Consider the following 288,358-nt stretch of genomic DNA (forward strand, 5'->3'; position numbering starts at 1 on the left):
TGAAATCAATGAAAGCCTTTGCCCATTTTTCCCCTGTATTAGCGTCCCCAATAGATTGTGGTGTTAGTTTCATTTAACAAAGTTGCTACTTGCCTGTACAGTGTTCAGTTGAAGTACTTTTAAAACAAAGAATATGTTTTCTGAGTGATCCCATATGTGCATATGGAGCTCTGCTCAGCTTGACACTTTGTTCCTCCCACATCCAATACTGTCTGTGGACTCTTTTTAAGCCTCATGATCCTAGGACTCATAAAAAGAGCCCGCAATAAAATAGTGCCTATAAAAACGTTCGTTCAAAATGGAAAAGCCTGGTTCTGCTCATAGGCCTCTTTGTGTGTAAAACCAATTTATGATTAACAGCTCTTGAGGTCTTTATTTTTTTACTTGGAATTGACAGAATTCTGATAATCATCTCCTTCAAAATGTTTAACTATTGGCTTGCTGCACTCAAGGGCATTGTCCAAGTAGTGGAATGAGCAGGAAGATACACACAGTCACTTTGAAAATTATATATTTATGGTGCCGTTGTTGCCAGCAACCTGGCTTAGATCACAGCCCATTCCTATTCGGCTTTGCACAAAATGGCTATTGTGCAAAGTGGCTTTCAGCGTCCCGATATAGCCAGCTGGTGCCATCGCTGGCTATTGGGGGCGAATTATTGGCCCCCACAGATGGGGCTCGCAACTTGGGCGTCCTCCTGGATGCACGGCTGTCTTTAGAAGAGCATATGACGGCCGTAGCGAGGGGGGCTTTTTATCAGGTCCGCCTGATTCGCCCTTTCTGGATCGGGACTCCTTACGCACAGTCACTCAGGCACTCATCACTTCCCGCCTGGACTACTGCAATGCTCTCTACATGGGGCTCCCCTTGAGGAGTACCCGGAGGCTCCAACTGGTGCAGAATGCGGCCACGCGGGGGATTATGGGAGCGAGGGGGCGCTCCCATGTGACACCTCTCCTGCGTGAGCTGCATTGGCTTCCAGTGGTCTTTCGGGTGCGCTTCAAGGTGTTGGTTACCATCTTTAAAGCGCTCCATGGCATAGGACCTGGGTATTTGCAGGACCGCCTTCTGCCGCTGATAGCCTCCCACCAACCAGTACGCTCCCACAGAGAGGGACTCCTCAGGGTGCTGTCAGCCAGGCAATGTCGGCTGGCAACCCCCAGGGGGAGGGCCTTCTCTGTGGCAGCTCCTGCCCTCTGGAACGATTTGCCCCCGGAGATAAGAAGGATATCGGATCTTCGGGTTTTTCACTGTGCCCAGAAAACTTTTCTTTTCCATCAAGCAGGGCTGGCGTGAACCACCCCCCCCCCTTTTTTTTAGTTTTTTAGCTTTTATCTGTCAATGGGTTTTAATTCGAATTGTTTTAAATTTGGGCCAAAGTATGTAATTCTTTTAATAATTTTAAATTTTGTATTGGTATGTGTTTTAGTTCTGGCTGTGCACCGCCCTGAGTCCACTAGGAGAAGGGCGGTATACAAATTGAATAAAATAAAATAAATAAAATAAACAAAAATAGGCTGGAAGAAATGTTGCCAAAAGAAGCTTCCCACAGAAGGCAGAGAAAAGGAGTTAAGAATTGAAAAAGAACTCAAAAACGTTACTGCCCATAGAGCTGGACGCTGATTGCAGAACATGGAATAGCCAATTTCCCTGGAATATTGGTGCAGAAATGACATTCTTGCCAATTTGTGTCAGTGATATAATGCATTTTATTAACTAAAAAGTAAAAGTTGTGATGTGATGTCAGTAGATGATGTAACTCTACAGTTACTTCATTCTTTGGAAAGCAGTTTATACTATCTAGCCTACCATGAATAACATTCAGCTTGTGCAAAACTTAAAGGAATTTCTGTCCATTTGATAAAATGAATTTAGGTTTGCTAGAATAAATGTCCAAGGGCTTGTTGGCATTTGGACTCTTTTATAAACAGGGTATTCTGGGAACTATCAACAGGGTAATTCAGGCTGTCAAAGGCTTTTTGTAATGCAAACATGGTAATAGTCATATTCCAGATGAACTGCATGGGGTTTCTCCCAGACAATGTTTGAATATTAACAAATAAGTAGTTTTTAAAAGAGTAACAGAAATGAAAACTATTGTTTAATCTAATTTTTCTTGGTCAAGTTTTGTAGACCACATAACAAGACCTTCAACTTCATCTTCCCATTGTTCTTCACTTTTGCTTTTTTCCATCTTCTTAGATCCCACAGAAGATGTTTTTGAAGATGCTTCTAGATAGTAGAAGTAATACAAAATGAAAAACATGTATACATGAATTATAGTAACTGTACAATCATACAGATGCACGATGCATTAAATTGTGTATCTGTGAATGCGGATATGGGTGTGAAAGAGGCCTTTTTGTAGCATGTGCAAGATTTATCCTATAGAGAAGTAAGTTTGTATGTTAGCATTTATAGCCAAATGATATAGCTAACCATTAGAAAAATAATATGTGTTCTCCCGCCCTACTTCTAAAAGTTTCCAAGACCCCATGATCACACTGAAATCTGATTAAGAAGTGGTAAGTTTTGATGATATAATATATTGCTTTTAAAATAAAATATCTCACCAAATAAGTACATTGGTAGACATAATAGCACTATTTGGAATAAATAAAATAAAACAAAACTGTAGCCCAAAACCCAACATTCTCTCCAAAGAGAGATTAAAACCATGGCCATATGGTCTAGTGATCAGTCCTACATGTTCTGCAGCCTTCAGAGCTATGACTAGATAAAAAAAAAAGACAGATCCCCCAGACTGAAACATTATTGTATTTTTGATACATTATTTTATATTCTTAGGGCAGTCCTAAAAATCATCAGGGAGAATTCTAATGAATTCACAAAGGTTAATTATTATTGCATATTTAGTTTCAGCCATAAAAAATAATAATCAGTAAAAGAAATTATTGATTTATTAAGTTATATTGACATTCAGTTGCACACTTGGCTGAGATAACATATAACATCTGTATTTCTGCAATATGTCCTACCTTGGGAGTAGGACTATTGGTTTCTGAGTACCCAGAAACCAATAGTGACATTTGTGGGCGTCAAAAAATTCAGAATGGTAATTATGACATTTTTAATTAATTAATTAATCAGAATAGATTCTGATTAATATGAAGGGACCTTGGAGGTCTTCCAGTCCAACCCCTACTCAAGCAGGAGACGCGATACCAGGGCCGGATGCATCATGCGCTGGCCACACCCACGCCCAGTTTAGCGAAGGGGGAAAATCCTGATGCGTGACATGATACCGCCATGACGACGTGAGTTTGATACCCCTGCCCTATACCATTTCAAACAAGTGACTGTCCAGTCTCTTTTTAAAAACCTCCAGTGATGAAGCACCAACAACTTCTGATAGCAATTGGTTAATTGTCCTCACTGTTAGGAAGTTTCTCCTTAATTCCAGGTTGCTTCTCTCCTTGATTAGTTTTCATCCATTGTTTCTTGTTCTGCCTACAGGTCTTTGGTAAATAAGTTGACCCCTGCCTTTGGGCAACCTCTCAAATACTGGAATGCTGCTTTCATGTGACCCCTAATACTGCTTTGATGCAGCTCTCATGTTGTCATTTGATGCAGCTCTCATGTTGACATGTTGACCCATCCCACCACACCCATGGAAGTCCCTGGAAGTAACTTTTGGCCTAACAAGTTGCAAATGACTATTAACCTCACTTTCTTATCTTTCCACAAGAGCCTGAAGACCTGGCTTTGCTGATTGGCCTCAGGACCAAATGGGGGAGTTCCACACTGGACATGCTGTTAGATTGATGGCAGACTCCACCTCCCCACTCTTGCTCTCCGCTCTCCACCTGCTCATCCTTTTGTTTATCATATTGATTTAATCTCATTGTGTTTCTTTATCATTGTTTATTTTATTGTTCTATTATTTTACTTATGTTTATATGCCTATCAGTTTTCTTCCTTTTTATAATTATACAGTATCATTAGGTTTTTATAAACCTACAGTATCACTATGGTGAGATAAGTGGCAAATAAATTTAACAAATAAATAAACTAAATAAACATGGACCATTTCTTTTCCTGTTCAGCTCAAAGTGGGTAATAGTTTCACAGCATGTTTTTTGAAAGGTATTTCCCCTTGAATCTGTCTGTTTAATCTATTTCCTGAGGTTCCATTATTCCAGAAATTTTACTACATGGATTCATGTAGAGCTAGGGCATTCCCAGGGGCTGGGATCCTATACAAAGAGGAATGGTCAGGTAATAAATGGTAACTTTCTTTCTCAAATGAATTTATATTTCACAGATATCATGATTTTATCTTCATTATATTGCTGCTTTAACATCTATCATCGTAAAGCTATGTTTTTCAATGATCACAGTATTGTTTTAACTGATGCTGTTGGTTACCCTGAGCACACTGGATGAAAAATGCATTATTAAATTGCACCTTAATAAATTTATATAGGTACTGTATATGGTATAAAATAGGATAAAGAGAATGATATTCTTGCTCTTCCTGATTTACATGTAGTCCTTGACTTACAACGGTTCATTTAGTGACTGTTTGAAGTTACAACGGCACTGAAAAAAGTGACTTATGACCATTTTTCACATTTATGACTATTGCAGCATCCCCATGGTCACATGATTTATATTTAGATGCTTGACAACTGACTCATATTTATGACAGTTGCAGTGTCCCAGGGTTAAGTGATCACCTTTTGTGATCTTCCGACAAGCAAAGTCAATGGGGAAACCAGATTCACTTAACAGCCATGTTACTAATTTAACAACTGCAGTGATTCACTTAACAAATGTGGCAAGAAAAGTCATAAAATGGGGCAAAACTCACTTAACAAATTTCTCACTTAGCAACATAAATTTTGGACGCAATTGTGGTTGTAAGTTGAGGACTACCTGTATTATAGTTAGAAGGATCAAAGTAAAACCATGAACTCCATAGTTAACATGTTGGCTTAAGATGCCAGTAGTATTTACATATTATTAAACATGAATTATTAAAATAAATATGTTGAGGTGATTTGGTCAGGTAGAGAGAATGAATTAGGATCATATCATGAAATAAATTTATGGAAGAAGAGTAAATAATTTAGAAGGAAGGACAAGATTAAGAATTTGCGGTTGGATAAAGCTGATGAGAACCTCAAGAAGAAAGAGCTAAAGAGAAGGCAATATATGATGTGGTGCATGGAGGTTGGGGATACAAGAATGATTTGCAAGATGTGGAGAAGAACAGTGAATGAATTTGGTTTAAAATAGATTTAGCTACGTTTCTTTTTCTAATGTCTTGCCTTTAATGTTTTTTTTTAGCTGATTATATCTTACTCTTTTTCTATGCTCATCGTAGTTGTTGCTTATTCCCAAAGGGAACAGTGAAATAATATATTGTTTGAATAAATAAAAATTATAACTTGGTAGTTGGGTTGAAATGAATTACCAATAGAAGATCTCATTCAAACTGTATTTTTATCTCTTTTCATTTTTACAATCACAAACTATTTTTCAATGCATGGAAACACATAAGCATACAAAAAAATGATACACAAAACGGTAGGATGGTGGATGGGCTTCCTGCTCCTCCCTCAAAAATAGAACATGAGAAGATGAGGTTTTTCCAAGAGGTCCATAAATTCAAATGTACTTACCGTACTTGTTTAACAGAGTAAACAGGTATATTTTCAGTTATAATATATACTATTGTTGGTGTGTACAGAAAAACTTGTCACAAAATCAGTTCTCCTGTCTTACCTGAAGTTGGGCTTGGGATAACACACCGGCCTCCCCAGTTTTCTAACATTATCTGTTTCTTCTGTTTTTCAATGCAATCAGAGACAAAAATGCTATGTCTGAAATTAAAACACAAGAAGATTGGTATAACTTCAGAATATAGTACAAATATAAGCTTATTTACTAGATATTCAGGAATAAAACCAACCTTATGAATAGCTTTCACCCAGGAAAAATATATCAGAATGCAGAAATGAAGAAGCTGGAGACTTGTTTTGCAATATATTTTACACACCAGTTAGGAAAATTTAATTTTAAAAAACGTAAGAGAAAAAAATACCCCTCACAATAACCCATGTTCTTAGAGACTTTCATTGTGAATCTACAATACATGAGGGTGTCTTAGCACCTTGAAGCCATATAGTGGTAGGAAAGGACTGTGAGAATAATTGTACTCTATTTTAATACAGTCATAGTTTATGATCCTATGCCTAATGTTAATCTTTATAAATTCTCAATAACACATTAAAACCTTTAAAATGCTTTTGTATGAAATCATGCTGAAAAGAATCATGTGTCTCTACTCTAACAATTTTATTGAAATTATAAAACAGGCAATGACATTAATTATAATTTGAGACACAGTTTATAGAAAGCAAAATTGATTGGGGTTGCCAGAGTTTACTTCTGACAAAAAACAGGAAGAAGCCCTAGGAAGGAATCCAGCTATTTTACACATCCCTTGAGTGGCTTAATAGTTAAGGTGCTGGATTAGGATTTAAGAGATCTGGTTCAAAACTACCCTCAAGATACTACATACTTTGGGCCAATTGCTATCCTCATGCTGTTGTGTTGAAGGAATCAAATTGGATAGGAAACACTACATATATTCCTTTCAGCAAAAAAACAGTTCCCATAGGAATAATCACAATTTAATTAGGGTACAAAGAATTATGGCAGGGGTGGGCAACTATGGTAATTTTATGACCTCTGGACTTCAACTCCCAGAATTCCTGAGCCAACATGGAATTCTGGAAGTTGAAGTCCACAGTTGCCCTAGCTGACCACCACTGGATTATGGGAATGGGAAGAAAGAAAAGATTGCATCAGTGGTGGGTTGCTACCAGTTCGCCCCAGCTCTGCCCACCTGCCCGGATGCTTCTGTGCATGTGCAGAAGCATTGCGCGTGCGCGCAAGTGAGCGCACGCCCACGAGCTAACTGGTAGCAATGGGTTTTGAAACCCGCCCCTGGATTGCATCATATCTTTGCTGAGTACTCCATTAATAACACATCCCTGCCTGTTCTCTCTTACTTTTCACACAAACAGAAACTCTCAGTTCACTTTAATTATCTTTCTTCAGAGGTACCTTCCTCAATGTAATTTGCTAGTGTCAAACTATGTAGATAATTTCAAAATACCTTAATTTTATTTTCTAATGGCAAAATATAAATAATGACAGCATCAACAGAAAAAAGGATATTATGAAGAAAGAAAAACCTAGACATATTATAGTGAATAAAGTAAATATGACAAAAACCTCATAGAAAAGGAATTCATACAAAAAAAAAGAGAGACAAAAAAACCATACTGTAATTAAAAAGGTAAAGGTTCCCCTCGCACATATGTCGTTCCTGACTCTAGGGGGCAGTGCTCATCTCCGTTTCAAAGCCGAAGAGCCAGCACTGTTTGAAGACATCTCCGTGGTCATGTGACTGGCATGACTAAATGCCAAAGGCGCACAGAGCGCTGTTACCTTCCCACCAAAAGGCGGTCCCTATTTTTCTACTTGCATTTTTTATGTGCTTTCAGACTGCTAGGTTGGCAGAAGCTGGGACAAGTAACGGGAGCTTACCCCGTTATGCGGCACTAGGGATTCGAACCACTGAACTGCCGACCTTTCGATCGACAAGCTCAATGTTTTAGCCACTGAGCCACTGCATCCCTACTATATTGTAATTACAGACAGCAATATAACATTTAACAGCAATAGCACTTAGATCAGAGTTCACCAACCTTTCTGGCTTTGCAGACTGGGGTTGGGGGAGAGAGGGGATGGTTTTGTGCGAACTGCTTCCATCCTGCAATGATATCTGTAACACTGTCAAATATCCAGATTTGCCTATCTGAACATCTGGCTGACTGTGCAATGAATGAATGATGATGATGATGATAATGATAATAAGCCAACTTGACAAATTTACCATCAGACAATTACAAAAGGCAGCTTTACTGGGAACAGCTTCCATCCTGCAAGGATATCTGTTACACAATCAAACATCCACATCTGCCTATCCCAGGTCCTTGGTAAGGAGTCAACAGGTAGACAAAATGCCAAGCCATGCTTTACATCCACGAAGTGTAACACGCTTTACATGTACCACATTTTACACCCACAAAGTGACATTGGCAGGTTGTACCTGTCAAAAAGAATAGGGGGCAGAGGGCTATTGTAAATCCATCAAACTGTAGAAGAAGAAGAACGAAGTTTGAATGATTATGTGAACCAAAGTACAGAAAAATTGCTGCAGGCTGTGAAAACAGAGAACATTATAAAAACAACAGAAACAAAGGCAGAATATAAGGAAAAATAGTTGGATGACAGATTAAATGGATGGAAAACCAAAGGAAAGTGTGAAAACAACTTGACATGGGCATGGCTTAAGATGGAAACCATAAAGAAAGAAATGGAAGGTTTAATATTTGTTGCTCAAGAACATGCCCTACAAACTAATGCCATGAAAGATACAAAAATAAGTTTCTAGCATGCTGCAGCCCAGTGCCTGTCCACAGACCGGGGGTTGGGGACACTTGATATAAACTCATATCTGAATTATTATGGCTGTTGCAATATTTTCAGGATCAGACTCAATAAAGATAATAGAAGTTAAAGATTTAAATATGTTTCTCTTTAATCATAATAGGCATTCTATATTCGCTGAATATTCAAGATAGAAGCAAGGAAAATGGGGAGGATGGCTCCTTTTATATACAAGGGGTGGAGCCAGGAATGGGAGTGGTAAATTATGAATACATTAAAGTCCAAAGAATAAGTTAACCCCTGATGTTCCATATATATACATTATTTACACATTAGAGAATAAGGCATTTACATCTGACAAATCCCCCTCTAAATGCCGGTTCGTTATACAACACCAGTTACATTCAGATTCAGGACAATATAATACATATAATTTAGAAGTTAAATATTTGTGTTGTTTAGAAGGTAAGGGTTTTGTTAATATGTCAGCTAATTGTTCAGAAGTATCACAATGTATTGCTTTGATGAATCCGTCTTGAGATAGTTGTCTCACGTGCTTAAATTTTATATCAATATGCCTGGACCTTTGTCCAATTGCATCGGATCTAGATATTTCAATGGCCGCTTTATTGTCTTCATGCATAATAAATGGTAAAGTAGGTTTCTTCCAAACATCTGTGATCAAATCATTGAACCATACAAGGTTATTTGCAGCTTTAGACAAGCAAACATATTCCGCTTCTGTGGTAGAAGTGGCTACTAGTTCTTGTTTACCAGTATACCAGTAAACTGGACAATCGTTCAATAGAAAAACATAACCAGAGGTACTCTTTCTGCATGATGTATCACCAGCCCAATCTGCATCAGCATAACAAGTAATTTTTGGTTCTTTGTCATTATTGGGTTCCAATATTAAACAAAAATCTAATGTACTTTTCAGATATCTTAAAATTCTTTTGACAGCTTCCCAATGATACAAGGTTGGTTTGCTAACATATCTTGACAATAAATTGAGAGGTAATGCAATATCTGGCCTAGTCCAATTAGATATATAAAGGAGTGAACCTATAACTGATCTGTAAAATGTGTTGTCTTTAAACTCAGGGGAAGATTCATCATTGTTTCTAAGAAAATCAGTTTGCATAGGTGTGTCACATGTTTTGGCATTATTTAAGTTACATTTGTTTAGGAGTTCAATGATTTTATCTTTCTGAGTAAGTTTGAATCCCCTTTTAGTTTTGTTAATTTGTACACCAAGGTATTTATTCACTCTACCTAGTGATTTCAATGAGAAGTGTTCGTTTAACTTATTTACAAAGATTTCCCTGCTTTCTTTATGCTTTCCAATATATAAAATATCATCCACATAAATTAATACAAATTCAATATGATCATTACTCTTTTTTACAAAGAAACAGTTATCAGCAGTGGTGGCGTTGAAATCCATGGTCTTTAGTACTTTTACCAAACAATCGTACCATCTTTTGCCAGATTGCTTCAATCCGTACAGACTCTTATTTAATAACCAAATTTCGTTCTTATTAGTGTATTGACTGTGTGGTGCTCTTACATATATTTCCTTATCTAATTTCGCATGTAAGTATGCAGTCTGTATGTCATATTGAAACACGTCTAGATTGAGTGCAGATGCTACTACAAGAGCTGTTTTGACACTCTCTGTTCTCACTGTGGGTGAATATGTGTCAGTATAGTCTTCTGGATATTTTTGTGCATAACCTTGTGCAACTAGTCTGGCCTTGTATAAGGTATTACCTCCTTCTAAATTCTTAATTTTATAAATCCACCTGGTACCTATAATTGTTTTATCCTTAGGTGCGATCGCAGGTGTGAATACATTTAATCCTTGTAAACTTTCCATTTCTTTTTCCATAGCTAGTTCCCATTTTTCTCTTTCTTCACGGGGAAGTTTCAATACTTCCTCATATGTATTAGGTGTTATTTGTTCTCCATCCATATGCATAATATAATCTTTGTATTTATTTGGTATTTGGTTTCTATTATTTCTAATATTTCTTTCAGGTTTGCTATGGTTATCATGCAAATATCTGGCTTCCTTTTTTGTTAATGTGTCTGTCTTTATTTTATGCTGACTATTTGTCCAAGTTTTGGTTTTGTTCTTACTTTTGTTAATATTTTGATTTTCTGTTGTTCCTTCCTCGCAAGATATATTATCTTTGCTTTTATTAGGAAAAATTTCATTAAGGTGCAACTTAGACCAATTGGCCTGTTCATGAAACACAGCTGTTCTGGATACTATAAATTTGTTATTATTATCGATGAATCTGTACCCTTTGGTTCCAGTTTCGTATCCCATGAATCTTAATCTCCTGGATACGTTTTCTCCCTTTCTCCTCAATTGTTTAGGTATGTGCACGTCTGCAGTAACTCCAAATATGTGCATGTGTGCTAATTTAGGTTTTCTATTGTACATCACCTCATATGGTGTCTTATTCACAATACTGGACCATGTTCTATTTTGAGTGTAATTTGAATAATGTAAGGCTTCTGACCAAAATTGTTTGCCTAAACCAGCATCCTCTAATGTGCATCTAATCATGGTTTGTAGTGTGGAGTTCTTTCTCTCTGCAATCCCATTTTGAAATGCAGAAAATGGATTGGACGTGAAATGTAACATCCCTCTATCCTTTAACCATTGGGAGAATTCTTTAGACATGAATTCACATCCCCTATCTGTCATAATTTGTTTTATTCTGATATTATGTTGTGTTTCTATGCGTTTGTAGAATTCCTTAAATTTCTGAAAGGTTTCATCCTTGTGCTTTAATGTGTAAACAAAACCATAGCGACTGTAATCATCCACTATTGTTAGGAAGTAACGTTTTCTATAGGTAATTGATGGAGTTAATGGGCCAACTAAGTCCATATGTACCAAATCAAAAATATTGTTAGTTGATCTGTTAGATTTTTTTGGTCTGGGACTGGTTTTTAGTTTGGTGGATTTACATACTGAGCATTCTAAATAATTTTCACAATTTTTTATTTTTACACCTTCTGCGTGTTCAGTCATTTTTTGTACTACAGGAAAGCTTGCATGTCCTAACTTCCTATGTAAGATGTGAGCACACTCATCATGAATTGGTTTACCTATTTTTGGTTTCTTCTCATTGTGTGTATTTTTGTTATCATGAGTTATTTTACATTCATCATTGTCACTGTTACTGACATTTTCATCATCTGCTTCAATACAATCTTCCATATTTGAATCAATGTTATGTAACCATCTTTCTTTGGTTATCAGATAGGGTAGACCCCCTTTTATCATCACAGTGCCTACATTTGTTTTGTTCTTTTCTATAGTTGCTTTCCCCTTTGAGAAAACTATATTGATGTCAGATTCTCTGCTTAGTTTTATAGCACTTAGTATGTTGTGAGGTATTTCTGGGATTAATAATACCCCCTCTATTTTCCCTAAACCAGGCAAGGTCACATTTCCTCTGCCTAATACTTGAACCTTTTCTTGATTAGCTACCTTTATCACAAACTTATCTTCTGTAAATGAAGATAATATACTTTTGTTGTTAGTGGTGTGATTTGTTGCACCAGAATCAATAAGCCAATTATTGTTCTCATCTTGTTGTGTTTTGGTGCTGTCTTGTTTATTTAGCCCATTTAGTGACCCAGATTTTCTCTCTTTTGAATTTTCTCTACCCCCTCTACTTTCTCTGTAATTTGGTGGACTTCTATATTTGTGTCTATCTGTGGAAGATTGTCTGTAATTGTATTTGCTCCTATATTCTGGCCTATGTCTCTCCCTTGGGACTTTGGGACAGTCTCTTCTACTGTGTTCCCTGGATCCACAATTGTGGCATCTAAAGGCCTCATTATATTTATCTTGAAAGACTACTTTCCTAAAAGATTTGTGTTCTGTTTGGTTACTGGAACGATTTTTTTTTGAATTGTCTTCTGCTATCAATTTGTTAGATAGACTTTCTATTGATAAATATCCCAAATTAATGGTATCTAAGTGTGACATAAAGCTATCCCATGATGGATCAAGAGAATTGATAATAACACTTTTCATAGTTTGATCTGAAATCACTTCCCCCCTCAATTGCAGCTCAGCTCTTATTTTGTTTAGATTTATCAAATGTTCACTTATAGAAACCCCTGGTTTCACTCTAGAAGAAAAGAAATCCTTAGACATTCTTGTGGTTGTGGCTACGCTATCGCTGTGAAATAGATTAAACATGCATTGAATTATTTCTGATACAGTTAGGTTTGGTTTGATGCTATGATACATTGCAGGAGACACGCTAGAAATTATTATGAAAAATGCTCTATGATGTAAACAGTCTATTTTTAAAGTCCAAGGTCTTCTTGGAGGACTAGTTATAAAGAATAGTAAATTTTCTTTCATAAAAATAACCTGAAGCTGTTGGTACCACTCTTGTAAATTAATGCCATCAACTCTAAGTTTTGGGAAGTCACTGGGTAAGTTCCCCACATTATTTTGTCCATTACTTACAACCTGAGGCAGTCCGTGGTCTCTCAAGTGCAGGAAATTACAGAACGGCATTGGGATGCTTGTAACGAGTCTGCGCGGTTCTCTGGCCAGTTCAAGTCTTTCGGGGCCGTCTACGTAGTTTTGCACATGCGCGTTGCTCATTTCTTCTTTGGCGCCGTTGTGGAAGGTTCTCTCCATTTCAGCTCTCTCGATCCGCTCCTCTTCAGATGAGTCGGTCTCTGGCTCGGTTTTTGGGGCTTTGGTGATGGCGGCGGTTCTTCTCTTTCTCTTGTGTGCGCTGGCACTCGATTCTGTCTGCGGTGTAGGACGGAATCGGCATGGCTCTCTGGGCTCGGGTGTCGTCGTTTTCGAAGTCAGGATGGGAGCGTGCAGGTCTTGAGTTGTCGGTTTGATTTCTTGCTTCTTCGTTGATGTCTTGGAAATTTTCAATCTTGGCCCAAAAGCAGCAAAAAGTGTTTTCATTGCTGACTTTACTTGAGACTTTGTTAAATCGTCTTCACTTTCTGATTTTGGTTCATCTGAAGAGTTTGAGACTTCTTTTTCACTTTCTTCGTCTGATAGCGTTTTTCGCGCCAGAAATTTTGAACTGAGCGTTTTGATTGGCTCTGCTTCACTCTCTTTTGAAGTTCGTTGAAACCAAGATGGCTGCCATTCAAAATTTCGCGCGGGGTCACATCTTTTCTTTTTTACAACTATTTTCTCAGTAGTCATTTCACTCACAGTTTTTTGATCTTTGGGTTTTTCTTTAATGATGTTTTTCTCTCTCGCTGCTCCGCTGTTCCTCAGCATCTCCTGGAGGTCCGTGATGAGGCTTTCATCATTCTTTTGGCTTTTTAGTATTTTTAATATCTCTGACCTGAGTTCGTTATTTTCTATCTCGATTTCTTCCTGGTCGTTATTTTCACTCATCAGTTCTTCTTCTTCAGTGGTGTATTCTTCGGATTCTCTCGAAATCGCATTAGTGGATTCGTTGATCATCTCTTGATCAGTTTCTATTTCTTTGCTGTAGGCCCTGGTGTTGGGCCTATCTTTCTTGGACATTTTTAATTACTTATTGAGTCAATTAACCATCCTCTGCTACCAGCTTGTTGCAATATTTTCAGGATCAGACTCAATAAAGATAATAGAAGTTAAAGATTTAAATATGTTTCTCTTTAATCATAATAGGCATTCTATATTCGCTGAATATTCAAGATAGAAGCAAGGAAAATGGGGAGGATGGCTCCTTTTATATACAAGGGGTGGAGCCAGGAATGGGAGTGGTAAATTATGAATACATTAAAGTCCAAAGAATAAGTTAACCCCTGATGTTCCATATATATACATTATTTACACATTAGAGAATAAGGCATTTACATCTGACAATGGCACTAACTGTATTGATGTATATGTAATGTTTAAGGTTAAAATCCTGGTCATACAACCTTTCAAGGTAATACATTTTAAAATTTTAATTAATATATGCACAGAGTGATAGAATAATGAACACATTAAATTTCAACAATTGAAGGCTGGAAAAATACTGATAAGCCAAACTGCCGACTTTGCAATGACAAAATTGAAACTGTTTCACACTTAATATGTGAGTGCAGCAAAATTGCACAAACTGATTACAAAGCTAGACAGATTTGCTAAATTAATCCACTGGTCATTATGTAAAACATACACCTTGCCTGTATCCGAAAAGTCATGGGAACATAAAGTGGAAAAAATTGTCGAAAATGAGATGGTGAAGATCTTGTGGAACTTTTGAATACAGACAGATTGTCATTTGGAACATAACCCGCCAGATATCACAGTTGATATCACAACTTATTGATATCACTGTACCGGAAGACGCCAGAGTCGAAGAAAAAGAACTGGAAAAAAATCACAAAATATCACGACCTGGCCATCGAAACTACACGGCTATGGATGAAACATGTAACAGTGATACCCATTGTCATTGGGGCACTTGGTACCATGTCTAAGAATTTTACAAAATACATCAAGAAATTGCAGCTTCCTGCAATAACACCAGCAGAACTGCAAAAAACTGCGCTACTCGGAACATCATACATTTTAAGAAGATGTTGGTTGATACCTAGGATGCTGGCAGCAACATATCAGCCACCAGTGCCAGACAATGATATTTGTGATACTTTTTTAAATGTTCAGTTGACTGAATTTTATGTTAAATGAATAAAAGAGATAGTAGTAGTAGCAGCAGCAGCAGCAGCAGCAGCAGCAGCAGCAGTAGTAGTAGTAGTAGTAGTAGTTAGGCCCAAAAACGAAAATATTTTCATTCCAAAAGAATACAGATGTTAATAAAAAAAGCCAATTACAGAATTTAAAATCTGTAAAGTCACTATAGTCCTAAGAATAATTTATCTGGTAGAAATGGGTAAATTAACTTTATGGAAGTAAAGAGCCACTTTTTTATAGCCAAAACAATAGAGTCCTATTTGTTAAGAAATTGGGAAAAAGAAATGAAGTGAAGTAAATAGCTTTTAAAATTTGAAATTTCAGCATATAGATAGATAGTTTAATGACCTTGTTCAGCAACCATTTGAAACTAGGAACATAGGATCAGTTAAAGCTGCCAGAAGTATTCATGTAAAATGTCAAATAAATTCAAATGATATTACCCAGATATTATAGGAGGGGCAGTAGAAAGAACAAATGTTAAGGATGGGTTGGTAACTGGCTCTGGAAAAAAAATCATTGTGAAGTATTTTGGTGCCTAATTAAGTTTACTGAGTCCAGGAAAAGATATATATAGTGCCAACAAATCACAGATTTTATGGAGAACACTATGGTAATAGCTGCTGATTGCTTGAAAGACATTTGAAGCTTTTCAGACAACTCCAAAAAGTAAAAAAAGTGTAAAAATCAGATGGTGTTGTCTCCATAGTGGTGTGAGATGAACTCCACATAAATTGTTATTGCAAGCAATCTTGACACATCCTTGCCTTTACTGATGGCTAGAAAGACAAAAGACAGACAGTGTGGGGTAGTGGTTAAAGTATTGGCTGATGAAGGGAGCAACCCAGGTTCAAATCTATCCTAACCACCAAAGCTCTTTGATTAACTTTGGGCCAGAGTTATTATGTGAGTTAAACAGAAGACTGTATGAATACCTTGGACTCTTGAACAATTAAATCTAACAAATCATTGGAAATAAAAAAAGGTTATATCAAGGCAGATTACATCATTTTAGAAATATCACTGTTTTTCTGCTTTGTGCTCCTCTAAGCTTCTGGAATTGTCTCATAGAAGCATGCTAGTATGATTAGCAGAAATTCCATTGCAGAATTCCTAGCACAAAAATATTATATGTTTATAAGAAGTCCCCTAATTTAGAAGCACTCCAACAACATTCTTGAAACTTTTGCTGCAAGTGCCTTATTCAGTTTCCAATGTTCTAACACAAGGGTGAGCAACTATGGCAACTTTACAACCTGTGGACTTCAACTCCTAGAATTCCTGAGCCAGCCATGGCTGTAAAATTATCGTAATTGCCTACCCCTGTTCTAATATGACTAGAATTTAGCTGCATTTTCCTTGGAGCTGAATTAGCACTTTGTTGTTTTAGATTGGGAAATATCATCTCACCTTGCTGGATAGGTTGTCTTCCAATCTAAGAAGACAAATTAACGATGATTTGCCATAATGTGGTCTCACTCTGTCACAGCACTACCTGCTTTGGGACTTTGATAAAACCCTGCTTGAATTAAAGCAGAGGATTTAGGATGTAGATATCCAAAATGTCACACTCCAGATTTCCCCTCCTTTTTTATAATCACAATTGTTCCTCCTCCATGGACTATCCCCAAATATTTGTTTAACATCTTATATGCTCCACATAGAATACTATTTACTTGGGATCCATTTGGAGTGCTAATTATTTAGCACAATAACTTACAGATACATAAGCTTCCCACATGAAAGCTAAATTTGTTTCTGTTCAGACTCAAAAATTGCTTAATGCATTGTAAGCTGCCCTGAGTCTCTGGAGAAGGGCGGCATATAAATCAAATTTAAAAAAAAAAAGTAGAATCTATTTCATTATTAAAATGTCCATGCTACACCCAATAGTAATCAGGTTTAATATTTCCAAAAGTTAATAACTCTAAATGCCATCCTGACCAGTAGGCTATTGTTGTTTTCCTGGGTAACCACCTTTCATAAACTTCTAAGAAGATTGCAAAATTCTTAACAATAGCCGTAGCTGTTAGAAACCATCTGGTTTCTTCCTCATGCTATTAATTGTTAGCTGCTCATTATTTTAAGATTTTCTCACAATTAAACAAAATGATGGCTTCAAAAAACAGTTCAACAAGTGTTGAAGTTGATGAAGCATCCAGTTATGAAGCATGTAACTAAGATAGAGTAACTTGAGAGATTCTCTGCAAGAAGTGTAATAGCGGTGTAATAGGAAGTCAGTGTCTGAGTTTGCCTTATTGGGTGACATGATACAGTATATAGAGAAATATAGACAGCCTTTTTAAAATTTAGTCAACCTTCTATTCAGGATATTTACTGTTCATTTTGCCATTACTACATATCCTCCAAGTTTGGTTCCCCAATCTGATAGTGTTGATAACTGTCCCTTTTCTAATGTTGGACCAAATTTGTGCTTACAGCCATCAATCAGAGCTGTGGAGTCGGGAGATAAATGTTCCGACTCCGACTCCGACTCCGACTCCTCAGTTTTTTGTACTTCCGACTCCGACTCCGACTCCGACTCCCCGACTCCGACTCCTCTGTATTAATATGCGAATGTATTTTATACATTCCTTGAAGGAAAGAAAGGCAACATACATGTCATTACCACAGGACTACTGGCTGGGAAGCCAACAGTCTACTGTATTGAACAGTTTAAGCAAAAGACAAACACAATGAAAACAACAAAGTTTTATTAATTTTTTTTATTAATTTAATTAATCAAGTTGCTGGATAGTAGCAGCAGGCATAAACATCAGGAACAGGAACTTTACCAGTTCAAAAATACAAACCACATTATTTGGTTGTTTTAGAACAAAAACAAAGCTTATCTATATGAACCAAAAACAAAATCTGTAAAACCTAGAAATGGTTTATATTAATCTTGAAATGTAGTTATAGGCTTAGCAAATGCAAATCAATTCAATGTAGAGTTCTAAGGAAGAGAATTGCCTCTGCCAGATCCTCTTTCATAGAGGCTCTTAAGTCAGACTTTATTATTTTTAGGGCTGAAAATAATCTTTCGACACTGACTTGGGTGGGTGGCATTGCAGTAACTATTGCTTAAAAGAACTCCATCCTCCTGTGGAGGTATTTCAGGTCGTAATCCCTTCATGCGAACTGCTACATCATAGAGGGCCTTTTTCCCAGTAGCAATCTGTTTACTGTTCAATAAAAGTCGGCTCATTGGGTCGACATAAATAGCCGCTAACAAGATTTCATTTTCCAGCAAAAGACTCTCTCTTTTCATCATTGGAGATGCAATGCCCTCAGCTATTAACCCTCCATTTTTGTTCAGGCGATATAACAGGCTCTTCCATTCCAAGAGGAATTTACCCGGGGTTAGATCATCACATTGCAACCTCTTGGTGACAGTGAAGGGGTGAGAAAGAAGGTTCTCCAGCTCTTTTGTTTGTGTCCACTGGCTTGCAGTTAATGCAAGATTTTCATTGTCCATTTCTTCTATGAAGTCTTTAAGTTCAAGCAAACGCTTCACCATTAAATAAGTGCTTCCCCAGCGAGTTGTTTGATCCAAAATGGCTCCTTTTCCTGCACGTCTTTTCAAAATTGCATCTGTTTTTGGGGCCCTGGCTGCAACAGTTACTTGCCGTAATTTGCCAATTAATGTAGCTGCATGGCGATCTTTTAATCCATCTCTTATGGCAAGTTGCAGTGTATGAACAGCACATTGCATATGATGAATAGTAGCAAGCTTCAATGCTTCTTCAACAAAGTTGTCTAAAAAAATGTCAGCATTCTCTTCAGTTTCTAAACTTTCTCTAATACTTGCAGAGCTGTCTTCCTCTAAGTCTAATATCTGTTTGATACCTTCTTCATCTGCCTTCATCTTCTCAATTGTGCTCAACATGTTAGAAGCGTTATCTGTCACAACACATAAAATCTGTTCCTTTTTAATTTCAAAATCTTCTAGAACACCCTCCACTAACTTCTGAAGGTAATCACTGGTGTGATGTGCCTGAGTGTCCTTTACTCCAAGGGTCCGTGTTATTGTTTTGTTATTTTCATCCACAAATCTAACATTAATAGCGAAATAATTGACTCTGTGACGTGTGCATGCATCCATTTTAAGGAAGACAAAACGTCCTTTCATAACTTTCTGTAGTTCTTCCTTTTTACATTTGGCCTCCTCAATTATAAGTTTCCTTATACTTTCTCTTTCCAGAGAAACACCAAGTTTTTTTGCCATTTCTCCATTTAGGCCTAAAAAGGCTGTCTGTGAAAAGAAGGATAGTGGTACACTATTCTTTACTACCATTTCAATAATGTGGTGTTTGAATTTTTCTGGTGTCATCCTTATGGTAACTTTGTCAGATATAAAGAATTTTCTTATTTGTGATTGTTCTCCAGTAGATTTCTGAACGTTTTTTGTCACAGAAGTAGATGCAATGTTTTCATTGCTATCTTTCTCATTCACGGCTTCTAACACTTTGGGATGAAAACGCTGTAAGTGTCTTTTCAAATTTGATGCTCTTGTAGGTGCATTTTTATCAGGCCCACTGAAACTGCTAATTTTTGCATCACATTGTTTTTCACCATCATCATCTTTTCTAATACATTGGCACACGTAATGTTTTCCATCACTTGATAATGCAAAGTGCTCATAAACAGTAGACTTTGTTGTGTTTGTTGTTAGCAGTCTTTTTGCCATTGTTTAGGATGCCTCTTTCCCTAAAATATAAAATATGTTATACTAACTGGCATATAATTAGATTTTTAAAATTTTGGGTACCTGGAGTCGGAGTCGGAGTCGGTGCATTGTTTGCCGACTCCGACTCCGACTCCAGGTACCCAAAATTTCCTCCGACTCCGACTCCTCGACTCCGACTCCGACTCCGACTCCACAGCACTGCCATCAATATCTTACTAAATTCTACAATCAAAGTGCATATAACACTCTCAAAAGGCCAAATCTACATAGACTTCTAACTAAATTCATTCTATAGCTACTTTCTATGATATAGGACAAGAGTCCCCAACCTCCAGTCCACGGCCCAGTGCTGGGCCACAGCCTGTTCGGAACTGTGTTGCAGAAGTGGTGGGTAAGCGCAGGTGCACAGACAAAACTGCATTTGTGGAAGCAGCATTCGTGAAACCATCCCCTCTCCCCTCCCCCCACCTGCGCCAGTCCGCTGAGCTGGAAAGGTTGGGAACAGCCGATGTAGAGTTTTGATATTACTTTTATTATTTTCAAGATATTTAAGTATTTTTAGAAGAGTACTGAATTACTGTCAATGACTATACCTCTATCTTGGAAGTGGGAACTATTTGATTGATTATAAACAAGTTATTACATTTTATAGGATTAGAGATCTTAACTTCCATTCAGTATAGTTGCAGTAGAAATGATGTATGTACATTTCATAAGAAAGCCAGTTTGTTTACAGCTTTGGCTTAATTACAGCTTTTTTATTATAAAAGTTCAGAGAAGCACTGTTCTTGGAAGTGTAGTGTATAGTGCCTTAACTTAGCCAAATATTTGCTTTTGCTGTGTGATGGGTCCATGCATGTAAAACTACAATCTGTTTAGTTGCAGGTACTTCCTCCGCAATCATTGGGGAATCTTGTTACTTGAGGGAGGAAAGAAAGAAGGAAGGAATTTTACAAAAGTCTGTTTTCAACCACAGGATGGCAGTCAAAGGTGGGCCTTTAACTCTGTCAAAAGAACCATAGCCATTTTTTTCTCAAGCTTCAATGCAATTAGTACCAAAAGTTGCATTATTTCAAAGAAAAGACAGCTTTCTCAAACAAATCTGGCCTATTCTTGTCCTTTGCTAATTTTTTAAAAAAATTAAAAATGGGGAGAAAAAACTTCAGAAAAGAGACTGCTAATTTTTGAAATGCTTTCTTGGCACACATATATTGTGTGGCACGACATAATGAAGCAATTATCAAATACATGAAACAAAGAACTTCTGTTGAGAAATAAAACGAGGAAGTTGTATCCAAGGGAAATTAACCCTTTCGAATAAGAGAGTCTATTCAAGAGAAAAATGAACCAATTTTACCCATTTGTTTTTATTTGATTGAAAGCCCAAATTAGATTTTCTTAGGTGTCTGCCAGTCTCTGGCAACTTGGGTGAAATAGCCGCATGTGTATGAAATAACCGACTGCAAACTTTTTAGTATACTCTAGAATAAATTGGCTATATTGTAGGGATAACTTAGTATAATTATTCAGCTTCAGTGATCAGTAATGCTATGATTCCAGGCATACAGAAAATGTGATGTCTGTTGTAGATGCCTGCTTCCTAGACTGTCTCCTTCTCAAACTATGGGTCCTATGACTCATTCCATCTTCCCCAATCCCAGGGACCACATTACATTTGTTTTCTGGGAGACACTGAGGATACCTTCTCCTCATAAATATACATAAATCCCCAGTGTAGGAACATTGAGTAAGTGTGTATGTAAAGCAGAAGCTTTATGAAGGGGAAGAAAGTTGCAACACAGAGTATGTACCCTCACCCTTGAAAAGGTTCACCTAAGTTGCTAATAGGTGTAGAGGGCAGGGATTGTACATGCCTGTTTTAAAAGATCTGCAGTGATTTCTAATCGCACTTTAAGATGTTAATATCAAGGTTCAATCCCCATTTCTGAATCCTAATTAGGAGCCTGGATTGGCTCTTATATTCAGGTTCATAATACACCTGAATATTTTACATTTCACGAACTGATGTTCTGCATAAAATTATTATTATTATTAATAATATTTTCTGGAGTTTCTATATGTAACTCCAGTATATGCTTCTGTTTACAGTAACAATAAAGTCATAATTTTCCCAAAAAAAGCAGGTTCTGTGAAAGAATAATAATTTGAATCTGCATACTGTTATTTATTTATTCGGGTTTTTTATATGGCTGCCCACTCACTCTCGGTGACTCTGGGCAGCATACAAACAATAAAAACCCAATATAAAAAAAATTAAATAACCCTCTACCTTCCTGGTAACAACAAGTGATCAAACCAGCCACTAGATAGATAGATAGATAGATAGATAGATAGATAGATAGATAGTAAACAAACAAACAAACAAACAAACAAACAACACTGTTATGCGGTAGTTTAAGAATCAGCAAAATTTGATGTTGCAGCTAATGTTTAAAGGCATACATTTAGATTTTTTACTGAGGATTTTTCACTTTGAAAATAAATCTATAACTAAATATCAAAAACTTAAAATGGTTAAAATACTCATTAAACATCTCTCCTACCATAAGTGTACGCATGTGATTTTTCATCAGATACTTACAAATTTTCATCCCAGCTGCCTCTGTTCACATTCTCTGCCATCCAGTTGTAACGGTTTCCTATGTACTCCGGATCTGCAAACACTGGAAAGAGAATTCCAAGCAAATTTCAAATTGGAATGGTCGCATTCCATACAAAATGCTAACTTTCTAAAACAATAAGCATATGAATTCCTGAGTTCTTCCTATATGACATCCAACCTGAAGGAGTCTTATAATTCACTTCAGTAAGCTATAGGAAGGCCATAGATATAACATAACAATCAACAACAAAACAAAGCAAAAGTAAACAACAACAACAACAACAACAAAGCTTCTTCCAACATGTTAAAAACAAGAAAAAAGTCAAGGAAACAATTGGTCCATTGCTGGGAGAAAGTGGCAAGAAGGTGACAAGCAACAGGGAGAAAGCAGAACTACTTAACTCGTTTTTTTCATCTGTCTTTACACAAAGGGAAAATACAGTCCAACCTATCAAAAACAGCACCACAAAAAACAGATTAGGAACACAAGTTAAAATAGGGAAGAAAATGGTAAGTGAGCACCTGTCTACCCTTAGATGAGTTCAAATCACCAGGACCGGATGGATTACACCCCAAGGTTCTAAAGGAACTGGCAGATGAGATCTCAGAACCACTGAAATATATCTTTCAAAGATCCTGGATCACCGGATTTTTCCAGAGGACTGGAAAAAAGCTGATGTAGTTTCCATCTTCAAAAAAAGGAAAAAAAATAGATCCAGGAAACTACAGACCTATTAGCCTAACCTCAATACCAGGGAAGATTCTGGAAAAGATAATCAAGCAACAAATCAGCGAATATCTAGAAGCAAACAAAGTAAAAACCAAAAGCCAACATGGGTTTGTCAAAAACAAATTCTTTGCATTCTTTGACAAAGTGACAAAATTAGTGGACCAGAGGAATGTTGTCGATATAATTTACTTGGACTTCAGTAAGGCATTTGACATACTGTCATTTGACTATAACCTACTACTAGATAAAGTAGAAAAATGTGGGTTAGACAGCATCACCACCAGATGGATTCATAACTGTCTGACCAACTACACTCAACGTGTAGTCCTCAATGGAACTACATCTACATGGAAGGAAGTATGCAGTGGAGTACCCCAAGGCTCTGTTTTAGGCCCACTACCCTTCAACACCTTCATCAATGATTTGGACGAGGGGATAGATGGGGAACTCATCAAATTTGCAGATGACACCAAGCTGGCTTAAAATACAGAAGGATCTTGACAGACTTGAACATTGGGTGCTATCTAACAAAGTGATATTCAATGGTGAAAAAAGTAAGGTTCTACATTTAGGCAAGAAAAACAAAATGCACAGGTACCGTTTATGTGGTACCTTGCTCAATAGTAGTAACTGTGACAGGGATCTTGGAGTCCTAGTAGACAACCATTTAAATATGAGCCAGCAGTGTGCAGCAGCTGCCAAAAAAACAAACACAGTTCTAGGCTGCATAAACAGAGTGATAGAATCAAGACCACGTGAAGTGTTAATACCATTTTATAATGCCTTGGTAAGGCCATACTTAGAATACTGCATCCAATTTTCATTGCCACAATGTAAAAAAGATGTTGAGGCTCTAGAAAGAGTGCAGAGAAGAGCAATAAAGATGATTAGGGGACTGGAGGCTAACACATATGAAGAATGGTTGCAGGAACTGGGTATGTCTAATTTAATGAAAAGAAGGACTAGGGAGACATGATAGCAGTATTCCAATATCTCAGGGGCTGCTACAAAGAAGAGGGAGTCAAGCTATTCTCCAAAGCACCCAAGGGCAGGACAAGAAGCAATGGGTGGAAACTAATCAAGGAGAGAAGCAACTTAGAACTAAGGAGAAATTTCCTGACAGTTAGAACAATTAATCAGTGGAACAACTTGCCTCCAAAAGTTGTGAATGCTCTAACACTGGAAGTTTTTAAGAAGATGTTGGATAACCATTTGTCTGAAGTGGTGTAGGTTTTCCTGCCTGGGCGGGGGGTTGGACTAGAAGACCTCCAAGGTCCCTTCCAACTCTGTTATTCTATTCTATCTTTGTGCATAGAAATTAGTTTAATATGAGATTCAGGAATCTGTTGACTGATACTGCCAGCAAAGATAAGGCAGTTGGCCCATTAGGAAAAGGACCACTGATAACATGATCTTTCCCTGCAAATAAAGCATCCACCAATTCTTCATTATGTAAGAGACAGCAAAGAACAAGCATTGTTGCAAGTTAAAAATTGGAATGCACAGGAAACAAAATATCAGAATAATGTATTAAAAACATGGACAGAATGGTGGCAGAAAGCCAGGCGGTGAGGAGGGATCCAGTGAGGAACTAGCCTCGAATCCTTGTGCAGTGGCAAGGTAAACTGACCCCATCTAAGTTCCATGGAACCTTATCTGTCTGTTCCCAAGGGAAGGCAAGCAGTCTGAGAAGATTTCCACAATAAGAAAGTCAGCTTTTTTTCACATGTAGATCTGACTGCTTGTGCCCAACAGTCAATACATTACAACACCCTAAGTTCTTGGAAAGAATTTGATGCAAATATCAATGCCAGGTAAAGAACTGGAAGCTGTGATTTCACATTGGTGTGTACATAATAATACAAATGGTATCTAATTCCATATCCCCTTTTGCCCTAGTTTGATGGTACAATGGACATTCATTCTCACATTCACGGAACAGCTTTATGAGTATAGATACTTTACTTATATATTGGAACTACATAATATTTTTAGTCATGTTTAAGAGGCATTTCAATGTGCTTTTTTGTAGTAAACATAGACATTAAACGCACAGCAAACTTTACTAATAAATTAGAAGACATTCATTGTCTTCACAATTGTCACCTGGCCAATATTCAAGAGTATTTCATTAACTTAAATTGTTAAAAACCTTATTCTTCTACTATCCAAATTGTTTCACAATCCTATATGTACATAATCAGAATACTCTGTCATCATTCAACTTAATGTATGTGTTGCTCATTTTAATTCCCTTTGTATAAGCCTTTGGGAAAAAGCCATAGCTGAATGGTAAAACACATGCTTGGAATAAGGAAGATCTTGAATCTGACTAAGAAGGCATTTTACTTGTGCATTCAAACTGTACATATCCAGGGGCCAGGTGGGGGACTTAATGATGAGTTCAACTATGACAAATCAGATGCAGCCCAACTTCATGTTATGGCAAGTTATATTAAGCCAATTTCACTGAACTCTGTTAAGAACAGCAGCTCTCTCAAAGTATAATGCGTAGTTGCTCCATGTATCCATCGTCCATTATACCCATTATATAATAAAGTCTTTAACTCACTACTGAGAATATAGTTAATCTAAAACAATGTAATTATAAGGTTTGTGCAGAGACCACCTAGGACGCGTCAAATCTAATGATTCAATGTTCTGAAAATAGCACATTCCATTTTAATTAGGCTTGGAATAGTCCTTTCTGATTCTAGAATGTGATACAGAAAAGTCAAAATTTAAAGTCGTGAGAAGATTTTCTTTGTTATTTTTATGAGAAGCAAGTCTTCCCCTCGAAAGTGTGGTTATGGGCAGGTGCTTTCTCTTGATACTTTAAGTCGGGGTCTCCAACCTTGACAACTTTAAGACTTGTGGACTTCAAATCCCAGAATTCCTCAGCCAGCAAAGCAAAGCTGGCTGAGGAATTCTGAGAATTGAAGTCCACAAGTCTTAAAGTTGCCAAGGTTGGACACCCCTGCTTTAAGTAGTTTAGCTACTGTGATTTAGATCTAATTTTTCAGACTTTCTCTAGAATAGCAGTTAATGCCATGCTTTCTATGGCTTCTAGTAAATTTTATAGGGACTTAGGGTGTTGTACAGCAGGTCTAGGACACAGAGTCCCGTGAAGAACATGGGAAGAACTTCACAGAGAGGAGCAGCCCAACTTGGTGAGTCTTTCAACAAGAGTGAGACGTGGGGTGGGACTTTGTTGCCCTCTGAAAACCCCTGTCTGTTGTCAAGGTCCAGGAGACTGCTTCTGATTCTATCAAGTTCTCTTCACCTGGAGATAAGACCTAGCTGAGGAAGGAGTAGGAGGCTGGAGGAAGCAGACATGATTGCCCAATCATGAGCCTCTCTGCCAACCAAGGAGTGGGAATTGGTGGACAACAGCCTAAGGAACTGCCAACACCGACAAAGCAAGCCACTTGTATATAAACAGAGAGCAAATTCCCACTCCCTTCTAGCATTGAGGATGTTACCTAGCTGGGTAATGAAATGTCTGTAAGAAAACCACCAAACTCAGAGAGCATCAAGGACCCCACATTGGGACAGTAAGCAGGCGAGCAAGGAAGATTTCCCTGCTAAGCAAAGGAAGGAAGATGGAACTATGCAAGAAAGAGTGAAGAGAAAGTGACCTAGAAAATGACAAAAGGAAGGAAAATCAATATGCTCTGCATGGAAAAAAAGAGAGAGAGAAAAGCAGGGTTTAGACAGCTTTAAATGGAATGGGCTTTTATTCATCTTAGTAATAAAAACCAAATTTGGTATTGTGTTTAATGAAAATATGGCCAACTAAGTCACCAAAGTGAAATGCTGTTTCACACCACTCCTTTGCAAATAGCTGTGTTTCACGACAAGGTTTTTTAATGTAATAAATGTGTAATGGCATATCAGGAATCTTTTTCATTTTCTTATCTTTTTGACTCACTAAAGCTTTTTATATCTGCATATGAAAAGGCTTCAGTAAATCTTTAGTTTATTGAACTAGTCCTTGTGACATTCATGATTTGAATTTGAGACCTCTGGAATATGCTGCCTTCTTTTTAAAACAACACAAGTCTGCATTTGTCCATAAAGTCCCAATATATATAGCAATACTTCTATTAGTAGCAACCACAGGGTCACAATTTTAAAGGTTTCCCTGACAAAAAAGATTTCTTTCTGAAAGTCCCTATGGGTTGCGGCTTCCATACTTGGGGGGGGCAGGGTATCACCATATGAAATATCCATTTCATTTATTTACATTTTGTGCATAATCAGACTTGGTCTTTTTAATTTAAAGAAACCAAAACATTAGCTTACCTGGGTGTTTAAAATCTTCAGCAGGTCTTGATGTGGCAATTTTAAACCATGTTATAAAATATTCTTCATATGATACTCCTGTTGTCTTTCTGAAAATATACATTTGGAAGAAAGGATGATCTGTAACTAGCGTATGGAAATAGTTATGGGGCGGAGATTTTTTTCTGCAGAACATTTCACCAAGAAGAAAGAACAAAGGTTTAAAGGGTGAAACTGCTTCCAATTTCAGTATAAATGGAAGAAAATCCAACAGAGTACAATGGATGTAAAAAGTTTATACTCTCCTGTTAAAATGCCAGGTTTTTGAGATGTAAAAAAAACCCGTAAAACTTTGTTGAAGCACCTTTTGATTTTATGATACAATTCAGTCTTTTGGGGTAGGAGCCCTATCAGCATGGTTTGGGAATCTTTGCCCTCTTAAGATTAAAGAGGTGTTCTACTGGTCCTTGGGGTGCTCAGATCTACAGGTATTATTTAGTTCCTGCTGGATGTATTTTGTAAAAGAGATCTGCTACGGAGCTGCAGGACTAGGTATGTCAAATTAAATGAGCCAACTATTTGATAAAGAAATCAAAGAGAACTGGGTTTTTGCTCGTAATTGGTCCCCCCCCCCAGCCCTTCTGTGTGTATTACTGATTTCAACACACATCAATGAAACTCTGAAGAAGAAAATGTCAAGCATGCTATTGTATGAAATGACAAGATTCAGGAGCACAATCATCACATTATTCTTGCTTTGTTTGAAGTCCTTGCATTAATTTCTCTATCTTTTGTTGTTGCTGTCCTGTTCAATGTCAGCAGCAGCTCATCAAGGACTTTGTAACTTCGCCTTTCTTCGAAACTGTGAGAAATTGTTCTCTGCTATGAACCCTTCTTTGGCCACTGACAACAACACTGATTGACACATTTTTACTTTCCTAAGTAAGCCTATACCACTCTAATATACTGTATACAGGTAGACCTCTTGATCAATCAGTCATTTGCTGATCATTTAAAGTTACGATGGCGCTGAATGAAGGACTCACACCAGGTTGTCATAGATGTTGCCATTGTAGTGTCCCCATGGTCACATGATTACCATTTGCAAACTCAACTGCCAGTTTCTGACAAGCAAAGTCATTGGGGAAGCCAGCAGGAAGTTGTAAACATGACTGCAAACATAACTACAGGACACTGCAGTTGAATGGGATTCATCTAGTGATGACAACTGGAATTGCCACAACTGCTGTTGTAAATCAGCAGTCACAGGGCAATGCACTTTATGACTGGGTCACTTAGCAATGGTGTTGATGGTCCCAATTACCATTGTTAAACGAGGATTACTTATACCTAACCCTGCTGGTAAGATGGGCAACATATAAATTTAATAAACAAATTACATGATCAGTATAGGGCAGATTCTACAACAAAGACAAAATGTGTCTAGTTCTTCAAGACTGGCATCTGCATTTTATTTTTATTAGTTATTTTTCTGTAAGAAAAATATCTACAGAAATGTCCTCAATGACTGTGTCTCCATATATACTAGATTACAACTTCCTTAATCCCCACTTGTTAAGGCTAGAGGTACTTAACAAATGGTTAATGTACAGGTTATGAGTTTATGAGAATCAAATTTCAATATATCTGGAGAGCAACACTTTGGTGACAGAAGTCTAAATGGATGAATATGTTATCAGTTACAGCTTGTTTATAAGCAGGAGAATGGTTTAGCAGGTCAGCAGGAATTGACTGTGAAGACAAATTAATAGGTGGTTCTATATTTTGTGAAAACAGAACCACATCAATTATAACATTTTCATATTGTGTTGGAGCTTATAAGCTATTGGTTTTTAATACAATGACAGGAATGCCTAATTAGCGAGTTTTGAAGAGTTTTGGGACATGTATGTAACAGTATTTTATCAAAACCCTGCTGATATACTTGATAATATATTGATAATTATTGCCAACATTTCCTATGGCATACACTATACATCAATGCTATATAGAAATAATACCATTCCTGTTGTTAGATGCCAGGTTTGTTATTACATAACTCTGGAAAATTAGAATACATACTTCATTTGGATCACTGATATTTAACTGTTCTATTTCAAAAACTAACATAACATATAGCTTTGAAGAAGCATATAATATTGGGGAAAGTTAATTGAATATGATCACAGTTTCTTACCTATATTAAAAACATGTTTCCTATTATAACTACCTATTATAACTACCTATTACTTTTTCAAATGAAACTGTAGATAATAATATTGAACATGTATATTTAAAACGTTAAAGTTCTCCTTAAGATTAAACTTGTAACCTACCTTTTAGTGTTTGACTTTCTTTTAAAATAAAATAAAAACTTTAAAGAAGGGAAATGGTTCACCATAGTTAGATGTATTTATGTGTATGTAAATATGTGACTTATTCAAGTTAAATATATATTTTTGAAGGCTTCTTTGAATATCAGGAAGGCCAACTGCTAAATTACTGTTTGGGATCAGTAATATAAATCACATCTTGCCAATTCTAAAACTGGATGCTGGCCCATTTCCATGCCTAAACAGTTTGAAGTCCAAAATGTTCTTCTAGTTCATGCCCAGACTTTGTAGGCCTCATAAAATGTAATGCTTCATGTCTATTTTTCATATGATGCTAAACAGGCAAGACGAAGGAGAGACAAATTTTTCGGTGATGCCACACAGTGTTTCTCCAAGCAGAACTGCCTCTGATATCTTTCTGAAGCAATAGAAGATCTTTAATTGAGCATATTTTTTTAAGTTGTTCTGTTGATATTTGTGACTTTGTACTAACACTGCTAGAAATTTTTATCCCAGATGAAAGACTGCTTTTCAAAGCAAATATAAATTATTCAATAATTCAAATAAAAATTTATAGCATTACAACATTTATGAGTTTAACTGTATGTCATTACTTTTGCGGGGTTGGTTCTTCTGATTGTGGGTAAAACTTGACTGACGTATCCCAATCTTTGGCAATGGCTGGACAAAAGAAAAAGTTTTTAAAATGTTTGTTGTGAATATTTTACAATCCAATACTTCTATGCCATTAAAATAACAAAGATTTAATTGAACCACATTATAATTGCAACCAGAAGATTCCAATGGCATTATTACCAGTAATGAAAAAAATACTTTCAAATATGAGATGAACACTGAATTGCTACAGTTGTCACAACAGTGATGGGACTAATAACTATAAGGAGGTACAGTTACAATAATCTAAATTACACAGACTCATTATGTGGAAATAATACTTTCTTTGATTTTACTGACAGGATTATTAGCAGTTCCAATTCTCGTGAAACTCTGGATTTAATCTCACAGTTTTGGCAGCCAAGACCTTTTATTTCTGGCTCAGCTGTGGGTTTACCCAAAAGCATATATAGGACAGGTAGTTCTTGACTTATGATCATAATGGGGCTTCCCCATTATTGTTGTAATTCATGAGAGTTTTAAAGTGGGTCACCCACATAACCGACCCGATTCTATGTCCTTTTTGGTGGCAGTCATTAAATGAACATGATGGTTGTAAAGTGAACATGGCAGTTGTAAAGCAAATGCCACTATCGTAAAATGAAACCATTGTTCACTCTGGGCTGTTTTTGCCAAAAAATGGAAGTAAATGCTGCTCTTCGTCAAAGATATCATAAACGACAGTCACATGACTGCGGGATGCTGCAAACATCCATAAATGCAGGCTAGTTGCTGAGTGCTCAACATGCAGTCACAGAAGTGGGGGAGGGGAAGCGATTGGAACTTTGGAATCGGCTCATAAGTAGCCATAACTTTGAACCATTGCTAAGTGTAAGTCTTGGACTACCTACATGCATGTGTACATATGTACACATTTCTCTCTCTCTCTTCTGGCCGTCTGCCTTTACTGGACCAGAGTGGTAAATGTCAATTAGAAGTATTTCATCTTGCAGTGGATTGACTCAGAGTGATCATAATAATAATGGCAACAATAACAGATGTGTGTGCATATGTGCCTTTTGTCAATGGTGAAGCTCTGGTGTGAGCTCCAATACCCCTTTGGAAGGAACTTTTATTTCACTCCTTTGCTCTACTCCTGAGTTTCAGCCACTATAATGGCTTGAATTAGCATAGCTGAAGGAATGCCAGTTGCTGCAGCCTGCAATGTAATGGGCCAACTCGCCACAGCCAACTTGTTGTGGCCAACCCACCACAGCCAATTCGCTATGGCCAACTCGCCGTGGGACAATTCAACAATTCAATTTAATTATCTAAAATCATTTTAAACAATATTTTACTTTTTGTCACTCACATTTCATTTTGTCCCTCCTTTGGTATCCTTTCTTTAATGATTCTATTCCACAATTTCTTCGATATTAGTGTAACTTTTGTTCAATGGCAAATTGTCCCACAGAGAGTTGGCCATGAGGAATTGGTTGTGGCAAGTTGGCCATGGCAAGTTGACTGTGTTGAGTTGTCCTAGACCTGGCATCTTCTCCCTTTTGAGTTCAGCATCAGGACACCATACAATGATAAAACTGATGGTATGATTGGATGATATGGTACATTCACAGCTCTCAGTTGGGGTTTTAATACAGTAGTAATAAAGAATTTTACAGACAAGCACCTTTACCTATTATGAATTTAGATTATAATAAATTTTACTTAAAAAACATGTGTAAAATACACAAACACACCATTTGCTGCAAATGTAGACTGGGGATATGGAGGGAAATAGGGACTGGCAATTTATTTCATGCGCTGTGTTGTATATAGGTGACAAGACATTTTGTTGTTCTGAGACAGACAGCAGTCTGGATAGGGCACTGACTGAATGTGAGAGTTGGGTTGTTGTTGTTTTTTGCAGATTCCTTCTGATCTACTAGAGGGACACTACTGATTGAACTACTGTGTTTTGTGTCCCAGTCAGCAGATGCAAAGATGATTGTCAGGCTGCTTCAAACTGTTTTGGAGACATTGAGGAAGAGAACTGTGATGGGTGGCAATACCCTGAGTCATATTAGTCTGAAGGGTTTGTATAAATGGAAGACTGTATAGAAGACTGTATACTTATCCATAATAATTTAACTTGAAGGACAGTTCCATCTTTGACCTTCTAATTAGGACAGAATACATGGAAATAGCAAATACTTCCAACATTTATTGAAACACAAATAAAAATATGATGCTATCTTTGTTGTAGTACAACATTCCATTGTGCTATATTTGACCTTCTCATTATGATGATGCCAGGAGTTAAATACCTGAGAGAATCACTGATATATATAAAAATTTAAATTCCTCTCCCCAATATGAATGCTTTTGTTTTATTTCCAGCTTGCGACCTCCGCATAACCTTTGTACCCTGGCAAATATGTTTTGTGAGATGAAAGATTTGCTTAGAAAACCCATGCTCAGGTTACATTGCCAATGATACTAATTAAAATTTATGACAGTATATAAAATAGTGTTTTTTCAAGAATACTATTCAAATAGTTTCTTCTAAAACTCCCCATAGTGCAGAAAGAATTTATCTATGATTAACAACAGAAAGCACAAGTATTTATTACCTTCGAGTTGTTTGCTATTTGTGACACACTGTACAACTTTTTCTCTGTATTGGGGATAATTGTTTTTCAGCATTTGAGCTGCCTCCAGGTTCACGGCATTTTTCAGAACAGGATTAGACAACAAAACCTGCATGAAAATACATGCATGCATCAATCTACAAAGCTTTATTGATTACAAACTCAACCAGCTACAGGTAGTCCTCGACTTGCAACCACAATAGGGGGTCAAAATTTCCATTGCTAAGCAAGGCAGTTCTTTAGTGAGTTTTGCCCCACTTAATGGCCTTTTTTGCCACAGGTGTTAAGTGAATCTTGCTTCCCCCATTGACTTTCTTTGTCGGAAGCCAAAAGGGAGATTACAGAGGGTGATCGTATGACCCAGGAATAGTGCAACTGTCACAAATACATGCCTGTTGCCAAGAATCCCAATTTTGATCACGTGACCATGGAATGCTGCAACAGTTGTCAGGTGTGTGAAAACTGTTCATCATGCACTTTTTCAGTGTTGTTGTAACTTTGAATGGTCACTAAATGCATTTTTTTTAAGTCAAAGAGTACCTGAAATGAAACACTATTTACAATAAATGGCTTTTTTGGATTAGCCATGGCAGTTAGAAGACATGAATCCTGCTCTGTGTTTTCATAGAATAGAAAACTTATAGAAGATTGATACTTTTCTTTCCACTCTAACCTTGGCTGTGTGGCAGACACAAATTATGAACATATGGGGAACATGGAGAAACCAACATTTCTTCTCCTTTGGATGCATCCAGTTCAGAATGGAATACTGGACTTGCCGCAAAATTTCCTTTACTATTTTGGAAGGCGGTTAATGTAAAAAAATATTTAAAAGCTCCACACATTCATTTCTGAAGGAAAGATGGGAATATTTGTAATAATTTCTTGAGTACCAGGAGGGGAGGAAACCATCCCTTTCTTCTAGTTACTGTATGATTCAAACAGTGATAGCAGCTCAAAGAAAATTAAGGTTTTTTTTTAATGCAATGGTAGTCCTTCATTATTTCACCATGGGAAGTTGGAAACTCCCATTTTCCTAACATATACCAAAGCAGATCCTAGAAGGGTAGGAGTTAAAATTATGCAACATAATTAATTTAAAGAATTAATTTAAAGAAGGATTTTAATAATAAAAGACAATCCCCGTAGTGCTTTATATTTATTATTCAAGAAAAGAAAAGAAAAAGCTGAAACAGCTGTTCCCCTTGTTGGATGGACCTCCTTCATAGCAACAACAAATATAATCTTCAAGATAAAAAAACATGGCATTAGAGATATCTCTAAACCTCTCTCTAAAGTTACATCATAACTCTTTTTTTCCTTTAAGTTCTTTAATTAGAATTGAAAGAATTGAAAAACATTTTGTGGGCCCATGAAAGAAGAATGGTTTTTTTCAGTGGTGAAATCCAAATTTTTTTACTACTGGTTCTGTGGGTGTGGCTTGGTGGGCGTGGTGTGGCTTGGTGGGCATGGCTTGGTGGGCGTGACTTGGTGGGTGTGACAGGGGAAGGATACTGCAAAATCCCCATTCCCTCCCCACTCCTGGGGGAAAGATATAGCAAAATCTCCATTCCCACCCCACTCTGGAGCTAGCCAGAGGTGGTATTTGCCGGTTCTCCGAACTGCTCAAAATTTCTGCTACCAGTTCTCTAGAACCTGTCAGAACCTGCTGGATTTCACCCCGGGTTTTTTTCCTCCTCAGTCCTACCAATCTCACAAACTTTAACTAGAACTGAGAGGGGAACCTCAAAAACAGCTTATGAAAAGGATTACTGAAAACTATTTAAAGAAAAAAATTAACAATTTTACTGGTTTAGTGCAAATGCCTTGTGTGAGCTTATGCTGTCATGAGGTTCCTAGTGTTACAAAAATAAACTAAGATTACTTCTCCCAGAGAGAGGGATGGAAGAGAGGGGAGGAAGGAAGAAAGGGGAAATCAGAGTTGGAGAGAGGGCTAGACAGGGAGGAAGAAAGGAGGAGAAGGAGAAAGGAAGAGGAAGTGGAGAGGAGCAGGAGAGGAGGGAAAAAGAAAGTAAGAAGGAAAGAAGAGAAGGAAATGGCAGGATTGAGAAGAAAGATTGCTGTACAACAAAAAAGATAAAATGGAAGAAAGGCAACCCCGAACATATATAAATATACTAAGATAAAGAATGAATGGTTAAAAAATAAAAGAATAAATATGAATAAGCAGGAAAATTAGAATTTGAGGGTGAATGAAGATGTTGTTTATATAAGTAAGCATAGAAATATTGAGATATGATTTAAAAAAGGGGAAAAAGAAAATTGTGGCAAAAATGTATTTGAATTTGATAAATTGTATAAGGTAAGATATGGCCAATACTCTGTTCAAAAAGGATGTGGGGGAATGTGGGGGGAAAAAAAACCCAATAAAACTTGATTTAAAAAAAAATACTTCTCCCATAAACAAAAGAAAATTAAGAAAAAAATGACTGTATCAATCTTTCTTACCTGGATAGTAAGTAGAATACTAGTCATTGTGAAGTGAGGGTTCCATTTGCTAAGGTCATCTAGAAAATCCACACAAGGTCTCCCAGATTCTGGATCCACTTGGATAAAAGACAAAAACATTAATGTTTAAATTGGAGCCTTTCCTACCAATATGCTAAACTCTGCAGATTACAGTACATATACTGTAAAGAGTTATGTAAGTTTTAGTCTCTATAACACGGGTGTCAAACTCAATTGTGTCACGTAACGTATTGTGACATATTGTGTCATTTTTTGTCTTTGCGGAGCCAGGGTGGGCATGGCCTGTGTGGGACGCATCCAGCCCACGGGCCACCAGTTTGACATCTCTGTTCTGTAAAAAAAGATTTTACAGAATCTTAACATTTAGCTTACGTTAGCTTAATATTTATTCTCAGTATTTTATATTACAAAAATATTGATTCATTATTAATTTGATATAGTGCATTTACACCAAAGCAGATAAAATCAAAATTACAAAAACACTATATAAACTACTAAGCACCAGAACTGGTTTGGTGACATCATATTGTCACTGCTACCGGCTCGGCGGAACCGGGTGGAACCGGGAGGAACCCACCACTGCTAAGCACGATTATATGTACCCTGTTTCTCCCAAAATAAGACATCCCCTGATAATAAGCCCAATCAGGTTTTTGAGCACATGGCAATAAGGCCAGGTGCTTATTTCAGATTCAAAAAAATATAAGACAGGGTCTTATTTTGAGGGAAACACGGTAGCTGTTATATTACTCTGGAAAACAACCCTTACGTGAAGCAGGCAAGTTGCTTTTGATCTGTTACCATATGAAGGACACTGTCCTTAATAACACCCTTACCATTGGGATGGAAAGGAATAGTGGTGAATGTGATGGTTGGAGGCATGGCATTGTAGTCTTCAGAATATTTCAGTGACAGCTGAAGTTCAGCACCTAGTTTAATATATATAAATATATATGTATTATATTATATGCTTTGACTTAATTTTACATGACTGTCAGGTGAATCTCAAAAGCTTCTGGAAACAAACCATTTGGACTTCTAGAAAAAGTGATCTTTAGCATATCTTGTAAGGGGGAAAGAACATCAAAAAATACGATGTGTAAGTGAAAAGTAAGAGTTGGGCACCTACACTTGGCTCTGATTTCACCACTTGCTTCATCTGTCTACTAAATGACACACTCTCATTACAACAGGGTTTGTCAACCTCAACAACTTAAAGAACTGTGGACTTCAACTCCCAGAATTCTACCTTAGAATTGCTGAGGTAAAGAAACACTGCATTTGAGAATGTTGGTTCTTGAAATTAAAATTGTCAGTCCTTAATTATAGAAAGATTTATACAACCTAAAATAATGTGGATTTGTTGGAAGTGAATAGACTTTTCTTTAACAGTAAAGAGCATAGATTGAAGTCTTACATAAATTTCATCCTATTTATATCTCTTGTGATGCAAACAGAGGATGCATACATTTCAGCACCCACAATGCATTAAAACAACAAGGCTGCCTTCTTATGTTTTTATTTTTAGCTATGCTACTTCCACCTTCAATATTTGATAGTTCAGTTTTCTTCAGTGGTGGGATTCAGCCAGTTCACACCACTTTGGGAGAACCAGTTGTTAACTTTCTGAGCAGTTTGGCAAACTGGTTGTTGGAAGAAATCATTGGGGCAGAGAACCAGTTGTTAAATTACTTGAATCCGACCACTGGTTTTCTTATTATTTAAGTACTCTATTCTAATTTCAATTAGTGCTTTTTGCACAGGATTTGCATTTTTGATTTTGGCCGCAATTTATTTCCTGAACAATTTTGAGTTCTCAAAAGCTTTTTCAGAATGTTTCGCAGTTCCTAAGTGCCTGACCTTGATTTTTTCAATCAATATATTTTATAGAGCATTTACCAAAAAGCTCTACAAATGATAAATAATAATAAATCATCCATGTTGTTTAGGGAGTGCAATACCACTGTACATTATAACATTTCTAGGAAAGAGTAGCACCTTCCCATAAGGTATCCTTCAGCCCTTCAATTTCAGCTATCCATTCCCTCCAATTGTCTTCCACAGACATAACAGAAATGCCCTAAAGAAAGAAGAGATAACAAATGGTTTTGGCTTCAGTGATATAAAGTAAAAACCACTCATAACAACTCTGTAGACACTAACAATAATACAATTGTGGTTTGCAAATGCCTTTGTCTCATATAACTTTCTAACTTTCCTGCCTACCCTCCAGCCTTGAGATTTCCTTAAGGTTTGCCATGGGATCTGCTTGCAATTTTTCTAAGTAGCCTTTTGTTTCACAAGATCGCCCATCATCCATTTCCTAATCAGATCTATTCCTACCCAGTATTCAACCCCAGAACAATTTTATCAGAAGGTTGCACTTCTTGTTGATTGACTAATTCATGCTTAATGGATATCTCTTCTCTGCCTCTTTCTGGTCCCAGATAAATGATTGTGTATTGATTTATATAGATTGATGCTGATGCTAATGATATGTAATACAAAATAAACAAAGAAATTACTTTCAAACAGAATTAAACTGAAATAGAACAACATATAAAAATTCCAAAGGTGTTATCTTAACTAGCTACAAAACCCCCCTGGAACAGCACTAATTTAACCTACTTTTGGAAAGCTAATAAAGCTGGGCAGCATGCCAAAAATAACCTGTTTTGGAAGGGTTGATCAGAATACTGGACTCATGCAGAAATATCTTCTTGTGGTCTCAGCTCTCTTAAGATCAATGGTAGCGGGAGTCGAAAAGAATTTCCCCCAGAATGTTAATACAGGATGAATTGATTCTAGCTGAAAAAGATAGTCCTGAAAGTATCTTCAAGACATATAGGGCTTTTTAGGTCAAGAGCCAAACTTTAAATTGCATCTGAAAACCTACTGCTGATCACTATTTGCCTCCAATACAGAGGAGGTATGCTTAGGAAGTCTGGAACATGTTAATATGCAGGCCACTGCATTTCATATTGGCTATTCCATTAAAAATTAATTTCAAATGAACAACAGTTTCTCCTTACAACCAAACTACAAGAACACTGATTTTTTAAAACTTTTGTTTAGAAGAACAAGTGAAGAGGCTGTCAGAGGAGGGAGGGAGGGAGAGGGAGGGAGGGAGGAAAGAAGGAAGGAAGGAAAGAAGGAAGGAAGAAAAGAAGGAAGATTGTATCAGAGAATGGCATATTAGTCATGTCTGGCTCTGCTCTCACCAACTGCTAGCTTGTAACCACTGAGTAACTGCCAACTAACTACTCCTGGGGGAAAGAGGCCTTTAAAAAGGAAAACCAAAAAATGCTCACCAGTTTTGAAGACTGATAGAACAGTAGAGAGCAGATCCTGAAGCTCTGTAATATATTTGATTATGATTCTAATACATTGTTGATGGTCTTGACTCTTATAAGCAAAATGGGAGGTGTTAAAATGATGCTTTCTATAGGGCCTTTGGGGGAGGACAACCCTATTTCTATGAGGATTTGTTATGGATAAAAGTTGTTTTAATTGCCTGTTTTCTGTTTGTAAGATTGTAAGCCATCTCAGATGCAAGGAACAGGCAGCAGACCGATGCCCGTGCTAGATAATAAGGAATAAATTATACTCACAAATATATTTGCTTGCTTGAACTCCACAAACTCTCTTTCCAATAGTAAGAAAGCTCTTGAATGCAACATTATTCTCAGGAGCCTCTATTCTTCTCTTGTAGTTTCATCCAGAAGACAATTTTGCATTCAATTTGAGCCAGCAGAATGAATAGGTAATTGGGGGGGAAAGTGGCAGGGGAAAAAAAAAAAAACCTAGAAGATTTTTGAGCCTAATAGCGAACACCTTGCCAACAGGCCTGAGGCTCACCCAAAATAAAATCCTCTATACTTCTATTAGATGATTATATTTGAAGGAGTAGGCAAAAAATATCTTCATTCCTTGCTTTTCATAGCTGAACTGCTACAAGTATAGCCTTTGTAGGAAGCATGCAGAAGCAGAGAATGAAGCAGGCCAGGCTTTGTGTACAGAGAAGGTAACCAAGCAACCAGTTTTTCTTTCCTCAAGGGAGACAGTTCCCTGTCTTAACTTTCTTCTCCTTTCAACCAATCGTCATCAGTTTTGCTTTCGTCCTTATGTTGAACACCAATCATGTCAGCCCTTCCATTCAAACATTGAAACTGAAACCCAGGAAGTACTCAGAGATGCCAGTCGAAGCCAGGGTGGGCTTACTTTTCTGTCAATGAGTGCATCTCATCTGAATAGCACTTGGGCATGAGATAATTATAGGAGAAAAATTCTCACATTGCTTTCCCGGTGAAGGATGCAAATCTGGTCGGTGGAAGAAGTTTACAGAAGAGGCTGCTGACCACCATGAGAAGAACATTGGCTAAAGAGAAGCAAGATATAATCTTGAGATGGCCGTACTACTTATTGAAGGGAAAAAAATAACCATTTCATGTTTTAATCACTATATAAGATATATATATGAATTTCCCCCCCAGATTTGGAGGACTCTGCTTTCTGGGCTCTTCTTGGAAAGATTCTAGAGTCTAGACAATAAGCTTGTATTTCCAGCTTATCCTTAGAAGCTCAGCTAAGCATGTCACTCCTCCAGCTCTGGAATAGTTGCTACCCCCCTGATTTTATGTTTGGCATCTGTAGCTTCCTGGGATTTAGAATTATAACTTTATACTTTATACATATAAGTACTCTTCACTTACCAACAGTAATTGGGACTAGGACCTCTGTCACTAAGCAACACAGTCGTAAGGGGTAATGTCATGCTGCTGCTTGTGAAAATATGGCACTTCCAGTTGCTGTCATTAAGTGAATCACTAGGTTGTTAAGCAAAGACCTCACATAGTTGCCATTTGTGACTTCCTGCTGGCTTCCTCATTTACTTTTGCCTTGTCAGAAGCTGGCAGTGAAGGTCACAAATGGCAATCATGCGACCGCAGAATGTTGCAATCTCGTAACTGTGAACCAATCAACATGCCCGATTTGCAATCACATAGTCATAGAGTCTGTGACTTTGCTCCACACCATCCAATGATGTAGAAAGGCTTGATTCCTACTGTTAGCACTATATCATTGAAAGTGTCTCTTATAGCAAAACACATTTGGTGTCTCCTTCCAGTGATGAGCCCTCAGGGCAAAAATAAACTACTCTGCATCCAACTGGCCTCTTTCCTTCCATGCTTGGAATATAAAATGTATTATATTCGTCTAGCTTAGAGATCTTTGCTGCTTCACATAGAAGAAGCCAGTTCCTTCAGATCAGGGGTGAAATGCTCCCGGTTTGGACCTGATCGCCCAATCTGGTAGCAATGGTGGTGGGTGGTTCGGAGAACCGGTAGCAAAAATCACTGCTCCCCCCATGCCCAGCTGAGCTGCGCAATCATCAGAGGCTTTTTTTTTTAATTTTTAAAAGCATTTTTTCTACAACCTCTTCGGCTGAAAAAATGCTTTTAAAAGTAAAAAAAAAAGCCTCTGATAATCACGCGGCTCAGCTGGGATCGTCAGAGGCTTTTAAAAGCATTTTTTCTACAACCTCTTCGGCCAAAGAGGTTGTAGAAAAAATGGTTTTAAAAGTTAAAAAAAAAAAGTTGGCCACGCCCACCCAGTCACATTACCCCCCACGCCCACCCAGTCACATTACCCCCCAAGTCACGCCCACAGAACTGGTAGTAACAAATTTTACATTTCACCACTACTTCAGTTGCATATAATGTTTGGTCTCACCTATCATTAACATTCTACTACAGAGAATACATGTATTTGAAGAAATGTGCTTATTAAAATCAAATCAGATCATACACCCTTCTTTAGGGAATTTAATTTGTTAAAAAGCTGTTCTGCTACCATGTATCATTTTGAAACAATAGCAGAGCAATCAGTGATCATAGAGCTGGGTGCCGTTTTGTTTGCTTGTTTGTTTTTATTTCTCTGGCCAAACATCTCAACAAGTGACTCTGGTCAGTGAACCTCTTAAGATATAAGGACAATTAAACACTATTAGAACTATTAAAACAGTACAACATAAATATATATGGCACCAAGTAAATCTGATAATATATATTATTAAACCCCACCAAAGAGCCCTCTGTGGGCTATAGTAATACATATTATCAGGTTTAGTTGATGCCATATATATTTATGTTGTACTGTTGTACTGACAACAGTACTGGCAACCAATGCAGCTCATGAAGCAGTGGTGTTACATGTATCAAATACACAACATCCTTTACAACTCATGCAGCCACATTCTGCACCAGTTGAAGCTTCCAAACGCTTTTCCAGGGTAGATGCATGTAGAGCACTTTTCAATAGTTCAGATGAGAAGTCACGAGGGCAAGTGACTGTGAGCCAAGTCCCTCAATCAAGGAAACGGCACATCACTCTCAGGTGTGCAAGGATTCTCCAGGCCATGGCTGCCACCTGCTCTTCTAGTAGGACCAGTTCATACAGAGGCTTCCAGATTGTGTCCATCTGGGACAACGCCATCCCATTCAGGACTAGTGGTGGAAAACCCTTATCATCAGACAGCCCAAATACCCAAGTAAACCATTCTGTCTTTCTTGGGTTGAGTTGAACCCATTGCATCCGAACTAGACCTTACAAGCTTCAGTCACTGAGACAGGATATCCACAGCATCGCTCAGGCAGCTGGAGGCTGCTATATAAAGCTGGGTATCATCAGCATCTTGATGATACCTCACCCAGTGGCTTCATATTGATGTTAAATAGGAGCGGAGAGAGGATTGAGTCCTAACCTATATTAGTTTCACCCATGGATGAAACTTACCCCTCTTTAGATACTATACTGATTCCTATTAAGCCACCCAGTCATCCCTGGACAAGAAGAGTGGCACATAAATTGAATAAATATTGTCAACAATGCATTTGTTTTTTAGTAGTTTTGATGAAAGTTGATTATGTGTTATGTATCATGTAATATGTATTATATCATAGATCATACTCTCTCAGAAAAATGCAGCTATAAAACTTTGGAATTTTCTACTCTAGTTTAGCAACTGATTTTGAAGATGCAAGATAGGAAGAATACAATTAGTCCTTGCCAAACGAGAACAATTGGGAACAGCAACTCTATCACTAAATGATCTAGTAAGTTAAGTGAGACAACAGAGGAGTGTGATGGGTTCATGATCTCACTTCCGCTGCAGTCTTTAAGTGAATCACTCGCAGTCAATAAGCAAAGTATTATTTGACCGCAACTTTAGATTTTACTGCCCACTTCTCCACTGCTTGTTGGAAGCTGGCTGTGAAACATGCTAATGGTGATCATGTTAATGGTGATCGCTATGCGATGCTGCAACAATTCTCAAGTTGCAAAGTACCTAAGCCTTGTTCATTTGACTATGGGGACACTGTGATAGTTATAGGTGTGAGCAGTGGTGGGTTTCAAATTTTTTTACTACCGGTTCTGTGGGTGTGGCTTGGTAGGCGGGGCATGGCTTGGTGCGCGTGGCAGGGGAAGGATACTGTAAAATCTCCATTCCATCCCCAATCCAGGGGAAGGTTACTGCAAAATCCCCATTTCCTCCCGATCAGCTGGGACTTGGGAGGTAGAGAATAGATGTGGGCGGGGCCAGTCAGAATTTTTACTACCGGTTCTCCGAACTACTCAAAATTTCCACTACCAGTTCTCCAGAACTGGTCAGAACCTGCTGAAACCCACCTCTGGGTGTGAGGACTAATTGTACAGTTAGTGTTTTAGTGCCATCTTAACTTTGAATGGTCGCTAAAAAGAACAGTTATTAAGTGAGGTCTACTTGTATTGACTCTTCTGAACTTTGGTGTTGGAGAAGACTTCCTGAGAAATCCTGGACAGTCAAGAAAGGAAACAAATGGATCATTGAATAAATTAACCTATAGTTTTCATTCAAGGTGCAAATGACCAGGCTGAAATTATCCTACTTCAGACTCATTAGGTGAAAATCTCTCTTTCAGGAAACGCCTCTAGTGGTGGGACAAGTAGAAGAGACCAGGATGATCAGCAGCAAGGTAGATAGGCTGAGTTACGTGACAATGAGTGCACAGTGGGGAAAATTTGAAGAACAAGTTAATGACAGATGATCATTGAGAAAGACTGTGTGGTTGCTAAGAGTAGCAACAACTTGATGACACGTTACTACTCTAATCGTAGCATAGCAGTGAGGCTTCTGGTAATCTGAAAAACCATTCGCAAGACAGACATCTTCCGTGACTGGATGTGGTTTATATCAGCAAGAGCTCCATGAGCATTGCCCATATCATTGTACCATCCTGACATAGCAATGTTTTATATATGCAACACTGGAAAATAATTGGCTGATTTCCTGTAGATGAAACATGATAAGAGATATATATGCTAATTAATGTTTCACTAGGTCTTGGGTAATACATACACACAATAATGGACTATGTTTGTTTGCTTCCTGGGTACATAGTACATGCACATATACGGTACATACAAACACAAAATAATTTGCAGTTACTTCCCTGCTGAACTTCATGGATGACTATTCAAGCCCAATTTTATTTGGGTGCAGCAATCACATTCTGTGCTGAGCTATGATGCATTTAACCTTGGTTTGACTAAGCTAAAATAGCTTGGGCCATACAAGCTGCAATCATAAATCATGGTTTATGAAACATGACAGAGTTCACATTTCCTCTAAGTCAGTGTAATTTCCACACTAGATCAGAATGTAAAACCTCATAATCATTTATTGCATCTTAGAGTTTGCTTTTCATAATGATTTTCAATGTTCATACTGCATATACTGTATAGGATTCCAAGTAAGAGATTTCCTCATTCATCTACTAAATAAATTGCACAAATTTGCTTGAAAGAATTTGTTGAAGTATTTCTTCCTTTTGATCCAAATAAAACCATTGGAAGCAAATGAGTGCCATAAGCGTTACCATCTTTCTAAGAGCAAACAATTTGTAAGAAAAGTGTATTCAAATTTAATTAAGAATATAGTAGAAATAATTCAAACCATATAGGTGTCAGCAACATAAGAGTAAAGATACTATTGTTACTAAATATCTCATAGTTAATGAGGTGATTATAATCCAAAATATGTGGGGAAAGTGTTATTAAAATTGTTCAGTTCTAAAACAATGTTTTCCTTTAATAACAGTGGATTAGATATGATTTTTGTTCTAGGAGTTAATAGTTTTAATAATTATATATTGGATTTTTTTTTAAAAGGAAACACTATTATTATTTTACAATTTGAAGGTTTGTGGTTTCTTTCTCTGTTAATTTTTGTGATGTAGAAACCATGTCTTTTCCATCTGGTTTTTGCAAAATACTGATTTTCCTGGCAAAAGTATTTTTTCCACATTACCCAATTTACTTTGAGAGGTTTCCCTTTGTTTATTTTCTCCCCTAGGAATAACTGCTGCTGTTTTAGAGTTTATTAACAACCTGAATTTTGTGTTATAAAGCCAAAAAAACGGATGTCTGCCATTGACAAAGTTTTCATTAATGAAAGACAACTGGCTGATTTGTTCATCATTTCTCCTGTATCAAATCTCTTATAGAATATTTAAGTGCAGTTTTCCAAACTTTCATGCCAGGACTATTTCAGCGAGATAATGCAAAAACATTAATGAATAAGCTTTTTATTTGTTAGAAAACTCAAAAATAACCATGAGACCATCTGGGTTTTCCAGAGGTGAGAATGTATTCTTTTCCTTTTTTTCAAGCTTATGGCCACTGTTTTTCACAAACTCCTGTACCTATATTAATTACCACAAACATTTTAGATCTACTGGCAAGAAAAGGGGACAAATAACTTATTCTAAGTAGCACCTATATCAAAGCTTCTGTTCTATATCTTCTTGTCTTCCACAGGATAGATGGTTATAAACAGCAAAATCTTTTTTGTTGTATGCATATTTGCCAAAAGATTAGAAACAGATTTATTGCGAAACCTTTGAGAACTGGGTAGTAAAAATTTTCATTCACAGGTTTTTTTAATATTGCAGCTTTTGTATCCATTGTTTTCTAGCATTATTTTTTAACATGTAGTATTTTGATATCTAAATGATATGCTTATTAAGAAAACACTTTTTTTGAATTAAGAGTAATCAATGGACAATTGTCTTATGTGATATTTAAAGGAGGCAGGTGGTGAGAAAGATGTAGTTTCTATAAATGAGTGATTATTATATTATGTTCCCCAAGACATTCTATTTTTATCTTAGCCATGTTTTCAAAACCAGTGGTTTAAAATAATCAGTGTTTAATATTACTCTAGTGTCCAAGATACAAAAATGCAATTAATGTCTGTATAAAATAGCCATGTCTTATTACACATTCATGCTTTAGTGCAATAAACTTAATGAAAACAATCTATAAAGTAATACAGTAAATAAACGCATGCAGTGAAAATAACCAAATAAAATCAAAATGGTTCCTCAAGTCACTCTATATTTCAAGACATCTTCATTAATGAAAAAAAAGAGAAATAAACCAAAAAAATGAAAAGCAAGATGTATTTTCAATTCTGCTATACAAAAACATTTTTGTGCAAAAAGAAGAAAATTACGTCAAGTGTCTGAAAGATGGTGTACATCATCCATTCAAAATCTGTTCAAATTTTAAAAACTTCCGAGAAGCTGTAATTTATATAATTTTACAGTGGTTTCAAATTATTCTGATAGTTTATATCTGCATAAATTTCAATAACACAAAGGCCATATTTTCTAGTAAAAAATAATTCTAATTCACATTATTTGAAATGACATACAAAAATTATAGGCAATTTCTATAAAATTATTGTGTACATCTAATGGAATGTAGAATTTCAGGGATAACACTAGAAAAGCTACTGATTTAATTGAAATAATAAATATTACTGGGAAAACTGATTGTCTGTTTATTATAAAATAAGAATTGAAATATTTAATTAAAGGGTTGCATAGCAACAAAAGGATACAAAATTCTATTGCAACTACAGATATAAAATTAAGAAATATATTTTTCATTCATTTAATGTATGTAGTTTCATGAAGGTTTTTCTTTTTAAATGTCTTCTTTGCTTTACTCTGCTATGAACACATTTCTTAATACAAAATTATTCATTTTGAGTTTTATAAATGGTTGTAGATTTATCATTAGAGACTGTTTTTTGAAAATAATTTATCTAACAAGGGCAAACGGGATGACTAGATTCACAGATCATACGTCCAAAATTCACAAACCAGTGACTTCAAATTGCTGGGAAAAATCCCTAAAAACATGTTATGCTTAGCATGGGCTAAGCATAATTGAATACATGTTTGATATTGCATACCGTTTTAATTTCTAATATGGATGCCTAGAAGAAAAAACACAAATCAGATGAATGTGCCATAAGTATCAAAGCATGGGATAAAAATGATACTTGTCATTGGCCTGATTTAGCTATCGTACTAAATCATTATTTCAGCTATCGTACTAAATAATTATTTAAATCATTATACAGAATACAGGTTGTCCTTGGGTTACAATAGCAATGGGGACTAAAATTGCCAATATTAAGTGAAGTGGTCATAAAGCATGATGTCATGTGACTGCATGACTTAGTGACAGTCCCAGTTGTCATTGTTAAATGAGAATCATGGGGCCACTAAGTGAGAGCCTCACATGACTGCAACTTCTGACTTCCTGCTGACTTCCCCACTGACTTTGCTTGTGGGGAAGCTGGCAGGGAATATTGGAAATTGCTATCATGTGATTGGAGGGGTGCTGCAATGGCCAGAATTCTGAAGACACATTGTAAGTCCCCTTTGTTCAGTGCTGTCACATGTTTAAATGGCTATTGAATGAATGATTGTAACTTGAGGGCTATTTATAAGCCAATGTAAACCACATTATGGTTTAGTATGTGAAGCTAGTCACTGGCAGCCTTGAAACACTGTTGGTTTAATTTGTTAAACAAGCTACAGTGATCTAAATCCACATAATGCTAAGCCATGGCATTTAGAAACCTCAATCTCTAAGCCAAAAATCACAAAACCATTGTGGTTTATCACAATATGAACTCTGCCAATGGCTTAATTCAGACAACACACAAAGTAAGTACTGTATTTTTCGGAGTATAAGATGCACTGGAGTATAAGACGCAGCTTAGTTTTTGGGGAGGAAAATAGGGGGGAAAAAAATCTGCCTATCAGATATTCATCTGGCTAGTGTCCTTAGTCTGGTCAGCTTCAGCACATTAGTTTGCTGGTTTTTTTATCCTCTGCTTGGGGAATAAAAAAACAGCTCCTAAGGCACAGCAATGAGAAAAGCAGGCAAAGGGTGGGGGAAATTGCTTCACTCGGCTAGCACCTAGTTAGGGCTGAAAAAAAGCTTCTAAAGAACAGCTGAGAGTCGGAACAAAGCATGGAGATTGCTTCACTTGCTAGCACCTTGTTAAAGCACAGCGGAGAGTCGAGGGAGCAGGCAAAGCTGGGAAGATCGCTAGCTAGTGTCTCGTTAGTGCCTCGTTAGGGCTGAAAAAAAGCTTCGAAAAAGCTACATTCGGAGTATAAGACGCACCCAAATTTTCAGCCTCTTTTAGGAGGGAAAAAGGTGTGCCTTATACTCTGAAAAATATGGTATGTGAAGTATTTTTGAACTCTAGCTTGTGGTTTGTAAATTCTAGCTTATGCCTTAATATTTTGTGTGAACCCAGGCAACTGTGGCTTAATCAAGAAACACTTCACAAATTTAGTTTAGTGTATTGTATGGTATGAATTCAGCAGTACGTTTGGTTGTAGTCTGCCTCGAGATTTTTCAACCTCAGCAAGTTTTAAGAGGTGTCGATATGCTGGCTGGAGAATTCTGGGAGCAGCTGAGGTTGAGAAACACTGTTCTGGCTTAATGGAATATGCATTTGGGTATAGCGTGAGACCAATAGTGAAATTTTCATCCTACAGAAGTATAATTAATTTTCCTAACATTTCATCACCGTGTGTTCAAAATAGTCAAACTGCTGAAACATAAAACATTTCACTTAAAAAAACCCATGATTAAATATGTTTCTTAAAACACAGAAATACTTTTGTCCTTTACTATTTGTAAAATAAATTTGCAGCCACAGTGTTGAGTGTTAGTACATTTTTTAAAAATTGAATGGCACTTCCTGTTAAGAACTTCACAGAAGATACTTATTGCAAACACCTCTTTATACAGCTGGAAAAAATCTCCAATAAAATATTTGAATATAAATCTCTAAAACCCTCTAGTTCATATTGTAAATAGATTCATTTACAAAGGTCTCCCTTATTTATTACATCTCTGCTGAAATCACAGTTTCATTATGCCCATGAATACTAGAATCTAAAGATGGTTGTTTGGAGTCAATTTTGTAGGGTTTTTGAGTCTTGTTTCCAAAAACAGTTATGCTAATCCCACTTGGATGATTTGGCACTGACATATGAGACAGCAAGGGGATATTGGCATCCTGATTAGATCCTGAAGAAGGCAAGCTGGTCACATGACCGGTGCTTGTTGATCCACTTGCACTGCTTGGTGAACGACTTTTGGGTGGAGGACAGTGTTGAATGACCCTTGGTGGACCTGCGGGTTGATAGTGGGCAGCTGGAAACGCAGCATATCCAGGAGGTATCGGATATCCATTAATAGGAATATATCGCTGGTTTTGAGGTATTGGTGGGCCAAGAAATCCAGTTATTTGGCCCTGTGGCATACTTTGTGCTGGAAATATGTAGTTAGGGTACCTGGGATTGCTTAGGTTGCTAACTGGGCTTGCGCTGAGAGATGTAGTTTGAGTGGTAGCATTTCCACCAGAAGGAGTAGTAGAGCTAGTATGACTTGATATCCCTTCCCAAGAGCGCAGTCTGGCATGGATATCTTTGAATTTTGGTCTCCTAGATGGTAGCTCATGCCAGCATTCTGACATCAAGCTGTACATTCTGGGAGGACAGTCTTCAGAGCACGGTAAAAGCTGTCGTTTCCTGACCATCTCAATGACTTCTTGGTTACTAAATCCATAATAGGGCTGAAGACCAAAACTAAAAATCTCCCACAAGACAACACCAAAGGACCAGATGTCTGAATCAGAAGAGAATTTTCCATATAAAATTGCCTCTGGTGGCATCCAACGAATGGGCAGGAGGGATTTATTTTGAACTCTGTAATAATCGGCTGAATAGATTTCTCTTGACAGTCCCAAATCAGAAATCTTCACATGGAGCTGTTCTCCAATTAAAATATTGCGAGCAGCCAGATCCTTATGGACAAAAAAATGACTTGACAAGTATTCCATTCCTGCTGCAATCTGGACAGCTATGTGCAGAAAATCAGCATGGTCCAAACTGGATTTTACCGTACCATCCTCATCACTGCTACATCCAACATCTGAATGTGGAGATCGCATAATAAGAAATTCATGGAGGTCTCCTTGGTTCATATATTCAAAAAGCATGCAGACTGGTTGCTCTTGTGTCACAATCCCAAGAAGGCAAACGATGTTTGGGTGATGTAATTCTGCCATCAGCGAGGCTTCTTGCTGGAATTCTGCCCACTGCTGTGGATTATTACAGTCCTTAAGGGTCTTTATTGCGACTAGCTGAGCATGGTCCATTCCTGGTAAGTAAAGATGTCCCTTATAGATTTTTCCAAAAACACATTCACCCAATTCTTCCATAAATCGGACGGCAGAAAGGGGCAGCTCTTTGGCTTTGCTCTGTTAGAAAGAAGAAAATACATGAAAATGGTTTTGAATCAGATGATTGGCCTTTGAATGGTCTTAGATATGGTAGTACTGGAAGACATTGAAAAAGTGAACTACGATGTTGGTCATGAAAACTTCACAAGTTATATAATTATATATATTATATATTTAATTTGAGAGGCAACATTTTCAAGGAAATTATTATCTTGGGTAAACATATTTTTCTTAGCTGTGGGGAATGTACAGTTGTTCATCAGTAGCTTGGATTGCCAATTTGTGTGGATATGTGCTGACCTCAAATACATCTAAAACCATGAGTCAACACTTTGCCCCTAGCCATTCCCAAATACACATTATCTCCTTATCTTAATAGGAAAGAAAGTGGACTAGGTCATGGTCCCCAATCTATGCCGCTTGGTGGCCTGGCTGTGGGGGAGAGGGGAACTGGGCCATACAAGCAGTACCCTGGGATGCATGTGCACAGACACAGCCCTTGCGGAAATGGTGGCCGGTGCACTCACACGTGAATGCCTGTCGCTCACACAAGTTGAATTGCATGAACACGCTCCAGCCAACCAATTCCAAATAGGTCGTGGCCTGGTAGTGGGCCGAGACCCGGGGGCTGGGAATCCCAGGACTAGCAGTTCCTATTCAAGATGTGCTTTGTAGCTTTTCTTCTTTTTATCCCCTCAGCAATAGGACAGAAGAAAGGCAAAGCTGACTTGGATAGAATCTTGAACAGTCACTGGAAGCACTTCCCTCTTAGCCTACAGGTAGTCTTTGACTTATAACCATTCATTTAATCACCATTCAAAGTTATTATGATGCTGAAAAAAGTGACTTATGACCAGTTCTTGCACTTATAACCACTGCAGAGTCCCTGCAGTTACATGATAAAAATTTGGGTGGAAGGCAACTGGCATATATTTATGATGGTTGCAGTTTTCCAGGGTGATGTGATCACCATTTGTGACCTTCTCAGGGGACTTCTGAGAAGCAAAGTCAATGGGGCTAAGTCAATGGGGCAAAGTCAGATTCGGGAAGGGCTGGCCTCTGTCATCCCGTCCGGACGGGATGACTGAGGCAGGTCTTGAGAGTGTTATCTGGGGGGAGTTCGATCCTGTGGCTCCCGAGGACATGGACAAGGTCCTGGGACGGCTGAACGCGACCACATGTTTATTGGACCCGTGTCCCTCCTGGTTGGTACTGGCTTCCCGGGAGGTGACACGAGGCTGGCTCCAGAAGATTGTTAACGCTTCTTTGAGTGAGGGGGTCCTGCCGGCCGCTTTGAAAGAAGCGGATGTGAGGCCCCTCCTCAAGAAGCCCTCTCTAGATCCGGCTGTTTTGGCTAACTATCGTCCAGTCTCCAACCTTCGCTTCATTGTGAAGGTTGTTGAGAGTGTGGTAGCGCAACAGCTTCCCCGGTACCTGGATGAAACTGTCTATCTAGACCCGCTCCAGTCCGGCTTCCGGCCTGGGCACAGCACGGAAACGGCATTGGTCGCGTTGGTGGATGATCTCTGGAGGGCTCGGGATAGGGATAGCTCCTCTATCCTGGTCCTGTTAGACCTCTCACCGGCTTTTGATACCATCGACCATGGTATCATGTTGCACCGGTTGGCGGGGTTGGGGGTGGGGGGCACCGTTCTGCGGTGGTTCTCCTCCTACCTCTCTGACCGGTCGCAATCTGTGTTGACGGGGGGGCAGCGGTCAACCCCGAGGCACCTTGCTTGTGGGGTGCCACAAGGGTCGGTCCTCTCGCCCCTTCTGTTCAACATTTATGTAAAGCCGCTGGGTGAGATCATCCGTGGCTTCGGGGTGGAGTTCCATCAGTACGCTGATGACACCCAGCTGTACATCTCCACCCCAGGCCACCCCAGCGATGCCCTTGAAGTGATGTCCCAGTGCCTGGAGGCCGTGCGGGCCTGGATGGGGAGAAACAGGCTCCGACTCAACCCCTCCAAGACCGAGTGGCTGTGGCTTCCAGCGTCCCGATATAGCCAGCTGACGCCATCGCTGGCTATTGGGGGTGAATCACTCGCCCCCACGGAGAGGGCTCGCAACTTGGGCGTCCTCCTGGACACATGGCTGTCTCTAGAAGATCATTTGACGGCCGTGGCCAGGGGGGCTTTTTATCAGGTTCGCCTGATATGCCAGTTGCGCCCCTTTCTAGATCGGGACTCTCTACGCACAGTCACTCAGGCACTAGTCACTTCCCGCCTGGACTACTGCAACGCTGTCTACATGGGGCTCCCCCTGGGGTGCACCCGGAGGCTCCAGCTGGTCCAGAATGCGGCCGCGCGGGGGATTATGGGGGCGACGAGGCGCTCCCATGTGACACCTCTCCTGCGCGAGCTGCACTGGCTCCCTGTGGTCTTCCGGGTGCGCTTCAAGGTGTTGGTGACCACCTTTAAAGCGCTCCATGGCTTAGGGCCGGGGTACTTACAAGACCGCCTACTGCCACCAATAGCCTCCCACCGGCCAGTACGCTCGCACAGAGTGGGCCTCCTCAGGGTGCCGTCCGCCAGACAATGTCGGCTGGTGACCCCCAGGGGGAGAGCCTTCTCTGTGATGGCGCCCACCCTATGGAACAACCTTCCCCCAGAGTTACATATAATAACAGACCTCCGGATTTTTCATCGGGCCCTGAAAACCTATTTATTTCAACTAGCTGGGCTGGCTTGAGCTAAATTTTAAATTGATTTTAAATTGGGTTGTTTTAATTACAGCCAAAATATTTAATTATTTTAATACTGTTTTTTTTTTAAATTTTGTATGCTCTGTTTTTACTTAGGCTGTGCACCGCCCTGAGTCCTATTTGGAGAAGGGCGGTATAGAAATTTAATAAATAAATAAATAATAATAAAATAAATTTGCTTAATGACCACAGCAATTAGCTTAAGGTCTGCAGTGATTAGTTTAACAACTGTTGCAAAAAAGATAATAAAATCAGGCACAACTCACATAAGGACCACATCACTTAGCAATGGAAGTTCTGGTCCCAATTTTGGTCATAAACTGAAGACTATCTGTAGTTATCACAAGGTTGTTGGGAAGAAGGGAAAAACCACCGGGGAAGTGGAAGTCCAGTCCTAAACTTTTTCAACAACTTATTATTTATTTATTTATTTATTTATTTTGTTTGATTTATATGCCGCCCTATCTCCGCAGGACTCAGGGCGGCTCACAACAATAAAATCCAAATAAAGAAGTGTTAAAATACATGTTAACCCCCCCCCAGTCCAGGCTGAACAACCATGTCTTTAAGTCGCGGCGGAAGGTGCGGAGGTCAGGGGCCAACCGGAGTCCCAGAGGAAGTTGGTTCCAGAGGGTGGGAGCTTATAGCAGAGTTGCTGGGGAGAACTGGGAAAATGGCAAGGCTTCATTCTTCTGAGTGACCCTATTTGAAGTCATTGGCTTCCTTTGGTGGAAACAAATATTTTGCGGCAGAGACACAAGGAATGTAGAGCTGAATGCTCACATCCCTTTGGAATGTAACTGATCCTTCACTCTTATCTCATTTATAATTCACTATGAGGAAGGAAGGAAGGAAGGAAGGAAGGAAGGAAGGAAGGAAGGAAGGAAGGAAGGAAGGAAGGAAGGAAGGAAGGAAGGAAGGAAGGGTAATTGAAAGTGGGACACATAAAATAAATTGTAATTTTGCTCATCATTTTATGTATTTTTAGATAAATACTGTGTGACTTAATATATTGTAGTGGCATTTGAACAGGCAGTTATCTGACTGCAGGATGGCGGGAAATTAGATGTATTATTGCGAAGCAGATGGTTTATATTATACAAATCCTTTAGGCTAAAACTTGTTTAGGTCTGGCATATTGTAAATTATATTTTAGTAATAAAAGTGAAATGACCTCTGTCTGACCTCAAGCAGGGCTGTCTGTTTTAACCAACTTGGTGGAAAACTGAAAGAAAATGAAGTCATAAAATTTGGCAGAAGGGGGTTCATTTGGAGTTAAGCAGTTATAAATCTGCTTAGCTTTTGTTTGACAGGTATTTGTCACTTGGTGGTGTACAAGATGCATAGAAGTGTAAAAAAACAGAGGAGACATTGTGCCAAAGAAAACTAAGCACAAAGGGAGTTTATCCCACTCTGTCTTTATCAGTCATTTCTGTTACATTAATGGCAACAATTGATTCAATTTATGATACAGAGGAGGATAATTAGGGGGAAAATCCTAAATGTGTAGGAAGTGCACATTAAATTAGGGATTACTCTCTAATGTGTTGTGCTTAAGATGCCAGCATAACAATAGAATTATGTATGTCTACTCAAGGAAGCTGATAGAGTTCAAATGGGCTTATCCCCAGGGGAAATCAGGCAAATCTAAAGAAGGGCTACCAGCCCAGAGCTACAAAACTCCATGAAATGCCAGCAGAATTGCTTTCTGTATTTCTTTGTTGCCCCCAGGTTTTGCTGAGCAGATTGGACAGCCCTACCTAACACCCTTTTGTATTCAAAATTTGGGAAATTTATTTTCTTTGCTCAGTCATGATCTATCAAAACGCAGCGTTGTTTTATTTCTAAAACAAACTTCTGACATCACAGCCAGAGACAAGACAATAATAAGAGAGTGATTTCCATAAAATGGTGAAATAGAACCAGATAGGAGGCATCATTAAGAAAAGCAGAGCTCCCAAAGAGCTAGGGTTCTTTGAGCCTAAAACAAAGGTTTCTCATTTTTATGCATCAGACTTGGTTCACAGTACCTTTGGTTTATATGAATTGAGCATAGACATCTCTACGTTCTGCCCTCTGACATGCTTAGGCTGTCTTTGCACGGGTGGAGAAGATGATTTCTGGTTATTTCGGCAAATACAGATGAAGAAAAACAATAAGGCAATAGCTAGAGGAATTGTAACACTGGGTACCAATATATAAAGAATTTCCATTTTATTCTTTTCCTTGGAGTCCTTTGGATCTAAATTCAGAAGAAAGAAAGGGGAGGGGAAAGGAAGGGAAAAGCATAAGGATTAAAAAAAACGCAATTGTTATAAATTGAATTAAAGTGAATTTTTGTATATAAAGATGTATGAAGCCTATTGCACATTTTCATGCTTGTTTTATCTCCTGAGCAAGCAGAAACAGCAGAAACAATAGCAGAGGTTCTCTCACTTGTGACCTTTGGGTTATCAAATTTGACCTCATTTAAATCAATCAATCCATGGCTATCTACAGGTAGCCATAAATTCAACTGGGAAATCTTAGCTTATTCAGCAACAACCCTCCTTCAAGCAATAAACTTCAAGGAGCACCTTTAACATTGCTAACAAGCGCTGACTTTATCGTTACATTTTAAGCATCTTTGAAAGGTCTGACACATGCCACTGTTATGTGTTTCCACAAGTAAAGAATTGCTAAGTATAAAGTGAGATAAGCTAGACAAAACAATACCCATTTCTACAAATTTGAGGGTATTTGTTTTGCAATCAGCCATATAACATGTGACAAAAACATGAATCCTTGGGCATTACATAACAACAGTTTTATATTAATGTTTGTCTAAAGGCCAATGATGGTTTTGCAACACTAAAGTATCTTGCTATAGAACAAAAAATCAGCTTTCTCTGCAGAGTGTGGGTTTATGTAAGTAACATTACAAAAATGTTCAACCACAATGCCAATGGTGCAATATATAAATGGCTGTCTGTCTGCAAAGCTCTTCCTCGAAGAGTACATTTTGTCTTTTTTTTTTTTTTTTAATCATACTGGAAACTTGCTAACAAATATCTTCGGCAAACCAAATTTGGTGGAACGCTTTTCAGATCCTTCAGGTAAAAACTACATAGAAAATGGTATTACAGCAAAAGAGCCAACAGATACTATTATTTTAAGAACCTGAAGGTAAGAAGATTCAGGCAGAATTTCATTCCTAAAAATCAAATGCAATTTAATCCTCAAATCTTTTTTTCTTTTTTCTTTTTTTGTTAAGCAAAAGCCCCTTTTTTATTTTTAAACAAACATACATAAAAACATAAAATCATCTTCAATTACACACAGTGTGACGGTTGGTTACAAGTCTTTTGTGCGTCTTCACCATATTCATAGCCTACAGTTTACCTAAATTCTTATATTATCAATCTAATATATATCTATGTATTATTGTTCTCATTGATCATTTATTTAACTATAGCTATTCTTCCCTCATTTTGTACAAAATATTCTAAGATTGAATTAATTTATATTATAACATTCATTTCATCACTAAATCGGTCTAATAGTAATAGTTCTTTATGTTATATTTTATATAATTCTAGAATTCTTGTATTATAAAAATCTCTATCATCTTTCATTTCCATATTTTTTTATCTAACCATTAATAAAATAAATCCCATATCTTATAATATTGTTTATCTTCTTGTTCTCTAATTTCAAATGTCAATTTGCTCATTTCAGCACATTCCGTTATTTTCTTGATAACTTCATCTTGCGTTGTTATTTTCTCATTTTTCCAATTTTTAGCAAACACAATTCCAGCCGCTGTTAATACATTCACAATCAGGTATCTCAATTCTCTATTATATATTTCAGGTACAATCCCCAATAAAAAAACTCTGGTTTAAAATCTATATGTTTTTTTGTCATTTTTTCCAGCCATGTGTGGATTTTAGTCCAGTATCTTTTGGCTTCTGCACATGTCCACCACATATGGTAATATGAACCCAGTATCTGATAACATTTCCAACATTTTTCAGATTTATTCTTGAATATTCTGGCTATTCTTGTCGGGGGTAAATGCCAGCTGTAGAACATCTTATACAAATTTTCTTTATATGCAGTTGACATTGTCATTTTATAATTTTGCGACCACAGTTTTTGCCATTTCTCTAAGTCAATTCCATGTCCAAAATTTTTTCCCCAAGCAATCATTGTTTCTTTAACTTGTTCTTCTTCCAATTTAAGCTCTAATAAATATCCATGTAGTTTTTTAATTACATTTTCATCAGTACCTGTTAAAATTTTATCTTATCAAATTATCATAAAAACCTTCTGTCTTAAAATCTTTATCATATCTAGAATGTATTTGCAAATAGGAAAACCAATTCATCTTTATACCTTGTCCTTCTAATTCTTGCATAGATTTAAGTTCACCCTTTTCATTCAATAATTCACTATATCTAACAATTTGTTCCTTTCTAAATGTTATTGAATATGAGAATGCTTCAATAGTTGATAACAAGACTGGAATTTTAAAATAATGTTGTCTTTTAATCTTCTCCCAGTTTAATAGCAAAGCCTCTCATATAAAATGTCTTCTAAAATACCCCTGTGTTTTTGTTCCCTTATACCATGAAAAAGCGTGCCAGCCCAACAACAAATCATGTCCTTCTAGAGTCAATAATCTATTATTTCTTAACATTATCCATTCCTTGAGCCACATCAAATTTGTTGCTTGATAATATAATTCCCAATTAGGCAAGCCAAATCCTCCTCTTATTCTAGCATCTTGCAACAATTTTAGTTTTATCCTTGCATTTTTCCCCTGCCAAATATATTTCAACACTATTTTATTTAAATCTTCAAAATAAACTTTCTCCAACCTAATTGGAATTGTCTGGAACAAGTATAGAATTCTAGGTAATATATTCATCTTAATCGTTGATATTCTCCCTATTAATGATAGTTGTAAATTTTCCCACTTTGCCAAGTCTGTCACTATCTGTTGTTTGAGTTTATTATAATTTGTTCTCTTTAAGTGTACTACATCTTGCTGTCAAGTATATTCCCAATACTTAACCTTATTTGTGACCTGTATCTTCAATACTTCCGCCAGTTCTTCTTTTTGTTTTGTTAACATATTTTTTGTCAAAATCTTCGTTTTGTCTTTATTTATTTTCAAACCTGCTACTTTTCCATATTTTCCTATCTTGTCTATCAGTTTAATTGCTGTTTCTAATGGGTCTTCAAGAATAAAAACCAGGTCATCTGCAAACGCTTGCAATTTGTATTCTTCCTTTTGAATTTTCGTTCCTTTTATATCTTTTTCTTCTCTAATATTTCTGATTAGCACTTCTAATGTTAACACAAACAACAGAAGTGACAGTGGACAACCTTGTCTCGTTCCTTTTTTTATTTCAATAGACTCTGTCAATTCATCATTTATCATTACTTTTGCTGTTTGTGATATATAGCTTCTATGGCTTGAATAAATTTTCTACCAAAGCCCATCTGCTCCAGCTGTAATATCATAAATCGCCAATTCACATTATCGAAGTCTTTCTGTGCATCTAGGAATATCAAAGCCATTTGTTTTTCAGGATGTGCCTCATAATATTCCAAAGTGTCCAGAATTATCCTCATATTATCGTTAATCTGTCTTTTTGGCAGAAACCCATTTTGATCAGAATGTATGAAATTATTTAGATATCTTTTAAATCTTTCTGCCAGTATTGAGGCGAAGATTTTATAGTCTGAATTTAGCAGGGATATAGGCCTATAATTCTTGATTTGTTGTGGGTCGGTATCCTTCTTTGGAACAAGTGTAATATATGCTTCTGACCATGACTTGGGTAGTTTCATCTCTGACATGACTTCATTCATGACTTCTAACAATGGGAGACTCAACAATTCCTGTAGTGTCTTGTAATATTCTGCTGGCAGTCCATCCGGGCCTGGTGCCTTCCCATTCTTTTGTTTTTTAAGTGCTTCAGTTAATTCCATCATTGTTATATTTCCTTCTAACATCATTTCAGTGCCTTTCGAAATGTGGGGTAGATTCGCTTTCTGCAGGTATTGTTTAACACTTTCCTCCTCAATATTCCCTTGCTCATACAGTTTTCTATAATAATCTTGTATAATTTTTTCTTCTCTTTATTCCCATATCTAATTTGCCCTTGATCATCTACTAGTTGTATTATTTTTCTTGATTCTCTCTCTTTTTCAGTTTGTATGCTAACCATCTACCTAGTTTATTTGCGTCTTCAAAATAGTTCTGTTTGGCACTTCTAATTTTTTGTGCTAAATCCTCTTTTTCTATTAATCCCATTTTATGTTTAATTGTGTCCATTTTTATTTTAGTGTCCTTTTTGTTGGTAGAAATTTCTGTAATTCTTTTTCAAGTTTCTTGTAATCTTCCGCTAATGTTTTATAAGCTTGTCTTTTCTTAGTGTTTCGTTTCCTTGTATAGTCTACTATCAAAGCTCTAGCATAGGCCTTCATTGTATTCCAAAGATTTTGCATTGATGTATCCTCTTTTCTATTTTCTTTAAAAAAGAAAGCCAATTCTTTCTCCATTTTCTGTACAAATTCCTTTTCTTTTAGTACTGTATTATTTAGGGTCCATCTAGATCGTCTCCTTTGTCCTTTCCATTTCATTATCATTGGGTTATGATCTGCCCAGGTGTTTGCTTCTATGTCAATTTCTTCTATCTTAGAAGTCAATTCCATTGTCATCCATATCATGTCTATTCTACACCATGATGAGTGTCTATTTGAATAAAAAGTATATTGTCTATTATTTGCATTTTTTTCTCTCCATGCATGAAGGTAAGAAGGTAAGAAGATTCAGGCAGAATTTCATTCCTAAAAATCAAATGCAATTTAATCCTCAAATCTTTTTTTCCTAATTGTATTCTTACATATGGAGCTGCAACCCAAAACCAGTGTTTTGGTTTTTTTATTCCCCCCCCCACCCCCCTGGATCAATTCTCAAATTCAGATGATTAAGAATCATTTTGTCATGTTTACTTCCTGGAAATATATATAAAGAGCCTTCCATTGGTCTCCATCCTGGGAAGATGACTGCTTCTGCAGGCAGATAAACCTATTCGGTTTTCAAAACAGGAGAACTGTGTAATTATTTAATCCATTTCTTAATAATAAAGTCAGTGGTCTTCTTCACTGTTGGTCTTGCAAGACGTTAACTTCCTTTTAGATTGCTAACAGCTGATCTCTTTCAATATGCAGCACTTTCTTCAGACAGCCATAATAAATGCTTTAGGGATTTCATACAACAATCTGAGCATTTGGGTAGTTCAGGCCCTGCTAAAAGCAGTGAGTGGGAGTTTGAGCACTACCATAAGATATTTTGATGTGCAAAGTCAGGAAAACAGGAAAAGAAGATATGATCTCCCAAAAGATCTCAGGAAATGTGAGCTCCCAAGACAAGAAACCACATGTCACAGTGATGAAAGACACAAGCAACAGGAGAACATCACAGTTGCTGGATGCATCATTACCAATGAGAATAAGTCAGATATTTGAATTTTTGGCAGCAAAATTTGCATTTCACCTTTTTAGTTCTTTCTAATTGGGCAAACATAAGACATAAGACGAGGTCTATACCAAAGGCAAGGCAGGATGTCCTAAATCCTTTTCTTATAAAATAAGAATCTTTGATATTTTAGCAGTGTTTTACTTGCAAGCTTTAATGCTCCCCAATCTCTGTAATTACTTTGCTTCCTGGTTGGTTGAATCACGTTTTTCTAACTAGCTTAAGTTGTTCTACAAATTAAATTTTATGATTTTCATAAAATTTTATGATTTCATTTTGGTTCATAATCCTGATCGGCAAGAAAAAAAACCCCTAGTTTCTTAAATCTGTCAAGTTTGCAAAATTATTGATACCACAAGATGGCAGTAAAGACTTTTCTTTATCTCTATGTTGCCATCTAGTGGTCATTGTTAGATACTGAAGCATGTTATTGGAACCCATGTCATGGTTTTAAAACTGTGGCTAATTGCTTATCGCACTATATGACACTATACAATTCTGGCTTATTCAAGAAATGATTGTTTCAAAAATGGTATTGTCTTACTTCAGGTAGTAAGGTATCTTACTTCAATGATTAAGCCCATCTCCCCCCTCCTTTTTTTTTTTTTTTAAAGGGCTGGTCTCCTTAGCTTGGCTCAATGGAAATATTTAGCTTATGCTAATTTTTTTTAATCATCAAACACTCTTCCTCTGAACCCATTAGACAGCTTTTCTGACTCCCTAAAAACATTTTAAATTGTTGCTTCTACATGGCTACCAGAAAGCACTTGGGAAGTATTGCTGTCATTTTTCCAAAAAATCTTGCTGGCATATTTCTAACCACTTAATAAGAGGCTCTCAATAACATTTCAGACAAAATAATGGTTATTTAGAGTCATGTTTCACACAATAGTCATTTGTTCAAATAAGCATGCTGAGCCAAAGAATTTTGTTTTGGGGCAAAAGTTTTAGATCTGCACATGCTCCAGGTCTGGATTACGGGCCCCTGCTGGTTTTCAGAATTTTTCTTCCTGCTGGCCTTTTACCCTCCTGCCAAGTGAGGCCATTAGAAAACACATCCTTTAAATGGCAAGTAGCCACCAAACAGAAGACCACCAAGAGGCTCAATTTGGTCCATAAACAGGGGCTGTATTTAAATTCTGCAGCTGAACTTTTATTCCAAATTAAAATTGTCGGGGTAAGTCAATTCTATAAACATGTGATGAATGTGCCACATAGTTTGGCTCTGGAACTGCAGCCGACTGCAAAACACAACAAACAATCTCATTTCATTTTCATAAAAAGCATTCATTATATTTACCACAGACAGGGATGTCACAAAGTTCGGACTTGAGATTTTCATCTAAGGTGAAACACCAGGGTGCCTCTTTCTGATTGCCCGGGTTTCGGCAATAGGAATGGCCTCCATTCAGCTCTGGGTACCTGACAGCAGTGAATGTGTGGGTGTGGGGATACTGGGAGTTCCACGGCTGGCACTGTCGTCCAGATTTGGTTACACTGATGGTCCCCCGATAGTCCATTCCTGTGCTGTTGAAACATTTGTGATCTGTAAAAGAAAGATCATTTTTCTGTGATGCATTAAAAGAACACTAGGCACACATGTCTATGGAGATTCTCAATCACCGTCCTAAAGGTGCTTTTTTCCCCCCTTTTCGTTTCAAAAGACAACAGGACTTCTTTGGGTTTTTTTCTCCCCTTGAAAATGTTTCACTACTCATCCACAAAGCTTCTTCAGTTCTAACTAACTGGTGGGGGAATGGAAACTGCATCTATGCATATAAATGACAAGCTGTACAATATTAAATGTTCTCTCTGGATGAGTTTCTTTTCTTTCTTCTTGTTTATGACCTGAAAGTTAATTCAAGTCTTACATACAGAGATGTATGCAACAATACTCTTTTTAAAAGTTATACACTTCTTTAAAATAGTTTAAGAAATATGCAAAAGAACTCAAAACCTTCCTCAAAATCTTGAAACTAATCCCTTATCTTGGCAGGAGACATTATATTTATTTCTAAAACAGCTTAATATTTATTAAGCTGTTTTAGAAATAAAGCCACTTGACATTATTTTTGTTTAATTTATTTGTGAGATAACATAAGCTTCACTTAATATCAGGGCCAGTAACACAGCTTGGGACTGCCATACTGCATAGTAACTGGAGTACAATAAACACTTTTATTTCTTTTATTAGATTTTTATGCCATGTATCTCCCTTACAAAGTGACAATGGCACTAAGTGTTTATTTCAATGGAATAGCTAGAAGATATTTTAATGAATAAATCATGATATACCAGACATTAAATGGAACAGAATAATATAAAAGTAACTGCTGATTTAAAATATTAAAAGTGTTCTTCGAACAATGAGTCCCTGCAGATTTTACTCCACTAGTCATGATGGAGGTGGTCATCTCTATTTCTCTTCTAACAATATCTCTGATAAATAAGGTCTGCTTGGTGAAAGATATTGGCTGAATTATTCAGACTTTGACTCTATCAACTGTGCCCTTGATCCGTTTTAGGGATATCTCACATACAAGGCAACGTAACTGCCACTTACTTTTATTGATTGGATCTGCCATAGGGATGCCAATACGGATACAGTTGATAGCCTCAGGGCTATCAGGCTGGGGAAGATCTTCACAATTCGGCAGCTTCAACCGCATCAAAATCATAGGATTGGATCTTGCAAATATGTATTCAGTTTGGCAAAGCACATTTTCCAGAATCTCACACTCATCCCGGCACAGATCTCGTGGTTTTGCAACAGAAGAGGTCTCATCACAATATGGGAAAGCATAATGGCACAGCGATGGAATAGCAAACTGCGAACATTTATCCGATAAATGACTGGAAGTTCCAATCATTGTGAAGGCAGCTGCAGCATACAAATACCAAATCAATTGAGACAGTAGCAAATTTATAGTAGAACATATGCACTAACAACTACTTCCAAATAAAGACACAATAGGCAGTATGGTTTTTGGAGAGACAAGCATTTTTTTAAAAAAACAAACCCTTTTTTGTATTCAAAATACTCTGCTAAATACAGTTTATATTAACATCTGCTTTCCTTTCTATTGATTGGACTGGGCTGTCTTAATCAAAGAGTGATTAAGTATCAAGTAGGCCCCAATATTTATTATTTGATAAGTATGTGATCTTGCTTTTAAAGAAAATTAAGTTCATGCAATTAGAGGTTCACAAGTAAGTAAGATTAAGAATTAAATTTGATCAATTGTGTATTCTAAAACATGGTTGAAATCAGAATAAAATTATGATAAATGCATTGTTTTTCAACATACTCACTAGAAAAGCTAAGAATACAATTAAAATAATATGCAGGGCTGCTTTTTTACTATCTTTCTTAAAGTTTCATTTTCATTGCAGCTTTTCAAAATGAGCAATATATTTTTTCTTCTAAATATATTTTAAGTGCCATAGAATATATTCTGTTGAACATGTAAAATTAACATATAGTACATTAAGGATTTGAAATTCAGAATTGTAGATTATAACAAGGACAATGGCAATCTAACTGAGAATAAAAGAAAGCAAAAGTTTTACTTACCAGTTATTTGATTTTCTATTTCTCCTTGCATATGCAGAGATTCCATATAAATGGTTCGATTTCCAATAAATCTTGCACATGCAATTCCCCGGTATGGTTGACAAAATCCATCCTCTTCATATTCATCCCTAAAATCAAGCAGGTGTAATTTATAACATAGGACTGTATTGTTAAAGGGTCACTTTGGTGTGGTAGTAGTTCAGGTGCTAATTAGGAGTAAGGAAACCTTAACTCAGGGCTGTCAAACTTGCGGCCCACTGGCCGTATGTGTCATATGCTGGCCATACCCATCAATGGTGGGTTTCAAAATTTTTTACTACCAGTTCTGTGGGCATGGCTTTGTGGGCGTGGCAGGGGAAGGATACTGTAAAATCTCCATTCCCACCCCACTCCAGGGGGAAGGATACTGCAAAATCTCCATTCCCTTCCCACTCCAGGGGAAGGATACTGCAAAATCTCCATTTCCACCCCACTTCAGGGGAAGGATACTGCAATATCCCCATTTCCTCCCGATCAGTTGGGACTCGGGAGGCAGAGAATAGATGGGGGTGGGGCCAGTCAGAATTTTTACTACTGGTTCTCCAAACTACTCAAAATTTCCGCTACCGGTTCTCCAGAACTAGTCTGAACCTGCTGGAACCCACCTCTGATACTCATGCTCATTTTAGTGAAGGGGAAAAAAGTCACCATACGTCACGTGATGCTGCCGTGACAATAAAAGTTTGACATCCCTGCCTTAACTGGACCAGCCTGTCTCTCTCAGCCCTAGGAAGGAGATAATGGCTAACCACTTCTGAAAATGTTATCCTAAAAATTGCATGGATCTATCCAGGTCCTCAGGAGTCAAGCTTGACTCAAAGGATTGTAACAAAAACAGTACTATTATTTTTAGAATTGTTCACAAAAAAAAAAATCAATAAATATTAAATGGAAAACATTCCAAATTGCCAGTTGTTAATATTTTCTCAGCTCTAAATCATTCAGAATTTGCTGTAGAAGCTGAAAACCTTCGCAGTCTTAAAAACCTCATGAGTATCGATGTGGTTCTATAAAGTGACTACAGCAAAGCATTAACTTTATGATGCATCCTTCATTGTAACCATATTCCATTTTGTCCAACCAATCTTTTTTAGATATTCTACTAAATCAGGTTAAGTAATTCCATCTTTTCTCCCAATTTTCTCCAGTGTTTTGAGAGCCATGATGGATAGCTGAGCCGAGCTAGAGTTGCAGTAGTTGCAGTAGGCAAGGTTTACAGCATTCCTACACAATGCTACAAATGCTACTCAGCTTTATTTGATCTTACCCAATGGTGTTTTGCAATGAAGAATGTGACAGAGAAAGTTTTACAGCTGGGTACGACTTATGCAATGTAAATAAAAACTGATATTCGAAGCTGGAATGAGCTACAGTTGCTTTAAGAGGAGAGGTTATCAGGATAAATCTTGGATTACTATACACTTTAACTATTTGGCTTATGTGGTGAACCTATAAAGGAGACTTAAACATGGAACTCTGGCAATGAGGAAAAGTTACATTTCCCCCCTTTTTATATACTAAGAGAGACCAGCACTAACACAATCCAAAGCCTATTAATCAGTGCAGTGTCACTTTTATTATCCAGCAGTAGGAGTAATGATTTTCTTACTGCCAATGTAATGCCATAAATTGGTGAGGGTGTCATCACAATCTGTACATGGACCAAAAATCTTTTTGGTTTTCTCCAGTAATAGATCATGGTTGTTTTTATATGGGTTGATACACTGACTAAGAAATAAAGTCCTGTTTATTTTTTTCTAATAAATCATTAAGATGCACACATTCTCATTTCTAGGTTATCTATTCAATGTTTTAAATTTTTGGTCTTGGAAATAACAATAATATTTTCTAACAATAATACCAAGACACTCCTACTAACACTGACAGGGCAAGCCACTAGAATATAAATTGAGAGCAATATCCCCACTCCCTACTAGCCCTGATGACATTACCTAATTTGGTAACGAAATGTCTCCAAGAAAACCACCAAGCTCAGAGATAACTAAGGATTCAGCCTAACAATAATATTACTTTATTTTTTTTTGACCATAATATCTTAGCCTTGGGAAAATTCCACTACATGGAATTGTATTAATTCAATAATATTGTATTAATAGTAATAATATGGCTATTAAATAATAATACAATTGTGTTCTATTAATTATTATATAACTATTAAACTTGCACCTAGAAACTGAATCACCCGAGACAAGAAAGTTAGTTACAGTGAAATCTCATTGATATCAATATTCCCAGCATTCTGATCATCGAGTCCTTCAAGACTGGTCAATTTTCACGATCTTTCTTGCTGCTTGGAAATATGTATCCAATTAAAAGAAAAAACTGCTAGCAAGAAACCACTAAGTTTTTCAAAATATTAATATATCATGTACCTTCCCACTTCTAGGATAGGTGTCAGAGTGGTAGTTGAATCTTTATTTCTACTGAATGCTGGCTGGGCTCATTTTATATTTACGGCATTGGCAAGGAAAGAAAGTGATGTCACATGCACCCAAATGTTATTGTATAAATTATGAATTGTGACATGCCTAATATAATTGTGGCTTGTATTGGAAGGCTATGACTGCTAAACTATTACTTTGCTACAAAATGTTCTATGTTTCCTACCCACTAATAGGAGCCTGTTCCTAATCCCAATGACACCAAAATGACAAATTGTAGTGTGATGTCACAGCACAAACTCCAGCCTTTCATACTTGCCCTGTGTCTTTGCATGCAAATATGTAAGGAGAAGAGTTTGCATCCCAATGTACATTTGGTACTTGCTCTTCCCATGAATGTTTATGAACCTATCCATCTTCATCAACTGAAAATGGATCAGCATTTTCAGAATAGGCAGCCCCTGACTTTACTTAAAATTAGAAGTGATCTATATAGGTAGTCCTCAATTTACTCAAGTCGAGGACTACACAATTGAGCCCACAATAACTGTTGCTAAGCAAAACAGTTGTCAAGTGAGTTTTGCCCCATTTTACGACCTTTTTGACACAGTTGTTAAATGAATCGCTGCAATTGTTAAATTAGTAACATGGTTGTTAAGTGAATCTGGCTTCCCTATTGTCTTTGCTTGTCAGGAGGTTGCAAAAATGGATCCAGGACACGGCAACTGTCATAAATATGAATCAGTCGTCAACCAACCTAATTTTGATCATGTGACCATGAGGATGCTGTAACGTGTGAAAAACGGTCATAAGTCATTTTTTTCCAGTGCCGTTGTGACTACAAATATTCACTAAATGAATGATTGTAAGCCGAGGACTACCTGTATTACATGGTATATCTAAATTAATACAGACAATTCCACATGAACAATCTCAGGCTGATTAAAACCCAGTTCTAATTTAGTGGTGTATATATGGTATATTAACACAACTAACAATGTTACATTTCATCACAAGTAAATAACTGGGCAGATTTATTCAAAGTTAGAATCTTTAAATGTTTAGTTCAGAATCCTAACATTTCTAATGGGGCTCTTTCAGAATAAGGATTTGAGGGCAGGGGTCAAATTATGATGACAATTCAGCATTGCAAGTCATTTTAGAGTGTCTATTATATCTAAAATTGGCATAAGAAAGGAAATACACTCAGCTATTGAAAATGAGGTAGACTGAATGACTGTGTGAACCAATTAAAAAAGCATAGACTCTATAATTTGGTAATCAAAGTGTCTCATGTATAACCTCATTATCTTTGACAAGTTTAAAACCATATCATTCTTTACAGACAATTAAAAGCTTGCATAAGAACTTCACTTCTGGATGCACCATCCAAGTTTATTGTATGCCTGTAAAGTCTACGGTTTGGCACCAGTCCTCAAAAAGCAGAAGATGGTGTTTCATGTATATCAGATAATTTGTGATCTAGATATTTATAGAGGAAATGTTAACTGTCCCAATCTAAATGCTATGCTAATGAACAATTCTGGAAAATATGTCCTGAGCTGGGGCCAAATCTGTCTAAAAGTAATCTATTTACATTCTTAACTGCAATGCATTGTCATAATTAGTAAGGCTGTGCAGCGCTCCAGAAATAATTTTTATTTCACAATTCAATTGCAGGCCAGTATATAACTTTTTGGAATCCCTCAAAAGAGAAGTTTTTGCCAGTGTCTGTACTAGTGCTTGTCTGCAACTCTTTAAAACAGTCTAGCTGGCTAGCTGCTCAATGCCGCCCGCAGGGGATCCAAAGAAAAGATGCAGTTGTTTTAAAGAGCTGTAGACATGGACTACCTGCATACATGCTGGAAAGCCCTTACTTTTACGGAACTGTTTCTAAAACATTGCCCAATTGTAGTAATTACTCCTTTTCAAAAAAAGGGAGGGAAAACTGTTGGATCAACAGCAGCTGTGACTGCTTATGAAACAGCATTGGTAATACTGCTTGGATCTTTCTTGGCAGCTCTCTTACATAATTTTTCAATATGATCTGCACCTCATATGCTCACAGTTATGAAAAGGACAGGAAACTCCTAGAACTTACATTTTGTTTGACAGACTTATTTTAGTTCTTCCTGGAGGATGGCAGAGGAATTCAGACTTAAGATAAAGAAATATACACAACTTAAAAGATCATACAAATAAGATGCTCAGTTATGGCTATTTTAGTGAACCATATCAAAAACTCCATCTTCTATGTCTGTGGTTGCTATATTTTCACTTGGAATTTGGCATCTGGTGCAGAAATGGATTTTCAGAGAATCTCAGCTTTTGTTAAAAAGAAAAGAAAAGGAAGCACAGAAAGCTGAAACCAACACATGAGCAAGAAAGTGAATCTCAAAATTTTGAGATAGCTGGCCTAGATAATATTGAAAGCATTTGGGACAGAAACAAGAGAAATATCGAATCTATTTCAGTATATCAGTTTAGATTTTTGCTTCTTTACAAACTAACATTTTCCTTCTTTGTCCTTTTCACCTAGGCTGGCCAGTTTATCACTTGCTATCTAGGATCTACGATACTCCGTTGTTGCTAATAGCAACAAGAAATGATACCAGCTTTGAGTATCAATTGATTTTAGAGTGACAGCTTCTTACAATGCAGCTGGATTTGGTATTACTTATCCGGTAATGCCGGATGCTCCCAGTCAGTTGTCAGCCCAGGAAATCCCAATTAAACTGAAACATGAGAGCACAGAACTTCCTTTCTGGAACCAAGCAATGTTTTAGCCCTTAGGTTATTTTAAAACTCTACTGGATTCCTTTTAGTTGACACTCTATACCTTTTTAAAATGAGTTTCAATAACAACAATGAAGTGCAACAACTTTTTAGACAAGTTATAACTTTGCTGACCACCCAAATGGACATCCTTTCATGGTTTTGTTTTGGTTTTGTTGACATAAATAATATAGGTCTAACCTATCAGAGGTCATCTTTAGTAAAATATTCTTCTATTTTTACACATGCAAAATCTAGATGTCTCACATATTGGAGCAGGAAGTAGCTATTCTCTTGAGAAATGGTGCATTTGTATATTCTATGTTAAGTTGGTGTTATTACCTTACTTTAAAAAAATATGACCTTGCACATGTTTTAACTTATAAGGCAGAAAACAGGATTCCTTTTCAGAATTCCATGGGGTGAGTTTTAGAGCTTTGTACTAAATCCCAAAATACCTGCTTGGATTCTATAAAATCCTTATTCAGATAATTCTTTACACCTAAGTTTTCGTTCATGGGGATTTCCTGGATACATCAGGTAGTTCTTAATTTCGAGAAGCTTCAAATATTTTTAATCTAGTCTTTAATCACTTGGTATCTTCTAGATATGATATTGGGGACCCCTGTTTCTAGGAGGAATGAATGTTTACCCCAGTGGTGAAATCCAATTTTTTTTACTACCGGTTCTTGGGCGTGGCTTGGTAGGCGTGGTGTGGCTTGGTGGGCATGGCTTGGTGGGCATGGTAGGGAAAGATACTGCAAAATCCCCATTCCCTCCCCACTCCAGGGGAAGGATACTGCAAAATCTCCATTCCCATCCCGCTCCAGGGGAAGGATACTGCAAAATCCCCATTCCCATCCCACTCTGGGATCAGCCAGAGGTAGTATGTGCCAGTTCTCTGAACTACTCAAAATTTCCGCTACCAGTTCTCTGAACTACTCAAAATTTCTGCTACCAGTTCTCCAGAACCTGTCAGAAACTGCTGGATTTCACCCCTGGTTTACCCCTGTTCTCTCTCGACTTCTATCTCTCCCTCCCTCTTTTTTCCTAAGAAGCACAATAGCAGAAATCAATCCATATCTGATTCAAAATAATGGGAAACTGCACATGATGAACAGAGGGAATATTGATTTCCTTGAAGGAAAAGGGTATCATCCTGTCAAAAATCTGATATACTTCATCTATGAACTGTCTCCAAAAGGCAAATCAGGGTTCTCTTAGCCTTCCTGTTTTTCTTCAAGCCATCTGGGCTGCTGAGCAGATGCTTTGGGAATCTGAGTATTTCAACCTTGTCTCTGGCTGTTTCTAGGCACCTTCCTTGTAAATGTGCAGGCTCATGTTTCCCATTTGATTAAGGTGGAACTTGGACTATACAATTGTTTTCATTTAGATTTAACTGAGTGACAGGATGTTTTATTTTAACAGTAACCTTATATACTTTTTTTATTTTTTAAGAAAAGTCAAATCATCCTGAATTTTATAAACAACCGCAGGTTTTCCATGGCAACCCAGCCTCTATAAAAGTAAACATACTTTTATCCTCTTACATTTTCTTCTGCTCTAATCCAAAGGAGTCTGTGCTCAAAAGGTGATTTTTTTTCTGATAGGGACATCCCATTGGTAGACCAAACAATCAAATCTCCCACCTTTTAAATATGCAAATATGAATCAGAACTCTGTTAAGAAGGTACAATGGCTGGAGGCACCTGTAACAAAGTGACAGACCACTTGTGTTGTATGTTGAAAGCTTTGGAGCCAACTTCTAAGAAAGGTAAGATATGCTGAATAATCAGGCTGGGAAAGACTTTTGTCTGGGCCTCCTAAGAGGCACTGCTTGTCTGGATAGATATGACTGAGTTAGAACAATATTTGGTCTGACTTGATATAAGAGGGTGCTTGCTGATATAAGTATGAAATTGAGCCATACAATTCTATCTATAGAAAAACAAACGAAAAAAACAGGGTGAAGAAGCTGTAGTAAATCAACCTCACTCTTCAACATTACTTACTAAAGAAAGTTGGAAGAATTGTCGAAACTTCATGCAACTGCTTTAAAAATACATTATATAAAATACGTTCATGAAATATTAAATAAATGTCTCCCTTCACTCCACAGTACAGCCATGTGTGTATGTTGTAAAAGAAAAACTATAGTTTTGTTGCCTAAATCATCATTTAGGGCAACAAAAATAAATTCTTTCCAATAGACATCAATTCAGTAAACAGAAGGTATTCACAGAGTAATAATTGGTTATTTTTTTAAAAATGAGATAGGATTTGATTCCTTAGACCAGGGGTGGGCAATTGTGGCTCTTTTACAACCTGTGGACTTCAACTCAAGACAACCAAGATGTCTCAGGAATTCTGGGAGTTGAAGTCCACAGGTTGTAAAAGAGCCACAATCGCCCACCCCTGCCTTAGACAATAACTATGAACATTTGGTTCAGGAAAAATGAAATTCATGTTCTGTGTTCATGAATGGAACTGACTCAGTCAAGGGGTCCATCCATGAGACTTTTCTTCAAAACCACTAAATCAGAAGTCTAGAAAGGAGAAGGAACCCAAAAGATTGGAAAGGCTGCAGGTAATCATTTTACTATGAGAGCTGAAAGGCATTTGATTCCATGTTTCGTTTGGAAGTGAGCTACTGGAACACAAGTCTTTCAAGCAAAGCTGAATCAAGCACGTCTACATATACAGGTGGTTTTTGATTTACAACTATTCGTTTAGTGACCATTCTAAGTTACAACGGCCCTGGAAAGAAGTGACTTATGACTGTTTCTCACACTGTTGCAGCATTCCCATGATCATGTGATCAAAATTTGGTTGCTTGGCAACTGGTTCATATTTATAACGGTTGCAGTGTCCCAGGGAGTTCTTGCAACTTTCTGACAAGTAAAATCAAAGGGGAAGCCAGATTCACTTAATAAGTGTGTTACTAATGGAACAACTGCAGTGATTAACTTAATAACTGTGGCAAGAAAGGTTGTAAAATGGGGCAAAACTCACTTAACAACTGTTTCACTTAGCAATAGAAATTTAGGGTTCAGTTGTGGTCATAAGTGGAGGACTACCTATAGTATGAAAATGCCATTACTCTCCTCAAACATGCCATTACTCTCCCCAATATAAATGTACTGTAATTTAAAAAAAAAAAACTCTCATAGCCTTTACTCAATTTTATCCTGGTATAAATTTACTTTTTAAAAAAGAATTCAGGATGAATTGTCATCTGCAATTCTCTCTCACACACACATACACACACACACACACACACACACAAGGACATACATGTTCTATAGGGTTGAAGTGTGAAATGGATCAGTCTGCACAAAAAGGAAACTAAACAAACTGCCCCCCCACCCCTATTTTTATCAGACTACTTCTAGTCAGGATACCATGAATTTCCTTCTGGATTTTGCTGATACAATTCCTGGTAGGCTGATGGCCTTGTTATATGGCATGAAGGACTATATCTAGAAGAGGAATCAAAGATTATTTTTCTCCCTGTCACAAAAAGGCCTAATTTCAAAGCAGGGCTCACAAAAAGAATGATCGTATCTATTGACAGTTTGATGGACATTTTTCTCCTGGTTTCTTGAATCTTTCTTTCTTTCTTTTTTAAGCTTTGCAAGAAATAAAAGCAATACAAAAAGACCTCTAGTTATTCAGCCATTTGACTGAATGCACACTTTTTCTAGAGTCTCAATATTTTTTTTATATTGTGATGACCAAAACTGGACGCAAACCTCCAAGTGTGGTCTTACTAAGGTATTATAAAGTGGCACTAACACTTCATGTGAAACATCAATCCCATTTTATAATGCCTTGGTAAGACCACACTTGGTTTTTGTATCCAGTTTTGATCGCTATGCTATAAAAAAGATGCTGAGACTCTAGAAAGAGTGCAGAGAAGAGCAACAAAGAAGATTAGGGGGCTGGAGGCTAAACCATATGAAGAATGGTTATAGGAATTGGGTATGTCTAGTCTAGAAAAAAGAAGGACTGAGGTGCAGGATAGCAGTGTTCCAATATCTAAAAGGTTGCTTCCATAGCCCTGAAGGCAGGACAAGAAGCAATGGATAGAAACTAATCAAGGAGAGATCTAACCTAGAACTAAGGAGAAATTTCCTGACAGTTAGAACAATTAATTAGTGGGTCGACTTGCATCCAGAAGTTGTGGATGCTCCAACACTGGAGGTTTTTAAGAAGATATTGAACAACCATTTGTCTGAAATTATATAGGATTTCCTTCCTGGGCAGGGAGTTGGACTAGAAGACTTCCAAGATCCCTTCCAAGTCTGTTATTCTGACTGGTCCAAATAAACTGTCAGATCCTTGGACACTGCATTAATGTATAGATAAAGATGGTTAAAAACCATTTCATAACAGACCCCATCAGCATGTGGATTCATAGGCATTTGACAGCCTAGATGTCTAAAAAATTCTGTGTTAATTTGCAATCTGCTACTGTTAGACTAAAAATATACAAAAGGAAACAGGAAAAAATATGCAACATTTTATCCATGTCTCAGGGAACTTTACATATTTATGATGCAATTGCTTATCATTGCCACAGAAAGCATAAGAGTAATCTTTGCACTGTCACACATCTGTTACAAGGGAATAGATAGATAGATAGATAGATAGATAGATGGATGGATGGACGGACAGACAGTTATAGATGATATAGATGTAGATAGATATCTCGTAAGTAGCTTTTTGATTGTAAAATAAACCCCAAACAATATCCTTCCAGCTCATTTTAGCCTTTTTTAAAAAAATAAGTCATATCAAACTACACATCAACTACAAAAATTTTTTAGACTTCACAAGAAATCTAGGTAATGGTGGTTCTTATGGTTTAACTTTAGAGAAATCCTAGAACAGAGATAGATTTGTTAAAATCTCAGCCATACCCTTGATAAGTACTTGCAATTCATGCAAACATGTTAAGAGTAGAATTTAGAAACTTTTCTTTTCCCTTCTGCATATCGCCCCAACCTTTAAGACAAAGCAGAAAAATACAAATGTAGTACATAAGGTGATTGCTCTTAGATTAAAAGTTGCATAACAAGAATTGTTTTTTTGAATGTTAATTGCTATAGAAAACCTACGTGCATTAATAATTTCATTAATCTAGACTGCCCCTGGAAAAATTATTACTGGAGATTACAGATATATTTAAGGAAGCTGTCTCTTTAAGAAAACCTTGTTTTAATAAACTTTGCTATAACATACTTATACCGTTGCACTTTATCAAGCCTAAAAGCTTGAGTCTAGGACCAGCAAGAAAGCTGGTTTACATCAAGAGAAACTCTTATCGTGGCTTGGTAATAGAAAACATGTATTTTACAAAGACATTTTTAAAAAAAATCTACTGTAGCCTCAGCCAAGTATTATTTCTAAAAATATGACCGTATGCTATCAAACAATGAAGCTATGTTAAATTTATGAGCAATGTTTTATATGTGAATCAAAACATATGCAGCTGTTTCTATAACACTGTTTCTGTTACTGGACAGTTAGATTTGATACTAGTATGATCAGTAGCAGCCTGCTCTCACAGCAAAGGAATGATATCTCACCAATCTACTAAAATTAATACAAATACGATACCATTTTCAGATGATATTGTTCCTCCACTTTCATACTAGGAAATTAAGTTCAAATCCAGACCAAGCTAATTAAGTATACATGCTTATCTCAGTGTTTATTCATTTTCCACCTTTGGGTCTCTTGTAAGTCAGAAGTGTTTCAATAGCATGATTGAAGCGTAAGAAAACTGCTCACCTCCATCTCCTCTATTCAAAGCCTTTTGAAATAAGGACATGAACCTGAATACGAACAATGTTTGAGTAACCCGTCAATCAAAAATGCAAAGAATTAAAAAAAAATTTTTTTGCAAGAGGCTTAGTTGACAAAAAAGGTAGAAATCTGTTTTTTTTCCTTCCACAATATTCATTAGCAACCTACAGTCTCAAAAGACTATGGTATCGTGCTCTGGAAAGAGGTCCTAAAACAGCATCTGGTGTGACTAAAAAGGCCAATTTGAGAGTGGCAATCCCTTCCACACTGAGGGCAGATACATTCTGTCCCCTGCTCAACCCCCAGATTTCGCTGGTCCCGGGACTGCCTCTTTGCCTCGGCCTGCCGAACAAGTGTCTCTTCGAATTGGAGAAGGCCATGCTGAGTCTTTAGCCTCCAAGCTGAACAATCAGAGGTCAAGGTTTCCCAGTCATTAATGTCCATTCTCAAGGCCTTTAGATCCCTCTTGCAAATATCCTTATATTGCAGCTGTAGTCTCCCTCTAAGGCACTTTTCCCTGCACTAATTCTCCATACAGGAGATCTTTCAGAATCCGACCAGCAACCATTCTCACGACATGCCCAAGCCAGCATAGATGTTGCTGTTTCAATAGTGTATACATGCTACAAATTCTGCGCTATTTGGAACTTTTGTCATGCCAAGTAATGGACAATAAAAACCATGCTATTCACAAAATTAGTAGCTCTGTCCCATTGGGAAGTCGGTGTTTGATGCCTTTTTGTATAGCAGTTGAAAATCTGGTAGGGATTTTTACAGTTGTATTCCTCCCACGTTACTACTTTAATGCAGCTAATGCTGTGGCACTGTGCGTGGCCTGAATTACAAGAATAAATGATGTAACACCTTATCGCCTTTCTTCCACACCCTTAATGATTTTGTGATGAAGTAATGTAAGCTGCAACTGACCTCTGCAACTACCACTCAAGTTCATAACATAGGCACAGGCTATAGAAGCGATATTATCTTTACCTCTAAAAGTCCTTTCTAAGTGTCCTATGGTTTATGGCAGCAGCAAAATGCAGTTCAGGTCACCAGAGATTTATCCCCCTTTTTAATGTTTTTACTAGACTGAATAAACACATTCCCAAGGATTGAGGCCACTGGCTACTCCAAAGATCGGCAAAGCACAAGGTAAACTTGTTTAAGTTGAAGTCTGCAAGATTGACACTTCTTTACAACAATGGGTAGCTTTGTTAGCTTTAAATGGAAATGGTCTGGGCCCCATAGCTTACAATGTGCCCTCTTCCGCTGAATGCAATAAAGGTTTCTGGTCTTACTGGTTGCATATTGAGTTTCAAGTCATCTTCATCACAAGGGTTTTTTATATATATATAAAATGTTCACATTAGACTAAAAAGTCACCCTGCACAAAGACAGAAAGCTTTTGTTCTCTAGGAACTATTGTTTTTGGTTTCTGGTAGCCAGCATAGAAAATATACTTTTCAAACCATGAGTACAGATTCCAAAGGATAAGTTAAAGCATTTCTCTATGGCGAAATAAATGTCCTATTATTTGGGTTTGGAAAAGTATATGGTTTCATTGGATTCTTGATATTAAATCAGAATACCGTGAGCTAACATCAAGTTTTGTTCAAATTTGCCAGAATGGAACTGAATCCTAAAAACACTTTAACTGAAGTCTTGCAATGTAAATTGACATCTTCTTTCATATCTACTGTCTTTTCTTGGCAGAATAGGAAGAACAACTAACTTCCTGGATAGAAGGCATCTAATTACAGCTTCACAGAATCATGAAGGAACCATTAAGGCAATGACTCCAATCCTTTGCTCAGTGCACAATCAATCAATCAATCGTAATTAAATCTTTCCTGACAGATGGATATCTACCTCTGCTTGTATACAGCCAGCAAGAAATTTGTGACTGCCTTCAGGAATGGATTTTGCTGTCAAAACTACTTTTAGTGCTAGGAACATTTTTGTAACATTCAATCAAAATCTACCTCTGTGCCACTTAAATCTATTATACCACATCCTAACCTTGAACTAATAGTGGGGGGAAAGTCTTTCTTCTGTGTAACATCCTTCCAGATTCTTTCAGTCTGCAACCTATTTTCTTTTCTCAAAGCAATACATTCCTTCAAACTTCCTTTTTGATAGAATTTAGTTTCTAATGCCGAAACTATTCTCTCTCTAATGCTAGGGCCAAGATTTTGATGTGTTATTTAAGATGCAGATCTAACTAATTAATTAAAATGGAATTATTGTTTCTTGCAATTTAGAAACCTTATTAGTATTGATACAGCCCAAGCAATGAGCAGTTAAGATTTTTTTTAAAAAATCATGCAAGGGCTTGCTTCATAAATGGAGGCATTAAAAATGGGCAGAGCTTTGATTGTACCACTGCGGCCACCCTATTGAGTTTTTTGACCACACTCTTGGGAGACCTTTGACTGCCAAGCTAGAGTTTGTTACTTGTATATTTGATCTAAATCCCAAACTAACGATTATAATGCATTTACTTTGATATTCAAGTTCAGCCTGAATCAGGTTCACACCAATTTGGGACATCACCAAATGACTGGGAGATTCCTCCAAAAAATCCTAACCCAAAACTAGATCTTCTTGAAGAGTTATTGGCTTAGAGTTTCGCAGGACACATAACTTCTCCAACTGCAGTAGGTTAAGTGAGGGATATTCATTGCTAATCTCTTCCAAGGTAAAGTTTTACTGGAATATTGGGTCCCAGAAGGCTGGGTACTTGCTTGGAAAATGCTCAACATTAAATCCTTTTGGCTCTATTATTGTCACATATTTACCATCCATTCAATTCAAAGGAAAACCCATAAATTAATACAAGTCATTATCTAGTAAATTAGTGCAGCAATGTGTCTAGCCCTCTCTTCCTTGGCTGAGATCCCTTTGGTGAGTGGCTACCCAAGACCACTTTTTTATCCCTTTGCTGCTTGTGCTATGGCTTAGAGAGTCATGTGAATACCCCTCCTCTGAGTTTAGTGTCAACTGAGTAGAACAAAATAGGAATTCAGTCATTCCTAATCAGTCTCTGTTTACCTATCCTTTTGAACTCCTACCTGTTTTTTCCTAAGATACCTTTGTGATGTGTGTCATAGTCATAAATAACAACATGAAGCAACTGAAATGAAAGCAAGTTTCTCTCAAAATCTGGACACTTGAATTTAATTGTTTTTTTTAAAAAAAACAACACTATTGTGTCCTCTCTTCTATTTGGCATTTTTAAAACATTTGCTCTTGGAAAAAAATGAGACAAGGTTGATTTCTTCAACAATCTAGCCCATTCTGAGTAATTTGGCTAGAATGACTAATTTCACTACATAGCAATGGAGAAAAATCTGCATGCTTGTTTATTTGAATAGATTTATTTATATTTTTTAGTTGTTTGTATCCCGCCTTTATGATTTTTATAGATAACCCACACCTTCTTCCTCTTGGTTTCCCCACAACAATAGCCCTGTGAGGTAGATTAGGCTGTGAAGTAGGTTAGGTAGGTTAGAGAGTGACTGGCCCAAAGTCACCCAGCTGGCTTTCATGGCTAAGACAGCATTTGAACTCATGGTTTCCTGCTTTCCAACTTGGTGCTTTAACCACAAGACCAAACTGGTTCTAATATTCTGCCCATCTTCCAATTTTACTCATAGTGACTTAAAGTTTAAATTCAACAAACCAATTATAATTATGACTACTACATATATTGTGGGCACTAAGGATCACAATAGCCATAACAATGGCAGTCATGCCTTGGGCTCCATCAACCTCCCAATCCCTATGCATAAGAAAAAAGGCTTTCCAGAATGCTAGCTGAGTTGGGGGCCAGCTAGATTTCAGGTGCTTGGATGTTCCAGACCACAGGTTTTGCAACACGCCTGCTGTTGGCCTGTTTCCAAAGTCCACCAGTTGGCATTCCTTATGTTCTGACCTAGGCTCCCTTAAAAAGCAGGAAGCAGGAATTAGTCCCAGCAAAACCTCTTTTATTTACATGACTGTGAATTACTTTCATTCACAGTCAGCAAGGTTTGTCCAAACAGTTTTTCAAAGGAATATTTATCAACACACCTTATCTCGTTTGGCAAGCTGCCAGATAGCTTATTTCCAAACGCAGAGTAAGGCAAAACTTGGCACAAACTCTCTTAGAGTCATGAACAGAACTTTCCACTCTCGAAACTACCGAACGAACGAATTGTTTCGTGTAAAAGCCTCCTCCCCATTCGTCCCTCTTTTGTTTCCTATGGGAGGGGCCAATTATCTCCAAGGTGTGGCTTTACTCCCAAGTCGACCCTGCTTTCTGAGTTGTTCTTGTCTTCTGGCAGTTCTGTGCATGTGCACACTGGGAATGGGCTCCAGCTGTTCCTCTGCTTCACTGCTGTCTATCTTCCTCTCTGCCTCCGACGCAGAGCCTCACCTGAGCTTTTCCCAGCCCCCAGGACTGGCCCATGTTCCTCCCCAACCTCCTCACTGTTTGACTCTGCTGCCAGCTTTGCTGGCCACCGGTGGGCCACAACACATTAAGAGACTGGGGCTGAAACATTTCCCTTCTGTTATACCTAGCAGGAAGGTGAGAATTGGGCCCACAAATAACCTGGCCCATGCCATGAAGTCTGTGTGGAGTGAGTCATGTGAATTTATACTATAAAATACAGTATCTAAATGAATGAATCAACGGGCCTGGTGGCTCAGCAGACTAAAAGCATTGTGATTAACACCAGCTGTCTGCAATTACTGTAAGTTCGAATCTCACCAGGCTCAAGGTTGACTCAGCCTTCCATCCTTTCTAAGGTAGGTAAATTGAGGACCCAGTTTGTGGGGGCAATAAGCTGAGTTTGTATAAATATACAAAAGTATGAAGGCTATTGCTTAACGCATTGTAAGCCGCCCTGAGTCTCCGGAGAAGGGCGGCATATAAATAAAATTAAAAAAAAAAACTGTATAAATACAGATACCAATTCTCTTCAGATTTTAACATACATTTACAGAGCATTTAAGGGCTAGTGTTTAGCTTAGTCTCTGATAGGAAACTTTATGGGAGCAGAAATATTAAAGATCCATTTCTGTTAATGAATTAGTGAAGAGTTTTCATTTTGCTTTTCCCACAGGGAAAGGACAAGAAGGCAAGGATTTGCCAAATGGTTTATTTCCACAACTTCTGCTACATTTGGCCTTAAGAGACCTAAACTTGCTCATTATACTTACAGTGCAACAATGGGCATCCCTTTTGCCACCCCAGGACCATTTGCAATAATATGCAATCACATGCACAGGCTTTCTAATTGCCACCAAGTATTATGCATATACCTTCTAACAAACAGAGCCACAATTCATTTTTCTCTGTCTATCTCAGCTTGCGGATTCCTCTCCACTCATCAGGGAACAGGCATGCTTCTTTTAGTCTGCCAGCCAAAAAGGAAGGCACACAGGGAACATACAATTATTACAAAGATTTTTTGGGCAGGTTCTCTTTTGAGTATGGTCTGGTGATCACTCTAATCACCAACTATCTTTTTTTGTAACAACAAAAAAGTTTGATATTTTAATAAGAAGCACAAAATAACTGAATTCTAAGTCAGTATGATAAGTCAATGGGGCATTTATTTCGGTTTCTTCCTTGATTGTAATATATTTTACACATTTGTGATGTTAAATTATATGTTTAAAACTGGATTTGCAGCTCATGAAAAGGAACATTAGTGCCTGAAGTCTTACTACTGTGTTTTTTATTAAGTCTTGTTTGCAAAACACAATGGATAATACTGAATGGAAACCTTAGTTTGTCCTAATGTTACAACCTCAGATTATCTTGTTCTTCTTTATGAATGGCGTATATCTCAGAACCTTGAAATCAGATCTTTATGCACACATCTTGAATTGCCACACAAGAATCACCATAACCCTCGGCTGATTGACACACAGAAGGAGGGTGAAAGGTTAGACTTTCATTTCTTTTAAGGAAATGAAGCTAAGATCTTTGAAAACCGGAGATCTGCAGCAACCATGTTACAATAACACTTTGAGGAAATCCTAAAATTGTATATTTGACATTTGTAATAAAGAAGCAGCAAACCAGTCATTTATCTTTTTTCTCTTCAGAATGAAACAAAGAAAATCACTTACTGAGATTTCTGTAGAGGCCTTGGAAGCTATTTTAAAAAAAGAGGATATTTTCACTTTCTTTCACATTTATATCTGAATAAGGAAACTGCTGAAAAACTGCATAATGATAACAAGCCAAGAATGCCAGACTGCTTTGAATTTGGCAGAACTGATCCAAACATTTAACATGTAGACTTGCTGGGGTGAATGCCATTAATAATATGGAGGAAGGACAGGAAATTGAGCAGTTGGGGTGTTTCCTTCTGGAAAGTTGTTCTGTTCATCTAATGAGACATAGATTTCACAACTCAGGAGGTAGCTAAGAAAGCCAGAAGCTTGGACAGTGGAAACTGTGTGTATATCATTCCTGCTGCCAAGGGAAGGCAGATGGACTTTTCAAAGTCTGGTCCAGTTGATTCACCCAATATATTCAAGACACGTAATTTTTGTACTTTGTAGTTGAAGATAAAAATAAATTATTAAGTCTTATGATTAGATCTTTGCAGATGCTCTCAAAATCCATGGGTTCTAAAATGCATGAACAATTCTATTTTGTTTGCAAAGTAGTTGCTGTAAAACCTAAACATTTTATCAAAAAAAAAAAATAGTCATGACAGGTGCCAGCCAAATTCCCATTCTCCAAGCAACTTGCTTTTCAATAGGTAATTCCCATTTAATTCACACTTGGATACAAATAGCTCATGCAAGTTTTGGATCACCGAATTTTCTATCATTTCTGATCCACTGGAGAATATTTAGAAAGTACCCGCAGCTTTAAAAAAAAGTTTAAATGATTCTAATTACGAATTTTTTTAAAAAAAGGAGACAGGATTTATGTAGGTTGATATTTTTGGCAAGTGACAGTTAGCATACATTAGTCTTCTTGAAAATGCAGATTAAATCCAGATTTTTCTTTTCCCCTCCCTATAAAGCAGCACGTAACTGCTGGATTTCAATTTTTAAAAAATGCTTCATATGTACAGTCGTGCTGCTGGATTAATATACAGCATTTTGGAACACTAAGCAAGTTTTGCCTTTTTGTGCCTTGTCTCTTACTTGGACTGTGTGTGTTTAAATATTTATCAATTTGACTGTTTCTAAATGCAATTTAATTTAAAATAACTTAAAAACAATATAAACTACATGATATTGTTGAGACTATATTTTCAAAGAGTTCACAAAGTTTGGGGAAAAAAAATCTTTCATTCATAAGGAGTTCTTCTGATAAAGAAATTTGGTTAAGATAAAAGTAGCCAGTGATAATGCATGCCTATTATGGTGGATTCTACAAAAAAGGCATTTTGGCAGAGATAAGAGTGACACAGGCTTTGGATTTGCACAAGATCCTAAAACATGATATTTGGAGTATTAAGATGAGACCTGCCCCACCCTCTTGGCCTTTGAAAAGGGTCTGAAAAATCTATCTCTCGCTTGAGACCCTGATGGGGAACTCTCATTTTGGAGGTGGCTAGTAGATTAGGAGAAGATCCCATCTCTACCCCGTCTATGTATTGATTCTTTTATCTGCTGTGTTGTTAATTTTAATGTTTTACTTTCAGTGCCTAATATTTTAATGTTCTTAACCTTTGAATTGTTATTTAATATGTTATTTATGGAACTGTAAGCTGCCCAGAGCCACTTCATAGTGAGATGGGCAGCATCTAACTTAATAAACAGACAAACAAATAAATTATCAACAATCACATAGGAAAAACCAGAATGACATGTTGAGGCTCTACATTTTGGGTTGGCTTTAGTGTCCAAGACCATTTTGTGCTAGAGTTATAGGAAACACTTCAAACAGGACAAAGGGCATCCTGCTTTCTTTGAGCACAGAACATATGATACCATTCTTCTTCAAATTTCCTGTCTGAATGCACAGAGGTTAGAGACAAATGGGGCAAGGGCTATGGGCATGGCCCCATTCTCTCCATCCTTTGAAGTCTCCCTATGTTCCCATATTGAGCCATAAAGCTGAAAATGGAATTCTGTCTAAAACCCCAACTGAAATCTCAGCTGGAGATTACCTTATGCAAAGTTCAGATTTTTAATTATCATACTTCAAAATCCTGCACTAAATTGCATATTTTAATTCAAGATCAAATAGAACGCCTGCTTTCAACTGTACAGAAGTATTCTAATGTCTGGGTTTTTTTTTTTTTAAGAAAAGAAATGCTTTCAAGAATTTTTATACAGGGATGGAGCATTATAGAACACGACACAACCAAAACAAGGTTTGCATTGAAAGGCAAAATGCGCCTCACACTTAGTTTAATATCCAAAAGATCGTGTTGAATTGTGTTTTTTACTCTCAGCTACTTCAATGAAAACTTCTTCAGAACTTTCAGTAATTAATTTATACAGATGTAAGTGCCTCAACAAATCTGGGCTAATGATATAAGATGTGCAAAAAGTGAGGAAAATGACATCATGATGGAAATGGCTAACACTTCAACATTTTCCCAGGATAAAAGTATTTTCTCCCCTCCTATAAACTCTTCTTATCTTTTGGAATCTAATCTGCCCTGTCTGCAGCAGACTGTTCTATCTCCCCTCTGACTGCTGATCTGTCACAGCAGCAGCCGAGCAGATTAAAATTAAGAAAGTAACACAGTTCTGAGGTCATTAGAAGAGCACTAGGCTGGTCAAAGGATCATGGAAATTACCTTAGATTCCAACAGATACCAAATAATGGATTACTATTGAAGAAGATTTTATCATGCTGGAGGAATCACAAAAAAGGCTTCAGTCATTTCTTTCTTACTTCTGAAAGTAAGAGATACATACAGTACTGCTTTGTAGTAAAGAAATACAGGATCAGCCTGGAAAACGTACAGAGTAATCCTAAATTTCAACCAATCCTATATAAACCACTCTAATTACCCAATTTCCCTTGTATTATAAATAAATATTCAAATGTTAGCGCATCAGAAAGTGAAAGTACAATCAGGAAAGTGTGCTATAGCAGGGATACAACAGCAAAATACATTCAGAAGATAAAAACTATTTCAGTTTTTATAAGTATATATCTTTATTTTCTTTTAATTCTTATGTTTTTAACAGTGGTCATGCCCAGAATTGCTTAGGTGAGATTGCCGGTCATTTAATAGAATAAAAATAAATATATGTGGGTATATTCATATTCATATTCATATTCATATATATATATATATATATATATATATATATATATATATATATATATATATATATATATATATATAAATTTATATTTTTGTCATGTTTATGTAGTGTATATTGGAGGTAGTGACCCTTTGAGAGTTGTATGCAACAAAATTTCATTTTAATGTATGCTGATTAGTGTACATTTAAAGTAACAATAAAGTTATTCTAAGTCTAAATAAAAAAATCTATAAAAATGAGTTCATGTTACTAATGAAAAGGGGACTATGTATTAATGATTTAACACATTATCTGATAACTATCTTCCAGATCCATTTCTGTCTTTTGTGTGCTATGTGACAGTTTGATCTATTTATCTCCCAGTTCTGTGTAGTATGTATTATCTAAATGTAGGTAATATTTAATTTATAATTTAATACAATTAGTTCATTTCCTGACTTCTTCTATTGGCTTCAGTGCTAATAAAATGTTTAGTCAATATCAACTAAAATGCTAGAGAAACAAATAGTAAGATATGCAAAAACTGACTCAACTGATATAAAATTATATCTATTTTAGATTTTAATAATAGTTATGTGTTGCATTATTACAATAGTTGATATCAGATTTATATTTTAAGAGCTGTATCATATTTTACAGAAGTCTTTGCTTTGTTAGACTTTACATGAACTTGTGGGCATGCACATACGCGCCCACGCATAAACACACACATACACAAACATATATGTTTGGAAAAACAAAAATAGCAAGATGAGAAGGTGGTAAAGCACAAAAGTGTAGATTGTGCTAATTAAGTTAAATTGTAAATGACTAATAACAAACCAGTGTTGCTGATAACACAAACATCCTGTTGTTGCTGAATTAATTAACACCTTTAGTAGAATGAAATCCAAGCTGAGAAAAAACAATTATCACATTAAACTCCCCCTTTGAAATATTTTCTTCAAGAATGAAGAAACAGCAAAAAGAAATAGCCCTCTGAAGCTTAAAAAAATGTTCTTACTGCTCCAAAATAGATGTAAATATGAACTATAAAGTTCATATAGTTAGGGGGAAAATATTTCTAGAAAGTTTTTCATTCTTCATGAGTAATATATATATTATATAAACCTTGTCTTGCTAGTTTGAGACCTTGAACTACAAAGCAGCCAATACACCTAGCCCAATTATTTAATTTGTTAGCTTTATATCCAGCAGAGGGATCTGCATACCATTCAAAGTAGCATTTTGTGAGCCAGTTTATCCCCACTGGGGATTTGAGGCAAGATCTTTGCTTTGCCTATCCTGTTTAATGACAAAATCCTCAGTCAATCACTTTTGACCAAATCCTGTGTGATAGAAATGCTAACTTTCTCAGAGGCAAGCATTTAGGATGGATGAGGAATTATGGAACTGGAGAAGCTGCCTGGTTCAACTAAGAAGAGATGAGAGGTGAGAATGACTACAGAACTCTTTGTAGGGTACCTCTGGGTCTATGTACACCTGTAATTTTTAAAAAAAATATAGACCTGGTTCCTACAATAAATACAGATAAAAGAAATAAAACTGTATTGCATTCAATTCACATACATTCAATAGTAATATATCTCTAATTTAGAATATCATTTATAATTTTTGAACAATTCTACTTTTAAATATTGATTTAAAGTATGGTATTAATCAGTTAATAAAATGATTAATAAACTCACGATGTTCCTGGGCTTGCTGTTGGAGGTGGACCTAGAGAAATAAGGTTTGGGAGAGAAAAAAAATGTGTAAAATGCACTGCCATAGAAAAGAAAATTCACTTCCATCAACTACTACATTATTTTATTATCTAAATTTCTAAAATGAAAGCAAGGATTATAACACATTATATATTATATATTATATTATAACATTCTGCCCTTATAAACAACCCTCTACCTTAAGAGATCATCTAATTAAAATTTGTGTTTATTTAAAGAACTTATTGTACTGCCTACTGGGAAGTTCATAGCAACCAATTAAAAAACACAATATAAAAACATTTCATGACCTCCCCGTCAGGACATCAGAACAACAACACATAATGTAAACCCACTATCCTAGGCCAAAGCTTGAGGAAAAAGTCAGGTCTTTACAGCTTTATGGAATATCTCTGGATCTCAGGTGGGAAGCTATTCCAAAGGCCCAGGGCAGCTATGGAGAAGGCTCGCATTCCACAGCTCATTATGTGACAACATTTGAGGAAAGGGTCCTTAGTTTTCCACCTCATAATTTACTTTGACTTTAATACCTATTTCCTTGTTTTAGTTTTTCCATTGAAGGCACATGTTTTTGTTATTTAAAATATTAAATTATAGGAGACTGGGGCTATGAAGAATCACAATGGCAACGTTTTTAACCTTTCCACTATGCAAACAAACGCTTATGAAAATCTTGTCTCCAAGCTGGAAATCAACCTTTCTCAATGAATACCATACTTCCATTTTAACGGGAATTTTTTAAAAAGCACTTTGTTTTTCTTTCAGTTAAATATACTCCATAATGTTCACTTTGGCCCTTCATAGTAAAATTGCCCCTGCTTCCTTTACAGATTATTTCAAAATGATTATTCATTACATATTAGAACATATTTATATTGCAAATAGGAGCTTTAAATGTTTGGCTAAAGCTGTTATCTGAAAATTAGCAATGTGAACAAAGAACCGAATTGTTATTCTCAAAATAAAGACTACTTTGGTTAAGATGGGACAGAAAAATCTCTGACCTATTCCCCTTTCTCAACCATAAATGACATTAACACAAAGAACTAGGCAATGTGTGTTAAAACCAATCTTTCCATGCGTAGTAGCAGCAGCTTCTTACCAAATTTCACAAATAACACCCCAGTTGTAGAGACTGTTTTCCTGCCATTTGTCGCCACACACTGAAAATAACCGGTGTCTGTGGTATCGAGGTTTTTTATTCGTAATCGGGACCCATAAGCTGTGGCACGAAAGGATATCCTCCTGGGTTCCTGCACAACAGGAGCGTCATTTTTCAACCAACGCACAGTCGGAGAAGGGTTACCAGAAACCTTACAATGCAGTTCTGCGGTCTGACCCAGGGTAGTGGTGATATTGTTCATTGGCTCATCAAGCATTAAGAAATAATCTGCCAAATGCACAAAGAAAAGGAGTTAGCTGAGGCAACTACATGTCTCTGCACATTATTCGCCAGAATCAAATTAGTGTCTCTAAAAAGCAACTAAAGATCTGTTGCAACATAAATCTAGCAATAAAATCAAAGGGAGCTTATCTATATAAGAGAGGATAACATTTTACTAAAGCATATACAAAGCAGAGACTTTATTATAGTTTTAACTTGGGAAAAATTCTAAATACAGGTAGTCCTCACCTTACAACAGTTCATTTAGTGACCGTTCAAAGTTACAACACTACTGAAAAAAGTGACTTATGATCATTTTTGGACTTATGACTATTTTTCAGTTACAACCCTTGTAGCATCTCTGTGGTCAAAATTCAGATGCTTGGCAACTGATTCATATTCTTGACTGCTGCTGTGTCCCAAGGTCATATGATCACCTTTTGCAAACGTTTGACAAGCAAAGTCAATGGGGAAGTCAGATTCACTTAACAACCAAGTTACTAACTTATCAACTGCAAGTTGCTTACTTAACAACTGTGGCAAGAAAGGTCATAAAATGGGGCAAAACTCACTTAACAAATGTCTCACTTAACAACAGAAATTTTGGACTCAATTGTGGCCGTAAGTTGAGTACTACCTGTAATCAAGCATTTTTCACTGGATTCTTCAAATAATTTTAAAAAAATCAGTAGCAAATATAGCATAAACCAGATTGCATATTACAATTTCCACAGAAACTATGTTTAACAAATGATAGTTCAGAGATTCAGATTAATTTGTTTTCTATACTATGTGGAAATGGATTAGGCTTTAGAGATGGTGACTTAGATGTTTTAGGTTGTAAAGAGGATAAATATCAGGTTTTCTGCATTCTGAATATGCGCTGATATTACTGTATGTGCCTCCTAGCTGGTGGGATGCTGCAACATTTCTTCTCATGCCATTCACTTGTTTCCTATGCTATTCCTTTTCTGGTTCAAGGTAACATTGCGTATCTTGAAAGCAATTCTATGATGGGCCTCTCTCTATATATATTAGTTTTCTTTCCTTACCATACTTGACTATAAAAACATAGCCCTATACATGCAACTTTGAAAGAATCAAAGCACACCAGAGGTATAATGAACATTGGCTTCTGCCAATCATTCCAGTCAAGGTTCTCATTTTGGTTCTGTTCTTCAAAGCCAGGAAGCAACTTCTCAAAGGCTCATCAGGGACGTTGTAGGTAATTAAAGGCTTTGGAGAGTGGATCTACAGAGTGCCATGGGAGTTATTGATATATAGTAGCTGTGTTGATTAATTGAAAGTAATATATACAATTTTCTAGTCAACCTTCTTTTAACTTTTTCCTTCAATTTCCTTCCTTTAAAAAGTAAGCTGGTGTGCTTCAAAATAAATCACTTGTCTCTAGCAACATTTTTATTTACAATAATTCATGAGGTCCCACACAGGCCCCCATTTACACTGCAGTTTATTATGCACTGTTAACAGCTTTGCTGCCGAATCATTCCCCAAAAGCTATTTGCCACCCAGCCGACTTCAAATTAACAGCATCTCAAAGGGTCATGGGATAACATAAGTGGAGTAAGTGAGATGGCAAAAAACTTGCTTTGTTTCACAGTAAAGACTTTTTTAAAAAATTAATAATTCATTTTTTAAATGGCATGCTATAGTACTTTTCAGTTTCTTGCAATTGTGTATGAAAACGTCTAAGTATGACTGCTTTGGGTCTAGCTAATAAAGGAGATTTCATTTGCCATTCATGGTGATTGAATACTGGCTGTTTGCAACACACTTGATTGTCAAAAGATGCGGACACAGGATTTCTCCTCCAAATTTTGACTTGACGTGCAGATGTTCCTATTTGAGATTCTGCTCTATAATGGCATTATTAAGATAAGCCTATATTATGAAGATTATTAATACTGAAGCCATGTAGGTATTATTAGACTTTACAATTCTAGAATAACAATAAAACGGATTTACCTATGAACATCAGCTTTGAAAATAAGTTGCAAAATTAAATCCAATCTCAATTTATACATTTTTCTACTGAAAAATTCTCATTACTTTCTTTATCTCAGTGGATTTAAGGGTAGTAACTATAAATCAGAGTTAGCCTTCAGTTTATATAAACATCATCCATCTTTTGAGACTTGCTCTTTACTAAAAATAGTTTCATACAATTTTTTTTAATATTAAAAAAACACTTTAGACCATATATAGTAACAGCCAAATGTATTTTTAAATTTGTTAAAACAATTTGCTCCTGGCCTTTAAGTCTGAATGTCAAATATTAACCGACAAAGTGTTCTTCTTTTTAATGCCTTAGTTGTAGTCACTGAACTCTGCTGACAGACCTTGATTGTAGCAGGTCTAGTGAATGGCCCGTAATGAACTTTTAAATTACTTGAGATAATATCTGGAAAACTCAATCTTAAATATATTTCTGGCTTTTGACTGGGTGCCAATGCAAATACTGAAGATTATAAGTTACCTTCAGGAGTTTAAGAGTACAAACTGGAGACACAAAATATTATACCTAAATACTAAATTGGTGTATTGAGGCAACTTTATTTGTTTGTATGTGTGTATGTAAGTGTGATGGAATGAATGCAGTTTTACTTTTATATACAAAATAATTTTATATATGTATAATACATACCTATGCTGAACTTATTCTGTTCTTGCCCTCGTTGATTGGGAAACTTTTAGATATCTCATTGTTCTAAGATATTTTTCGCATTAAACTTGGATGTGTATACTTTTAATATCTAAGTTTGCTAAAGTCTCCATAAGAATTGTCTTTTAATGAAGAATTTTGTTTTTATATGATCACATTTGTAGAACCTACACCAACCTATGCTAAAATCTTTACCCTTCTTGATATTTTTTTTTTAAATTCGACTTATATGCCGCCCTTCTCCAGAGACTCAGGGCAGCTTACAATGAGTTAAGCAATAGCCCTCATACTTTTGCATATTTTACAAAGTCAGCTTATTGCCCCCACAAACTGGGTCCTCAATTTACCTACCTTAGAAAGGATGGAAGGCTGAGTCAACCTTGAGCCTGGCAAGATTTGAACTTACTAATTGCAGACAGCTGGAGTTAAATTACAATGCATTAGTTTGCTGAGCTATCCAGGCTCTTGGATAGCTATATTCTCCAAATGTATTGAAACAAAAAATACTAGGAAGTTACAGGATTTATTGTCAGGATTAGGAAAACAGCCCTATAAATACATTTTCTATGAATAATTTTTATATTTAGGTTTGCACTATTACTTTTGCTCTCCATATTTTTCTAATGAAGTGTTTCACAAGCCAATGAGGAGGAAGATATAGGTCTATATTAAGGTCTATACAGGTCTATATTAAGAAAATAATAGAGATTCTTGATGTTCTATTCTTATTTTTTATCATTTCCTTTCAGGACAGTAAACATGGTTTTAAAACATTTAAACATGGTTTCTAAGGCAGCTTAGTTTATGTGATAGCAACTGGTTTGAAATTGGACATTAAACTTCATGCCTAAGTTTGATTGTTTGTTTCATCATTTATATAATCAACCAAGCTACTATATCGACAATCAACAAGCTTTAGATTCCAACTATTCAATGTGGATGATGGGCAGGAACTCCTAAAAGCATACTTCATTACTTCTATGACTATATATGCTATGAGTCTATGATTGTACTCATAGGTAGAATACAAATGCTGTAAATAAATTATCTGCCAAGATTGGAAAATCAAAACCAACTGAATCAGACTCCAAGATATGTGACCTGTACTGAAACAGTAATACAACATAAAAAGTATTTTAATAGTTCATACAGGCAGAATTCTTAAAGGTAGTCACTGAATATATTTATGGAAAAGTAATTCATTTTTATGTCAAGGGTGCCGTGTTGATCAGATAAGTGAGTATGCATCCGAAGCCGTATTTCTTGTGTGACATCATTATGTACTACAGCCATTGTTGTGGTTAATGCACAATTATATCAGCTGTAGGGAATTAACAACACAAACAGAAACTTCTGGACTGTATTTCAAATTTAATGTTTTAACAAGTAAAATCAAAGTTTTTTAAATGGCACAATTATAGTACCTAACATTAAAACAAAGTAGCATTATATCATTCAGCCTTAAAGCTAAGGTGTACGAAATGAAAAACTATCCAGAGATCAAACAGGCTCTTGCTTAATTGTATTTAATTGTGTATGCAGAACTGGTCTAGGAGCACCCAGATTGCTAACATTGCATCAGACTTAATAAAATGTGTTTCTGTCGAAATTGCTATGCTTGCAGGGGCTGCATCCAGTGGTGTATTTGGATGGCCCAATTCCATGAATGGAATAGGATCTGCCTGGGTAAAACAGGTTTCTCTTCTTTCTTCAGTTTCTCAGATCTGTTCTGGAAAGATGTTAATGTGGGGTGAAGTGAAGAGGGAGACATGAGTATCATGGTGCATTGCAGAAAAGAGAAGTCCCTTCATATCATTTTAAATATAGATACATGATCTGAATTTCAGTTCATTCCAAAGCATAAGACAGGATTTTTTTATGTAGCACAAATAAACTAGAGGGAGAAAATTGATCAATTTTCAAGCATTATAACCAGAAATAACAATAAGGTAACAACCAATTAAGGGAATTCAAATGAGTAACAATGTTTCTTTTATTAATTATATAAGGGCGATCTGCATATTCTTACAGTCAACTTCTTAAACAATTCTTTCTCTTAATGCTAAAGATAGAACACATTTCTTTTTTCTCCAGCTTTTTCTAGACAAATTTCTCTGGCTGATTGCTAAGGTTAGCCTTTCTTCTAGTTAGCATTGCCACTTCAAGGGCCAAACAGGGTACAATATATCCAGGTTACTCATATGGTTTCATATAGTTGCATTAGGTAACAGTAACAGAGTTGGAAGGGACCTTGGAGGTCATGTAGTCCAACCCGCTGTTCATGCAGGAGACCTGTACTAGGGATTCGAACCGCCGAACTGCCGACTTTTCTGATCGACAAGCTCAGTGTCTTAGCCACTGAGCCACCTAGTCAGGCAAACTCCAAGCAGAGGCTATGCTCCCTTGCCAACCATGACATAACATTAAAAGACCATGTATGAGGAATATTCTTGCAACCATCTTGTAATAATCACTTCCCTAAGTCCTTTCTTTTTATTCTTTAAAATCCTTAATTAAAAAGGATAAGATGCAATGTGTGTGTGTATGTATAAATATGTGGGTGTATGTGTATATATATGTGTGTGTGTATGCACACTTACATATATATACATACATATACACACACACATATATGCACACAAACACATATACTTCTGTCTTACTATTGCAGTACCATTGAGAGTGTTCTGACATATGGCATTCTTGCATGGTATGGGAGCAGCTCTGAGCGGACAAAAAAGCTCTACAGAGAATCATTAAAACTGTTCAGAATATCATCGGACTCCAGCTACCAGCCCTGGATGACATCTTCTAATCTCGCTGTTTGAGAAAGTTGCATAACATTCTCAGAGACTCTTCCCATCCTGTTTACAATCTTTTTGGACTGTTGCCTTCTGGCAGAAGATACAGAACAATTAAAACTCAGACCACACGTTTTCTGAATAGTTTTTATCCCAGCGCTATAATTGCACTCAACAATGAACTACAGGGCCACCATCAGTGAGCTGTTGGACAGTATTACTTGGTCTGTTGTGTGGATGTTTGGGTGGTTTAGGGGTGGAGAATTGTGGTGGGTGAGAGTGTGTTTGGGGATTGTTATGTGTGTGGGACCTGGTCTTTGGGTGTTAAGTGAATTTCGTTGTATGGGTATACTGTGTATACACATACGATGACAATAAAGTTATTATTATTATTATTTATACAAAAATGACAGTATACACAGCAAACGAGATAACCATGCTGGGTTTCGTATCACAAATCACTAGTCGAACACTTCCCAAGCGTTTAGGACTGCGTAATGTATCGGCGGATTATGCGAGCAGATGCCAGTAAGGTGGCCTTCTGCAGCTGACCAATGGTGATCTTGTCAGCGCCAATTGTTTTTAAGTGCTTGCCTAGATCTTTAGGCACAGCCCCCAGTATGCCGACTACCACTGGGACCACCTGCACTGGTTTATGCCAGAGTCTCTGCAGTTTGATTCTCAAGTCCTGATATCTGATGACTTTTCAAGTTGTTTCTCGTCAATTCTGCTGTTACCAGGTATGGCAATTTCAACAATCCACACTTTTTTTCTTCTCCACAATCATGATATCAAATAATCAATCATATTAAATAATTAATAATAATTAAATAATTTATTTATTTATAAATAAATAATGATATCGTGGATATTATTATTATTATTATTATTATTATTATTATTATTATTATTATTATTATATCACAGAGCGAGAGAGGGAGAGGGAGAGGGAGAGGGAGAGAGGGAGCGAGAACAGGGGTGAACATTCATTCTTCCTAGAAACTGGGGTCCTCAATATCTAGAAAATACCAAGTGATTAAAGACTAGACTAAAAATATTTGAAGCTTTTTGAAATTAAGAACTACCTGATGTATCCAGGAAATCTCCATGAACGAAGCTCAACTCAAAGGAGACTTACATTCTTTTTTTTTTCTTTTTTTTTAAATTTGATTTATATGCCGCCCTTCTCCGGAGACTCAGGGCGGCTTACAATGCGTTAAGCAATAGCCTTCATACTTTTGTATATTTATACAAAGTCAGCTTATTGCCCCCACAATCTGGGTCCTCATTTTACCTACCTTAGAAAGGATGGAAGGCTGAGTCAACCTTGAGCCTGGTCAGATTTGAATTTACAGTAATTGCAGACAGCTTGATGTTAATAACAGTGCTTTAGTCTGCTGCACCACCAGGCTCAAAGCAAGTGCTTAAAGCAAGTGTCATTTTCTGTCACTATAACATATCCGTTTGTGGATATGTGTCTGACCAATTTTCTCTACCTACTTATGTTTTGCTTTTATTTTCAACCAGATTATTTTCTGAACTTTTTTTTTTAATTCCAAAGCTTTGAAACAGTGAAAGTTACTAAGTGGAAAATGGAACTTTATTTAATATTATATTCTTGATTAAGTAGGAGGCCAAATTGTTTATAAAGAATCATTTTAAAAATATTATTTGCAATTCATCAGTTTGAAATAATTGTGGAAAAATGTGAAGAGAAAAATAAACTATTACGCAGAGAAATGTATGAAATGTCATATCACTATACAGTAATTCATATTTTATTTACTGTATTTTCCGGGGTATAAGACGACTTTTTAACACATGAAAATCTTCTCAAAAGTCGGGGGTCATCTTATATGCCGGGTGTCGTTTTCCTGTAACCAGGCAGACCAGCCCGAAAGGCTCTGACGAGCCTTAAATGGCTCTGGCGATCCAAGCTCTGACGATCTGCTAATCAGGCAACTCAGCTGGGATCGCCAGAGCCATGGAGAAGGAAAAAAGTTTTCCCCCTCCAGCTTGCTTACCTTAGCTGCTAGTCGCAACGCTTGCCTTGCTTCGCTTGCCTGAATCCATTCCATCAGCAAGCAACTCCCTGCCTGCAATCAAGCAGGCAGGGAGTTGTGGACTTCAACTCCCAGAATTCCTCAGCCAGCAAAACAAAGCTGGCTGAGGAATTCTGGGAGTTGAAGTCTACAAGTCTTAAAGTTGCCAAGGTTGGAGACCCCTGTTCTATTGGGTAAGTTTTTTCCCCCTTTGGGCTCTTTAAAAAAAATAGTTAATTGGGGTTTTTTTTAGTTGTTCTTTTTTAGACCTAGCCATTTAAAGTTTAGGAAGTTTTAAATTTAGCTTTCATATAAAAATAAAAATAAAATAAAATAAAATAATATTTGTGTTTTTGTAGTGTTTCACTCTAATTACACAAACACACAAAATCTCACAAAGCTGTATGTGGAATTTTGTGTGTGTAAAGTGTGAAAGTTAGGTTTTTGGGCTTTTTGTGGCTGTGTGAGGTTCCTGCTTGTTGCAGGGCCATTTTGGGTCTAGCACAGCTGCTTTTACATTGTGGGTGAGCCAGGTGTGTTGTGTTGTGTTGTGTTGTGTTGTGTAAAGTGTGAAAGTTGGTTTTTTTGGGGCTTTTTGTGGCTGTGTGAGGTTCCTGCTTGTTGCAGGGGCCATTTTGAGTCTAGCACAGCTGCTTTTACCTTTTGGGTGAGCCAGTTGATGTTTTTTAATTTTTATTTAGTGTGCGTTGGAAGAGGGGTAGTCTTATACGGTGAGTATAGCCCAAACCCTATATTTTAACAGGAAAATTCGGGGGTCGTCTTATACGCCCAGTCGTCTTATACGTCGGAAAATACGGTACTACAAACAAATATTTGGAAGAAATAAACAAAAAAACCCGTATCATTTTGTAAGCCAGTGAATGAAAACATGGATTTTGATATCACTGAAATAAGCATATAATATAAACAGTCATGTATAAAAAATTCCGTAGCAAAAGATAAATGTTGTGAAGTCAAAGATATGCAGTTAGTCAATCACGTTATGTTCTGCTTCTTATTAGCCCCTTCTTTGCCTTTTAAAGGTCTATTTTTTAAACCAGAAATGTCAGGTTATCTGGAACAGAAATGTACAATAAAATGTGTCCCTTGGCCTACTGATCAATTAATCTTTCAACTACAGCCAGAAAACTGGATGAGCCATGAAAAGGTTATTATATATCGTTACCTTGTGTATAATGGTCAGACATTCATTATCCTCACTGGAGTTTAAACAAAGGTGGTAGGAGGAATCAAGCAACATCCAAAATAAATTGCACATTTTCTGAAACACTTTAGCAGCCTGGTGACTAGTGACTTTTGTTCTACGACCTTCACATTTCACACCTATATTACTCAGGAATCCACCGTTGAAAAAATATAAATTCTCAAAGAAAAACACACATACTATCAGCTGAAAAGCAAACAAAAAGAACTAATGTCCTGTAACTAAAAAATTTTTCAAACAAAATCACAGTAGTTTAGTTTCTCAGCTACTCATGGGATCCCACAAATAGATTTTTCAAAAAAAGCTAGTCCCTTAACAGCTCCTAATTTACAGAATATCCCTAGTAAACAAATATACTAGAACTTGCTTTATTAGGTTATCTGGCATTCTTCAGATGTGCTGGGTTACATCTGAAAAGATGTGCTGAAGCACATCTTTTCTGGACCGAGTGCCCAAAGTGTGCGGGCGTGGGTGCTCAAATCTCCAAAATGAATGCCTGCGCATGCGCCCCGCCTCCCGCACATGTGTGGCAGAGGCCCAAAGATCAGCTGGCCGACAGGAGGTATGCACACATGAGCTAGCTGAGCTGAGCTGGGGTGATGGCTCGCGTGCCCACATGCATGGCACTTCTTCCTAGTTGGAAGACTATCTGAAAATTTTGAGACGCAGTCCAATTTGGAGAACCTCATATGAAAAGCTGCTTTCAAACTGCCTTGAGTGGATGAAGTTGCAGCACTAAAAAACAAACTACCGTGTTTCCCTGAAAATAAGACCCTGTTTTATATTTTTTTGAACCCTGAAATAAGCGCTTGGCCTTATTGCCATGCGCTCAAAAGCCCAATTGGGCTTATTATCAGGGGATGTCTTATTTTGGGGGAAACAGGGTAGTTACTACAATATGTAGTTTGAAAAGTTATTGCTCTTTTTTTCAAAGTTTCACAAAACATAAGATGTTGAGCAAAGTAGGAAACACAGTTGCCGAATCTTTTATACAAAAGGGCATCCAGAGTTTACATAATGTGATTTATATACAATAGTATAAGCTTGCTGTTCTCCATTAGTTTGAGAATGCAATAAGAATCAGATCCTTTCAATCAGGACATGAAACTTTTATTTTATTTTATTATTTCATTTAATTGCATTGCATTGCACTGTATTTTATTGTATTGTATCATATTGTACTATATTTTATTTTATCATTTCATTTATTTTAATTTTCTTGTACTTTTTTGCTTTTGTCAAACAGGTCATCAAAAATAATTTGAACCAAATCAAATTGAATCATCTTTATTATAGTCACTGAGCAGCATTACTAGAAAAGATAAGAAAACAAATTACTATGAGAAACCGTTACCAAGGAAATTATCACAGAACAATAAAAACAGCCCAGCTGAACCAAAACTCTGCACAATTGTGTGGGCTCAGTTGAGGTATTTTGCTACCTGAGATATAAGTGGTTAACATCCCTTCAAAGGTCATGTGTATAAATTTTCAAATTCAAAAATAACTGCGGAAGCAAACATGTCTTGGGACAGTTTGGGGTTCAGGTTACCTGAGGAACTGCCTTTTTCCAAAAGTTTCTACCCATCTAATCTGAGCCAACAGATTGGGCATGCTGCAGATCAGTGGTAGGTTTCAAAAATTTTTATTACCAGTTCTGTGGGCATGGCTTGGTGGGCGTGGCAGGGGAAGGATACTGTAAAATCTCTATTTCCTCCCAATCAGCTGGGACTTGGGAAGCAGAGAATAGATGGGGGCAGGGCCAGTCAGAATTTTTACTACTGGTTCTCCGAACTATTCAAAATTTCTGCTACCAGTTCTCCAAAACTGGTCAGAACCTGCTAAACCTGAAAAGGGTTAAAAACAGGCTCTGGAAAAATCCCTTCTCAAACTTGGGAATAATTCATAGAAATACTCCACATTAGAAGGTTTATGACAGTCTAACGTAAGTAGGTTGTAAGATTCAAGAGCATTGGCAAGATTTTCTGACAATCACTATCCCAAGGCCAGTATTTCTCAACATTGGCAACTTTGAGATATGTGGACTTCAACTCCCAGAATTCCGCCACCAGCATGCTGAAGATCACTCATCTTAAAATTGCTATGGTTGAGAAGCACTGCCTTGGGCTAAATTTTATAACTTCAATGCAATAATCCCCTACAACAGGATTTACAGAAATCATAGAAGTAAAAAAATAAGTGAGAAGGCTAATGCAAAATAAATAAAAGGAAAAATGAGAACTATTGCTACCAGTTATTGATATTGGCATTGCTTTGGTTGCTCCTGAAAGAATGACCAAGATCTTCCATCTCTAAAAGAGGGAAACATTTCATATGACTGAAATAAATCTACGAAATTGACAAGGAATCCTCTCAAAACTATAATTTCAGGCCAGTCAGTGATGTCTTTCCAACTGGAATATTAGGTCAGTTGTGACTGAGAATGTAACAGTATTTTCCATGTAGAGATTTTAGACAGACAGACAGACAGATCTATGACATTGGCCTAGTTCAGATAGGCCTCGACTTACAACAGTTCGTTTAGTGAAAAAAGTGACTTATGAGCGTTTTTCACACTTATGACCATTGCAGCATTCCCATAATCAGGTGATCAAAATTCAGATGCTTTACAACTGGCTCATATTTATGATGGTTGCAGTGTCCCACGTCACTTTATCCCCATTTGCGACCTTCTGATCAGCAAAGTCAATGGGGAAGCCAGATTCACTTAACAACCGTGCTATTAACTTAACAACTGTGGTGATTCACTTATAACAATTGTGGCAAGAAAGGTCGTAAAATGAGGCAAAACTCACTTAACAAATATCTCACTTAGCAACAGAAATGTTGAGCTCAATTGTGTCATAAGTTGAGGACTAATTGTAATGGATTTTTAATTGAAATTAAATACTGAAATTATTTTGGGAAATGATGATTTGTACCAATTGTAATAATGCCATGAAACTAAATTGTTCCCTTTTCTGTACTATACTTAGGTGGTTACCATTTTTCATTTGTGGGTAAGGTCAGTTACTGTGTATTATTTCTCTTTGAACCTTTATAGTCTGTGCCAGAAACAATGATGCTGAAGAGAAAGGAAAAAGGATCTCTAGGGATATGGAGAACATAAACTATAATATAAAGAGATGAAACAGACTGGTCCTGTTCTTGCAATATATTACTCTCAAATTTTTAAGGGTGTCTTACAATCGCCTGAAAGTTGGATTACTATTTAGGAAGTCTATACTTGGAAAGGGATTCAGAGGAAAAAAACAAATGGAATCACTCACAGCCTGGAAAAAAAACCTCTGCAAACAACATAGATTTATGAGTTAATAAAATGTTGCTAATTCTACCAACAGGAAAGAGAAGAATCTTGACATGTACTTTGCATTTAAAACTTCAACTTTCTCCAAAAATCTAGCTTCCCGGCATCTTCCAATGAACTCTAACCTCAATAGATGAAGGCTAATTGACTACCAGCTGTTCTTATATCTCCATCTGGGGTAAACCTTGCTACTCTTTTCATTCTAAGTCAGCAACAATTTGACAAGGACTTTAAAACTGTAAGGATGATTATTTCTGTATATGTATAAACTATAAATGCACATACCGGTAAATGAAAAGAGACTACAGTAGTATAAGTAATTGCAAGTGAGAATTGAGAACCAGAAAGGGACCACAAATAATTCATATAGCTTTATGACCCATAAACTCTGGACATTAGGATTCCAGCATGGATTGACCAAAATAAAATGGAGGCAGGCAGAAGGATCTGCATCACCTCAGGGATTTATATAGTTCTGTAAGATTTCAATGGTAACTGAGCATTGTGGAATAATGCTCATAAGGAAGGGTAGTCTTACATCCTATCCCAACCAGTGGCAAATACATTCATTGAAGCACCATTGGCTTATGACTTAAGAAGATATGAATGGATAAAGATTGATGAACCACATTGAATAATTCTGTTGCTTTGCTTTTGTGTTATCTTCTCCTGCACAAATGTGCACTAACCTGAGCAGACAATCTCCTGAGGCAGCAAGACACTAAAACATATTCCTAGCAACTCTGTCTAATTTGGACACATGCCTCTCTGTTCATCCACTGAGAAAACAATGTGACTGACTAGATAATCTGAGGTGATTTATGCCAGAACTGAGGAATGCATGAAAGGGTCAGGTGTATTGTAACCTGGAATTACTACCTACATTGCTGCTCACTTTGTCCTACCGACTGCTGAGGTTGGTGTGTTCACTGGAGATAGAGAGCCATCCTAATAATGACCAAAAGCTGACCAGCTCCTTAGTGTCCTAAGCTGTCAATGATGAGATTTCACAGGAAAACTGTGGCAAAAGGATTTTGATGGGTATCCTGAGAAAAATATAGCTTCAGAGTGCCTGTCATTTTATCTAGCTCTTAAAAATTATCAGTGCTGTCTCATCAATGAGTTATAACTGTTCATTATAGATTGGCAACGTAAAATTCCGGAATCTTGAAGCCCATAGAAAGACATGCTAGATAGCAATATTTAAAAGAAATAGATATATGTTCATCCATGAAAAATATCTTACAGAATGTGACTGTAGAGTAACTGGTGTTGAAGTGCGTTCAATGTTCTTTATGAGTGGTTTCACAAATCCCAAAATATTTTGCATTCTTTATCCCAGGCCATAACGGCTTCATTCCAAATTTCGTACTAAAATCTGCATGCAAAGCAATTCAGATTAAAGCATGTTCCTATTGGATCCAGATTCCAAGAGCCAAAAGATGAAATGTCAGGTGGGTCATAAACTGCTATAATTCACATCCTGGCTTAAAAAAAAATCCCAAACATATGGAATGGGTTATTCGTAGTAAAAAGGGAAATCCTCACTTCAGAAATAACAAACCAAACATCAGATGATAACTTGGTTTTGGCTTTCTCTTTTGCCTCTAACTTTACTAGCAGATTTGTGTATCACTTTGCAAAAAAATAAAAATAAAAAAAGGAAAATTTACAGTGTTTAAAATCTGAAATGGCATTTATTTTCTTTTTTATTATTTACCTTTATCTACTTCATTTGTCATGTTCCAATGTGACGTAGGTATTAAATCAGCGGTAGCTGACACATTTGTTCCTGAAAGAAAAGAGGAAAAAGTCAACACATAAACATTGTATAAACTAGGGAATATAGGACTCACATATTTTGACGAGACACTTTTACATGCCAAAAATACATGCTCTAGTTGTTTAGATCTCATGAGTATGCTGTATTGCCAGAATTGTTCGGAAGATACAATAAATGCAAAGACTGTTTATTGAAAAAACCCAATAATGTCTGGAGATTTCCTGATTGTTTAAAGAAACAAATCAGTAAATATCTGAAATGGCAAACCAGATAATTTGGGAGAGTTCAGGTTTTTCTATTTATTTTTGGCAACAGAATACTACTGCGACATTAATTAATTACTGTGTGTTGAAAAAATGGGAATTATAGAAATGAAAGGAAAAAAAATGCAATTAGTCTTTCAGTTTTAAAAATGTAACGAGAGGAATTCTAAGAATGGGTAGATGGGAGAGGGTGGAGTGACAGATAACCTGCCCTACCTCAGAATCTGCTCCAATAATACTGGCCAATATAGGCAACTGGGGTAGGGACGATGGATGGGTTTCTTTGTACTTTGCGGAATTTAACTACACCAGTCTAAAGCTCCTTGGAAGAAATTTAAAAGAATACTGATCTGTTGGACCCTGTTTTTTTTCAACACTCAACTGTTGATTCTACAGAGCAGAGGTATCAAACTGGTGGCCTGGAGGTCAGATGTGTCGTGCACAGGCCACGCCCACCCCAGCTCCACGAATGGGAAAAAAGTTACGAAACATCATATGACAGCAACATGACGCCATGATTTTGACACCTGTGCTATAGAGAATGTGATTGTACTCAAATGTGAGTGCTCATGTTTTTACTTTTAAAAAATGTACATTGAGATTGCGGCAAAAGGAGATCATTTCAGTACACAATTGTACTGTTTTGATAGTGTAATTTAAACAATAATAATTGAAATATTAAAATGTTGAGCAAGTATATTCATAGAAGAAGAATTATGATATTATAAGCATGGGCCAGTTCTGTACATTTATCTGTGCACTGGGTTTTTTGAACACTTGAACTTGACAATCTGTATTAACCAAAGATACTATCAGCATTTTTTTTTTTTATTTCAAAATGCCCCACAAATGAATTAGGTAGAAGAAACATTTATTTTAGCTACTGGCAGTGAGTATAAAAATACATTTAAATTGTATAGATTTCATGGTGCTTAAGTAACTCTTGTTTCTACTATATTTTATAGAACAAGGGGGGAAGAAAACAGCAGTAAATCACATAACATACCTTTGCAATATATATTAAATAAACTAGTTTTTCATATATGTGTGTGTGTGTGTGTGTGTGTGTGTGTGTGTGTGTGTGTGTGTGTGTGTAAGTCTTTGGTTATTCGGGTTTTCTCCCACGTAGCCGGGAAAACACCAGCCTGAAGACGTTTCGACGAAGTCTCATTCGTCACGAAGCCGAAAACTCCAGCCTGAAGATGATGAATGAGACTTCGTCGAAACGTCGCCAAGACACTTCCAATTTTACGCGGGAGAAAACCCGAATAACCAAAGACAAATACCCGCGAAAACCTCAGAAAACAAATATATATATATATATATATATATTTGTTTATGTAAGTTTTCACGGGTATGTATGTGTGTATAGTTAATATTTCGGGTTTCTTCCCATGTAATTGTGGATATATCCCTAAAAGGGTAGAAGCGACGTTTCGACAGAAATGGCAGATGGGTTTCTGTCGAAACGTCGCTTCTACCCTTTTAGGGATATATCCACAATTACACGGGAAGAAACCCGAAATATTAACTATACACACACACACACACACACACACACACACACACACACACACACACACACATACACACATATATATATATATTATTATTATTATTATATATCAGGAATAAGAACAAATGGGTACTTAAATATATACTAGTATAAGTAGCACACATTCCTAAAAAGAGAGGTATTTCTAACTCAATACAATTAGTAAAAATGCTGTATAAATATAGAAAGAAAGATAACTTCTTCAAACCAATGAAAACTAATGTGTCCAGTCTAATAATTTTTGCTACTATAAAAACATCCAAAGTGTATTTCTTTTGTTTTCCTTTTAGTTTCCATACCATATTTGATTGAAAAGAATGCAAGCATCTATTAAATCAATAAGATTTTCTGAACAATGTATGTTGAATAAGTTAAATCCAAAAAGTAACTGTAGCTCACAATCACATTGCATGTATCAATATTTAGCTTAACTTGTCATTTTCTCTATAGTATGATAAATAGGTGTCAGGCATATTTGAAATCATAATTTCGGGGGAATTATTTCTAATGTTAAATCTATAGAAATGTGATCTAAAAGTCAAATTCATCTTCCATTGATGTTTGCAAGCTGGGCATCACAATTTCTCATTCCTGTAACAATTTGGTATTATTTTATATTTTTTATTCTCAGTTACCAGTTCATTTTTACTGTACGTTGTATATTTTAACAATATATATTAAGTGTTTTTCTGTCGAAGCACCTGGTTTACCCCAATATGGGAGGGAGCATACTGCTTCCCTTTCACCTTTCAGCTCCAATCCAGGAGCCCTCAAGCAGTTGCATTCACGACAAACCATTTTTATACCAAATTTGTATATTGTACAAATTTACAATATACAATTTGTATATACAATCTGCTAGTTCCACATGAATTGTCTTCAATATTATTAGTATATTGAGGAACCAAGTTATTTGGAAGCAGATCATATTTGCTTTTGCTTCTGACTTTTTTTTACACTTTGCATGATGATGTTAACACCAAAAGGAAATTGTATGATGGCTAGTATATGTCACAACACATCTTGTGGCTAAGGTGCTACAAGAGTCTTTGTGGATTTTCCTGCAAAAAGGAAGGAATAACATAGCTGGAAACCATAATTTATACAATTCGTAAGAACCCATGATACAGATTTTGTTTAAGTAGGCATAACTGTCTTTATGTCTTGGACATTAAACAGGAAGTAGGTCTGATCTATATGCATCTCTAAAACTTTAATGGGTCCTTCAATTAGGATTATAGAGTTTTAAATATAAAACTTAAAAAGTCCGATATGAAGCAAGCAAGCAAGCAAACAAACAAACAAACACCAACCCTTATTTGAGAACATAGAACCAACCACATTAGGATTTTCATCAGCTATTATGAAGCATAGTACAAGGTTATATTTTGCTTAGATTTTTGTTTCAGACTGGAATGCTTTACCCAGGAATGAGAACACACACAGAGCTATGAGTCTTTTAAAGCTCACAAGCCTCCCCAAAGTGTGAGTAAGTTTGGAGATGTGCTTTAGTGGATGAACTCTGCAGTCAATCATTCCTGAAATGCACAAAAAAGAGGTACTTGGCAAAATTGCACTGCTTTAAACCACACTGCTATGTCCTTAATCCACACCAGGTGTGAAGATATTAAAAATTCTGGATGTGATATTAGCAAGCAGGGCAGAGATTATAAATGCTCTGTGAATTTTTATGCTCATTTTATCTATTTATATATAAATCAAATTACTATTGGTAACCTACAGGCTGAAAGTTGAAATACCCATGGACAGATTAAAATCCATCAAAACAATCACAACGATAACAATAACTTACATCAACACCCACAAAGAAATGTAACAATACAACAATTACAAAAAAAGAGGAAATTGAGTAGACACCTATAAAATCTGCAAATGACATAGTTGGGAAAGATGGCTAACTTTAGATGAGAGATGATATAGCAGTAACCAAAATGAATAGGATGGAATTTACCACACAGAAATATAAAGTTCTGCATCACAATGGGGAAACTATAAGGCACAAGTATAGGAATTGGGAGACCTTGGTTATATTATTTAGGTGTACTTATTGGCCACAAGTCAAACATGAGCCAGTAGTATGGCTCAACTGCACAAAAAGACAAATGCTTTCTTGGAGTGCATTAACAGAAGCACAGTGTCCAGGTCATGGAAAGTAATTGTTTGCCTTGGGTCATAACCCATTTAAAGAATCATGTCCAGTTCTGGCCACCAAAATTCAAAGGGACCCTGAAAAGTTGAAGGAAATACAAAGGTGAATTACGAAGATGATGAATGGTCTGGAAACCACACTTATTGATTAAAGGGACTTGGCATGCTTAGTATACTGAAAATACAACTGAGGAAGAATGTGACAAGTCTTCAAATATCTGAAAAGCTATCACAGAGAAAACAGAATAGTCTTATTATCTATTGTTCCACTACCACAAGAAAGTAGGTACGGAAGAGACATCAGGAGAAAGTGTGTTAGCTGTCAACCATTGGAAGAAGTTGCCACAAGAAAAGGTGAGTTCTCTTTCTTTAGAGACCTGAATAATAATCTGTTTAACTGAACCTGGATGGCATTTTGTCAGAGGTTCTCTAGTGGATTCTGCAAGTTCTAGTGGACTTGCACAACTCCACAATCCTTTGCAAGTCTCTCGAGTGTAGATGAACGATAACTTTCAATTTTCACCTAAACTTTCCTTAAAAAATAAAAAAAGAAAAACTTTAGCTCTTCTAATCTGTAGAGACTCTCAACCATCCAGGACATGGTTGTCCAAAAGGTGCTTTTTCAGGAGGCAACTGGACTTTCTTGTTTTTTCTTTTGAAGATATGTACATGCGCAAACACCCGTTGTTCACGTGATAAGTGTCTGTGACACTCGCGCAAGTGGAGCTGTTCTCATGCACACATGCGCATGCACCAGCCAGCTACTCATGCGGCCCAGTGGCCAATAGTAGTGGGCTACGGCCCACAGGTTGGGGACCCCCGTTCTAGAATACATAATTTAAAGAAAACCATTGCACATACTGTTTTGCTAGTTCGTATTTGAAAAAAATCTAACTATTAATAAGTACAGTTTGGAAAAGAAGTATCTTGTTTTGGAAGGAAGTGATCATTGTTTCATTAAAAAATAAAAACAGGATTTTAATGAACCTGGGTTAGGGCAGTAGTTGAAAAATACTTGGAAAAAAAATAGTGATAGCAGCATGGCAGAAGTTCATTGCTGTTTAAACTCATATCTATACAGTATAGTTAAGGCCTACTTTTCTGGGAGAAAGTACTGTTGTGCACAAACTCTTTCTAGAGATATTTAAGCCATTTAACCCTATAGTAATAGTGCAATTTAACTATTAAAAATATGTCACTCTAAATTTATAGTTCTTCTCTCTTCTATGAAGAACATTCTTTCCATGTGTACTATTGACTGACACTTGCTCTGTCAGTGTACTTCTTACAATACATAAGAAAAAATTCTTAAGTATTGTGGTAAAATATTTTTTGTGGAAAGGAAGATAGGTATCTTATGTCCTGCCTAGAGAGCACAACCTAAGATTTAATTGCGAGCTATAGGTAAATTCACCAAACAAGCAAGCTGAATGAAGCCAAGGAAAAAAGGTTTTCAATTTTTTTTCTGGAAAAATAGAATTTAGGCTTCAGATCTACCCACTGAGAAATAACTGAGACATATATAGTGTAACAATCTTAAAACGAAGTCTGTCAGGCCTGTTATCTAGATCTTTCTGCCCTATTAAAAATGATGGATCCGTTCTCTGATTCTATCTGAATTTTTTATATTAAATGTGTAACCAGGCACAACATATAAGCTTAAGGGGAAGAACGCTGTGTAGTTGAAAGTTCACTTGTATGTGTTTACTGAAATGCAAAATAGTGTCAAACAACAGGACATACAGAAGCAGATGGAGAAATATATTTGTACAGATGGAGAAATATTTGTACTGCCAAATAGGTCTCAATGTGTTTTGAAGAGAATACCTTTTGTTACGTCAGGAGAATATTTCCATACAAGCAACATTCAAAATTTTGGGACCTGCTTTGATATAGACGCGTATCTATTTTTTTTCTTTATGAAATGTAAAAAAGTTTATACTTATAGTGTGAAAGTGAAGTAAATAGTCCTTTCTCCTCAATAATCCCAAGCATGGCCCAATTATACCCTTTACTGTACTCATTCTTCTTCCCAAGAAATTCTTTCAGGCTTTACAATCTTACAATTTACACTAATGTCTCCAAAATGAAGGAAACATTGCAGGAGGCTGGATCATTTTCCAGACATACCACATGAATGAGTGGCAAAACTGCAAAAACAGAGAGCCAGAATATATTCAATACATCAAGATAATTATACTGATGAGACTAACTTCATTTCATTTTGGTTTTCTTGTTCACCAGTATCGACTGAATACAATGAATCCTGAATACAATAACTTAATGCAGTCCAATTCTCAAGATATTCTATTACTGTTGTTTTTGTTAGTTGCAAAGTTGTGTCCGACCCATTGTGACCCCATGGACAACTTTCCTCCAGGCCTTCCTGTCCTCTACCATACTCTGGAGTCCATTTAAGATCATACCTACTACTTCAGTGACTCCATCCAGCCACCGCGTTCTCTGTCGTCCTCCTCTTCTTTTGCCCTCAATCTTTCTCAGCATTAGGCTCTTCTCCAATGAATCCTTCCTTCTCATTAGGTGGCCAAAGTATTTGAGTTTCATCTTCAGGATCTGGCCTTCTAAAGAGCAGTCAGGGTTGATCTCCTCTAGGACTGACCGGCTTGATCACCTTGCAGTCCAAGGGACTTGCAGGAGTCTTCTCCAGCACCATAGTTCAAAGGCCTCAATTCTCTGGCGCTCAGCCTTCCTTATCATCCAACTTTCACAACCATACATTCCAACTGGGAAAACCATGGCCTTGACTATATGCACTTTTGTTGGCAGGGTGATGTCTCTGCTTTTTAGTATGCTATCTAGATTTGCCATAGCTTTCCTCCCCAGGAGCTATCTATCTATCATTGTACAGGCATCTAAATATTATGCTTTATAATTCTGAACAATAAACCATACAGAGGAGGAGGAAAATTGCCACTCAACAGAGAGCTTTGCCTCATCTTTTTCTGGAATAATTCTCATAGTTTCTCATGAATAGAAGACATAAAATACCAAGTGTATAATTTCAACATTTGTAATGGTAACTCTCAATGAATATTGATGGAAATAACATTTTTTCAATACATTTCTGGTGGTAAAAGGTAAAAGTGCCTTCTTATATCACATAGTCAGGGAATGCAGTTTAGGATCACATTATCAAATACAGCAACATTTCTCTCTTGTAACCACTATTTTGAAATTTCTAAAGCAATAGAAACTGTTAAAACTATAAATGTTTTAAAACAGAGATTTGGTTGCTTTTGCTCCACAGAACAAATAATGTCAAAATATATTTTGCTGTTACAGATGTTAAGTAAATATTTTAAGCAAACTCATTTGGAGTATTTTAAAAATGATTAATTTTTAAATTAACATGTACGCTACCTAAATATTATTTTGTGAAAAGCTGAAAGATTATGTATTACATTTGCTCAAATTACATTTTCTGTCTGTGTTCTCACTGAAGCATTATAATTTACTTCGGTAGTTTCCAAAACCTTTAGAAGATTTCTGGATAGCAGGGCTGCATGATGGAATGAGAAAACTATTCCAGCAATGGATATACTTTTATTGGCAGACATCAGCACTGGATAGAATCTGAAAATTGTTTTAAAAAATAAATGATGACGAAGGATTGAATATCCATGAAAGACAACCACTGAGTTGGACAGCGAAAACATGAAAAGTATTCACTGAGAGATAAGGAAACAGATACAAAACTCTAAACAAGGCCCAAATCCCTCATCTTTGACGTTGCAAAATTATGCATATGCAAGGCGTTCCAAAATACCATGGGAAGAACATTTTCTAAACATCACAGAGCCAACAGAAACATTGTTATTATGGGATAATCACATGTGCATTTGATATGAATTCCTGTATTTGTAATAAATTTTTTATAATTGTTAACGTATTGATTCAGTGGGAAGGAATAATTACTGAGCATATTACATTAATGTCTCTGAGCTATTAGGTATACAGGGTTTAACTCTAAAGCCTTCCCTCCTTACATTCTTCAATGTTTACAGCAACTTAACCCTCTTCATCCATACCATGATAAACTATAATCTACATACAATTAGTAACTATTTCTCTATTCAAGATGTCCGATTTCCTGAAAATTAATGTATTTTTACGAAGACTCTTACAAACGCTGACAACAAAAATGAAGTGTAAAATTCCTAAGAAGCACAATATAATGGGTGGGGAAACCATTTTATTTTTTAGCATGACATTGAGAAATATGTGGATCTTCACTGTATGTGTCATGATTTTTAGAAAAAATGTTATGACAAACTGAACTATGGAATATTTTGTGCTGGAACTGAAGGCTGATTGCTGAGTGTGTTGAGAATGGCACCTGATGAAATTAATACATTGATTACTTAGCAAATCATTCAATATTCAGCAGGAGCAAGAGAGGGTTTTCTGAGGTCCCTTTGATTATTTAATATGTTTATGTATAAATATGTAAAGAATATTATGTTTTGATTTAGACTCCATACGTTTTAGGAAGGATAGCAACCAAGATGATAAATGCTTTGAAAAGATAATTTATGAGAAACCATTGGAAGCTTGAAGTATTTAATCTAGAGAAAACTGTGGACAGACATTGTAATATTTCATACATCTTAAGATACCTGTCATATAGAAGATGGGCCAGAATTATTCAGAGGTAGATCAATAAATGGGTTTTAATTGCAAAGATCTAATATTTTATGATAGTAAGTGCTTTTTCATGATGAAACAGACTTGCTTTGATAAGGATTGGACTCTGGATACCAGAGTCCCTGGAGATATTGTTGGGGATACTATGGGTTACTGCAATGGGCAAGTAACATTTAGATAAGATCACTGTTTCTAAACATTGGCAACTTTAAGGTGTGTGGATTTCAACTCTCAGAATTCCTTAGCCAGTTCTCTCCATGCTGACCAAGGAATTCTGGGCGCTGAAATCTACATACCTGAAACTTACCAAGGTTGAGAAACATTGGACTAGATAATCTCAATGTCTTTTTCAACACTTATGTTCTAAGATTTGTTTGTTCATTTTTTGCCCTCCTGGATAGGGAGATTTTTTTGCTAAGTAATCGATGTATTAATTTCATCAGGTGCCATTCTTCTTGCAATTTCTCTCAAGCTCAATCAGGTTGGATGGTGGCCATCAGTGGACAGCCATTTTCAAGTCCCTCAAGAAATGTTCAATAGGGTTCAAGTCAGGGCTCTGGCTGTGCCACTCTAGGACATTCAGAGTTGTCCCTAAGCCACTCTTGTGTTGTCTTGGCTGTGTGCTTAGAATTGTTGTCATGTTGGAAAATGAACCTTCAGCCCAGTCTGAGGTCCTGAGCATTGTGGAACAGGTTTTCATTAAGGGTACTTTGCTCCATTCAGCTTTCCCTCAACCCTGACCAGTCTCCCAGTCCCTGCTGCTGAAAAACACCCCACAACATGATGCCGCCACCACCGTGCTTCACTGTTGGGATGATATTGGGCAGGTGATGAGCAGTGTCTGGTTTCCTCCAGACATAACTTTTAGAATTGAGGCCAAACAGTTCAATCTTAGTTTTATCACCCAGAGACTCTTGTTCTTCACAGTCTGAGAGTTCTTCAGGTGCTTTTTTGCAAACTCCAAGCAGCCTTTCATGTGTTTTGCACTGAGGAAAGACTTCCATCACCTCTTTTATTAAGTCCCTTCTCTCCTTAGTTTGACCAAGCGACCAGCTCTTGGAAGAGTCCTGGTTGTGCCAAAGTTCTTCCATTTGAGAATTATGGAAGCCACTATGCTCTTAGGAACCTTCAGTGCAGTAGAAATTTTATTGTAGCCTGCCCAGATCTGTGTCTTGCAATAATCCTGTCTCTGAGCTCTGCAGGCAGTTCCTTTGACCTCATGGCTTTTGCTCTGCTACAGTATGCATTGTCAGCTGTGAGGCCTTCTATAGAGAGGTGTGTGCCTTTCCAAATCTTGTCCAATCAATGTAATTTACCATAGGTGGACTCTAATGTAGAATTTCACGTATTGTTGCAAAGGGTCTGAATACTTATGCCAATGTGATATTTCAGTTTTTTCTTTTCAATCAATTTACAGATATTTCTAAAATTCTATTTTCACTTTGTTATTATGGGGTACTGAGTGTAGATTAATGAGAAAAAATGAATTTAAACCACAGTAGAATCAGGCTGCAGCATAACAAAATTGACAAAAGTGAAGGCACTGTAAATGGTGCTCGTAATCTTGAGACTGAAAAACAGCAGAAAACCCATAGCAAATTACCAAAATTCAAGAAGTCTGCTTAAAATTAATTAACTGTTTTATTCCTCAGGACATTGGATCATCATTTAGGGCAGATGGCTGTCAACCTATAGTTAAGAAACAGAACCATGGTAAAATATAGGTGAGGCAAACTATATTTCACCTGATTTTTTAAAACAATATTCTGCCAAAATAGAAAATGGTATGCCAGCCAAAGTAATTTCTGGTGAGTCATACATGGAGACTAGATCAAAACTACTTTAGGGCAAACCTGTTCTTCCTAACAAAATGAAAACCATTTCTTGTTCCTGTCTGATTTGCAGTTGGATGGTTATGCCTGCAGGCATTTATCTATTTAAACGTTTAAAGAAAAGAGAATAGTGAAAGCTTTATTCTCTACATTTAATGTGATTCAGACATGTTGGCTGGCACTGTAATAGGTTGGGACAGGAGCCTAGTCACTTTAGTGGAATTATTCTATCTGTGGCCCAGCATTCACATTGGGCTGAATTTTAGATTTCTCAGAAGTGTTGCTAAAGAGAAGAATGGCTCGGTTAAGTGGTTATTGCTACATCTGGGTGTTTCAATTATTTTACCCAATCACTTATTGTTTAAAAAATAAAAAGGGGAACTTCCCTCTGGGATGGGGAAATGCATGCTGGCAGATATAAGTCAGAAGCAATTTAAGTTTGTCCGTTGTAATGATAATTTTGTTATTCTGGTGTCATAATTGCTTGGCTTTCTTTTATTTTTTTATTCCCGGAACAGTCTCTCACTTATCTACTGTTTGTTGTAACATGGTTAATTACCCGCTTGGAGGTTCTCTCAGCATTGCCATGTAAGAGAGTTAACTCCTTTAGTGCTGGATTATATGTATTTTGTCAATCACCTATTAGAATGTACTTCTATTGCATTTTAAATCAGAGAATGTATTTATGACTCTTACTCATTTAGGATGAATAAGGCCATCACATATGGCCTAAAAGCCTTTTAACCAACATCTACAATCTAGTAGTAATCCTGAATAAGAGGAGGGATGAGAAATTTTTTGGTTCTTCTGTCAAGCATCTTGATGGGAAGGATCTTTTGAAGAAACCAGGTTTACGGTTTCAGTCAACACACGTGGGCAGACAGTAGTACAAGCTTTGCAAAGGAGACTGTTATGATCAAATGTTCAGTGTCTAATCTCCTTGCATAAATTTGTATGTCATTAGATGCTGACCTATACCTAACCAACTACATTATAATGTTTGGAAAAGGGGCAGGGATCAATGGAAGGCCTACTACCACTTGTGTCCCTCACAGAAATGACAGGAGATGGCAATCAACCAGTGTCAGCATTGCTGAACCTACCAAGGAAATGGCCTTTATAAATATGCCAAATATTTACCCCAGCCCTTACAAACACCAAATATGATACAAATTTCTATTTGTTGTTGTTGTTCAGCTGCTAAGTTGTATCTGATTCTTGTGACCCCATGGATCATAGCACACCAGACCCCCCTGTCTTCCACTGTCTCCCAGAATTTGCTGAAATTCATGCTCAGTGCGTTAATGACAATATATAACCATCTCATCCTCTGCCATCCTCTTCTCCCCTTTGGCCAAGTTTCTATGATAGATAGATAGATAGATAGATAGATAGATAGATAGATAGATAGATAGATAGACAGAGAGACAGACAGACAGACAGACAGACAGAATTCTTTTTCATCATGTGTTCTGAAAGCCTTTAACCAACAGCTACAAGCTAGTGTAGAAAATGTAGCAATTTCTGTGATGTTTTTTGTGTATGACCTGGAACAATTCGATATAAATGTGGTTAGAGTATTGATGACTATATACATTTTCTGTGAAATTAATAAAGTATGTAACAAAAGTAATAACTGTAGGTAGTCCTTGACTTACGACCATAATTGAGCCCAAACTTTCTAATGCTATGCAAGTTATTGAGTTTTGCCCCATTTTGCGATCTTTCTTGCCACAGTTGTTAAGTGACTAACTGCAGTTAAGTTAGTAAGACAGTTGTTACATGAATTTGGCTTTCCCATTGATTTTGCTTGTCAGAAAGTTGCAAACGGTGATCACGTGAACCCGGAACACTGCAACTGTCATAAATATGAACCAGTTGCCAAGTGTCCAAATTTTGATTATGTAAACATGAGGATGCTGCAAGGGTCGCAAGTGTGTAAATTGGTCACGTCACCTTTTTCAGCGCCATCGTAACTTTGAATGGTCACTAAACAAATGGTTTTAAGTCTAGGACTACCTGTAGTCATCATCAGTTATTGCCAACAACAGATATATTCACAAGTTGCTTTTAGTCTTTTTCAGCTGCTTAATTCTTCTTATATGAATGTTTCCTCCATTTGTCTGCAAAAATCAAAGCTTGGAGTCAAAGCAGTTTTTTCAGAAAGAGGTTACTTAAAACAAACAAACATTCTGTTAGTGCACAGGCAAGCAAATTATTTTTTAAGGCTTCATATTCCTTTAAAAATATGCTTTGCAGAAGAAATGAAATATCAGTTAAGGGCCTTATCTATTAATACATTTTGAACAGTTGATCTTTCAAATCTACTTAAATTAAAAATATGGTATTACGGGTTGAAAAAGTCACACAGAGTTCATGGTTTGGAATAAATAAAACATGGATGTTCTGTATTAAAAGTGTTGAAGTCTCACTTGATATGGCATTCATGATTACCCGTTATTCCTGTTTGTTAAACTTTTAATAGGGCTTAAACACTGAAATCTGAAAACAAAATGCAAGGGCAAGATTTTTAAAAAATAAGTCAACGTAGTCTGGATTTCATCCATTGTGTTTTCTTAGCCATTAGTCTTGTTCCTGCTCTACATCCTTGTTTGCCTCATTATTCTACATTTAATTACTAACTCCCAAAAATACACTGTTTGAAAATGTCAGTTAGTTACTGAAAGACTTCTTTAAACATTTTGTTATGATGGGAGTATAGTATTTCATATTCATGCTAGTATTTAGCAATGGCCTTGCCAACTATACAACACGTGAATGACATTTGATCAAAGAGATCAGTTTCAAATGTTTTTGAAGAATTGAAGACCTTAAATGTTATTTTTACTAAAGGTCTCCTAATGTGACTTCTATAAAAATAAAAAAGGAAAACAGAAAAATTCCTAGAAATGTTTTTACTTTAAGATGAACTTCTTAAAAAGGGTACTACAGTCAGAGGTCAAGTTGGATGGCTGAATTTAAGATGCTGGCCTTGCCACAGAATGCTACTGTGATCATTCTTCAGTAGTGGCCTTAATTGTTGTTTGATAGATTTCTAGTTGGTTTTAACTGGGTTCTTTGTGCTTTTCCATTCACAAAGAATGGATCACGCCAGGGGTGGGTTACCTTTACTACTGGTTTGCGGCAGGGCCGTGCATGCGCTCTTCTGTGCATGCTTTGAAGCGTTCTGATGATGTCAGGGTCTGTGGGCAGAGCCTCCCACCAGTTTTACTACCGTTTCTATAAAACTGGTCCGAACCGGGGGCAACACACCCCTGGATCACGCTGAACCATAGCTTCTCTACAACCATGTACTGGGGGCTCAGGCTGTTCTCCAGAATACATCACATTCTATCATGCTCACTACAATAATTTCTTTACAATCTTACTATGATGGTTTTATAAGTGAAAGTGTTGTTTTTTCAAATAGCTGCTATCTGGCTTCAGTTGCTGGAAACTTGTATTTGTTGTTGGTCCTTGTTGTTCTGTCATCTGGAAATTCCACATTTAATTATCCTGGCAATAGCCTTTACTAACATTTTACAGTGGGCAGTTTATTATCATATATTTCTTTAAACAAAATGCTGGGCTAAAGCTCTCCATGAACATAGCACAGATACACACGGTGGATATGTTCGCAGCTGCTGGATCTTTTCCATGGATCTGGATTTGAGGAGGGGGGGCAGCATTGATTTTCAGCTTAAAACAACCAAAAAAATGCCGCCAATGCAGCAATGCTGTTATAATCTCTTCATGTAATAAATCAGATTAGACCTATCATTTTATCCTGCCCAGGGAGGCTTTCACTTTAATTTTCCCAATAAGCACTATCTCTATGCCATCTCTTGTAGTGGAAAGGCTTGAAGCTACCGAGAGTGATGGATGAGGTGTGGAATTTGGTAATGATGATGCATCACAGATTGACTATGAAGGTCCAGCACTTGAAAAACTATTGCAGGAAGCCAGAGGATTCAGGATACACCAGCTTATATTTTGGAGGCCTGAATTCTCATGCGATTCGCTATTTATGTCAGTGGCATTAGATGAGGGAATATTTCAGTGATGGAATGCAAACATACACGGCATCCGAGCCCAGGCAACGTTAGTCCAAGTAGCGTTCAGGAATTTGTCTTTGTGTAAAAAGGCAAATTTCAGTGATTACTTGTTATGCTATAATTATGGAGCTGTTGTCTTCCATGATGAGAAAAACAGCTGGTATGCATCTAAATGACTACTGATACACACTTAAGCAGCATTTCCAGAACACCTCATGATTTACTTTATCTATTTTTGGTAACACGGTCTTTCAAGTTAAGGTCAGATATAAGATCACTAGACTGAAATATATCTCAGCAGAGTCAGCTAGATTCCCTAGCAGGCTGACTTATCATTTTGTATATGCCTAGAAGGGTTACAAGGAAAAAGAAACTCAAAGTAAATCCAAGCTTTCAAAACAGGTTCTGAGTTCAGACAGGGCCATCAGAGGCTTGCCAGCTGCAGAAACTTTTACTTAAGGAGCCAAATATGAATCTAGCTTTCTATAATATGGGATAGAGATTTCCTTCTAGCATAATCTGTTTCTCTGGGGTTTTGTTTTGCAAGAGATTCTCACGTTTTAAACAACATGTTACGTGAGTTTTGATCATTAGAAGATGCAGTTTCATTAAAAAGTAAACCTTTATAGATTTCAAAGGAATCAAGCATCTACAGAGTTCCCCAGCAATAAAGAACTTTTAGGTCAAGGATTGAAACTTGCCTTCCTTTGCAGATATTCAGGTGCCACCATGAAACAATGATTTTTAGATACTCTACACCATTTTTTGGGGGGAAACTAGAAGCAAAAATAGCAATAATAAGTAACAGAATTACACTAATGTGTGAGAAAGCACAGGGCATACTAGCTAGAACACTAGTGTTGCGGTATTTGTGAAATCTGATTCCTTCACATCTGCCAGTGAAACTTCGATGTGTTCCAGTCCTCTATATGGAAGGTTTCCCTTTTAGCAACTTGTAACGTGCAAAACATTTGATTTAATTCAAATGTTGCAGAGGAGAATTACATAACTCACAGAAATTTGCTTTGGCACAGACCAAAGACACTGTGGCACCATTTATGCACACTTACCCATTTCAGCATATAAGGATTTTAAAATATTTCTAGAAATCTAAAAAAATGCTAAATGTTTTTGAATTGGCAAAATGTAGATGGAAAAAAAGAAATGGGTAACTTCTATATCTATAACTTGTACAACAATAATAAAAAAAATTGTCTGCATGTAATATTATGCATTGTTTTACAATATATGTATCTTTGTGTTTTATTCCTTTCTGATTGTTTTTCTTTTTCTGTTATATTTTAAAAGCAATAATAAATAAGTAGGCTTTAACTCTTTTGTTATATTAATTTTTCTCATTCATATCCTGTCAAACATGTGTATTAAAAGAACTGGATAGCTTACTAACTCTTACATGAATACAGAATCTCATTAATAAACTACAATATGTTTTAAAATATACTGAAAAATTTACATTCATTTTTGTAATAACATCAGAAAAATCCTGTCTTCAAGCAACTAGCATTTTTCTTTCAGCAACCAACATATGAGTTGCTCACCTGACAATCTAAGTTCTCCATTTTAAAATCCCAACTGCAAATAGGGCACCAATTATTTCCATAATATATGCTATATGACTTGAACAATTCAAGATAGTCCTCGCTTACCTACTGTCTTGTTCAGTGACTGTTTAAAGTCACAACAACTGAAAATACCCCAGCTCTGGGACCAATCCTCACATATATGGCTGTTGAACATCCTTACCTGTATTTTCGAAATGCAGTCACAAACTATCAGATGTTACATTCATGCATTACTGTATAATGGTGAACGATTGTTGACATTTAAAAATAATATATAAAAGTCACTGAAGTTCACAGAAAAGGGATGACAAAGATGAAACAAGTCTAATTTGAAGTTTAACTATTATTTTCCCCAGTGCTAATTGTGAAAGAGAAGCAGCAGCTGGGATGGAAGGAGAATGCAGAAATTTTCTGCAGGTCACAAGCAAAGAGGTAGATGCAGTAAGGCTTTCCTAATCTCTTCCAGTGAAATTTAAAATCAATTATTGACTGCCAGTTGAGTGAAGGAAAGAAAAATGCTGATGCAAGCCGTAATATACCCAATGCTTCTAGCCATCAACAGGGCTATGTTTTTCCCACACAGTTAAAAAGACAAATCACTGAACAAAGATGTACCTGAAAACTTCTAATTATTGCCAGAACAATAATTAATTTAATGAAGAAATCCTGAAGCACCTAAGCTCAATTGAGTTCAGGTAATGAGGGAATGCCAAAATATTAATGCAGGGCCCACATCTCAAGGATGGTCTTTGACAGTATATACGTAAAAATTGCTGGTCATGTAAAATGATCCAAAATATAGACTTTGAGAGGGTTAGGAATACAGGAGCTTGGTTTGTTGCCAATGAAAGAGATTATTAACATCAGTATTTAAGAGAAAGACAAGCCGCTGGCTCAGAAAAGGAAACCAACATTTCCGTCATCGGGAACAAAATACGAATTTGCTTCTCTACAAAAGGATTTGTCAAGACTGTCTTTGATGCTTACTCGTTAGCATGTCCATGCGTGTGTTATGTAACTGTGCCCCTTCCAAAATTGAAGGAAGGGGAAGGCGGGGGAGAAGTAAATAAGCAAGTCATCATTTGAACAAAAATCACATCCTTTCTCTCTTAGTTCTGACTACTGGAAGTGCTTTCAATCTTTTAATTTCAGTGAACATACGTTCTTTATTATACAATTATTGGTTTCAGAAAGCTGTACTTTTGATTTAATAATAATTAATTAATTGAATAATTAATTTATTTAATTATTTATTTTCTTGGTTACTCTTGAATTATGAAGTAACGTTATGAATACCAGTGCAAACAACTTTTTTAAAAAAAGTTCTTATGAACCTCTTTCAAATTTGCACCTTTTTCCATTATTTTTTCCCCAAGAAAATAAGGTCACTGTACAATGCACAATACAATAACGAAGAAAACAGGTCATAGCCTAGAAAGTTTTTTACCTGGACTTTCTTTGGAATCAGTAATAGCCGATAGGCCATAGTTCAGCCTCTACAAATTCATTTACTGCACTGTCAACCTTGGAGTGTCTTTTAGCTAGGCCTGAAAAGCAGTGATGATTTTAGCCACACTTACATCAGGAAAAGTCTTTTTTTTAAAAATCAATAATCAACCCCACCCTCAAAAAAGCTTTACAAATTTATTGGACCAATCAAGACAACAGCAGGAAATTAAGATGCAAATTAGGGTTATGTCCCACAGAAAAGCATCATATTATTGAGAATTGACTGCAAACATAAATGCAGTTTACAAAATTACAAACAAAAATATTTGTAGGAGAAAGATGCACAAGTATACACTCATGTACTAATACACACACACACACAAGATCTTCAAATTATTTTTAAAAATGTGTTCAAGGGCATCATTAGATCAGGGAACTAGATTTGGCTATCAGAATTCAAACAGAAATCTTTAAGCTGAGAGAAGCTGAAATTGATATGTTCATCCATTCCTTATTCAGGCAAAGGATTTCCTTATTCAATGTCTGTAACAATGAAATGCAATTGATGATTACTAAGAGCTACTATCCATTTTAACATCAATCACTCATCACATGTTTGAATTCATATAATATGATATAATCCATAAAAATGGTGGAGAATCCTTAAAGGTCTTAAGAGTTCAATTGAAGGGGACTATCAAACTTTGATAAGAAAATCCCCTTGTTATCCATTTTTGGAGGAATGAGTTGCAAAAGCCTCACAAAGCATCCATTCATACTGGTAAAGGAAGTTAAAGGGTTATTCTTGTTTCCCAAGGGTGTACCAGAAGAAAAGGATTTAATCCAATATCTCTGAGCATTTATTGAATGATATTGTACTTTAAATCCATCTCTCTTTACATGAATGCATTATTAGACAATTATATCTTTGTATAAAGTTTGGTTTTATGTGATACCTATATAAGTCATCACAGATGATATCTTATTAAGATGCATCTCTTGTTTGATTTAAAAAGGAAGAATGTCTCTCATTGAGGGATAGGATAGGAATCCCATTTTTAAAAATAGGTTTTCCAACTATTTTTGAATAGTTTATTGTAAATAGAATTACTTATCTGAAACAAACTATCGTAAGAGCTAGACTAACATTTTGATTTTTTTTAAAAAAAAAATCCTAGCAGAACCCAAATTGTCTGATCATTTTCAATTGTAAACAATAACCAATTTTTTACTACAGTCAGAACCAAGAACTTCCCCCAACTTTGACTAACAGTTATCTGATAGTGTACAACTATATCTCAGAAGTTAGCAAAATTAGAAAAAATACAGGGGTTATTTTCTTTGGGGCTATACAAATTTATTCAGCCATTCAACAATCACCATTAAAAATGCACTTCATAAAACGAAAACCTCCTCTTCAACAATAACATTAGAAAATAGTTTATTTAAAATGACTACTTTGCTACTAAGTGTCGCACTTCTATTTATATAATCAAATCTGATAAAAAATAATGTCCTTTGGGAAAATATGAATTCTAAATAATTCTGAAAAAATTCTGAATTTATTAACAGTAGCTTAATGTAAAAAAATACAACATATCATAGTAAAAAGAATCAGGAGTACAATGCAACTCTGAAAAGCCTTAGCAACCATGTTTGTCAAACCAAAGAAATCGTATAAACTCGGCAACCAAAGCAAATAATAAAACAAAATTTTGCAGCCTAAGATTGCAAAAAAGAAGACTACTCAAGTTTTTTAAAACTCTAAATAGTGATAAAATTTTCTTTCTGTTTGAATATTACAATAGTGAGAATAAGAATACTTCTAAGGAACATTATAGACAAATATCAATACCATTTATCTTCAAACTATGTTCTAAGATTACTCGACACTGAATTAGTCTCCCGAGGGACCTTAGCTAACCATATCTACTGTTGGATAACAAGCTCAATGAAAATGATCCAAACAGACGTATCTTATTAGTTTAAAATATGGTCATTATTAAAGGAACAACCACATAAGTCTTCTTTGCCTCTTGAAAAATGTGTGACCTGATGTTATCATGGCTCACATTTTCTCATCTCATCCGAAATGTAATTAGTCACAATTAGAGAGGCAGAAAAAGTTCAAAGCAGGATGATGTCATGGCATACATACACTACAGATTTTGACATAGTCGTGTGTTTCTAAGACATACCATAATTCCCATCTCACTTATATATTGATAAGGAAATCTAAAACACAAGTAACACCAGAGAATTATAGTTTCTTTAGCTGTCTATATTTGATTCATTATTGTTCATGTGCCATCAAGGTGGTGTGAAACGAAGACACGTATACCGGTCTTCTTCCTGATTCTGTTCCCAACATGGCTTTTCAGATCTTCCAACGAGGCATTCATCACAACTGAATGCCTGAGTGATTGAGTCTGTCCACCTAGCAACTTTCTACTTTCCCTTTTCCCAGCATGATAGACTTCTTAGGAGAGCTACAGCTTCACATACTATATACAAAATATGGTAATTTGAGTTTGGTAATTTGTGCCTTGAATGAGAACTCTGAATAGATGTGTTTACTTTATACTGTGTTATCTTAGGAATCTACTCCAACAAAGTTCCAAAGTATCAGTGCTTTTTCTCTTGTTTTATTCTTTTTAATGTCCAACTGTTGCTTCCATAAAGTGTCACTGGAAAAACATTGTAGGTATAGACACATGGTAGCATCTGAATATCTTATCCCAGATCTTCCTTGCTATTCCTTTGCTGACATGAATCACTCCATTTCACATGTTCTATCATGTCTATGGCTTCCTGTGCATGGGTTTTGCATGAGGACAAAGAGATCTTATGAGATTCCCATTTTCTTAGGACTATACCACATTTTGATATATAAAAAGCTTTTCTATAGTCAATGAAACACACCTTCACTTATTGGGCTATTCTTGCTATCCAATTGCTTATCCAATTCAATTATCAATATCCATCTAAATACATCTTTTTTTCCTCAGCCTGTTCTAAAACTAGTCTGATCAACTGACATCTCTTTTTTCATACAGGGTTAATATACACTAAGCATGAACCTAAGCATCATTTTATCACCTTGTGAAATTGAGGGCACTGAGAAAACATTTGTCTTCTCTCTTTCTTTGGTACAGATACGTGGACTGATTGTTGGCCACTGGATTATTCTCCAGATTTTCTCTCATAGTTTGGTTAGAACCTTTACTAGTTCTTCTTCTGTAGCTACTCCATCAATTCCTGTAGGTTTTCAACTTGATAATAGCTTGAGTTCTGATTTAACTTCATCTTTTACTACTAGAATGTTTGTAAATATGGAATATTTACCAAAAAAAATCATCATTGTTTGACCTTTTCTGAATGAGTTACAATCTGCCCTTTGGTGTCCATGCCAATTTGAGGTGGCAACCTTCTTTTGAATAGAACTTTTGGAATACACCTTTTTGTGCCTCTTTCCATCTTTAGTGTTGCTACAATATTCCTTTCTTGTCTTTCTAACTGCTCCTTGAAATTCTTCATTAAATTTTGAGATTTTTGTCTTTCTTGACTTTAGCTTTTCTTCTCTTCTTGGCAATTTCCACCACTCTTTTATGACATGCAGTTTACTTTCTTCTGTTTCCGGTCTTTGACAGTCTCTTCATATTTATTAGATCATGATTTGTTCCATGATCAGCCCATGATCACTTCTTTGTTATTTCCATCTGTTTATACCAATAATATAGTTAATTTAATTCCAATATGCTCACTCATGATGTCCATGTATACCAGCACCGGTTTCATTGTTTGAAGACTGCCAGCTACAGTATGAATAAATAATCGGATTAGGATAAAATAAAAATATTTTCTTCTATTTATGTCAGTTTTCTAGGACATACAATCCAATTACATTTTCCTCATCTTATTGCATGTTTTCTAGATTTCAGATAAATCTTGACCATTAACAATTGTTGAAGCCTTTTTCCTCTGCATAAAACCTGGACAATGATGAGATTGTCCATTAGCTGATTTTATTCAGTCATTGATTGCATTGTGCTGATTTTGCTACATCTTTCCCAACTATGAAAGCAATACCGTCTCTTCTTTGTTTCCCATGTCCTAAATAATAAAAAGTATGATCTTTTTCATGAAAGTTTGCAATTCCAGTCAACTTCAAATCAATTCATTGAAACCTATAATATTAACGTGTAGTCAATTCATTTTATTTTTCACTTTGTTGAGCTTTCCTATGTTCATTCTTCTTGATCCAAGGGGCACTATATCATCAGTCATTTTATATTGTTTATCCAGATGCTTGGTAATGAACGGGTATGATATACCACTTCTCTCTCCCACGCGGTATGAAATGAAACCTTTGCTGTTGTCATTAAAGTGATCATCCATCTCTGGCATCTTTCTATATTGCTGCTGCACATTTCTTCATTCACTAAAGAGGAAAATTGATATCTGGATAAAAAAAATGATGTAGTATCAGTACTGCTCTAAGACCTCACTTATGATTGATGCTAATGCTTCTGCAGGACTAGAACTCCTCTGCAGGAGATCAGGGAATCACAGTCTCCTCGCGTCTGCCAGGAGACAAATGGAGAGGAGAGGAAACTTTTCCACAAGCTAAAGACATTGGATACAATAACCTGTGAGCGCCAATGTCTCCTTCTCCAAGAGTTAAATTTCTCTGGTTTCAAGGCCAGTGAAACAGTACAAATCTGAAGCTAAGAGCTGGCAGGGGCAAGACGGTGTCACTGGTTAATCAATCATCATTTGGGGAAAAGATTCCTAATTCAGCAGATTTAAAACAGCTTGCTGCTAATTCTTGAAACTTTTGCCAGTGCACTGTAAATATCCACTGTGTGATTTGTACACGGTTGATGTCTTGGAACTTCGAACTATTTCTTCTTGCCCATCCTTGAATTGAACTGCTACAGTCATAAATTGAAACGTATTTTGCTTTATTTGGACACAATCTGAGTAGGGTCACTGATTATTTTTCTAGTAAGCAACCGATCTCTAGATAAGTGGCTTAAATCAGGAATGTATACCTACTAACAGCTATAAAATAAGTTATGGAGACACACATATACACAGACATACAAATATACAAAGTTAAGATTATTTTTCAGGTAGGCATCTCTTGACATATGCTTTCAATTTGCAAAGAGACAGGGACACTACATAAATTGTAAGGCCAAGAATGTAATGAATTTTAACTTATCTCAAGTTACTGAAACTGGGTTCAGGGATTCTTGGCCAATATCTGAAGAAGTATAGAACAAAATGATGGGAAGCATCAGCATTACTGAAGAAATCTCAAGTGACATAAATATGTTTAATGGTTTTACAGGATTCTTTGCAAGGCTACTTTGTTGTTACAAAGCAAGTTAAGATTGGTCTGTCAAAGAAAAGATTAAAATGGAAGAGAGAGACTAGAATGGCATTACTCATAAAAGAAACAAATATGAGCATGTTTCTTTACGGAGTTTTCAAAGTGGCATATGACATAAGTACTCTTATTGTTAGAATGATGAATGAATGAATGAATGAATACACAACAACAAATTTATAGCATCACCCTCAGTTTTCCTTAACTTTCATATAAATCACTACAATAGCAAGTCAAACAAATTTCATGACCAAAAGAATAAACATTGCTGCATTGTAGTGTAACAAAAATCAAAATCAATGGGCTCAGGGGTATTTAAAAACTATTTTAAGCTTACATTAATTAAATTATAAACAGTTTAAAAATGCAAAGATGACATGGCTACTGTCACCCCCTCCCAAATCTTTGGGTTAAATTAGTTTATAACTCTTAGATAGGTAGCACTTCTATTATTAAATGTTAAAAACAATGTTTTTTGGAAAATAGATACTAAATATTTACATATTAAAAAGATGTGCAACAAAACAGGTTACAAAATTTAAATTGGCAGACATATTAAGTGATATATTCCTGAGACCATAATCCTGTTTGTCCCAAAGTCTCTGTCCTTGTACTAGAGACACCTACTGATTTCTGAGCAGATATACAACACAATGTTTCGATTATTCCAAAAGTGATTCCATCAGTGTCAGAGAGAACATTGCAACCTATATTTAAACTCATCTTAAAAAAAGAGTTCCTTCTTACGGTACTTATCAGTTCTGTGTCCTATTTTGATTTTTGATCTTGGCTACCACAGATGTTTTCATAGGTTATGGTTCCTGGACAATCTTATCTATAACCTAGCCTTCCCCTTTTATTTGGTGAAGACTTGACCCTTCCTTTTTATCATTTCTTGGTCTCATAATCAAGATCAATAGATTACCAGCTTCAAAAAAGAGAACTTATCATGAAATGGAAAGTAGATTCCTGTCAATTTATCTTGGAAAAATAGTTTTGTCAATGAGTAAGATTTAGAAATAACAGATAATGGGAATATATTTTGAAACATTCATGTTCAGTTTTTTAATCACCAAAGAAAATGTTTTATATGTGTACCTTTGAGAAGAGCAATAGTTCTAATAAGATTCCTGCACTGAAAATATAATCTATACTTAGATCTCAAGCCTCCTTGCATTTATTGTTCCCTCTGGCTCCAGTCAAATTAATATCATGTCCTTTTTTGTCTGCTACTGTAATTTGCTCTTAGCATTGGCATGTATGTGGTGGCATTTTACAGAGCAAGAGAGAGATGTCTATCAACCAATCAACCCTTTCATCTGTAGGTCAAGAGATCCCTGTCACCTTTAGTACCTGCAAGGCATTTTTCCCCCCGGATTCTTCAGCTGTTTACAGTTGCATTCTGACTGATGGAAAAGCTTCCCATTTTTATTAGAATTAAAAAAAAGCAATCATACTATGCCCTCGAGAATTAAAATTAGTAAATGTGATGTGCATATTACTTTCTTTCTAAACTCCTTTAAAAAGGAGTTACTTCATTTTAAAATCCAAGACATCCTAAATTCTACTTCGTTAATAAAAAGAGAAAAACATTTAAAATTAAATTAGTAACCTATCTACATCCATTATTGCTTGTCCCCCATCCTTAGTTTTAGATTCTTTTTCTTTTCAGATTAATTGCAAGGGCTCAATAATTTCTTTAAATTGACAGAAAGCTTATAAAACATACAGCTGGGACTTATTATCAAGAAGGACAAATACAATTGTTAAAATCTTCCAGGTCCCTTTTAGATTTGCATATCTCCATAAAAGTACAGATTCTTTTCAAAGAAAGCATCGAACAATTATTACACCAATCCAGATTTTTAATTACACCTATAGGCCTAGATATCTATTATATGTGTTCATTCAACACCAAAATGAGGGCTATCCTAAAAACTTATTTAAAAATGAGCACAATAGTAGGATTCATATGAAGTGCAACATTATACTCTCGATAACCTATTGACACATCTCTGCTTAGCTTTTTCCAATCAGCCATGGGAATCAGTTCTCAGCAAAGGTTTTCTTTCTTTCTTTTAAAAGCCTATTACAAATGAAAGGAGGAAGAATTATGCTTGAGGATATACATATCCACAAACAGAACACTGTGCTAAAAGATCACGAGTATACACAGCAGCTACTTAAGCTTGAAAATGCAATGTTTTTGATCATAATGGACTTTCTAAGATCTTCTCCTTCTCCCAGAGTTATAAATGCCCCCATGATGAGATGGGTGGCATAATCATGTGATAACCAAACAAATAAATAAAATATAATGGATGTCATGTTGATATTCTGGTCTTGGACCTCCTTAATAACACATTCTAGAAAACAATTGTTCTTGTAGCATCTCAATGAAGCTCCAACATAATTCCTGCAGTTGTCCCATCATAGATATTTCCATTTCATGCCACTCTCCTACATTTAAATTAACCATTCCTTTTATGGCTTCTAACATTATTTTTGTAAAAAAAAAAAAAAAAACATACTTGAGCTCCTTTGTATAGTATTACCCCGAATGTACCATCAAATATGTAAGGAAAAACCCTAAAATCATGGCAGTTATCGGGAGATACTATAATTCAGATTTATATCATTTTTCTGGGTCATCTTTTATGATAAGCATATTATCAATGGGCTAAACTATAGGTAGTCCTCAGCTTACAACCGTTCAAAGTTACATGGCACTGATAAAAGTGTCTTATGGCCATTTTTCATACTTATGACAGTTGCAGCGTCCCCGTGGTCATGTGATCAAAGTTCAGATGCTTGGCAACTGGCATGTACTTATGATGGTTGCAATGTCCCAAGGTCATATGATTTCCTTTTGCAACTTTCTGATCAGCAAAGTCAACAGGGAATCAGATTCACTTAAAAACTGTTTTTATTAACTTAGCAACTGCAGAGATTCTCTTATCAACTGTGGCTAGGAAGGCTGTAAAATGAGGCAAAATTCACTTAACAACCATCTCGCTTAGCAATAAAATTTTAGGCTCAATGTGGCCATAAGTTGAGAACTACCTGTACACAGTTGGTTTTTTGCTTGCCTGATGCTGTACCCCTAATTAAAAAAAACTAACAACCACAGATAGCAACAAAAGTGGATTTTCTCCCTATATTAAAAAAATACCAAAATTGTGGAAAGTAAAGTTTTAGCTTTCCTTCAACAGTGTAGAGCAGGGGTGTCAAACTCGATTTCATTGAGGGCTGTATCAGGGTTGTGTTTGATGTTGTGGGGGTGGGATGGGCATGGCTGGGATGGGATGGGCGTGGCCAGCTCAATATCACTCATGTCAGGGGCGCCTGTGGTGGGCCAAGCGCTCTGTCAGCAAAAACGGGCTCCCAAGCTCCGTTTTTGGCTCCAATGGCCTCCTGCAACCCTCTGCCAGTGAAAACAGAGCTTGGGAGGGCTGCAGGCCAGTCCTTCACTTTTTCCAGGGTGGCCCTGTGGGCCAGATCTAAGCACCCCATGGGACAGATCCAGCCCCCAGGGCTTGAGTTTGACACTCCTGGTGTAGAGAAGCTGAGCAATGCTAAGCTAGAAATGTGAAAAGCAATCACTTGATTCAAATTGAGAAAATTGCTCTGATTTGTCTCTTTAATGCATCAGTAATGAAGATTGGAATCATCTGCTTCTTGTTTTATACTAACCACAGTTCCCAATGATGTTTGAATTTGAGAACTGTAGCTTGTCCAAACTGTTTGATAGAACACTCCAGAATCAAAGTTTCCAATGCTGGCTTTTTTAAACAAACCTTGTGTACCAAGGTCATACGTTCTAAGGAACTGTAGTCAATCTATAAACAGAGTGGAATGTTTCTAATATTCTTTTTTGGAAAACCAAAAGGAGGAAGGATAGAGCAGCCTGTAAGACTGTAGTGAGAAGCCACCCACTGTAACCTGCTAGGTGCTCAGCTGAACCTAGATCAGATTTTCCCACACTCTAATGCCAACTTTTTGAAATAATATAATGGAATGTAAAAAAACTAATCCAGCCTTAGTTCTGGGCAATGTGGGAGGCAATATACAGTTTTCATTTATTTAAAAAATGATGCTAAGATGCATTATCTGCACACATGATTCAGCACTATCAATATGACTGTTGAAATGATGGTGGTTTCTAACAAATGGATGAAAAAAAAACCTTGAAATATCCAAAAAGCAAAAATTCCACAAATGTTTTTGGAGAAAAGGAATGCTTGTGTGGGTGTATATGCATTTTCTCTTAAATTACTTTAAGTGATTTATCACATCCAGAATTTTGGAATAAGATTTAGCAGAATTTCAACAAGCTTTACATTTAATCTCTCCCAAACGAAGTAAGATTCCTTCTTTTCCACCTGGCTTTGTAGCTATACCTCCTGAAAACAAAAAGAGTTTTACCTTAATTACTATATATTATTATTGAACAATACATATTCACATACACACAAAGGCATCTCGGCGGGGAAAAAAACCCCAAACCTCTAAAATGTAGAAAAAGTTTAATTGCCTTCAAATATTTCTCTTTTACTCTACCGCAGTTCATAGTCCTGCAGAAGGAGCAGAATATTCCTCATGTTCTTATGGAAACAAATTCATGAAGAGACATAAAAAATAATTATAGGTCATAAATCAAAACTAGCATACAAAAACAACCCTCTCACCTGGATATATCAAAGACGTCATCATAAAAGTTCAATGAGAAAGCAACACAAAAGAAATGCTGATTAGGTAGATTAAAATAGCCCACAGATTAATAGAATGAGCTATAACTTGTTCAGGCAAAATGATCCTTCATTTCACTTGCCGAATGCCACCTCTATTTCAATACATACGTATACAAAAGAAGCATTCATCCAGCCACCCATTTCTCAGCAGGGTCTAATAAATGCACACTATAAAGGGGCACAAGCTTGCCGAGATTTAAAAGAAGGAAGGGTTGACAAATGTTTGATAGAACTGAAATAAGATAGTGACCTACAACATACTGCCTTCAGTAGAAACAATGGAGTCTCAGAAATTACTCTAATGGCGAATAAATGTGCTGTCATTCTTAAAAAATAGTTTTTGAAGGGGAAAATATCAAAGAACCGATCTCATGTTACAAGTCCAGTAATATCTTTAATTTAGGGAGGTAAGACGATGGCAATATAGATGAGAGGAAGATCATTTATTTTCTGACTTCTTTGAATCCTGAGAGGTAGTGCTGTGAATTTGTGCATTAAAATATCAGCACATTCATGTCTAAAAAAACAATATCCAGCCAGCTAACCAAAATGGAGGTTTTTTTCCCTTTTAAGCAGACAATTTATGGACTTCGAGTTTTATATATATAAGACTGGAGGTTTTTTAATAACATCACCAAAAGGTAATTTATAACCCTTAAAACAGCACACAATGCCTGAATATTTACTGCTTGTCTCTTAACTGTCATGTATAGGCAAGTTCACACTGAAAATATTATTTTATTTGTTTATTTGTTCTATCTTGCCCTTCCTCTAGAGACAAAGACAGCTTATATGGAATCTCTATTTTATCCTCTCAAAAACCTTGTGAGGCAAACTGGACTGAAAGAGAATAACTGGCATAAAATAGCCTCAATAAATTTCCCCACTGACCAAAGGAAAGCCCACCAGCTAGATCTTAGCACTGGAGAGCAGTGCTAATGTTAATCTGAGAAATGCAGACTATTCTTTTAGGGACACATGTCTGCTGGGAAGCTAACAACAGGCCTACTTCTCTTGCAACTTGAATGCCTTGGTGCTCTCTGAGCTTGGTTGTTTCATTACCCAAACTAGGTAACATCATCAGTGCTAATCTTGTCGGCAGCACTAATCTTCATTACCAAGGCAAACCGATCAGCCAATGCTTACTTAACACGCCATTTTTATAGTGCATGTTGGCTGGAGCAAAGAAAAAAAAACGGAGGAAGAGGAAAAAAGAGATCAGTGTGACCATTGGGGTATGGAGAAGGAAGACGTGAAAGAGGTTGCAGAGGCCACTACAACTTCCATGGAATACAGTGATCTTCTTCTCTTTTTCTTGGGTAGTGGTGGAATAGCAATGGGGAAGAATCTGCAGAAATTCTTTAAGGATCCCACAACCTTGTGACAACTCTGGAATCAAAAGTTGCATGATGTAACTTTTGCATTAGTTACATGATTGTAACTAATCCTAAAGGAAACACAAACCCTTCCATTATCTATAATACAGAGGCTTTGCAGACTAACAAATATATTACTGCATAAAGATTATCATCCATCCATCCATCCATCCATCCATCCATCCACCTACCCAACCACCCACCTACCTACCTACCTACATACATACATACATACATCTGCCAGCCAGCCAGCATCTATCTTCTTTTGTCAAGGAAAGATCTCCAGGAAGCTTATGGCTTACAATTCATTCTTGGACTTATTATTGGAAATCAATTTCATTAAGAGATCCACCTTCCATTAATCTATCTAAACTTATTTTAAATTTTAATTTCTATACGTTTGAGTCATTTAAACTCTGTAGTTTAAAGTTTTCTATGGTATTAATTACCAGCAATATAGTTAAATTTTGAGTCAAATGGAGCCTATTGTTTCAATAAAAGTCCAGTTTGTCCAAAATACGTTTTTTCATTTTTTTTAATAAAGCCAAATCCTTCCTACTAATACAACAGTCTTCTGCTGAACTATTATGTCTGAACTATTATTGTCTTTTAGACTAACTTCTATCCAACAAATGTATTTATTTTATCAAGTTTAGGCACCGCCCATTACATTATATTTATTTATTTTAGAAAATGTATTTTGCTGCTTACTTGCACATGGTGACTCAAAGCTCCTTATATGGATATAAAAACCATATAAAAGAAATAAAGAGAATAATAAAATAATAAATTAGTAAAATAATAACTCCTCCCCCCCCTGAAAACACACTTTCATTCCAACCATTTAATGGGCTCCATCCTGCTCCAGGCCCACTGACAGAACCATGTCTTCAGAGCCTTCCAAAAGAGTATTAGAGTGGGGGCCAGTCTAATGTCTGTGGGAATGATGTCCCAGAGAGAGAGAGAGAGAGAGAGAGAGAGAGAGAGAGAGGGAGGGAGGGAGGGAGGGAGAGAGAGCGAGCCAGCCATCACAGAGAAGGCCCTTCTTCTGGGTCCCGCAACATTCCTTCCCTCCCTGCTCTAGTGGGTTGGGGTACATGTGACCAGCAAGAGACAGTCCCTCAGATAACCTGGTCCCAAGCCATGGAGGGTTTAAAAGGCGACAAACAGAACCTTGAATTGCACCTGGAAGCAAATCGGCAACCAATGCAGTTCCTGCAGGAGAGGCGATACATGTGCACACTTAGGTCAGCACAAAACCATGTAGGCTGCTGCATTTTGCACCAACTGAAGCTTCCGGATGCTCTTCAGGGACAGCCCCATGTACAACACTTTGCAATAGTCAAGATGGGAGGTGACTAGGGCATGAGTGACCGTGAGTAGGGATTGTTAGTCCAGGAAAGGGTGTAACTGGTGCACAACCCTCAGTTGCACAAAGGCCCTCCTGGCCGCCACTACCACCTGATCTTCGAGCAGGAGTCATGAGTCCAGGAGAACCCCTAGATTACACACAGGGTCTGTTTGGGGCATCCAAAAAGTGGCAATTCTCCAGGGGGCAAAGAACCCCAAACCCAGAGCCACTTGGTCTTTGCCAGGGTTTAATCTTAATGACTGAATATTAATGACTCTGTTGCTTTACAGATAAAAAGGTCATAGAATTATAATAAAGATAAAGATAAAATTGAATTAAAACAAAACAACAAATGGAGTGGAACAAGACAGATCCTCAGGTAACCGTTATGCCATGAATAACTTTAAAAACAATAACCAATATCTTTAATGGGACCCAGAAGCAAGCTGGCATCTAATTTGATTTATGCAGCAGAGGTATACATGCACAGTCCTTGGGGTAACCAAAACTGCTTGCACAGCTGCATTCACCAGCTGCAGCTTCCAGATATTCTTCCAAGTGTAGCCCCATATAGACCACATTGTGGTAGTCCAAACAGGAGGTAATGAGGGGTAATGAAGAATGACTAGAGAAAAGGGCTCCCAAACGAGAAATGGGCATAACTGGCGTGCAACTCAGTTGAGAAAAGGCCCTCCTAGTCAAGATTGCCACAAATAATATTTTATTTCCAGGAGTGCACAAGCCTCGAATTGTAACTTGTACCAAGGCTGATTTTGTAACTTGTGGCCAGATGCCTGCCAAAAATCCGTGTTTCTAATTCTCAAACCACTTATTATTTGTTGTTCCCCACTGCTGACAGCATATCTTCAGCATGAAACAATTCTTGTAGGTCCTGTCCAAGGCATAATTTCTCTCTTTAGTTGGATTGCTGCCCTTCTTTCCTGCCCTTATTGTTCATACTGTCAGAGGAAATGTCATATTTCCCACAAGCCAAGAGTACACTATACTAAACCCATTCCAATTTCTACACAGCTTGTTAATCAAGCTATATGTGTACCACCCTTTACGTGCCCTCGTCACTTATGTCAAATGTACCTTTCTAACTTAAAAATGGAAATTTTAATTGCTGCCACAGGACCTTTATCAGCTGAGTAATTTTCAAGTTCATATCTTTCAGAGGTTTCTATTCAAAATGTTGTTTTCCAAGCTGGGATGGCTCTTTTCAAGATTAACAAACTTGTAGAAAACAGCTTTAGCACACAAAGGAAGCATATATAAATAGATGAAATAGTTTAAAGCAGCAGCAGCCCCCAACCTTTTGGGCACCAGGGACAGGTTCCATGGAGAGAGGTTTTTCTGTGGACCAAGGAGGCATGGTTTCATGTGCTGCCTGCATCCAGTGGATGGGGCTTTGCTTGTTTGTATGGCCTGGTTTCTGGCATGCCAAGGCCCGGTGCTGGTCCACGGATCGGGGGTTGGGGACCCCTGGTTTAAAACAATTCAGTCAATCATTCAGGACTTCTCTAAGCTGATTCTCTACTTTTGGCACATACAAATTCCAAGGAATAGAGAGAAAGAGAAAGTATGTGTGTTCTGTGCTGGAAAAATTCAAAAATTCATTTAGTCACTTAATGTTATCACAATTCTGCCAAAAAAACCATTGTGTGTGTGTGTGTGTGTGTGTGTGTGTGTGTGTATAAACTGAAGAAATCTTGAGCATAAAATAGTCAAATTATTCAATATCAGCTATCTACTTCAAACACTCCTTTATAAATGTTCTTCTTCTCTTTTGAGTAATTCTTACCATCTGTTTATATTACTGAATTCTAGCATTGTATTAATTTCCTTCTATCAACTGAAGTCTGTGCTGTGTATTGTTATATTCCTAAATTATCACTTTTCTATTGCAGAAGATGTCTGCAATAATGTTGTTAATTAAAAAAAACCCTGAGTACCTACAGAAAGTAATACTGATAGCAGTACAGATTATAGCAATTAATCAAATTAAAATCTTTCTGAAAAAAATTACATCACATAATGAGTTTATGAAACCTTTAAACTTAACCCATCCCAATGCAAATATATATCATATGTGTATAATTATATGGCTAGTTTATATATAGCCTGTTATGGCCCTATGACAAAGTAAAGTTCACTTTCAAGCAAGCACATTTTTAAAATTCTATATTAGTAACCTAAAACTGCTTGGTGAGTAAACTGCAATTAACTCCTTTAGGCACTGGATTCAATATTAACGTTCATCTGTTCATATCTAAGGCAAATGATAATCATAGTGTGCTATGTGAAGTGCTATTTAAACAGAAAATGGAGCATTTTTGAGAGAGACATTGAGCTCTTCCTACTTTCTTATATGTCACTTCTGAAATTTGTACTGCAGCCATAGTTTTCCATTCATAGCTCAGAAACAGAGTAAAATCTGAACAGGAGTAGCCAAAAGTACCTCTCCGGAATAATGTATTTCCCATTCCATTCCAGTAGGAAGTCAGTTTTAATTTGCATAAAAAGCGTGTGCAAGAAGACATTTCTACCATAGCCACATTTAGATTGTCTTTTATTTTCATGTTGTTCACTAGCTTTTACAAAATGAAACAGATGTAGGCAAAAAATTAATTATGTGAACGGCTTCTATAAGAGGGAACCTTTAAACGGTCATTGAATCAGTTCAGAAAAATAATATTAGTGATTTTGAGCATGGAGTCTTATCTCATACACACATACTCCTATCGTCTACTTGAAGCAATTGGTGGCTTTTTTCTCCAACTGCAGATCTTCTGAGCTTTTAGGCAATTCATTTCTTATTGGCAGGAACCCTTGACTCACCCCACTCCTAGCATGAGAGGTCTTTCCTTTGTTAATATGTTATTCTTTCACCTTTTGAGGCTTTTAAATGCAGTGAAGGAAACAATAATAAAGCAGATTGAAAATTGGGTGGTAGCAAACTAAGTTATTTGATTTTTTTGCAATAGGCTGGAATGGGAGACTTGCAGCAGCTTGGGGTGCAGGATGTTGACTGAATTATATCCTTTGTATTTGCTGATTGACAGCTGGCCACAAAGACAGACTGGCTTATCAATTTCAAGGCTGGCTGAAGTGAAGTTGACTACAAGTCAATTCCAACCTGTTTCGTAATAGACTGGAGTGTGGACCTGCTATGATGGAGCTGCTTATCTTCCTGACACAAGTTTAGGTCTGCCACCCTTGTTCTAATACCTCCTGAAAGGACAACCTGTTCAATCAGGATTTTCTTCTTCACCTTCTTCCTCCTTCCATTTTGATCAACTACCTTGTTTCGAGTCAGCTTTCATCTTTTCTCCTTTTCATTTCAATGCCTTAGGCTCCTTTCTGTATAGAAAACCAATTGTATATACATCCCAATTTTGCACAGCCATCCAAAAAACGAACTCCTGCCATCAGCCACTAGCAGCAAAGTTGTGCTTTGCTCAAAGGATTCTTCAGCCAACTTTCTGGAAAGCCAGGCAAATAAACTTCCTCTATGCATTAACAAATTTGTACAAAAACATCCCCCACGGATGATTATATGAGATAATCAAATCCAGCAGCAACATCTTTAATAATAGTTGAGGCAGGGGAAATGCACACCAAACAAGTCTACAAAAACAAAATAAACACTGGAGAATAAACAAGGTGGATACAGTGACAAACATGCCTCATTAAAACCGCTGAGAGAATGGCTGCAGGATTACAGAGACCGACTGCGGTGTTTTAATGGTATGTTCTATGTCTGCAGACAAGAATGGCTACAGATGTAATGACTAAAATTACAGAGCTTGGGAAGTATTGCTTAAAACGACAGGCTATTGAGCTGAGCAACAAGGACTAATCTCACAACAATTGTTTTAATTTTACAAGCTGCTGATACACTTTAACACTCCTTTTTGCTATTTTTTTAATAGCAATTTCTGTAAAGAAGTAAAAGGGAATACTGGAAAGAAATGTTACCAAAATGCAAAAATCACTTCTTTCCCAATCCTGTGAGAATATCTCTGAGTACCCACTCAAGGACCTTATGATTTAAGATAAGATGTGTATCTAGCACAAACTTACAAGAGATACTAGGAAATTAGCACAGGGCACTGAAATAGCCAAATCATTGTTGAGGGGGCAGTTATAATCCCAGTATATACTGAATGAATGATTAGGTATTAGAAAACGGATACACTCAGTAGCAGGCTGGCGGACAATATTTTCTACCACCAAATGAGACCATAGGTTTTTTTCTGATGACAACGGAAATCTCCCAAGGACATTTATAGGTATTATGAATGAAATACAGTAAGAGCCTACTATTTGCCAAGAAATAAAGCAGGTTTGTAGATGTGTGTGCACATAAACATATATAGAAGTATTTACTACCAAGGCTTTCAAACAGAAACCTCTTATTTGAATCCATTAACTCCTAAGGTCTGCACAATAAATATGTAAGGCAGACATCTGCCCCAACTCTGAAAATGAAAAAACAAACATTTCACCCAATAATATACTCACATAGGCTTTTGAACTGCTTTGTAGAATCTCCTCTCTCCCTTCATTTTTAGTAGTAGTTCATCTTTAACAGTAATTCTTTCTTGTGGGTTTTCAAGATGAAACAATGTCCAGCAATCTATCTGTGTAGTTTATTGCTTTTATGAATACATGCATCTGTGTGAGTTCAGAACAGCAGTCCCTCAAGGCCTTACAACAGATTTATATACTCTTTAAAACACCTTAAACATCTTCAAAATGATATATATATATTGTCTCAAAGGCACGTAATGGTTAGAAAGAATTAGATCCATGTTCAGGACTGCCTAATTATTTATATCGGATTGAACTAATCCTATATAAATAATTAGGCTATTGTGAACATGAATCTGATTTCTTTGAACCACTGGTGAGGAGAAATGGTTTCCCAGGTACATAAATATCCAGTGTGATATTGTGACTTACTAGGATCTTACCCAATAACTCCAAACACAAGATGAAGTGAACCAATTCTCTTTATTGATCAATGTTTCTATTAGAGGTATTTGGCTGGAAGTGACCTCTGGACTCCTGGACCATGTCTTAAGTACCTGGGAGGCGGAGCTGAGGTAAGGAGGGGTCAGGGGAGGATCTAGGTGGATGTGGCATTAACCCTTATCATACCTGGGATGGGCAATGGTGGGCATTTATACATACAGATATAGAGCTTTCTCTTTCTATGAAGAAAAATAAAAATGAAAAACTCAGATAAAATCTAATAATGCACTATATTTAAATAATTATTTAACAATCAATACATCTAATTATTTAAATTATTTAATTATTTATTACTATTTAATTGCTAGGCTGTCCACTAGGAACCACAAAAAGCAGAAAAGTGAACAAATCTAAACCCAGAGGATCTCACATATGAAGACAGTATAATGGACGGTAAAATTATGAGTTTGCAACCAACTTCAATACAGTACAAATCAGTCTCAATATATAAAGCAACATGGATGATTTGGGGAAAAAGTTGTATTCTTCTACCGTTTCTCAAAATCGGTGTTGTAATTTTCTACACCCATAGTCATAATTAGTGTGGAATGGGCAGTATGTATGAATACAACTCTCCCAGAACTATTGTGCAAAATGGAATATGTATTTACATTTCAATGGATACTCTCTGAATTTAGAAACATAGTATCTTATATGTTTATATAATATATCATTTAAGTATAAAATAATGAAGCAGAATTATCCTGGTTAACTATATATGAAAACTTGCTAGTAAAAGTAATTAGAATACACTCCCACTTTATTCCTGTTCCTTTTCAGAAAATATTATATATATAGTAAAGTCTTGAATGATATCCAGATTGAAACTCTTATTATGATGTTCCCAAGCAAAGTAAGATCCCTAAATCAACGATGAACACTAATGTACAAGCTTGGATTATCTAAGAACTAGGAATTTAGGATTGAATACCAAGCTAATCTTTCTCATTTTTATTAAATGTGCTCATATAAAGTAGAGAAGTCAAAGAGCTGAATGATCCGCGTCCTTCTTGTTCAGAACAATTCTGATTTATAATTCTGTATTAATGCAGCCTCTGGGTGAAGAGATGAACTATAAAGCTTCCCGCTAAAGCTTTAAGCTTCTGCAGGTGGAAGCATCTGTCTGATTTCATCTAGATCAAAAACTAATCTGGGTCAGGCCTGGTTAATCCTTGGATAGAAAACTATAAGGAAATACCAAGCAATAGGTTAGACTAGGAAGCTGAAAATGATATTGAAAGAAGGCAATAGCACACTATAGGTAGTCCTCGACTTACAACAGTTCATTTAGTGAATGGCATTGAAAAAAGTGACTTAGGACCATTTTTCACACTTATGACCGTTGCAGCATCCCCATCGTCATGTGATAAAAATTCAGATGCTTGGGAACTGACTCATATTTATGACCAGTTGCAGTATCCTTGGGTTATGTGATCACCTTTTGCAACCTTCAGATGAGCAAGGTCAATGGAGAAACCAGATTCATTTAACAACTGTATTACCATCATAACTGCAATGATTCACTTAACAACTGTGGCAAAATGGGGCAAAATTCACTTAACAACAGAAATGTTGGCCTCAATTGTGGTCGTATGTCGAGGACTACCTGTACTTCTTGAAGACAAGAAAACTGAACAGACATATCCATGAAGACCCCAAAAGTCAGTCCTGACTAAGGAATATTAATTTCTGATACACTTGCTCTATGGTAGGGGTACTGGTGGAAGAGAAGAGACTAAAGGTTTTCACATGTAGAAGGAACTCATACAGTGGGATTATGACTTTGTTTTAAATATATCTGAAACAGAAATGGTGCAAAAAAAAAAAAAAGCAGCTTCTCATTACATGAAAGTATTTTTTAAAGAATTACACCAAGTTTTTTTCCCCCTTGGGCTTTCTGTGAAAAAAGTATGCTTGGCTGTGGGGATTTTACAGCCCTATAAAGTTAGCAGTCTCCTGCAGTATCCAATTAGTGCTTTAGCATATAACATCAAACTAAAGTTACGTACTGCTATATTACTAGCCTAAAGTAGTATGCCTGTCCTTTTGTTGACCTTCTATTGAACACTGGGATATAGCCTATTTTCCTTAGCAGGTTAGAAAAAGGCCACAAAATGTATTAAGTTTAGTTTAGTTTAGTTTAGTTTATTATATTTATATACTGCCCTTCTCCCGAGGGACTCAGGGCGGTGAACAGCCATGGTAAAAACAATGTACAACAAAAATTAAAAGCTTATTAAAATAATTCAATCATTCAGCCACATTTAAAACATCCAATTAAAATCATTTTAAAACCCCTATCAAAACCCAATTTAAAAAACGTTTATCCTGTCAGACCAGCTTGCTGAAATAATAGGGTCTTCAGAGCGCGACGGAAGGCACGGAGGTCGGGGATCCTTCGTATGTCCGGGGGCAGTTCATTCCATAGGGCTGGGGCCCCCACAGAGAAGGCTCTCCCCCTGGGGGTCGCCAGCTTACACTGTTTGGCTGACTGTTTGGCACCCTGAGGAGGCCCTCTCTGTGGCAGCGTATTGGTCGGTGGGAGGCAATTGGTGGCAGAATGCGGTCCTGTAGGTAACCAGGTCCTAAGCCACGGAGCGCTTTAAAGGTGGTAACCAACACCTTGAAGCGCACCCGGAAGACCACCGAGAGCCAGTGCAGCTCGCGCAAGATGGGTGTTACATGGGAGCAACGAATCGCCCCCATTATTACTCACGTGGCCGCATTCTGGACCAGTTGGAGCCTCCGGGTGCTCCTCAAGGGGAGCCCCATGTAGAGAGCATTACAATAGTCCAGCCGGGAAGTGACGAGGGCGTGAGTGACTGTGTGCAGGGCGTCCCAATCCAGAAAGGATCGGGATGCCCGATCCGTATTAAAAAGTGAACTGTGAAACTTTCTCCTATATTAAGCTGCAGTGTATTAAGAGAAGGTTCTAATGTCTCATGAAAATGTTTCAGAAGTAGCCAATGAGAATTTCAGGGCTTCTTGTTGCTTCTTTCTTTGGTTTCTGTGCTACATTCTACATTCATTCATTCTATGAATACTCTCAATAGAGGGAGCTTTGTAAACTTCAGATTTCAACAAATGAAATGGATCCACTTCTTCCACTATAACAAATAAGAATGATTTTCTTGTTTATTTGTCTTTCCATTTCAAGAGTGGGCAACTTTTATGTTGGCCAAGATCTACACTTGCCATCCTTGGGGAGGGTCCTTTTGATATGGATAGGGTAGATTGGGAAGAGTCCTTAATGTTTTCATAGTTGTGACATGCCTATTGTATGTCATTGCTGTTTCGTGAGTTTTCTACCTTGGAGTCTTTACCTAGGAAACTAGGTTGCTAATGTTCAGAAAATATACTGAGAAATAATTCTGAGGTGTATGAAACAGATGTTCAGGGACTTCAGATTACTAGTGCTATTCCATTCCTTTATATTATTGTTATACAGGTAGTCCCCAACTTACAACCATAATTGAACCCAAAATTTCCATTGCTAAGCAAGACAGCTGTTAAGTGAATTTTGCCTTAATTTATTATCTTTCTTGTCACAGTTAAGTGAATCACTTCAGTTGTTAAGTTAGTAACATGGTTGTTAAGTGAATTTGGCTCCCCATTGTCTTTGTTTGTCATAAGGTGATCACATGACCCTGGGACACTGTGACTGTCATAAATATATGCCAGTTGCCAAACATCTAAATTTTGTTCAAGTAACTATGGGGATGCAGCAAAATGATCTTGGTACTGATCTCCAGAGGCCCAGAGAACCTGACTACTAAATATATAAAGTGAATTATACTATTTACTTGTAATTATATATATGCCATGTGGAATACATCAACATTCAGCAAATGTCCTATTAGGTACATAAGCTTTCTACTGCTCACACCTAATTCTCCAGCTGTGGTTTTTGGCCAAGATCACGACTGTTGGGCAATTAATAGGTAAACAATTTAAATTAGTTTCTATCATGCCATACTGCTAAAGCAATTGCAACTGATAATAAATAACAAAGAAATAGCAACTGCTAATAACAAAAATGTACTTTATAAAAAACTTCTCATTTCATATTTCATAGTGCATATTTGGGTATGCCGTTTCTGAGAATGAAATATTCTGCTATTGTTATTGTTAGCTGAAACTGGAACAGATATTGGATAAGCAGCACATGCATTTCAGCCCACAATTTTGGACCTGGGTTGTCTGAAGTGTGAGTGTGTTTTTTTCTTTTCCTCTAAGCACAAAGGAATCAGAAAAGTCATTCCGTTTTGTAATAAGCAACATGATCAGTTTGGATCTCGCTGTCATATCTAATCCTGTCACTGGGGGCCTGGCACCATATGACTGAAATAACCTGGGTTGACTGATGTAACATAAATTGTATCTGACATCCAGGGAAGGTTTCAGGTTGCAAGCTCAGTCACCAAAGTTCTTTGGGTTTAATTACCAGAATGATAGCATTAGCAAAACATTTCAACTAAGATGTCAGTAAGTGACTGTTTTGTGAACCAGCAACCTAATATCAGAATATTTCCTTCAATGTGAACAATATTCCAGGAAGTAGCAAGTGGTTTTCGGTGATGCTTACAAACATCTCCAATAGGTACTAGGTCACTGTTTATCACCAATTATTTCAATTCACATTTTAAAGGATGTTTTCATTCAGTTAAGCAAGACATTCTTTAAAAATCTTAAAACTTTAAAAAAATGTATCTAACTAACTGATTGAAAACTGCAGTTTTAGCTTAGAACCTGAATCTCTGTGAAATTCCCTTTTTAGAATATCTGCTCAATTCTGTTGAAGCAACATGAAAAGAACAGACTCTACCAAGGCCTGTAATTTTTTAGTTAACAAATCAGTTAGGAACTGAAGATGTGCCTACACCTAGTTATTTAACATAACTTTGTATATATCGCAATTTAAAAATATCTATTGGCATTATTATTATTATTATTATTATTATTATTATTATTATTATACTGTAGTAACACTAATAGTATTGGAGAAGAAGCTCTAAGTAGTCACAAAATCAAGTGACTTGGCTGTCTGACAACTTCAGGTCAAAGGGGTAAATAGAAAAGAAATATGTTTACTTGTAAATAAGATGAACTGCAGGGCAGTTACTGTAAGAGTCAGAGAGAGTTCATTAATCCTTTACCAAAAAGTTAGAAAAGGTCCTCATCACAGCCAAAATAAATTTATACAAGTAGAATACCAAGGAAACTTTTCTGATCATATAAACATTAGAGTAGCTTTTTTACTTTTCTGTAGAAGCTGCTAACTCCTACTTTGGAAAAGTTAGGATCTGCAACTAACTCATTCAAACATTAATCTAAACCATACTACTTGCACAGTAATCATAGTACACAGGGTCATTTTGATCAACAATGAGAATTTCACTTTTTTATTTTTGCATTTTAGTAACAGATCCCATCACTTCCAAATTCTGAATTGGTTCTAAAACAGGAAAATGAAATTAACAATTTGAAAGCTAACAAAGCTGACTGTTTTAACTTGAATTTCTGAACAATATTATGATTTAATTTCATTTCTTTCATATATCTAGACAATTCTTTTAAAGAAATCTTCCCTTTTGTTCAAATCATTTTCATTACCATGACAAGCTTGTTGAAGTTTCCATCACCTTTTCTTTAAATATGGCAAGTGTTTAATAAGGTTTTATAATTTACACATCTAATTCTAGGAGTCCCTTATGAAACTGCATGAAACACAGTGTTTCCCAAACTGTGAGGGATACCTCCCTTGAGGAAGTGCAGAGAGAATTCAAAGGAAGTGTGAAGAAATTTTCAGTTACATTTTTACAATAAATCCATTTCATTGCATCGTTTTCATTACTCATTAATATTCATTTTGGTGTATTTATTTTTAAGAGAGGTGAACACATTAAAATATATTAAAGGGACATGTGATGGTTAAAAAAATTAGTAATTCCTGTTATAAAATGTAACTGCCAATTTAGTTTAATTATTTTTTCAAACTACTGACAAAAACCCTAAAGAGTGCCAAGATTCAACTAAAATACTGAGTACTGACGCCATAATAATTCAACATTCAACAAAAAGACTAACTAATGGGAAATTTTGTTGCAATAACAAAAGAGAACATATATTTCTCGTGATTTAGTTTACTCTTTAATCAGAATTATTTCAGTGAATCTCCAAAAGGGTGATGCAAAGAGACAGTATAAGTCATTTTAAATTCATTTCATAATGCTTCAATGCAACATCCATGCACATTTACTGGTGTGGGGACAAAGCACACAAAAATACCTGTTCTAAAAAAAAATGTTCAAGGCCTCACTTCCAATATAACCAATCACTATTTGACCAGGAAGCAAATCTCACGCCTGTCTCCCTTCATGTCAAATGCTCAATCCATTTTGGTTGAGCAGACATTGACTTAAGCTTGAAACAAAAGTTCTCAACACTCTCTAATATCTGTGTTTACAAAACAGACAAAAAACTGCAAATAAAGAAATCCCATTGAAACTTTTAATGGGTTTGCTTTAAGCCATATCAAAAGGTCTACTATGCTTTGTTTTTCTTCTTTCCAAGCTCTTATCCTAATGGACTGACAGCTGAACACTGCTGATGACTGCTTTCACAGCTACTGTAGGAACTTGACACTATTTTTTAATCCCTGAAAGGGACTATTAGATAAATATAGGTAGTCCTCAATGACTGCAATTGGGACAGTCAACTCTTTCACTAAGCAGCAAGTTCATTAAGTGAAATAACACATGATTGTGCTGGATGTATAACATCAGTTCCACTATGGTCATTAAGCAAATCATCCAAGTGCAACATCACATGACCACAGTTTGCAAATTACTGCAGGTTTCTCCATTGACTTTGCCGTTGGAAGCCAGTTGTGAGGCTTGCAAATTTATTTTATTTATTTATTTTGGTGAGGATGCTGTGGCCATTGTAAATGTGCACTGCTTGCAAAGCGCACAAATGGCAAACACGTGACTATGGGGATGTTGTGATAGTACTAAGTACAAAGATAAACCAGACAGGAAAGGAGACCAAAGAATTAAGTTATGGAATTCTTTGTTTTAACTATAAGTTTGAATAACTTTTGAATATTTCTATATTTCATAAGTGAATACTGCATGAACTTCCAGGTCAAGTTCATTTTTCAAGTGTTTATCGTTGATTATTAAAGTCCAGGAGCTTGAGTAAACCACAAATCATTTTTCAATTGGAATCTCAATTTTATAGAGTCAAATTTTTAATGAAGTAAATAAAATCAGGTATGCCATTGGTAAAATTTTATACATAGAGTAATTCTCTTTATGGGTAGCTGTGTTTGCCATTCTAATGTTCTCTCACATTTGCAGCTACTATGCAGTTACTATATGTCCCTAGCATGCCTGTTAAGGGTTAAATATACAGCTTGTTGAATACTTAACCTTTCTTAAAACATATGGCTTTGTACTTCAAGGGCAGATTCCTGAAGGCAGGCAGAATATTGATAGCTGGCAAAAAAAAAAAAAAAAAGTTTTGGGAACGGGCACTTTAAAACATCAACTGCACCTTAGAATGTTTACCTACCCTGACTTCTGATTTAAGGAGATTTAGAGGTTGCAGAATACAAATGTTTTTTTCAGCTGCCCTAACAGAAAAGGGGGAGGGGAGAATAGACCCTTATCTAAATTCACTCTAAAGGGGGATTCAAATGAAATAACGTTTTGTTTAATTAACTAAGACTATAACTTTTAAGGGAGTCTTTCCAATTAATGACTGTAGTTGGAAAATTTATACCATGCCATTCCCACATATCCAATACAAGGGGTATTGAAAAATATATGAATGTAATATATGGCCTTTTAAAATACAATGTAGGTTACAATTATTTCACTAGCATTTAAACACGCCATATATACATCTCTAGCCTTCAAGTAAACTTCCATTCAACTGAACTTTTTGAAAAATTAGCAAATCATCATCTACTCCATTTTAGCATTTAAATAACCTAATTCTTTGGAAAGTGTTTGGCAAAAGCATTGTACAGGAATCCTAGAAAACAGTCAAGCCAACATTAAAATATCTGGCAGTTCCCTTTGACTTTACAGTAGAAAAGCAGCATATATAAGGGATGATTAAGCAATTTTTGCACAGGGCTTGCCTAGGCAACCATTTCTGTCCACAGCTGGTTACATGCTGCCGTGTTAACCAGAAAATAAAAGTCTCTTCTTGTTTAGAGTATTTTCCTTCTAGAACTGTAAGGAATAATTAACATAAATGTAGTACTTGATGAAACCAATGCCTCAAAACTTTAGCCTGGTGTTTAAACTAGCAGGGCAATTTTTACTTTTTTTTTTAATCTGATTTATATGCCGCCCTTCTCCGGAGACTCAGGGCGGCTTACAATGCGTTAAGCAATAGCCTTCATACTTTTTTGTATATTTATACAAAGTCAGCTTATTGCCCCCACAAACTGGGTCCTCATTTCACCTACCTTAGAAAGGATGGAAGGCTGAGTCAACCTTGAGCCTTGGAGAGATTCAAACCAGCAGTATATTGCAGGCAGCTGTGTTAATAACAGGGTGCTTAAACCACTGTACTATCAAGGCTCGTGTGTGAGTTTTAAATTAAGAACTGATAATTGGTAGTGTATTTCCATGCTTATATCATATAAATACCAACAATGATTTCACCGTCATGAGGATGGATGTGGGACTAGGTTATGAAATATATAACGTGTAGAGGAGAAGAATATATATAGATATGTAAAAGAATAGAAATGAAATGTCAAATATAAGATATGATCTATGTATATGAATATGTTATTATGGTTTTAATTGTTTTTATAATTGTTTGATAATTTAATAAAGTTTGTTTAAAAAAAATCAATAAACTAGCAGGGCGAGAGCTCAATCCCACTGTATTTTGTAGGTGCCAGTTGAAAGCGGTCTCTCTCTGCCAACTGGATTTATAAAAAAAACCAGGCAAGAAGTCCCAAAATACAGTAGTGTTTGAATGCTTTGACCTATGCTGACGGAGAAAGGGGTCATGAGATCACCCCATCCCTGGAACAATTACATCCTTATAGGACTCAACAAGCTGAATCAGCTCTGAGCCAATTCTTCTTCAATGCCCATCATACAGAAACATGTAATATTCTACCAGATCATGTTAATCAGGCTTACTTGCAAATTCATAAATTACAATTGCTCAATAATGTACAAAATTGCTTTTATGTATATCTTGCAGCTCATAAAACTCATCAGGAATTAAAAAATACAATCAGAAAATGTTGTAAACAATTATATATTACACAGATGACTATGTAGTAAATTAGAATTGAAATAACATTGAATTATACCTCTAGGGCACAGGTGTCAAACTCCCCATGTCATGTTGCCGTCATGTAATGTTTCACGACGGTTTTCCCATTCGTGGAGCTGGGGTGGGCATGGCCTTCACGTGACGCATCTGGCTTATGGGCCGCCAGTTTGATCTTTAGCCTAATCCTTTTTAAAATTCATACATTCGTATCTATACTTCTTGGGATAATTCACACATGCACATAACTGAATACAGAGTCATAACATGAATTGTTCAGTTTTGACTTTATTTCTTGTGAGAGTGTTTATTATTATAAGCCATGGTTTGCATCTTAGCATCTTGCATAAACTCCTATAACTGTTGCATAGTCAATAAAAGAGCACTAAAAAACTATTGCTGGCAGAATGGATGAAACCATTAAATTTCTTCATTACTTTCACTGACCAATACAGAAACAGCCCCCTCGAAAAATGCTACAGCTGGAACTCATAAAGTAGACATATGAAAAAAAACTAAGGAAATGATATCAAACCACTGTTTTGCAATTATAATGTATAAAGCTCTAGTATGATTGAATATGAAGACTGCCAGCTAAATAAGCAATGAGAAATTCATCAGCTAACAATAGGAGCTAAATTCTACAAACTCTTCAAATCAAGGTATCTTCCTATTAATTGTATCCATCACAAACTAAATCACACCAAGATGACAATACACATACTGTGAAATCACATCACCACATAAATGTCACCATTATTGTACAAATTTGCATCTCCCTTGTTTGGCTGTCAAAGTTTCATCTGTTGTATCCTTCTCCCATCCTTTCATGGATTGTCCTATTCCCTGGGTAGATTTTTTCAATCTTTCAACTCCTCTCCCACACTTGAAATACGTTGTCTGTGTTTTGCATTAGTCAAACGCAGCAGACTTCCTTGGACTGAACCAAATTTGTTTACCATGCTACATAGAAATTCTGCAATATGTCTTCAGGTGAAACAATCAATGCAGAGCAGTTCGCTTTTGCTTGGGATTGAGGATTTCATCAAATGTTAGGTACATTGCCTAAGATGCCCAAACACTGCTGTACTATTAAAAGACAAAGTGTAGAGAAAAATAAAATAATGACATGAAATCATATACAGGTAGTCCTCGACTACAACAATTCGTTTAGGGACCATTCAAAGTTACAACGGCACTGAAAAACCATCCCCATGGTCACATGATTTCCATTCAGATGCTTGACAACTGACTCACACGTATGAAGATTGTGGTGTCCCGTGATCCCCTTTTGCGAACTTCTGACAAGCAAAGTCAATGGGCAAGCCAGATTCACTTAACAACTGTGTTACCAATTTAACAAGTGCAGTGATTCACACTTAACAAAAGTGGCAAGAAAAGTCACAAAATGGGGCACTTAGCAAATTTCACTTAACAACATAAATTTTGTGATAGTAAGATGAGGACTACCTGTATCTCCCAAGAAGTACAATGTGGCAGTAGTCTATTTTAAAATTATTGATTTTGATGAAAAGCTATATAAACCAAAAGGTACTATCATGCCTTCTAAAATATTAGACAGAATTTTAATCTTACTTGTAAATCCTGTAAATCCTATCCATAAACCAAACATTGCTTATTTTAAATAATGCCACATGTTATTCTGCACAGTGTAAGATATCATTGTTATTATTTACCATATTTAAATACCAAGTTTGCCACGGCAATGTAGACACAATAAGCAATTCCAAATCTCTATCTGATTCTTTCCTATAGGTGAGCAAAAAGTATATTTGCTCTTCGATATATAAGAAAGAGCCTAGTAATAACAAAAACTGGGGGGGGGGGTTCTTTGTTTGATTCCCCCAGCTTTTTCTACTTGAAAACTTCTTTCTTCAATAAATCACAAGTAGCCATGGTCATAGAAAATAGCAAGCAAATTAAATGACAAAGATAAAAAAAAAATCTCATATAAACAAGAAACTAGGTTAAGTAAACATATACAGTAGATTCAGCTATAAATGGATAAAGACCTGCTCTTTATAATGGCATACCGGTAGTTTCACATTTTCAGTTATCACCTGAATATAAACAGAAGACTTGCTTGTTTTTACAAGAATCATTATGAGGAAATACTGAAGTTGGGAAAAGGGAAAATAATATTTAAATAAAATATATTACTTTTGGTCCTTTATGTTTCTGCTTTTATAGTGAGTAAACTCTATAATGGTACTGATAAAGGAGAATGTTTGTGGTTCGAGGGTGAAATGAGAGGTCTTCGATGCTCTCTGAGCTTGATTGTTCTAATGCTCCCTACTAGCACTGATGATATTACATAGTTTGGGTAATGAAACACTTGCAAGAAAATAACCAAATCCAGAGAACCACAAGGATGTATTAGTGGTATAACAAATGTGATGTATATGCACAGCATACAGTTGCCACAAATGTCTTAAGACAATTAATTTTAAATAGTTTCATTTCCACCAAATATGGGAACATTCTATATATTGGCTTATATATACTTTTGTTATTGGTAGGCACTTCATATAATTTAAAAGATAAATTTTGCAGTAATCATGTGAGACTTCTACATTCGAGACCAGAAATTGCCAGGGCAACAATTTATTTAACATAGTCAAGATTTTCGCTGTTATCTTCCTTCCAAGTATTTTAAGGGTGGGTGGAAGAATGGAAATCCATGTGTTCTTTAGAAACCGAATACAGGCTTTATTTTTGAATAACAGACTGAAATTCAATTCATGGTATTGTCAGTATTCCCCCATATTTTGTCTAGAAGAAATCTGTCAAGGTTAAAAATCCTTCTCACACTCACTTATAGGATTTCCGATAATCCCGTAGACTTTTTTTTTTTTTTTGAATAAGTGGTATCATACCTATACTGCAAACTGCTTGTAAATTTCATTCATTCACAAAAGTAGGTTTCTATGCAGCAGGTGAGAGAATTTCAATTTGAATAATACAAAATATCGCACTTAACTAGAAGTTTTGGCTCAATTGTTGTCGTAAGTCAAGAACTATCTGTATTCTTCTAGGTCCTTCATTTCTTTCTTGTATTTCATGTCTTACTGTGGTCAGGAACTCTTGCTCTTTCCTTAAATTTTCAAATCTTTGACCATCTTAGTTTGCTGCCATTATAATTTGTTGTTCTTGCAATCACAGTCGCTAGAAACTATGGAGCATGGAATGAATCAGGGTAGAAATATCTTCTTGCACAGGGAGGTAAAACAATACAATTTTTTCTTTCCGAAATTGACAGGTTCATCTGCCTGGTATAAAGATAAATATACCACCAGTATGCTATTACCGGCTAGACCAATGATGTGAGAAAGAAGAAGCTTCAAACATTCCTGGTCATGGTTTATTTTGCTTTCTCTCTGGATGGAATTCTATATTCAGCTATCAATTAACACAGAATGAAATCTTCAGAAGATAGAACGTTACTTATTCAGTCCAGTTTTGTGTTCCCTTAGAGAAATGAATTATAATAGCAATAGCACTTAGACTTATATACCACTTTATTGTGCTTTTACAGCTCTCTCTAAGCGGTTTACAGAGTCAGCATATTGCCCCCAACAATCTGGGTCATTTTACCCACCTCAGAAGGATGGAAGGCTGAGTCAACCTTGAGCCGGTGCGATTTGAACTGCTGAACTGCAGCTAGCAATGAGCTGAAGTAGCCTGCAGTACTGCACTCTAACCACTGCACCATCTCGCCTTTAATAAAAGTTTTAAGGTCTCCAGAAATTGACATCCAGCTAGACTGTAACTGAAGTAACATAAAACCTCAATAATTACTAACAATTTATATCTTTGTTCACTATACCTATATTCTTCCAATTCTTACCTTCAAACTACTATTCTAAGGCCATTCTTTATTATGCTAATAAACCTGTAGATTTACTACAGTCAAAATATCTATGACAGCAAGCAAAATTTGCTAGCAATAAACATCTAATTGGGTACCATTTTTATTTACCAATCTTTTAGTATTTACTAGGTGAATTTTCACAGTCAAAAATACAAATACTGTTAGTCACCTAAAGTTGGCTAAGTTAAGGAAAACAGAATTCCCTAGCAAAAACAATTTAGAAGATGGTAGGAATAGCATTTCAGTTTGGAAAATAAAAGGCTATATTTTGAATAAATTTGTAAAGCAAATGGTTTCCATTACCCATTTCTAACTCATTCAATTGCAGACTTTTTGGAAATTGTCATGATACAAGTAAACTCAAAACAGAATGTACCCCAATGTATTCTCCAAATAGGGATTAAAGGTTAGTAATTATAATCAAAATAAGGAAGTACCTTTCTTAGCTTTAAAAAGATGCAAAGTTTATATACTCCCCAAAAACTGAAATAGTTTTGAAACTTTAAGCAGCTGATGAAATCAAGCTCCAGTTGTGAGCGGACAGCACTACTGAAAGCAATATATTTCTTTGGAATTTAGAGAAATAATTCACTGCTTCTTGCTGTTCATTTAGCATCAAATTATTGTTTCTACTATTCGGCCAGTATTCAAAGATGTATTTAACTATTAACTAAAAAGGCAGTTACAGCTTTAAAAAAGTATTCAAATTTAATCATGATATTTTCTAAAATTAGAACTAAAGCATATATTTCAAGGATCTAAAGCTATGGTGAAATGTTAAACTGAGAACATCCTTTGAAGTGAAAGGTATGTCCCTGACACATTAATTCAGGCAGGATGATTAAGAAATGCTTTAAAACTTCCATCATGCCAAACCCAACTCTGACCTTTACAAGGAACTCTCAGGTCTCTTCAACAGGAGCTAGGTATTTTGTCAAAGCAATTTACTAGACCTATTAGCTTTGTCACTCTTTAATTTGATGAAACGGTTTACAAAATTGTCCTATACACTCTTTGATGACAATGCATGTGGATGAACTATTCTATAATTTTTTTAAAAAAATCTACAGTAGAACATAATATCTGAGAGTTCACCCACTGATCTCCCTGCAATTAGAACTGCTGTGTTCTTTTGATCAGGAGTGCAATTTTCTTACATATATTTACTTTCTTTATCTCCGCATCACCTCATTTCTTTCCATTAAAGTTGAAACACACCCTGGAGCGTGTTGCAGTGAACACACCCATAGTTCATAAAAACAGTTCCAATTCTTTTTTTTTTCCTTCTTCTCTTTCCCTTTTAACTATGAATCATCTGTGCAGATGCATATCATACGTGTTGTCATTTACAACTACAATCTAGTAACTGAATTGTGCTTTTGTACATTCCACTCTTTAATTCAGAAATCACTGTGAACCTAATTTCAACCTACCTGTTAATATGATTAAGAAGTAGTGTGCTAGATTGTCTAATGTTCAAACTTGGGGCCAAATCTAAAAGGTTCAACTAAGTGATTCATGTGTTTCCACGTATCTCCTTCTGTTTTATGGTACCTAAGCACACATGAATCTGAAACGGGAACCAATATGGTAGCATTGTATTTTCATTTCACTGCTCACTAGTTGCGATGTGCTCACTAGTTGTCATCATGAAATAATAGATTCGAGAGTTAGATCTGCAAGTCCCAGTTTGAATAAATATGGAAAGGAATCTGATTAAAAGAAAATATGCCTTTCTTATCACAAGAATTTAGAAATGAGGATCTTCTTCAAAGTGAAAGACTTGAGTGAAAACACACCAGTAAACCTTGCATATGATCGCTGTGTGTACTGTTGCACATGTTTAAGTTGAAATGTCCTTGGAAAGGGTCCAGAAATTGCAATTATAGAAAAGCAGCAGCTAAAGTGCTAGCTGGTGCGATATACGGACATCGTATGATTTCTGAACTGAAGGACCTACACTGGACAAACTCTACTTGATACAATTGAAATTCCTGTGTTATTGCTTTTCCCAATACTGGTAGTCTTCAACTTACAACCATTTGTTTAGCAACTGTTTGAAGTTACAACAGCCCTGAAAAAAGTTACTTATTTAAATGTGCAACTTGTTTTTCACATTTATGACCATTGCGACTATTCACATTGGACCCATTACAATCATTGCAGCATCCCCAAGATCATATGATAAAAATTTGGATGCTTGGCAACTGACTAATATTTATGAAGGTTGCAGTTTCCTGGAGTCATGTGATCATTATTTGCGACTTTTCTACAAGAAAAGTCAATGGGAAAGCCAGATTCACTTAACAACTGTGTTACTAACTTAACAACTGCAATGATTCGCTTAACAACTGTGGCAAGGTAGGTCGTAAAATGGGGTAAAATTCATTTAACAACTGTCTTGCTTAGCAACAGAAATTTTGGGTTCAATTGTGGTTGTAAGTCAAAGACTACCTGTATGAATCTGTCCAGTTACTAACATCAATAGGAAAAATCGTGTAGGAAAGAGCCCCACTACCAAAAGTTTGGGAACCAGGTACCCTGGAAAAGTGTGAAAAATGATCATGTCACTTTTTTCAGTGCTATTGTAACTTCGGTCACTAAAAGAACTGTTGTACGGACTACTTGTACAAACTTTTCATATAATTAGAACATGATTGTGCAAAGTTTATGTCTGTACAGACAACCAACATATCTCCTGCAATGTAAGTATGGTTTTTTTATACATCCCTATAATGACAATAATATATTGTTTATGATAATTAGGGCTATAACTCAATTATTTGAATTTCAGAGTACAAAGGAGTCATTATGCACAACTTTGGAACTGTTCATCTTATGAACATATTAATTAACCAGTATTTTCTGTTAAATTAATTTTGTGTTCAGTTTTATATTAACTATGAATATAAGTTCATGCCAGGGATGAAATATACTTACCTTCCCTACTGGTTCGGAAGTGCGCACTCTGCATGCACGCACATACTTCATTCGCGTGTATCACCTGCGCGCCTGGACCCTCTGCACATGCGCAAAGCCTTCTGTGCATGCGCAGAGGGTCAAAAACAGATTACTTCCTGATTAAAACCAGGAAGTAACGACATCCAGGTGGGTGGGCAGAGCCTCGGGCTGCCGCCGCTATTGGTTCTCCAAACCACACACCGCCACCACTACCAGTTCATCCAAACCGATAGCATTTCACCCCTGGTTCATGCCCAATGATCATGGCAATAAATTTTTTAAAAGATGATTTAATCTAATATTTCCACCATATATATTCCACAGGTCTAAATTCTCACTAGCATCTCTTCACATCTGTCTTATTTTTGAACATTTCTAGTGATTCTATAAAGTAGAGATTCCCGTGTTCCTTTAGCAAGCATTTGAACATGGCCTTCTTTAGGAATTTTTCTGCAATATTCAACCAAAATTAGTGCAGCTATAACTTAAGCCCATTCTTTCTTTCTCGTTATCTTACCAGCCTTGAAATAGTTACATGGCTTATGCCTTTCAAAAGCTTTTTAGAGAACAATTTTCCCATTAATCTTATAGCCTTCTGGACAATATAAATGTGACTGGCCTCTTGCCATGTCTTTAAAGTAATCATTGTTCCTGTGGCTTTCCTGTGAATCTTCAGCAATTTGACTGCATTAAGTGTTTCAGTTAACAGAATCCAAAACAGCATTTGTTTTGCATTGGTTCTAAAAAAACAATTTCATTCATGTTGAAGCAATTTCCCTCTTTCCAGTTGTTACAAAGGGAAAGGATTCCATTTGGAAGCAAAATTTCTTTAACACAGAGGTTTGCTATCATATCTTTCCAAATGCTTCAAAATCTGGGCCTCTAAACAGAAGAGCTTAATTAACATGCGGCAATCATTCAAATCTCCAAAACTTCCAGAATTTAAAAAAATCATCCCAATTATTGTTTTGAAAAGAATCAAAGCTCGCTTAGGTTCAGCACTGACACGAATCTTGATCTTTCAGTAATTCTCATCCAATCTCATTTTGGTATCAACTGCACAGCCCGAATGATAGGATACAAATACAATGTTGAACTAAAGTGAGAAAACTGTAAATCTCCAAATGGTGCTGGACTAAAACTCCTATTCTTGATAGCTGGGAATGCTGGTGAGATTGGTGTCATTAGTATTCAACATTATCCTGTAGGCAAAAGGTCTGCATCCATATTGAACAATTTTCAGTTTTGCTTACTTTCTGCGCATTTGTAATTCCATGGTTGTGACTCAGATGTCATTATTTCTTTTTCTTTTTTTCACTTTTTCTAAAATATTGTAAATAATGAAATAAAGGAATTAACTGCTGATTGTGTTGTTATTGCCATGAAGAGTATGAGAGTGTGATGGTTTTTTAATGGCTTTTTTAAAAAATGGGATGTATTTTTAAAGGTTGTAAGCCACCTGTAAGTCACTTTGTTGGGTGGCGATATAAATTTGTTTAATAAAATAAAATTATTTCTTATTATGAATCTCTGAAAAAAAATCGCAGTGCTGACTTGCTTTTGTTGCTCTTTGATAATCAGAAGGTAAGCAAGTTAGCAGTTACAGCTGATCAAGTATGCATATTTTCATTCCATTCCTTTCTCTGAAAAAGAAAGAAAGATTCCACATGTGCGCCTGCCAGTACAGTGATAAAACTGTTAACACCACATTTTTCTGTGAAAATTGCATGTGTCCAAAAATTCAGAGAACAAGCTGCACTCTGATCCCATCAGTGCTTCTTTTATATTGGAGCCAAGTAACATTCTTTGATAACAGTTTCATCTCCTGAATGGGGTAAATCACTATTTGCTATCTTACAAAAACTGCCTGAAATAAGGCAAGGCTTTAGAAGCTAAATATCTATGCAGTATGAATTGCCCTGCAACTGTTGCTCAGTACAAATATTTTTTCTTTTTACTGTTTTGAGAATCACTTTATGAATTCTACATAATCCTAAAAATCAATGTATCATTTCAGCATAACTATATTTCAATTGAAAAATGTTCTTCTGCAATTTGTTTAGACGTTCATAAAAGAGTTTTTTGCACATCATGCCTAGGCTTGTCCGTTATCAGATCAGTTTTAGCTCAGTCCACTACTAACCATTAGAATCTCAATCTATATCTAGCCTTCTCAACTCATCCAGGGTATGTGGAACACCAAGAAGAAAAATTATATGACCTATGAGCCGCTTTTTGAAATATAATTCAGTACAAAAGAAAAAAGAAAATTATGTTATATTGTACGAAAGAAAGAAAGAAAGAAAGAAAGAAAGAAAGAAAGAAAGAAAGAAAGAAAGAGAAAGGGAAAGGGAAAGGGAAAGAAAAAAAGAGAGAGAAAGAGAATGTGGAAAGCTTTTATGAGGTAAAAATGTTGTGTGTGTGTGTGAGTATATGTGCACACATACACACCACCTACCAGGAACTGGGTAAAACAGACACCTGTTTGCTACTAGTACAACTCACTTTCATTTCTCAGAATATTATTTTGAACATTCCATTTCCCAACCAACTTTTTAATTAAAAGAATCAAAAGCAACTAATCTCGCCTACAGTCACTATATTCCTGAGCACAGTGAAAGCTTGTTCCACAATTCCCTGAGGTGACCACTCAGATCTCAATTCTTTTTCTAAAGCCCATTTCAAAACCACACATGGGAATAAGTGTCTGCACCCAAAAAAGAATTCAAAAATACCTTAGGTACAGAATTCCTTTTCTTGCTAGCCACAGAGTATAAGTACATTGTGGAATGAGAAAATCAGGGCTGAAGGCCCATCCCAACCTTAAACTCACTGGGTAGCTTTTGCTAAGACATTAAATTGCAGGCTTTATAGTAGGAATAATGAATTATCAGAAGCTGTGATTGAATAAAAAAATCACATTAGTTACTGACATGCTAATCAATGAAAGCCTTTTAGAAGTTCCATATATGATAAACACACTATGCACATGTTATTTCAGGTGAGCAAAACATGCTCAGGCACTTCATCATGCTCCTGCATGTTTTGCTAATAATTTACTTAGTCTTTATCTCTATGTCTGCCCTGTCCAATTAAAGCTCCATTTAAATGTTTTATAGCACTAACCTATATATTTTAATAGTCTAATTTCCCATAGAATCTCTCTTCCATTGTTATTGCCTCACCGTTCTGGTTTTTTTTCCAGCTTTGAATCTGACAAATGCACACTTTGCAATCAGCTTAATCATCTGTCTTGAAAGTTATTTCATTTGGTTTTGATAGCATTGGAGTGGGTGACAGCAGGATTTTCCTGATATTCTTTTGATACAGAATAGCAGCAATTGAAGCAGTACCTAGGCTTTCCATTTATCTAAGACTTTCTTTGCACTACTGGGGTTGGTAAGTGGTCTCTTTGTATACAGGTGGCCTCAATTGTGGTCATAGGTTGAGGATTACCTGTATAAAAGCTTCACAACTTTACAAGCATTTCAGAAAATAAGGTGCAATTCGGCAAAGATTAGATATTTTGTTATCTAGAAATATATTTTTTTTTAATCTTGGTATCTCAAGACTTTAAGCTTTTTAAAAACTTTTCCAAACAGGTCAAAATGTGTTGTTGGAATATGACTTCCAGAATATCTTATCACAATCATTCTGGCTATGTATGATAGGGATAATAATTCAGACTTCCATATTACTACTAAAGTTCTTTGCTTCATCATCATTTCTCTACTATGCTTTAAAAGCATTATAATAACTTTTAAAATCAGGAAACTGCATATACAACTATTATTTTTATACTGAATTTCAGTAATGGAAATTCAGCCATTGACCATCAGTATTTCATCTCAATTTTCTGAATCTATCAAGAACTGAATGGCATTATCAGTACCGTGTTTCCCTGAAAATAAGACCCTGTCTTATATTTCTTTGAACCCTAAAATAAGCGCTTGGCCCTATTGGGCTTATTATCAGGGAATGTCTTATTTTGGGAAAAACAGGGTATTTTACTGGTTATGATAAAAATAGCATTCTACCATAATCATGGCTCAGCAACAGTTTAATTTGGGGGACTTGTATTCTCAGCAATAGAATGTAATCGAAGTTAGAACCTTTTCTTTGACATTTTTAAAAATAAGGTTCTGCAAATAACTACTCAGAAGCATGTCTTACAGAGTTTAATGACACTTAGATGAATTTGTATAAAATTACAGCACTGACCTTGTTCTAATTTCAAGAGCAAAATGTTTGACTTAAGATTTTTACTATATGCATGTCAAAATTCTTGCAGGAAAAAAGCCCAAGCACCTTAAGTGTTAGATTGCAATGAAATTCTGAAATAAATTGCAGTCCTCGCTTTTAAGCTTATCTATTAATTTTAAACTTGAATTGGCTTTGTTTTAGAGCATAGACCTTTCCAGCTGTTCCTCAGGATTGTTTTAAAGTTGGAAAAGAAAAGGTAAAGAATATATTTGAGATTTACTGATGGATAAAGCAACAAAGAAATGTTGCTCCCACAAGAATGCAAAGTAAAATCTGGAAATCTGATTAAGGAGAGAATTACCAAACCAGTTCTTACTTTAAAATGACATTCTATCCTAGCTTGAGACTAAAGTCCTTGAGGAATTCTGTCTATCCCAATCAACAAGACTTCAAAGTGGCCTGCATTTTTCCTATTTAATTCATCTGCTTTCGAAGAGTTCTGCTTCCTAGTCAATCATGATGGGATTTAGGATAAAATGTGAAATATGGCCCAAAATTGGAAATTATTTTCTCTGTTCAGAAGTTAAAGAGGGATAAGAATGTTTCATATATACCGCAGTAAAACTGAAATGTCCTGTTATTTTATGGTAACACAGATATTTAAGAAATTAATATTACATTCCAATTCCCAAATTAACCAAGTAATGCAGATCAAAAACAGCAGTGCAAATGCTGTCATTTTATGTAAGATATAAACGTTAATATTAATCTACCACTCCTAAAAGTTGAATTAACATGAGCACAAGCAAAAATGTACTCATTTCCCTTTACTAAACTGATCTATCAACTCTGGAATAAGTAGATTTGTCAAATCTGGCTATTTCTTTAAAAACATGTAAAAATCTCCACTTAGGGCAACATCCATCCAATCTTGTTGAACTCAGAAGTTATACAGAACTAGACCTGGTTGTAACTTGAATGGACTTCACCAATATTTGGGTAGCAAGCTAAACAAAACATATCCTAAAACACCACAGCTGGACAAATTGCTTCTGAACTACTGCTAAGAAAACTGGAGTTATAGCAATATAAGCATCAAAAATCAAATACACTCTCAAAATTTCTTTTATCAGGCTTAACACAATTCAGACAAAATACATTATTTTCGTTTGCCACAAATACTGAGCCAATTCATAAAATTACACAAACCCATATTTGCACTATATACCACATAATTACAGATCTATAAAATTCTTTCTAGCTATGCACTCCATTGATCTTACCCCCTGCTTTACTTTTTAGTGCTTTTAAGGTAGCAAGTCTTCAAATAATTGAAATTTCCATCTTGTCTGACTCAGAAATCTATGCTCAGGTTTAAATTAAGCTAGGATTTTAAAGCAGAGTAATCATAGCTTTGAATGAAAGAATAAAATATAGGAACACAACTTTTCTGAGTTAACATTTTTGTCTGATTAAAAAAAGGTCATAAGACTTGTTGTATGGCAACTTAGTATGCAGAAATACAATTATGCTAGCAGTGATGATGTTATCGGTATCTAGTTAGAATAATGAAAAATTTGCAAGAAAACAAGCAAGCTCAGAGAGCACCAAGGACCCCTCAAATACAATTATTTTTCACTCAAATTTAATGGCAGGCAGGCAGGCAAGCAGATATCACCTATTTCTAGTTTTCACTGTATTATGTATTGATGTCTCAAATGTTCAAAACAATTATTTGCCCCCATGCCAGTTCGAAGTAAATTCTGTAAGGTTTTTCATTTTGCTTAATTTTTTAACTAACATCAGTATCTGGCTCGTTTTTATGTACTGTACATGTAATCAGAAGATTGAATTCTGGGAATCTAAGTCCTTCAATAATACTTTCAAGCTGCCAAAATTGAGTGACACTGCGTTAGAGTATTCAATTTACATTTCCCCTATCAGCTTTCACTATTATCAAGAGTGTCCACAGAGTGTGGTCTAAAAAGTTAAGATGCCCATGGTTGGTGTGATCAAAGCTCTGCCTGTTTTTTATGTCCCTTACATATCTTTATCAGTTGTGTACAGATACAAAACCCTTAAGAACATCATTCCAATAGCTCAGTGTTTCTCAACTTTAGTAGCTTGAAGATGGGTGGACTTCAACTCGCAGAATGCCCTGGCCAGCAGCGCTGGCTGGGGGATTCTGGGAGTTGAAATCCACCCATCTTCAAGCTTCCAAGGTTGAGAAACACTGCAATAGCTGAAGTCACTTTATTGTGAAACCATGTAATCAATAACAGCACACTTTTGATTTTTTTTTTGGTACGTTTAGGCAAATGTATACTTTATTTTTAATGGAAAGGATTTCAGGATGTTTTCCAAGTTTTAAGAAAATCAAAACATTTGTAAGTATATGTTACACCTAAACAAACTTGACTGTTTTTTAAAACTTCACAGTTGACTACAGTATTTCTATTACAAATATTGTGACATAGAGAACATTTAGGGATATTATTTCTGAAATAATGTGCACTGAACCTGTTTTGTAAAATAGCTTGTTAAATAGTCATCAATTTAAGCTGTTAATTTAATAACCTTATTATTAAAAAAAACCAACTTCAATAAATAAGTTCAAGATTACAACTTCAGAGAAATTTGAAGAAATTATGTACTACTATTAAAAAGAATCTTTTTTAAAAATAAAAATATTCTCTACATAAAGTGTCAGGATTTCCCTGGGGAAAAATTACTTCTGATGCAAACCCTATATATCTGGAACATATACTCACAAAAAGCAACCCAGGATAGTCCCAGTAACATGATAAACACAAAGAGACTGAGATACTATAACCTAGTATTTTTCAATTTTGGCAACTTTAAAATATATGAACTTCAACTTATAGTATTGCTGGCTGGGGAATTCTGGAAGTCCACAGATCTTAAACTTGCCAAAGTTGAAAAACCCGACTATTAACCTATGTTTTGAGAACAAATTGATTCTATTTTTATTTTTAAGATCACATCAGTTCATATTCTTCCCACTTAGAAAGCAGCATTACATTATTAAAAGTATGCATGCATTTCCATTAAATTTAGGACCAAAACACTTGTTAGTGATTATGTACCATATTTTTCAGAGTATAAAACACACCGGAATATAAGACGCACCTTAGTTTTTGGGGAGGAAAATAAGAAAAAAGCTGATTGGTGGATGGATGGATCGGCCTCCCGGAATAACCCCAATCAGCTGTTCCCAGTAATAATTTTAGTAACAGGTTTGTTGGTTGTGAGCTCTGTGCCTTGCTTTTTTTTCTGCCTCTGAAACTTCTCAAACTGTTTCAGAAAAAAACTTTTTTTTTCTGAAAGCCTCCAAAACAGAGCTTCAGAAAAAAAGCCTTTTTTCTTTCAGAGGCTTTTATTCTGAAGGACTATCTGTATTCTGTTCAATCTCCTTTCTTTGGTATTGGTGTGTAGATTAACCTCTTCTGATCTGTTGGTTATTGTGTCATTCTCCAGATTTGTTAGCATAGTTCGGTTAGAATCTTTACTGATTCTTCTTTTGTTGCTTGCCATATTATTTTAGATAAAAGCTTTTCTGAGGCTTTTTTTCTGAGGCTTCGTTCAGAGGCTTCTTTCAGCCTCTGAAATCTCCGTTTGGGAGGCTGGGCGGGGCTACAATCGGAGTATAAGATGCACCCAGATTTTTGCCTTTTTGGGGGGGAAAGGTACATCTTATACTCCGAAAAATATGGTAATATGCAACTGACGCTCTTCATTATTTTTGAAAATAACCATGATCCATAATCTCGATAAGGTACAAAGGAAATGTTTAATTATTTCTCTTTCTCCTACCTTTTTGGTCCTTTCTTGAAATTAGTCCCCTCAATATAGAGGGGATTAATAAAATATTCACCAGTGCCTTTTTTTTAAAAAAAGAAGACATAAGGCTAATAATATCTTTCTGTTCTTCCCTAGAAGTCAGTTTTCAATGCTTGTTGCCTCTGTCCTAGTATTTCCAGTGACTAGTAACTACTGAAGTTGTAAATATTCGTAACACTTTAAAAAACAATACTAAATTAAGAGAATGCAAATTTATTACCAGGCAGAAAAAGAAAATGGCTTCAACGTAAATGAATGAAGAAGTTAATTTTAAAGCAAGTACTATTTCCTTGAAAAGTTGAATGACCTCCTAAATACCCCTATTTTCTGCAGCCTGGGGAATTCAGTTTGGCTGCATGTATATGGCTTACAGAAGATTACAGCTACAGCAGTCTGACTGGATATTGCCCCATTCTGACTATGTCAAAATTTATCATATTCAGTGACCTAATCAGGGCTGTCTTCTTTTATCAAGAAATAAAAAGAAAAGTACTAAAGTCACTGTATGATTCTAAAGTCCAAAGACAACACATGGAATCAATTAGATATTACTTTTATTCTGCCTTTATGAAACAGTAGAAAAGGTGGCCTCAAAGGATTTTTAAAGACAACGACTCCCACAATTTGTATTTGGTCTAATCCAGACATAATGAATTTTCAGTGTTGAAATACTCATAATGCTCCTGCTTATATGTAACTTATGATCTATAAAACCTTTAAAAGGTATGTATGTATGTATGTATATATATATATATATATTATGGACAATATTTCAAAATTGTTTTTAAAACAAAAACTTACAGTGTAACTTTAGGACCAATTCCTTTTTAAATCTAGACCAAGGGTGGAAATAATTATACCAATTTACTTTTAAAAATGAATTGACCTAATGTGCATTTCACAAACTTATACAAAAAAAAAGAAAATCAATTTTATATTTCTACAAATATCTCAAAACATTTTTTAGACAAGAGAGAAAAGCACATTGAAATAAATGTATATTAAAAATATATTCGAATTTCCTATTCTATATATTTAACTATATTAGTTCCTTTAATTAAAATACATAATTAAGTTATGCTCAAAATCCTACAAGCTAGGCTCCAGCAGTATGTGGACCGAGAACTATCACAAGTGCAGGCAGGATTTTGAAGAGGCAGAGGAACTAGAGATCACATTGCCAACATACACTGTATCATGGAGAAAGCTAGGGAGTTCCAGAAAAACATCTACTTCTGCTTCATTGACTATGCTAAAGCCTTTGATGGTGTGGATCACAATAAATTATGGCACATTCTCAAAGGGATGGGAGTACCAGACCATCTTATTTGTCTCTTGAAAAACCTATATGTGGGTCAAGAAGCAACAGTGAGAACTGGACATGGAACCACTGATTGGTTCAAAACTGAGAAAGGAGTTCGGCAAGGCTGTATAATGTCACCCTGCCTATTTAACTTATATGCAGAGCACATCATGAGAAAGGCAGGGCTAGATGAATCACAAATTGGAATTAAGATTGCCGGGAGAAATATCAACAACCTCAGATATGCAGACGATACCATTCTAATGTCAGAAAGTGAAGAGGAACTGAAGAGCCTTTTGATGCGGATGAAGGAGGACAGTGCAAAAGTTGGCTTGAAACTCAACATTAAGAAAACTAAGATCATGCCTCCCGACTGTCTCAATTTCTGGCAAATGGATGGGGAAGAAATGGAGGTAGTGACAGATTTTATTTTCCTGGGCTCCAAGATCACCGCAGATGGGGTCTACAGCCAAGAAATTAAAAGACGCTTGCTCCTGGGAAGGAAAGCTATGGCAAATCTAGACAGCATACTAAAAAGGAGAGACATCACTCTGCCAACAAAAGTATGTATAATCAAGGCTATGGTTTTCCCAGTTGCAATGTATGGTTGTGAAAGTTGGACCATAAGGAAGGCTGAGCGTCAAAGAATTAAGGCCTTTGAACTATGGTACTGGAGAAGACTCCTGCGAGTCCCTTGGACTGCAAGGCGATCAAACCAGTCAGTCCTAGAGGAAATCAGGACCATAGGAAACCTGACTACTCTTTAGAAGGATAGATTCTGAAGATGAAACTGAAATACTTTGGCTACTTAATGAGAAGGAAGGACTCACTGGAGAAGAGCCTAATGCTGGGAACAATTGAGGGCAAAAGAAGAACGGGACGGCAAAGAATGAGGTGGCTGGATGGAGTCACTGAAGCAGTTGGTGTGAGTTTAAATGGTCTCCGGGGGATGGTAGGGGACAGGAAGGCCTGGAGGAAAGTTGTCCATGGGGTCGCGATGGGTGGGACACAACTTCGCAACTAACAACAACAACATAATTAAATGTGAAACTGCCATGGTGTAAAGCAAAGTATTAAATTTCCATTAAATTTTGTTTTCAAGAATATTTCTAAACCCCCTCCTAACCCCCCCCTCTTCAAAAAGAGATGGTAGATCATTGCATGCTAGTGGTTTATTTTGTAATATACCTATCTGACCCCAAAATAACCTTGAGACACTAAGCATTATGTGGGGCTGTGTTAGTGGAAAGCAATCTACCCAAATATTTGGGAGCATCTGTACTTACCAACAATCATATTTTTTTGAATACAGATATGCACAATTTTCTGTACAGACTAAGGAAAATATTTACTGTGTATCAGATTCACAAACTTACATTTTAAAAATACAAAACTTACAAAGAGAGAAATGGACATATTTTACCATGGCAAACTTTATTTAATTTTAGTTTCCACTATCTGTCATGCAGTAGTGGGTTTGCTCATGCCTCCCGCAACCGCTGCTACCAGTTCGTCCAATCCGGGGCGAACCAGTAGCAACCCACCACTCCTGTCATGAGTTAAAAAGTAACTAGAAACCATTCATGAATGGACTGAAATCCATCAATCTAACCAAGCAACCTAAAAGCACTTACAAAGAAACAGTTCCACTGAAATCTTTGGACAGAAAGTTCAGATAATGAGACTCATATCTTTTTTGGGGAAAGACCTTTTAAAACTACTTTCTTGTACAAAGAAAGATATAGCTTTGAGAAAGTTAGAGCTGCCAAATACATGGTTCCACTCAACAGTTAAAAGTGTTTCCATCTGGTAATCTGATTTGAAACCAATGGGAGAAACTTTTCAGTGAAATTTGATTGGATTTGTGTCATAAAATACATCTTCAGCATGCAGACTATGATCAAAAAATGAAATATAGTAGGCCGAATTTAAATGATTATCAGGAGGAGAAAAATAGCTACAAGCAGTATTTCAAATTACTTGAGCAGAAATTATAAAAACTCATTTCTGTAGTACTTCCTGTGATTATCATTCTATAAGAGACTGTACATAAAAGATGTTAGAATTTAGTTCCATTTTTCCTCCCACAATATTCAGGCGCAGAGTGAAATATTTCCGTAGGCATATAATCTCAGCATGTATGGGAGCATCCTGAATACAGCTCAATACTTCTGTGAAAATTAAAAAGTGATTTCCTATAAAAATGGACACCGGGAGACAGTTTCCCATCAGAAAAATATAATAGCTGAGAACAGAGAAAAGCATTCACATATTTCTTTCACTACTTTGAGTTCATAGCTGTGTAAAATTCTCACAGTTACTATACAAAACAGAAGTAGATTCAGCCATAACGCAATTAACTGTTCTGTTCAAAGGACTGCTAATGAGATGCTAATGAATTTGGTCAGCTCAGCCAGTTACTAATTAGCTACTGTTTCTGCTGCGGTGGTAAAGTTACAAACACAGTTTTAAACTCCCTCTTTCTTTCCAAAGTAGTATTAATTTTTTAAACTATTTTTCTCTATATTTAATTTTAAACTACTGTATTTTAAATGCTCAAATTTATTGCACTCATAAACATCAGTTTATTTTGAAAAAAATGCTACCTGTTATTGATATAGATTCCCACTCTGAAAACTATTTCTTAAACTTTAGCTAGAATTTTAAGAGAAATTGCTAAATTGTATATCATGTAACTATAATATGCCACTTCTCAGGACAGTTTAATTTTTATACTCTGCTAGTATAAAAGGCAAATGGAACTCAGCAAATGTTCTCTGTTCCATACTAAATAATGATCAATTTTCAAAAAATTGGACAGTATGCAAGGACTCTGAGATTTAATTAAGTAAAAAAAAATCTTTTTTTTCTTAGTATGCACCCAGGACTACTAATATTAATATATTGCTTTCATTGTTTAGAATGTTCTAGTACAATAAACTCTAAATTTAACAGACCTTGATTTTATTGACTTCAGATTTAATGGACAATATCTGGGCCTTCAGCTTTCTCCTGAATTACCATTATTGTATTGGGACTTTCTACTGCGATAATAATTATTATTCAGACATTATTTGTACAGAATTGTATTTCAAGATACCTGGCCACAAAGCAAAAAGCAATTAAAGAGTGAGGCTCATATAACATGTTTACCAAGTCATTGTTTACTCATTAATCTAATTTTCTGGTATTAGCACTTCTTTACCAGGAGCACTTAACAAAAAGCTTGAATGGGGAGGCAGGCGGACTTGCCCTCAGGTACCTGCCCCAGATCATCCTCTTGTTAGCTGAGAGTTGGGAGTTATTCTACAATCCATATTTGGGGAAGCCTACAATACCCCTTTCTCTCATTTTACCATTATCACCTCTGAAGACTATGCCTACTAGAGCAATTAACTGTGCTAAAAGTAAGAAACAGCAAAGGAACATAACAATAAAAAGCTAGAAAAGATACAACAAGACGGTACATTTTATGCTATAAGGTAAAGGTAAAGGTTCCCCTCGCACACATGTGCTAGTTGTTCCGGACTCTAGGGGGCGGTGCTCAACTCTGTTTCAAAGCCAAAGAGCCAGCGCTGTTCGAAGAAGTCTCCGTGGTCATGTGGCCGGCATGACTAAACACTGAAGGCGCACAGAACGCAGTTACCTTCCCACCAAAGGTGGTCCCTATTTTTTATGTGCTTTTGAACTGCTAGGTTGGCAGAAGCTGGGACAAGTAATGGGAGTTCACCCAATTACACAGCACTAGGGATTCAAACTGCTGAACTGCCGATCTTTCGATCGACAAGCTCAGTGTCTTAGCTTTAATGCTATACTAGAGTGTAATGGGAGTTAAATACAGGTAGTCCTCGATTTACGACCACAATTGAGCCCCATATTTTTGTTGCTAAGTAAGACATTGTTAAGTGAATTTTGTTCCATTTTACAACCTTTCCTGCCACAGTTGTTAAGTGAATCATTGCAGTTGTTAAGTTAGTAACATGGTTGTCAAATGAATCTGGCTTCCCACTGACTTTGTCAGAAGGTTGCAAAAAATCACATGACCCCAGGACACAGCAACCATCATAAATATGAGTCAATTGTCATGTGTATGAATTTTGATCACATGACCATGGAGATGCTGCAACGGTTCTATGTGTGAAAAAAGTCATTATTTATTTATTTTGGTGCCATTGTAATTTAGAACGGTTGAACAATGTAAACGAAAGGTTGTAACTTGAGGACTACCTGTAAATCCAATTCATCATTTAACAGGCATTCAGTTTTAATAAGCAACCATCCTTCCAATTAGTTCATTAATTCAAAGTTATTTAACTATTTTTAAAGTTAAAGATGTCCTCTTAAAGGGACACTTGCCTTCAGCCATTTGAATTGCACAAGGATGAAATTATATTCCTTGTCTCAACATTCACAATTTGAGAAAAATATAGCAAGTGGCAAGTTTCAGAAAACATCCTTTTATTTAAACCTATATCCCTGCCCATAACTACCTGCCCAAGATTGAAATAAAATTAGAAAAGAATGTGTTAATTAATGTTAACAATAACTGCACTGTACATTGTACTTTTAAACTGAAGAGAACATTATATTAAATATTTGAAGTGAATGCAGCATATTAGTCGAACAATTTTCTGCGAAACCTAGGAAGACACAGTGTTTTAAAAATTGGAAAAAACCCACAGAGCCACGGCAAAGAAAACAGTACATTTTATGTTATCCTTTTTAAGTTACTGGAATTCATGCTTGGTGAACATGCTTCTTGAATAAATCCTCCCAGGCCATCTTTTGAAGTTATCAAATCCATGATCTGTATCTAAATTAGTTTAATTATGAATCAGCACAGCAAACAATGACTGATTTATTCGTATGGAAGATCTTTTTATCCTCCGCTAATTGGCAGGAATGTGTCACATCTGAGTGCCCATATTACTGTCACTTGTACATTGGTTGGCAAGAACAATGAGGCCTCTTTTGCTGGGCTATGAACATTCACAGGGCTGGCCTTCATTCGGAATTCTCCCCTTGTAGTCAGTTCTGCCTTCTTCTACCCCTCAATACAAACATTGTTATAAGTATATTCTTCAGATATCAGTAAATAACTAAAGAGGCTTACTTACAAGTTAACGGATTCCCCAGCCATACTTGGGAAAGAAAAAGGAACAATAAAAGAGTTTAAACCAGCAAAGGAAAAAGAGGTTTCTGACAAGAATTAAACTAAACAATACTTTGGAAGAGAAACCAGTAGTAATCAAAAAATTAATACAGGGAATCCTCGACTTACAACAGTTCATTTAGTGACTTTTCAAACTTACAATGGTACTGGAAAAATGACTTATGACCGTTTTTCCACAATTATGACTGCTGCAGCATCCCCATGGTCATGTGATCAAAATTCAGATTGGCAATTGGTTCATATTTATGATGGTTGCTATATCCCGGGGTCATGTGATCATCTTTTGTGACCTTTGGAAGAGCAAAGTCAATGAGGAAGCCAGATTCTCTTAGTAACCATGTTACTAACGTAACAACTGCAATGATTTACTTAACAATTGTGGTAAGAAAGCTGGTAAAAAGGGACAAAACTCACTTAACAACTGTCTCACTTAGCAACATAAATTTTGGGCTCAATTGTGGTCCTAAGTCAAGGATTACTGGTACAGTCCATTCTTGCCTTGCCTTTGTTTTTTAATTTATTCTTATAAAATTTATAAGAGAATGGGCATTGGTCCTACCTGAGCGCCGATTCCCTGCGACGAGAATTCAGGTAGGACCAACGCCCATTCTCCAGTGAGGCTGTGGCATTGTCCAGACATGAGACATACCAAAGTTTGGCAGTCCTAAAGGCGGGATGCCAAAGGGCCTGGAGCGACCCCGGCTCGATGCACCTGCTATAAAACTCTCCTTCCGATGGATGCTTCTGCTGAAGCGAAGACATCCAACTTATAATGCCGGATGAAAGGCGAAGGAGAAGACCAGGTGGTCGCCCAGCAGACCTCCTCAGGGGAGGCCTGCGTGGCCCAGGCCGCAGATGTAGCCGCACTCCTAATGGAGTGGGTAGTGACGTGACTGGGAACAGGAAGTGTCTGGACCTGATAGGCCGAGGCGATACAAGCTCTAATCCAGCGACCAATGGTCAAGGATGAGACCTTAGAACCTAGGGAATTTGGTAGGAAGGAGACAAACAAGGCCTCAGATCGTCTGGATGGGACAGTCGTTTTTATATAGATTCGGAGAGCCCTCTGTACATCTAGTGTGTCCCACCTTCATTCCAAAACATGAGATGGCCTAGTACAGAAATTAGGGAGTACTACTTCCTGGGCCCTGAGGAACCAGGAATTAATTTTTGGAATAAACGAAGGATCCAGCCTCAAGATACTTTTTTGGGATGGAACACACAGAGGTCCTCCCTGATGGAAAGTACAGCCAGCTCGGAGATACATCGAGCGGACATTATAGCGACCAAGAAGGTCACCTTCATTGTGAGATACCTGAGTCTGGTAGTCCGGAGAGGCTCAAAGGGGGCCCCAGTCAAGACATTAAGGACTTTAGTCAGATCCCAGGTGGGATAGCGATGAACAATTGGGGGCCGTAAATTACCCGCACCCCATAAAAAGCGGTGGATTACTGGATAACATGTCAGGGGTTCCCCCGTGTTACCTGACAATACTGTGGAGATGGCCGCTATGTGCCTCTGGATGGTGCTGTAAGCCAAGCCGCGATCCAGGCTGTCCTGTAGAAACTCAAGCACCTGTGGAACAGAAGCTTAGAGAGGAATAACCTGGTGCACAGTGCACCACTTGGAGAAGGATAGCAAGGTGGCATTGTAAATGGAGATGGACTCTGATGGCAGTCAAGCTGTGAGATTGTCACGCTCGTTGAAAGGGAGTAGGAACCACTGGAGGTGGTGAGCATGGAGACATGCCCAGGGAACGATCTGCATGCATGAGACCATCTTACCCAATAATTTGGATAAGGTGGCTAAGGAAACTCTGGGATTCTTGTGAATCTGAACTATTAGGTCCCGTATGTTGGTTCTCCGTTCCAGTGAGAGGGACAGTACTCCCTGCGCAGTGTCAATGATGGCGTCCAGATGGACAATCCTGGTGACAGGAACCAGACAGCTTTTCTTGTAATTGACCAGAAAACTGTGGTCGAGTAAGGTCCGAATCGTGAGATTGAGATCTTCTTGTGCTCTGTTGAATCACGATGCCTGGACCAAGATGTTGTCCAGATATGCCTGTAGTCTGATTGGTTTCTGCCACATTTAATTTAATATTTTATTTTATTTTATTTTATTTTATTTTATTTTATTTTATTATTTTATTATTTTATTTTATTTTATTTTATTTTTTTATTTTATTTTATTATTTTTTTATTTTATTTATTTTATTTTATTTTATTTTATTATTTTATTATTTTATTTTATTTTATTTTATTTTATTTATTTTATTTATTTTATTTTATTTTATTTATTTTATTATTTTATTTTATTTTATTTTATTTTATTTTATTATTTTAATTTTATTTATTTTATTTTATTTTATTTTATTTTATTTTATTATTTTATTTTATTTTATTATTTTATTTTATTTTATTTTATTTTATTTTATTTTATTTTATTTTATTTTATTTTATTTTATTTTATTTTATTTTATTTTATTATTTTATTTTATTTTATTATTTTATTTTATTTTATTTTATTTTATTTTATTATTTTATTTTATTTTATTTTATTTTATTTTATTTTATTTTATTTTATTTTATTTTATTTTTTTTATTTTTTTTATTTTATTTTATTTTATTTTATTTTATTTTATTTTATTTTATTTTATTTTATTTTTTTATTTTATTTTTTTATTTTATTATTTTATTTTATTTTATTTTATTTTATTTTATTTTATTTTATTTTATTTTATTTTATTTTATTATTTTATTTTATTTTATTTTATTTTATTTTATTTTATTTTATTTTATTTTATTTTATTCAATTTATATGCCACCCCTCTCCGAAGACTCAGGGCAGCTCACGATACATTTTAAAAAATCATTATAAAAAAAACATTAAAAAATTAAAAACATTAAAAACATTAAAAACTCATTAACACCATTCATGGCCAGATCTCGCCAGATCACAAGAGCGAGATCAACGGCCCTAGGCCTGCCGGAAAAGCCAGGTCTTCACCACTTTTCGGAAGGCCAATAGGGTGGGGATGGTCCGGACCTCAGGAGGTAACTGGTTCCAGAGAGCTGGGACAGCCACAGAGAAGGACCTCCCCCGCGGGCCCGCCAGCCAGCATTGTTTAGCTGACGGGACCCGGAGGAGACCAACTCTGGGATCTTACCGGTCGCTGGGAGCTATGTGGCAGAAGGCGGTCTCGAAGATAACCTGGCCCTAAGCCAAGATTTTTGTGAAGCACCGTGGTGCCGAAGCCAGCCTGAAAGGCAGAGCCCTGTATTGAACGTACTTGCCTGCATAGCAGAAACGTAGGTATTTTTGATGGACTGGCAGAATAGGAATATGGAGGTAGGCCTCCATGAGGTCTATGGAGACCAGAAAGTCGTTGGGACAAATTCCTTGTAATGTGGAGGTTAGGGAACACATTTTGAACCTGTGGTAGACAATGTCCTCCACCCCCCAAAGCACTTCGGCACAACAAACAGAATGGAGTAGTAGCCCTGCTTCCACTGGCTCTTTGGAACAGCCTCTATGGCCTGAATCTGGAGAAGGTGTTGAATAGCTTGTTCCATGAGTGTTTGCCTGGTCCTGCTGTGGGAGATTGGACATTGTATGAAGCAGGTCGGGGGTTGGGAGAGGAACTCTAGGGGAAGTCCGAAATTGACTGCAGTGAGGACCCAACTGTCTGAAGTTGTGAGTTCCCACTTGTCTGCGAAGAGAGCCAAATGGCCCCCTATGGGTGGATCGGGTGGTGAGTCATTTACGGCCACAGGATTGGCGATAGCCGGAACTGCGAAAAGGCCGCATGGACTGGTGGAACTGCTTGGGTCTGTCCTGAAAGAGCTGATGATTGGATGGGTGAGCTGGACCTTGGGAATAGAATTGGGAAGGACCTCCCTGCACATAGGCACGAAAGGGCTGCTTTCTGTAAAGGGGAGTAGACCGCCTGTCAGACCGCCTAGTGGAGGAAGGTAGAATTTTACGTTTAGCCCTAGTCTCAATGAGGAGCAGGTCCAATGATTCGCCAAATAGTTTTCCCCCGGTGTAAGGAGCCACAGCCAGCCACCATTTAGCCTTCAGGTCTGCTGGCCACTGACAAAGCCATAGCAACCTCTGGGCCAACACAGCAGATGCCAGGGCCCTCGACATGATTAAAGTCGCGTCGGCAGAAAACTGAGTAGCAGCGATAATTTTGTTGATGTCTTGATGAAGGTGAGCCTCACTGGCTTGCAGCTGCTGAAGCCACAGAATAGTGATGCAGTTAAAGAAGCTGAGGAAGCCTGGATAGCCCAGGTCGCAGCCAGGTGATTCTTTTTGAACAAGAGATCGAATTTCTTGTCCTCAGGATGGAGGCCTTCTGATGTATCCCCAGCTAAATAAGATGAAGAGGAGAATAGAGTAGCGACTGGGCTGTCCACCGGGGGAACCTGCAACAACTGGGCGAACCTGGGAGCTATTGAGTAGTATTTTCTATCAGACCCATTCGCTGTGGGAATAGCTGCTGGGTTCAACCATTGCTTTTGCACCACATTGATGAATAATTCTGGGGCCAGAATAAAGAGCTGTTCTGGTGCAGGCTCAGAAAAAAGCCACTGTGGTTGGTCCTGCTCGACATCCTGAGCTTCCTTAGGGTTATTGTCCCCTTTTATGGCTGCAGTGGTTCGTGCCTTGTGTAGTCAGGACTTGAACAGGTTTGGAGGAAACAGTCCTGTGAAGGCAGGAGCATCCAGGAATACCCCTTCATTATCTGAGAAATCAGAGTGATGTTCATCCTCCAAATTAAAAACCTCACTGCCCCTGGAAGCATCAGGTGAATGAGAGCCGGTTAAGCTAGCTGAAGGAAGGCTCGAACACGTGCAGACTGTTCAGAAACCACTGATCTGAATGATGACCTTGGAATACAGTCGCCATGTGAGAGGCAATGGCCTAGTCAATAAGGAGTTGTAGACTTTCAGGCAGATCTCTGAAATGATCAGCAGAATGTCTGATAGCTGAAGTGGAAGCGCTTGTTGACGCTGCCAAGGCTGATGTGCTGCCAAGGTTAGCTGGCACTGATGGAGCTAACTGGCAATCAAAAGGGTTGTGAATTGGGCCCTGTTCCCCAGAGATCAGCAAGGCTGGATCCATGGAAGTCTCTCCTGCCCCTTCAGGGGACCAGGCCTGTGGCACAGGAGAGGAGGAACCAGGCCTCAAAGGAACCACGAGGCAGGCCAAATGGTGGCCACTGTGCCGGTACAAACCGGGCTAGCCAGCACACATGTGAGCAGGACGGATGCTGCTCAAGGGGCAGCTTGTCTAGGTAAACCTAGATCGTGCCAGCTCCCAACACTGAAGGCCATGCGGTTGAAGCAAGGCTAGACTGGTAGGCCACTTGTGGAGGCTTCAGTAGAGTGCACAAGGCCGCTTCGCTGTCGAGGGCTGCTGGGCTTTCCAAGTGGCGGTAGAGCGGCATAAAACAGTGAAAAGGCCTGCTGTGGTGCTTCAAAGGGCTGCCTTACAGCTGATAGGTGGTAATAATGTTGTGGGCAGCGGCAGCCAGGAGGCATGATTCTGGAGCTCTGCCAGAATGTAGCTGCCCAAAGTAGTTGGTGCATAGCTCTGGGAACTGTCGCTGCCTCGTTGGTGGTGTAGAGGGCCCAGAAGGTGCCCACCAGAGGCGGGGTGGCTGCAGCGAAGCTGCTAAAATGGCGGTCGTGGAGGGAGAAATAAAAGGGCTGCTGGTAGACCAGTATGCTACAAGACTGCTAGTAGACTGGTATGCTCCAAATAACTGCTAGTAGACTAGTATGCTCCGGATAACTGTTGGTAGACCAGTATGCTTAGAAAGGCTAAGAAAGGTCTGGTAGACCGGTGCCTCTTGAGAATTTTGAAAAAATAGCTGAAAAACTAATGGTGAGATTGAATACACATGGGCTGAAAGCCAGATCAGCAAGAGATGTTTCTCAGGCTAACTGAGTCAAAACTGGGCCCGAGAGGAAGGAGCAAGGAGCGTGGCCGAAAAACTATGACTCAGTCTCTAGGCAGATCCGACTGTAGCAAAAGAAAGCTGAAGATGGCCATTCTAAAACTTTCTAGCATATGGAAATAATGAGAGCAAAACATTAGAAGATGATATCCTCTTCAAGGGAAAAATATGAATATGTGACCTACTTTCAAACCAAAACTATCTCACTGCATCTGAATTTGGCAATACATTCAAATGCCAAAGTTTGGTAAAGCTAAATACATTCATGTGTGATCCACTGGTCATGAAAAGCAGGTGGATGAAAAAGATAGAAGGGGGGGGGAAATGGTAATATGACACAGAAAGACAAGGCCGGGACTTACTGATGAGAACAAGAATAATGCAATAGCTATGACAAAACTGCAATTTGTTAATGATATGATGCTTATCCCAAACATGTGAGAAGCAAGTTACTTAAGGTAATGGTTTTCATTATCTCAATTTCTATTGGTAAGAGCACATTATTTATTTAAACCAATATAACTTTTTTTACTGTCTATTCAAAATACATTACCACTAATGGCAGTACTGTAGCCGGTTTACATGATATCATCTATTTATATGTGCTACTTGGCATTAAGTTTCTGGGGCAATAAAAAGGAAGACGAAATACTTAAATGCCACTGCAGCCCTATAAAACAAGTCAACTTCATTCTTTAAAACAAGAACAACTTTCTTATGCTGTGCATCACAGCGAGCTCTCAAAGCAGCTTGTATACATTAACTCCAGAATGAAACTATAGGCACTCACACGAAGAACAACAAAAATAAAATTAAGATTAAGCAGCGAATGCACATCTAAATTGGCTGTCTTGACTTGGTAATTAAAAGCAGAATAAGCTTGTGAAGACCTGCTTAGGAAGCATGGGTCATGATAAAGGAACAATGACAAGTCTAAATATGTGTCTTGAATTTTCTTTTCCCATTGTAGGAAAATTAGCATTTGGGGCAGAAATCCCAAGAATTACTTTCCTGGGATCCCAGGCAGAAGAAGGCTGACCCAGAAGCAATGGCTGATATTCCCTAGGAATTAGTGAACAATAAAACATCAACAACAACAACAACAAAAATGCAATTTCTTCTCTGGTTTTTGCAAGAAGCTACAATTGCTGCCCTTTTATCTAACCTCTTGGTGTTTTCTCAACTGGCCATAAGAACTACGACATTTCACTTCTCACCCAAGAAGCTTCTTTAGCTTTTTTAAAAAAGACGTTTCGCTTTTCATCCAACAAGCTTCTTCGGATGAGAAGCTTCTTGGATGAGAAATGAAATGTCTTCAAAAAAAACCCCCTAAAAACCAGAAAGTCCAGTTGCCTCTTGTAAAAAACAAAAGGCAGTCAGCTAAAGAGTTAACTTCTGGTCTGTAGACCCCACCCTGGCATGAAACTACACTATACTTTCCAAATTTTGCTGTTATCCCCTCTATCCTTTCAACAAAAATCAGACAAACATCTTTCAAGGTACCCACAGTAAGTGTGATATTGTATTTGTTTTTCATTAGTCTTATTATCTTCCTGTGTGTACAGAGGAACAATAACATTCTTCTCAATTCACAGATGTAGCATTCACACTCATTAAAGGACCTGGACAGCATTTCACATCCCTAATTTAACAGATCCCCAGATATGCCATTTATATGTGCAGCTTTGCCATTCCTTTTTGAATACTCACAAAACATATATAGCTCCAGTTTCCTTGCTCAGATTTATAGATCATGAAGGGTAGCCAAAACTGTTATTTTGGCTATATGAGACTTTACCACCCAGCTCTAATGGAAAGACTTTACCACCCAGACTTGCTATCTTGATCGTAAATGTTGGTACCTTACTTGTGAACAGCTATCAATGTAATGGAAAGCCTGACCAAAATTACCCAGTGTGGGTCAATACTATCTTTATAAAATAGCTACATTCTATATATATCGTAGTTGATTATTTATTTAGCTACAGTATCTATTTTAAAACATTTTGTAAAGCCTGCCATCTTGAAGCCTGGCTGGTTTACAACCCCAAAATAAAATAAGAAATGTAACACTAAAAATGAATTAATTAAAATTAAAAACCAATGTTTTGGCGGGGTTTCCCTCCCTTTTTTTTTCTTGTTTCTATGGGAGTAGCTTTTGTCATTTCAATTCCATTCTCCCACAAATCACCTAATTTCTGTACAAATCTGCATAATACACCTTCCAGCATTTTCATTGTTCATTTTCCCTCAAAATCACATTACTGGTTTTTTTTCATTCCATTTAGTCTGCTGAAGGATTAGTATATAACCTCCTTCAACCTGCATTGCCTCTGCGTTTTTCTTTCTTTCTTTCTTTCTTTCTTTCTTTCTTTCTTTCTTTCTTTCTTTCTTTCTCTTTCCTTCCTTCCTTCCTTCCTTCCTTCCATCCATCCATCCATCCATCTATCCATCCATCCATCAGGATATTTTTTCCATTCTAAAATCTGTAGCAATCATTCTATATTCAGGTGAATGATATTGTTTGCCTGAGTTGTACTCCAACACACAACTGCAGAAAACAAAACTGAGGATAACCAAATATTGAACCCACTGAGATCTTTGGGAGGGGATTATTAGGTTCTAGATAACTGGAAAACGTCTGAGAAATCATCCAAACATACAAGGAAAAAAATAAGTACTATATACCTTTACAGTACCTTGGCCAACTGCTATACGTTCTATTCTATTTTATTTGAAATAAATAAAATTTAAAAATATGAATACTATGTTTTATACAAAGCAAAGAATACATAATACAATTCAGAACAATTCCATTTCTGGCCCGCTGCAAAATAGATCTTTACTATGTAGAAGCTTTTAAATGCCATGAGACATCAGAAAGGAGAACACTCCTTATCCTCCTTAAAGCTATTGAAAATGTTTTTAGAACAGGCTGATCAATAAATCAGCATTGAGGTCTTTGCTCCAGCCTGCACCTTCTAAAATCAATTAGCTGCGGGAATTTTGTGGGGATCTTTATGCTGCCTGATAGTCCACTGGTGCAAATTCCCTTGCCCTTTTAAATATTGTGGGGTCCAAAGAATTGCACTGAAATTCAGTACTCTTTGAAATCTACTCTTTTGTCCATCAAGCCCTACACAGCTGACTAAAATCCCCAAATCTGACAAATTTAAGTATCTTCATTGCTTGACTCTTGGTGACTCCCTAGACTTAGTTCCTTACAGTTTTCTTAGCAAAGTTTTTCAGAAGTGGATTGCCATTGCCTACTTCCTCGGGCTGAAAGAAAGTAACTGGCCCATGGTCACCCAGATAGCTTTGAATCTCATGCAGGACCAGAACTCACATCTCAGTTTTTAGCCAGATGTGCTAACTACTACAGTAAACCGTCTCATATTTTTACTGCTGGTCAGAGATAAATACAGAACTTTGGAAACCGTGAGAAGAATTTCCTGCCTCACTCACAGTGAGTGGATTCAAATAGAATCTCTTTAAAATAATATGAACTGCTTCTTTTCAGTTTTTTTCCCATCTGGATGAAGTTGCCGTGTTTATTCTCCCTTACACCGATTTCTCAGCTTCCCTACAATCTCTCACATTTGCCAGATTGAAGTCTCATGGCTTTTAAAAGCTCCTACATAAAGATCTATATTTTGCAAAAATTGCTCACTGTGCACACTGCCTCACTGTATCACAAACTGGATAATTAGCATGTCCCACTTTTTACCAGAAATTTTATAATGCTTTTTCTTGAACCATAAACCTCTCAGTTTACCTTTTTTACAATTCTGCTCACTGTTATTTTCAGCTTGTATCTTTCCTCTTTGTTTTCCTTCATGTTACTTAAAATTAATTATATTAGTACTTACTTACAGGTAAAGGGGCAGGGGCAAATTTTATTTTCTGCTACTTATGCTCCAAGAATTACAAAAGGTCTCAAAGAAACCCAATCAGCCTTTTAAAAGAATGTGGACACAGAAACGCAACAACAAAATCTTTCTAAAGCAAAAAGAGGAACCTTTTTTGAATGACAGGTAACTTATCATGTCCATGGAATACCTACCTCCACTTAACCCTCTGGGGCTTTCTGCTTCAGCTGGTCCTTTCAAAGAAGTTTGCAGAGTAACAAGAGCTCTTTAAGATTATTCTTAGCTATCAACACAGAAGTTGCATCCATAGGGATTGTCCAGAAAATTAAAAATTAAGGATCACAAGAGAGTTGCTCCCCGAAAGTTTTGTTTCCACCATCTCAGATGTTCTTCTGTTGATTAAGAGAACATCTACAACAGGTCAAGAATTCACCTTTCAATGTTATGAATAAAGGAATGATGCTTCCTAGGTCACGGAAGGCAATACTCTACTTGGAGTCTTAAAGATAACAAAACGTAAAATAAGAGAGCAGATGAAGTGACCACACTAAAGAACAATAAGTTGTACTGAGGTCACAAAGCCTTTTCCACAATAGTGATAAGTAATGATATGTTTCCATTTAATATAGTAGTTCCTTCTAAATCTTCATTAAAACTAAAATTAATAGATACCAAATTTCATGCAAATCCTTCTGTTTTGGCAATCTGATTGCCCTTGGCTGGTTTCTGCATAAATGCCTGCCTTCTGATCATGCATTTATGCTCCTTTAGTTCAGTTGGATAAGTTTGTTACAAAATATGCATGCTTGGGTTTGTATCAGTTTTAGGTTACTAAAACATGCCCTTAAACAGTTCCTAATACATGTCCTCTGCTGAAGAAGACTGCTTTCTTTTTGAAATCATATAATCTTCCTCAATTACATCTATTATGTGTCGCAATCCTCAAACCACTCCATCCAAAATCCACCAGGCCCATTTATCTCAGGCTGTGTTTTCGGCATTTATCTAAATCTCATTTGGGAAGGACGACAACCGGAACTATGCAAGCACACAAACATAATTCTGCCATCCAAAGCAAAGATACCAACACAAATATTTGGGTAAGATATAACCGAAGCAACAAAAAACTGCCCTGTTTCATGTGTGCTGCTGCCTTTGCCAGCCTCTGGCCTGAATTTTTCCTTCTCAGCACGCAACAAGATTATTTTAAAAGGTTGATGCATGTAACTTTTTGCAAATTCCTCTATTTATGCCATTGCTGTTCTGTACACATTAGTTAAGAATTCCACTATTACATCTAAATAAAAGAGCCAATGGAAGGATGGTAAATGATGATGGAAGTGTCAAGCTCAACTAGTTGTTGCATGTTTAGGTTAGTTCTGCTCTTCTCAAAGAAGTCACTATGGCTGGATTTAAAAGTACAAAAGGTAACAGAACTCTGTGGGAGTTAAGATGCTTGACTAGCCCTATTAGCACCCTGCTGCTTCTGCCAAGCCAGGCCAACTCCCTGCGGAGAGACTTTTTATGTGTTATCATTGTTAAACTTCTTTGTGATGCGGAACATTCAGCTGAAAGAATGTACTAAGTGCAGCGATTTAATTGTTGTGTTAACCATTTCAGGGCAAACAACAAGCTGAATAGTATGATTTCTGCACCAACAGTGCGGCTTTTTCTAAGAAACTAAAAATGCTAGGCTAGGGCACTGCAAGTTTTTTCAGTAGTGAAATAAAATTCAGTGCATTGGTGAAAATTGCTGGAATGGTGACATTTTTCTTTATTTTACAATCCAAAATATACGTATATATTTTGGATATATTTCAGATAAATTGTCTTGTTCAGTAACATACCTTTAATTGTACTGTATCCAGTACTGCTATCCAAATGTGTTACGCCAAAAGCTCAAATCTGCATGTACTGTATTAGCTATGAATAATCACCAATTTTCAAATACACAAGGTTTGTCCCCAGCTTTCCCAATACAGGTAGTGCTTGACTTACAACAGCTCATTTAGTGACTGTTCAAAGTTAAACGACACTGAAAAAAGTGACTTATGACCATGTTTCACACTTATGACCATTGCAGCATCCCCATGATCATGCGATTTACATGACTTACATGTGATGTGTTTGACAACTGACTCATGTTTATGATGGTTGCAGTGTCCCAGGGCCAGGTGATCCCCTTTTGCAGATCTTCTCACAAGCAAAATCAATGGGGAAGCCAGATTCACTTAACAACTGTGTTACTAATTTAACAACTGCTGTGATTCACCTAACATATGTGGAAAGAAAAGTCGTAAAATGGTGCAATACTCACTCAACAAATGTTTCACTTAGACCTAAAATTATCTAGTTCAGAGGTATCAAACTCGCAGCCCACAGGCTGGATGTGTCACGCACTGGCCACCCCCACCCCCAGTTTAGCAAAGGGGGGGAAAGCCACAATACGTCAAGTGATGATGTGACACCGCGAGTTTGACACCCCTGATATATTTCCCAATGAATGGCAGGGTTCATACAAAGAGCTAAAAGGGTTTATTTTAACTAGTTTGTTAACTAAGCTACAATAGCTGGCTTCTCAATTTCATTAAACTATGAGTGAATGAATTCATTTAATACATTTACCTACAGTCTGAATCAATCAGATTGCAGCATTCAGCATTCATTTATGCAATTAATGCATAAATTTAACAAAGTACATTTTTTCATGGAAGAAAATATGCACACAATATATGTGTGTTCAAGAAATATATTAATAATTGTGCATGCATAAGCAAAAACGGTATCTGTAAGTGTAAAAGCACTGCTGTAGGACTTCCTAGTATTTGTATCATTATAGGCATACATTTGTAAACAAATATTTCAATATTTCTGTTATAGCTGTAAATATTTCAGCATGCTGGCAAGGAACCATTCAAAATATCATGGACTGCTCCAAGTATTTGTGTATGTTTTTAAAATGGCCTTATTTTGTAAAACAGCTATGAGAAAGACTGCAGTTTCAGTTAGTCAACGCATTAACAATAATAGAGGCTTAATGTTTTATAGGTAGCAAGCAACTGAACTTTTCTCTTCCAATTAGCACAAGCAACCTCTCAATAAGGCTCAGTAACTTTATTTTTTTTCTTCCTGTAGACCTGCAGAATATATAAATTGCACTCCTTTAACTCTAGGAACTCCAATTTGTGACTTCTTTTAATCTCAAATCCGAAATGTCAAAATTAAGAAGATTGCATAAATTGATTTTAAAATTAATGAGATGTCACCAGTTAAAAACAAACCATTCTAGCGTTAATCACCAAATAATTGCATATTTGCACCTACAAATAAAAAAGTTATAGTGCTAGCCAATAACATGTAGGAGAAGAAGAGGCAGAACCTGGAAGTAGAGTCAAGAGAGGACTTAGCCTAGAATCATTACATGTCCATAAACACTCAAAGTCCAGCCCTCCTTCAATTTCACTGATTATTTAGTGCTGATATTGACTATTTAATGCTGACCTTTAGTTTACTAGATTTCTGTATTTAGGCTTGAGCAATAAATCTTTTTAACTGGATTTTAAACTATGGCCCTGATACTTCATACCTGACATAACATTAGTGAATCAGAACATTAGTGTTCTTTTCACTAAAGCAGGCTTTTTAAAACAGGTACTGGATGGATAACAATAGTAGTAGTAGTCCAATATAAATAATGGCACCAGTTTGAAAAGGCCAGCCCAGATACTTTATAATCTCATAAATTTATCTCCCACTAACATGTGCGTAACAAAGTTTACATAGGCCAAACAGAACTACTTTATACATAAAAACGAACACAGTCCAGATAACAATAATTCTACACATATCTCTGAACTGTATTTACTTATATACATATCTGTACTGTACTATACATTAAATTTAAACCTATTTCTTCTCCAATTTCTGTGACGTTCATATCTCCAGTTTGTAAAATCTGCACACAAAAAATTGTTAGATTTTTGTTTTCTTTACATGTTAAAGTCTTCTATTTTCATACTCAGCCCATTAATGTGCAATATTTATATTTTTTCACTAATGTCTCAGATTTAGGCATGGTTTTTATTTAGATAGTGAATCTGGATAAAAGATTTACTACTGGAGAACTCTGAACCTTATAAACAAACATTTCTTTGCCTCCAAAAACTTATTTCCATATAAAAATCCCAAAATGTCAAAGGGAGGGAGGCAGATTACAAAGTTGTTTTTAATTTTATGTTGGCAATAGGATATTTCATGTAATATATAAACACTATTGGCACATATAAGGTTTTTTAAATACATAATGTAAATATTTATATTATTAAGCCATTTTTATCTGGAAATGAAAGATACCAGATATTACTTCATAATTTGCAGGTTGACAATTTTAAAATTACAATTTGCTAATGTATTGTTTTTCTACAGGCCTCACATACAAATTGTATTCACATTATGCAGTATCAGCCAAATCAATTTCTGGGCCTCTTCCAAGACCACCAAGAATCAAATTACTTTAAAATATGTTAAGTAAAAATAGCAATTGAAATTCTACCAAACAGATAAACAACAAATAGAATCAATAAAATAAAAAGAAACCTGAAATACAAAGTTAGGGAAGGAACTCTGTTTTTTTTAATCCCTACAGAACTAATATAAATTGAACATATTTTATTGATAGCTGGCTATCAAAGTAAATTTAAAAAAAAAAACACTTTTTTACAGGCAGACAAACAAACATACAATGTATTTTTTTTCCTGAACAGAGTATTTGCCGGTTCACAGATTTAAACAGTTTTTAGTCATTTCAATTAAATTTACAATTTATATATTCCCTTTTTGCCATAATAATTATTCTATTTTTTAAAAAACCAATATTACCCTTCATCCTAACCTATAATCTTAACCAAATTCAGTTTTTCCCTTCATCTCTATATTAACCCCCTTAAATTTAAAATCTCACAAGCATAATTCCTAGTATCCCCTTATATTCCTTTAATATAATTACTGTTTTCCACTGTCAGCTGTTTCAATATCTAATATCTTAATACAAATCAATTAATTATGTGATCTTACAATCATTCATTTCTTATAAAAATAGTACACCCAATTGCTTTATACCATACATTTCCTTAAATCTTATTTCAAACAATACAATCCAACATCTTAATGCAGATCAGTTAATTATATAGCCAACTTTTCTCTTTATATAATAATAATGAACCAAATAACTTTCTATCGTATAATTCCTTGAATCTTATCTCTAACTTTCAATTATTTTATCAAACTATGTATTTATACCTCTTCAAACACCATCTTAATCATTTCTGCTTTCACCACAATCTAATTAGTTCATAATGCAATATCATTTCAATTTTTCCTTTTTTGATTAGGCACCAAATATGCAATTAAAAATATTCGACTTTGTTCATCTTGACGTCTATGGAGATTCTCAGTCATCCAGGTCTCTTCGCTGTTGAAGACAGGTGCAGGCTGTTGGAGATGGGTCTGTGTTGTCTGCATCTCAGGCTGAGGTACAGATGGTTCCTGGAGTCTGCAATTTTTTTGGAAATCTGCTCATACCCCACAGAGAAAGGACCCAGGGCAGAAAACATCCTGCAGCCAAGGCGGCTCCAAATCCATTTGCACTATTCAGGTGATCCTGTGTTCTGCCCCAGCTACGGATCCCAAAGAACACAGAACACACAAACTCTGAACAAAACTTAAGTTTACTCAAATAACGCAGTTTTAGCAAATGCCGGCTGTTAATAAGTGTTCTTAACAGTCTGCCAGAATTCCACAGATAAGATAGTCAGAGTCTTACTGGAGTTGGCAGAAAGCCCAGAAGCAAGGTTGCAGAGAAATCCCAACGTGATGATTAGCAAACTAAAGTTGTTTCCTGCAGCTTGTTTCAAGCTGTGTTCTTTCTTAAATAGGCTAAGGGAATGGCCAATAGCCTTACTCTCGAGGAGACCTCCTCCTGAGGAACCACTCCTGCCTTTTGGCAGCTCTGCGTGCCCGTGCATTGAGAAGAGGCTGCTCCTCTTCATCCTCTTCACTTAAAGGAGCCTCTGGAGGTTATGAAGGCCCTGACTGAATCCCTGCCTCTGGCACCACATCTTCTTCAGCCTCCTCGCTGTCCGAATCGAGTGCCAGCTGCACAGGCTGCTGGTGCAGCACCACACCAACCTCCTCGTCGTCGGGATCAGCAACAATCCGCGCAGGCCATTGGCAGGCTACAACACCCTGAGAACACAGGTAAACTTCCAAGTGGCCTCAATGTCTCCATAAAAGAATGCAACTGACCAGCTCTCTGCAAAGAATAGAAGTTCTTCAATTCCCCTCTATCCAGTCAAAGCTGAAGAAATTTCCTGAATGAGAAGCAAAACATCTTCAAAGAAAAAACATGAAAATCCATTTGCCTCCTGAAAAAGCACCCTTGCGATGTTCATCTAGATATTTCATTAACAAGAAGCATAAAAATTGTGGTACACTTACTTCTTTACTCTTATATGCTTTGTTGGTTGTCATTAGTTAACACCGGCAATTGGGACTGGAATTCCCATAGTTAAGAGACACGGTTGTAAAGTGAAATGTCACATGATTCTACCACTTGGCGACAGCAGTTCTGGCAGTCTTGGGTTGCTGTCATTAAGTAAGAACCTCATGTGTACATGACTTCCAACTTCCTGCCAGTTTCCCTATTGACTTTACTTGTGGGAAACCAGTAGGAACATCATAGGACCGCAAACCACTGCAATGTATTCATGAGCCCCATAGTAATATAACCACATGGATGCTGCAATGGCTGGAACTCCAAGGACCAGACGTAAGCCCCTCCAATTCAGTGCCATCACAAATTTGAATGGTTGCTGGACATAAGCTGTGGACTACATGTACATTATTTCCCTTGTCTGAATTTTCACCTTTTTAAAGAAACAAATACATAATTTCACATTCTCAAAAACTTGTGTATGGCTCCCTAAAGCATTTCCAAAAATTATTATTGAGTTGCATTGTTGAAATTAAATTTTTATCTAGAACGTGTCCAACTTTTTGTTCTTTTTGAAATGCAATTCCTAAAATTTCATCCAAAAGGCAAAAGCACCCTTCATTTAGAAGACAAGTTAGTATGAACTTAATAAAAAACAGGATCACATTAACAAAATTAACCCCGTCCTGGGTCTCAAAGTATATTTTACTGAAGACTTTATACCAGAATATAGGTTTAGTTGTTCCTGGAAGTTAAATCAACTAATGTCTTTTTTCTGATAAAATAACATTTTAGATATCTGGATATATCAGTATACTATAATAGCAATAGCACTTAGACTTATATACCACTTCACAGAGCTTTACAGCCCTTTCTAAGCAATTTACAGAGTCGGCACATTGCCCCCAACAATCTGGGTCCTCATTTTACTGACCTTGGAAGGATGGAAGGCTGAGTCAACCTTGAGCCAGTGAGATTCGAACTGCCAAACTGCTGGCAGCCGGCAATCAGCAGAATAACCTGCAGTATTGCATTCTAACCACTGTGCCACCACGGCTCATATAAACATTAATATAAACATTATATGCAATACAATATATAATGTAAATATATTACTTACATTTGTGGTAAAAATTACCACAAATGTTGATCAACATCCAAGAAATAATGTTACTGGATGTGTTGGTCACATATTCAGAGGACATAAATACCGGATCTTTAAATATTAAGGAATATCTAGGTTGCGGACAGCTAAACCTCCTGCCCTATATAATATACCTTTTCATAGTAAGAATATTTTTGAGCTTGGAGACAGCTTAGAGAAAATGCCTGAGGAGCAGGAGTTAGGCTCAAAACTTCCCAGCCATGGAAGTTGACTGGGTGACATACATTTATATTTGTGGGGAAAATGTGACAGAGCAGAGGTATGACATGTGCCAAATGGCAGGTTTTCAAGACCTTACAAAAAGCCTGCAGGATCAGGGCAAATCTTCAGCTTAATGATTTTCCAGAGGGCATACACCATATGATAATTCCCTACCAGACAGGACCTGAAATGGAACATGTATCTCCTGCAGGATTTCACATAATGAGTAGATACAACCAGGCCCAGGGAGAAACAGTCCTACAAGGAACAGGTTCCAAGCTAGGAAGGACTTTAAATTAATTACCAACACCTTGGATTGAACCCAAAAGCATACTAGCAACAAGGGAAGCTCAGAAAGCAGTTCTCACAGGTGTTCTACCAGCTTGGTCAGGAGGTCCCAGCTGCTGGTATTGGGTTATGTCCAAATATACAAGTTTCTCTTTTTCCCCAGACTACGATTATGCCTCATATTTGCAGGACGTTTACTGAAAATCTGACTTTTGGAAATAGCAGAACTCCCAGGTTTTCCATTACCAAAGGCAGCAGTCAATGAAGTCAAACAAGATTGTAAAATTCTGTTATATTTTGTACTTCCTAAATATTAAGGAAAAGATTAAGAAAAGCAGGAAAGCTGTTTTAGTTTTTACAATGTTTAGTTCTACCCTAATATTTGATAACCCTATGTTATCAAATAACATCATCAAATAGCCATATTCCACTTTGCTCAACAAAATGCAATAATTTCTCCATATTTAAAATATATCATTTAATAACTTGGTCTAATTTTGATTATTTAATATTTTGCTCTTCAGAAAGAGTTCAGACTGAAAAACAACACTCTTACAAAATGTTAAAAAAGAGAGAAAAGGGAGCAATCCATTCTTCATTGACCATAAAAATATATCTAACTTGGGTTAGCATAAAACATTTCTGGAAAGCAAAAACAAATATAAAGCATAAATATATCCTTGGGTAATTGGTAAGCCAATTACTGCATTGTCCATTATCAGTGGCTCTCTTAGGAAATATTCTTTCTTTAATCTGTATTCATATTTATGCAAATGAAGATGAATAAATGACAAAAAACACTTATGTGAAGGAAGGAGAAAATTATTATTCAATTTTCCAGCCTTCCCAAACTTCCGATAGGCCATTTTTCGCCCTCCCCGAGCCTCCGCACGTGCCCTGCACTTACCTGCATCCAAAACGGGCTGCGTGGGAACTCCTGGGAGGGGAGGGGCGGGCAATTTAGTAATTTAGAAAAATGGGTATTCAGAAAGCTATTTCAGTGTAGTTTTGTGGATGCAGCTCAATTAGACACTATAAAATATAACAATATGTACCCAAAATATTAACCTCTATGGAGGAAAGAAAATTACTGAAGGGGATATGACATTATCCTTCAAGTATCCAAAGGAACTTCATGTGGTTTAAGACTGTTATCTGTAAATCTGTTGTAATTTGAAAGAATAAAATGACTACGGGTCTAAAAACATATTCGAAAAGCTTCTTTATTAACATTTTAGTGCTTTATTTAAAATTAGCTCAATGTTAATCACCAAAACGTACCTTTTCAAATAGTTTCAATTTTTCAAAAATATACTGAAATTCACCAACCTATGAAGCTTTGGAAGGGTTATGATCTGTAAGAACAATGATCATATGGTTCTTCAGACTCTCTGAATGTCTGCATCTCTATTGGCAAAATAAGACATGACTGTTCTTTCCATATATGCTCAATTAACCTTATACACAATTTTAAATACAAATGTGAGAGATAAAAAGATATCAGTATCCCTTTAAAACTGCCTTACATCATTTGTATATTTTTAAAAGTAATCATAAGCATATTTACATTAAAACAATTCTATTTAAAATGGGTTAGTTTTGCTTTCAAAATAAGCAAAACCTAAATAATCAGATTTAAGATATGGGATGGATGCTATCCAACTGAAAAAAATAAAATAAAATGTTTGTTGCTTGAAACTGCTGGTTACTATGTAATGATGTCATTCTGTTTTTTGGTTTTCAATTCTCCTTCCTCCAAGGAAATATGTATGTTGAGAATTAAAGAAAAATTAAAGAAACAGAACTCTGCTTTTATATGCAAGTTAAGATTTAATGGTGCCAAGTATGTTCTTCAGTGGTTTTAGACTAATTTATCTCACAAGAAATTCTTGGTTTCATGAAATAGCTCCATAGCTCAGTCTTTCCCATTAGAGGAGACCCTCAATGCTGTGTTGAGTGTGCCTTAGTCTCTTTACGAACTCTTCTCTAGATACTAAGATGTTGTATTTCAAATAATACTACCATAATTGATGCTGACAATTTTCAAGTTTATTAATCTGTTCCTGGGAAATGATGTGCACATCTCTTTCAAACCACTGGGACAGAATTTCAGGATATATTCCCAACAAACATGGATAAGACAGACGTTAGGATGTTCTGACTTGATAATCCCATTCGTCAAATTTCTACAAAGCAGAAAACAGAAAGGTGAAGAATGAGCTTTTATTTAAATTTCTGAATTTTTCTATTCTTCCCTATCAAGTCCACCAAGCTTTTGGTTCATGTTCTGGTTATGTTTTGTTGTGCTTGGATTATTGCAGCAGCCTATTTACAGGTAGTCCTTGATTTACAATGGTTCACTTAGTGACTATTCAAAGTTACGACGGCACTGAAAAAAGTGACTTATGACTATTTTTCACACTTATGACCGTTGAAGCATCACCAGACCACCCCAATGATGCCCTCGAAGTGATGTCCCAGTGTCTGGAGGCCGTGCGGGTCTGGATGGGGAGGAACAGGCTTCGGCTCAATCCTTCCAAGACCGAGTGGCTGTGGATGCCGGCGTCCCGGTATAGCCAGCTGGTGCCATCGCTGGCTATTGGGGGCGAGTCACTGACCCCCACAGAGGGGGCCCGCAACTTGGGCGTCCTCCTGGACACCCGGCTGTCTTTAGAAGAGCATATGACGGCCGTGGCCAGGGGGGCTTTTTATCAGGTTCGCCTGATACACCAGTTGCGCCCCTTTCTGGATCGGGACTCCTTGTGCACAGTCACTCATGCCTTGGTTGCGTCACGCCTGGACTACTGTAACGCTCTCTACATGGGGCTCCCCCTGAGGAGCACCCGGAGGCTCCAGCTGGTGCAGAATGCGGCCGCGCGGGTGATTATGGGAGCGACGTGGCACTCCCACGTAACACCTCTCCTGCGCGAGCTGCATTGGCTCCCGGTGGTCTTCTGGGTGCGCTTTAAGGTGTTGGTTCTCATCTTTAAAGCGCTCCATGGCTTAGGGCCAGGGTATTTGCGAGATCGCCTGCTGCTACCGATAACCTCCCACCGGCCAATACGCTCTCACAGAGAGGGCCTCCTCGGGGTGCCGTCGGTCAGGCAATGTCGGCTGGCGGCCCCCAGGGGGCGAGCCTTCTCTGTGGGGGCACCCGCCCTGTGGAATGAGCTGCCTCCTGGAATATGATTGATCCCGGACCTCCGGACCTTCCGTAAAGCCCTGAAGACGTTTTTATTTCATCAAGCCGGCCTAGCCTAAATGGTTTTAATTGGGATTTTAAATTTTATGGATTTGGGGTTTTAAATTGGGTAGCCAGTGATTTAATTCTTTTAATTATCTTAACTTTTGCATTTGTATGTTTTTTAATTTTGGCTGTTCACCGCCCTGAGTCCCTTCCGGGAGAAGGGCGGTATACAAATTAAAAAAAAAAAAAAAAACCATGGTCACATGATTTACATTTGGTTGCTGGACAGCTGACTCACATTTATAACTGTTGCAGTGTCCCAAGGTCATATGATCAACTTTTGCAACATTCTGACAAGCAAAGTCAATGGGGAAGCTAGATTCACTTAACAACTATGTTACTTAATTTAACAGCTGCAGGGATTCGCTTAATAAATGTGGCAAAAAATGTCGTGAAATGGGACAAAACTCACTCAACAAATTTTTCACTTGGCAACCTAAATTCTGGCCTCAATTGTGTTCTTAATTTGAGGACTAGCTGTACCCAAAATTTCATTCCATCAGTTGATTTGTTTTCGGAACATTATTCTCAAATGTCCTTATTTGTCCCCATCTATTTTTATTGCCAATGATACATTGGAAATCTGAGAAAAAGGCTAATACCTATTGCTGATTTTGATGCATTGCTTTCTGACTATAAGCATGTTATTGGACTAGAAGACCTCCAAGATCCCTTCCAGCTCTATTCTGATTGATCCAGGGGTGGGCTGCTGGGAGTTCGCACGGGTTCGGGAGAACCTCTAGCTAAGATTCTGTGCAGTTTGGAGAACCCCCAAATCCTAATCCTGGCTGACCCTGCCCCTACTCTCCCAGGAGTCCCCACGCGGCCCTTTTTGGATGCAGGTAAGTGCAAAAGTTCAGGGAGGGTGAAAAACAGGCCTACCGGAAGATTGGGAAGACTGGAAAGGGGCCCATTTCCAGCCTCCAGAGGGCCTCTGGAGCATGGAGAGGCCATTTTCGCCCTCCCAGAAACTCAAGAAAAGCCTCCAGAGCCTGGGGAGGGCAAAAATGCCCCCCCCCCGCCATGGTGCAGGAGGCAAACTAGGCCACGCCCACCCAGCAACTGGGAAGAGAACCCTAAACTTCAAATTATTGAAGCCCACCCCTGGATTGATCTATTGCATATTTTGGTTACTCTGTGGCGTACCATCCTAAAATAGGTTACAGCAATTGTTATTACATGTAACAAGTCATATACAGTTCTTTCTGCATATTTATATATGCATTCTAAAGAAACAATCAAAAATCTAACAAATCTTCCATCAACTTTTAGAAGTTGAGATGTTGACTTGATGCCATTTAAGATTATATTCTGGCAAGAGGACAAATAAGCTTCTGATATAGGTGGTCTACTATGAATATCTTTCAATCATGGAATATGTGAATCACAGATTTGTTTTTCAAGCCAAACACCACTGATTTTTATTCAAAGTTCTAAAACAATACAATATTGCCTCTAGGTAAAAGAAAATGCGAACTCTGGAATATATGTTTCTAAATCCAAGTTTATTGGCACAATGTGAATTTGTATCCAAGAACATTTGCAGACAGAAAATTAGCACGCAGGCAGTTTTTTTACATAAATCCTTCCAATTTGCTCATCTTATACGTTAATACATTGGGAGGGGGGGGGAACCTACTTTGGTTTTTTGCTTTTAAGATCTTTTTTCAGTCCAGGCTGCCTGAGTGGTGTTTTTTTTTTTTGTTTTGTTTTGTTTTCATAGATTTTTGTTTGCTTGTTCTGTATACTGTCCAGAGTCTATCATAATCTATCAGAATTGGCCAGCTATAGCAAATCTGAAATCATGATCATCATGACTATGATAAAATCTTTTTTCATATAAACATTATGAAGGAAACCCAGAATTTAGAATGGTTCTGCAGGAACATGACAATCTGTGCTGAATGTCACTGAAGTAGCTGAGATTACTACCATTGTTAATACTTGTATTTTGTCAGAGAGATAACATTCCAAAAATAAAACATAGATCCTTCAATAGCAGAAATAAATAAAACAGTGCCAGTTATTTTTTCTAAGGGAATTAAGATAAAACTATTTCAATTAGATTTCTTCTGGTGTCATAAATACAAACTAAAAAACTCCAGACTAATCTTACATTAAGGCAATGATTCAAAAATTACAATTACAAAACATTACAACTTATAAAATTTCTTTTTATAATGACTTATTACAATCATCCTAAGGAATACTGGAGCCTGTAAGATCAAGATGAAGTCATACGAACATGGCTCAACAAGTCAGAAAGCTGTATTTTAGAATAAAGACAAACATGGGACAAAACATGTATCCAACTTAATTTTAATTTTCATTATAAGTTAATTTTTTTTAAAAGGGACAATGGCCTAATGGGGGGAAGAAATGAGGGCTTCTAAAAAAGGAAGAAAGGTGACTCCCCAAAATATGGAATTCTGTATTACAAAACTTCTTAGCCCATCCCATCCTTCTTCATTTCCCCCCTCACAAATACACATTTAGAAAGATTAATAATTCAATGTGTAATTCTATATTTTTTCCTTTCCATTGTTTTAAAAAACCTTTGCCAAAATACATCAGTCAGAAACAGAGTCAGGCCGTATGATCTCATAAGAGCACAATTCAATTAATAAACTTTCTGGATGAAATTTAATCTCAGGTGAATTGAGATCAGTTGCATTTAATTTAGTTTGGTTTATTTATATTTTATCTTTGCATATTATTTCTAGATAAAATTGACTCCACAATAATTCTCTGGTCATAAGCCAATCCTCTTTATAAAAAAAAATGACCACATTTGTTTTATTCCAAGAATAAAAGATAACTAAAGCAAATATTTCAGACAAAAGCTATAAAATTAAATATCATTCAGCAGGTGCAGAATAATATAAAATAAAGCTAGATTTCCTACAGCCAGAGATATAGAGGCCCTAAGCATGTAACAAAATACTTAAAGGCAATTCTGAAAAATAAATTATGGGAATGTGTCTGTCAGTCTAGAAAAAAAGAAAGAAAGAAAGATTAAACATCAGAAAAGAACTATACTCTTTTCAAGTTATTATTCAGATTCTTTGAAATATTTTCCAGATTCCTTTTCATATGTTTCAATAAAAAGCATATTGCTGGACCTCAAGGGAAACTTGCTTTATTTATTTACTTACTTACTTACTTTATATTGCCCCCTATTCGCCCATGGTGACTCAAGGTGGCTTACAGAATATAAAACCACATTTTAAACAATAAAAAATAACAAAAGGAATCAAATAAATTAATATAGTATAATATAATAAATTCACCCCCCACCCCAGTGACAGCAGATCACACGAGCCATTTAATGGGTTCCATCCCGCTCTGGGTTCCCCGGGCCTGCTGGCAGAACCAGGTCTTCAGCACCTTCCAGAAGAGTGGGGGCCATTCTAATCTCTGGGGGAATGATGTTCCAGAGAGAGGGAACCACCAGAGAAGGCCCTTCTTCTGGGTCCCATCAGGTGTATCTCCCTCGGGGATGCACCTGCAACATTCCCTGCCTCCCCACTCTGATGGGTCGGGTAGATGTGACCAGCAAGAGACGGTCCCTCAGATAACCTGGTCCCAATATGTTCTAAATTGTAAACTAAAAAAAATTCAGAATATCAAACCAGACTTTGGCCCAACATAAGGAAGCAAATTTCAGTTGTCATTATCTAAGAAGACAAAAGCTACTGAACAGTTAGTCCTCAACTTACAACCATTCCTTTAGGGATTGTTTAGTGATTGTTCAATGGCACTGAAAAAAGAGATTTATGACAATTTTTCACAATTATCACCATTGTAGCATAAAACACTGATCAAAATTCAGATGCTTTGCAACTGGTTCATATTTATGATGGTTGCACTGTCCTGGGATCATATGATCACTTTTTCTGACTTTCTGACAAGAAAAATCAATAGGGAAGCCAGATTCACTTAACAACCCTGTTATTAATTTAATGACTACAGGGATTCACTTAACAATTGGCAAGAAAGGTTGTAAAATGGGGCAAAACTCACTTAACTGTCTTGCTTCGCAATGGAAATTTTGGACTCAATTGTGGTTGTAAATTGAGGACTAACTGCACCAAAGTTTAGTGACATCACTTCCTGTCCTTAGCTGATAAGGATACTAAATGTCAAAACAGCCTATTGACAAGCGAAAAGTATAATCTTAATATAAAACACATCTTATCTCATTACTATTTTTTAGCCATCCTGTGCAATATTTATGCTATATCCTGTTTTTCCCATGTACAGTCACTTCTAAACCTTTCCTCCTTTGTCCTCTTCCATTTTTTTCAAGAAGTCTTTTCACTGCACTTTATAGTCAAGTGATAATGTAGTTACTAGCTTTTCAGTTAATAAATGATATTCTACCACTCCTATCATTTTTGCTGAAAAGATATGAAAAAGGATAGATCTTCTGGAAACAAGACATTTTGATGAACTTTACTTTTACGACGGCCACTCAAAGTAGTTTTGCCCCTCTGCTTGTTTGCACCAGTTCTTCTTTTGGGTTTCCTAACTTCTTGTCTTCCCATACAGAACTATAGTTCCAAAAATGAGTCCCTCTCTTGGACCTTCATACATTTGATGAAGTGAACCGGGATTCATGAAATGTTATATGACAATAATATTGGTCATTCAGAGTGTCTGCTTTTACTCATTAAACATAGCTAGTGGGTACTGTTAAAGGCACCTATTTCTAAATATGTTGCTGACTGACTCATCTCTTTTATCTTTTTCCTGTAGGTTTTTCATTCATTATTGGTCTCTAAGCTTTGCTTAACATGGCTTCCTCCAAAATTTCTATCTAGCATAAAAAAGACAAAATCCAATCTGGTCCTTTACAAGATCTTCAATCTGCCCACCTGCTCTGAAGCAAACCTGCTCCATAATAACTTGTATCCTATTCAAGAGGGAAAGAAGACATCCTGTGTTCCTTGATCATTTTCACTGGATTTGGAACAGGATATATTGCCATTTGTCTATAATTGCTTGGCAGCCAATCAACCAACTTCCCCATTTTTTTCTTCCAAGAACAACGTTCAGACTAGCAGCCACACAGTAACAAGATAAAGGCTGTTTATCAGGCTAAACTTGATGGAGCACTTAATTTTCCTTTATAAATAAGTAGTTCAAATTCTTGGAGGAATGCCGATTTCATCACATTGATAAGAGTAGTAGGTAGTGATATCTTAGAACGGAGACAGCTGTATCTAGTCAGCAAGCTGTTCTGAGCCCTTCAAATTACTCTGGTGCCTTCCTGAACAGGAAATTATACTGCCCTATAACCTGCGTTAAGATCAGATTCAGCTGCTATTCTAATCAGTGCTGATACAATGGAAGTAGTGATGGGTTGCCATGTTGTGTTTTGTCTGAAGTAATGAAAGGCTGAGAGGCAAACCCTTCTCCTGAACCTAAAAAAAAATCGCCTGCAGGAAACTGAAAGCGAGACATGAATTCAGAAGGTTACTTTAATAAAAAAATAAAACCTATAGCTTTGCTGCTCTTATACTGCACTGAAAGGAAATGTACCATATTTTTCCGTGTGTAAGATGAAACTTTTTCTTTAAAATATTTACCTAAAAATGGAGGGGCATCTTATACACAGGGACCGAGAGAAGGACCACGGTTGCGAAACTGCCGATACCTTATCTCTGCAAACTAGCCTCACGAGCGAAACTTCCGATTGCAGAGACAAGCTAACAGGTTTCCTCCAATCATGAGCCTTATGTAACTGATGTCAGCTGATGCTGCGGAGAGGGTGTAGCCAGTGCAACATGTGACAGGGAGCGGTAATGTCGGAGCGTTCTGAGCCCATAAAAATGTCAGAAAACAAAAAAATAAATACTGGTACCAGTAAGCAAATGTCTTACTCTGCAAAATAAATGTCTTCTATTTAATGTTTAAAATATTGATTTCTGAATTTTTGGTAAGAAAAGTGTGGGGCGTCCTATACATGGGGGCATCTTATAGACGGAAAAATGTGGTATGTGAGGATTAGGAATGACATCAGTATAGACAAAGATTAGTAGAAAAGCATCTTGTATTCATACTTATTTTTCCCCCCTGTAGGGATAGCTAAGAGTCAGCATTCACTACTGGTAGAACCTATTATTAGGCAAGGTCTCCAACAGACTCCAACCTATTAATGATTCGAAAGATTTTTTTGGGATCCTGCCAAATTGTAAACAGTCCCATCAAATGAGGACTTCCAACAGGAAATTAAATAACTGCCTTGCTTGAAATAGAAACCGATTTACAGTGGTCAAATGTGAGCTTTCCAAAACACTGACAGTATTTAAGCAACATGAAGCCATAGGAAAATCTGAATGATACCGAATTAATAGTCATTCTAAATCACTTGGCACATTTTGCATCATCCTAAGGACTAAGCCATTATGAGACACTTTGTGTCATACAATTCTTTTCCACATTTAGAACACTGTTTTATATAAAACATAAAGCCATATATAGCAGTAATGAAAAGAGGAACACATTGGCTCAATTGCAGGGTGTTAATTGCAACTGTTCTGAGTTTGTCAAGTTTAGTAAATGTTATCCATGCTTTGGCTATATTTCAACTTAGGTAGTATGATGTGTTTTACACTGGTATCATCCTTGAAAATCACCGGAAGTTGCAATTGGTATCAGTGCAACACCCAAGCTATTAATATCTTAATGCAAGATTCAGCAATCATACTTCTGTAGTAAGGGTGGGTTCTATTTACCTTTACTACCAGTTTGCAATGGGATTGTGCGTGTGTGCGATCCCATTGCATGCGCACCTTGCTTCTGCACATGCGCAGATCGCTGATGATGACACCTGGGGCAGTGGGCGGGGCCTCCCGCCATTTTTTACTACTGGTTCTTGCAAACCGATCCGAACCGGGGGCAACCCACCACTGATCTGTACCGAAAGCATTGCATTGGTTGGGAACTTCTTCCTAGGCACAATTTAAAGTGTTGGCATTAACCTATATTAAGAAGCATCACCTCTGTTATGACCTGCAAGAAAAGACCTCTGAAAACATACCCAATGTCAGAGGATCATAAACCTAGCATGCAGATGAGGGATTTCTCCTGTGTTGCTCAAGAGTTGAATTTGGCTCCTATTCTGAGCCAATTAGAATTATTAATAACTCTACATTTTCTAAGAATAAGCTCCACTGAGAATAGGTATATACAAAGCAGGGTAGATAAAAATCGATGATTTTTTAATCGGATTTTTTTTTTATCAAATTTATTTTAATAAAATGCTTTTGGAGTAAAAATCTATCTAAATATAGTTTTCTATTTAAGATATTTAGTTTATTCAGCATGAACTGGAGCTTAGTAGTTTTTAAAATATTTTTATACAAATGGAATAGACAGCTAAGTTTCATACAAACATATAGTATTCCTTACTATTTGCTTTTTTATGATTGAAAAAGATGACCATTGTAAGACCCAGTTTCCGAGAAGCATGGGGAACATGCTGAATGTTTAGATGATTATTTCAACCCAGAAAAAAAAAGTTTACATACTTATTCCCAAGGCATCAAATCTGCAGAGAAATAGTCATAAAGTATTTTTAGGTCTCCCAGCAAATTACTATAATTTTTAATACTCTGCATCTGCTGACTGAATACAAACATAGTCCAGAAATAGTTCCAACAGTGTAAAATGCCAGTATAAACTATTCTAATAAGAGAGACCACCCCACACGGTTTATCTCTGTTGTGCTTAGAACATTTATATTATAATGGCCCTTCAATATGAACGTAAATAATTGTTATAGATTGAAATTATCTTTCCATGAACAGGGAAAACTAGATTTCTGGAACAGGATTGTTGGCTTTTCTTTCTTTCTCTCAACAACAAACCTGGGCCATTCTCAAAATCCACAGATGGAAAACCTATGTCTAGGAGTTGGATTTTGTAGTTGATGAGCAAAAGAGATTTTATTGCACATAAACAGCTAGTAATCTTTATCCAAGTTATATGTAACCATAGCTGTGTTTACATGACACCATTATCCACAGCTAACTAGAACAGAGTTTGAATTAAGCCTTTTTTTCCCAGTTAGCAGGATACCCTATATCAGTGATGGCTAACCTTTTTGCCATCGCGTGCCAGGAGAGGGGGGGGCGGGGGAGGGTCGTGCGCGCACGTGCCCACGCGCATGTGTGTGCAACCCCCTCCCCCCTCCCCCCTCGCTCCTGGCACATGATGGCCTGGTAGGCCCGTTTTTCTTTCTTACCTGGTTCCAAATCCTCTCTGTGTATCTGGGAACGGGGAAAACAGCCTTTCCCACTCCCTTGGAGGCCCTACGGAGGCTGAAAGGGCCCATTTCCCATCTCCCGGTGGGACAGGAAGTGACATTTTTTGCTGTCCCCAGCCTCCAGAACTTCTCTAGGAGTCTCTAGGAGACTCTCTAGGAGTCTGTAGGAGCCTCTCTAGGAGTCTCTGGAGGCTGGGGATAGGAAAAAAACGACACTTCCTGTCCCACCGGGAGTGGGAAATGGGCCCTTTCAGCCTCCGTAGGGCCTCCAAGGGAGTGGGAAAGGCTGTTTTCGCCGTTCCCAGACACACAGAGAGAATCTGGAGCCAGGTAAGAAAGAAAAACGGGCCTTCCCCACCCCCCCAGGCCCTCCAGAGGCAGGAAACAGCCTGTTTCCCTACTTCTGGTGGGCCCAGAAGACCCGAAAATCAGCTGGCCAGCGCGCGCATGCGCCCCAGAGCTGAGCTGGCATGCCCACTAATATGGCTCCACGTGCCACCTGTGGCACGCGTGCCATAGGTTCGCCATCACGGCCCTATATCATCCCCAACATAGGTTGACTCAAAGCACTCAGCTAAAACATGGTTGGTTAATTTGTACTTCAACATATTACAGGTAGTTTTCAATTTACGATGACAACTGAGCCCAAAATTTCTGTTGGTAATTGAGTTTTCCCCCATTTTATGACCTTTCTTGACATAGTTGCTAAGTGAATCACTGCAGTTTTTAAGCTAGTCATACATTTTAAGTGAATCTGGTTTACCCATTGACTTTGCTTGTCAGAAAGTTGTAAAAGGTGATCACATGATCCCAGGACACAGCAATCATCATAAATGTGAGTCAGTTGCCAACTGTCTGAATTTTAATCGCATGACTATGTGGATGCTGCAACAGTTTATGTGTGAAAAATGGTCATAAGTCACTTTTTTCAGTGATGTTGTGGTTACTAAATGAACTGTTGTAAGTTGAGAACTACCTGTGTAAGAAAATAGCCACTGGGTATCACCCATTTTCCTGACTGGTTACCAAATCAGTCATTAACTGGATTGAAGGAACATATCACTGTTTTGCTACTGTTTGCAGGTCTTGGATCAATGGCTTTGGATTCTAATAAATCCAGATGATGACCATTAAGGAGCCATAATCACTATGATCCTCAACTAAAGATTTTGAATTTGAATTCAAATTCATATTTATTTAAAAATGTCTGATCACTAGCATTGACCATTGTTAAATAAACAAGGGGGAGTGGGGGAAGCTCAGAAACAATGTTGTAGCTGTTTTTTTTACAGCTTACAATGTTTTTGTAGTAAATACAGGTAGTCCTCAACTTATGACCACAATTGAGCTGAAAATTTCTGTTGCTAAGTGAGACAGTTGTTAAGTGAATTGAATCACTGCAATTGTTAAGTTAGTAACATGTTTGTTAAGCGAATCTGGCTTCCCCATTGACTTTACTTCTCAGAAGATCACAAAAGGTGATCACATAACCCTAGGTTATGAAGAACTGAAGAAGCTTCTTGGATGAGAAGCGAAATGTCTTCAAGCAAAAACAAAGAAAGGACAATTGCCTTTTGAAAAAGCACCTTTAGGTTCACCAAATCTAGCTATCTTTCAAATATTTATTTTAATTGTAAGCAGGAAAACATTTAGTCATCTAATTCTGAATATATAACCGAGACGTTACCATTTCAATGTATGACCTGCAGGATGGAAAAGACGTAAAACAAACATAAATCTTTTGACTGAAGTGTTTAGTCTTTCCTAATTTGGTTGTGAGGCAACACCAATCATCCCTGGTTATAATAATAGTTCTCCGATCCTTGAATCAAAGACAGAAAAAATATGGAGCTGTATTATGCACAGTCCTGGTGTAAGTGGGACTCTTGTTGGTTGGATTTTCTTTTCTTTTCCTCTACTTTTCTACCTTTAATTTCTTCTTACTTTTTTCCTCACACTTTCCATAGAGGTGCTAATCTTCAAGGGAACAGCATGATCTCTATCTATGTATGTAGATCCAAAAAAGTATTTCGGGGAAATCAGGGAAACGTATTTTAGAGTTACAGAGAATGTCTAGATTTCAAAAGGTTAATGACTCAAAACAAATAAACAAGCAATAACGATATCCAATTATCGATATCCAATTTGGCAAGAGAAAATGGACTCATTAGTGACTGAGGCAAATAACAAAATAATTTTGAATCCTGTTCCATGAGATTGCACCAGTTTTACTTCGGTAGGCATGATACATATAGGGAGATGTTACTGTAATAACACCAAGTAATTATTCACTCGTCATAGAGGAAACAAAACTTCAAAAGCAAAAAATAAAATAAAATCCTGGCTGAAGACCAACGTTCATCAATTGACAGATATATTACAGAAAAAGATGAAAGCGAAGAAAATTACTGCCATTATTCACCCATCACAGCATAAAATATACTTTATTAGCATGAAAGCTGCCATTTATACATATTACAACAACAAAAGTCACACTTACTTAGCTAACAAAGCAATCCAAAGCATACATTGTACAAAAATAAGATATGAAAGATGAGAGGAAACACTGGAAGAAATGTTAATTTACTATTTAAAATGAGTTTTTTTAAAATCACGCACTGCGGTTCGCTATGGTTCGATTAACTCAGCAACTTCTTAGCACTTCACTGAAACTTACTGCCAGAGAAGCATGCAGAGTATGTCAACATCTGCAGCAATGGGTGGCCTCTTATTGGAGAGATATGGTGGAGAAAATATGGCCAAATTGTGCTTAGATTTTAACATACACTTTAAAATAAAATATATATTGTAAATTAACTTCAGGTTCAGGAAATCAGAAGCCAGGATAGAGTTCAAAAGTGCTACGAGTTTATTTCATGCAACCTATACATACAAGAATCTGATCTACATACAAATGGTCAAGGGAAATTGGCAGCAGATAAGAGTCAATGGATTTCAATGGGGGCTGGACTTAGTCTCTTATGAGGGCATAGCGACTCCAAATTAATGATGTGCTTGACCCTGCTCTCTGGCTCAGCCAGATCATCTCCTATAGTTAAGCTAGTAAGCCTTCAAATTTTCAAGATGTTAAATGAAAATCAGCAAACAAAACAAAAAGATAAGAAGGAGAAGACAATAAAGATTATAATCACTAATGAAATAAATCAGGGAAAAAGTATTTTAAGAGATTTAAAAATGGAATGGGAATACATCTTTGGAAGAGAGATAGGGCTTTGGGCAGATACTCTGGAGGCTTGGCAGCATAAGGATAGAGATGGGAGGAATACTCAGACTAAATAGTAAAAATGTAGATGCAGATAGAGACAAAGATCCAAGAGGAGTATGGAAGGCATGCCAAAAAACAAACAAGAATTGAAATATTAAAACGGGCGAGAGATGATGGATAGAAAGGAAATGTTTTTTATAATGGGGGCCTGATTAAAAGTTAGAATAGAAGTAAAAATAAGGATACACATCTCTAAATAATAGAATAAAAGCAAGTAGAGGTTGAAAGATTGGTTTAATATGTACGTTTAAATAATATGGTGATTGATGTCAGCATGGAGTATTGGGATTATATTTTAATACAATATGTGTATTACATTAAGATTAGTAAGGATGGCCTGACTAAATAGAATAAATGAAATAATTAAATGGAAAGATTAGAGGTTGAAAGATGGTAAGCCAAAAGAGAGGCACTGACAGAAGAATTTATCAGAAAATTTCTATTTCAACATCCTATCTTCTCTCACAGAATCACATATACGGTATATTAACCAAAATATTTTTTTGAAATCTGATATATTAAATTAAATTAAACTGAAGGAAAACCACATCAATAATCAATTCAATACTGTTCAATACTGAATCCAAGTCATCCAGCTACACTGGGTAACGTGGTCTCAGACAGGGACTATCCACATATCTTCCAATACAAATTAATCATGTTGAAAAATAATAGGGACATTTTCTTTGAACAAAACTATGAAAGTTAAAAAGGTTGCAGAAATATCTTAAGGGCTATAGTCAACAAACACATTTTTCTGGACTCAAATGGATCTTTTTACTGAACAAATTGTAAGCCAGTATAAACAGAAAGGCCACACAGAAAGCAACCATTTCCTATTCACAAGAGTAAATTCCTTGAACTGGAAAAAAAAAACCTTAGAAATAGTTTTCCTTTTTGTTTTCCTCTAAAGAATAAAGCAGAAGAAAGTACACAGCACCATTTCTTTTCTGATGAATGTAATAAAGCTTATGCACAATTAAAAGTAACTTTGTTCAACCCTGAGCTAGATATATTCTCTAATATTGAAAAATGAATTTGCGATATTTAATTAAATATGGTTATGTTACTGTATTATTTGAGTACATGCTATGGGAAACATCTTCCCTAAAGAGTGCTTTAAAAACTTTGGAACAGCACTTTGGAAACTTTTGAACCCAAATTTTTATTGTCTAGAATAAACTTGACTTTGTTGCATAAGGATTATGGATATTTGATTTTATTCTTGTTCTTTGATGAAAGAAGCCAAAGTCAGAATGTTTGTTAATTAAATATGGGCAGCATTTAAATAGCACCTTGTTGTCACTATCGTCTAGACACGAGTAGATATGCTTTTAGTTTATTCAGTAAACTGTATTATTTACTAAACATTAAATATTTTTAAAAATCCTATTTGTTTCTTTTGATTTTACCTTTTTTTCAGCCAGATCTTTGTTCTCAAAGTCAAAGAAATAGATTTAAAAATAAAGGAATAAAAGAATGGGTATTTCTTTTTCATTATCTCTCCATCAAAAGGCAGTAAAATTTATGTAAAGATAGAGTAAAAATAAACTTTCATCAATGTAACATTTATCTACATACTTTTAATGATATGAATGGTTCTTACAACTCTTTGACAAATAACATATGTAAGTAGATCCTTTTAACTAATTACATTTAATAGAAACATACTTAATCCCCTTACTTAGAGAGGACTATTACCCTTAGGACTTTTTATCATTCTATAGGATTATCTGAAGTAATTCCAAAAGCAGCAGCACCAACAGCAAATAACATCTTCCTAGACTTGGCAATAACTAAAAATGGGATCCCACACGGTTGCAATCTTTCTACTCTGGAACAATGCAGTGCTTATTTTAAAGTATCTTATTTGATCTGGCTCCAAAAACACTGAAACTATCTTCTAACATTACGTGAACACTTGTCACAAAATTTATCCTATAACTGGATTTGAATAACAGCTACCTAAAAACAGCTGAACAAATGCAGTTGATCAAAAGTTAAGTGTAACATTAAAAAAAGAACAGTTTAAATATTCAGTTTTAAATGTTTTCACCCCCCTCTTCAAAAAAAAAACCATAGGAGAGATATTTTATATATATAAGTTGCACCACATGTGATGCAGGTTGCAGCCTTAGTGCCTTAAAATAGGACATTATTTTCTTATATTTTCTAATTTTGTGTTTAACTGCAGCAAGCCAACAATCTAATAAATGATGATTAAAACAAGAAATAATTCAAAAGCATCCAGAATACTACTTATATGACCTATTACCATCTCAAAAAAAAATAATGAGGGCTACACTAACAACTCAAAATGATATTCCAGAAAACCACAACTGAACATAAAATATGAGCCATCCCCCAATGAAGAAAAAAGGGCAAAGGAAGACTTTTTAATTGTATTTATAAATCATCAGTGGTGGGTCGTCCCCGGTTTGCACCGGTTCTATAGAACCGGTAATAAAACCGGCAGGAGGCTCCGCCCACCGACCCCGACATCATCAAAATGGTTCTGCACATGCGCACAGCCCCGTTGCAAACCGGTAGTAAAGGGAAGTAGAACCCATCCCTTTAAATCATCCATTGCTATTATAAGAATCAGTGGTAGAATGACTGGACCAAAGTCACCCAGCTGGATTTGTATCTCACAAATATAAGACAAGAATTTGCAGTATCTCAGTTTCTAACCTGGTGCTTTAACCAGTATATCAAACTGTCTGCCACACAAACATTACATATTTGATACATAATGTCTTGCAAATATGGATCCTAAAATTAATTCAGCCCATCTTAATGGATTACAGATTAAATGTATTACCATTTTTTTACATTTAGAATCCACCAAAATTCTTTAATATTGTCTCTGTGTCTTTCCCTTTTTCAGAAAGATACAGGATTTTAAAGCAATTCTAAATAGGAATACTGACAAACTAATTTATCAGCAAGCACACAGAAAATCTCCAAGTAGCTATCATAAAGGAGAAGAGAAGATAGGAATGCTACCCCATGGGGATTGCTCAGTGAGACTTTAATTCATCCAGTATTTATCCATATGTTTGCAACATCTGACATTCTAATGATCAGCCATTCTATAATATGCTAGTGTTTGCATAAAAATGTAACATGCAGACTGGCTTCTATTAAGCCAATTATTATCCAATGTATAAGATTTCACAACAAAAGCTCTGAGAATGAAAGTAACAGGAAACAAAAACAATCTGTTTGACACCACAAGAATTGCTTCCTGATGCAAACCCTAAGGCCATAAAACAGAGCTGCCTTTCCCATCTTATTTCACTAGACAAACAAATAAATAAATTCAAAAATGTATGCATGAAAACTTATCTAAAGAACATAACTGTTCCTTTTATGGTAACTTCTATATGTTTAATATTTTCCCACAGGGTGGATTTGATTTAAATCAAGTCGATTTAAATCATGATTTAAATCACTAGTAAAAAGGCTTGATTTAAATCAACTCAATTTAAATCATAATTTTTAAAGAGCAACTGTCATCTCTGTCCCCCAGCGGCTCCTCCTCTGAACCGCTGCTGACTCACCGACAGTCCCAATATTGCAGAATATACAGCCTCATGCTATATAACTAAGCTCCATTTCATGCTGAATAAACTAAATTATTAATGTATCTTAAATAGAAAACTATCTTTAGAAAGATTACTCCAAAAGCATTTCATTAAAATAAATTTAATAAAAATAAAAAAATCTGATTTAAATAAAAAAAATCCTTTTAAATTTTAAAAAAATATCTCATTGATTTTTATCCACACTGTTTCCCCAAAATAACACAGTAATATGTAGTTCAGATAAAGACTCACTGCCCTATAACTGTCAGAACTTTAATTTCTATCCGAAGCTGTGTGATTCTTAAAAATATCTAAACTATACATAGGGATTTAAAAAAAAAAAAAGAAGAAGAGTGTACAATTCAATTTCATAGACAAACATTTTCTAATTCGGTTATTCAGGAGAACATGAGAATATTTTCTTTTATTTTTTGGACGTATCAATCCACCTTTGAAAAGTTAAACTGGTAACCCGAGAAATGCTGGATTCGCATAGTCCGTAAGATAAATCAAGTATTGCCTGAAATATTCTATTAATATTCCGGTTTGCATGCTCCAATTGATCTCTTAGTAGACTGAAGCACCAACAAAGTGGCTAGATTAGCAACCAATTTTTATAAAACTGACTGATATTTAAAGGATGAAACAAGATAAGTGTCGAGTGTCAAGCACTCCTTGACACAGAGCCTTATATGACAACAGAGCTTTGCATGACGACCATGATGACACAGAACCCTGGCCGTGACAGGGAGGGTTGTCAGGTGAATACCCAGGAAAAGGCCAAGCGGTGCACGGTGGAGGGGGGTGATGCGATTAGGAAACCAAATTGAAGGTGACAGGTGATGGGCGGTGTATGGAAGGGAGAATCGGGAGAACGAGCAGTCAAAGGAGTGATCTTGGCGACATCGGATGACATCACTTACTAGCGTCCTCGGCTCCAAGGGGGGGGAAAGAACGGGCGGTATATTCAAATCTGCTACAGCTGCAACCCATCCCACAGCCGATAAAGCTGAGGCGGAGCATCCAGCTGACTCCATCTTTGTGCTGTTTTCACAGCGCCAGCGTTTACTGTAAACTGCCGCGTATCCAATATTAAACCGGGTTATATTTGCCATTCCATTGCATGTGTGTCGTGCATTACTCGGCTCCGGACACAGTTCCAGAAGCGCTGAGAGTAAGTATCCTCTATGACAGTGTTGGCAAACCTTTTTGTCATTGCGTACCAAAAGTATGTGCCGCCCACGCCGGCACCCATAATGCAATGCGCGCCCCACCTGCACATGCATGCACACCCCTCCCACACATGCAAGCATCCCCACACATGTGCCCCCGGACATGCCCAATGCCCCATTTGGGCCTGGAAAGCCTCCGGCACCAAACTTTGCCGGCACCAAGCCTCCGCCAGGGAGACAGGGAAGCCTCAGCCTGCTGCTCTTGCCGCTGCCGGGGCAGCAGCAGTGCAAGAATCGCTGGGGCGAGGGGGCATGTTTCCCTCCATCCCCACCCAAGCAGGCTTTTTCTGCGGCCCCAAGCCACCGATGGGGAGGGAGGGAAGCCTCAGCCCGCTGCTCCTGCCTCCACCGCCAGGGAAGCAGCAATGCAAGAATCACCGGGGCAAGGGGACACGTTTCCCTCCCTCCCCGTCTGAGCAGGCTTCTTGTACGTCTCCAAGCCTCTGCTGGGGATGGAGGGAAGCCTCAGCCTGCTGTTCCTGCCACCGCAGGGGAAGCAGCAGTTCGAGAATCGCCAGAGCGAGGGGGCTCACTTCCCTCCCTCCCCGCTTGGGCAGGCTTATGGGGCCCCAAGCCTCTGGCAGGGAGGGAGGGAAGCCCCGGCCCACCCGTCCTTGCCACCACCACCCCCTCACCCCGGCAGCAGCGGTCCTCACGTTGCCACTTCCCTGGCAGTGGCAGCAGGCAGGGCTGAGAGGCCAGCGGCAGGCTGCAGTGGCAGGCCGTTCATGCTGGCTAAGAGGCAGCAGTGGCTCCTTTTACTCCTGTCAGCCTCACACTCTGGGCAGTGTCCAGCCAGCCATGCCTGGCCTCCTCCTGCAACAGCCCATGTGGATCCCGGACAGCGCAGCTTCTGGGCCTTTCCTTGCAGCGGTGGCGGCGGTGACGAGGCGGGCGGGCTGGCACAGGGGAACGACTGGCGGCAGTGCTCGTGGCTGGCAATGGGGTGGATGTCCCGGGGCTGCATACGAGCGTTAACGACATGGCCGGTGCACACACGCACACTAAGAGGAACTGCCCAGTGGGCATGCGCACATCGGGAAATGGACGATCAGCTCACCGGCTGATCTTCTGGTTTCTGGCACTGCCGCATGCATGAAGGCCAGCTGATTGTCACACAGGCATGCATATCAGTAACCACAAGACCAGCTGGCTGGTGTGCATGCGTGCGCCAGAAACCCGGAAGAGAAATAGATGACGCCACGCATGCCAGTTGACATGGCTCTGCGTGCCACTTCTGGCACACATGCCATAGGTTCACCATCATGGCTCTATGATCTTTATCCTTTTCCATGGAGAGGTGAACATTTGCATATTCTTGCACTTCTTTGATTAAGAAGGTTCTCTTCACAGATGTTCACCCCCAGAAATGTGGAACTAGAGACTTCATTGTCATAGCCACTTGGATATAAATAAGGTAGGCTATCATGCAATTTCAAATGACTTGAAAACAGATAAGATAGTACTACCAACCAACCTGTATAAAACTGGATGAGTTGCAATTCACTTTGGGGTCTTATGGAAGGCAATGTGGTTTCAAGACAGCAAAATTACACCAATGCAAGTTGAACTTGAGCTTTCAGAGATGGTTTGGGTTGAGTTGAAAATTTTCTTCTGATTAAGACCTATGTCTGGCCTTTGCATGTTACTCAAAGTCAGGACACTACTAAAATAGATATAAAAAAATAATCTAAAAGTGAAAGTAACATTCAGTACAATTCCTACCTATTTCTATGTTTACGTTCCCCTCTTGACACAAACATAATAATTTTCTCGCAATATTTGGACAATCTGTATTAAATTCATTCAAAGGCTTAAAGAGGCATAAAGAAGAAAACCATAACTATACAGATAATTATTAAGGAGGATTTAGGGCATTTGGATAACAAAAAGGGTCTTTAGCATTAGTCATTTTTTTTTGTTTGGAATTTTGGAATTTTTCCTACATATGGAACTCTACGCATATATATTTGTCCTAATAAATATTGCAAAATGGAAAGCAACCAGATTTGAGCCAAAAAAAATGACTGGGAAAAAAAGTTTAAAGCACTTCTTTTCCTGTCATTTTTTTTCTCGCTAAATGCCCCACCACTGTTTTTTATATTTTTTTAAAAAGAGGAGATGAGGGACTGTTGCCATATGTTAGTGTAAAGTAGCACAGTCTTAATCCTTCAATTACAGTTTGGGTTACTCACTACAATTCACTCCACAGATTACCAAATCTATCTCCACAAAAGCAGAATTTATCACTTGTTATTCCCCAACAACTAGTGAATGCTGTATTTCCACAGATCATTGATGCACTGACTGGAGCATGCTGATCCATTACTAAAAGCATAATGTGGAGTTATATTACAATATAAGTCATCAGAGATATACTTTAAAGATAAATTACAAGCCACTATTGCAATGGAAGATCCAGTTTATCTGACAAATTCCTAAGAAGCTTAATGATTGACTCTTTACTAACAAACAAGCCTTAGTACTATAAACATATTCTATTTCAATTGTTGCAAGACCGAATATTTTAAAAATGACCTTAGGGTATGCAACATTATTTTCACAACCTTATTTTCACTGTCCTATTCTAAAATAATGTTTAAAATACTAATTTTAAATAAAAGTTTCCTGGGGTTTTTTTTTTAAGAAATATTTTCTAGGAAAGTAGCTTGGATAATCCCTTTTAGAAACAATACAGTTTCTTCTTGTGGGTCCACAAAGATGAACAAGTTCTTTTAAACAAGATACTACTAGGATGAGTGACAAGAGATGGGCTTTTATTTAAACAATTTTACACACAGCTATTTATTTTATTCTGCATGGAGCAGCTTTATAGATATTCCTGGTATGTAAGATAACATCTGTGTAACAAGCACCTGCTTTTAGTTAAGGGTTTTGAAGCATTTTCAACTGTGAGATTTTCAGTCTCAAATGGTTATTGCATTTCTCTGCTTGTCTCTGCAGAACAGTATCCAATATCACACCTCAGGGAAGCATTTTTTTGTTCAGGCTTATATACTCACAAGTAACCTTCAAACGTCTAGCTCTTTCTTGGGAAAATTTAACTTATGCCAGCCACACTTTTTCCTGAGTGCATAAATCAGTCCAAACTTCCCAAACAACATTCATTAGAGTGGCATGCGAAAATAAGATTTACTAAGTATTTTGGGGCAGAAAGATAGGTAAAAATGGAATAAATAAATAAACCTGAAATAATTCACTCCTAATAATAAAGATCAAGGTTTGTGACACCCTGCCCTTGGCAGATAAGAACTTTATGTTAATTACTTTGGACAATAGGTTTTTTTATCCATTTTTTCCATTCTGCTGTGTTTACCATGTGCCAGAAAAGTATTATTTAAACTGGTTCCTTCTTGTTATAATAGTTTATCTGACAAGTATATATATATATTTTGAAGAGATTTATCTAAAAATTCTCAATTTTATTATGGATAATGTTTTGCTGAACAGCAAAACAAACAAACCCATTCTAAAATCTCATGAAGTACAATATGAAGAGCAGCTGGAAACTGAAGGTAACATTTGTAGTATGGATGTAAGGTCTTAATTGTGATAAATACTCAGGACAAGCTATGGTAAAATTAATAAATTCAAATCTTGGCCAGGACCACAGTTAGCTTAACTTAAGTTACTGAAATGAGCAATATTTTTCTCAGCAAAAAAGCACTAAATTCATCTTGAAGGATCTTTGGATACTTCTCTTATTAGGATTTTATAGTCCACTAGCTAGAAGTGCCAAATAGGTCTTGAGAACTGAAGGAAAGAACTAAATGACTCTGAACAGTCATGCTGGATCATATTAAAAGCTTATCTAGTCTACCATTGTGGTCTTATACTCTTAAATTTGAATCTGCCTTTCTCATGTTCAAGTGGGCTTATATTTTCATCATTAATGGACACTTAAAGATGCAATCTATATTGCTGTAACTATTGAAATACTAATTGCATTGGCTTTATATTTCAGCATGGGTCAAAGGGGAAGACTTAAGATAAAAAGTCTTACGGGCACATTTCTCAGAAACAGAAATTACACAAATATACCTGCTGGGCTTTGAAACAGATACTTAGTAGGGATCAGATGAGATTTTACAAAAAAAGGGGGGGCATATTTTATAAATGAAAGTAGAGATATTTTCGACTTCTATTCTAGTTCTATTAATTTTACTCAAATGTATTGTTGGGATAAATACATGTGCAGCATCCAACAAAAATTTTAAAATAAAAATAATAAAAATAAATAAATAAATAAATAAAAATTAAAAAGAAAACAAAAAACAAGCCAACTCAAAGGACAGACCATCTTTCTGCCATCTGTTTTCTATGTTTCTAGTTGCCCAGAGTTTTTGTTACGAGTCCGGCGACATACAAATTTAATAAATTATTATTAAGTATACAGCAACATGTAAACTTGTGGTTCACTATATATAACAATATGCCTGCTTGAATGTGGAAAGCACTGTATGGTAAAATATTTTGCATGTTATATGTTAAAGGCAGTATAATCCAAAATAGTGACATTTAATATGACTATAGTTTTTAAAATATGCCACTACATCACTGGAGAAAGAAAGTGATGAAATGCAGAACCACAACACCACTATCCCATCCCATCTTTTACTGCAAACTATCTTTATCAGGTGCCACTCTGCAACAGTCACCAAAAAAAAAGTTGGCTATTGAGAAACCACCAGAGCAATACGGAAAAGTTTGTTTCTCTTATGGTCCCCATAATTTTCCTAAATAAGACCATGATAAGGGTCAACAGAGCATTCGCACGGCTGTCAAATATTATTCCACTAAAAGCCTGGAGCTTCTGGGTTTAGACTGTTGAGTTGGGCTACATGCAGGCAGATAGGGCCAATGGCATCAAATGGCCCATCTACTAAATCAGAAAAATGATGGAACTGATTTTATTATCCCACTAGGCTTTTGAGACATCATCACTGGAAAGATCAGCAAAACACCAGTCCTATCTCAAAGAGTGGTCTGAAAGGAGGTTAAAAATGGGTTTTGTCCCAACTGTATAAAGAGCAATAAGGATGTTCATATTCATACAATACTGTTCTACTTCTCATTTGTATATTGTATACCTTAGGTTTGCTAAAGCAAAGGACTGGATGAAGGTTAGACATTGAAACAGAACTGAAAAGTAGTTTAAAAAGTTATCTTAGTGGATGCTCCCTTCTTATCCTTTACTACTATCAGTCTATTTTGTCTTGTAGTCCCAACCCATGCAACTGCCCAGAGAGAAGTACTGAAAAATCACTACAGGCAATCCTCAACTTACAATCACAATTGAACCCAAAATTTCTGTTGTTAAGTAAGACATTTGTTAAGTGAGTTTTGCCTCATGTTACAACCTTTCTTGCCACAGTTGTTAAGTGAATCACTTAAGTTGTGAAGTTAGTAACCCAGTCGTTAAATGAATCTGCCTTTCCCATTGACTTTGCTTGTCAGAAGGTTGCAAAAAGTGATCATATGACCCTGGGACACAGCAACCAACATAAATGTAAACCAGATGTCAAGCTTCTGATTTTTGATCACATGACCATGAGGATGCTGCAAAGATGTTAATTGTGAAAAGTGGTAATAAGTCACTAAGTGCCGTTGTAACTTTATTCAGTGCTGTTGTAACTTTGAACGGTCACTAAATGAGCTGTTGTAAATCAAGGATTAACGGTACTCTGTCTGGTTTGCATGTTCTGAGGGATCAGACAACAGTAGCAAAGAGACCGAAAAGTAAGACTGGGGGGAACCTCAATAGATGGCCTACAATGCTGACCTTTAATGCTGTCTTTCAGGATTAAATTTAGAGGAACTCAAGAACTCAGAGTAACAAGGTATTTTATGCAGTGGTTTACTTGCGGCTTTGCAGTATGAATACAGATGCTGTGATTCGTCAACCACAATTTATAACTCTGTGCATTATGAGAACCCAGGTAACTGTGGTTTAATCAAATAAGCAAATAAAACATGGTTTAAAATGAACTGTGACTGCAGTCACTAATTTACATTGAATAATAATAATCCCTAATAATAATGGATACATGGAGGATTTACATATAACCTTAGTGATATGCGAGTAACTTTGGGAATGAAAATTTCAATCTGTCAAGACCTGACATGAGAGTTCAACTGCTACAGAAGCTCGAGAATTTAATTTTTGAAAAAAGCAAAGAAAAAATTATTTTTTGCAAAATAATGGAAATTATTTTGATAATACAGGTTTCCACATATATTTACTCAAAACACTAGATTCTATTAATAAAGTAATTTTCTGCTGAACAAGAATTCCTGAATTTTTTTAAACAGGTAAACTACATGTGACTTTAAATACTAAAAAAATACGCAAAAATATTTAGAAACACTGGAGAACTTTCTCGTGTTTTTCTTATAGACAGTCAGTTATAGCACTTTGCATAAAAGTGATGATCTGAACTGCAAAAATTCAGTGGAACATTATTTCTGTTTTAAATGTTTAAACCACTAACTGCAAGTTAAAGGTTTTACAGAAGGTAAGAAAAAGTTAAAAATCATTTATTAACATTTATATTTTGCTATACCACAGATTGTTTCACACTAAAGTAACATTTCATTCATTTTTTCACATCAGAAATCATAACATGAACATATTAAAGTCATTATTGCAATAGCCCCTCCATAGTAGATATACCTTTTCTCAAGGATATAAGATTTGTTTAATTCAAAGTACTGCAGAACAACGAAAATATATGATTTCTGTACAGTATAGGAAACCCAAATCATATTTGCACTCAGTCAGAATCTTAAAGGAAAGACTGTTGAAGTCTTTTTGAATATTTTATTTTACAAATAAATGGCAATATTACAACTGGGATCTGCTTGAAATGTATTTTACATTAATACAGCTATGTAACCTTGGACCATGTACCCTTTTCAACCTTACCTACTTCACACTTTTTTACGCAATATAAAAGAGAATATCCTTACTTGTGTATCTCATGTATCTCAATACCAGAATAGTGCCAAAGTAGATAAATTCAAGGCTAAGAACAGCACAATGCAGTCTTCATTATTCCAGCAAAGCTTTAATATTAGCATGGCAGTAGTCCAATTCTCTCTCATATACAAACAAAAATCACACTCCAAATGCAGAATTGTTTTCAGGTGCAACCATATTTATCATATTTGCTTTATTTCCCTGATAGCAATCCTCTGGATTAACAATTGATACTCTGATCTGCTGGAATTTATCCCAGAATAAAATCCAGTCCTAATCTAATATTTTATAACTACAGTTGCTAGTTCCCTAGCACCACTTTACCCAATGAATATTTTGTATCTGTAAACAGCAGAGTATTATTTCTGTAGGAAAAATACATATTATCTTGGACTATCACACATTAACTACCTTAGATTTAAATCAACTCACACACTTAGCAGCCAAAGAGTAAATATGTATTAATTTAGCAATGTACATATACATTAGCCAGATAATCTCCAATACACAAAGTTGTACCAGTAATTGTAGCTGAATCAATGTGGTTGAAGTATATTATCCAATATTAATATTTAAGCTAAGACATCATGAACATGGTCTGCTATAGGCAAGACAAGGTTAAACTTGACCAAATACATGAAGACTCAGTTTTAATTTGTTCAGGATGTGAAAGGAAACTCCTTTGCTCACTCAAAAAGCAACATGCAGTAAGCATAAAGATGCTTGTAAATCTAGCTTCATTACTAGACACCAAACTGCTTGTTTTTTTATGTAGAACTGATATCTAAGATTGTCTACTATAAGGTGCTCAATGGGATGGATGTCTTTGAAGAGAACTCCAAACTTCAGCTTGTGACTTCTAGGATCCACAGTTCAAATTATCTTCCCCACTTTAATTTGGGTGACAATGGTTACTTGAAAAATCTTCACCCAAAGCAACTTGCCAGCACTTACAATCTCAGAAAATGAACTAAACAAACTATGAGAGGAACAAATCAGGGAGTCCTTATCTTTTACATTTCAGCATGTCCATTGACCAAGTAAGTATATATAGGTGGTTTGGGGGGGGGGTTACCCATCTCCTAGTATTTCAGTACATGTTTGCATTAAGTTTAATATTTGGGATCAGTGTTTTCATTTTTAGGTGTTGGTTTTATTCCTTCTGTTTTATCTTAAACTCTATGTGTGGGTTTTCTTTTGAAAACAACTTGGAAGCCTCAACTACCTCTAAAATATGATTTCCAGAATATTAAGCAATAATTTTAAAAGGATTGCACTGCTGCTTATTCACTGGTAACCATTTTAAAAGCTTATCTCCTAAATCCCAAATGATTTAAGATCCAAACAGTTCCCCAAGTCAGTCCAAAACTTTTACTTAAAAAAAAATTAAGATTCATTCTCCATTGGACATGAACTAAGCAAAAAGAAACGCCTTCAGTTCTTTTTGGCACCAAGTTGTCTACTGACTAAAAGGGGCATATATATATATATATATATATATATATATTTTCACTAATACAAATATGTAAATTTATGGGTTTTCCCCCCAATTTACGAAGTTGAGTGGGAGCAGTTTACATGTAGCTCCAAATAACTTCTCACCCAGACCCAATACAGTTCAGCCCCATCAATGTTACTCTTAGGTTACCTTGAATTGAGGCATAGGCCTCGATTGCAATCTGGTGAACATTTTCTGGCAATAAATCTTTCTGAACGTAATGAGTCTGATTTGGCTCTTCCGTGTACAGTAATCTCCAACAAAATCTGATGTCAGAAATTCCTGTCTAGTATCATTCTGAAGTATACACTTTCCCTTTCCTTTATTGTGGTGCCAACACACTTGCGCTTCCAGGTTTCTTTGTGTCACCTCTCAAGACTTGCACCACCCAAAAGCAATTTACTCTACCACAATCTACCAGGGGAACCAGTTTAAGTTTCCTTTGACTTTTGTCAACTTCAGAACAGCATTTCCCCAACTCCATCGCTTCACACCAAGTTTTCCCACCCCTTTAATTGAACTGAATCCAATAGGCCATCTCATCTGCCTTTTTCATTCTGCTTCAGCCCAAGCTGAAGGGGAAAAAAAGCAAAAAAAAAAACAGAAACTCTCAGGGATAAGTAATAAAGCCTAGGCTAGACTGATTAGTTAAATGTTGCCAGTGTCTCATTTTGATCTTTAAAGATGCAAATCCAGGTGATATTTAGGACAACCCCACCTCCACACCCAAAAGGTTACCCTACAAGCTTTCCCCCCAAATCTCTGCAGACTCTGCAGACTCTCCCGCAGTCTGGGACAACAGCTATCAAGTAAACAAGTTTGAAATCCTGGTTTGCTCCGACTGAAGCGTCCACTACTTCCAATGTCTCGATAAAAGAGGCCGAGGATGAAGAAGGGAGGAGAGGCCCGTTCGGATGCCTCCTGCAGCATAAAAATAGCGGGCAAGCGGGAAAAGCTGAGGGGATCCTAAAGAGGAGCCGAGGCGACAAAACAGACCAGCCTTGACGCCCTTCCCAACCCTTGAATTTTCCCGCCGGTGCTTAACTAAAGTGTTCAGCCGCCACCCCAGGGGCTGCAACGCCGCTGCCGGGCAGGCTTGCTCAGGGCACGTGCAGAGTATTTTCGCCTTGCAGCGGAGCACGATTGACTCTTAGGCGGCTTTAGGGTTGGGGGAAAAGAGCCTTTCAAGGCAAAAAAGGCGCGGAGGGCAGGCCGGTTTGGGGATACGGAAACCTCGCTCGTTGCAAGCACAGCATCGGGCCACGGCTCTCGAATTCTGCCAACAAGTACCGGAGGTGGGGGACGCTCGGGAATCACGGGATCGGGACAGATTGGAGCCTTCTGCGGCATCCCCGAGGGGTTTTCGTGCGGACTTGGTAGCAAAAAGAACCGCCTTCGTTACGAAGAAGAGAGCAAGGCACAAACCACGATCAAATGCAGGCCCTAAATGCTATTCCAGTTAATCCCTTGTTTGGGGCGAGTCATTTGCAATCCGCCCCCCGCCATTTCCCCGGCTGCAAAGAAAACTATCTGCGTGGTGCTCAGAGATATTCTCACGTGCGCTTGACACGCCCGACCCTTCCTAGCATCCCAGGGAAGAATGAATCCAGCCTCCAAGTAGGCTTGAGTTCTTAGCAAACAGGCAACTCTCGCTCCCCCCCTCCACACATACACACACACACACCTCTGCGTGCAACACGTTTATCTCAGTTGCTCGGAAGCCGAAGGGGCACTACCCGTCGAGTGCCACCACCCCACGCGAAAAGTCTCCTTTTTAAACCCAACCCAACCCACCCCCCAGAAACGAATCCCGCTGATTGCACCCACGGACGAACCGTCCCGAGCTGGAAGAAGGGCAAAGGAAGCCCGGGACCGCTCTCAATCCGGCAGAAGCGGAGCTTTCTCCGCCGGGGCATCTTTCAACCGCGGGAACAGGAGGCGGACGGGCTGGGCTGGGCTGGGTTTGGCTTACCTGGCGCGGCGGGTTCGGCCAGGCTCCGGCTGTGCAGCCACAGGAGCAGCTGGAGCAGGAAAGGGCTCCTTTTCCAGCTGCCCGGATGGAGCCGCCGCTGCATTCCTGAGCCGGCTCCTCGTCCCTCCTCGCTACTCCAACATCCAGGAATCCCGAGCCCGGTGGCTGGAATGGGCTTTCGCTCGCCCGTCCTCTCCCTCCTTCTCCTCGTCGGCCTCCGGGCGGGCGGTAGGCTGCCTTCGCTGGCCTCCCTCGCTCCTCAGCCTCCTGGCTTGTCACTTTCTCGAAGCTCTGCTCCAGACCGCCCCATCCCCAGCCAAGGCAGCCCCGCCGCCTGGAAGGGGCCGGCCAGTCCGCCCTGATCGACCCTCCCGCGCCCCCTGCTGGACCAGCCGGGACGCGCTTCTCTCTACCTGGAAGAGCAACGGCGCCTCTCAAAGCGAACCTCTCCGCTTAATTAGACGCGCCTCGAGTTTTATTTCGCGCGCGTTGGAAACTATCCACCGGGCCGCAAAAAAAAAAAAAAAAAAAAAAAAAAAAAAAAAGCCAACGGGAGACGCCTCCTCCTCCTCCTTTTCCTAATCTCCGTGGCTTGGAGACGGTGTTTTTTTTTTTTTTTGTTTTTTTTTTTTTTTTAGAAATATCGATGGTGGCACTGTAGTTGCTGCGTTTTTTCTTTTATTAAAGAAAAAAAGAAGAAAAATAAAACTATGGCGGTTGGCATAAGGATTAGTTTCAGCGGGAGAGGGATGAAGAAAGAGATGCTAAGGGAAAACCCACAGTGAAAAAGCGACCCTCTTGCCAGCTTGAGCAAAAGCTGTTTACAGGCTTGGTGAATGGTGGATTTCTGCCAGTGGCTTTTTTTTCCACTCCTGAGCCCATTTGTGGAAGGGGGGAGGGTTGTTAAGTGATGGCTTGATTTTAAATATTATGTTTAGCTAAATAGCACACAATAACAACGTGGAAAATGCCATTTCAAAAGAATTAACAAGATTAGCCTATTGGAAAAGACCGAAGCATAAATCTTGAAATAAAATGTTCCACATTACAGAAAGGCAAAAATAATGTCACACTTTATATTTAAAACCAGGAGAAGTTGGTGAAGGATAGATTATTGCTTGGTTTCATTTCCATTAAAATGCAGGGAAAAAAACTGCCTGGAATATTTCCATGGAAAGAGTGTTAGAAACCTGGGGCAGTTAAAATGTTTACAGGGCCTGAGTTTTACTGTATTTATTTCAAATAAAAATTTGCATTTGTAGACAAAGCCCTTGGAAGGTGACTATGTTATTCTAAAGTAGCCTGCTTTACATAATTCTATCATGGTTTGTTGGACTTTGTATATATCTAATGTATTCCATATTTCCAAGATATTATAACTAGATCTCAGATACAATTACAGTGAAAATACATCCTTTATTATAGAAAGCTGTCATTTTGTCTTTTAATTTGGTATTTAATGCAGAGTTTTTTACATTCATGTGAAAAATATCGTAATTTATTTTAAAAAATTACACGCAAATACTATTTTATTTTAGATATTTTTATTAGAATATGCATTTTTGGAAAGCTTTTCTTAGTTTTCTTCCTGAAATTTCCATTGTAAGGTAAAGTTATAAACATAAACAGTTATTATTATTTTTTATCCCGATGAACCTCTTTCAATTTGTCCCTTTTTCAAGTTGTCCTTTATTTTTCCCTAGAAACTTTGGTCATTGTCAATTTAATACTATATTTTACTGATAGGGCAAAAAATCTACATCACAAGGATTAATGTAAACATTTACTTAATTTGAGGCTGACTTTGGCCTCCTTTCAAATTCTACTCCATTTGCAAAATCCTCCTACTTTGCAGATGGATTTGTGAATTATTAAAGGCTCTTTCCTTTATGCTTGTGTGTTGTGGCATTGCATGCATGTACAGATGGGCTGACTTGCATCAAGGCAGCACAATGGTCCTTTCATTGTTTCAATGAAAACCTTCAATCCTGTGAGCACTAAACTCAGATATTTAGAGTATGGTTTCTAAGGGGAAAAACACAAACTAGATGAAAGGATTCAAGTGGAAATCAGAAACACATCAGAAATATTTGAATGATCAATTGAGGGTAAGAATATACAGGTAGTTCTCACTTATTGACTTATTGGGACCAATGGATATAAAGTGAAATATTTCATGACTGCACTGGACTGTTGCTGTGGTCATTAAGTGAATCAATATGAGCGAGATGCAAATGACCACAACTTGCAACTTCCTCCTGCTTCCCCATTGACTGCTTGCGAGAAACAGGCTCTGAAGGTTGCAAATGGTGATCATGTGACTATGGGACATAATGACTATTGTAAAGGAGCTCCAGCTGTGAAGCACCTAAATCACAATCACATAACCATGGGATGCTGCAATGGACACAGATTCAAGGACCAGTTATAAACATACTTTTTCAGTGCCATTATAACTTCAAACAGTTGCTAAATGAGGCAGTTCCTAAGCGAGGACTACCTGTTATTTGTAATCAAGTTGTTTCCTAATATTGTATAGTAGTGTTTTTATTTATTTATTCTTTTGCATATCAATAGTCACTTTTTCTTTTTTCCTATGTAATTATTTGTATTTAATTTCGAAATCATAATAAAAATGGAAATGGGAAAAAACATCCTAGGAATATCCATGTCACTTGCTTAGCTGTTATATTCAGCTTTTTAGATTTATTCGCCTTTATCAGTTTGGAAGCACATGCATAAGGTTGATGTCTAAAAACACTTCTGCCACTGGATAAGTTAACTAAAACCTGAGTGAGGGGCAAGAAATTATTCACTTTTAAGGTCTAATTTACACAGATACCTTCCTGAGGACTGAAGCAGGTAAATTTATGAATGATATAATTAAACAAAACAAGATTGGTGAAATTATGGATGCACCTACTGCCATGAGCTTGGTTAAGAATGATAAATACACAATTCGGTGCTACTTTTATAATCATTTTCTTTCAGTTACCATTTTTTTAAAAAAAACAACTATGAAAATAGATATCAATTAGTTAAATTCAATTAAGAACTCCAGCCTTGATGACAACTGTGTTGGAAAAATGTGTATAAAACCAGTATGTGAAATTCACCAGATCTGTTTGTGAGTAGAAATAAAATAATTTATAGTAATAAAACATAAAAATATTATTTTTAGCTCCCCATCTGTCCAACTGCCCACAATTAGCAAACACAATTTCTTCCTGGCCCAGAGACTGCTCTGCAGAGCACATCAATGAAAGTTAAAACACATGCTCGGAGAATGCATCTGCTTTTAATCTGCAGCATTCTGAAGTCAACACAAATATTTTTGCTATTTTCCCTTTAACTTGCAACAGTTGCAAAGACTGTGGTGTGCTAAAATGGAACAACTGAAAATAACAGACACTCAAAAATTAGGAAAAAGAAGCAAAACTAACGCCTTAGTTTTAAAAAATTAAAATATGTATTTTTAAAGAAGATTAATTTAATTCAGTAACGATGAATAATAACCAAGATTAAGACAAAGGTAGACCCCAAGTGGGTAATGAGATTTTGACTGGATTCTCTTTCTCTTGTGTTGATGTGATAAAACTCTCTGAAACTACGTCTAGTTGAGCATTTCAACATGTGAAATAAAAGCAATAGTAATAATGTCTTGATGCCAATACTAAATTTGCATGCATTATAGAAAACTCCTTAATTAATGTAAAGTTAACTATGAAGCATACTCCCAGCAATAATTCGTTACAGCAGATATAAAGATACCAAAGCAAATGTTGGAATTAGGTTTAGATCCAGGGCACGTTTTTTGGGGTTGCATGGTTTCTGGTACCCAACCACATTGCATGACTATTTATATTTTCCTTCCAAAATATGCGGCCCACTTCATATTTTCCAATTATACCAATAAATGCTATATTGTACTGACACATTTTGAACATATGAAAACCCTGGTCGACATTCTCCATTAAGTACCCTTTAGGATAAAATAGAAGGAAAAAGAAGAACCATGGATACATTGTGAAGCAACAAAATTGAGCATTTTTAAAAAGTGGTCCCTTGGTTCTGTCCATTTCCTCATAGCGAATGTTCATCTATACCCGTGATGGCGAACCTATGGCACATGTGCTAGAGGTGGCACACAGCGCCCTCTCTGATGGCACGTGAGACATCGCCCCAGTTCAGCTCTGATGCACATGTGCGCGCGCCTCCCGTTGGCCAGCTGGTCTTTGGGTCTCTGCCTAGCATGCGCGGGGGGGCAGGGTGTGTGCGGGGAGTGTGCATGCATGTGCAGGGGAGGAGGGGCATGCAGGGGGATGTGCACACATGCGTGGGGGATGGGGTGCATGCGCAGGGACTGCACACACATTGCATTTTGGGGCTTCGGGCACACTGCTTTTGAACATTCGGTCTGGAAAAGGTTAGCTATCACTGATCTATACTTTTTTTTAAATGTAAATTTATTCCAACTACCTACATATTTATCACTCAGTGCTTCATAATGCCATTCATGAAGGTGACAGATATGAAGGGCGGTTAAACCTCATCTTCTTGTACTTCTCTTTAGTACTGTAACATTTACAACCTTTGTAGTATCTTTGTACACAATGGGGTTGGGATCACACAAATGATACTAATAAAGCAGTTTGCATACTACATACTCATGTCGTTTGTGTGATGACATCATGGTCCATGAAGCATTATACTGGCTTGTAATAAATGCCCATGAGTTCTGTTATTTTGATTGTTGATTCATCTAAAATCAATGTTCACCTACATTTTCCTTTTTTCTTTGATGAAGTCTATTGTGCATTTGTCCTTAATATATGAAGCCTATTTATGACATTTAGTAGTCTTGAGTAACGCTATAAAAATTGATCATTCTATAAGAGTTTGGCTGATCCAAGGTCACCAAAAGCCTAAAATGTACAAACATGTATTTTAATCCTTGGGTAGAATCCACAATATTTATCCTATACATGAATAAAACACATCTCAGGGAATACTATTCTTTCTACAGAGGCTTTCAGAGAGAATTATTTAAGTACTTAGCAGTGACTTTGTATGGGAAAATCTAATTGTGTTTTATTAGAAGTGTAATCATTTTAATGTTGTAAACCACCCAGAGTTGCCTATGACGAGGTGAATGACAAATAAATTTAATCAATAAAATAAATAAATAATAAACCATAGAGTTCTCTCTTTCACCTACAGCCAAGAAATATCTAAAATGAAAAGTACAAAAGAAATGAAGTTATATTAGTATAATCTATAATATTTCTATTTAATTTCTTGCAAGTTTTATTTAGAGGATTTGAAGCCCTAGAGCAAGGGCATCAAACTGGCGGTCTGCAGGCTGGATACATCACGCAGAGGCCACGCCTACCTCAGCTCTGCGAAGGGGGAAAACATCATGAAATGTCACATGACATCAGTGTGACACAACGAGTTTGACACCCAGGCCCTAGAACAAGGATGGGCAATTGGGCCGCTCTATGACCTGTGGATTCCCAGAATTCCTGACCCAACATGTTGAAGTCCACAGTTGAAGTCACGGCCCCCGCCCTAGAGTAATTATATATTTTTCAAGAAAAATGCAGGTAAGGACATATCCAGTCACTATACTATAGTCCAAATTTTTGTTCTGTTCTCAAAATGAAAGAGAAAAACATCAGCTCACTAGATCATACGGTATGAAATGAGAGACCTATCAACCTCTTCCTGAAGTTTATGGGAATGGAATAAAGCTTCTTCTATTAAAGAAATCATGTGGAAACAATGGAAGAAGTGTGTAATCTTAACGGCCTGGAATTTTAGTCATTGATGTGATCATCTGAAATACCATCAAAACATAAAGTGGGTTTTGCTGTGGCGAGATGCAAGCAGTCATCTGGTGAACAGCACTGTTGGTTTGTAAATGAGGAACAGAAGTAAGAGATGGAGAAAGGAAGGCTAATTGTTTTTAATCCTTTATTCTCTTCTATTAATCCCCTTCCTGCCATTCCACTTTGGAATATAAAAGGAGATCTCTCTTTCTATCTTCAGTTACATATATGTTGATTGTTTGAACTAAAAACAAAGATTATATGCTCTAAAGCATTTTGAAAAGATGCTTAATTTTTGGCATAAAGGTCTACAACACCCCTCTACTTACAAGCTGCAGTTAAAAAGTTCTGAAAACTGTGTATGCTTTGGGAGGGAACAAACATATTTTGCATTTTTATCACTTTATAACTAATACAACATTAAAGTAGGGCAAAAAAAAATCTCCATAAATTTTGAGAGTTTATTTATTTATTTATTTGTTCAACTTCTATGCCGCCTTTCTCCGAAAACTCAAGGCACCTTACAATGCATTTAAAAACCATATATAAAAACATTGAAAATTAAAACATTAAAACCAATTAAAAACCATTCACACCATTCATGGCCGGATCTTGCCAGATTGCAACAGCGAGATCAATGGCCCCAGGCCATTTTAAACACTCTAAACATGCACACAGCTTATCTGAATCATCTATTCTTCGAAGATAGCCAAATTGAATGTATATTTACATCAGTAGTGGTTTTCACTTACCTTCGCTACCGGTTTGGAACTGTGAGCATGTGCTTGTCTGCGGCGCTTCTGCACATGTGCAGAGCCTCCGTAATGACGTCCAGGTGAGTGGGCGGAGCCTCCCACCACTGCCGCTACCGGTTCGCCCAAACTGGAGCGAACCAGTAGAAACCCACCAGTGATTTATACAGTATATAATATGCATATGCTAATTAATAATTGTTGCAATCTAAATAGAAATATATATGACCATATTTAGAATAACTGTACCCAGATGATTTACCCAGATTCTATCTACCAAGGAGAAATTTGTGACTTCTAGGCTCCGTTTTCACTTAACTTTTAAATTGGTCTTGCACTAATATTCTACTACAAGTTTAGAAGTACTATATAAACCCAATCTGTGATGACTGTGCTTAGGAGTTTCTTGGACACAACATGAGAAAAAGAATGGAGTCATACAAGATTCCCAACCAAGACTGCCCAGGAGTTAAACACTATGGAGGAGCAGAACCTAGCCACTCAAGGTGTCATATAGCCCAGGGGTCTCCAACCTTGGCAACTTTAAGCCTGGCGGACTTCAAGTCCCAGAATTCAAAGCTGGCTGGGGAAGTCTGGAAGTTGAAGTCCGCCAGACTTAAAGTTGCCATGATTGGAGACCCCTGATCTAGCCAGTTCAATCCATTTCATGAAACACGGTTGCTAAATTTTTCTGCAAAGCTTCTGAGAATGACAGACACCAACTCTGGAAAAAAAAAAGACCCTCACTTCCTCAGTATCCTGCCTGGGTTCTGCCATCAAGGCAGAGACTAAGAGGATACTGGAGTTTAGACAACAGAAGATCTCTCTTAGGCAGACTTTCTCTAAAGGCCAGGCTGTTCAAACATTTTGTCTTCCTGGTCTGAGGACCAATGGCACATAGAGTTCCTTCCAGCAAGGGCAGCTCCCCAGATTTTCTCTAATATGTTAGGGGTGTATTGCAGAAATGCTGAGCTTGTCTCACCATTGCAACTTCAGCAATGAGTTTAGCAGTAACTGGGCCCATATAAAACTTAATTAGCTGAATCAAGAGCCATCTTGTATAGAGTGGACCAAGTAGAATAGTCAGGAGTCAGTGTGGAGCAATGCTTCTATTTCAGGGCAGCAGTCTCATCACTGAGATTTATCTTGCTTGATCCTGACAGCTTCTGGGGCATTATAACCAGAGGGCCTGCAACTGGAGTACTTAATGAAGTAGATACAGCAAGGGGTATCTGCTAGGGAAACCCTATAATTCAGAACTTTCTGGAGGAGGAAGAGAGGCTCTGAGCAGGTCCATACTGTAATGTGTCTATTGCAGTACAGAATTAATATGTAGGAACTGTAACCACCATTCTAGCTGTGCAGAAAGCTCATTTGACCAAAGTGGGGCCTCCCAATCTGTTTGACATTTATATCCTTCTTCCCTAGACTATCATAATAGCTGCTTAGCCTGGGCCCTTTATGATTCTACTAACATGATGAATTACCATTGTTTCCTATTCTAGAGAGCAGGCTTGGAACAATGCTTCTTACTCAAATTGGACAGTTTATCAAGAAGATAATCTTGATCAATCATAACCATAATCAGTACTATTGAAAGTTGAAACTATTGAAAGTTGCTAAGCATTCCGAAAAAAATAGATCAAAAGAACTATAAGTCTTCTGTCTTCTGATAAACCTAATTCCACAAAATGAGCAAGGTGGTGCCAGGGAGGAGATTATTTGTTTGCTTGTAGGAATTTAGAACTGAAACATGATTGTAATTGCACAGTCAGCAATTCCCAACCTATATTTTACCTAGGAAAAGAATTTTAGCAATAAGTAAATGCCATTCGAGTTCAACCTCAGCTTCTTCAGAATTATGGTCATTTAAAAAAAAAATCAGACTTACTCTTTCAGTAAGGTTTTACTCATCTTTTGGGCTAAGGTAGACATTAAGTCCCTCTGGATTTAAGAAGTCTAAACAAAAATCTAACATCCCCAGACATCAACAAATGAAAGATATCCAAAATAAGCAGACTGGAGAAGGCTCCAAACACTTGCATTTGCCTGCCCAACCCATGATGAAAATGAACAGCTTTATCCCTAAAGTCTTCTGCAGGTTTGCCACAGCATGCTCCTTAAGGTTCCTCCAGGCTTCCATAAAGGCCAGATATAAAATAAAGTTCCCTGGACAGGAAAAGCTCTTTTGGAAATATACAGTGATGTACATGCAATGAAATTTTCCATCTTTAGCAAGATATTGTATTTTTCGGAGTATAAGACACACCGGAGTATAAAATGCACCTTAGTTTTTGGGTAGGAAATTAAGAAAAAAGCTGATTGGCAGGTGGATCGACCTCCCGGAATACCCCCAATCAGCTGTTCCCAGAGGTGAATTTTAGCAACAGGTTCCTTGGTTGTGAGCTCTGTGCCTTGCTTTTTTTTCTGCCTCTGAAAGTTCTGAAACTGTTTCAGAAAAAACTTTTTCCTGCCTCTGAAGGCTCTGAAACAGAACTTCAGAAAAAAAGCCTCTGAAGCTCTGTTTGGGGGGTTCTTTTCTGAAGCTTTTTTTTTAATGCTTTTTTCAGCCTCTGAAGCCTCCGTTTGAGAAGCTGGCCAGGGCTACATTTGGAGTATAAGACGCACCCAGATTTTCACCCTCTTTTTTTGGGGGAAAAGGTGCGTCTTATACTTCGAAAAATACGGTAAGTCCTGTAATGAATTCTCAGTGGGCTGTTTTTAGGGGCATTCCTGTACTTGTATTACAGTAGCCTTCCTGCTTCTTCATTTGTTTACATTTTAGGAGCTCAGGTATCCTACTCAACCAAAGTGGAAACTTAGAATAGCAATATCAGTCATTCAACTGACCTTTCTATAGAAGGGATCATTAGAGCTTCAAAAGTTAAGCCAGACACATCAGTTAGAAATCATTCAGAGCCCTCAGAAAACCATTAGAACCCATTAACCACCCTTACAGACTATTCTGCATTTGCAACAGGGTAAAGTCACTGACTGTCTATAAAGAAAGTGATCCAGCCATGACAAGATACTTCCTTTTAAGCCACAATGAAAGGTCCGAAGGTAGAATATTCATTTGGCCATCTTCACCACCATCGTGCCATCTCACTGCATCCAATATTGATAATTTTTTCTCTCTCTACTTTTGTCTCCGTTAAAGTCAGTAGTTCTAATCAGGAGTCTGTGGGAAAACCTGAAATATTAAAACTGTCTGGACTTTTCTGACATTTGATTTTTTTACACCAGCATCCTACATGGAAAAAAATCTCATGATTATCATAGGTATGAAAGGTATGAAACTCCTGATAATGTTACAGAATGAAGACGGAATTCTGCAAATCAGTTTCTATAATGTAGAGAGGCTGAAAGTTTGATTTTCTTAGTTTCAATGTCAAATGATAAACCTGCAGCCTTGACTTTTTAAAAAAGAATCCTATCAACCTTACAATAAATAAGTGCTTTGAAAGATAATTATATAGAAGAGACTAATATTAGTATATAAACACACTTTTTAATCCTCTTTGCATTTATATAATTATCTTAAAATAAAGAACTACTAGCGAACTTCAAAAGTTTTCAAGAGTTGTTGTTTCATCTTAACTACTACTACTACTACTACTACTACTACTACTACCTACCTTACGGAATCATGTAGGAAACTGACTGTAGAGATTCTCAGTTATCCAGGTCATGGTTCTCCCAAAGGTGTTTTTTCAGGAGGTAACTGGACTTCCTTGTTTTTTCTTTGAAGACGTTCCACTTCTCATCCAAAAAGTTTTTTCCGCTTTGACTGGATGGTGGGGAATCCTCACCTGCTTGCCAGCCTGCTTGGAACTCCCAGGCGACTCACAAGCAGGCTGGCAGGCAGGTGAGGGTTTGCTTCTGGGTGAAGAAAGGTGCACAGAGCCCTTGCAAGATGGAGTTGAGTGCAGCAGGTTCAGGGGAAATACTGCCAGGTAGATGAGGGTGTGTAGTTGGCCAGCAAGGGGTAGAGAGAGCATGGCAGGGCCGAAGCAGGCATGGCACCCTGCTACAGGGTGGGAGAGATTGTGAGAGTTTTACTGGAGTGACTTAAGGCCTTGATTTAAGGCTTGTAGAAAGTCAACAGGGAAGGTTGCAAACAGTGACCACGTCACTTTGGGATGCTGCAGCTGTCATAAGTGCAAGCCAGTTGCCAAGCACCCAGATTGCAATCATGTGACCACGGCCATAATTTTGAGGACCGGTCACCACGACATTGTAACTTCAGATGGTCACTGAGTAGTGGTCATTCAATGAGGATTTACCTGCATTCAAAACAGAACAGATTAAGAAAAGCCCTTTGGGATAACTGAAACGTGTTCAAAGGTACACTCCTTGCCTAACTGGAAAGTTGCTTTTGAGCTTCATAAGCCAGCCACATTAGACAAATCACAGCTGCTCTGGTGTTTGGAAATACTTCTGAAATAAGTCTGAAATATAAATGTACAGTATAGAGATCTTACATCTCTCTCTCAGTGGGAGCAGCAACAATGTTTACAGTTGTTCCAAATGTTTGTATCTGTCAACCACTTCAGCACAATGCTGAAATAAGTTCTTTCCTCCTACAAGGAAGGAGAATTAAAAGCTCAGCGTTGTTTAGAAACGCGTTCTTTCATTTTGTGCCATGGGCTTTAAAAGTGGAGATTCTGAAAATGGCCATTATAAAACTTTCTTCTTTGAGGCCCTATAATTACAGAGCAGCATAATGCTTTTATCTTTATTGCATGGATGGTGGGGGTGGAGGGGAGGCGGTGTAAATTGGCATTCGTATTTTTTTTTTTCTGATTCTGCTCTGTTTTATGTCAGAGAAAAGGTACCTAGGAAGAATTTGCAATTATGTAGGAACAATTTATGTGTTCCTTTCATTGCTATGTCAGTGGTAAAGAAAGAGAAACTATAGTATTAGACTGGACTGATTGTACTCCCCGATAGGTTAGGTGTGTCCAATCTTTTGGCTTGCCTGGACTGCATTGAGTACAGGGGAATTGTCTTGGGTTATTTATTTTTATTTTATTTTTATTTTATTGGTTCGATTTATATGCCGCCCTTTTCCGGAGACTCAGGGCGGCTTACAATGTGTTAAGCAATAGCCTTCATACTTTTGTATATACTTGCTTAGTAGGGCTTTCGGCCCCCCCTAAGTCAGCCTCCTGACTTTTATACAAAGTCAGCTTATTGCCCCCACAATCCAGGTCCTCATTTTACCTACCTCAAAAGGATGGAAGGCTGAGTCAACCTTCAGCCTGGTGAGATTTGAACTTGCAGTAATTGCAGGCAGCTGGTGCTACTTAACAGCACTTTAGTCTGCTGCGCCACCAAAGGGTTACATATGAAATATATAATATAGTTAATGTATATAAATAACAAACTTTGTAATTTTTATTTTTTTAAATTACAATGTTGTAGGGCCGCATTACTAGCAGTCCAGGGCCAGGTGGACCCCACGAGCTCCAAATTGGACACACCTGAAATAGATAAATATGACCAAATAATTTCACTTCCCCATTCAGCAAACCAGGGAGAACCCAGAATGTTATAGCCCACTGATGGCTAACCTTTTTGCCATTGTGTGCCAAAAGCGGGGGGAGTGCGGGGGGGGGGGGTCACACACGCACATGCCCACACCCATAATTCAATGCCCCCTCACTTTGCGTCCCCACCCACGCATGCGCACGTGACCCCCTGCGCTCCCCCTGCTTTTGGCACATGATGGCACGGTGGACCTGGTAGGCCCATTTTTCGCCCTCCCCAGGCTCCAGAGAGTTTCTAGGAGCCTTGGGAGGGCAAAAACGGCCTTCCCCACCCACCCCCCAGAGGCCCTCCGGATGCCCAAAACTAAGGTGACCAGATTTTAACATTGGTAAAGAGGGACATTGTGGGCGTGGCTTATTTTGTGGGTGTGGCTAGCTGGTCATGTGACTGGGTGGGCGTGGCTACCTGGTCATGTGACCGGGTGGCCATGGCTATGTCTATAGGGTAAGGTGAACAGATTTTAACATTGGTAAGAAGGACACAATTGTGGGCGTGGCTTATTGTGTGGGCGTGGCTTGGAGGCCATGTGACCGGGTGGGCGTGGCTACCTGGTCATGTGACCGGGTGGCCATGGCTATGTGTATAGGGACTACTCAGAGGGCTGAAAAGTCATTTCTGACAGGTCCTCACACTTTTGACTGGTCCTCACACTTATGACCATCCTCACATTTATGCCCGTGCAGCATTCTTAACAACATGTCACTCATTTCACAACTGCTTCTCTTCAACAAGGTGACAAGATAGGGCAAAAATGTAAAATGTGAGGACAGTCGTAAGTTCGAGGACTGGTCAAAAGTGTGAGGACCAGTCAAAAATAACTTTTTCAGCCCTCTGAGTAGTCCATATGCACAAAAGGACTAACCAGAGGGCTGAAAAAAGTCATTTCTGACAGGTCCTCGCACTTTTGACTGGTCCTCACACTTATGACCATCCTCACATTTATGCCCGTGCAGCATTCTTAACAACCATGTCACTCATTTCACAACTGCTTCTCTTCAACATGGTGACAAGATAGGGCAAAAATGTAAAATGTGAGGACAGTCGTAAGTTCGAGGACTGGTCAAAAGTGTGAGGACCAGTCAAAAATAACTTTTTCAGCCCTCTGAGTAGTCCATATGCATTAAAGGATTACAGCAATAGAGAGGGATGAAGGAATGGAAATTAGAGTAGGAGTGAGGGTAAGAGAGGGAGGAAGAGAGGAGGAGAAGGAGAAAGAAAGAGGAAGTAGGGAGGAGAAAAAGAGGGTGGGGGGAAGAGAAAGTAAGAAGGAAAGAAAAGAGAGAGGTGGTAGGTTTGAGGAGAAAGATTGCTGTACAATAAAAAAGATGAAAGGGAAGAAAGCCAACCCCAAGCAAATATAAAGATATTAAGATTAAGAATGAATTGTTAAACTTTAAAGAATAAAAGAGAACAAATATGAATAAATAGCAATAATTAGAAACACACATACAAACATACAATGTATTTTCTTTGAACAGAATATTTGGCTGGTTCACAAATTTAAACAGCGTTTAGTCATTTCAATTAAATTTACAATTTCTATATTTCCTTTTTGCCATATTTATTCCTCATCTATTTTTTAAAAAAACCAATATTACCCTTCATCCTCATCTCTAATCTTAATCAAATTCAATTTTTCCCTTCTATTCTATATTATACCCCTTCCCATTGTCATCTATTTTTATATCCATCCTCACATTGTTTAATTATGTAATTATGTAATACAGTTGTTTAATACAAATTCAACATTTTAATATAAATCAATTAGTTATAAAACTATCTTTTTTGTATATTAATCAATATGAATATGAATATTCCAATTATTTCCATGCAATCCAATTTCTTACAAATCAATTAATTATATTTACCAATAATAATAAACCAAATAATTTCTCCCATATATTCCTCCGAACCACAACTTAACCATTTCTGCTTTCAACACAATATACAATTAATAGTATCTCAATTATTACAATTCCCTAGTTAAATACAGCTTTTTTTCCTTTGTGTTTTAAAATCTTGAACTCTCCTCCTAAATTTCCCATTGTTTGCAGTTTTTCACCTACCTTTTTTGGGGAGGAAAAATAAAAATAAAAATAAATCTCTCTCTGCCTCATTTTGTCACGCTGCACCAAAGACTGTGGTTTCGTTTTCGTTTCTGAAGCTTAGCTAGGGGAAAAAAAAACTGCTTTACACTGATTGCCTGTAGGGCGGCCCTTTGAAGCCCCGGGCAAGAGTTTAAACAGTTTTTTTTTCTTCTAGCCATCAGCTGGGGCTCAAGAAAAATCGGGACTTTTTTGAAACGCCGCGGGACGCGGGACAAATTGCTCAAAAGCGGGACTGTCCCGCCAAAAGCGGGACGTCTGGTCACCTTACCCAAAACAGCTGTTTCCTGACTTCCGGTGGGCCGGAAAGGCCCGAAAATCAGCTGGCCGGTGCGCATATGTGCACTGGAGCTGAGCTAGAGCAACGCTCACATGCCCACAGATATGACTCCATAGGTTTGCCATCATGGTAGTAGCCAATAGCCACATTTCAAACAATAAGCCTATTGATAGTGGAGTTCTACTTAGACCATTTGGCTCAATGGAACTGCTTCTAGGATTGCAGCAATGTTAAATTTAAATCTGTGTCTGTTGTGTTGGACATCCGCTTCAAGGATTCTCAACTAGAACTGAACTAGAATTCAACTACCTTATGGAAGGTCAAAAGGTAGGTTGGGCAAATTCAAACAAAATTCTTCCCTATTCAATATGTCTTGCTTCTTGGTTCAAATTCTATTTAAAAAGCATATTTCCTACCATTTGCTGCCAGCTATTCAAACATACTGGGAAAAAACCCATCTTCAACCATCTGTTCCTCAAATTGACACACTGGTATCCTAATCCAGGACTCTTAATGATACTCGTTTGGTAGAATTCGTGTGACCTATATTTTTACTATGCTCAGATGAAAGCATATTCTTCCTTCCTGAAAAAGAAGCTATCTGTTCTATAATTTTCTAAATGATTTAAAATGTTCTACAGAACTTTACTATTATCAACGCAGGTTCCAAATCAGCCTTAATCCAAGGAATAAAATCAATTTATCCAGATGGATGCAACTATAGTCTACTCAAATCCTCAGATAGGCTGACGAACCCATCAGCACTCCAGAAGCTGCTGAACCACAAATCCCACCATCTCTTTCCATTGGGTATCCAGATGGGACTTCTGGAGATTGGTTCAACAACAACTGGAGAGTCACAAGTTGCTAGTTTATGCTCTCAATTAAATGAATTATAAAATAGAGAATAAAAAAACTGTAAAGTGGGAAAGGTTTTGTCTTGTTTTGCATTATTGCTAAGTTTCATTTATTTATATATATATATATATATATATATATATATATATATATATATATATATCCAATAAAGCAAAACAACACACACACATTTTAAATTTATGAAATAACAATTAAAGTTGACATCATGAGATGCATACATTCAGAATAGCCACTAAACTAAAGGAACATCAAAGGCTATTACTCCATGAGATGAATACTATATTTAACAATCTTTTTAAAATGATATTAAGCAAGAAGCTGGTTAAGCAGTCCATGGAATCTATAACTCACATTTTCATTATTATGTAGGTCCATGTTTTAATTAATCTGCTTGGAAAGGAAGAGGTATGGAAAGGCAAATGACTTTGCAAGGGGTTACAATTTTTCAGCTGTTTAGGTCCACAAGTCACAGGCATTACATGAAGCTGCACAAAGAGGGAAAGGAATATAACTGCGAATTTCACAACATCTGGATCCAATCTGATGCTGGTAGGATGAGCAACAGCCATGAGGAAGAGAAAGTGTGGGAGGAATAGCTCATGCAACTGCTCTTTTGCCCTTGGATATTAGGCCTCTGTGAAAATATTTACTGTTATCTGTGTCCAATGTGAGATTTAGTGTATCATAAGGCTCATACTATCCATCAACCCACAAATATGCAAATTTAACCCAATACATGCGAAGATTGATTATGACCAAGGCATCTAGAAGTTGTGGTGGTAGCTATAACCTAGAACTACCCTTTGTCTACCAATTTTTATGTTTTCCTTTCCTTCCATTTATATCACAAAATTGCAAATCCTGAACCATGCCATTTATGACAATTATGGATAGAAAGGATTCTGAAATATGCTTTTTTTTTCTTCTCTGACCTTGAATAGACAAATTCCAGTAACATTGTAATGTTCTGATGAAACTATGGCAAGAAATAGGGTTATCTGAGCATCCTATACTCCAGGGATGTCAAACTCACGTCGTCACGGCAGCGCCACATGTCGTATAGGCCAGGGACTTTTTTCTCCTTTGCTAAACTGGGTGTGGGCGTGGCCAATGTGTGATGCATCTGGCCCATGGGCGGGGAGTTTTGACAGCCCTGCTATAATACATATTTAGAACTTCTCTGCTGTCTTTTTATGTATATGCAGTTACATATATGCAGGATAGATTTAGGCATCCACCTATTCAGAGGTGCTGGACTAGCATTCCCCAGTAGATGGTAGAATGAGGTCTCAGATGATGGAGTAGATGTCCAATACAGAGTTCTAGCACAGAATGGTGGTTGGATAAAAAACAGTGAGCCAGTGCTATGCCAGCACTTTGTGTCTGATGGATTTGATTTCATGGGCACTTAGATAGATTCATAGGGCTGGAAGGAACTTTGGAAGTCTTCTATTCCAACTCCCTTGTCGATGTTGTGACTCTGACCCCCGAGCCCGTCTTATCGGAGGGAGAAGACTCCAAAAGTGAAGGAGTTGGCAAGGCCTCCCTCTCCAGGACCCTCCTCTCTGGCAATGCCTCAGGTGTCTTCCGAAGGAGAAGAGATTGGCCAGGAGCCAGGCACTTCCGAGCAGCCGCAGTTAAGACAGCGACGAAGATAAGTCTTGGCTGGATCCCCGACAGTGTCAGAAAGACAAGCGCGCGCAGCAGAGGAGGAGGCGTGCCAGAGATTAAGCTGAGTCACTGGACCACACCCCACAGGGGATAAAAGTGGGTGTGGTGGCCATTCAGGCTTTGTGATGGACAAAACTGAAAAGCTAGCAAGTCATACTGTGTTTCTGGAACTTCGTTATATGCCTTCCTTGGATTTATTATGGACTGGACTTGACAATTCTTTGGCTTTGTGAACTTATTTTGGTTTATCCGACGGAGGAGGAAAACCTCCCTTTGTGAGTAAAGTTTTTGGCAAGCAGCTACTGGGTTGCTGCCAATGCTGTTATCTCAAAGAAATCCCTGACTGCTGGTTTTATTAACTCCTGGCTGACTGTTTGTGTGCGTGTGTGAGACGGGGACAGAACAGTCGAATCCTTATGCCAGACTTCCCCAACCTTTCCATCTTTGCGGCCCAGCCGGGGGGGGGGAAGGGGAGGACATGGAGTGGTGAGCATGTGTGGAGCACATGCGTGTGTGCTTCCCACTGCTTGTGCAAGTGGAGATGTATGTGCGCACTCTTGACCATCTCTTCTGCCGCCTGGTTCCGAACAGCTCAAGGCCTGGTAGTAGGCTACAGCCCAGGGATTGGGGATCTCTGCCTTATGCCATCCCAGACAAATGGTTGTCCAATATTTTCTCCAATTCTGCCAGCAGAGCACCCATAACTCCGGTATTTCATTTATTAATTGTTCCACGTTGGATCTCCCTCTGATGAGCTTCCACCCATTGTGTCTTCTTTTGCCTTCAGTTACTATGTAGAATTAATCAACATCCTCTTCCCTGTGACAGCCCTTCAACCCTTCCAACCCTTGATTGGAAGACTTAATACAACTTAAGTGAGCTTGACTGGATTCCCATAAATTGACAGCAATACTAATCCAATGGCTAGAATAAAGCCCCAAAAATGTGAGCTATTTGCTAGTAATACATATTCAGTGAAGTTATCTACTGTTCACAGGGGGATTGCTAAATGATGATGTGTCACAGTATTTCAAAATACTGTGAAAAGAAGACAAGATAGACAAGGTCTGTTTTCTTCTCAATATTGCTACAAGAAGAACAGAAGAAAAGCAGAGTAAAGGAAAAGGGGATCCTTAAGAGGGAAAGTAAATAATAGCAGCACTCACCATCCAAGTATATATAGATTGAAAAGAAGCAGAGGAAGTCTGAAAAACATCTCGATACACACATAATGAGGGAAGAATTTTGATCATGCCATTGCAACCACCAGCTTTATATTTTTGATCCCCACCCAAAGGAACACTCCTGCTGGGAAAATAGTTTAAGACAGCTTCATACAGACCACTAGAATCATAGCTGAGCTTCTCACAATACTTAAAAAAGACCATATAAAAGTGCTGCCAAATAGATGCTATCAATCCTGCAGTGAAAGTGGCCATTTCTCAATTTATTCCATTTTCTCCCATCTTTGCAAATGAATTGGAGCAGATGCCAATCTTAGAAAATCAAGAGAAAGGAGATGAGTACATGACAGTCTGGACTTCCCGTGAACAAACCTGAGCATTTGCATGTATAAATGTGACAATGAACAGAATCAGAGAGGGCTAGTTGTAAGGTTGCCCTTGCCTTGTATCCCTTTGGACCCAAGGTTGAAGTAAGTCTTTACTTCAGTGAGTAGCCATCTGCAATGATGCCAAAGTGATTAAACATGCCTGTCATCATCTAAATGCTACTCTTTTGAAACAGCATTCCAATGCTTAATACACGTACACAGGTCATGGCTTTTGCATTAGGTCATTGTTCCCCCTTCTCCACAGACAGATATAACTGTTATTAAACTATTGACCGGAAGCATCTTTGGGCTGGTCGGTAGCTAAAATACTTTTATTTAGAAATTGTAAAAAAAAAAATGTCTCTACCCAAGTATACCAATTAAAAAATGAACCGCTATTCATTTTTTAATTGGTATATTAAGACTATTCAGGTACTCATTTGACTTAATTGTTGAAAATAATAACTACTATAAAGCAGTGTTTTGGACCCCCGGCAGTAATTGACAAAATAACATTGTATGTATACAATCCCTACTCTCACCCCACTTCCTCCAATTCTCTTTCCACAGAGATGTCAGTTATTATAAAATCTGTTTTATTCTCTAGTTTGAATACACAGTGGCACATTCAGATTTTTAATAGGCAATGTTTTAAGAAAATATCTACGGTTTAACCTAAATGTAATTTTTTTTTTTTTTTTAAATTGATTTATATGCCTTCTCCGGAGACTCAGGGCGGCTTACAATGTGTTAAGCAATAGCCTTCATACTTTTGTATATTTATACAAAGTCAGCTTATTGCCCCCATAATCTGGGTCCTCATTTTACCTACCTTTGAAAGGATGGAAGGCTGAGTCAACCTTGAGCCTGGTGAGATTTGAACTTGCAGTAATTGCAGGCAGCAGATGTAAGTGGCTGTTAATAATAGTGCTTTAGTCTGCTGAGCCACCAGAGCTCCTTATTTAATTTAAAGCTTTTAAACTAAAAAATAAATAATTTCTTTCAAGGAATGAATTGCGATTTTTTAATATCAAGGTTTGGAATTACTACAGAATAACAGAATTAAATCCATGTCAATATGAGCTGTTTTAGTCTAGAGATAAACTCTTAAAGCAAAGCAACAATTTCAAGGTGAGTAGGATTGCAGTAACCTTCTGGTCTTCGTCTGCTTGGACCAGTGATGTCAAACCTATGACATATGTGTCAAAGGTAACATGCCACATTTTAGATGCCATGCCAGCTTTCACCAACACCTGACAACTATTCGTGAAACCACTCCCCATTTTTGTGCAATTTTCAAAGAATAGGATGTGCTGTCATGCAGCTTCCAAAAACTGTGCAAGAATGGGATATGCTTTCATGTGGTTTTCTGAGGCTGCAGAGGCCACAGAACATTCTCTGAAGTCCCTTCAAGAGTGAAGGGCCTTGTACAAACCTTGAGCTACCTTGGCTAGGTCACAGGGGACCAAAAAAAGGACACTGCCCAAAGGCAGTGCATGGCAGATCCTGCAGGGCTCGCACACGATTGGACTTTAAAAAAAATTAATATGTAAAGAATTGTTTCTTTTTTGTTGGAACGGTGACATGCAGTAGAGTCAAGTTAGGCAGTTTCTGAATTTTTGACAAGCTGAGTCCAAAAGGTTTGCCATCAATGGCTTAGACCAGTGATGGCTAACCTTTTCCGGACCGAGTGCCCAAAGCATGCATACACACGTCCGAACCCCCAAAATGCAATGCGTGTGAGGGCCCCACACATGTGCCCCATGCCCTGCACATGTAAGTAGCCCCCTGCACATGCCCCGCCCCTGCACACACTCCAACCCCGTGCATGTGCATGCGCCCCACCCCTCCACACACGCCCCACCCCCTGCATGCCCCCACACCCCATACATATGCATGCGGCTCCCCACACGTGTCCCCCATGTGTGGCAGAGACCCAAAGACCAGCTGGCTGGTGGGTGGCACACATGCATGCGCAGCAAAGCTTAACTGGGGCGATGGCTCATGTGCCATCAGAGAGGGTGCTGTGTGCCACCTCTGGCACACGTGCATAGGTTCGCCATCACATGCTTAGACAATGTCAGTCATGATTGTACAACACTAGATATCAGAATAACCATAGATCAGGTGTGAAATGCTCCCGGTTCGGACCGGATCGCCTGATCCGGTAGCGATAGCGGCGGGTGGTTTGGAGAACCAGTAGCAAAAATCCCTGCGTACCCCCCATGCCCAGCTGAGCCGCGCGATCATCAGAGGCTGTTTTTTTTACTTTTAAAAGCATTTTTTCTACAACCGCTTCGACCAAAAAAATGCTTTTAAAAGTAAAAAAAAAAAAGCCTCTGATGATCGCGCGGCTCAGCTGGGATCGTCAGAGGCTTTTAAAAGCATTTTTTCTACAACCTCTTCGGCCGAAGAGGTTGTAGAAAAAATGCTTTTAAAAGTAAAAAAGAAAAAAGAAAGTTGGCCACGTCCACCCAGTCACATTACCCCCCCCAAGCCACGCCCACAGAACCCGTAGTAACAAATTTTAGATTTCACTCCTGCTGTAGGTGTCAGCAATTCTAAGCCTCATCCAGGCTAAACATCTTGTTAGATGAAGCCAGTAGGATATTCAATGGCACACAGGTTAGGTTTTGTGCTTCCTTTTTCAATATTGATAGAGGTTGATCCTGAACAACTCTGCAACAGAGATCCTGAAATCTGTTTTAGAGTGACAGTGCAGTTCTTGTTCTAAAATTCTCTACAAGCAGATACTGATAAAGGTGATTTTCCTTTGCCTAGCTGTTTGTGAACTTCATTGGAAGAACAATAAAGGAAGAAATACTTTTAAAAGAATTTGAATTTTTTTTTTTACTTACAACAGTTCATTTAGTGACTTTTCAATGTTACAACAGCACTGAAAAAAAGTGACTTAAGACCGTTTTTCACACTTACAACCTTTGCAGCATCCCCATCGTCATGTGATCAAAATTCAGATGCTTGGCTACTGACTCATATTTATGACGGTTGCAGTATCCCAGGGTCATGTGATCCCCTTTTGCAACCTTCTGACAAGCAAAATCAATGGGGAAGCCAGATTCACTTAACAGTCGTGAAACTAACTTAACAATTGCAGTAATTCACTTAACAACTATGGCAAGAAAGGTTGTAAAATGGGGCAAAGCTCAGTTAACAAATATCTCACTTAGCAATAGAAATGTTGGGGTTGATTGTGGTCATAAGCCAAGGACCACTTTTATGACAAAAAGGAGAATAAGAGAAAAGGGACTGTCTTATAGAAGAAAAAAAATTTTTCAAAAAAAAAAAACAGGAAGGAGAAAAAAGTGACTTCACATTCTTTAGTCTGCTTCTGCCCACTGCGGAGTCATTGCCCACCTAAAAATTATCTACTTTCTGGAAGGAGCAACACCGAAGCAGCGATTTAAGATTATTGCCCTGCTCATCACCAAAACTCTAAATGCAGGATACTAAACACAGACGTTCTACAGGGATCACAGTGGCCTCTGCAGGCTATATATGAATATGCAGGTTCTTCCTGGAAAGGACAGCATGTAGGAGACTAAACTATTAATCTTTTCCTAAAGGAGGATAGAGGAAGGGAGTGGTTCTTAAGCTGGAATCATGATGCTATGTTCTGCTTCCAGTTTATTTCACTCATATGAATACTGTATGCTAGAATGATTTTAAGTAATTCAGGGTACAAAAAAAATAAAGATGAATACATCAGTATTAAGTAATGTGCTGGTCATCATCCGATCAGAAAATCATTTATAAAAGTAAAGGTTATCCAAATATATTTAAGGATAAGTGAGTGTTGCAAAATTATTCCTGTCAATACTTAGAACATTATGAGAATTCCTTTTAAACAGGCATATAATCCTAAACTACATTAGAATGATGTCACAGCATTAAGATGTTTAGAATTGGTCAATAGGTGACCCAAACAAATTTAACATTCTGATCATAAGTTTGAAATATCTTTTAAAAGAACATTCCCCAATTGCATCATATGGTGCAATTACCTAGGTCCGTGATGGCAAACCTATGGCATGCGTGCCAGAGGTGGCATGCAGTGCCCTCTCTGATGGCATACCAGTTCGGCTCCGCTGTGCATGCACACGTGCCAGCTGCCAGCCAGCTGGTCTTCGGGTCTCTGCCGCACATGTGGGGGGGTGGGGTACGTGTGGGGGCCGTATGCGGATGCGAGGGGTGGGGACATGCAGGGGGCAGGGCGTGTGTGTGTGCACGGGAGGGTGGGGTGCATGAAGGGGGGTGGTGGGTGTGCAGGGGTTGTGCACATGTGCAGGGCACGGGGTGCATGTGCAGGGCCTCCACGTGCATTGCATTTTGGGGGTTTGGGTGTGTGCATGCTTTGGGCACTCGGTCCAGAAAAGGTTAGCCATCACTGACCTAGGTAAATGCTTGTTTGTTAAGGAATTGCAACTTGCATTATTAATAGTCAGAATGAAGTGAGATATATATTACCATTTATTATTAGGTTTGAACATGTCACTAAATAAAAATGAAAGGAATGATTCTGCTCCTTTGCAGGACTTAGAAACCCATGGATAATGCACATTGTACCATTGGTACAAAGGAATTTGAAGACCTCATTGTGTACTCTTATCTGGTTTGTGTGCATTATTTCAATGAGTCACCAGTGGCTACAAGAAAGACAACTAGTCCAGTAGATTCATGAACAGAAGTAATTCCCAAACCACAAGAATAGTTAATATTAATAACGCTAAGAATTGTAGAACAGTGTTTATTAGACTCCGATAATATTATCAAATCAAATCAAGCTTTTATTATGGCCAAGGAGACCAACATAACTTGTTAATATTAAAGCACACAAGCAACTTGTTTATATATCAATTCAAAACATCAGGATCCATTTTTGTCCATATTTAACTTGGTTTGTACTTTGAACATAATGTTGAGATAGGAAGGGATGTGTCAAATGCATTAAATATACTGTAGTTTAGCTACGTATACTGGCCTATGACCATAATAAAAGTTTGATTTGATTTCTATGTAGCTTAGTAAGAAGATAAAATACCAGACTCTCTAAAATATTATAATGAAATAATATTACCGTGTGGCATCTATATGGCAGGTATATATTTCCATAGTTAGGGATATAAACGTAAGAAAAATTAAGAAAGAAAAATGACAACTTATAGAATTAAGTTGTGTCTATTTTAATGTGGGGATTGGAGATCCTATACAAACACACACATACTCACACCCACACACCCACGCACGAACCACCTTGCATAAAATAAATTTACTTATTTGAATAATCCCTCAGGGCTAGCAAATGTAACATCTTTTGTCCAAACACCAACTGACAGGAAAAAGATAATCCTTTGCACATAAGAAATGACAGGTTGCATTGTAAAAATAGAAAACTTCTCCAGTATGTATGTATCTATAACAAATCCTTTCTAAAACATTTCTGTAGCTTAGACATTAGATTCCAAAAGGCATGCCTTCATTTTACTATCAGATTCAATGAAAAGAGATTTAACAAACAGCCATGCTTATTGTTATTTAATGTTACTGTCGTAATTATTATGATTTTTGCATTCAATAGCAACTGCTGTTTAAGTACAAAACCAAGCATTTGAGCATCATGAGAGTAGTGATTTCTGTGCAATCTGATAGTGTTTCTCACAATAATATTTTATTATTATAATTTTGTATTTGTTATATTTTTATCCCAAATTTTCTCTACAAACTGGCTTCTACAGTTAATCCTCGCTTAATGATTGCCCCATTTAGTGACAGTTCAAAGTCATGACAGTGCTGAAAAAGTAACTTTAGGACCAATCCTCTCACTTACGATTGTCACAGTATCCTTGCAGTCACATGATGGAGATTCAAGTGCATCACAGCTGAATGTCATTTACAATTGTCACAGCATCCTGTGGTCACACAATCATCGTTTGAATGCTTCACAGTTGGCTTCCGACAAGTCAATGGAGAAGCTGGCAGTAAAATCTCAAGTCATAATCATGTGACATCCCATTTAATAACGGTGGATGATTTGCATAACAATCATAGTGGAAGTGAGATTGTAAGTCGTTGTCATGTGATGTCTGGCTTAATGACTAGGTCGCTTAACAACACAGTTGCCAGTTCCAATTGCAGTCATTACGTGAGGACTACCTGTATGAGGATCTCCCTATATTTTATCTTAGCACAACTGAATGAGAAAAGTTGGGTTGAGAGACAGTGACCAGCCCAAAGTTACCTTGTGACCTTCTGCGATTGAGTATAACTAGATCCTGGGTTTTCCCACTCCTAGTCCAACATCTTCACTACTCGTCACATAACCTCTTACTTAATTGTCTCATTTGGATGCTGGACAAGGTTCATCTATGTGTGTATTACAGGCAACAAATTGCATAGATTCAGCTCAGTTCAGCTATAACTGTACCAAGAATGCCGAAGGTGCGTTTTCAAAAAGCAACTGAAAGTCCAATTGCCTTTTGAAAAAGCACCTTTGGGCCAACCATGAGCTGGATGACCCAGCTGGCTTGTGTTTCCATAGACACAAGAGTGCCATTTATCCCATAAAGTAATACAGCACCATGTTTACCGATGCTTTTATTCTCTGCCTACTAAGGATAATTTCACGAAGGTTTCTTCTCCGTTGGGTAACTTCATCCGCACAATTACTCCGCAAAATTCCCTCCTGAAAAAAGAAAGGGTGGGAGAAGGAGCCAAAGCTAAACATGAGTAAGTGTGGAGAAAATGAGAAATTGCATCACTATCCGATGGGAACTATCTGAACAGTAAAAGGATAGGAGAAAGTACAAAATAATGGGAGTTGAAGAATAACTATATCTCTATGTATAATCTCATCCAGTAAAGCAAAGGCCAAGATTATGAGATTGCAGGCTGGGACTTGCATGTGAAGATACGTGTGTCTTTCCTTACTTTTTTTTTTTGGTGAAAGCCAAGCCCATTTTAGGTATGTTATAAATAATAATGTGACAAGCAACTGCAATGCACGAGATAAATATGCAGACTGAAAAAATAAACATCTCTAGCTTTTTGCTCTACTGGCAGCTGGGGGTGTTATTTTTCATAGAGATCCTGGTGAATGCATCGTATGCGCGCAATCCATAATTCTTTTTTGAAAATTGAACTCACTCAAGTTACACTGCTTTATTTCATTTAATATGATTAATTTTGTATGTATTAATGATTAATTTTGTCCAGAAGACGCAATGGAATATTTGTACAGGAAATCATAGGTATTCATTTCAGGGGGATCAATTCACAGTGATTGCAATTTTAGAGGGATAAAACTTAAAAAGTCTGCATGTTGCCCACAAATATATGGATACATACCCACATACATATACACATCTGAATTGTGTGCTGAGGCAGTTTGAATCACACCTAATAAAGTTATATTGTTATTTAGTCCTGCTGTTTTTATACAGTAATCTTTTCCATGATTACTTAAAACAAAAGGCAACATAGACCGGTAATAGATAACACTAAAAAGAGAATGTATATCAGCATACACTTAGTGTAAACTTGTAATAACATGTCTACCCTTTTAGCAGATTGTAATGCTTTTGGATACAGTGTTAAGGTGGGGAGAAGGAGAGAATGGAGATAATTGGGGGTAAGATTAGCAGATTCCGAAGGGGAGCAGCCAGCTACCCAAACCGTTTCTATTCAGATGGCTTCAAGTGTTACATTATGTAATGACGGTAGGTCCTGTGCGGCCAGTTCTCTCGTGAAGCTGGGAAAGGCTCAGTGCAATAGAGATGAGAGGAGCCAACATGACCTACCAAAAAAAAAAAAGAGAAAGAAAAATGAAGAGGAACATTGGACAAGATTTTGGAAACCAATGTCAGCTTCAAGAACTCAGGAGCCAGGGTGGAGTTCAAAACCACTACGAGTATATTTCATGCTACCTATATATAAGACTCTGACTTACTAATGATCAGGTGAATTAGTGCCAGATAAGAGTCAATGGACTTTGCAGGGGGGCTGCACTTGGGTCTCTGATGGAGGCATAGAGACTCCAAACTGATGATGTGTTTAACTCCACCCTCAGGTTCAGCCTGGTTGTCTCCTACAACCATCTACTTGCTATTTTTCAGAATTCTTCAGATCAAATTAGGATTCTAGAAACCTGCATGGACACAGTCACACTAGGATGTCTGCTGGGTGTGGTCAAAGATGGCAGCCATGACTGTAATCAAAGTTTCCCTTTTTTTAATGAGCATCAGACAACATCATGGCTGTTACCTTGACATTTCTGACCAGATCCTGCAGACACCCTGCCAACACTCCTGCACAGCTTTAATTCGGTAAACAAGTTTCAAATTCTCACACTATGAAAGAAGAATCCTGGAAGCATTCAGCATACAGTACGTCTTGGAATCAGAGATAGAAAAGGGGCCTTTAATATTTCATATGCCTCACAAAACAAAATGAGTCCTAATTCCTTTATTTTTCTTCCTAGTTTCTCCCTGCTTTCAGGGTCTGCTTTCTTTGCAGTACTGATCCATTGGTTGCAACAGGAATGTTTACAAATTGGAATTACAGCATCAGCACGGCCAATAAATCTATGACCCAATAATTTAAGTAACATAGACTCCTGACTCTGATACTAATGACATTTTCAGTGGTTTTACATGCATGAAAAAGATGATCTAAGGAAAAAAACTGAAAAGGATGACACAGCTTGGCAATTCAACCTACCTGTGGATCCTCATATATTTTTGGTGCGTCTTTTTCATAGCTATCAATATACAGTCGCACAGTTGCTCCAGCACTTCCTGTACCACTAAGTCTGAAAATGATGCGAGAACCATCAGCAAAGATGAGTCTCAAACCCTGAAAAGAAAAAAAAAAAGAAAGAAAAAAGAATTTCAGGGCTCCTGAAATCTATTCTATAAAAAGACTACTCGACTTTCATTGACTTCTGGCTATTACAAGACCATCTTAATAATATGCCTGAAAAGAAAAGATGAGCTCCTAATTTTTATTTTGCTATGCAGAGCTGCAAGTGCTTCAAAACATGTAGGAATTAAACATTAATTTATGTACTGGTATTTTATATGCCATTCTTTTCCAGATAAGTTACATTTCTTAAATATATTTACATGTTTGGATCAAATTAGTTCAGCAAACATAGGATCCTGGCAATGAATAGATATAATTTATCTTGGCCATATCCTTTCAGAATAAGCCACCAAGGCTAGCCATGCTTTAATTAAAATAACAACAGAACCACAATCACAGCAAAGAAAATGTTCCTGTTTTTGCTAGGAATTTGGTAACATCTCCCTTACGTTGAGTTCACCTCCTGCTGTCAATATCAATGTGTTGATGGCAACAATATGGATCTGTCAGCATTTACTTTTTTTCCAATCTCCAGCCTAGTCTATTGACTGGAATCTCCAGGTGAATTTCTGTTCTCATATTGATAGTCCAACTTTGTTAGTTTTTTTCAATATCAGCCAAGGCCAACTAGATACTAATAAATAATGAATATTAAAATATTGTGTGTTATGATTTGTTTTGCTAAATTACTGCTATCAATAGTGACATGTATAGAAAGCTATTTATTAGTAATCATTTATTAATTTCTAAACACCAAAATATAATTATCAGTGCTTCTACTATGCTGTAAATTATCATCATCACTATCATCATAATCACCATCCATCTGAATTCTTTAAACAGGTAAAAAATTGAGGTAAAATTTCTTTTCATTTTTACAGCAATTGCGAATAAAAATAACTTAATTTGAATTTTGTTTAATTTTTACTAAAGTATGCACAGGGCTAAAAGTAACATTGTTAAATATATTGCTAAAAGAAGAACATTTCCCCCCGATATTAAAGCTTCCAGTTTAAACATTTTGCCAACCTGATTCCTTGAAATGCTTCCATCTACAGGATCGCTGTATTCAAAATTATCAGCTTTTTCCACAACAAATGATTTGTCACCAGCTGACAACTTCTTGCCCACAAAGGATCGGTCAAAGAACAGAGTCTCTAGATCTTTCATCATCCGGTTAGCACCATCAGCATCCACCTCTTCATAATCATATCTAGGAATAGTCAGGAAATTTTGACCATAAAAACGCAGACCGCAACCGGCCATCCAATTCTCTGTTTTGTTTTAGAACTTTATATGCAATCATTTATTCCTCTTTTTGGGCAGAAAAGGGAAGAGCTAGGATGCTGCAGACCAATGTCATAAATCAAGCATTAATTAGCATTATTTAAAATAAATGATAGAATTGTATCCTACTGGCCTTATTTCTCTCTCAGCAAACTGGTGTTTAGCTATTGTTGTGTTCCAAGTTTGAAAAAGATAATTTCATGGATATTTATTTATTAAATTTAGAGTCACATGTGATTATTTTCTGAAAAAAGATAGATGAAAATGTTTAGCGTATGCAAACGCTCATATACATACACGTAATACACGTGTGTATCTGTATAGATATGCGTACATTTTAATTAATTAACTAATTAGTATAGCCTCCCATCTCAGTATAGTGACTCTGGGCAGTGAATAATTCTAAAACAATTAAAACAGTTTAAAGCAGTAAAAGAAATAAATATACAGTACACAATAGCTGACAGAATTATGAGTACAATTGTTAGTACAGCTAAGAAACAGTGTCCTTGACACATTTGGGATTCCAAGCCTGGGCACTAGCCATACTTTTAGGGCCCTGAAAAAGGCCAACTGGGTTGGGGCCATATAGTCTCTGAAGGAAGGATGTTCCAAAGGGCAGGGGTTACAGCAGTGAAAGCACGTCTCCTGGTGCCTGCCAGCCGACATTCCTATTGAACTAAATTCCCTGGCCATTCCTATAAGTTTTATTTATAACTCTTACTTTCTGACTCAAAAGACACTCAATTTCTTCAAGCATAATTTTTGTCATGCCAATGTGTAACAATTTGACTGATATGCTTACTTAAATTCATAAATATTAGTTTTATGTTTGCCATATATTTTACATCCTAGAATAAAGACTGTAATAAAGAATCTGTCTATATAATGGCAACTTTTGGCATGTAATTGTTGGTAAAGCCTTTTCCAAACTGATCTTGACTCCAAGTGAAAGTATGGATACTTCTATGTAATTTTCAGTAAGAAGGAACAATAAGACCCGCTTTGCTGTTGCCTTCATCTAGGTTTCAGCTTCTCATTTTGGCCTCTAGCCCTGGGATTCCTTAGTCGTCTCTTCTTCATATACCATGCAAGACTCTCCCCATTTAGTTCTCTAGGTAAGATGAGATCAGCCAGGCACTGTAACCTGCTGAAATATGCACTATATTCATAGTCACAAATATAGTCATGGTATGACCAACATTAAGAAGTTAAGGAAATTTAAGAAAGTGAATCCATGGGGAGAGATAAAATCTACATTTAGAGACCTCTTCACCTCCATTACTTCAAAGTGGGAGGGGACCCTTGGAACTAATCAATGGAAGTATTAGGTATGCTGTGTTTTTAAAAACCTCTCACTCTGCAGACATCGTGCTTCCTAAACTAGTCACACTGAACGAGCAGACTACATGGTAAATTCTCTTATCCACAAACCATGTATCTTCTCCATGTATCTTTGGAGTTACCTATGACTGCCACCTTCTACAAAGACAGTGCATAACGTTGTAACATCATCACAGAGTTGTAGTAGGTGGAAATTAATGTAAAGCAGGGGTGTGCAACTATGGCCCTGTTATGACCTGTGGATTTCAACTTCAGAATTCCTGAGCCATTCCAATAATGGGACAATTAAGAAAATCATGTTGATATTACAAAATTTTGCAATGTGAAATTTTTGCTGGTTTTTTTTTTTATTAAACATCCAATAGTTTTGGATAAAAATCAGAAATCCACAGCAGATAGAAGAAAAGCAGGTCCGGTATACTGTGGGAACCTGAAACATTCACAAAGCTTCTATATCTCTAATTTGGAATCTTACTTTCAAACAACAAATTCTGCATTCAGTTTACATAACAGAGTTTAAAAATAGAATTTTTGATTCCCAAGAATGTGTGTCCTTTAATTGTATTATTTCATGGAAGCTGAACTTAAGAGATTCTATCCATTCTAATTAAACATATCTCAAATCTATGAAATTGATCTACTACCTTGTGAAGAAATTCCGCCCATATTGTTGCCAGTGATCTTTCAGGATTGATTCCACGCTCTGTTTTCGGGTAGCTATAATAGACAACCATGCCAACACTGCCCAGAGGCCATCTTTTTCACGAATATGATCCGATCCTGCAACACAGACAGATAAACAGCATACAAATGGGATCAATCCTTCATCTATGTAAAGAATGATGGAACAGAGCAGGATTGGATAACCTGTGGCCCCCCAGGTAGATGGCCCACTAGGTATGGACCACCTTTAAAGTACTGAATGACATAGGGCCAACTTATCTGTGGGACACTTCTTCCTAAGGGTATGTGCCTGTTCCATTAGATCTGACAGAGTGGATGAGATTCAGGTCCTTTCTGTCAAATGTTGCCATATAATTGGACCTAGGTGTTGTTCCTTTTTCATAGCTTTTCCTTCCCCTATGAATTGGTAGGACTCTCCCCTCGTGGACTTTTGAGAAGCCATCAAGACCTGTTGTTTCCCACAAGATTTAGGATGAAATGAGGCTGGAGCACAGAAAGATTATATTTTGATGCCAGAAATTTTCCATACTGACTTTTATGTTTATATAGTGGTTTATGAGCCATCCACAGGTATACTGCATAAGATGGGTGGTAATATACTGTACATCTTATAAATAAACACATGTTAGGCCTGTCTTTCTCCACATTTGAAACAGAATGACCCCCACCACCACTTCCCCCCCACCCCAAAATCCAAGCACATAGTAGTAGTAGATGTTACTACAGAAAAAATTCAGACAAATAGAAAATCTAGCTATGTAATGTTTCACTAACAAATATCAGATGTATGATTATAATGTGGGAACTAATATTTTGCAGATTTCATGCCTTATTTGCTATTACAAAGAATTCAGCTTTCAGAGGAACAAATTAGTTCACTTATAATTTTTACTCTACAGAAACATCTTTAATCTAAATTCTGTTGATCGGGTAAAACAGATTTGAATCCATTATTCTCAGCCCACCACTTTGTCTTACTTCACAGGTAGTGGCTAAATTCATCTGTCATGCTAAGCTAAGGCTGAACAACTTATGTTGGCTTGAGGGCCACACCAGGCTTTGAGTGGCATGTCAAGGACTATACTCTCTAAAGCAGTAAGAGTAAGGACCCAACTGGGAAGGGGTAGGGGGACATCAAGGGTAAAAGCAGTGCTTGGCAGTACTTAGCACATTTATAATGTCTTTTAAACGAGTCCACCAATCGAGGGATCACAAAAGGGAGTTGCATTTTACCTCCAAGCCATGCTTTTCAAACTTTACAGTAAAATCTGGTTTGCAGTAATAATAGTTTGTTGTACAAGTCCTGTCTAGTTTCAGATAGATTGCAAAAGCACATAATAGGCTTCATAAAAAGCACTGACTGGATTTACCTGTCACCTGGTTGATAAGCCAAAGGAACTGAAGTTGAACTTCTTGCAATGTGTAAACCTAGTCCACTATTACATGAATGTGCTCTCTGTTGGACTTAAAAGTCTAGAGGTCTTGTTTGGGAAGAAATATGAGGTACTAATGTTGTAACAAAAATAATTAATAGTAGGAATGTTTACGTACCAGTACCAAAACTCTCCTCTCCACACAGAGAGAGTTTGTTTGCATCCATCAGATTTCCAAAGAACTTCCAACCTGTTGGAGTTTCATATAAAGCAATCTTTGTAGCATTGGCCACCCTTCAAAAGACAGGAATAATAGCACCGTTATTGATGAATGAAACACAGGAACTTCTGTTGGACATCTTATTTAATAAACAAGATCACAAATCCCATTTTAGAAGTCATCCCTTTCATATTTATTGTACTCAGTCATTAGGTAGCCAGCATTAAACTGAATGCAATCCACATTTCAACTTTTAAAGCACACTGCTGAGGGAAACCACATTTCAAGGAATGCTAACCATTTGTCTACATTTCAGAAACAGAAGCTACATAAGAAATTGGAGAAAGTAGTTTATTTGTCCAGTTCTGTCATTAAAAAGAAAAGAAAAAGGTCATAACTTCACTGGCTGTCCATCCAGGTTCCTGAAGCCAAGATCTGTTCCAATATATTTAGCAATAATACTATTATTCATTTTCTTCTAAATGTACCTAATTTTTATTTCTAACATTTTTCCTTCTTGGTGAACTTCTCCGCACAAAAATCTTAAATTAATACATTTTTAATGAATTCAGTTCAGGTATGTTAAACCATACAGTGATTTAGTGGTACTATAATATTAAAAACACCCAATACTCACAGCTAAGGAACCTCATTCTTAAGTCACCTTAAAGAGAAAATTTCACCATCCTAAATCTGAGCATGGAATTAGCTTATTCCAACTTGATTTCTTCTGAATAGGTTGGAGCATCCATTGCCCCAAAGCAGAACAATGGTTGGCCATTAGAAAATGGGAATTGTAATCCAACACATCTGAAATGGCACTGAGCTGGGGAAAGCTAATCTTGATGGTGTAGCTCTTAAATGAAAATTGCATGTATCTTCTGGTCAGGTACAAGGAACCTTCTGCACATTTGCGATTTTGATTCGTTGTGGGTGCCCCTGCCTCAATTTTAATTTTCTAAGATTGCCTTTTTTAAACAAGTAATTTTATTAAAGATACCTAATACTCCTTCCTCCTATTTCCCCACAACAACAACTCTGTGAAGTGGGTTAGGCTGAGATAGAGTGACTGGCAAAAAGTCACCCAGCCGGCATTCATTTCTGAATTCCTTTCTGGATCGGGACGCCTTGCGCACGGTCACTCATGCCCTAGTTACCTCCCGTATGGACTACTGTAATGCTCTCTACATGGGGCTCCCCTTGAAAAGCACCCGGAGGCTCCAACTGGTCCAGAACGTAGCTGCACGGGTGATTATGGGCGCAGCTCGTTACGCCCATGTAACACCTCTCCTACGCGAGCTGCACTGGCTCCCGGTGGTCTTCTGGGTGCGATTCAAGGTGTTAGTTATCACATTTAAAGCGCTCCATGGCTTAGGACCTGGGTACTTACGAGACCGCCTTTTGCCACCAATAGCCTCCCACCGACCAGTTCGTTCTCACAGGGAGGGATTACTCAGGGTACCGTCAGTCAAATTATGTCGACTGGCGACTCCCAGGGGGAGGGCCTTCTCTGTGGGGGCTCCAACCCTTTGGAATGAACTGCCCCCGGAGATACGGAATATCCCTGATCTCCGTGCTTTCTGCCGTGCCCTCAAGACCCTGATGTTCCAACAGACGGGGCTAAACATACGAACATGTGAATGATTTTTTAAATGTTATCTAATTCTGGGTTTTATTTAATTGACCAAACTAAGTAATAATTTTAATTAGCAATTTTATGATGTTTGTGTGTCTATATTTTTCTTGACTGTACACTGCCTTGAGTCCTACGGGAGAAAGGCGGTATAGAAATATAATAAATAAATAAATAAATAAATTCATATCTAAGATGGGTCTAGAACTTCAAGACATTTTTTTAGCCTGGTTCCTTAAATGCAAGACTAAACTGGCTAAAAGATACATGGGAAAAGATGGGACCATCAATATCCTGTTGCTCAGCCCCAGCTTGTAATCAAGCTCAATAAGAAAGGCTATTCTACTTGTTTAAAATAAAATTACCTGTCAATTGCTCCACTTGTAGGCATACTTCGGGCAAATCCTCGAACCCCCGTTTGTTGAAAATAAGGAATACTAAAAATATTTGCAGCGATAACAGCAACCGAGTCTGAAGGATTCACGAAGAACCCATGTTTTCCAAGTATCATGTTGCGATCCTAATAAAGGCATTAAAAAAAAATGGTGGCAGAAATTACCTTGTTGAAAGGTTTCATATTCTTACTGGTCTCCTAGGCTGCTATGTCTTCAATTTGAAAAGAAGCACCCAATTTAAGTAATCAGAGGCTATAAAACTGAGGTCAATTCCTTTATATAAAAAAAAGCTCTAATCTTCAGAATGGTTCTTTAGACATTTTTAATCAATTATTTTATGATATTTCCAGAAAGTAAGTAACGTTGAGTCTTTGGTTCTCTCTGAGCTTGGTTGTTTCTTTACAGATGTTTCATTACCACAGTAGATAATATCATCAGTGCTAGCTCTATTTGGTAATAGAATAGATGTTTCTTGGAAACATCTCCAAGAAAACTACCAAATTCAGAGAGCAACAAGTACCCTGAGGTTAACCCTGAGATATAAATATTCCTTTCTATTGGTAAATAACTTCTTCTGTTATTTTATAGCTTAGTTTGTAATGTATTTTCATACTCGCTGAACAAAATGATAATGGCCTTAAGTAAATACATAAACAAGAAATTGGAACTTCCCCATCTTTAACAATCGTCTGTAAAGGAAAATTTCAGCAGATGTTGTTTGCAGTCTTTTAGCTCTGTTATCCCACTATTAGAGAACAGAAGCCCTATCTTTAAATTGAAATGCATATATTTAGATGATTTATGAGCACTGGAGCCTATAATTAAGGCAATGTTATGTCATTATTAATTTTACATACTGTATACTGCTGGAAGACAAAAGGGGAATAATGAATAGCAATTCTCCTGCAATGTTGAGAAATTTGCACTGCAGATTTTAGGTTTGAGACCAGTTTTGCCACTGGTAACATGAGTAAAAAAAGAAAAAAGCAGCAGGGATTCACTTAATAGCATGTGTAACTGGAATGGCACTTTCCTTCCCAAATGAAAAACATGGAAAATGGCACAAACTATCAGGATTGATTAATGCAGTGTTTATTCCTTAAGGAGTTGTGACAGCTCAGCAGCACTCTTTGAAAAATGTTCTATTTAGACTTGGTTTTTAATATAATAGGAATTGGAATATCCAGATTCCAAAATTTTTAACTCCATGACTTTAACTCAGCTATCCTAAACTTAAAACCACTTGCAGCCATATCAGTTCTAAGAATAGTGAGTTAGAGAAGGTTGCCGTAAATTAGATATAAAGTAATCCTGGACTGGTAATTGTAGCTGCTCAGAGTTATTGCAGCAAGATGGGAAGCCTTATCATTTGTTTGAATGAATAATTTGTTTAAGTAAACAATTGTGACAATGTCGTCTTCTAGTATCCAAAGATCCTGTTGCTGAAATTCAGTTGCAACGTAGTTGAATTTTGGGAGCAAGCTTTTGGTTCAAATTTAAATGATTTTAAGGATGTTAATGGGAATGGTTTGCCTCTGAAAGGTTCTTAGTCTCATCCTGCCCTTAAAACTCTCCAAAGAAGAACCAAATATTTTAGCCATGCTCCTCTGGGAAAACCAAAGAGTCACCATCCCGCCTTCTGATACTCTTCAGAAAATTTAGTTGTGACCTCCACTCCTTCAAGCAACACCAAACCCTGCCTCTCATGAATGGTAGCTTTAACTAATGCAGACAAACACAATCTAATTTATAACTTGCTGATAATTATGATTTCGCTCATAGCTTGTCACCTGTTAAATGTGAATACTTTTCCAACATTCAATACCAAACATGTTTCCCCAAACAACACTAACATGTAAAGCTATCAACTGGAATTCAATTTATTCCTATCAAGGCAGTCCCACTACTTAGGTATGCATGAACTATGTATCCAAATCTACTTCCTGGCATGGTCCATGTCTGCAAAAGGGAAGAAAAAAACAAATCCAAAAAGCATATACGTACCCCATCTCCATCAAAGGCCGCACCAAAATCATACTCTCCTGTCTTCATGGTCTGTACCAGATCGGCAGCGTAAGTTAAATTTGGATCAGGATGGTGGCCACCAAAGTCTTCAAGAGGTACGCAATTCACAGCAGAATTAGCAGCTGCTCCAAGCTCTTCACAGAGAATCTTTTTTACATATGGGCCAACAACTGGTTCAGCAAAAAAGAAAAATACACATGAGATTATCATTTTTAAAGTAGTGACGAATTTTGGGGAATATTAATGACAACGTCTTTTCCCCATCTCCCCCTCACATCTGAAGGCCTATAAGCATAAATCTAGTAGGTTGTAATGTTTCTCTCTCTAGAGCAGAGGTGTCCAACTTTGGCAACTTTAAGACTTGTGGACTTCTACTCCTGTAATTACCCAGCCAGACATGTTGGAGCTTCAAAAGTTAATATACATTAAGTTTTCATTTCTAAGATAGGTCAAATAGATTTCCCATATCAATAAAAATATGAAAAAATGAATGTTTACAAATATTCAATGGGTTATTGTTTACAGTAAAGACAAAGTGTGGCTCTGCTATTACTTTCTATCTATACCATCAATAAGATTTACAAAAACAAAATGACAATCCCTATACATCAAGGAGAGAGCATATGATGCCACAAAGGAAATGAACTAACTTTTCCTTGCCCTAGCTCTAAGAGAAGTAATGGGAGTGTGTGTGTGTGTGTGTGTGTGTGTGTGTGTGTGTGTGTGTGTGTGAGATGTACTTATGTAAGATCGATTTCAATTTACAGGAAAATGTAGATTAGTTTTTTTTCCAAGCATATGAAAAAGGAAAGAACTGCAGGATGATCTATGGGTTAGACTGGCAGTCAGTGCTTACAGTTACTGCACTTACATTATCTTACATACCTCCATGCATAGCATCTATCCGAATCTTTAGATGGTTTGGACCTGACAATAGTTCTTTCAGTGCGCTAAAATCAAAAATATTCCTCAACATATTTGCATAAGCTTCTACGGAGTCCACAATTTCAACTGAAAAACAAAAGCAAGAAATTAAATTGAAGAAACTAATCAGACCAAAGCATCTGCTGCTATTGAACAAGCGCCTTGATAAATATAAAGAAAAGCTATTGATGCAAGCGGGAACCCTTTTAATGAGGGAAGAAACAGATTTTACTTGCCTGTAAATGGTTTAAACTTGTTTTCCAAGTCAAACTGCTGCTTTCCAATTGTACTGAGGTCGACATTTAGATCTGGGCATATAGCATACTCTTCAATGGTCTTGCTAATTTGGAAAATTTTATCAGTAATTCCTTCAGGAGCAGGACCTAATAAGAAATAGATTTTAAGAGACAAATAGACTTCTAGAAAAGTGTGTTAAGTGTTACAAATGTTAAGTGGAGGACATTTTATTAGAGTTGTATGTAAACTTAACAGAGCTAATGTATCACATTCCAAAAACAACTATAATAAAAAAAGTTTTAATATTATGATTCAGAGTAATAGGAACAGAATACACCCACTCCTTAATTAGTGACTACATTGATTAGCAACCATTTGCAAATACAACTGTAATAAATGGTAATAAAAATCAGTTTACAACCAATGCAGGCATTTATGACTAAATTTGTGTGCCTGACAACAATGCATGATAGTATAAGAATAATACCAGCACAGCAATACAAGAGAAATTTATCTGAATGACTTGGTAGCAATCAGTGATCTTCATAGCCTTTCCCTCTTTCTCTGTCAGTGTTCACTTAAAGACCAGTTTAATTAAAAATGTGGTCATTGGAATGGAACTAGCTTACTAAACAAGGAGAGGGTGTAATAGTAATAATAGTTTATTAAAGCTTGAATTCCTGTCAGGAGGAATTTGGTGCAAGCAACAACTTCTACAGCAGGGTATAGAGTGGCCTCGCTTGTCCATATTCTGCTGAATTTTTCTCTTCTATATCATTATTACAACCCTATCATGTTTTAGATCTCTATTTAAAAATATATAATCTACTTCAGGGCTATCAACCTCGCAGCCTGCAGGTTGGATGCATCACGCCCTGGCCACACCCACACCTGGTTTAGCGAAGGGTGAAAAGTTGCAATACGTCACGTGACAATGTCGTGACAATGCAAGTTTGACACTCCTCATCTACTTGGTTTCTTTCTAAGACAATAGCAAGTGCCTTGGTAAGCAAGAAATGATTATTATCTTAGAAACAGACACTATTACAGAATTGTTGAAGTTAATGAACAGTAGCTCTCAGGTCTCAATAGTAATTGGCTCTGAAATTTCTACAGCAAAGGGATAAGGTTGTAAAGCGTGATATAATTGGATGGCAAACCCAGAAATCCTCATTAATATGGTCATTAAATGACCATAAGTCATTAAGCAAAGACCTTATATGACCATAATTTGTGACTCCCGGCCAGTTTCCAACAAGCAAAGTAAATGTGGAAGGTGGTCAGAAGTCACAAGTTGGGGTTGCTACAAGATTTTCCTTTTTAGGCAGTTTGCAAGCAGGTTGGTAGCTAATTTAATAATTTAATTTAATATTTAAATTTATATACCGCCCTTCTCCCGAAGGACTCAGGCCAGTAGCTAAGAAGTACAGGCAGGTGAGTGAGCACTATGGAGTGTAAGCAAGTGTGTGGGTGGATGCTATGAGCAGGTACGAGTACAGTTGCTATCACCAGGCAAGAGAGTATACAGGCAGGTGCATGAGCAGGTGAGTTGGTACTATGGTAAGGGCAAGTGCAGGCAGGCTAGCAGACATCATGGAATATAAAATTTTCCTGCCACCCAAGAGCTTCTCAGGAGAAAAAGTGACTGGACCAAGAGCAATTTACAGGAGTGACTTGCAACTGCCTGCTGGTTTCCCCACCGATTTTGCTTGATTGGAAGCTGGCAGACAAGGTTGCAAATGGTAATTACATGACCGCAGAATGAAACTGCAATTATTGTAAATGTGAGCTGCGTTTATCAAGTGCCTAGACTACAATCATGTCACCGCAGGGACGCCGCATCAGCCACAACTTTGAGGACCTGTCATAGGTTCCCCCTTGTTCAGGGCAATCGTAGCTTTGAATGGTTGCTGAATGAGTGGCTATAACCCAAGGACTATATGTACATGGCCTAAGAGTTGTAAAGGGTCAGAAAAATTGACTAGACACGGAGGGGGATAGAATGGACGTTGGTCTTACCTGAGACGTCCGTTCTCGTTGTAGGGAAACGTCTGTCACTCTGGGTTCGACCTTCCATGCTTTGTGTGACCGAGTCCTATAAATTTACATAGCTCCGCCCTCCTGGCCCAGTGTTTCGGCGAGGGCGTTGCGTAAACTGACGTGTCTCCCTAAAACGAGAAAGAATTAGTACACCTCCCACCCCATAAACCCATCAGGGAGGGCGTGACAGACGTTTCCCTACAACGAGAACGGACGTCTCAGGTAAGACCAACGTCCATTCTCCGTGAGAGGGAAACGTCTGTCACTCTGGGGACATACCAGAGCTGAATGTCCTCCAGGGCGGGAGAAAGAAGAACTGGAACTGCTGGGGTCACGGGCGATGAACCGCCTGTAGGACCCGACGGCCAAAGGCAGCGTCCGCTGAGGCGAAGGAATCCACCCGGTAATGTCTGATGAACGGCGTAAGGGATGTCCAAGTGGCCGCACGACAGACCTCTTCCAATGGAGCGCGGGTAGCCCAGGCCGCGGAAGTCGCAGCGCTCCGGGTGGAATGAGCCGTAATGTGAGGAGGAACAGGCAAATGGAGGCGTTGGTAGGCCGTAGCTATGGTAGCCCGAATCCAGCGGCCCAGAGTAGGCCCAGAAACTCTGGTGCCGATGGAGTCCAACTGAAAAGAAACAAACAGGGCTTCCGTCTTCCGGAAGGAACATGTCCGCGAAATATAAATGCGGAGGGCTCGTCGTACATCCAAAGTGTGCCAGGAACGTTCGAGATGGTGAGAGGGACGGGGACAGAAGTTAGGGAGGACCAGTTCTTGAGATCGATGAAAAAGGGAGTTCACTTTGGGAAGAAAGGCGGGGTCAAGGCGGAGAACCACTCTGTCCTTGTGGAAAATACAAAGGTCCTGGCGAATGGAGAGGGCTCCCAACTCAGAAATACGACGAGCCGAGGTGATCGCCACCAAGAATAAAACTTTGAACGACAAAAAACGTAAAGAGACCTCCCGGAGCGGCTCAAAGGGAGAAGCCATAAGAGCCCGAAGAACGGAGTTCAAATTCCAGGTAGGGAACCTGTGAACTACTGGAGGCCTCAAATTAGTAGCTCCACGCATGAAAGTCCTGATGAGCGGATGACGGGCTAGAGAGTCCTTAGAACCACACGATAGAACCGTAGACAGAGCCGCTACCTGCCGGCGCAGGGTAGAGGGAGCTAAACCCGCATCAAACCCTTCGAGCAGAAAGGAAAGAACTGCAGTGACAGAGGCAGTTAACGGGTCTACCGCGTTCCTCCGGCACCAAGACGAAAATGCGGACCACGTAGCCTCATAAATGCGCGTTGTGGAACCGCGGCGGGCAGCCTGCATAATGGAGATGACACGTGGAGGGACGTTGGCGTTGGTCAGCAAACGCCGCTCAGCCTCCAAACGGACAATTGGAGGCTCGACGGGTCCGGATGCTGGATTGCCCCCTGGGAAAGAGAGAGATAAGCTGGGGGAATGCGCCAAGGAGCTGCTACCGACAGGGAGCAGAGGTCCGCATACCACGGTTGGCGAGGCCAATGCGGGGCAACGAGAATCAGTTCTGCCCTCTCCTCTAGGAGTTTTCGAATTACCTTTGCCAGAAGAGGAAGAGGAGGGAACGCATAAAGGAGCCCGGGAGGCCAGTGGCTGCGGAGGGCGTTCGTGGCCTCCGCCCGAGGATCCGGATAGCGGGAAAAGAACCGAGGTACCCGGTGGTTCGACGAGGAGGCGAACAAATCGACAACAGGCATCCCAAACTTGGTGATGATCTTCCGAAATAGGGCCTGTGGAATGCTCCATTCCCCCGGATCCAGGACGTGTCGACTGAGGGCATCCGCCTGAGTGTTCAAAGCCCCCGAAATATAGTCTGCTCTGAGGGACCGAAGGTGCCGTTCGGCCCAGAAGCCCAGACGTAGAGACTCCGTCAGGAGCAATCGGGAATGAGTGCCCCCCTGCTTGTTGATGTGAGCCTTTGTGGATATATTGTCCGTGAGGACCAGGAGATCTTGGCCCTCCACGAGATGTTGAAAACGAAGAAGAGCCAGACGGACAGCTCGCAGTTCCAAGAGATTTATGCTGTTCTGACGTTCTCGAGTTGTCCAAAGGCCCTGGGCCTGATGGTGAAGAAGATGGGCCCCCCAGCCCAGAAGGCTGGCGTCCGTCACCAGCGACAGGCGGTGAGGTTCTCGAAAACAGCTGCCTCGAGCGATGGCATCTGAAGTCCACCACCGAAGGGATGCGGAAACTTGCGGGGACAATCGGAGGCGGACGAGGGAGGAACTGCGACCGGCTCGTTGTAGAGGGAGCAGAAACCACTGGAGCTGTCTGCTGTGTAATTGAGACCAGGGAACTATTCCAAAAGTGGAAACCATTTTGCCCAATAACTGAGAAAGCTTTAGAGCAGAACAAGAACCCTCCCTCAAACACAGAGATGCTAGAGAAGAAAGACTGATTTGGCGCTCTGGGGAGAGAGATACTACAGACGAAACCGTATCGATAGAAGCCCCCAAGTGGATAATACGGGGACCAGGGGTAAGCTGGCTTTTGTCCCAGTTAATCGAAAAGCCATGAGCCTGCAAAATGGACAGAACAGAGGACAAATCCTGTTGGGCCGAGGAGGAAGAGGAAGACAGAACTAAAATGTCATCTAAATAATGTTGCAGACGTATAGAAAGGGTCCGAATATGCCCAATAAGGGCGGCCATAATCTTAGTAAAAACCCTCGGGGCAGAAGAGAGGCCAAAGGGGAGAGCCCTATACTGGTAATGACGCCCCAAAAAACTAAAACGGAGATACTGACGGTGGGAAGGTGCAATACGAATGTGAAGGTATGCCTCGGTTAAATCTATAGAGGATAGCCAATCCCCTGGGCGAATACATTCCAAGATGGTAGACAAGGAATGCATCTTGAACCGGCGGTACGAGACATACCGGTTCAAGGCCTTTAAATCTAAGATGGGACGCCATCCCCCCGAGGACTTCTTAACAAGAAACAAACGGGAATAAAAACCATGGCCTCTCTGCTCCCGAGGAACCTCCTGGACTGCCCTAATGTCTAAAAGATGGGAAATAGCGGAGGACACCAAGGCCCTCTTAGCGACATTGTGGGAAACGGGGCAGGGAAGAAAAACCAAAGGAGGAGGAGATAGGAATTCCAGATAAAGACCAGACCTAATGGTAGACAGGACCCAGGCATCAGAGGTAGAAACCTCCCATTGATGGAAAAAAAGGGACAAACGCCCCCCAATAGGGGCAGAATTAGCGGGATCTACGTTGGAAACGACCCCTGCCTCCCCGGGAGGAACGTCTAGGAAAAAACCGGTTTCCCTGTCTGACCTGATTTTCCTGGGAGAAGCCTCTCGCAGGGAAGGGACGCTGGAATCTTTGTTGGTAAGTACCCGAGTAGGAAGCACGAAAGGGCTGGTTCCGAGGTAGAGCAGAGAAACGAGAATCGGAGCGTCTGGAGGCCGAGGGAAGAATCTTACGTCGGTCTCTCGTTTCCACCAGAAGAGGCTCTAATGGAGGCCCGAACAAAGAACCTGCAGAATAGGAAGCGGAAGCTAGTTGCCACTTGCTCCGCATATCGGCATTCCAGTTGCGTAGCCATAGGAGGCGACGCGAAGTCACGTTGGAACTAAGGGCTTTTGCCGCAAATCTAGAAGCATTTAGAGTGGCGTCCGCTGAATATTCTAGGGCTGCCGCGATTTTACTCAAATCCTGACGTGATCGTGAGTCGGAAGGTTGTATGCGTTCCTGAAGCTGCTTAATCCATAACAGCGCGGCTCTGTTGAAAAATGAGGCAGATGTTGAAGCCTTGATGGCCCAGGCAGCCGCCTGGTGCCCCTTAACCAGAGTCTTCTCTGCCCTGCGATCTTCCGGACGCAGAGCATCTTCCGGAGGACCAGCGGGATGGGATGAGTTGCACAGAGCCACTATTGGGGCGTCCACCGGAGGGGGCTGTAACAACTCCGCCAGAGCAGGGGCAGAATTGTACAGCCGTTTATCAAGGGAATTAGGGCTCGGCCCGGCACCTGGTAAATTCCACTGGCGAAGAAGTACATCCAAGAAGAGCTTGGGTGCCGGAATAGTCTCTGGGTCGACTGAAGGTTCCGCAAAGACAGCGGAAGCTGGATCAGGGGCAACGGGATCTGTAGGAGGAGCAGGAACATTTCCGAGACGAGTGGTCACAATTGCCTTACGTAACAACGAACGAAAGAGTTGCGGCTTGAACAGACCAATGAAGGGGGTCTGGTCAGCAACAGGCCCCTCGTCATCGGATAAGGCGGAATCCGGAACCTCATCTAACTCTAAAAGAGAAGCTTGATCCTGGGAGGCAATGGAATCAGCTTGGTCTAATTCAGACACCGAATCCCCGGCTGGATCCGGTTGATGACGTTGCAAAAGACGGGATTCAGGATCGGGATTGCCTTGCTGAAGGCATTGAGCCAGTCCTTGTTTAATGAACCTGGCCAGCATAAGCTCAAAGGACTCTGGAATAGGTGGAGCAGGAGCCACCTGAGGGGCCAACGGGGTTGGAATGTTAAGGACAGTTTCCGCAGGAGCCTCAGCAGTAGGCCTAATTTGAAACAGAGGTTCCGAACCAGGTAAATGAGGCGGGGCTGCCGTAATAGATCCATCTGGTGAAAGCTCTCGGACAGCACTAACTGCCAATGATGGGGCTGGAGAACTAGCCCTTGAGGAAACAACGGGATCCTTGGTCTGAGTGCCATGAGACTGGGCCTTGGTAAAGGCCTTCTCAATGGCCTTGTGGCGGCGTTGTTCGTCCCTAGAAGCAGCCGATTTGGCAGACCTGCCCCGATGATGAGACTTGGGCTGCTTAGGGGAAGGCCCCTCTAGGGGGTCATCGAGAGCAGGTCTCTTAGACCCTCTGCCTGAATGCTGAGAAGCAGATTGACCTCTAGCCGCCATTTGGAAATCGGTTAAGAAGGCCGTCGACACCAGCAGAACAAAATGGCTGCCGTCACAAACAGCTCTTGCCGCCACTGTAAGAAACAATAAGGGAGCCCAAATCAGTGGATAAACAATGAAAAGCGGCAAGAAGATCGCTAGCTCCAGGCTATTACTGCGATCGCCGCGAAAAGAGAGCTCCGGGCCGCCAATTACCTTTAAAATTATGCCGCCAGCCGAAGGGCTGTTACCGCGGCAATCAGGGGAGCGCGACAATGCCGAAACTTAAAAAGGAAATCCCGATCGCAGACCAACAGGTCGAGTAGCGATCTAATCAGCTCCCCTTGCTGTAGAAAAACCGCCAATATTAAAGCTCAGAGAGGCTTACCCGATGGTGAGGCGTGAGGCGAGGGCTGGCGCCAAAAAGCGCCGCCGCGCTCAACCCGAAGGCTGAGGGGAGCGCGAGGCGGCGAAAGGCAGCACTAACAAAATAAAACAAAATAAAATAAAATAAAACAAAATAATCGAAAGAAAAAACTCCAGAGCAAGCAATAACAAGCGTTGAAGCAGGAGATGAATAGAGGACTACCAGGGAGACACGACCGGTCAGCATAGACCGAGTCGAAACACTGGGCCAGGAGGGCGGAGCTATGTAAATTTATAGGACTCGGTCACACAAAGCATGGAAGGTCGAACCCAGAGTGACAGACGTTTCCCTCTCACGGAGAAAAAGTGGTAACGTTTATAAAAATTAAGAAAAAGGAAGAAGGAAAGGGAGAAAATGCAACATTTTTCTCCTACAATTTTTTATTTTTCCCCAAGGATTTCCTATTTCTATGCAGGCCTAGACAGGAGATCACTGGTTGTGGAAAGAAGAGTATAATTGTACATGCAAACACTGCTTCTAACACCTTTTATTAATATATGATATATAGTAAGAGTGATTACAGATAATTTCTAGCAGACAGTGATACAAAGTATATATTTCAGAAAGAGTAGCCTAGGCTACTCTTGTATCTTTAGGTCTTTCTTTCCTTGTCTTTCCTTCAGTTAAATATTTTTCCTCTAGAAACCCACTGGATTTCTTCAACAGACCCAAATCATAAACATACCATAGTCAGCAATGCAGCATAGGTGGGTAATGTCTACACACTCAACATAAGAGTAGGAGAGAAATTAACTTGGGAAGAATGGAAATGAGAAGATTAGAATTACTTACCTCCATTTGAAGTATTGAATTTAATGCCAAAATCTCCATTCGGTCCACCAGGGTTATGACTTGCTGTCAAAATTATACCACCAATGGCTTTTATTTTCCTAATAATACAGGACACTGCAGGGGTAGAAAGAATTCCATTCTGTCCAATTACTAACCGGCCAATCTAAAACAAGAACAGAAGAAAAGCAAAATTCACAAAAGGGTGTCAGAAGACACAAAAAGTTGCTTTTTTTTAGATTGCAATATTTACCAATGTTTTCTTCAGCTTTTACAACAGCCAGTGTTTCTTTCACATTTGACACCCTATTAAAAAAATTGGGCAGACAAAAGCATTTACATGTTTCTTTATCTTAAGTATTTGTTCCATTTACCAAATTATGCACAACAAATTTGCTTCATTTTAAATAACTACATTGGTTACTATAAAGGTAGTTCCCAGTTTAAGAACCAATTCTGTTCACAAAATCTGTCCTTAAGTGGAACAGTATTGTTGTATGATATTGTAAATTTGGTATTGTGTAATGTATTTGAACCATTGTGTATTTAACTCAAATTTTACTACAATAGTCTCTATTCTTCACTATGGGTTGTCCTTAAAAGAAGGAAGTCTTAACCCAGGGACTCATAGCACCGGCATAATCTCTCATCAGTTACTAAGTTTGCATTATTCTTTAGCTTATTCAATTTCTAAAACTATATGCTCAAAAAATATCTGGATATTTGACAGCATCTTCATGTTCTAGTAATCTAAACCAAGAGAATGTTATTCAAATAAATTTTGATGATCAAAATATCCTCTGATAAAGTTAGGGTTTTCAATGTTTCATTTATAGGTGCTTTAAGCTATTAAACTGTATTTCTTTTTGCCTTTGCTGTAACTTCATGCCAAATATGCAAACTCCTAAGCTAAACAAGTTTACAATATAGAATAGTAAACTGACTGAAATTATTATCCAACCTCTTCTGCAAAGCTAAACATGTTATTCTTTACTTTTGTTATATAATGATCTGTGAAAATGACCTTGAAGGATGGATGAGGCAAAGAATTGCTGCCTAGGAAATGATCAGTCGAAAGAAGGGGGAGGCCCCCCTTGCTTAATAGTCAGAAAAAGAAATTTAGGGAAGACCTGCCTTAATAGATCAGCCTATTAAAACTGTCACTGGGAGATTTGTACTTTCAGACTTTTAAGATTCTATTAATGTAACTTTAAAATAAAGTAAAATTAGCTTATCCTTGTTTCCTGTCTGGTTTATCTGTGAGCACCTACAGTAAGCAGCAACACCTCATTTATAAAATAAACTAAGATGGTAATTTACTTTCACGTGTCTGTAAACACACGAATGTGGGTATGGGACCTCAAAATTATGGCAGCTATGTTTCAAGCTAACCAGTAGGAACAGGCACTTGGAATGGATTCCCATTTGGAACATGTATGCTGCTAACATGCTTTTAACCCCATTCTCAAATTCTATTCACTTGCTAAAGATGGCACATGGGTCTGAGACTCAATCTACAACATTCCAAGTGATCAGAGATTCCTCCCAAATGGAATAGATACACACTAATCACTGCAACAAAATTAATAAAAAAAATTAAAATTCACCCTTTGAAGCATTTTTTAAAAATCTCCAGTGAGATTTAACATTTAAATATTTTTATATTTGCAGGTTTCTTTTTCCACCCACCCATGCACGCACACGCACACACACACACGCACACGCACACGCACACACACACACAGTTATTTTGGTGTTTCTGGTGCTTTCCTATTAGAGTAAAAAGAGCACCATGACTCTTTCCTGGACCTGTGGAGTGTGAGGTATGTGAACTTCACTCAACTAGCTGTATTCAGGAGGCTTCTGTAAGAGATAGGGTATATGGATAGCCTGCCGTGACTCTATATAAGTTATGACTTTCTCATTTAGGATCAAGTTGGATGGTGAAGGTGGAAATTGGTGTCACTTACAATTTACACTTCAGACATGCACATTTCAATCTTCATTTTCTCCAGCTACCCACTGAAGACATGTGTATGATTGTAAATGTAATATATTTACAAATGTACAATATTTGCAATGCTCTGTGATCCTCATGGATTTTTTATTTGAATTGCAAATTTAAAAAAATCCACACTACCCAGGTGAAAACATTCTATGGTCACCTGAGAAATTTATGTAGGATAAGAAATAATGTTCAGGAAAAGCTGAAATGTTTATTTGTTGTATCTTCCATAAAGGCAAAGAATATTTGAGATTCAGTTCAAAATAAATCTACTGATTAAATGAGATGGATTTTTTCCCCATCTAGAATTATGTGGTACTGTCTGAATTTTTGGCAAATTACAGTACATATCTCATTTTCCCTTTCAGCAGAAACACAGTTTATTGCAACCTTAAACAGTAGAGATCAGATTCCCAATTGAGTTAGCTGCCTTAAATGCTTTCTTCTTCAGAAGAAGATCTATTAGACAGGAAAGTACGGGAACTGTAGATCAACATTCTAAATATGGCTTCAGCAGCTCCTGGACCTCGCTATAATTGTAACTCTAATTATAGATTCTCCTGTGTAGGCATGCAAACTAAGGGAATTCTGTCACATTAAGTTTTATTTTAATTAAAGTCAGAAATTAATAAAGGCATTTAATTACTTAACTGATTATCACTTCTGGCAATATAAATCCATATATTCTAAGAACAACAAAGTTCAATATATAAATTAATGAATCAACAGGAAAAAACTAATATAGAGATAATATTATCTTATTTGGAAAATATGACTCATCCTTCATAAAATTACATATTCCATATGCTGTGTCTCCTATATATTGATACCATAGAACTGACATTCAAGTAATATGTTTACCCAATTTAACTTTAAGAGCTTTCCAACAAAAGATGCATTTGGATAGCAACCATCTCCCAAGAAGGGCACAATATCAATAGATTTTAATTAAATCTAATTAGGGATAACTAGTCCAGGTGCCAGTTGGGTTTAAAAAAAAATTAAACAAAGCTAGCTCAATTTTTGTGAAGCAAAAACAAAAACAAAAAAGAAAAATCCTTTGTAATGTCTGCACCAAATAGATTAAAAATGTATAATGCCTTGTACATTCATAGGTCAAGATCCACCTCATCAGATTGATCAATGTGATCAATGCATGAAATATCTAAAGGGAAATTACAATTTATTGGGTATGCAATAAACTAAAGCTCACAAAATAACAGCAGTGGCAGAAGAGTGAATCACAATATTATCCAGATCAAAAATGAATATAGAATTCATTCAAACGGAAATCAACTACAGGTAGTCCGTGACTTACGACCACAATTGAGCCCAATATTTCTATTGCTAAGCGAGATATCTGTTAAATGAGTTTTACTACATTTTATGACTTTTCCTGCCACAGTTATTAAGTGAATCACTGCAAGTGTTAAGTTTATAACCCGGTTGTTAAGTGAATCTAGCTTCCCAATGGAGTTTGCTTGTCAGAAGGTTGCAAAAGAGGATTACATGACCCCATGCAACTGTCATAAATCTGAGTTAGTTGCCAAGCCTCTGAATTTTGATCACGTGACCATGAGGATGCTGAAATGGTTGTAAGTGTGAAAAATGGTCAAAAGTCAGATAACTTTGAATGCTCACTAAATGAACTGTTGCAAGTCAAGGACTACCTGTTTACATAGGATGATTATGACTGAGCCCATCCACCACTTGTCCCGAGCACAATATAGTAATGTAGATATCTGAAATAGGGGAAAGATCCTGTAGGGGAAAGGTCCTGTAGTAATCTCTGCATGATCAGGATTTGCTGAGACAAACTTGGGAATTGGTTTTATTCAGCTACTTCAGAGGAGAAGCACTTTGATGCTGACTGCTCCTTTGGGCAAGCTGGCTTACATTGCCCAGGTTGACACATTAAAATCATATACCAATACAGCCATTCTAGTTTATTACCTCTGGGAGGGACTGCTGCATCAAACCAACTCAACAAATGATTGAGGTCACCATAGTTTAGTACCTTATATAAACTCAGCCAGTAAGTCAGTCTATTGGTCAGAAAAGATACAAATTAACAGCAGGACTGAACTAAGCAACATCTGTGTAAAGAGCATGGTTATTTTCAAGAAAAAAAACAGGGAACAAAATACAACCCAATGTAGAATTTGTTCCTAAGGCATGCGGGGAGCAAATGCAGGAATAGGGAGACACAATTTCTAATCCACCCTCAATCATGGACGATCACTGAATGCATTTGAGCCAGTCATTCTCTCTAAACCTATTCTAGACAGTGGGGCAAGTAGTGGGGAAAACTAGGAGGGATCGCTATGTATGGTGCCTTGGGCTCCAGATATAAATAAGACACTGTAGCTTCAACTCTCCATCTTCAAATATCATCCTAAACCATTTTATATTTATTTACAGTATTCCTAGACTCCCAACTCCACATGAGCTTTATGTAGTAGGAAGAATGAAATGATGCAGAGCAGTTGGCTCTATGCGGATGCTCCTAAAGCAGAACTTCCACACGCAACTGGTCATTTATTGAAAGAGGTGCAAGACTAAAAGTCTTCCCTGTTGAACAGCTTTAGGCTGTCATTTTAAAATATCTGAAATATAGGTGTGTCCATTCATTATTTAGCATTCAGCCTCATTGTTATTCTTTCCATTATTTTTGCATTGGATTGGTAGCCTATATGGCCACAGAAAGTTATAGTAATTTACCTCTCCCTTTGAATTAGCAGCCTTGTGATCAGAAGAACCAATTATACCGCCATTAGAAATCTGCTTCTTGTTAGTCATATCTAACAGGAAGGAGGATATTCACAATCTGGGTTTCCATATTGTAAGGATGGAAGAACTCACTTATAAAGCACTCTTATCTACCCAAACTCACTCCAGCTGTTAACAATCACTCTTCTATGATGCTGAAAATTCAGATATGAAATATATTTTTTCTGCTATTTAATTGTTTTTGAAACCTTTAAATATGTCTTGAAGGGCCATAATATCAGAAACTAACTGAAAAATATCTAGATCCACTTTTACTAGATTTATGGACAATATGGCTATTGATGAATACTCGTAATAATGCCAAGTAATCAATTACTGCAATATAACAATGAATATCTGCCATCAAGAGCATCATCCAAAAATGGCTACTGTCTTCAAGTCCTAAACAATATATGCTTTGTAAAGTTTCAATAATCTACTTTGAAAAATGGGATTCTGAATTAGATAGACAGTTTGTCTAATGAGACAGCGCTCTAATATTCCTAAACTGATAATATACTTGGGGTCCACATGTCTGATCTGACTTAAAAGCTATCCAGTGGTTGCTGCTTTAATGTCTATCATCACCAAATCCTTCTTCTCTTTTCTGTGTTTTGGCAGAGAAAAGGAGGGCTCTATACCTTATGCTGAGTTTTGGGGCATTCTGATTTAAAGTACTATAAAATATGAGACCCTCTTTCTGATTCAGGAAGGTTAAGAAATGAGTTGACACAAAGTAAAAACCCTTTCTCTGGGGAAATCTGTGACTGATATGGATGGAATTTGTTCTTGTTATCTGAAGTGCCACTTCATGCTGAAGACAATCCTAAACGTTTACACTAATCATACTGTAGAATAAAAAAGTATCTGCATTTTAAAAAAAACTAATATTACATAGGAAAAGCCAAGATAAAAAGATGCATCTTTTTTAAAATGCCCAAAATATATCAGAATTAAGCTTTGGTGAAGCACAAAGAGGACAACATTCTACATGATAGAGAGTATGGCAATCTATATAAAGGGCACCAGATTATGAAGGATAGTGTAACCTTTGGATTTTTTAAATTTCCCCACTTGAAACCTTTTAGATATAACAGTACAGTAGTTTGGCATGTTGAAAATGAATTACAGAAAACTTCTGGTATAACTTCATACTATAAGAACTTTAAAAGCTTTAAATGACTTAATTATGGTTAAATTGTTTTATATGTTTGGACTTGGCCATTGTCTTTTATGAGCCATTCAAACTATAGATGGCTTCCATCCAAATTTGCTGTTGAACTAATTTAAGCAGAACCAAGCAAACCTTCACATAAAATAATTTCATTTCAAAAGTATGATTTCCCTTCCAAATTAATAATATTCACTTGGCGGAAAATTGGCATTCATGAGGCTCAAGTGAAATTTCTAATATTATTTTAAAAAACTTCTCAGGGACACTAAAGATAAAAGTACTTTTACCTTACATTTAGGCAGAACTCTAATGGAATTTTGTCACACCTGAAGCTTACGGGATAATGTACTCAAAATTATGGTTTTTAAGCACACTAATATTTTTCTGACAAAACTATTTATGTACAGTACATTGAGAAACTTAACACTTGCTTTGTTGTGTCATATGTGTGGCTCAGATGCACAGTAAGAATTTCGGCTATTTTAACTATAGCAGGGAAAAATGCACAAACAGTCATATACTTCCTAATTTAAGCACAAACACTGAACCTATTATTAAATTCACATAATAATCAGTCATTCACAGTAGATAACAAAAAAACAAAGAACCAAAATATTTTTATCTGCAATAATTTCCATCTACTTTTCAAAGCAAACCATGGAATAAAGATCATTGTTTTCAATACTAACTTAAGCAATTCTGTCCTTCAGCTCCTTATAATCATTCTAGTAAAAATATATATTGGCACATTTACAAAAAATAATAGACATGCCCCTAAATGAGCCAATCCTATATTAAGCATTAGTGATATAATATTTATGATATACCAACCCCGTTGGCAGCAGCCATCTGAGCTATCAGATTTATTGCAATCTTATTAAAATATCTCCCATCTCCTCCAACCACCACGGTAGATCCTTGTCGATTTCTTAGGTCTATGGAAAAAAATATACTCTGAATAAAATTGTGCAGGTAGTTTAGCTTGGTCTGAAAAATGAATGTCTTCTTCCGTAAGCCACTAGTTCCTGGTTTCTGATCATTGTAAGGTGCTGTTGGCAAAGTCAATATTGGTAGTGGGTTGTCTTCCATGATCCTTTTTGATATAAATGCATTAAAAATAAGGAATTATATTAACAATGAAGATTTAAGATCAGCTTGGATACCGATAACATGAAATAGAGGTTCAGTGAAGTCGTTCTATATCCTAAAATAGCTCCTTGAACCTTCAGCCAAATGTGGTTTCTGTAACTGAAGAGCTTTCTTGCACTTGCTCTGAAAGATCACTGTCAGAGAAAATACATACAATTTCACCCAGAGATCCCTCAGGAAAATGGATGTCCTGGAAAAGTTGAAAGCCGTTTTGTTTGCTGTGGTGTCACAATTTTGGGTCTCCTACAGCATCACAAACAGGATTTGACAGCTGTAAATTCTGCCTGGTATTCTTCTTTTGATCAGAGAAGAGTATACAAGAGTCTTAGAGCTCTGCTCTTCAGTCAGAAGTACTGATGAATTGTCTCCAGCTGTGAAGTCCAACTAAGGTAAAGCTAAATTGATTTAGGTAGGGAAGGTTTATAGCCTGGTTTCAGTTTGGCTCCCATTTTCACATAGTCTTCATTGAGACATGAATATCATAAAGATAGGTCTTGAGTGGAGAGTGTAAGTCAAGTGTGGAGACTTTAAAGGTCACTCTTAAAATGGAAGTCAGGACTTCTCAGTTACTTACAGTTTCTTTATCCACCTGTTATTCTAATAACCAGAGAGTTCTATAGGGCCAAAAGGATATATAATACCACTCCCCATAATATTGAGGCAATCAAAAGAATTACGGTATCTAGCAACATCAACATTTTTTCTTAATTTCTTCCTTCTCTCACATAAAAGCACAGCTTGATATTTAGATTTCAACCAGTTTGTTTTAAGTTCATGTTAAGTAAAAACACTTTTTATAAAATTTCTTAACTTGAGTGCACACATTTCTTTTATTCTTTGGAAATACTTGAAAATTATCTGAGCATTTTTCATGAGGAATTAAGATAAATCTAAGTTCTTGATATTTATTTTCCTAGACAGCTTGTATCTCTCCAGAGATTCAAACTTGGCTCCCAAATCTGCTTTAAATAGTGATGCTGTATTAATTTTAAATTTTTAATACATTAATTTTAATGTAACAGAAGGGGAAATTATTAAATACATAGATTGTCATAATAATAAAAATAACATAATTTTAACTGATCTAAAAATTAAATTATTACCTTCTGGTTAGTTTTTTGGGGAGTATTTTTTACTCTGCCCCATGTCTACTAAATGTTGACTGCTGCTCTGTGTTTGACAAACATTGCACACCCTATTCTGTTGCAAATGTGATCATTTGCAAAACCTTCCATGAAGTTATTTCCTGCCATCATGGCTGTCCAAGCATGCAACTAGCGTGTAACAGACTGGATTGTTAAAAGATTATTTGATCCTTTGAAGAGAAAGAGAACAAACGTATAAAAACTCCTAACTTAATATACCTGATAAATAACCTTTATGTTGCAAATAAATCCTTATGTTGCAAAGTAAAACTTAGCTCCTTTTTTTTTTTTTGCTACTGGTACAGGTTTATACTTTTTATATGTGGATTATATCATCTTTTCTCTTCTTGATACATATAATCTGATTACTAAGAGTATTCAAAGTACATTATTTTGAATATTATGTACTTGGTTAACCTTTCTCTTGAAACTGGTTGGTGTATACAGTATATAGCATGGAAAATAAATAATTGAGGACGCAGAAGAGAAACAATATTCTTTTTAAAAAATTTCATTGAAAATTCGAGGATACATGTAGGTTAAATTCACAGGTAGAAGCTGCCCTCTTGTGGTATACACTGCAATCACAAAATTCAGAGAGTTTTGACCAATAAGGACTGTAAATTGGTGAATAATTTACAGCAATTTAATTACTGAAAGTTAACTAATATCCTGTAGTTACAGTCTCTAGTAACTATTAATTTATGTTACATTAGCCAGACAGCAGACTGCACTGCAGACATTTACACATTTAAGATCATTGAGTGGGATTTATACTCTATTTTTTCACTACAGTGATGAGTTTTTCCAATAACAATTTGAAGGCAATATGGGTCATTGGAGAATTTGCATTCATATTCTATCCTATTATTCACTGCATGACCTTGGGAAAGCATCTCCTTGTCCAATTTCCAATTTCACTACATTCTTGTCCAATTTCACTACATTCTTGTTGAAATGAAGTTGAAATGAAAGAAATGCTAATCTGAGCTCCTTATAAGAACAGTCAGAAAGAAACTTTTATCTTAAAAATGACCTGCAGTATGCGAGATTGAGCGGGATACTAGAGAACAATAAAAAGGGGGAAGGTAAATCAATTGGCATCTTATTTCATCTTAAAAGGCAATAAGAGGAGGAAGGAGTATTAAGTATGTTTGCTACCTTAAGTTATGTATAAAAATAAGAAAGGTGGGGTAAATAAAATAAAAAAATAAAAGTCCAGTAACAAACATTTCTCTTATTCAGTTCATTGAGCCATGACCTTAAATAATTCATTGTTAATGAGAATTGGAAATTCTTGTTATGGATTCATATACTTCATATTTATCTTCAGTAAGATATCTTATATAAATCTGTAATTGGTATACTTCCTTGATGTTGTCCAAAATGAAGCTTGGCAGCTAAAAAAATGGTTTCCAAGGAACTCTAATATGTTTAAAATTCAGTAAGAAAAAAAAATCTGGAGCAGAAACCTCAGTTGTATCTTTGTTTGTCTTCACTAACTCATGAACCAGACTACAGAAATGAATTATTGGATTTACAGTGTTATATAATATTTTCTTCAAATACTTACGTACAAAGCATTTAGCCCTCTCTACTCTACTGATCTGTAATACTGCCATAAATAACAAAGTTGGCTTAGCAAAATATATATATAACTCTGATGAGTAATATACATTTGTACCAGGGTGGATTTGATTTAAATCGAGTTGATTTAAATCACAATTTAAATCATGATTTAGTAAAAAGGCTCGATTTAAATCATAATTTTTAAAGAGCAACTATCATCTCTGCTCTTTTGACCCACTGTTGACTCACTGATAGTCCCAGTGTTGCAGAATATATAGTCTCATGCTACATAACTAAGCTCCATTTCATGCTGAATAAACTAAATTATTTATGTGTCTTAAATAGAAAACTATCTCGATAGATTTTTACCCCAAAAGTTTTTTATTAAAATAAATTCGATAAAAATTAAAAAAATCCGATTTAAATCAAAAAAATCCGATTTAAATTTAAAAAATCTGATTTTTTTTTGATTTTTTTTAAAAAAAAATCATTGATTTTTATCCACCCTGATTTGTACTAGTCCCATCCTAAATAAAGAATATTCAAGCTTGCATCCTAAATTGCATGTGTCTATCAAGAGTTCATAATACCTCATATATAATAACCATCTATCTCTGATGATAAGCCATTAGCTAGGTTCCCTGGTCATGATAGGATTTGTACTAATTCCGTTTATTAAGTTATCTAGCCATTGCATTTTGAAAACCATGATTTATGGCTCAATATAAAGGTGATGCCCAATAAAGGGGACTTACTCCCCAAAGTATGACTAAATAAACAAGACTTAGCACAATGTGTAATGTGTTATCAGAATGATCAAAATAGAAGTAATTGTTAATTAGTAATTATTTTTCAATTAGCTCGTGTTGCAGACAATATAATAGTTCCTCCTATCAAAATGCAGAGCAACTCCATTTACAGGTTAAAACTATTTTCTACTCACAAATTACATGTTGTCATTAGCTTTAAACAGGCTGTATGTTCTCCTGGAGGTTATGTAATGATCTCTCTTACTATAACTAGTTTGAACCTTTGTACTCCAGCAATGATATTATCAGTATTTAGAACATGAATTACAAGAACATCTCAAAGAAAGATGCTAAGCAAATGCAAGAACATTCTTGATGGATTGTAAAGATCAAAGCAACTAATGATAGATGATGCTTCAGATGGTAGCCTCAATAGGTCAAAATCTACACTAAGAGGTTAGAAAGCCCTGAAGTACTTACAAAAGAATTAGGGCCTGTTATCTCAAAGTCCCAGTTCAATCCTAGCATGTTAGAAGATAGTTGATTGGGTTTTAGAGTTTCCCACAGTGTAGAAATCCTGCCGATCTAGTTATTTAGCCTGTAATCTTTCTGTCCTGCCCAGCATTCCTTATGAAAAATTAGTTGCCTACTAGGACAGTGAAAACAATTTAGGACAATAAAGGAACAATTTATTTAATGCATGCTGTGAGAAGATGGAATGGACTTGAGGGACAAGAACAAGAGCTACTACTAAGACAAATAGTCTGATAAAAGAAACCTGAGTCTGGGCAGAACTACACTTAAGAAAATATCTTAGAGAAAATTCCGTTATTACATTTTTATAATAAAAGTAATATTAGCCCTCATGACTTTGATTTCCCAGTTTGATCTTCCTTGAAGGACTGACATGAATTTTGCAAGTCTGAATGTGCTTTCCTTTTCTCTCTCTTTATCTCTGTACAAACAAGGGTCTTCCCTGAGAAATTTCCTCAGATTACACTTCTATTCCAGACCCAGGTTTCTTTTACATGACTATTGTCTTGGTGTTCTTGCTGTTCCTCAAGGCCGTTCCTTTTCCCATTACAGTGCATCAACATAATTGAAATATCCCTCCTTTAAAAGCATTCCTTTAAAAGCACTCACATTATCTTCCTGTGGCTATTTAGCTTTGCTGGCACTTTCAACAAAAGTAATGTATGTACATAAACTTGCTTGTGGAGACAGAGAAAGAAGGCACTAACTGAGCCTATTGAATCTCAAATTTCCCACTGATTTCCATGGGGTTTATACTTAGGCAGGGATGTGCAGATCAGAGTAAATCCAACCTACTTTATTACTTAGTTTTTCAAGATGAATTTTTGTTCCAGAAGATTTCTCCTAATTTGTTGCTTGGCGATTTAGGGGCTATCTGGTATGATTTATTTATACAAATACATGGTTGCTAAGATTCTTGGCCTTTTCTCTTTTTTTCATACAAAAAATTCTCGTTGATCCTGGTTCCAGTGGTCAGGATGCCACACCCAGTGGTATGAAGCTCTTGTGGATGGTTAGTTCCAGGGAATACAGAAATGAAAAGTAATTTCTCAGAGAATTCCACAGCATTAGCAGATTTTTGCTATGAAAAGATAGAAGCCAGATTTATTTTTTATGTAGAAGGAATCCAAGAAGACCTTGGATTACAACTATTTGTTTAGCAACCTTTCAAAGTTAAAACTGTGCTGAAAAATGTGACTTAGGACTGGTCCTTGCACTTATAGCAACAACACTTAAGAGTTATATACTGCTTTACAGCTCTCTCTAAGCAGTTTACAGAGTCAGCGTATTGCTCCCAACAATATGGCTGCTCATTTTACCAACCTCAGAAGGTTGAAGGACTGACCTCTGAAGGCTGAGTCAACCTTGAGCCTGGTGAGGTTTGAACTGCCAAATTGCAGTCAGCCGGCAGTCAGCAGGAGTAGCCTGCAGTACTGCATTCTAACTCTGCACCACCATCTTAGGATAGTTACTCCTAACTATCCTAACTACTCCTAACAAAACTTGAACAACAAGTATTTACAATGGTTGCAGTATCCTGGAGTCATGTGATCACCATTTGTGACCTCCACAGCCAGCTTTCAACAGTAAAATCTGAGGGAAGCCAGATGTGCTTAACAAGCACTCAATTCCCACTTAACCACAGTGATTTGCTTAATGACCATTGCAAAAACATTGTAAATCAGGTTTACAACTATTTTGTTTATTGATAGATATTCTGCTCACAATTGTGGCCATAAGTTGAGAACTACTTGTATCCAGACCTTTTGCTGCAGAAACATATGTCCATCCACTAGGGATAAAAAAACTCAAATCTAGTCTTAGCGGAATCAAGGCATGCTGTGTGCCTCAATTCACTATTTTCAAAATTTAAATTAACAGTCAGATATGTTGGCTTTATCTAGAGACCATAGAAGGCTGATCTCCGATAAGAATTTGGTGAATTGCAGACCAATTGCAGACGAAATCATGAGCAAATAAATTTGCTATTTTAAATGTGACAAGAGAAATCTGATTTTAGCTTTAAAAAATCATGGTATGTGAAGCAGGTCTCTCTGTCCCATAAAAAATAAATTTGGAATATGGGAGAAAGGAAACTTTTTTTTTTTACTGTGGCATTTTCATAAAAGTACAGAAAATCCTACCTATAGATACTGAGGAGTCAGTCCTTCTATGTTCCTAGCCAACACCCCCCCCCCCAAAAAAAACTACAACAAAAGCAGCAGCTGGGGACTTGAACATGACCTAGATTCGTATTCAGTAATTCCTTCTTGGCATGCAGAGTGACTGCTACTCTTGGACTGCTACTCACTCTGCTGGAAATGTCCATCTTTTATTACAATCCTCTGAGTATGTTTCCAGACTCAGGACAAACCAGCCTTTCTATTTAACTACGGTAATTGCGAGGATTGCCCATTTGCATGCTGTCTGGAGGCAAGAAGTGTCTGTACTCTTACCCTAAAGAATCTCGCTAACTTTCAGTGAAATAGTCTTATTCAACAGCTCTTATTCTGTAAGGTCTCTTTTGTAGGGGGAAATGCTTACAGTTTATTTTAAAAGAAAGGGAAAATTTTCTTCTGTAACCTTGAAAAGATTAATTATAAAACAGTAGAGATGTATTTCATTTTTATACTAGGGAAATTGTATTAGTTTAAAATGAACTTTCACTAGGCATCATGGGGCTCTACAAGCTCTTCTGATGCTTGTCAATTAAAGCACCATCATATTGTGCACCAGCAATATATGAACAAAAGGGGTACAGCTAATGCTGAGAAGATGGGATCTTACTTTCAACAGACTGACCTGCTGACAGACAGGCATAATTGGGGATTGGACGCACTATTCTGCAGTTGCTTCCCTCCTTGTTGAGTGGGTGGTTCCGTTCTCTATCAATGGAAAAGAGAAGCTGAATCCTTGGGTTACCCAATGTGGGCTGCCCAGGACTTGGCCCACTCCCTCATATATATGATATCAATGGAGGAGTCATCCATTAGATGGGATTAGACATCTTCAATATGCTGATGATATTTTATGATTGTAAGCCGCCCAGAATTACCTTGATATAAGATGGGCAGGCTATAACTTTTATAAATCAGTCAATCAATCAAATCAAATCAAGCCAATCAAACTTATCTCAAGCCAAACAGAAAATGATATGGCCAGGTTATTTGAGATATTATCTTTTCCCAATTACTTCAGGTCTACCAGAAGCAGCATACTCCAGGTCCCATCTGCTAAGGAACTGTTTGGCAAAACCCAAGATATGGGCCTTTTCTGCCATGGAGTCCAACATTAACCCCCCTCAACAAGACTGGTTCCCTCTTTGATGTCACTCTGGAAGTCTGATGAACTTGGTTATGTCTATAGGCTTGAGGTTTCATGGAAATGAGGATTTAATAAGGTGGCTACATTGTATGCAACATGTATGCTCTCCCTTCTATTTTAGGTTTGTAAAAATAATATTTATGTTTTAGTTTTATAATATTTTTGAAATTATTGTCTTTTATGGTTCCATAGGCTTGTTTCTGTCAGATGGATGTTATATAAATATGATAATTAAGTCCTGATTTGGTATTTGGAAGCTGTGAGGGACCGAATGGATAAAATAATCCCAGTAAAACAAAACTGTTAAAAAACAAGATTGATTTACACCAGAACTCAATCAATTTAATCCCCTGCCACAGTAAAAGTATGTCCATCGTTCTGTTGTTTTCAAGCTGGTACCTTTCATACATGTTGTAATTCACTATAATAAACCTCCCCCCCCAAAAAAAAGGGTGTGTTTCTAAGTGAGAAAGGATTTGAAAACAAAGAGATAGTAAGCACCAGATTAAATTTTTAAATTTGTATGCTGCTCATCTCACCAAGAGAGAACTCTAGGCAGTTTACAACCAAGTTAAAACATAAAAAATAAACATAATATAAAGGTTGGGAAGAGAAAGTCTGTTCAGTTTAAGGGAGTAACAATGCTTTTGAATAGCCCATCTGAAAAAAAAATCATACCAATAGAATAGGGTTTTTTTTTTTTGAACCGATGCTCTTTAATGCAGTTCCTGATTGGAAATAATTATTTATACAAATAATAAAGGCAGGTTATAAATAAATAAAATGTTTTAAAATATATAGGTCAACTCTTCACACAAATGTTTACTCAGAGGAATTTAATCCATACTTGTTTAAAACATCAGATTATTTGCTCTTTTAACTAGTATGGACACAATCTAAAGGACAGGCTTTTGAACCCTCCAGGGCTTGCAAAACTATTACAATGAATTTTGCACCTGCATGCAAAGATCCGAAGACCCAAATCCTGTCCCAAAGCATTCCTGCAAATAGGGATGAAGCCTATTTGCCCATGTTAGGAAAACCCTATTTATTTTAAAACAAGGATAACCTTTGGACAGACAGGCTCTGTTAAAAGAGTTGCTGGTACCTCAAGGGCCGAAACCGTATCTGCAATGTCTGAAAAGGTTAACTTAAATGTCAAGAGATTGCGGTGCCTTTTACAGTTTAGCCAGCCCTGACTGCCATCACAGTGCCCCCACCACCACCACCACTCAAAACCGGCAAGGAACCCGTGTGTAAAAATAATTTTCTCGCCAATGCCACAATCCCAAATCGCCCTAACCGTTTCAGCCTTGCCTCCATTCTCCGCTGGAGGTCATTTCCTCTCAACGAAGGGTTATTTGCAGCTCCGAATACACATTTGCAAAACCCAGGCAGCACCAACTAGGAAAGGCCCATTGCAAACTTGCAAACTAAATGCACTTCCCTTAACGTAATCTTTATTCGCTGAGGGACAAAAAAAAACGGGTCCGAGCGTTGGTGCGTGGTTTAAGGAGGCCTGCGGGGAGGAAGCGAAGCAGGCTCTAAAATTTAGCCCCAAACGGGCGCACTTCTGCACTGCCATCCGCCCCGTCAGTCTCAAAGCTCGCAGACGCCATTCAAAGGCATGAGGCGGACTCCAAACGGCGGCGGCCAACGGGCACCCCCCCCCCCCCAAACGGAGCCTCCTTTAAGATCGCTTCAGCCGCCGCCAGCTACTTCTCCGGAAGGCATTTCCCTCTCAGCCCCGTACCAAGCTCACCGGTACGGAATTGGGCGGAGGTGGCGGTGGAGAGGCAACCGGAAAGAGTCACACTCCCGTCGCCTGTCCGAAGCGGTGCAGGCAAGCACGCAACAACGCGACGTTCTCACAACCGGTGTGCAAACTCGCGGGCACCCCTGACGTGAGAGGGAGACAAGATAGACCGAGGCGGCTTCCCGACTTACCCCGTTGGCGGCGGCGATGCGGAGGATCAGCTGGATGGCCTCCTTCATGTAAAACCGCCCGTCGCCCCCCACCACCAGCGTGGCCGCCTGCCTCTCCGCCGGCTCGATGGTGGAGATAATGCTCTGGATGAAGTTCTCGGCGTAGTGGGCATTGCCTTGGAAAACCTTGACCCGCTTACGGAGGCCGCTGGTGCCCGGCTTTTGGTCGAGGTAGGCGGTGGTTTTGACGGTCACGATCTTCACCATGGTGGCCCTGGGGTTGGCGGGCGGTTTGGAGAGGAGCTGGCTTGGCTGCAAGGGTGGCTCTACCTTTCGTAGCAGCCGCTGGGCTGGCTTTACCCCAAGCAGCCACATCTCCTCCCACTTGTAATTTAAAGTCGCAGAGGATCCTTTCCCCACGACCGGTTTAAAACGCTCATAAAGCCCCAGTCTGGCTTTGCAGGAAAATATCCAGACGCTGCCCAAGCAGATCCTTCTCCTCTCTTTAGTGCCAGCCTGCCTCCTCCAGCCCAATGGGTTACAAATTTCTGCACATCTTGAGACTGCATAAGAGGAAAACTAGAGGAGTTCAGCTAAGGATAATTGAAGACTGACTCCAGGGTTTTCCTCCACTTGTACCTAAGTAATGTACAGATGTGCCTTGGAAATCTTGTAGTATGGTCCCAGGATATGCCTTGGTTTCATTCTCAGCCCATGACTGAGATATGTACTGTACAAGTTAGTCCTCAACTTAGTGACCACAATTGAGCCCAACATTTATTAAGTGAGAAATTTGTTAAGTGAGTTTTGCTCCATTTTACGACTTTTAAGACATTTGTAACTGAATCACTACAGGTGTTAAATTAGTAACACACTTGTTAAGTGAATCTGGTTTCCCCATTGACTTTGCTTGTTAGAAAGTTGCAAAAGGTGGGACCTTTTGCAACTTTATGACCTTTATGACCCTGGGACACTGCAATTGTCATAAACTTGAGTCAGTTGCCAAGCATCCGAATGTAAATCACGTGACCATGGGTATGCTTCAGTGGTCGTAAGTGTGAAAAATGGTGATAAGTCACTTTTTTCAGTGCTGTTGTAAATTCGAACAGCCACTAAATGAACTATTGTTAAGTCAAGGATTACCTGTACTTAGGTATCTGCAATGTCATTGGATTAGAATTTCATGCCTTATTCTGACATTGTCCAAGGATGCCCAAGATGTATAAAGATAACTATATCCTAACCAAACCGTCCACCATATCCACAGGGGAGACCCCAAACTTTTTCTGAAAATCCCCAGGATCCATCATGCACCTGATGCAGGCCGATCAAACAGACCATGACTTCCTGCAGGGAAAGTGACACCACTGAGCCAAAAGCCAAACCAAGATTGATTTTTCCATACCAATGGATCAATGTTAATATCCTCCACAATCAGATCACATCTCAACAAACCCGAGACAAAACCCAGATCTAACTTTCAGCCTCTGGTATGCGTCAGGCTTTTGATGACTTGGGACAGGTCATGGAAGCCACCAACTCCTGAACTGTCCCAGATTCAACATTACTGATGGCAAATTGAAATCTTCAAGAACTAGCAGCCATAGGACTTTATTGCCAGTTCAGACTGGATAACCACTGGGCAGAAGGGAGGGTGATAACACAGCAGCAACAATCCCAATTGTTTCTTTGAGTCCAGATTCAGACAGACATCTCCTCTTTCCCTTGGGCTCCCAGCTGCAGCAACACCTGAAACCCAGTGGGCACATTTTCTGAGAGGGGAACCAAACCAGATCCCTGTAAGATGTGCCAGGTCAATGCCCTCCTCTAAGGTAAGATCGTGGACAAAGGCAGCTTTGTTACACAGCAACCTGCCACTTAAAAGCAATACCCACAGAAAGGTGTGGCAAACATCTCAGAAGTGATTTCCCTAGTTTCCTTGTAATGGTGAGGGGAGAAATGTACTATCAGGCTTGCAAGATTCTATTAACCTTACAATAAAGATAATCCTAGTACTTCTGGGGGTGGGGGGGCGTTGTCTGGAGTGTCTTGCAAGACTAAACTCAATCTTGCAAGTTCTCTTCCTAAGCAAGTTTTAGAAATAGCCTAATTTCTGCAGCTTCTCTTTTTCCTCCTGTCTCAAGGATATTCTCTCCCATGCTGGCGGGCGTGGCCAGCACATGACCTTTATCATCGTTACAAAAACTCAAGTGGTGAATGTATCCAACATACCTTCCTTCTCCTATTTTGTGAGGTGAATTGGGCTGACAGACAATGATTGACCTAGGGTTGCCCACCTGGTTTCTTTGAGCCATAAACTAGCTAACTACATCTTACCCTGGCATATTGTGCAAAAACAAACTCATTGGATTGAATTCCGAACAGTTACAATTACTGCTTCTTATTCCACTATTGACATTTAACAAAGATATTAACTATTAACATTTAACAAAGATATGATACTTAAAAATTTGGAGAAAACGCATGAATGGAAAACGGCTGGGTGTAAACATCGCACAAACAAGGGTTTAGCATAACCAAAGACTAAGTAGTAACATGAGGATGAATAAGAGGCTGCATACTGGGAGTGAAATAAGTTCCCAGTTCCAGATACATGTCCTTTGAGTTTAACACGTAAACCTAAAACAAAAAGGTAACATATTAATGATTAAGTCAGGTAGGAAACATTAAAGAGAAAAATCCAAGTTTTTGCTTCTCATGGTCTATGTTCTTTAAGTGAAAAAGCCAAAATGATGTTGAGTCAATGCAGTTCAGGATTATCATAGATTAGGAGTCAGGTTTCTATTGATGGATATTTTGTCAAATACATTTTTTATTTTTTTTCTATCTGCATACTACACCAAGGGTTTGCAATACAACACTGGCAATAAATATTTTGATGGTACATTCTTGAAAATCTCAATACATTTACAAAATCATGATACATTCCAATCATACCACACACAAAATCTTCCCGATTTTATAGATGTGGTTGATTTGATTTTTGGTAAATAGGAAGATGGATCTTTAACTCTTAAGAGCAGAATTTTTGTTCCTTGTGTATGGATTTACATAGATGAAAACTGGAAACAACTTTCTTTTTTTTTCTCTAAGTTTATAGCAATGAGTACACATTTGCTCTTTTTTCACTGTCAGTCACAATCCTAACTATCATCTTTGGTGAGATTGAAAGAGGGAACTCATAACCAAGCTTCTTATTCCTTGACCATGTTACACCCTGGTTATGGGTTGTTTAATGGAATAAAATGCTGCATGGGTTTTTTTTCCAGTGGGACATAACCATGATGGATGTATTCCAACAGTGGCTTCAGTCTAAAGCAGACTTAGTTTTGTGCTCAAAAATTGTTTTCTAATTATAATTTCATTTCTTCCATAAATTAAAATACAGCTACACTAAGCATCACTATGAATGCCTTCAGCTTGATTTGAAAGACAGATTCTGAAATTACTAGCATGGTTTTAATTTCAGAACTGACATTTACTTGTCTAGTGTTCTGTTACTGCCGAAGTTAGTCTATGAGATGGGCTCAGATAAATATAGCATTTCAATACTTCTTGCTCTTGAAGGTTATATAAATCTGATATCTTACTGAAATTTTAAGCTTGTTTGTAGAAAGGCAAGAGATAAGGCTATCATTCTTCAGACTGAATAAACACAATAAATAAATGAAGGAGCAGTGTATTTCAGTATTAAGGTAAACAAACATTGAATTTTTAAAAAATCTCCATTCATTGGACAGAACCACTATTTTCCAGTCTTTTTAATCTGGAACCAATCAACATGCTACATATAATTTATATAACCACCCTTTCTCAACATTTTTCTATGCTCAAATTTGAAAATTTAATCATGGGACTTATAAAAATATATATTCAATGGTGACGCCAGGATTCTGGAGACTCTATTTATGGTTGACAATGAAAATATTTTCATTACTGAAACCGACAACGTATTCATTTTAAACAATTTGAGGTAATGTTCATTTTTTTTTCATAAACCTTATTCCATCACAAACTTACTCAAAGACTGCAATTCTATTCTGTGAGATTCTATTGAATTCAACTGGGCCTTTTCAAGCAATCACAATAAACATTTGGATGGAAGCAGAACATTGCAATATATTGGGATCAGTGGAAAGTGAGAACAGAAGAAAAATGGAAAAAAACCCACAAAAACCATCATAGTCATTACTTAACTTAAAATATAAAGGAGAACACAGTTATGAATGATCAAAGAATAGTATTTACTGTGCATAATCCCTTCAATTCAGAAGTTTTCAATTAATCATTACCTTGTTATTTAGGATTCTCTTCTCTTCCAAGGGCTTCCAAAAATCACTGAGGAGAAACTACATATCTGGTCTCCAGCAACAATACTATGAATCAGGGGTGTCAAACTGGCGGCCCACAGGCTGGATGAGTCACGGACAGGCCACGCCCAAGCCAGTTCCACAAAGGGAAAAAAGTCGCGAAATGTCACATGACAGCAACGTGACGTCGCGAGTTTGACACCCATGCTGTAAAACAACACTTCAAAACCAATACCATCTGCTAATTTGTTAAGTGTGGGTGAGGATATTCCACATCTGTATGATCATTTTTCCTTTTTTTTTTTTTTAAAAAAAGCATCCTTCAGATTTTTAGTCAATGGAAGCCAAGATATAGCTGAGTAAAAGAGTACAGAATATAAAGTGTAACTAGAGTCTTCCACAGGGTGCAATAAAAGATGGGTTTATGATGCTCATAATGAAAATAGGGCTGTTACAACTATGTCCCCAATATTATCTGGGACATTTTGGAGAATATAATAATTCATTCTCAACGCTTAGAAAAGAATAGCCTTTTATAATATATCTTATCTGTAACAATAAATTCAGGGTATTTGTAAAAAGTACCACACTTCCAATATCATTCACTTAAGACTCCGGCTAGAAAATCAACTACTGAAATACTTTGAGATCAGTATATAAACACAAAATGTAAACGTTCACATGACATATTATTAAAAATTGTTTCTGTATTTCAAGATAATGTTGAACATTATATAGTGTTGGAAATAAACTATCAGGGCATTATAAACAGATTGAACTTTATTCTTTAGAATCTTGATGTACTGTTGCTCTTTTATAGTCTATTTAATTTGTTATAATCCTACTGAAACAGTTCATTAATTTCAGTTTCTTTTCTGCATTGTAAAGTTTCTTATCAACATTAATGAATTCATCTATATGACATCCATGTGCCAGAGAATCTGTTCTCTGGATGCTTTTCCTAATTCCTTATCTTATATTAAAGGTGAAATAAAAGTGTTAAAATTAATTATATCTGCAGATTACCTATATAGGGTTTCATTAAAGAATCAGAAGGCAAATATAATTTTACAGCTTTATAATTGAACTATAATAATGCCATTTTGACAGCATATGGAGCTCTGTTAGCTTTCATTTAAGTATTTATACTTTATACTTTAAGTAAGTGACTACTGCAACACTCTCTACATGGGGCTCCCCTTGAGGAGCACTCGGAGGCTCCAACTGGTGCAGAATGCGGCCGCGCAGGTACTTATGGGGGCGACATGGCGCTCCCACGTGACACCTCTCCCGCGCGAGCTGCATTGGCTTCCAGTGGTCTTCTGGGTGCGCTTCAAGGTATTGGTTCTCATCTTCAAAGCTCTCCATGGCTTAGGTCCCAGTTATTTACGAGACCACCTGCCACCGATAACCTCCCACCGGCCAATATGCTCCCACAGAGAGGGCCTCCTCAGGGTGCCATCGGTCAGGCAATGTCGGCTGGCGATCCCCCGGGGAAGAGCCTTCTCTGTGGGGGCACCTGCCCTCTGGAATGAGCTACCCCCAGGGATATGACTGATCCCGGACCTCCGGACCTTCCGCCTGGCCCTGAAGACTTTTTTATTTCAGCAAGCCGGCTGGGTTAAAAATCTTTTAATTGGGGAATTTTAAATTGGGGAAGCCAAAGATAAATTTAATTTCGTTTTTATGGTATTTTAATATTTGTATTGTGTGTTTTTTAATTTTGGCTGTTCACCGCCCCGAGTCCTTCGGGAAAGGGGGCGGTATAAAAATTTAAAAAATAAATAAATAAATAATATATATATATTTACTTTATTGTACAAACTCAGGTAATTCCAAAAGACAATAGATTGACATTATTTATTTTTTTTTTTTGGTTGGATCAAGGCATCTACAGTTTTGCATATGGTCATTTGAATGTTTTAATGAAATATATTACAACACATATAAAAATGTATACAGTTTTTTAAAACAAAGTTCTTAACAGAATCCTATTTTTTTCTAAAGACCTGACAAGGAATCCTTCCATTCAAAGGAGTCCTCCCTAAAATTAATGACTTGGAAATATTTATTTAAAAAAATAACAAAAGATAAGGCTGCTTACAAGTTGATTTAAACTGTTGTTGACTACATCCATGCATTTTTAGCAGTATAATAATAGACACAAGTAGAAAGAAATTGCAATGGAATAGGTTTCCTGCTACACGTGGACTTTTTCCTTTGCAGTTTGAAAGGATATGCTGTGCCATTGAGGCATTACTGTAGACATGACATGGGATAAGTCTTTCAAAAGGATGCTGAAAGAAGAATGGGAAATATATCAGTCATCGCTGATAATCTCAGGAGCCTAAGTCATCTAGTGCCTTCAACATAAACCCAGATTCCAAAAAGTACTTCTTCGAAATGTACAAGGTATGTTAGTTGGAGGATAACATGTTTTTTCCATCAACAAAATAATACATCCGGAAATTGGAAAGGAAAAACTTTCCAATTTCCTTAAAGGAAACAAATTTCTATCTTTTGCAAAAAAGAGAGAGAGAATAACTACATATTTATTGTGCGATAAAATGACCACCTGGAATACCTTTCATAACTGATGTGAGATTTACTGAAGCTGCAATAGCACAGGTGACTAAAAAGATAGAGCAATGGAAGGACAACTTTTATTTATTTTGTTATTCCCTATCATAAGCCTTTATTAATGACATTTGACAGTAGGCAGAAGCAAAACAAAACACAAATGTGGATGTTATTCATTTCCTAGATATGAGGGTGTTTGTTGGGGCACCTTGTAAGTATAGCCCTCTTGTTTCTTGTGTGGTTTCCAGTTAAGACAAAAATAAAAATAACATCCAAATTGAGTAGGTAAAGCCCTTTAAGTATCTAATTATTGATTTTAAATCCTTTACCCCACAGAAATTTCAGTCTTCAGTCTTGAAGTTTTCTCTAAATTGAGAAACTTATTTTACACGTTCTTATGTGTACTGTCATTCTTATGACAGTACATATTGGTAGTTTTTGGATTGGGTTGAGAATATACATATGTCACATATGATTTATTATCAAATTCCTAACTGTTCTGTCTTGTAGAGAAGTAAGATATTCTTAGTCTGAGAGGTAATTTTGCTGGTATGTGGTATTTGTATTTGTTGGTGCTTGTTTTTTATTTTTATGATCCAATATGTAAGGAGTTCCTTGGAGAACTTTGTATGTTTATACGGGTTGTCTAGCCTATAGAAATGGGCAGCATTCAAGCTATATAAATAAATGAATGCTATCTTCTTACATATCATCTGAGAGTCTTGATTACATAGAAATACAGCCTAAGTTGAACAAACCAAACAAATTTGTTATAGCTACCAGCCTGATAGTTTACCAGCAAGAGATTGGAAAGCTAGGTTCTCATTATTTCTTTATTAGGCTGTTGAAATAGAACCTGTTATCAGTGGTTCAAAACTCTATATTTTCACATACAATATATCATCTTTGAACATACTGGAATTACAGGCTAAATTGTGTAGAGGTTCAAATACCTAAACACAGAGAAAAAATATCCTCAGAGAGGATGCTTTAAAATTTTAATATAGAACAAATGTCACTGCCTAGCAATGTTCAAGATATAAAGGACTTCAGAGTTCAATAACAAATAGAGAGTTGTTATTTGAAACAAAAATGTAACTCCAGAGAACAATCAGTTCAGTCTTCTAGCAGCAGTTACATTATGTGGTCATAACCATTCTCTCTCCCTTACACAGTGGTCTCAAGGTGCACATTTTTAATGCATTTTAACAGTTTCCAACTAATGTTTTTTATTTCTCTAGCTATTATTTTCCGTTGAAAGAAAACTAGTAAAGGTTGAATCAGGAAAGGGAAAACAAATGGGAAAAGATCAATATTAACACTCTACAAATATTGACTTAGCAAAGTGACTTGGTTGCTTTTCTCCCACCGGAATGGGTATTGAATGGATGACTTATTTAAAAGAAATTACCTGTAAAACTTATTAGTCTAGATAATAGTCAATATTTTCAAGCAACAGTGTATATTTACCAATTAATGTCTTCCGATCTGAGCAGGCTTGAAAATATTTCTTTCCAATTACCTTTCCTATAGATGGTTGTGATATATAATCTTTCAGGCTACTTAAGCATTTAAGTATTGAATATATTATTCAATTTTGAATTTCTCAGTGCAATTTTATTCAAGAATGCTTTGCTTTATGGAAAGGTTTAGGTTGTTCTACCAAACTTTCATATCTGCAGAGCCTGTATCTGGTGAGGAAACCATGAAGAACAACGAAACCTTACCTCTGTTCGATTTGCTTCAATAAAACTTTGAAGTTTTGTTGCTCGTGGTATCCATACTAACAAGAGTAATATATGTGATTTGCAGTGACTTCAAGTTCACTGATAATTGGAAATAAACATCTATATCTGCCAAGCAACATTGTACTCAAACATTACAGAATCTATCTGGTTTGAATTAATAAACATTAGAATCCATTTTTTGAAATCAGCATCGTTATAAGGTGTTGGTTATCACCTTTAAAGCGCTCCATGGCATAGGGCCTAGCTATCTTCGAGACCGCCTGCTGCCACCGACAATCTCCCATCGACCCGTGCGCTCCCACAGAGAGGGCCTCCTCGGGGTGCCATCAGCCAAACAGTGCAGGCTGGTGACCCCCAGGGGGAGGGCCTTCTCTGTGGGGGCACCTACCCTCTGGAATCAATTGCCTCCAGAGATAAGGAGAATCCAAGACCTCGGTGCCTTCCGCCGTGCCCTTAAAACCTTCCTTTTCCAGCAAGCCGGGCTGGCCTAATTTTTTTTTAAGTGTTTTTAGTGTTTTGTTTATTGTTTTTAATTAATGGGGCCAAATTTATATATGTATATTTTAATTGTATTTTAATATTTGTACTTGATGTTTTTACTTGGCTGTTCACCGCCCTGAGTCCTCAGGGAGAAGGGCGGTATACAAATTCAAAATAAAATAAATAAAAAATAAATGATACTAAAGGGAGCTCTAGTTTAGTGACCATAATTGGGACTGGCAGTCTGGCTGCTAAGCGCTACAGTTACTAAATGGAAAAATCACATGACTGATGGTCTTATGACCTTATTTCCCCTTCAGTTGTTAACTGAAGCAACATGGTTGCTAAGCAAAGAATCACATGACTGCAAATTATGATTTTACTTCCTCCTTTTCTAATAACTGCTTGTGACAAAGCATGGGATGGTGATCACTTAACCATGGGATGCTACATTGGCCATAAATATGAAGGATGGTTTTTTTCTTTCATGTTTCTAACTTTGAATGGTTGCTGCATGAGGCAGGCATTAAGCAAAGACTACCTGTATGTCTTCTCATTATGAAGGAAAGTTCCCTAGGTTATGTTTTTTTTCTCAATTATAAAACTAAAGTCTGAATAGAATATTCTCTGAAATTGAAAAAAGTTATCAGTAAATGAATAAGATGAACTAACTTGTTAAATGACTGAGTATAATGAAACTTCCTAAGCTCATATCATTTGCCCTATATTTATTGCTTGAATTTGGATATAAAAGCAGAGCACTGCTAGTACGTTTCCATAATCTTATTTGCTATTTTCTAAGCTGTAATTATATTATTTGAGTTATACTATTTAAGCAAAAAAGAAACATTTATGGAACTTTTATACTATTTCCTTTTCAATTGAGGGAAGAACACAAATTAATATACAAATCACAGCCACTGATGATACTTCAGTAGTACTGAGTCCATTTAATTTCACAGGGACAGGCAAATATTTAATTAAGCTTATTGCACTACAGTCAATGGCACAGTTAAATGTTTTCTGCTGGCTGCATCACAACCAATATTTGAAGTAAAATCTACTCAATCTCTGTTAAATCAATGGATTGACAAACAGATGGTTGATATACTGTATCTTATGTTCAATTGTTTTTTCAATTTTTGAACACAAGTGATACATGAGTCAACTCATTATATACAAAGAAAAGAACTAGAATGACAGATACCAGCAAGTTTTTTTTTAAGTCAGTGGCAATAATGACAAATTATAATTTCTGACATTAATGAAGCTAAAGTTATCAATGAAATAATGGTGCAAAACTGACTGTCCACTGTAAAATATAGTGTAGTAGTATCTAATATTTATTATTGTAACAGGCCTTTGAGATGGATTTTGCCCGGCTTGCTGAAGGACTGTACAATAAAGCAAAATATTCACATTTGTTGAAACTGATACATTTGGTTTTTTTCAAAGCAATCCAAATTTGTAGTGATTTGAATTTCACTCATGATTATAGTATTATTTAAATCGATTGTGAACTATTTAAAAT

The 288,358-nt window shown here is 37.4% G+C and overlaps 3 protein-coding genes across 4 annotated transcripts; all 3 read right to left on the bottom strand.

Moving 5' to 3' along the window:
* Positions 1 to 2,101: 2,101 nt before the first annotated feature.
* On the bottom strand, positions 2,102 to 39,274 carry UBE2U (ubiquitin conjugating enzyme E2 U). The gene is made up of 10 exons (XM_070939491.1): positions 39,206 to 39,274; positions 37,593 to 37,674; positions 36,431 to 36,523; positions 35,574 to 35,671; positions 33,087 to 33,213; positions 30,456 to 30,522; positions 27,530 to 27,618; positions 22,474 to 22,555; positions 5,752 to 5,849; positions 2,102 to 2,232 (listed from the first exon to the last, which is right to left on the bottom strand). Exons 1-10 carry the CDS (start codon positions 39,272 to 39,274, stop codon positions 2,102 to 2,104), a joined length of 936 nt encoding a protein of 311 aa, XP_070795592.1.
* Positions 39,275 to 48,858: 9,584 nt separating this feature from the next.
* On the bottom strand, positions 48,859 to 215,681 carry ROR1 (receptor tyrosine kinase like orphan receptor 1). The gene is made up of 9 exons (XM_070939493.1): positions 215,579 to 215,681; positions 101,255 to 101,326; positions 87,174 to 87,461; positions 86,033 to 86,063; positions 64,072 to 64,199; positions 63,061 to 63,378; positions 61,798 to 62,043; positions 54,994 to 55,205; positions 48,859 to 50,277 (listed from the first exon to the last, which is right to left on the bottom strand). The coding sequence occupies exons 1-9, from the start codon at positions 215,679 to 215,681 to the stop codon at positions 48,859 to 48,861; spliced, it is 2,817 nt and encodes a 938-aa protein (XP_070795594.1).
* A 25,681-nt stretch (positions 215,682 to 241,362) lies between these two features.
* Positions 241,363 to 278,024, bottom strand: PGM1 (phosphoglucomutase 1). 2 transcript variants are annotated; one of them, XM_070941284.1, is made up of 11 exons: positions 277,710 to 278,024; positions 261,348 to 261,510; positions 253,200 to 253,346; positions 252,925 to 253,050; positions 252,019 to 252,209; positions 249,985 to 250,139; positions 247,945 to 248,060; positions 246,354 to 246,489; positions 244,108 to 244,291; positions 242,935 to 243,069; positions 241,363 to 242,011 (listed from the first exon to the last, which is right to left on the bottom strand). In XM_070941284.1, the coding sequence occupies exons 1-11, from the start codon at positions 277,953 to 277,955 to the stop codon at positions 241,922 to 241,924; spliced, it is 1,689 nt and encodes a 562-aa protein (XP_070797385.1). In that variant the 5' UTR covers positions 277,956 to 278,024; the 3' UTR covers positions 241,363 to 241,921. The 2 variants fall into 2 exon arrangements, with proteins under 2 accessions (XP_070797385.1, XP_070797383.1); XM_070941282.1 differs by lacking the exon at positions 277,710 to 278,024 and adding an exon at positions 268,124 to 268,397.
* Between the last annotated feature and the right edge of the window lie 10,334 nt (positions 278,025 to 288,358).

Source organism: Pituophis catenifer, unplaced genomic scaffold (assembly GCF_029215685.1).
Source record: "Pituophis catenifer annectens isolate HBS135680 unplaced genomic scaffold, rPitCat1.0.hap2 SCAF_3, whole genome shotgun sequence".
Lineage (NCBI taxonomy): Eukaryota > Metazoa > Chordata > Lepidosauria > Squamata > Colubridae > Pituophis > Pituophis catenifer.

Coding starts and splice junctions, on each gene's coding strand:
- UBE2U (XM_070939491.1), bottom strand. CDS start 39,274: ATGTTGCATTCAAGAGCTTTCTTACTATTGGAAAGAGAGTTTGTGGAG. Junction 33,214..35,573: donor GTATTCTACTTACTATCCAG/GTAAGAAAGATT, acceptor ATTTTCATGCAG/GTTTTGTTGTCTAATCCTGT. Junction 2,233..5,751: donor TATCCCAAGCCCAACTTCAG/GTAAGACAGGAG, acceptor TCTACTATCTAG/AAGCATCTTCAAAAACATCT.
- ROR1 (XM_070939493.1), bottom strand. CDS start 215,681: ATGCAGCGGCGGCTCCATCCGGGCAGCTGGAAAAGGAGCCCTTTCCTG. Junction 55,206..61,797: donor TTGTGACATCCCTGTCTGTG/GTAAATATAATG, acceptor TTCTGAATTTAG/ATCCAAAGGACTCCAAGGAA. Junction 50,278..54,993: donor TCAATTCATATAAACCAAAG/GTACTGTGAACC, acceptor TCTTTCTAACAG/AGCAAAGCCAAAGAGCTGCC.
- PGM1 (XM_070941282.1), bottom strand. CDS start 268,381: ATGGAAGACAACCCACTACCAATATTGACTTTGCCAACAGCACCTTAC. Junction 253,051..253,199: donor CAAGTTTAAACCATTTACAG/GCAAGTAAAATC, acceptor TTTGTTTTTCAG/TTGAAATTGTGGACTCCGTA. Junction 243,070..244,107: donor GAAGCATTTCAAGGAATCAG/GTTGGCAAAATG, acceptor TTTTCTTTTCAG/GGTTTGAGACTCATCTTTGC.